Source organism: Halichoerus grypus, chromosome 11, assembly GCF_964656455.1.
Source record: "Halichoerus grypus chromosome 11, mHalGry1.hap1.1, whole genome shotgun sequence".
NCBI classification, from domain to species: domain Eukaryota; kingdom Metazoa; phylum Chordata; class Mammalia; order Carnivora; family Phocidae; genus Halichoerus; species Halichoerus grypus.
Window position 1 is genome coordinate 4,346,419 of NC_135722.1, and position 280,207 is coordinate 4,626,625.

The 280,207-nt window shown below is 52.9% G+C and overlaps 8 protein-coding genes and 2 long non-coding RNA genes across 31 annotated transcripts in view; 6 read left to right on the plus strand and 4 right to left on the minus strand.

Moving 5' to 3' along the window:
- Positions 1 to 8,311: 8,311 nt before the first annotated feature.
- Positions 8,312 to 16,584, plus strand: MRGPRF (MAS related GPR family member F). 4 transcript variants are annotated; one of them, XM_036073420.2, is made up of 4 exons: positions 8,312 to 8,374; positions 8,499 to 9,026; positions 11,749 to 11,862; positions 14,704 to 16,584. In XM_036073420.2, the coding sequence occupies exons 3-4, from the start codon at positions 11,770 to 11,772 to the stop codon at positions 15,685 to 15,687; spliced, it is 1,077 nt and encodes a 358-aa protein (XP_035929313.1). In that variant the 5' UTR covers positions 8,312 to 8,374; positions 8,499 to 9,026; positions 11,749 to 11,769; the 3' UTR covers positions 15,688 to 16,584. The 4 variants fall into 4 exon arrangements, with proteins under 4 accessions (XP_035929313.1, XP_035929312.1, XP_077913808.1 ...); XM_036073419.2 differs by having other exon boundaries at positions 8,313 to 8,374; positions 8,499 to 9,042; XM_078057682.1 differs by having other exon boundaries at positions 8,325 to 8,374; positions 8,621 to 9,042.
- Positions 16,585 to 28,943: 12,359 nt separating this feature from the next.
- MRGPRD (MAS related GPR family member D) lies at positions 28,944 to 29,861 on the plus strand. Its single transcript, XM_036073421.2, has one exon. The coding sequence runs from the start codon at positions 28,944 to 28,946 to the stop codon at positions 29,859 to 29,861; it is 918 nt and encodes a 305-aa protein (XP_035929314.2).
- Positions 29,862 to 41,709: 11,848 nt separating this feature from the next.
- IGHMBP2 (immunoglobulin mu DNA binding protein 2) lies at positions 41,710 to 75,824 on the minus strand. Of its 3 annotated transcripts, XR_013442255.1 has the most exons (18): positions 75,661 to 75,824; positions 72,838 to 73,007; positions 70,286 to 70,469; positions 69,961 to 70,058; positions 67,620 to 67,783; positions 66,132 to 66,332; positions 64,283 to 64,430; positions 61,653 to 61,827; positions 59,138 to 59,320; positions 58,705 to 58,823; positions 58,095 to 58,189; positions 57,050 to 57,173; positions 55,323 to 56,207; positions 52,926 to 53,098; positions 50,239 to 50,439; positions 44,276 to 44,489; positions 42,861 to 43,016; positions 41,710 to 41,997 (listed from the first exon to the last, which is right to left on the minus strand). XR_013442255.1 is itself a non-coding variant. In XM_078057684.1 (16 exons), the coding sequence occupies exons 1-15, from the start codon at positions 75,744 to 75,746 to the stop codon at positions 50,242 to 50,244; spliced, it is 3,003 nt and encodes a 1,000-aa protein (XP_077913810.1). In that variant the 5' UTR covers positions 75,747 to 75,824; the 3' UTR covers positions 49,323 to 49,679; positions 50,239 to 50,241. The 3 variants fall into 3 exon arrangements, 2 of the variants coding, with proteins under 2 accessions (XP_077913810.1, XP_035929297.1); XM_078057684.1 differs by lacking the exons at positions 41,710 to 41,997; positions 42,861 to 43,016; positions 44,276 to 44,489 and adding an exon at positions 49,323 to 49,679; XM_036073404.2 differs by lacking the exons at positions 41,710 to 41,997; positions 42,861 to 43,016; positions 44,276 to 44,489 and having other exon boundaries at positions 49,323 to 50,439.
- Positions 75,825 to 75,834: 10 nt separating this feature from the next.
- On the plus strand, positions 75,835 to 88,591 carry MRPL21 (mitochondrial ribosomal protein L21). Its single transcript, XM_078057685.1, has 7 exons — positions 75,835 to 75,982; positions 78,844 to 78,901; positions 81,270 to 81,355; positions 82,590 to 82,753; positions 85,093 to 85,145; positions 86,005 to 86,108; positions 88,479 to 88,591. Exons 1-7 carry the CDS (start codon positions 75,883 to 75,885, stop codon positions 88,541 to 88,543), a joined length of 630 nt encoding a protein of 209 aa, XP_077913811.1. The 5' UTR covers positions 75,835 to 75,882; the 3' UTR covers positions 88,544 to 88,591.
- A 581-nt stretch (positions 88,592 to 89,172) lies between these two features.
- Positions 89,173 to 92,790, plus strand: LOC144379398 (uncharacterized). The gene is made up of 2 exons (XR_013442256.1): positions 89,173 to 89,950; positions 91,267 to 92,790. It is a non-coding gene; the product is annotated as an uncharacterized LOC144379398 (long non-coding RNA).
- Positions 92,791 to 115,997: 23,207 nt separating this feature from the next.
- On the plus strand, positions 115,998 to 166,582 carry CPT1A (carnitine palmitoyltransferase 1A). Of its 3 annotated transcripts, XM_078057687.1 has the most exons (20): positions 116,014 to 116,143; positions 128,347 to 128,470; positions 131,267 to 131,420; positions 133,364 to 133,503; positions 137,784 to 137,955; positions 139,518 to 139,619; positions 141,532 to 141,669; positions 142,018 to 142,095; positions 142,802 to 142,909; positions 143,640 to 143,727; positions 146,688 to 146,883; positions 149,234 to 149,422; positions 150,052 to 150,157; positions 153,297 to 153,413; positions 154,789 to 154,953; positions 161,447 to 161,581; positions 162,087 to 162,239; positions 162,881 to 162,994; positions 163,248 to 163,340; positions 164,294 to 166,582. In XM_078057687.1, exons 3-20 carry the CDS (start codon positions 131,280 to 131,282, stop codon positions 164,378 to 164,380), a joined length of 2,322 nt encoding a protein of 773 aa, XP_077913813.1. In that variant the 5' UTR covers positions 116,014 to 116,143; positions 128,347 to 128,470; positions 131,267 to 131,279; the 3' UTR covers positions 164,381 to 166,582. The 3 variants fall into 3 exon arrangements, with proteins under 3 accessions (XP_077913812.1, XP_077913815.1, XP_077913813.1); XM_078057686.1 differs by lacking the exon at positions 128,347 to 128,470 and having other exon boundaries at positions 115,998 to 116,143; XM_078057689.1 differs by lacking the exon at positions 128,347 to 128,470 and having other exon boundaries at positions 115,998 to 116,143; positions 137,787 to 137,955.
- Positions 166,583 to 168,699: 2,117 nt separating this feature from the next.
- TESMIN (testis expressed metallothionein like protein) lies at positions 168,700 to 207,038 on the plus strand. Its single transcript, XM_036073426.2, has 9 exons — positions 168,700 to 169,246; positions 171,920 to 172,078; positions 174,414 to 174,534; positions 176,599 to 176,675; positions 180,476 to 180,567; positions 199,127 to 199,229; positions 203,050 to 203,187; positions 204,937 to 205,112; positions 206,846 to 207,038. Exons 1-9 carry the CDS (start codon positions 168,770 to 168,772, stop codon positions 207,036 to 207,038), a joined length of 1,536 nt encoding a protein of 511 aa, XP_035929319.1. The 5' UTR covers positions 168,700 to 168,769.
- Positions 207,039 to 216,276: 9,238 nt separating this feature from the next.
- On the minus strand, positions 216,277 to 222,386 carry GAL (galanin and GMAP prepropeptide). 3 transcript variants are annotated; one of them, XM_078057691.1, is made up of 7 exons: positions 222,233 to 222,386; positions 221,894 to 221,974; positions 221,117 to 221,171; positions 218,241 to 218,327; positions 217,807 to 217,884; positions 217,339 to 217,417; positions 216,277 to 216,541 (listed from the first exon to the last, which is right to left on the minus strand). In XM_078057691.1, the coding sequence occupies exons 2-7, from the start codon at positions 221,972 to 221,974 to the stop codon at positions 216,514 to 216,516; spliced, it is 408 nt and encodes a 135-aa protein (XP_077913817.1). In that variant the 5' UTR covers positions 222,233 to 222,386; the 3' UTR covers positions 216,277 to 216,513. The 3 variants fall into 3 exon arrangements, with proteins under 3 accessions (XP_077913817.1, XP_077913816.1, XP_077913818.1); XM_078057690.1 differs by having other exon boundaries at positions 217,339 to 217,438; XM_078057692.1 differs by lacking the exon at positions 217,339 to 217,417 and having other exon boundaries at positions 222,233 to 222,384.
- A 280-nt stretch (positions 222,387 to 222,666) lies between these two features.
- On the minus strand, positions 222,667 to 226,736 carry LOC144379500 (uncharacterized). Of its 3 annotated transcripts, none has more exons than XR_013442660.1 (6): positions 226,563 to 226,736; positions 226,036 to 226,143; positions 225,592 to 225,676; positions 224,851 to 224,980; positions 224,387 to 224,564; positions 222,667 to 223,841 (listed from the first exon to the last, which is right to left on the minus strand). It is a non-coding gene; the product is annotated as an uncharacterized LOC144379500 (long non-coding RNA). The 3 variants fall into 3 exon arrangements; XR_013442658.1 differs by having other exon boundaries at positions 225,592 to 225,683; XR_013442659.1 differs by lacking the exon at positions 224,851 to 224,980 and having other exon boundaries at positions 225,592 to 225,683.
- Positions 226,737 to 265,952: 39,216 nt separating this feature from the next.
- The window catches only part of PPP6R3 (protein phosphatase 6 regulatory subunit 3), a 138,241-nt gene continuing 123,986 nt past the window's right edge, over positions 265,953 to 280,207 (minus strand). For 4 of the 11 annotated variants that reach the window (XM_078057702.1, XM_078057701.1, XM_078057699.1 and 1 more), the window contains 5 exons: positions 279,687 to 279,840; positions 278,154 to 278,260; positions 276,107 to 276,257; positions 271,722 to 271,841; positions 265,953 to 268,185 (listed from right to left, as the gene is read on the minus strand). In XM_078057702.1, the coding sequence (XP_077913828.1) occupies positions 268,134 to 268,185; positions 271,722 to 271,841; positions 276,107 to 276,257; positions 278,154 to 278,260; positions 279,687 to 279,840 (584 nt within the window). In that variant the 3' untranslated portion in view covers positions 265,953 to 268,133. Of the gene's footprint in view, positions 268,186 to 270,795; positions 271,066 to 271,721; positions 271,842 to 272,109; positions 272,128 to 276,106; positions 276,258 to 278,153; positions 278,261 to 279,686; positions 279,841 to 280,207 lie in introns of those variants that run through there. The other 7 variants (XM_078057703.1, XM_036105407.2, XM_078057698.1 and 4 more) reach the window with 3 other exon arrangements.

Sequence of the window (280,207 nt, forward strand, 5' to 3'; positions counted from 1 at the left end):
ACTGCCGCATTGGCGGCACCTAATGGGTGGTGAGGGACTCTTGGAAGGAACAAGATTGGTCACAGAAGGTCTGGGGAAGAGCCATGGGGAAGAATCTCTTCTAGTGGGCACAGAGTGGGCAGATAGATACTTGTGTCCCACGTAAAGCCTTACTAAAGCCAGCTTCACGGAGGAGACTCCCAATAATCAAGTGGACCAGATGACTTGTCCGGATGTTGGTCAGCCTGTGTCCTCAACTGCCCTGCTGTGCATGAGCTCAGCAACTCAGGCTTCCCCTCAGCAAAGCTGATAGAGCTCAGCCAGGGCTGAGAGCCAGACACCCCGGAAAGAGTGCCATTCCCCAGAGGACAGCCAGCCACTTAGTGGCAGGCTGATTTCACTGAACCCCTTCTGTCATGGAAGGGATAGCAACCTGTCTTCCCTGGAGTAACCACTTGCTCTCAGTGTGATTTTGCCTTCTCTGCCAGCAAGGAATCCTGACAGTCACCATCCATGGATTTAAGGGAATGCCTTGGTCATTATACAAGTTCTAGAACACTGCTTCTGTTCGAGGAACTCATTTCTCCACAAAGGAAGTGTATCAGTAGGCTTATTGCCCATTGAACTCTGTCTTGCCATGCTCCCCATCATCCTAGGTATTTTTGAGTGAAGGGATGGCCATTTAATGGCTGGAGGACAATACTTTGCAGGACCCTAGGATGCAGTCTAGGCTCGGAACCAAGAGGCAAAGAAAGGGCTTACTCTGCTGTCTGGGATGACTGGTCCTGGTTCCAAGCAGAAATGGGGGACCTACCAGGCAGTTGGGAGAATGCACTCTCAGAACTCCCATGTCCTGGTATGCATGTGTGGGAAACTCCAGCAACCCAAGAGAGGTAGGCCCCCTGATGGCACGGAACCTTCAGGGATGGAGGTTTGGATCACTCCGCCAGGCAAAGAACCAAGACAAGCTGAGATGAGCGCAGAGGGCCAAGGGAATGGTCTGGGATGAATAGAGGAAAAGGAAGTCTCACCTGCTTCATTGGAGCTGCAGGAACAAGGGCTGCTGTGGGTGTGGATGTGCTCTTTCCCCCTCTCCCCTTCCTGCTCTAGCTGATAGGAAATGTGTTCATAGTGGCTGCCCAGTGTCTAGTGTTCAAGTTACAAGATCCAGAAGGAAGCGTGGCTCAGCTAGAAGGAATGAACACCACCCAGAGATGGATAAGGGGCCAAAAGGACTTTGCATCTCCTCTTCTGGAAGGAGCGTCAGTGTGTCCTTGGTCGTTAAGGCACAGTTGGGTTCTATTAGGTAGAAGGATAGTACTGTTTTCTTTGTTCAGAAGTTAAGTGAGATTCCATCTCACACCCCGTCAGGAGGCCGCTAGGAAAAAATGGGAAATGACATGTGTTGGCGAGGATGTGGAGAAACTGCCACCACTATGCACTGTTTGGGGGATTTTGGGGGGACGGAAAACAGCATAGTGAGTCCTCAAAAGCGTCAAACTCGGATTACCATAGGATCCAGCATATCCCCAAAGGGACTGAAAGCAGGGTCTCAAAGAGACATTTGCAAAGAGATACTTGGTATGTTCACAGCAGCAGGGTCGGCAATAGCCAAAACGTGCGAGCAAACAGTGTCTATCTGTGAATGAATGAATGAGCAAAATGTGGTCCATCCCTACACTGGAACAGTAACCAGCCTTAAAAAGGAAGGACATTCTGACACAGGCCACGACACAGATGGACCTGAGGATCCTAAGCCATGTGAAACAAGCCAGTCACAAAAGGACAAATACCATGTGATTCCACTTCTATGAGGTCCCTAGAGTCATGAAATTCATAGGAAGTAGGACAAGGGGTGCCGGGGGAGGGTAGGGCTGGAGGGTGAATGGTTAATGGAGACAGGGTTTCTGTTTTGCAAGATAAAAAGTTCTGGAGACGGAGGGTGGTGATGATTGTGCGACCATGTGAATGTACTTCATGCCAGAGAACTATGCGCTTAAAAATGACCCAAGCGGCAAATTTTACATTAGGTGCATTTCACCACCATGTTTTGAATATCCTGGTATTTAAAACTTAAGAAGAGAAACAAATGACTTGAGGGGCACCTGGGTGGTGCAGTTGGTTAAGTGTCCAACTCTTGGTTTCAGCTCAGGTCACCGTCTTAGGGTCGTGAGATCGAGCCCCGTGTCAGGCTCCACGCTCAGCGTGGAGTCTGCTTGAGCTTCTCTCTCCCTCCGCCCCGCCCCCTTCCCTGCACTTGCACGTGCTCTCTCTCTGTCTCTAAAATATATAAATAAATCTTAAAAAAAAAAAAAAAAGAATGAAACACACACACGCACACGCAATCAGTGTGATCTGTTCAGCTGGCAGATGGAACCAGGCTTCAGGGGAAATTCCAGATCAAACAGATGTACCAGGAGCAAAACAGTCTTGAGTTTTCTCTGGAAAATAGCTACTTGTGCCAGAAAGTTTAGGAACCATGGCCTCCCATAAACAGAAGACAGCAGCTCACCCAGACCTGAGAACAGCACTGCGATTTTGCACTAGTCCCGGGGAAAACCGTAACCAGTTTGATGTGGGCACCAAGACACACTTCCATTGTATTTGTACACATGCACTGATGGTCGGCCTTGATGGGAATGCAGAACATGACCTCGGGACTTAGTGCAACGTCATCTCTGGCCTCCCTGCCTCCTGTTAGCCCAAATCAGGGGTCGGTTTACCTCAGTCCCCGCAAGGGTCTGACAGCCATCTTGACTGCTGGCCTCAGCCTGTCTCCTCAACCCTCCAGCCACCCGCCCTAGGCTCCTGCCTGGGTCTGCAGGTGTCCATCGTCACAGTAACCCAATGATGGAGACTGAGGCCATGGTGGGCTAAAGACTACACCCCCTCAAACAAGGTGGGGTATTCTCATGACTCCTTTCCTCCCTGGCTCACTTCCCCACCTCCTTGTAGTGTTTCCTGGGACCATCACCCAAGTCAACTACTTACACTGCCCCAAAATGTTAAGTATAGTTAAAGTGGAGGGGAGGTCACAGGGGAGGCTGGACCAGAGTTCCCAGAATCCTGCCCCAAGTCCAGGCGATGGGGGAGAGACAGAAGTGGACGCAGTTGGGAAATTTCTGGGCCCTAGGGAAGTGAGGAATTGGAAACTAGGCAGAGTATCCAACTGGAAATATGGGAAACTGGCCAAGATGCTCTGCCTGCAAGCATCCTGACTTTGGGCTCCAGGAGGCAGCACTTCACCTGGGCTGGCAGGGGGCGAGAGGCGGCACCCACCTCCCCAGCCTCATTGCGCACACCTTCACAGTCCTACCCCCCAGCCACCCTTTCTGTTCTGCTAACACACCAAATCCTTACTACCTCAGGGCCTTTGCACCTGCTGTTCTTATCCTGGATGCTACAGGTCTCACTCAAGCAGAAAAAGCTTCCAGTGCTGCCTACAACTTGTATTACTTCTGGATGGCTGCTGCAACAAAGGACCACAAAATCAGAAGCTTAAAACAACAAATATTTATTCTCTTGTACTTCCAGGGATCAGAAACATAACACCAAGGAGGAGGCAGGGCCTGACCCTTCTGGAGCACCTAGGGGAGACCCCATTTCCTTGTCTTTTACAACCTTTAGGAGCCACCTGCATTCCTTAGCTCAAGGTCCCTTTTCATATTCATCCAACCTTGTTCATTAGTCGCCTCTCCCCACCAACACCAGTGATCACACATCACTCTGAGCCTCCTGCTTCCCTCTTATAAGGACCTTGTGATTACGCAGGCTCACCCAGATGATCCAGGATTTTCTCCCATCTCAAGACCCTTACCTTATCACATCTGCGAAGTCTCTTTTGTTTTGTAAGGTCACATACTGTCAGACCTGGGTATTAGGATGTCAAAATTTTAGGCTTACATCACACCTCCCCACCCTCTCACCATATCATTCTCTATCACCATCCTTGTTCATTCTCTGCACTGCATGGATCTCAGTTGGAATTCTTGTGTTCATTTGTTTCTTTTATCACCTACCTTCCCCTCCTCCTGTTCTGGTTTATCCACTATTTCTTCCCAGCACCATTGTTGGTGTTCAGTAAATATGTGTTAAATGTAGATGAGAATGGATGGATGGATGGATGATGGGTGGATGGATGATGAATGATGGATGGATGATGGGTGGTGTGTGGATGATAGATGGATGGGTGGATGGATGGATGGGTGGATGGATGGGTGGATGGGTGGATGGATGGATGAGTGGATGGGTGGATGGATGGATGGATGGATGGATGGATGGATGGGTGGATGGATGGATGAGTGGATGGATGGGTGAGTGGATGGATGGGTGGATGGATGGATGAGTGGATGGATAGATGGATGGATGGATGGATGGATGGATGGATGGATGGATAGATAGATGGATGAGTGGATGGATGGATGGGTGGATGGATGGATGGGTGGATGGATGGATGAGTGGATGGATGGATGGATGGATGGATGAGTAGATGGGTGAGTGGATGGATGACGGGTGGATGGATGATGAATGATGGATGGAAGATGGGTAGTGTGTAGATGATGGATGGGTGGGTGGATGGATGATGGGTGGATGGATGATGAATGATGGATGGATGATGGGTGGATGGATGGATGGGTGAATGGATGGATAGATGGATGGGTAGATGGATGGGTGGATGGATGGGTGGATGGATGGGTGGATGGATGAGTGGATGGATGGGTGGATGGATGGGTGGATGGATGGATGGATGGATGGATGGATGGATGGATGGGTAGATGGATGGATGAGTGGATGGGTGGATGGATGGATGGATGGATGGATGGATGGATGAGTGGATGGATGGGTGGATGGATGGATGAGTGGATGGGTGGATAGGTGAGTGGATGGATGATGGGTGGACAGATGATGAATGATGGATGGAAGATGGGTAGTGTGTGGATGATGGATGGGTGGGTGGGTGGATGGGTGGATGGAGGGATGGGTGGATGGATGGATGGGTGGATGGAGGGATGGGTGAGTGGATGGATGGTGGGTGGACAGATGATGAATGATGGATGGAAGATGGGTAGTGTGTGGATGATGGATGGGTGGGTGGGTGGATGGGTGGATGGAGGGATGGGTGGATGGATGGATGGGTGGATGGAGGGATGGGTGGATTGAAGGATGGGTGGATGGATGGATGGGTGGATGGATGGATAGGTGGGTGGATGGATGGATGGTTGGATGGATGGATAGCTGGGTGGATGGATGGGTGGGTGGATGAATGAATGCATGAATGAACAAATGAATAATCTCCCACATGCAGGACAAAGGAGAATGTAGGCTTCTGCATAGATTCCCGAGATGCACTTTCCATCACCGATGGTCCAGCCTGGTTGGAGAAGGGGGAGAGTGGAGGAGGAGGGGGCTCCACTCACCCTTGCCCATCAGGAAAGCCAGCTAGACCTCAGAGAGACCTTTTTTTAATCTCCAGAGCTGAAACCAAAAGGGCGAAGGGATTAACCTGGGAGATGCCGACCAAGCCTACACTGGCCTTGTCTCCTGGAGGATCTTAGTGAAGTGGAAGAGAAGAGGTCCTAGAGCACAGGGTCCTAAGGAACCAGCCTATCACCATAAAAAGGGACACAGCACTGGCACGTGCCACGTGGATGAACCTTGAAGACTTTTACTGAGTGGAATAAACAAGATACAAAAACCACTATGTGTGTGATTCTGTTTCTATGAAATGTCCAGAACAGGCAAATCCATGGAGACAGACAGTAGATTTGTGGCCACCAGGGGCTGGAGAGGGGAATGTGGAGTGACTGCTCATGGGTACCAGGTTTCTTTTGGGGGTGACTAGAATGTTCCCTAGTGAGATTGTGGTGATGGCTGCACAACTCTGCGAATATACTAAAACCACTGTACACTTTAAAGTGAACTGTTTGGTATGCGAATTATATCTCAGTAGCCCTGCTGAGAAAAAAGAAGAACTAGCCTAGTAGAGCTGGAGTGAAGGGTGAGCATGGGCACGGAGCAGAGGTATCATCCAGTCCCCCACCACCGCTCCATGGTACAACTGGGGAAACCGAGGCCCAGTTGTCTCAGTTCATCAGAGGCAAAGCCAGGACTAGATCCCAGGGCTCTGGACCTCCCCTCATATCCCGACACCTCCATGCTTAGTGCTGGGGATGCAGAGATGAAGCGGACCCCGCCCCCAGCTCAGGTCCTGCAGTGGGGGTGCGGGTGTCCAAGGGAAACACAGAGTTGCTCCTTGGGCCTCAGTTTCCTCATTTCCAGGATCCGGGCACCTTGTAGGCAGGGATCACTATCTGTCTCATTCATCAGTGGGTTCCCAGAGCCCAGCACAGTGCCTGGCACAGGTACGTGCTCAGTCTGCACACGTTGAACGAATCTGTAAAACGGGGGATGCTGTGAGGACTGAATGATGGAACTGAGGCAGGCCCTGGCTCACAGGACGCAGGAAGAGGCAGCTGTGATTGTCACTGTCAGCCCTGCACCTGTCCTCCGAGCACATGGCACAAATGGCAGTAGAAAGGTGAGGTCAGCACAAGGAGGGCCAGGTCCTGGGCCCGGAGGGGCTGTTCAGAGCTGCCTGGTGGCTGGGGTCTCATCTACCCCAACTCACCTATGCCGCAAGCCTCCCTGCCCCAGGGCCTTTGCTCGTGCCATTTCCTCTGCTGGGGATGCCTCCTGTCCCCTTCTCACCAGAGCCACTCCTGCCTGACATTCCCACGGGCTCCATCGTCCCCTCCTCAGAGAAGCCGTCCTGATCTACCTGGTCTCCTGTCCAGGTGTGGTTTTACACGTGTTTGGGTCATCTGATTCTGAGCCGCCCTGCCCAACTTCCACTCCCCGAGGGGAGAGACTGTCCGGTTCATCAGCCAGGGGCCCATATGCTCAGTAAATACCTCAGAACACTCCCTCGGGGGCTGTGCGACCTCACGGAGTCGGAGGGTCCACGGGAGGGCTGTTCCACACCCTGCCCCTCATCCAAGAGCAGCAGGGCAATGGGGGACCCCAGAAGGGCCCTGTCAGGAGCTAGCCCGCCAGAACCTGCCTCCTGCCCCCTAAGGACCCCAGCAGAGGGAGGTCCTGGCCTGCACCCTTGGGAGGGGGTGTGGGGTGGGGTGGGGTGTGGCAGGGCCCATGGCAGGGGACAATTAAAAATAAAGCTCCTCTCTACTGGGAAGAGGGCAGGGTGGTGGCGGGTCAGAGCGTGAGGACAGGATGTGAGGGAGCAGGGACTGTGGCCGTGTCACCTCATCACTGAGTCCTACACCTTGTGGCGGGAGGGCGGGCACGAATGGGTGAATGCCACCAGGCCCACACACAGAGCCTGAGGCCGTGGTTTCACCAGCCCAGCTGGGGCTCTCTCACTGTCCCTGCAGGAGCCCGGCCTCCAGACCTGTCCCCCACAGCTGCGACATGCTGCTCCACGTGGGGACGCTGGGTGGCAAGGAGACCCAGCAAACGCAGGCCAAGGATGGCATTCCCATTTACAAGCACCTCTCATTAGTTTTGAAAGAAACAGATTTCCAGACCAAATAAGGCGTGGACTTCGGAGCCTCTGCCCACTTCACACGATTCCTTTTAAGTGTCCAAATGCAATTACACTTGGAACTTGCTTGGATTCGGCCTCCCCCAGCCTCCCCCCTCCCCCTGGCCTCCCCATGTAAACAAGCAGCCCAGCTGGGCCCCAGCTGGCCTGCCCTGGAGAGGAGGGGAGGGTCACCGCCCACTGCCTGCTCCCTGCCCAGCCTCTCTCTCAGTCCTGGGCGTGGCCATGAGCTTCAGTATCCTAGAGCCCGCCCCTCACACTCTCCCTAAAAACAAAGGCCCCAGAAGACCAGCTGGACCCTGCGGGGAGCAAATCCACTCTGAGATTTGCACTTGGGCAGGGACATCGGGTTCCTCCAGGGGCCAGAGGCCTGGAGCTCCCGGGGCAGGTGCAAGGGAAGCTCTATTTCTGAGTTCTCTTCCAGATGCCCACCCCACCCCCAATCTGGGCACCATTTGCTCCCACAGGGAAGGCACTGAGGGGAATTCCCTTGGGGTCCCCGGGCCATGAGAAAGTTGGTGCAGGGCAGGGGGGGGGCTTCCCGGGTGGCTCCCTGGGAAGCCACTCCTCACCACCCCTGTCCTCACAGCCACCCCTGGGGCTCTTGCATCCCCTTTCAGGCTTTGGCTCACTGCCCCAGGACCCTGAGAAGACTCACAGGGTAGGGGGGAAGCCTGACTCATCCCCCGCGGAGCAGGCACGCACAGCCCGCCAACCGCACACCCCCCAGGCAAGCGCTGTGATTTTCCACTTGCGCCATCCGATTGCTATGAGGGCCGGGGAAAGGGGCTTCCTGGTTCCATACGCCGGCAGGGGACCCTGGGCAGATTCCAGGTGGGAAGGGGGATGGGGTGGCCCCTGGGTGGCACTGCTGTCCTGCTGCTCAGCCTACCTCTCCTAAGTGCCTGCAACTCCCCCTCCATGGAGCCCTCACCTCGTCCTGGCTTCTCTGTAACAGCCCCTGAACACATTTCAACAACCGGGTGGGGACTTGCCCCTCCCGGGCCTTCGCGCCCCGAAATACCCAGTGGGAGCAGAAGGAAGGAACCAAGCAAGTGCACAGCCCAGTGCTTTCTCCAGGGCAGCCCCGAGGAGCTGCAGGACAGAGGGAGATTAACAGCTGGACTCCGGCAGCGGTGCTCCGGCCAACACGACGTCACCAGGCAGGGAGATGAGCTCCCAGTGAGGCTGGAGGGTGGGCGGGGGGGGCTCCTGAGCGGGGCATTCCTTCCCGAAGCTTCATCCCGGCTCTGGCTCAGCCCCTCCTCCCCTCCTCCTCCCCTTCCCCCTCCCTCTGGGCCTGGAATTGGGTTTGGGGCGGGTTCTGCTCCCCAAGCCATCTCCTCCGCAGGCAGGCAGGCAGGGGCTGTCCTCGGCTCTGAGCTCGCCTTTTCCGAGGCTCCAGGCGGTGCTCTGTGCTGGCCTGCTGCCCCGGGGATCCGCGGCCAGAGGCGGGTGTCGAGCTCCGCGAACAAGACCTCGGAAGGTCAGGACAGCTGCAGGTAGCTGCATGGGGGCCCTGGGCCCAGGGGAGGGCGTTCTGGCAAGCAGGGCTGCAGGGAGAAGGCCAGGCGGGGGGGGGGGGGGGGAGAACGAGGTGGGCGCTGTCAGAGCACTCGGCCCCGAGAAATCACGTGGCTCCGAGCAGGAACCTGGGGCTCCAGAGAGGACTCGGGCACACTCCTGTGGCTCCGAGAGGCCCCGTCCTGGGTGGCAGGCCCTGCATTCTGGCAGCGCCTGACCCCCGCACTGTCCTCTACGTCCAACTCCTGCTCTGGTCTCCTGGCAGGGGTGGGGGTGCTCCCCCTCTGTCCCTACCCCCACCCGCGCCAGCCGTCCAAGCCTGCTTTCTGGAAGGGCGGAGGGCAACACCCAGCCGGCGGCGTCCCAAGCGCGGAGCGATGGCTCCCAGGGTGGGCAGGCACGCCAGCGGTGTGGCCCGCTTGTCCGGCCTGCAGCGGCGCTGAGCTCGGGCACGGCAGGGGGAGCAGCTGCATCCCACCCTGTCCCCCGCACACAGCCCCGCTGTCCCCAGATTAGCCTCTTCCAGCCGAGCTGTGAGCAGGGGACCCGGGCCCTGGAACGGGAAATGCAGCCTCCGTCGGTGGGGGGCGGGCCGGTGACAGCTGGGAGGAGAGGGGCCAGGAAGACGGGCTGGGGGCTTGCAGTCTGTGCCCACCCGGGCCTCCTCGAGTACAGCCTCACGTGCCACCGGTGAGTGTGGGGCTGGGTTGTGGGAGGGTGGGGTGGAAGGAGAGGAGGCCGACAGGTGGCCGGAGCCCTTTGAGGCCTGGTGCTTCGAAGGGAGGGTCAGGAGTGCACGGAGCTGACAGCTTTTTTTTGGTCTGCTGTATCAGAAGCCAGATCCCCACCCGAGCGCACACACTCACGCTTGCACACATGTCACGCATGTGTCTTCTCAGGGCCCATCTGGGGCTCCCTTGGCTTCTAGATCTCTGCCTGAGTGCAGGAGCCTTTCAGATTGCCCATGGCAGGACAGGAGGAGAGCTCAGAGACACACTAGGGTCCCCCACCCATGGAAGCAATCAGCAGAGGTGAGCTCGGGGCCCTTACTTTGTGCCTGGCCCCAGCTGGCTGCCCTTGGGGGGCATCTGGGTACTGGGGGGTCTAGCTTGGCTGAAGAGAAAGGGCAAGGCTCACAGTCAGGACATCCCCAAGAGCCCAGGCCTAGGGGTGGTGTACAACCAGGACCACCAAGTAGAGTGGGAGCATTGTGAGTGGGGGGCAGAAGGGACCAGCAAAGATGGGGGAGAAGCCGGTAGCCGGCCGGGGAGAGCTTGGGCAAGCCCCAGCGAGCAGGGAAGGCCTGTCCGAGGCACTGGGGCCAGTGGCCCGGCTGGAGTCGAGATGAGGATGGAGGGGGTGTGGGGCTCTAGATACACACTTAGTGGCGCCTGCTCTCTGCACGCACACACGGCACGCACACCGGACTCACCCGCTCCCTCCGGAGCACAAGGGCTCCCACCCCGAGGACAGCCACCTGCGGCCCAGTGCTGCCCCGCTGTCACCGCATGCCCCGCTGGGACCCACACGCCAGGCACGCACGCACACTCACCCACACCACGCTGCGCGAGTGGGGGCCCGAAGCACGCTCTGGGCAGCGGGGCCGGGAGCGGAGCAAGGCCACGGCCGGCCACCCTTCCCCGCCTGATGACGGGCGCGCCTGCCCCGGTCCCGCCCCGGCTGGGGGTGCGGAGGGACACACGGCCACGGCGGGCCGGGAAGGAATTCTGGGGGAGGCCAGCTGAGTAGCCCAGCATTCCCTCCGGGAAGAGGGCAGGGCCAGCGACCTGCGGCTCAGCCTCAGTTTCCCCGCCCGCACAGTGGGAGGGCTAGGTGCTTGCCTGCTGGGGCAGGGCTCGGATTGGGGGACAGGAGTCCATTCCAAGGGGACCCAGGGCACGTGCACCAATGAGCTCTGCCTGGCCGGGATGGAGCAGTGTCCGTCAGGCGGGGCTGCCCCCTCCCCGGGCCGTCACCCCTTCCAGGCCTCCTGACATGCAGTCCCAGCTGAGTACAGCTTGCCTGTCCTCCAGCCTGGAGCTGGGGCCGCCGCACTGCCCTCCCGGCCGGCTCCCTCCAGCTGCTCTTCCTCGGCAGCCCCTCTGGGCTCAATGATACGCAAATCTCCCAAACGGCAGTGGGCGCAGCTGTTACCACGGGGGCCCCTGGGCAGGTGGCCGCACTTCCCTGAGCCTTGAAGCCCCCGTCATAGGGGAATGATGATTCCTGCCTCATAGCCGGTAATGAGGACCAAGTGGGGGCAATAGCCATTGGCTGGCTGGCACAGTGTCCAGCTCCTGGCTGGGAGTCATTGTCCCAGGGGTTGGTGGTGGTGTCAGTGATACTGATGGTGACCAGGCTGTCCCGCCTTGCAGTCACCTGTTGCGGAAAGACCCGACACCTTAGCGGGTTACAAGCACAGGGCTGGACCAAGCTGCTGCGGAATGCAGAGCCCAGCCAGGAGGGGGCAGTGCGTGCAGATGTGACCCACCCTGGACCCCGCAGGACAGTCCCTGTGCCCCCCCCAGCACAGCCCGCCTCTGAGGGAGCCAGCTGCTTGCTTGCCTGCCTTTCCTCTAAGGGGACAGCCGTGGGGGCTAGGGGCAGGGATCTGGAAGGTGGGGGGCCTTCTGGGCGGGTGGGAAACACCTCTGCCCTGACGCGACCCTTTCTGCCTTTGCCAGGAGAGGTGTGCGGGCCAGCCCATGGTGAGCAGAGCCGGGAGGAATCTGGACTCGCCAGGCCTGGAGATGGCGGGGAACTGTTCCTGGGAGGCCCATCCTGGCAGCCGGAGCAAGGCAAGTGCCATCAGGCAGCAGAGGGGGCTCCGGGCACAGCAGGGCCGGGTGTGGAGGGAGAGGCAGGCTAAGCCCAGCATCTCCTCCCCCTGCACTCTGCCACCCATGCCCATCCTCCGTCCCAGGACTCAGGTGGGCAGAAGACCCTCTGGGCTATGCGGCCTGGCACCGGTTCCAGGGCCCCCCCCGGATCGCCAGTGTCCTCATCAGCCTCGAATCCTGTCCCCGTGCACACCCTGCGAGCTGTTAGCACCCTGAGCAGCCTCGTTCCGTCTCTCCCCTGCAGACATGGGTGGTCAGCTATGTCCCATGGCCAGGCCCTGCCAGGAGGCCCTGATGTCGTGGGCCCCACGGAACCCGCTGGCTCTGGGCATCCCCCCTGCCCGTGACTACACTGTGTAGTCACAGTTTATGTTCAGGCACCAGCCGTGGCCAAGACCCTGACAAGGCGTCAGGCCAACCCACCCCTTTTGCCCTTCCCAGCCCCCTACTTCTCTGAGCTCCTCGAAAATTCTGGAGTTCCCTTCTAAATCCCGGGCAAAACCCTCTCCAAGCTGGAAGGACCTTTTGAGTTTATCTAGTACAACCTCATCCACATTTGAGGAAACTGAGGCTCACGACAGCACGGTAACTAGACTGGGATGAGCCCAGAGGTGGGAACAGAGCCTGGACTCTTGCCTGGGGCCTGCGGCCCTTGGCCTTCTCCCTTAGTGACACTGTGGGCAGCAACCACGGGAGGCAGAGATGGGACCGGCTGGGGAGAAGTCTCCAGAAATCCCCAGAGAAAAGACAGCCCAGGGAGGGGGGCCAGGCTCCAGAGCAGGCATTTTACAAGGCGGTATGTGGCTGGGGACGGCAGCTACACGCCCCGTGACTCACCCGGCCCTCCCGCTCTGACTCCGAGGAGGGGATTGCAGACTTTTTCCAGCCTGTGAGGAGCTCTGAGTGATCCCTAAGTGTGGGCTTGTCTGGGCACTGGGTCTTGTGGACTGCTGCTCCGTGGCCTGGAGTGGTCAAAGCCACCAATAGGAAAGCCTGAGGAAACAGCAAGCTAAGGGGTTTGGGGGTTGACAGACAGAGATGCTGAGCCAATAAATGTGCCTAGAAGATGATGGGTGTGATGAATAGGACCCCCTTAATGTGCTTGCCCTGACCTCACAGAGTCTCCCCAAAGTTTGGCCAATACCTCCAGTCTCCGCTTGCAGACTCCCTTGACAGAAGCCCCCCCCCACCATTATGGGGTATCTGGCAAAGCTGGGGGCCATCTGGAAGGTGGCGGAATGTTCCAGCCTCAAGAACCTTTCTGTTTGTTTTCTTTTGGGGAGAGTCATGAGCAATGGGAATCGATACCCAGCCTTAAGCTGGCGGGGGAGGGGGAGCTTGGGGGTGTGTGTCAGGTTCAGGCTCTGTGGGAAGGAGTGCTGGGACGGACTAGTGATGTCTGCCAGGCTGAGGGAGGGGAGTGACAGTGCTCTGGGCAGCCTTGTTGCTTGGAATGGGAGGTCAAAATGACAGCCTGAGAATGAATCCAGCTCGTAGATGTGTTATGTTTGGCCCACACGATGTTTTTTAAATGTGAACATTTAAAGATCAGGGTAGTTCACATAACAATCTAGGGTTCAGGCTTCTCTGGGGAGGGGGGGAAGGATGACGGGGCACTCAGCCCACGGTCCCGTTGCAACTGCCCCCCCTCCTGCCCTGCAGCACCCACCAGCTGGAGCAGAGCAGCTGCCCACTTTACTCAGGATAGGTGCTCTCCAGTTTGCACCCCCCCACAGCCCCATTTCTTGCACCTGGCCCACCTTCATGCATTTATCCCCAGCCCAGAATTTACAGGCAAGATACTTAGCCCAGTGCACTTGGTCAGCCAGATAGATTGTTCAAGTATCAGAGTGCTTCCCCAGAGCTGCCCCAAGAGACTCCGCCTCCCCAGGGAGGCCCTGGGCCACATCCAGATCCCTCATGACCCAGAGACTCAGGGTCACGCTGGCCCTGCAAGGGACCGTCTCTCAGTCCCCAGGTCTCTCTGATCCCGCTATGGGACAGCCTCCCACTCCAGTTAGGGCCAGGGTCCACTTTTTCCAATCAATTACTTTATTCTATTTTTTAAATAAATATTTTCACATTTTGGTGTGAAAATGGCAAATGTACAGAAACTTTGCAAGGACAGCGCAGTGCAGATGTGCGTGTCCCTCACCAGCTGGCAGGCTTTGCTGCCTGTGCTCTCTCTATGCGTCTCATGATAGACTCTTTCCCGGAACCGTTGGAAAGTAAACTGCAGACACCAAGCCCTTTTGCCCCCAAATTGCCTGGGCCCTCTAAGAACAAGGACTTCCAGTACAGGGCAGCAGTGCATCTTCCCACTCAGAAAATCTAACGTTGGTGCAGTACGAGGATACCCAGTCCGGACGCACATTTCCCCACCACCCCGCTAATATCCTTCACAGCAACCCGTAGGGCCACTCTAAAATCTAGGATGCAGCCTCGCATTTATTGGCCACGGCTCTCCATGCTCCTTCAACCTGGAAAGGTCCCTCCGTTGTTCCGTATCGTTCAGGACACGGACACCTTTTGACCAGAGTCTGTTCTGACAGGTGGGCAGTCCCGGGCCTTTGTTAGGGACTGTTTTCGCTGTCACTCCTCTAGGCCGCTAGCTGCAGACTCGGGGACACAGAGTCGTGGCACGATGTGGGAGCAAGGGTGTCTTCTGCTCTAGCTACAGCCAGTTCATTGTTCCAGAGCCAGTGACTCCACCAGCCTGTGACCAGCCTGGACACAGGTGCAGGTTTGGGGGTGGGGCCCAGCCCACATCACAAGTGTCTCCCCTGTGCTCCTGCACAGATGTGTCCCGACGTGAGCGAGGCCCCCGAGCTCTACAGCCGTGGCTTCCTGACCATTGAGCAGATCACCATGCTGCCACCGCCCGCCGTCATGAACTACATCTTCCTGCTCCTCTGTCTGTGCGGCCTCGTGGGCAACGGGCTGGTCCTCTGGTGTTTCGGCTTCTCCATCAAGAGGAGCCCCTTCTCTGTCTACTTCCTGCACCTGGCCGGCGCCGACATCGGCTACCTCTTCAGCAAGGCTGTGTTCTCCATCCTGAACACGGGCGGCTTCCTGGGCACGTTCGCCGACTACGTCCGCGCCGTGTGCAGGATCGTGGGACTCTGCACGTTCGTCTCCGGCGTGAGCCTCCTGCCCGCCGTCAGCTCGGAGCGCTGCCTGTCGGTCATCTTCCCCGTCTGGTACTGGCGCCGTCGGCCCAAGCGCCTGTCGGCCGTGGTGTGCGCCCTGCTCTGGACCCTGTCGCTCCTGGTCACCACCATCCACAACTACTTCTGCGTGTTCCTGGCGCACCGGGCCTCCGGCGGGGCCTGCAGGCCCATGGACGCCTTCCTGGGCATCCTGCTTTTCCTCATCTTCTGCCCACTCATGGTGCTGCCCTGCCTGGTGCTCATCCTGCACGTGGAATGCAGGGCCCGGCGGCGCCAGCGCTCCGCCAAGCTCAACCACGTCATCCTGGCCATGGTCTCCGTTTTCCTCGTGTCCTCCATCTACTTAGGCATCGACTGGTTCCTCTTTTGGGTCTTCCAGATCCCAGCCCCCTTCCCTGAGTACGTCACCGACCTATGCATCTGCATTCACAGCAGCGCCAAGCCCGTCGTCTACTTCCTGGCCGGAAGGGACAAGTCACAGCGGCTGTGGGAGCCTCTCAGGGTGGTCTTCCAGCGGGCCCTGCGAGACGGCGCCGAGCTGGGGGAGGCCGGGGGCGGCACGCCCAACACGGTCACCATGGAGATGCAGTGCCCCTCTGGGAACGCCGCCTGAGAGGCCAGCACCTGGAGGGTGGCAGGGGCTGTGGCCTCCAGAGACCCTCTGCTGCAGGACAGGAGCTGGGCAGCTGCCCTGGTGCCCAAGTGCAAGGAGGAAAGTCTGCTTCCCGCCCCTCACGCCTCCTTCTCCGTGGGCTGGAGGCTCTAGGGGTGGCCGGCCGGGAGCCGGAGCAGCCACTTGCACACAGGCCCCCTGGCCCGGCCAGGCTCCCCCAGCCATTCTCCTCCGTGGCCAGAGGTCGACGGTTCGGAAGTGGCCCCAGGGGGTGGGGCTCCTCCTCCTCCCAGGCTGGTCAAAAGGAGAGGAGGGAGGGATCACCCATCCCCGTCCACCTCCTGCCCCTTTCAATCAGCCCTCCTTAAAAATGACGCAGCCCGCACCACCGCCCCTTGGGGCAGCCGCTTCACCCCCGTCAGGGTCCCCGTTCTCTCCGTTCCACCCCCGAGGCAGTATTGGCGAGCCAACCTGAACACACGGTGCTATCTGGAAGAGCGTTCTGGCGAACCTGCCTTGCTGTTCCGTCTTTCTGCACCCGACGTCCCTGCCCAAATCCTTTGGTAATTTTAATGGGGGAGCTTACGGTCATGGCAAGCAGCTGGACAGGAAGGGGCCTCGGCCAGCCGGGGCAGGTCACTCTCTCCTCTGACTCCATGCCAGCCAGACCCTGGGCAGCCTCCCGGAGCGCAGAGCGTGTTCGCACTGCTGTGCGCCTGGTCCTCGAAACCTGGCCGACTGTCCAGGAGTCTCTGGGCTCCAGCCCCCACCCGAGTGGGCACTGGCTCTACCCGGCTGCCCCAGCCCACCTCCGAGCACAGCGGCCCCGTGTAGCCAATGCGAGTTTTACGAAAGACAATAAATGTGTATCAATAAACGTTTTATATCGTGCACTGAGCAAGGCTTCCTGCCTTCTGTCCTGTCTGCACCTGCTCCACAGTGAGGCGCCCTGCAGCGATGAGCAGCCCGGCCGGCAGGCTTTCCACGCTATGCCCCACCCACCCAACCTGCTCTGTACCCCCGCATTTGTGCTCCTCTCCTGGCTGATCCTGGCTGACCCCTCTACACCTCTGGGGTGTGCCTCTCCCGGCTGGCCCGTCTATACCTCTGGAGTGTTCCCTCTCCTGGTAGGGTATCCACCCCTCTGCCCCATGGAGCTCTGGTCAACCACGCTGTCCTGTTGGATAAGCCTATGCCCTTTCTCACCCATTCAGGGTCCCCAGCTCCCCTGGGAAACCGTTTTCATCATGCCTACTCAGAGCCAGGCCTCATGCTGGTTAATACAGATTCTGCTGTAAGGAACACAGTGTGTCCACACAGAGGCTCCCTGGGTGGGACTGCTGCTTCTCCTACTGCTACCTGTCCAGGATGCCCCTCTCTGTCCCCACCCCCCCCGAGGCAGGGGCAGGGGCTGGCTTCCCTAAGCCTGGCACCTCCCCATTGCCCAGCGATAGGCTGGAGCCCCTCCGGAGATAGCTCAACTAGGGCCGGGCCAGAGGCTCCCTGACTGCCCCCCTGCCTCCAGCCAGTCCCTGAAGAGGCCCGTCTTGGGCTCCAGGTGTCCAGCCTGGGATCCCAGCCCCGTTGCGGGGAGGCTCTGGGGGAACCTGCTCACTACGTGGGCCCAAGGAGAGAGCAGGGCAGAGGCACCCGTGGCCCAGGCAGGGAGCAGGCCCCTGTGAGAAAGCAGTGAGAGGGGAAGGAGACGGCTGGGAGTGGGCAGGTGACTAACGGAACCAACTGCCGGCCCATCCAGGGAGCAGCGGTACCTCCAGGCTCTCCCGCTGGCCCGCCTGGCAGCTGGCCCTCCACCCATAGAGCCTGGATTTGCTCTGCCTTACCCTGGTCGTCCCAGAGCAGGGGCTGCAGGACCACCCCGGTGTGGGCTGCCCCCCAGTGCATTTCTTGGTGACCAGTCCCCCAGGTGGCCGGACTAGTCCCTCCTGGCCTCCCCAGGCCTCTGCTCCTGTCCACCCCTTTCCAACAGTCCCAGCTGCTCCTCCATCAAGGTCACTGCTCTGCCGAGAGGACCCCAGGTGTCTGGAGGCAGAGGAGCTTCAGATGGTGGAGGTCAGTGCGCCTGCCTCTCCCACTCCCAGCCCTGGGGTGCACCCTCCCCGTTCTCCCACACTCCACCCACCCCCTGGGCCGCCCGCCCCCCCCCCCCCCCGCCCCCGCAAGCCAGCCCAAGAATCCTGGAAAAGCAGACTTGGAGGCCTCCTATCTTGACACTTCTGGGGACTCAGAGAAACCAGGTCGGGTCCTGAGGACACATGCGAGGGGCGGGACCCGTTTGACCGGTTCACGGGAAAAGCTTCTACCAGCAGGCCTCCATTGCAATAGAAATGCCTCCCAGTCCTGAAGGGGGCCAAGGGAACCAAGGGGGCCTCTAGGGAACCTACGCCTCAGGACCCAGTGAATCCTAGTCCCTGGGGGTTCCTCTTCCTCAGGACCTCCCACCCCAGGCCTCTAGCCCTGAACCACTGTCAGGAGCTACCCACCGACCACCCCCAGAAGCCTGAAGGGGACTCCCTACCTGGGTCCAGCTGCAGCAGCTCAGACCCCCAGCCCAGCAGGGGGGGGCGGGAGGAGCAGGCAGCCCTCACTCACTGCAGGGCCTGGAGGTCAGGAAAGGGCTGGGCCCCCATACGAACATGCATCTGCCCATGCTTAGTGGCCAGTAGGCCTGGGAGGGTGGGGGGTGAACTCCAGGATCAGCCCTGTCAAGCCACTGGACCCTTCTCAGATGTGGATCCCTACAGTCTTTCTTGGGAGCAAGGCTTCTCCTCCCCATCCAGTCCCCACCCCCACGGGGATGGCCTGCACATCCTGTCCACACCCCAGACCAAACCCTATTTGTGCTAATGGAGGAGCAGGAGCAGAAGGGAAGGGCACTTTCTCCTCCCTCCTTGGGTACTGAGTTATTTAAGGGCCCCGGGAGCAGGCTGCAGGGGCAGGCAGGGGTGCCTCTGCTGTCCCCCACCACAGGCAGCTCAGCTGGGCCCACCCCCAGCCTCCCTCTTTCTGCGTGTCTGGGAAAGGCAGGAAGCAGAGGGCCCTGAGCATCACAGATATCCACCCTGGAACTCTCTGGAGCAAGGGGTCTGGCCGTCCTCCCCTGACCATTGCAGGTCAGCCGAATTCAGGGGGTGGGTATCGCCATCCCTACCAAGCTCCTAGGTGGCCACACAAGGAAGAAACACTTGTCTCCCTGCCACTCCAGTTGTTACTAAGCACAACTTGCTACCACCACCGGATATGCCGGCCAGGGAGGGCACAGCGGCCAGGGTTGGGCTGCCGGGCCCAGCTTTCTGTGCCTCCCGCCATGACTGTCTGGACAAGCACACTCCTGGATGATGCAGGGCATAAACAGGGTCAAACGTGGAAAGTCAAGAGCAAGCCTCAGGGAGACAGGGGGCTGCCACCCACAAGCCGTGGGCCTGGGTTTTCTCAAAGACCCAGCACAGGCCTCAGGAGCTGTCCTAAATCCCTGGTCAGGCACAGGCCAGGGGCTAGGTGGCCGGGAGGGAGCAGGTGGCCAGGAAGGAGGGACGAGGAAAGAACCAATCCCGAGCCCCGGGGACTTGGGCACGGACTGCCATTTGCAGAGGACCTACTGTGTGCAGTGGGCCCTGGGCTAAAAGCTCCACCTGCAAAGCTCATTTAATCTGCACAGCTGGGCTCCGAGGGACAGCCTGGTCGCCCCCAGTGTGGAGCCCCAGTCACAGTCCAAACGTTCTGGTGGCCGCCTGCTTGCCTTGGAACCCAGGCCGCTGGCCTTTGTGTTCCCACCAGCAAAGCACCGGCAGTTGGGGCCCCGGGGACGCCACGTGGAGCAGACAGGACAGGCCCATCACAGCCCAAGGACAACCCAGACTGGCCTTGTAGGAGCCCACAGTCCCCACCTGAGACCAAAGAGGGGACAGCCCAGGCTCGGGCTGCCGGCGGCTGAAGCGGGCGGGGACGGGCAGGAGACGCGTGTTCAGCAGACCGCACAGCACACACCTGAGAGCTGAGGCCTCTCCCTGTCTTCATGTCCCGGCTCAGTAAGAGGAAACGGAATGCCTCTCTAGCATCGGCCTCGCTTTCTCCAATCCCCTGCCAGCTGCGGTTGTGAGATAACTGAGTTTTCTATTTGGGGCCAGAATTCTGAAGCCTGAGATCCTTTCACACATGCACTTCTTGGTCTAGAACCCTCCATCAAGACGCTCCGTCTTTCCCAGGAGCCACGGAATCCATCTAGAAGGTGGGACGAAGGGATGGGTCCATTTACCGTCCAGCCTCTCCCCAGGAGGGAAGAAGCCCAGCCCAGGGAAATGTGCCCTTAAACACGCTAGTGACAAGACCAGGGAGCTACGGAGACATTGCAGAGATGACCCCCCAAACCCCGAATTGGGCAACTCCGAATGCAAGCACAGAACTCGCGCATCTGAAGCCAGTGGAGGCTGGAGACAACAGGGCACAGCACACGGAGCGAAAACTCATGGAAAAGTCGGCTCCAGTGAGTCATAAATGCCAGCGTCAAGTTTCCTGGCAATTCGGGAGAAGGCTCACCTACTCGGGCAGATTTTCTAAAAAAACAAAACAAAACAACTTGTGATTAATTGTGGTCTAATTTACATACAATACAAGGAACCGGTTTAATGTATAGGCGAGGATGTTTGACACAGGTAGGTATGCTCGGGAGCTCACCGAATCAGTATGTGGAACGCTTGCACCCCCCCCCCCCCCGCAAGAATGTCCTAGTGCCCCAGAGCACCCAGGCCACAGGCCCCCAGCCCAGCCCTGCCGCCAGCCTGGGGCGACCACTCCTCTCTGCTTTAGGCCACTCTAGGTTACACAGGACACACTGCTTCCGGGGCAGATGTGTACAGCTTGCCAGCCAGGACCCTCGGTGACAAGTAACAGAAACCCAGTCTGATCTAGCTTGGGTGGGGGTGGGGAGGGGTGGGGGTCCAGGAAGTTTACTGACCCACAAGCGATTTCCACCACACGCACTCCTTTCCCACGGACGATTCTCAGCGCTCCTACCTGAATGAGTACTTGTATTATGCACTCCCCGCCCCCCCAGAAGAGAGAGGATCCAAACTCCATTCCGGGGACTGCCTCCCCAGCACTGAGCCCAGGCCCCGTGGGCTGCTCACATCTCCGTCCAACGGGCCCAGAGGTACGTCCCCCGGAGCCGGTCTCCCGCGACCGAGGGCTGCCGCTGCCCGGAGTGGAATGCCCGCGGTTCTTTAAAGATCCCACCCGGGGAAGGAAAGGCCGCAAAGCACACAGGCGCGGCCCACAGCATAACCCGTGCTGGACGGGACGCGGGGAGGCCGGCTGTGCGGGGAGGCCGGGGCTCGGCCGGTCCGCATGGCAGCCGGAACCCGAGGTGGGGCCGCGTCATCCGCCTCCTGGCGCTCACGGCCTCCGACCGAGTCCCTGGGCCGGAGCCGGAGCCGGGCTTCCAACCAACAGGGCGGAGCGGAAGGCCTGAGGCTACACGAGCCCGTGACCTCCACCCTTCGAGCCCGCTGTCCCCCTCGCGGGCTTTCAGGAAGCCAGCTGCCACGCCGGGAGATCCCAAACCAGCGGTGCCCCCAGGGCAAGGCGCGGAGGGCAGCTCCTGGCCGGCAGCCCGCAGGGAGCCGAGCCCGCCATCCGACCGCCTGTGAGGAGCCTCGTCCCGCCAGCGCCCCTGTGCGCCTTGGGACCCGAAGCAGAGCCCACGTGCCTCCTGACGCACGCGGCCTGAGGCGGCAAGTGGGGTCTGCCGGTCCTCCCGTGTCACCACCAGGACCCAGCCGAGCGGACGCGCGCGGCCAGCGTGGGCTCCACGCCTCCTCCGGGTACCAGCCAGGTTCCCCTCCGCTGAGCATCCTGGGCTGAGCCGACAGAATCCGCACGGAAGCGCGCACGCGCACCTACTCACGCATGCGCACGCACACTCACGCTCTCGCACGCACGCGCGCGTACCCACGCACGAAGTCGCGCTGTAACAGGATCGGCTCTGTCACTGAAAAGTCCAGGCGTGGAACGGATCCAGGGACGGCTGGATCTGGGCCCCTGGATCCTGGGACTCTCGGTCGAGCTGTAATTAGTCGGGAAATGTGAGCATCTGTACCTGCCAGGCCCTCTTCTAGGCACAGAAGGTACGAGAACGTGAGGATTCCCGTCTTCCGGAAGCTCCTGTCTTCCCGGGTCGCTTGTCTGTGTCTCTGGGCCTGAGGCTCGTGTTGGTGTCCCGGCCGCTTCTCGGGCTAGGTGTCACCTCCTGGACGTAAGACGTCCCCAGCGCCCGGCCCCGCGAGCCTGGGACGGTCCGAGCTGCTCCTCTAAAATGGGGATGTCCCGCGTCCCCTGGGGACGTCCATGAGCACAGCGGAGCCTCTCTGTCCTGTCACCTGTGATTGACATAGGGTGCTGGCGACACTCTCAGCATCGGAGCTCCCCGCCTCTCCTCTCGTCACTCACATTTCTTTCCGAAGCTGAGGCCCGAAGTCTCCCACACTGAGCTGCCCTTCTCCTCCAGGGCTGGGCAGCGGGGTTAGCAGGACGACTCCAGGCCCCAGCCACCAGTCCGCCAGCGTGTGCAGGCCCCCGAACAGCAGCCAGGTCCGGCGGGGCCCCTGGCATGCCAGGCTGCACAGGTGTGAGGTCAGCCTCCGTCCTAACCTGGACGGGCTCACTTTTATGGGGACTCTTCACTTACCAGGCAGGGAAGTGGGCTCAGCCATCGTGGGGAAAGGTCACCCATCAGGGCCAAAATGATCCCCTCCCCTTGGGTGCCAAAGGCAAGTTGTTGAGAGAGGCCTGAAGGGATTCCATGAATTTCAGCGAGGACTTGGATGCTCAGAGGGCTCACCTAACCACATAGTTCCCCAGCTAATGCGTGGCAGAACTCAGACTTGAAATGAGGTCCCGGAGTCCAGGTCCATGCCCCTTCCTTTCCGCCCCTCAGCATGCAGAGCCCTGGGCAGGTCCATTAGCCAGGGCATCTCTCCATGCAGAGGGTTGGCAAGATATAATGGCCTCTCCCAGCCCACAAGAGCCCCTCTTCCCTGCTCAGTCCAACATTAACTCCAAGATGATGGGGCCTGCTAATGCTCTGAGGTCTCCTTGGCTGTCCCAGATGGACTTCAGGAAGGGAGGCATTGCCGGGATGGCACGGGAGAGGGGTGAACACCCTCACGGGTCCTCACGGCCCCCAGCCTTATTCTTATTTCCCTGAAAGGCATCTCCCACCCTCGATGGGGAGGCTGTGAGGCCTCGCCCAGCCAGGCCCATTAGCCCCCAGCCAGCTTGTGTGCAGCCTCCCAGTGGGTGGGGCGGGCGCCTTCCTGTACTTATGCCTCAGGCTCCCCTTCCAGCATCTCAGAGGGAGCCCAGTGAAGGTTCTTGGGGCATCCGAGGGCCAGGACTCCTGTGAGGCCCGGGTGGGGAGCAGCCCTGTAGAGCTGGGAGCAGGGACCAGGCAGGAGCATCTCGGGGACCTGGGCCAAGTGTCCTGCCTCCAGGCATCAGAACCAGGCACCAGAACCTGGCCACCCTTCCCGGAAGGACTGAGCACCGTGTCGGGAGCAGGTGAGAGCCTCACATTTTTATTCTCTGGGTGGAGGAGAGCATGGTGGTGACAGGCGATGCCTCGCAGCTACCCGGGGAGAGAGTCCCCGATCCGCCAGGCGCAACTGGATGGCTGGGGCAGGTGCCTCGACTTCGCCAAGCTGGCATCGTCCAAATAAAACGGACTACTGAAGCCAAGCTCACAGCCAGATTTAAAGTGGCTCATATCACCCCCCCGGGAGCCAGCCACATGGGGAGACCCCATCAGTGGTGACAGCCAGGGCCAGGACAAAGGGAGGACATGCAGGTGTCAGGCGAGCACAATTGAAGAAGACATACAGTTCGTTTGGGAAAAGCAGCAGGTAATAGGTTTCCATTTCTGTAAAAACATTATAGGGAAATGCACAGAAAAAAAAACCTTCAAGGCTGTAATCCCACCGTTAACAGTGAGACGCAGGGTGAAGGCACAGCAAAACCTACGTCCTCTTGACCCTCAGGTCTTTTAAAATAAGACCGTTTTACTATCTCATCTAGGTGACTTTTTTAATGTTTAAAGTACAATGAGAAATGGGCAATATTAGTGGGAAACGAAACATTTCCCTAAGTCTTCAGTGGGGTAGACAAAAATTTAAACAAGGCTTCAGAGGACAGGAATACACTCAACAGATACTGTGCTCTAAACCATCACCATCCCTGGGCCTTGGCTTCGTGCAGGCATGGGGCCAGCGGCTGGGAGGGCAAGGAGCGGCTCAAGTCAGATGCAAGCCTGCCTGAGGGGCTCACAGGCTGAGTGACACAGCAGCGGAGCTCGGGGACCAGACCGGCAGAGGGAAGGTGGCTGGGGGAGGACGGAGGGCCCCAAGTATCTGTTCTAAGGAGGACACTAATCTTATCAGATCAAGACCCACCCTGGTGATCTCATTTCACTTTAATTAGCTCCTCCAGGCCCATCTCTGAGAGTCACTCTGCGGCTTGGTGCTTCAACGGATCATTTAAGGGGGACACAATTGGGTCCGTAGCTGTCAGGAGGAGGTCCCCTCTCTCTTCAGCCCCCCAAATCCCTCCTCTCTTTCCTCAATCCCAATATCTGACCCCCTTCTTCTCTCACCAGAAAGGAGGAGACTTCCCGCCTGGGGTCCCGCACCCTTGGCGGGTTCCCCCCGACTCGCTTCTCTCCTGGGTGATGCTCACCTCCCAGCCAGCTGCCTGCCCTACCACCTCTGTCCCCAGGAGCCCCCCTTGCAACCATGGACTCACCTGCGCCCTCAGGTCTCCCTCTGCTGAGTGGCTCCTGTCCTCAGCCTCCTGGCCCCATTTCTCTGCCCTCCCCACCCACACGCCCGTTACCACACCGTCCTTCAAAAGGTCACCCACGCTCCCTGACTCCACAGCTGCCTCCTCAGTGCATTTGGGGGTCTCTGCTACTGAGAGATGGGGTATCAGGTTACTGCTGAGACACCCAGGTGTGCTGAGGAACCCTGTACATGTACCCAGACGTGGGGTGGGGCACTGGACTGGGCAGCCGTGTGCTGCCCGCCCCACCCGAGCAGCAGGTGCATCCCCCATCCTCCATCCCTGGGAGCACGGCCCACTCACTCCTTACTTAGCTTGGGGCTGCGAGGACTCTCCTTTGCTGTGCCCAGCACCGGCCAGGGACCAATCACTAGTGGCTGAGGAGGACGGTGTATAGAGGGTTCTGCTGGCTGGGGAGGGGCCAGGGTAGCAGGGTCCCAGCCCCCTGCAGGGAAGTCAGTGGGTCCTTCACAGCAACCCCTCCACCTGGCCTCTCCCAGCCGCCCTCCGACCTCAGTACCTTCCGGCCCCACCCACCACAGGGACCCCACCTTGTTATGTACCCCCTGGGGGGTAGCGGATAATTGTGTCTATTGTATATTTCCTGCCCGGGACTCTGAGTTCTGAAGGATCGTCTTCGTCTGTCTTGAACTTGCTGTGCATGTATCATGTGTGCGTACGCACAAGGGCTGTGTGCGTGTGTGCGGTGGTTCTGTGTGTATTTGTACTATCTTAGGTGCATCTGCTGTGTGTGAGTATGTATCATGTACATGTATGTATGCTGTTATCTATCCACATGTTACATACATAGAGCACTATGCACATAGTATCTGGCACATAGTAGAGGTTTGATAAATGTTACTTAAACTTCTGCGGACCCTGAGGGAGGGACTGTAAGGGTAGGGCTACCATGGAGGTTGTGTGGGTCATGGTACCATGCTCCCACTGTGGGTACAAACAAACGCGGGAGAAAACATCATCCCCCTCCTACCCCGGCCCAGGTAAGGTGGGGAGGGAAATCTCCAGGTGCTACAAATGAATTTGCAACTAGAGCTGATGCCGATGGCCCAGGAAACAGCAGGTGGGGTACAGGCTCCAGGAGCCAGGGCTTAGGTGGGGCTGGGGTGAGGAAGGGCTGTGGGGCTAGAAAGTATCTTGGAGTTGGAGCTTGAGCAGAGGTAGCTCACAAGGCCAGAGCCCAGGAGGTCCCTGCTGCTTAGAGAAGCAGCTTTCTGCACAGAATGCCATTAGGAGCTTCTCCCTGCTGAGACTGTGGGGGAAGGGTGTGTGAGCAGAGTCGGGTACTGATTTCAGTAACTAAAGCCCCAGATTTGCAGCATTCACAGGTACAGAGTCTGAATTTTAAAATACCTGCAAAATGCCAAATCTCCAAGCCATGAACCCCATCACAAACCTGCTCCTGGACCAGTGAAATCCTGTAAATACCAACAGAAGCCAGTGGCAGATGCCTGGTAGTAAATCTAAGTACTGAAAATGAAGAGGTTCGGGGCGCCCGGGTGGCTCAGTTAAGTGTCCGCCTTTGGCTCAGGTCATGATCCCAGGGTCCTGGGATCGAGACCCGCATCAGCTCCCTGCTCCGCGGGGAGTCTTCTTCTCCCTCTCCCTCTGCCTCTCCCCCCTGCTTGTGCTCTCTCTCTCTCTCTCTCTCTCTCTCTCAGATAAATCAATAAAAAGAAAAAGAAAATGAATAGGGCCACAACATAAAAAGTACACTTGACCGGGACACCATGATCATCTTGGATTTGTACCCACTTAACACAGTTTTTAAAAGCTGAAGAGGGGCGCCTGGCTGGCTCAGTCGGTTGGGCGTCTGCCTTCAGCTCGGGTCATGATCCCAGGGTCCTGGGATCGAGCCCCACATCGGGCTCCCTGCTTGGCGGGAAGCCTGCTTCTCCCTCTCCCACTCCCCCTGCTTGTGTTCCTGCTCTCGCTATGTCTCTCTCTGTCAAATAAATAAATAAAATATTTTAAAAAATAAGTAAAAGCTGAAGAGAAAATGACAAAAGTTATTTGTGGCGGTTAAAATTATTTCTAGTGTTATGAAAGGTATTTCTAACTAATTTAAGGAAATTTAAATTTTAAATATTTTCAGTGGTTTTTTATTTTAAAATATTTAGTCATGAACAATGAAGACACTACACACCAAAACTCATGAAACATCTAAAGAAATACTTAGGAGTACAACTACAGCCCAAAATACCCATTAGAAAAAGAAGAACATTTGACAAGTACCTAAGCATTCAATACAAGAAGCTGAAAAAACAATCACAAGGTGAATCCAAAGAGAGCAGAAGAAGTAAAAGCATCAGTTAAGAAAATTGGAAGCAAAGAAACAGATAAAAAAAAGTTCTTGAAAAAGCAAACCTCCAGCAAACTGATTTTTAAAAAAAGAAGTGGACACACAAATTTAAAATGGCAGATTGAAGTAGGGATTTAAAATTTATAAGAGAATATCGTGTAGAGTATTTAGAGTATTATACCAATAAATGTGAAACCATAAGCATGAATAATTTTCCAGAAAAATAATATTCCCTACTCTAACTCAAGAAGAGATTCGAAATCTGAATAAACCTAACACGTTAAATAAATTGCAGTTGTAATTTTCTTTTTACAACGCCATGCGTGTCCACTAACGATCACATAAAAATTACCAGACCAGATGGTTTTACCTTCTGCCAAATCTTCAAAGAAAGATAATCCTTACATGCTACAAATTGTTCCAGAGGGTAGAGAAAAAAGGCATTCTCTCCAAGTCATTTTATGAAACCAGTATAATCTTACTGCTTTGAAATAAAAAACAGACAAGGATAGTACCAGAGGGGGAAATTATGGGCGAATTTCACTTATGAACATGGCTGAAAATTTTCTAAATAAAATTAGGATACCTGGAGGGGCAGAGGTGGGGAGTGACCAGAGCAAACAAAAAAATGGTCTATCCTGAAAACGTAATGATGAATAAACACGAGAAAACTTACCACTATCTATCCACCTCGTAAATAGACAAAGAGGAAAAAAAGAAAGTGATTAAGTAGATGCAGAACAACAATTGTGATAAATTCCATCATTTATGATAAAAACTCCCAGACAACCCAGAAGGGAACTTTCTCGCCTTGATAAAAGCTAATACCACAAACTCAGGGGAACCATCACATCCGATAGAGAAATTTTAAGATGAGGGAGAAGATAAGCATGCCTGATTGCAACCATTTGCTCAGCAGACTACTAGATGTTCTGATCTATGCTATAAGACATGAAAAGAAATTAGAGCTAGGATGAGGATAGCAGCATAGAAAATCAAAATAGTCAACAGAAAAACGGATAGGTATGGTCCACTAAATCAGGACATTTGCCTGGTTAATAAAAGCTACAAGAATCAACAGTGTTCCTCCACACGAGCAATGATCAAGAGGAAAATACAACAGAGGCATTTCTGTCTCTAGCCACAAGGGAGGAACTGCTACTGGACCAGCCCTCTCACTGGCAACAACCAGAAAACTGGAGAAAAGAGAAGACTCAATTGTGTTCAGATATTGGGCAAGAGGCATTCCGGAAGTGTGAACTCTAAGAGAAGGGAAATAGAAGAGGTGAGCCCTGTGATCACCCCAGCTTTCTGCCTGGAGGTGCTCTCTGGATAGTGGCACAGACATGGGGAAAGCCAGGCAGAGCTCGGTGGTCTCCATGAAGGATGAAACTTGGTGAAAGGGGCACAGAACAAGTACTGAGTGGCTGTCAGCCACACAACGCCCAGAGCTCACACAAACCCACATACATATTTTAAACACACACGCACATAAAAACAGTGTGTAGGAACAGGGAAAGCAGAACAGCAAGTTTTAAGAGTCCCATGTGTAAACGGGAACTTGCTAAGTCAACAGGGAAAAGACAGGCTGTCTGGGAGACAGTTTTGGGAAAACTGGCTCATAATATGGAGGAAAACTCGAGCTGTATCCTATCTTTATCCCACATAAAAATAGTTCCAGCTGGACTCAAGACCAAATTCTGGATGGGAAAAAGTATAAAATTAACAGAGGAAAATACAAGGGGACATCTTTTTTACACAGGGATGTGGAATGTTCTGAAAGCCACAACATTTTGGGGTGAAAATGTAGTGGAGTTGATTATACCAAAATTGAGCGCATCTGTGCACTCAAGTCCACAACACAGAAAGCTACCATACTGAAGAGAGCTCTCAGGGAATGACACCCACAGTGTCTAAAACCAGCAAGGATTCAGACGCCTGCAAATTAAGAAGGAGCAGAAAGGAGACCCACATAAAAAGGGGGCAGCCACTTTGAGCAGGTGTTCCAAGAAGGGGAACCCCGGGGGTGGCGGGTAAATGAACTGATTCTCAAGCTTGCTGAGACTTGAACGAGACCGTGTACCACAGCTGGATGAGTAAAATCCCCGAAGACAACCCCCAGGTAGACACACTGGACACAACTCCAGAGGTGCTGAGCTCCCTGGCCACGTTCATCTGTGCGTGCGGCATGATGGGCAATGGCCTGGTGGTCTGGCTGCTGAGCTGCCGGGGTCCGAGGACCCCCTTCTGCATGTACGTCCTCCACCTGGCCGTGGCTGACCTCCTCTTCCTCCTCTGCATGGCTGTCACGCTCTATCTAGGAACCCCCGTGCTGGCCTACGAGGTGATGCAGAGAGTGAAGTTCTTCGCCTACACCGCCAGCCTGAGCCTGCTGACGGCCATCAGCACGCAGCGCTGCCTGTCTGTCCTCTTCCCCATCTGGTACAAGTGTCACCGGCCCCAGTACCTGCCAGCCGTGGTGTGTGCCCTGCTCTGGGCGCTGTCCCTCCTGATGAACGTGCCGGCCTCACTCTTCTGCAGCAAGTCCTGGTACGGCGTGCAAAAGCAGTGTTTCACGGTGGACTCCGTCTTCAGCTTCCTCATTATGGGGATCTTCACCCCAGTGATGACCCTGTCCAGCGTGACACTCTTCGTGCGGGTGCGGAGGAGCTCGCGGCAGTGGCGGCGGCGGCCCACGCGGCTGTACGTGGTCGTCCTGGCCTCCGTCACGGTGTTCCTCGTCTGCGCCCTGCCCCTCGGCACCAGCTGGTTCTTCCTCTACTGGCTGGACGTGCCCCAGGAACAGAAGGCTCTATTCCACCACGTGGCATGCCTCTCCTCAGCCCTGAGCAGTAGTGCCAATCCTGTCATCTACTTCGTGGTGGGCAGCCAGGGTCACCGGGGCCTGTGGGAGCCCCTGGGGGCCGTACTCCTCAGGGCGCTGAGGGAGGAGCCTGAGGGGGAGGGGAGGGAGACACCCTCCACCGGCACCAACGAGCTGGGGGCCTGAGACCCGGGGCGCCCCTCAGATCTGCATGCCCGCCCTGCCCGGTGCCTGTCTGGCCTGCTGTTAACAGCCCCCAAGTCTTGCCTCTTGCCCTCTCAGGGTCCCTTTCTTCTATGCCAAGCCCCCCACGGCTCGGTGTGTCCTGGCGCTCACAATGGGACTCATGGGAAGACGAAATGCAATTTGTCTGCTCCCGCCTGTCAGAGGGCTCAGGTTCGCTTTGAGGCCTGGCCTGTGGAAAGCTGATTCTCTTCCCAGTCTCTGCAGGTGAGCAGCCTGCTTCCCTTTGAGTGGGAAAGCACTTTCTCCCAGCTTCCTTCTCTACCCTCCAAGGACATCTTTGCCCCGGAGGCAGGGTGTGGTTCCTGTGACCCTGTGGCCTGGTGCTGGTCCTTGGGCACGTGCTGGTGGCATCAGCTGACCTCCAGGGGGATGCCCCTGGTCTGCCTTCCACCAGGTGTCCTGCTGACCCCCTCCGGGACCTCAGGCCTCGGCCAGCCAACCGCGTCCATCACTGACCAAACTCTCACTGGCGGTAAGCCAGGAAACGGCCTCATCCTCCACGTGGCCCAGGCCAGCGCTTGAACCCTGGCCTTTGCCTTCAGGTCGCCGTGCACCACCATGCCTCGCAACCATGCTGGGGCTGTTCACTTTGCTCGGGGAGGCTGCCCTGGCACCAGGAGAGCCCCTGCCTGGCCTCCCTGGAGATGCACAACGGACCTTGATGGGACTGTGCTCGGGAGACGGGGCAGCCCGGAGGCAGCTTCGTCCCAGAGACCCGTGTGGCTGACAGAGCGTCTGTACCCCCACGGATTGCCTCTTCCTCGACTTGATGGAAACACTTCTCCCCTCTAGGGCCGATGCCCGACGAGGGAAAATTTGGGACACACATCAGCATGCCTTGCTCCCCTCACCTCTCTTTTCTTCCCACAGTCTCCTGGGTCCAGAACGAGGAGCCATTAGTTTGAAAATGAGACCTGAATTTAACCAAAAGTAATTCAAGAGGAAGAGATCACCGTGGAATAGAAGAAATCAAGAGCCTGTTGGATTTCTGATAATCCAGTTAATGAAGAGGGATGCATCCCATAACACACTGGGAAATATTTACATTTCGTGCTGATTTCACATCAGCTTAAAATTGTAAATCACCATGGCAGCAAGGGCAGTGGCAACAAAACAGTTAACGAGTGTCATTAATTCGAAGACTCTTTCAGATTAATCGCTGTACAAGAAAACTGGACTGGGGGTCCCTGGGTGGCTCAGTCAGTTGGGCGTCTGCCTTCAGCCCAGGTCATGATCCCAGGGTCCTGGGATCAAGCCCCACGTCTAGCTCTCTGCTCAGTGGGGGGCCTGCTTCTCCCTCTCCCTCTGCCTGCCGCTCCCCCTACTTGTGCTCACTCACTGTCTGTCTTTGTCAAATAAATAAAATCTTTAAGAAAAGAAAAAAAAGAAAAAAAACTGGACGTGCCCTGAAACTTTTCCATCCAGGTATGAAAAACTGGATAGAGATCTTCCCAGACTTGATCACAGTCCTAAAAATGTGTATGACATTACCAACATTACCAAGAATGGGTTGTGAAGGGTGTCTTGGCGGCTCAGTTGGTGATGCGTCTGCCTTCAGCTCAGGTCATGATCCCAGGGTCCTGGGATGAGTCCAGAGTCGGGCTCCCTGCTCAGCGGGGAGCCTGATTCTCCCTCTGCCTCTGCCCCTCCCCTCTGCTCATGCACCCTCTCTCTCTCGCTCTCTCTTAAATAAATAAATAAAATCTTAAAAAAAAAATGTTCTGTGAAGCTAAGAAATAGCTTCAAACTATTAACAATACAAAACAATTTTTGTTCAACCATGCTAAATAAAGATTGCATTATCTCTCGGTTCTCTTTTTGGAAAATATTCAAAACTGTTACATATGCAAAAGCTATCAAAAAGTATACAGCAAGAATGGTAGAAAAATTATTGCAGATGTTTTTCTGTATTTTGCATTATTTGTGGTATTTGTCACTTCTAAAAATCTACAATTTGCTGCGATTTCTTGTCCCATTCTAAATAAATATTCATCGTTATAGCTAACTTTGTATTTACGATTTTGTGTTCTTTTTTTAGAGTGCCCCCCTCTTGTTGATAAGCTTTGGTCCCCACAGAATCTGTCCTTGGATGGAGGACAGAGGAATTCCCTGTCATCTGATCAGCATGATCAGCAGGACCCATGAGTGTGACCACAGAGCTACTGCCATAGACATCCATAAGGAGTAGGAGGATCCCCAGGACTACAGGACAGGGGGCTGCTTCCAACAGCCCAGGATACCTTGCATGAACAGAATGACAACTCAGATCTCTAATGTCTTGTTTTGAGATTAGGACTGAAATTCAGGGACGCTCTATGCCAGTGTGGAAAGAAATCTATGAGTATGAGTGTGTCTTCAGAACACAACCTACATCCTCCACAGCTGGTGCCAACCAGTAGTCTCCAGCTGTTTCATGAATCTGTGGTGGTTTTTTTTCTCCCCTCTATAGGGCAAACTCCCTGAGAGGAGGGCCTGACTCTTTTCAGCCTCACCAAGCCTAATGGCAAAGACCGAATTCTGTCAAGAAAAAAATATATATATATATGACTTCCAAAATGAAAATACTAGTCCATGCATGAGCTGCTACTTTGCTTTATCTATTTTGAGACCATGTTATTAGGAGCATACAAATTTAGGGGCGTTATATCATCCTGGGGAAGTGGAGCTTTGGTGATAAATTATGAAGTTACTGTCATTGATCATAGTCATGTTACTCCTTACAATCTATTTTGTCTGATATTAACTTGGCTCCACCAGCTTTCTTTGGTTGGCAGTTGCATCTTCTTGCCTTCTTTGACTTTCAACCTGTCCTTTCAACCTTTCAGATAAGAAAGGAGTTAGACCTGTTAGATCTATCACTTGTAAATAATTGAGAATTGGGTTGAGTTGCACCTTTGAAAATTAAACCCACCACTACAGTGAGCAGGCCTGTGATCCCCCCATCCCACCCAGAAGTCAGTCCTAAAGAGTTGTACAGGTGAGGGCGCCTGGGTGGCTCAGTTGGTTAAGCGACTGCCTTCGGCTCGGGTCATGATCCTGGAGTCCCTGGATCGAGTCCCACATCGGGCTCCCTGCTCAGCAGGGAGTCTGCTTCTCCCTCTGACCCTCCTCCCTCTCATGCTCTCTGTCTCTTATTCTCTCTCTCTCAAATAAATAAATAAAATCTTTAAAAAAAAAAAAAAAAAAAAAAAAAAAAAAAAAAAAAAAAAAAAAGAGTTGTACAGGTGAGTAGGTGGGAAGGCTCAGCCCTCACTAAGGTGTTACAGTGTTGGAGGAAAAGGCCTGGCTCTGGCTTTAACCCTGGCTCCATCATCACTGTCCTGGGTGCCCTTGGGCCCAACCTGCACCCTCTTTGAACTGTCTTCTCATCTGTATAATGGGGACAATCACCTCTCTCCTCTACCAATCTTCTATGTGGAAAGGACACACAGGTCCTGTATCCATCCATCGCTGGGCACTGAGAAGCACTATCCCAAAGGTGGAACCCTGGGCCCTTCCAGCAAGGATCCTGTGGTGTGTTAGCGCTATATGGGCACAGCCCAGCCCTGTCTAAGCTATCCCAGGACCCCTCCATCATGTCCCAGGGCCACCAGGGTCAGGTAAAAGATGTTAGCCCAAGGGGACTTGCAGGCTCCCAGAAGATGACCTCTCCTCTCAAATAAGGCCATGACTTATTTGGCTCTTTCACCTTCTATGTTTCATTTTCTGTGACAGGGCTGTACTCCATCCTTCACTGGGGAATTCCGCTTCAAACTTGGAGACCTCAGGGCCTACTCAGGGAGAGCAAACAGAGGGCAGTCAGGATGGCCAGGGGCACCAGGATGACAAGAGAGGTCAAGATGACTGGTGGAGGCCAAGATGACAGGAACGGCCAGGTTGATAGTACACAACCTCCCCTCCAGTCCACTTTGCTGCCAACGTCCCCTCCCTTGAGAGGCTCCTCTCACCTCCTTTTTGCCAAAGGGAACATTTGCCTTTTCCAGACCTGGGGCAGAGCCAGGAGCATGCAGAAGAGGGAACGCAGAGAGAAAAAGAGAAATGGCCTGACACCTGACTAAGCCTTCCTCCCTCCCCAGACTCCTCTCCCTTCTCAAGCATCGATGAGGGAGTGGGGAGAAAGGGCCACTTAAGAGAGCCCCTGCAACGGGTATAGATAAGCATCTCTGGCCCCACGAAAGAGGCACACGGGGTGCCCTGGCACAGTGACCACGTGGCAGAGTGCTCAGCCCTCTGAGAGTGACCTGAGGTTGCCTCTCCTCTGGGCCAGGCTGTTCATCCTACACAAAAAAACCTGATCACCAGGAGAGGGATAGGAATCAGGACCCTGGGCAAGCCCACCCCTGCCACGAGGGCACAGCCCTGGCCCCACCCAGACAAGCCCCACCCCAAGCCCAGCACCCACCCCATCAGGCCCCTCCATTTAAGCCATGTCCCAGGCTCCACCTGCTCCCACTCACACACAAGCTCCTGCCCTGCCCACTGTAGCCGCCCCCCCTCAGGCCGCACCCGAGCCCCACCCCCAGCCCAGCTTTGCCAAGCAAGCTCCCCAAGTAACACTCCAAGAACACCCCACCCAACCTCCAGCTGTGCGCCCCGCCCCCCACCCTCCACCTCCTAAAAAGGATTCCCCCAGCAAGGGTTAGAGTGTCTTGCCTGGGTGAAGAAGAGCAGGCCTGCCTGGAGCAGAAGGGGCAAGTACCAGGGGGCCCTTGAAGCTCAAAAGCCTCCTGCTAGAGCCCCCCTCATGCAAACTGCCTCCAGCAGCCACAACCCCACCCTGGATTCCCGGGCCCTGAGCCTTGGATCCCAGGGGTGCCTGAGACAGCCTCCCCTTACCCAGCCTGGCCAGGGGAGGCTGTGTGCTAAGTAAAGGCCCCCCTGCATTAAGACCACAACCACCGCCCTCCCCATCCCCAGCTGCAACACTGACCCGGGACTTCCCATTCCAGGGAATTTCTCCTGGGGAAAGAATTCACTAAATCAACCCCATAGGGTTACAGAGAAGATTAAATGAGATAAAGCAGGGGAAGGACCGTGTAATGCCAGGCACATAATACAGACTCAACACGTGATTATTAACCAGTCATGACTTGCAGGCAGGCAGCCCTCACTACGGGCCGGGTGCTATTCTTGGCACCGTCTAGCCATGAACCCTTTCAGTCCCCTACAGCGCTGGGAGGTGTTTCTATCCGCGCCCTCCTTTTACAGCTGAGGCACCTCAGGTAGGAAAGGGCTGTCACAAGTGGCTTGTCACAGACCAGGAGGCAGCAAAGTGGACTCTGAGTCCAGCTATTTAGCTCCAGAGTCCATGAGCTCAACCCACATGCTTTTCTGCCTCTAGAGGGTGGGCACCAGCGTGGGAAAGTGAGTCTCCATATTTCACACCCTTCAGCAAACTCAGAGCCCAGCACAAATTCACATTGGTAAACACCAGGCAAATGACAAATGCTTAGAATTCTCCAGAGTAAAACAAACCAACCTCAGGTTTGTATCCAGCAACAAGACCAAGAACAGGAAAGAGGTGCCATTCTGAAAAGGAGAAAAAGTGAAAGCACACACTGGTCAGAGCAGAGAGACCCCCCAGCTCCCTGGGCAGAAAGTGGGAGGGTTCTTTACTGGATGTGTTAGATTCCTGTGGCTGCTGTAACAAATGACCACAAGCTTAGTGGCTTCAAACAATACAAATTCATTATCTTACAGTTTGGGAGGTCTGAAGTCTCAAATGGATCAGCAGGGCTGAGTTCTTTCCGGGAGCTGTAGAAGGCAATCTGTTTCCTTGCCTTTTCCAGGTTCTAGAGGCCATCTGCATGCTTTGGCTGTGGCCCCTTCTCCATCTTCCAAGCCAGCCAGCTACCACCTTCAAATCACTCCTTCTGTTCCATCACATCACCTTTTCTATCTCTCACATGCCTGCCTCCCTCTTTTAAGGATTTATTAAGGCCACCCAGACAATCCAGAATAATCTCCCTATCTTAATTATATCTGCAAAGTCCCTTTCACCATTAAGGTCACTCACATACACATAGGCCTTGGAGATGAGCACACAAACATCCTTGGGTGATGTCTACCATACTGCACGATGGCCTACCAAGAGATAAGACCTACAGACTGTGTGTAGTGTTTTCTCATAGAAACCAATGGTCCCTTCTCTATAAACTGATAGTGAAACCAGGATTCAACTCACCCTGCCCCCCACCCACGGAGTTTTCCATCAGCTCTTATTACCGCACTCTTAAATAAAAATAGAGTCAAAGATCGCCAAAGAAAGTTTAAACATGAAAAACAAGATGCCAAAACAAAATGGAGAAAGGAACTCAGAGGAAACAGACCCATGCAGGGTGCTGAAGGAAGAAGCAAAGCAGCAGAAGATAGTGCCTTCCGATGTCAGGTTAAAAACGATCTTCAACCTAGGATCCAACCATCAGTCCAAGTGTGAGACTAGATAAAGAAAAGTTAAAAAAAAAAAAGTCTACCTTCCCTTCACTCTTTCTCAGAAAGCCACTAACAGCAAAAAACAAGAAAGAGGGGTTTTAGTTTTGTGAGAGTGTTTGAGGCTGTGTATAGAAAGTGCATAGAAAATTAAGCAAATGAGAAAAACAAGGCAATTAGTAACTAGTAAAAACAAAGAGTTGTTCAAGAAAGGAAATGTAATCAGCGTTTATCATATTTATTTGCTCTACCCTGATCTGTCCTCCTGCATTAGCTCATCCAGCCCCATGGCCTAATAGCATTCTAGAGCCAGGGACACCCCTGTCCCCTATTGTATCCCATCACCCACCTACCTATTGAGCTTCCAACTTTCATATCAACCTGGCTTCTTAAAAATCTCTCCTTGGATGTCTAATAGGCTCCACAAACTTAACACATCATCAGCAGAGTCCTTGCAGTCCTGTGCAGATCCCGGCTCTAAAACTCCATTCCTCTCCCAGTCTGCTCTATCTCAGGAATTATAATCCCATCCACCCAGCCGCCTAAGCCAAAAACTGAGGAGGTATCTTAACCCCTCTCTTCAATCCCTCATCTCCCACATCCTTTCAGCAATCCTGTAAGTTCCAACCTCCAAAATATCCTGCATCCATGCAATTCTCTCCATCAACCCTGCACTCTCTCTGCCCCTGCAGTCCGTTTTCTACAAGCCTGGGGGTCTGCCAAGGACCCTCACACAGGGTGGCTGTAAGCAAAATCCAAGCTCCCTTCCATGGCCTCTGAGGTCTCGCCCATCTGGACCCTCCAATCACCCTCTGTCCCACTCAAACGAGTTCCTCCTACTGACTCTTCAACAGTGTCCATCAGGTTCCTGTCTCAGAGCATTTGCACTTACTTTTTCCCCCAGTTTGAGAAATAATTGACATACACCACTACATACATTTAAGGCATACAGCATGATGGTTTGATTTACATCTATCATGAAATGACTACCCCAATCAGTTCGGCTAACATTGCAGTCACTCCTCTCTTGACCCAGAATGTCCTTCTCCATGGTCTTTGCATGGCTGCCCCTTCTTAACATTCAGGTTTCAGTTCCAACATCACCTCCTGGGTGTCACCTCCTTGGAGAGGCCTTCCTAGACCCCGTGACCTTCCCCTGGCCACTCTCTGAGATGATCTTATTTCACTGTCCCTCTCCCCACCCCACCCAACATCACTTCCAGAACATACCAGCCCCAGGAGCTCAGGAACCCTGAGGGCTTCGTTCACTCCATGCCCCACTGTACCCCAGAGTTAGACAGCACCTGCCGCTTCACAAAATATTTTGAAGAAATAAAGAACCAAAAAAAAAAAAAATTGTAAATAATCTTAATCAGGAGTGAGCAAACTTTTTTCTGTCAAGGACTGATAGGAGACATTTTAGTCTTTGAGGACATGGTCCCCACACAGATACTTGACACCGCCATTTCGGCCGAGAGCAGCCACAGAAAACGGTAAACAGGGCGCCTGGGTGGCTCAGTTGGTTAAGCGACTGCCTTCGGCTCAGGTCATGATCCTGGAGTCCCGGGATCGAGTCCCGCATCGGGCTCCCTGCTCAGCGGGAAGTCTGCTTCTCCCTCTGACCCTCTTCCCTCTCGTGCTCTCTCTCATTCTCTCTCTCAAATAAATAAATAAAATCTTTAAAAATAAATAAATAAAATAAAATAAAATAAAATCAATGAACAAGGGGCGCCTGGGTAGCTCAGCTGGTTGAGCGTCTGCCTTCGGCTCAGGTCGTGATCCTGGAGTCCCGGGATCTAGTCCCACATCGGGCTCCCTGCTCAGCAGGGAGTCTGCTTCTCCCTCTGCCCTCTTCCCTCTCGTGCTCTCCGTCTCTCATTCTCTCTCTCTCAAATAAATAAATAAAATCTTTAAAAAAAAAAAAAAAAAAAAAAAAGAAAACGGTAAACAAATAGGCGTGGCTGTGTTGCAATAAAACTTTACTAACAAACACTGGAATTTGCATTTAATACTCGGTATCGTATGTCTTCTTCTGATTTTTTTTTTTCCAACCATTTAAGAAAGTAAAACCCATTCTTAGCTTGTGGACCATACACAAAGGTGGTGGGCCAGATCTGGCCTGCACGTTCTATGTGCCAATTCCTGATCTAAATAACAAACACTAGCGGACTGGTTTACTGAATTATGGAGAGCCCCACCATGCAGTACTATGAGGCTATGTAAAATGAGAGTTGTGACAAATACAAAAAATATGGGAAATGTTTGTGACTCATTCAGTGAGAAATAGCAGAACACACAAGGGTCTGAACAGTTCGATGGTAACTATGCAAAACCATGCAAGCATATGGAGGGTAATCTGCAAAATATCAAAATAGCTGTGTTGAGTTAGCATATCATGAGGAGTTTTTATCATTATTCCTTCACATTTTTTTTTCAAGAAGAACCAATATAATAAGTCCCAGCTCCTGTCACAAAATGAAATTTTGGAGGCTCGGGGAAGCAGTGTAGCCAGTGATTAAAATCCTAACTTTTGGCTATAAAGGGATTTGAACCCAGCTCTGGTCCTCAATCATCCCGGGGCCTTGACTCGGCTAAGCCTCAGCTCCCTCTTCGGGGACTGCTGCGCACAGGAAGTGGGCACATGCACCCAGCATCTGGTAGGTCCCCAATGTGGGGGCACTCCTGGTACTGCCCTCTCCCACGGGGAGCCCTCCTCTGCGCCTCAACTGCAGCGCATGTTGTCCTCCTCAGTCACGGTCCCTCACGGGCACCGTCCGGACGACGGTTTCCTGTGTCTTAGTGGTCAGCAAGTGCTCGGCTCGCACCTCCTCAGCCTGCCAACAGCCCGGCCCAGCCCACACAGGCGCTGGCCGCGCTCCTCACTCAGAGGGAGGCAGCCTCAGAGCCACAGAGCAGAGGCGGGGAGGCCGGACTGGCCAGTGGCGGTCAGCAAGTCTTCTCATTGCCCTGTGCCTCGGTTTCCTCACCCTGAAAAATGGAGCTAGCGAGCACACCTCCCTCACAGAGGAGAGTAAGGGCCAAAGGACATGAGAGTTATAAAGAGCCTGGCTGATACGGCAGGCTGGAAGTCTTGGGTGCTTTTCAAGAAGTCCAGAGGAGGGGCTCCTGGGTGGCGCAGTTGGTCAAGCACCCAACTCTTGGTTTCGGTTCAGGTCCTGATCTTGGGGCTGTGAGACTGAGCCCTTCATTGGGCTCCGTGCCCAGCACAGAGTCTGCTTAAGACTGTCTCTGACGATGGACTCTGAAAAACAAACTGAGGGTTCTAGAGGGGAGGGGGGTGGGAGGATGGGTTAGCCCGGTGATGGGTATTGAGGAGGGCACATTCTGCATGGAGCACTGGGTGTTATGCACAAACCATGAATCATGGAACACTATATCTAAAACTAATGATGTAATGTATGGGGATTAACATAACAATAAAAAAGGTAAAAAAAAAGACACAACACACACACACACAAAAAAGACTCTCTCCCTTTCCCTTTGCCCCTCCCCTCCTCTTTAAAATAAATAAACCAATCTAAAAAAAAAAAAAAAAAAGAAGTCCAGAGGACCCAGACTGACCACCTAAGAGAAGTGAAAACACATTCACATAAAAACCTGTACACAAATGTCCACGGTAGCACTACTCACAACAGCCAAAAAGTGGAAAAAATCCAAAGCCTACCAACTGAATGGGTAACTATGAATGGATAAATAAAACGTGATCTAGCCATACAAATGAAATCGTATTCAGCCATAAAGAGGAATGAAGTCCTGACATGTGGATGAACCTTGAAAACATTCTGCTAAGTGAAAGCAGCCAGACACAAAAGGCCCACAGAGTGTATGAGTCCATATACATGAAATGTCCAGAACAGGCAAATCCATAGAGACAGAAAGCAGCTCTGTGGGGTCCAGCGGGAGAGGGAGGGGTGACTGCTAACGGATACGGGGCTTCCTTCTAGGGTGGTGAGAATGTTCTGGAGCTAGAGATAATAGTTGTACAACATTATGAATGCCACCAAACTGCTCACCTTACAACAGGTAATTTTATGCTATGTGAATTTTACCTCCACAGAAAAAGCGGCGCCCAGAGAGCTGGCCTGGGGGTGGAAAGGCAGCTGCAAAGTGCAGTCGAGAGCGAGGCCAGCTGTCCTAACCAGCGCCTCACACAAATACGTACACGGTTCTTCGATCCACTAAACACGCACCGGCAGCCCCCATGAGGCAGACCCTGGGTCAGCGAGAAGAGCTCAGCGCTGTCCAGCCGACTTGGGGAAAGAGCTCCCAGGAAGCTCCATTCCCACCGGGGTGCTGCGGCCTCCCCTGCGTCTGGCCCCGGCCCCACGCTGCCCACGGTGAGGCCCGGAGGGATTCCCGCAGAACAGACTGCATGCAGATGCCACGCAGCTTGACATGACTGGAAAATCCAGAATTCCTCATGCGCATACATTCCTGGGTGCACATAACTTCTGGGCAGCATGTGGGAATTAAAAGTGAAAGAAATACATTATTATTAAGAACGCTGGGGCGCGGGGCGCCTGGGTGGCTCAGTCGTTAAGCGTCTGCCTTCGGGTCCTGGGATTGAGCCCCACATCGGGCTCCCTGCTCGGCGGGAAGCCTGCTTCTCCCTCTCCCACTCCCCCTGCTTGTGTTCCCTCTCTCGCTGTCTCTCTCTCTCTCTGTCAAATAAATAAATAAAATCTTTAAAAAAAAAAAAAAAGAACACTGGGTCGGCCCTTCCTGAGCCACTCGCCTGTCACCTGGGCCCGAAACGTGAAGATCTTCCCTATCCTCCACGCCCACGGTGGGTCAGCCGGGGAGCTCTGATGACTGAACCCGCAAACGTTCTGCAGTTGGGCCCCGCCGCCCGGCCCGGCGCCTCTGCAGACTCTTGCTGCCCTCCCAGCAGGCCTTCCTATGCGATTCCAGCCCACCTCCGGCACCCGCTCCTCATGGCCTCCCCAGAGCGATTTTTCTACAATGCAACTGGGGCCCGTCTCCTCCTTCCCACCACCTGCCTTCACCTCCTCCCACCCCTGTGAGACCCAGAGCCACAGTCACCGGATGGAGAAGGTGCGTGAGGACCCCAGACCCAGCAGGAATCCCGCCCGTCCTTGCTTGTGACCCGTTCCACCGACTGGCCGCAAAACCAGCCAACAGGAGTCGTTCTGTTCCGATGACAAAGCCAGTACTCACCTTCTGCAAAAACTAAGGAGGCAGAGAAGTACAAACGAGATAGTAAGAATCACACCAAATCCCAAAGGCGACAGACATTTACATTTTGGCCTTATTACGCCTCTTCATCTTTTTTGTGCATAGATAGGTGTTCCAACTAAGTCGGAAGACACTGAACATGTAGTTTTATATCCTACTTTTATTATTAAACGTCCACATTTGTGATTGTATGCTGTGATTATAAAACGATTCTACTGGTTGGCTTTACAATGTATCTGCAAAAAGAGGAATTCTTTAATGTCACAGAGGACCTCTGGGTACAGATGGCAGACGGAACTCCCGCGTCGACTGAGGTTCACCAGGGCCCGGGGAGGGAGGGACGGGAGATGGTGTGTCCCGCGCAGTTTCCAGATGGTGGTGATGGCTGCATGACAGTGGGAATGCACTCAGTGCCACTGAGCTGTGCCTTCTAAAGTGGTTAAAATGGCAAATTTTATGTTATTTTACCACAATTAAAAAAAAAAAAAAAGGAAGAAGCAATCAGATCCTCCAAGCCCCTCTGCTCCTCAGGGAAGCCTCCTGCCCAGTCTCAGGGGAGACTGTGTGTGCAGGTCTCCCTGTGCAGCGGGGTGCAGTGGGGCGCTGGGGATCCCACACAAACACAAGGGCGCTCAGCGGAGGCACGAATAGCAGCTGCGGAGACCCTGCCGCACCCCGACTCGGCCCCCAGAGCACCGCGGATCCGACAAGTGGGCAAATGTATGTTTACAACCTAATTAGAGGGGCGCCTGGGTGGCTCAGTCGTTAAGCGTCTGCCTTCCGCTCAGGTCATGATCTCAGGGTCCTGGGATCGAGCCCATCAGGCTCCCTGCTCAGCGGGGAGTCTGCTTCTCCCTCTGCCCTCTGCCCCTCCTCCCTCCTCCCTCCCCCCCTGCTCATGCGCTCTCTCTCTCTTAAATAAATAGATAAAATCTTAAAAAAATAAAATAAGAGGAGATGAATCGGCACAACAGTTACAGAAAATGTCCCTGGACAGAAGCACAAAGAGGCACCTCCCTAGCCGCGGAGGGATGGCCCCGAGTTGCGCACTCAAGTGTTGCCTGGAAAGCTCCGTGAGGCGGTCCCAGAAAGAGCCGCAGGGGCACGGCGTGTGCGCAGACCCCTGCACGGGGGTCTCACCCCACAGGGCTTCCTTGCACCACGTCTGTTCGCTCTGATCGCTCCCGCACACCTTATTCTAGTCCATTCATTTCACTTTTGGTTACAACCCTGGTCACCACCCATCACGCAGACTTCACGGACCGCCACCGGGAAAAGGAAAACAGCACAAACCTGGCGGCTCGGGCAGACACGTACGGGCGGTTGTCATAAAGTTCTGTGTTCCATCCGGCTAACTCCAGAGACCCTGCTTGTCTCCAGTATGACCCCTCTGACTGCGCGGTTGAGAATAAAGGCAGGAGGCTGGAAGACCAGGGTATCAGCCGGGATCTGTTCAGGAACAAGGGAAGCCACAGTGGGCGCCTCAAACCATGGGATCTGATCTGGGGCACTGAGGTCACAGAGAAAATAAGCACAGGAAGCAGTCACCACCTTTACCACAGGGAGGACAGGCGGGGACAGAGAGGGTGTCCAGAACTCAGGAGCTCACGGGACGGGACCCACAGAACTCCGGGGGGAGGGGACCGGGTGGCCTCTGAGGTCGGGCAAGAGGCTGGTTTGGGAAGCTGCCACTGCGGGGGGGACACCAGGAGGGACAGGCAAGTACAGGACCCCAGTCCCTCCTCCCAACTCCCAGTCCCCCTCTGGAGCGTCAGCCCAGAGTCAGAGAGCAGAGGAGAAAAGGTGGATCTGGAGCAGAAGTGTGTGGTGGAAACACCAGCGGCCCTGGGGTGACGAGCACGCAAACCACAAACCGGGTGGCTAAAAACAACAGAAAATTATTCGTTCGTGGTTTCCGGAAATCCAAAATCAAGATGTGGGCGCACTCCTTCCAAAGGCTCTGGGGTGGGGGTGGGGGGGTCCTTCCTGCCTTTTCCAGCTTCTGGGGGCCCCAGGCGCTCCCTGGCCTCTGCCTTTGACTTCACACGGCCATCTCCTCCTCTCGTGTGTTTGTCCTCTGTGTGCCTCTTAGAAGGACAGCTGTCATTGGATTTAGGGCCCACCAGCCCACAGGATGGTCTCATTCTTAAGATCCTTAACTATCTCTGCAGACCCTTTATCCAAATAAGTTCACACTCACAGGTTCTGGGTATTAGGACACGGACATATCTTTTGGGGGTCACCATTCAGTCCGCTACTGAGGAGCAGATCAGGCCACTCAGATTCAGACGCGGTGAGGTTGAGATGCCTCTTAAATATCTAAGTGGAGATGTGAGTAGGCGATCACTCGGAGTTGGGGGAAGACAGCAAAGCAGATCATCAGTGGGGAGCCCTCAGTGAGGACTGGGCATTTACAGCCCCGAGGCTGCACGGAGAGGCTCAGGCCCGGTCTGCGGGATACGAGCCTGGGACTGGACTCCGGTGTGCGGGGTTTATTGGGAGAGGCCACTGGGGAGGATAGGGAAGGGAGCGGGGTGGGCTCAGGGCAAATTAGGCAAAGACACGGTCTTGGCTGGAGACCACTGTCGTCGGCCGACCCCGCGGCGGCTCTGCTTGTCCCACCTGAGGCAGAGGGCTGGCCTCTGAAATCTGCCCTGTCCGACTTCCTGAGCCCCAGAACCCACGAGCATGGTAAATGGTGTTCGTACCACAGTTTCGGGTAAGTGTACCGTGCAGCCATGGTAACGGGAACAGCTTTTTCTCCTCTGATGAGTCACGCAGTCCTGCCCCGGCTTCTAGTTCCAGAGGGGTTGGAACCTGGCTCTGATCCCGCTTGAGAATCGGCCCTGTCCGTCCTGTCACCCACGGGAAAGCACCCTGCAGGCCCACGGTGTCCACGCCTCTGACTGCCCCGCTGGGTTTCTGGAAAACAGGGATGCTTATCTTTGGAGTGTGGCTCCATGTTTTTAAAACTTTTTCCATTTTGTGTATCACCGCTGAGTGTCAGGCCAGGTGGGGGCGGGGGGAGGGGGAGGGCCTCTCAGCATAAACTTGCCATGTCACCTTGACCTCCTACCAAACGGGCTGCCCTCCGTGCTGGGGGCTGGGGGCTGGGGAGCGCCCCCCGCCGCCCCCTGGGGCCCGAGCGTCCTGCTGCCTCACCATTCAGGAATGAAGACCAAGAGAGCACGACTGTTGTTCTCAGGCAGGCCGTGGCGATTCCTGTCTGGCCCAGAAGACAGCAGCATGTCGGCTCGGTGGAAGGGAGAGGCAGGGTCATTCCCGGCTCCCCGGGCCCTCCCCACTCAACAACGCACCGGCCACCCGCACGAATGTGTTTTCCCGTACATTCAGAGAGAGAGCCAGCGCACCGGAGGGGGGTTCTAGGGCTTGGCCCCATAGAGCTCAGTGGGGAGGGCACGGAGGCGGACGGGGAGGAGCAAGCCAGGAGCTCTGTCCTCGCGACTCGAGGACTGAGTGTAAGAGACATCAGGACGCTCCTTCATTCACTACAGAGGACGGAGCAGAAATTCCCTGCACAGGGTGGGCTGTGTGATCTCGCCCCGGTACCCCCACCCCTGCCCACAGCCAGGGCCACCAGCAGCCCCCGCAGCGTCGCTGCGCAAGCTGGAAGCTAGCATCCCTTCCTCTGAGTGGCCACAGCCTGAGGGCATTACTCCACGGAGAACTGCAGCCCCAACTCGCCCCCAAAGCCCACCCCGCATGGCCTGACGCAGGGTCTGCTTCGGTCCACCCCCCGGGGGCCACGCGGATGCTGAAGGTGCACGCTCGGAGTGAGGGCTAACACGAGTGTGTTACCGCCCAGGATGGTCTGGGCACTGCGCTCAGGGGAGGACAAGGGGCACGAGAAACCCTTCAGGGGGTCTGTTTCTCCAAGTCCTGAAATCCCTGTCTCATCTCACGAAAAAAAACCCAAGCATGGCCGCCCCGCAGAAGGAGAGTCACTTCTGATTTGGAGCAGATCCCGAAAACAATGGTTTCCAAATACTCCCGACCATATACCCCTATTAACAACATACACATAAATTAAACACCATGACCAAGTGGGATTTATCCAGGAGTACGAGGTTGGTTTAACATTCAGAAATCAACTAATGAGAGCCACCTGGGTGGCTCAGTCGGTTAAGCATCTGACTTCAGCTCAGGTCATGATCTCAGGATCATGGGATCGAGTCCTGCGTTGGGCTCCCTGCTCAGTGGGGAGCCTGCTTCTCCCTCTCCCTCTGCCCCCCACTCGTGCTATCTCAAAAAAGTTAATTAAAAAAAAACAAGTAAATAACTCAATGCACAAATAAACTCTCAGCAAACACAGGAGGGAAGGGAACGTGCCGGCCTGATCATCGCAGCCGGGCACGAGGGAGCCGGGCAGGGCGGCGGCCGGCAGAGCCCTCTGCGTCCCCCAATGCTCACTGAGCTGCAGGCCTGCAGGGGTGGACTTTATGACCTGGCGATCACACCTCAGGAGAGCTGCACGATGCAACCGCGCACCGGCCATCGAGGGCAGGGCAGAGAGCCGAGCGGCCAGGCAGCCACACACAGAAGGGAGCAAAACAATCCTCACACTGGACACCGAGTCCTGGCATATGACACATCTGCCTGCCCAGATGAGAGGTCTGCTTACTCGTTCCCCTTTTCCTCCAAGCAAAGAAGTTTCCAGACCAAATAAGGCTGCAGCTTTTGCAATGCTCCTGGCACACACCATAGTTCCTTTTAAGTGCCAGGTTATAACTCGGGCCTAAAACGTCCCAAAGCAGCATGGTGCCCGTCAGCCCCCGGTCCCTCCGGGTAACGATCCAAACCACCCGGGTAAACAGAGCGGGGCTGGCCCAGCGGCTGTCCTTGGCCCACCGGCAGGGGGTGAGGGTGAGCCCCGTTGCCCCCAAGGAAGCCTGGCGTGCCCACACGAAGCTGTACCAGCAACCCCGGCCGGCAGCTGATCGGCTCCTGGGGCCCCGGGCGCCCTCCCCTAGGACTGGAGCGGGAAAGGCTGTGTGTCAAACCCGCACGAAGCGCCCCTCCTAATGTCTGCAGCTTCGCGGACATTCCCCGAACACGGAAGCACCAGGCATGGTTTCGGGGGCCCTGTGACCTTAAAGCATTTCACCTGCACAGCAACGGTGGGAGAGAGGTCCTGTTATTTACCCACTTTACAGATGGGGAAATGGAGGCACGAGTCATGCAGCCCATATGGGGTGAATCTTGAAGGAACCCCCGGGGCTGACACGGCCCAAGCTGGGGCTCTATCCTGTGCCATACTGTCCCCTCACCCCAAAAGAAGAAAAGACAGGGCTCCCCGCTCAGTGCCCACCCAGAAGGGAATCCTCAGCCCCGGGCGGCTCCCCCAGAAAAGGCTGCGGCCTGCAGGTTGCCAGCAAGACCACCCTCACTGCCTGGGAAGATGTTTGGCTTGGCACGTTTTTTTCCCCTTTTTTTGGGCTACCCTGTCCAGGCCAAATGCAGGACATTTTTCAAGCAACCAGTTACAAACACTGTCCTAACAAGGTCTCCCTGGGACGAGAAACGGAAACTTTTTGTGTTGCAACCATCAACTCTGACATTTTAACGATGCGTCAAAACCAGCCTGCGTGGAAGTCGGTGGGGGAGGGTGAAGGCTCCGTGCAGGGGCAGGTGGGCGCGGCGGCCAGAGCGAAGCCCGTGCCGGGCGCTGCCGCAGAACCTGCTAACCCAGACCCAGGGCTTAGAACACACGCGACGCTGCCCACGGATCATTCCGTGGACGTGTCTGCACAGCTGGCGAGGGGAAGACTGTTCTCAACCCCGTCACCAAGGAGCAGACGAGCTCAGGGAGGCGGGCACTGGCTGAAGCCCCATTCCATGGAGAGAGCATGCCCACGCAGGGCCTTCTGATTCCGGAGGCCTCCGGCCACCCCAGCCCATGCTGCGTTGCCTTCCTTCCCCTACTTCAAGCTCTTCCTGGCAACATGGCCCACGGGAAGAGCACATGGATGAAGGTGCAGGACCTGCTCCTTCTCTAATGAGCAGAGGTGTCCTGATTCGGTACTGCCTCCATGCTGGGACTGGGTATGCCCAGTGGACCAGCAAAGATCATTCTAGCTGCAAGTGACAGAAACCCAAGGCAGACTTTCTTCAGCTAAAAAAAAAAGGACACTACTTCAGGACGCTGGGAAGAACGGTGTAGGGATCAGGTGTGGCTGGATCCAGGTGCTCAAACAATGTGATTGTTATTTCCCTACCCCTAGTTTTGGCTGTTTCCGTGTTGGCCTCCTTCCCTCCTACAGAGAGGCTTCTTCTCTGCCAGCCACTCTCAGTAAAAAGAGACAACATCTTTATATCAGCATCTGTGTGTGGACCCCAGGCTAGAACCTTGATGGGCCCTGTTCGGACTCTGGCCCATCCCTGAACCAGGCCTTGCTGTGGCCAGAGGATCAGAGCTTATTACCACAAAGACAGGGAGAAAAAGCAAGCAAGCTCAGCATGCAAGACGGCTGCCACTGTGTCCCTCAACAGTGGTGAGTCACTGCTTTGTGTGCACAGATCTCACCACCTCGCGACCTTGTTTACCACCAGCCACAGGCTGCTGGGGGCAGTGAGAACGGCAGCTGGCCATCGGGACACTCTGCGTGGTTCCTGCAGGCAGCAGGACCCCCGGTGCTGACACGAACCAGTGGACTGCGTGTGGCCCTCAAACACACACTGCCGTGGGGTCCCCACCACCTCCCCTTCCTGCACAATTCAGTCCTAGAGCCAGCTGACAGGAGCAAGGAAGGCGTCCACGTAAGGGGAAGGTGGGGGGCCACGGTGGCAGAGAGGACATCCGCGCTGGTAAGGGGAACGGGCTGTCCCTGGGAGAGGGTGGCCCAGCGCTGCGAAAGCAGAGCGGTCCAAGTGCGTGGGCCTGGAGCCGAAGACACAGTCAACAAACGTGCAGAATGAACGGCACTTGGGGGCCAGCTGCAGAAGGATAAGACAGAGGAGGCTCCTAAGGACAACACAGACATCTTTTCTTTTTTTTTTTTTGTTAAGGATTTTATTTGTCAGATGGAGAGAGAAAACACAAGCAGGTGGAGCGGCAGGCAGAGGGGAAGCAGACTCCCCGCTGAGCAGGGAGCCCGATGGGGGCTCGATCCCAGGACCCTGGGATCATGACCTGAGCCGAAGGCAGACGCCCAACTGACTGAGCCACCCAGGCGCCCCAGGACAACACAGACGTCTTGAATGCCTGGTCAGGGAGGCTGCGGTCACAGGGACACGAATGGTGTTTAGGGTCAGCAGGTGCAAGGTGTGAAGAGGTCTGGTGGCGGGGGGGAGGGCAGAGGACATTCCAAGTCGGCCGAGAGCGGGTGGTCAGACCCGGGGCCGTGGACGTGAGGGGGAGGCAGCCCCCAGGGGAGCGCCGTCTATGCCGCCTGCCTCTTTCTTCCTGGGGCAGCAGCCTCGCTCCCAGCACCTCTCCACAGAGGCAGGCTGGTTTGTACCAGCTTACAACTCCAGCCTTCCCGATTTCACACTTTCCTTCTAACTGGTAGAAAAGCCAAGGATTTTTTTCCTCCCCTCTGGCATCTGTGAACAGGGACAAGGCCCCCACAGGGGCCCTGCACGCCCACCTCCTTGCTCCGAGTGCTGCCAGCACCTTCTGGATGCCCAGCGCTCGGAGCAAACGTGGGCTCGTCTTGAGCCCCAGGACACTCCAGGAAAGGGACAGGGAGCAGGAAGGGGGAAGCGCGTTCACCGTAGACACATAACCACACTACGGGCGGTGTGCATAGATCTTTATTTTACTCTTTAATTTATACCCCGCTTAAACAAACAAAACTCTGAGACTAAACTGCGACATCCGCCTGAGGTTCTCCCCACTACAGCAGCCGGCAGAGAACGCTGGAGAACACCTGTGGGAGGGCTCGGCTTTGTGTCGGCCGCGCCGCCGCCCTGTGACAGCTCTTTCCTGCGACCGCCACCCGCGAAGGGCTCGCTCGGGCCACGCACCTCGGGGGCACCTCCAGACCGAGCAGGAGCAGCCTGAGCTGTGTCTGCCGCCCTGCACGAACAGGACGGGTCACCGCAGCCGGCAGGGAACAGGGCACAGACGGAAACCGGCCTCGGCGAAGTCAGCTGCGTGGGGACACACGGGAGAGGCACCCGGCGTTCTCAGATGCGTGATCTGACTTTTCAGGTGCTCTCCCTCCTTCTGGTGGCCTGAAAGCTGGCCGGCCCCCAACGGTGGGAATTTCCTTGTACGAAGCTTGAGGGGGCACTGGGCTGGGGCAGTCTGAGGGGGACCCTCACAGCAACACCCCCCAAGGTTCAGATGGTGGGATTTCAGTTCTGACTGGGAAGGAAGGAAGAGACTGGGAAATGGTCCAGGGCAGAAGAGGGACGGGACCTGCCCGGACCGACCCACACCAAGCCCAGAGAGAGGGCCACGTGGCAATGACCGCATGCCCCAGGCACCCTCCCCCAAGAGCTGTCAGGTTAGAAGAGCTCATCTCCAGGGTCCAAAACCTCCCCCTTCCTCCCACAGACACCGTGCCCCACCCGGCCCTGGTACAGGCAGGCGGGCCAGGCTGCACACCGTCACGGGGAGCAGCTACAGGAAAGCAGAAAGCAGCCCTGCTCGCCCTCACAGGTTTTTTTCAGACAGAAGCTCTGGAGCTGCGTGTGAGGAGCTCACCCGTCACTTCTCCTTCTCATTCCGTTTACTCTTCCTCTGGCTGGTCAGCTCATCCAGCTTCTTACCCAGCCTCCTCTGGAGCTGGGCCCTCTTGGCTGGGTCCAGGGACCTGTCCTTGGTCCCACTGCCGGCGTACAGGACTCCTTCCCGGCTGATTCTCTGCCGGGCGTGGGCACGAGCCCTCTCCCCACAGCCATGGATCTGGGGGGACACAGCAGTCAGTGCCGAGCCAAACGGGGACAAAGGCCCTGCAATGCTGCCCATCGCAGAGCTCGGGGACCATGAAGCCCCAGCACGAGGTCTTGGAGGGGCCCCCTACTCCTCCTGCAGCCGGACCCGGTCCTCACCAGCAGGCTGCCGGGGTGGGGGGCACGAGGGCGCAACCACACCCCTGCCCTCAGCTCAGCCCGAACCGTCCTCCGTGCACATGGTGGTGCAGGGCCAGATCCCCACACCCTCCCTGACGGGGGGTGACGTGCACACACCCAGGGCCCCCGGCAGCAGCGTCTGAACATCAACACGTTGGCGACGTGCCCTGCAGCCACGCTGCCCTTCCGTGAGCACGCGGCCCAAGTACAACCACTGTCCCCTCTGGGCCAAAAGCTGCGCTCTTCAATCTGCCCCCAATGCTAGGCCTGTGGTGGGAGCTCCGCAACGAGCCCGACCCGATGAAGTGCCCCCGTGTTTCCAGGAAGCTCTCACGTAACTCCTTCCGTTTTTGAAAGGACAGGAAGAAAGACGGAAGGAAACCCTCCGAGCCTGCCCAGTGCCCGGCACTACAACCAGTGTGTGTCCCGGGTTCTGTCTAGAAAGCCCGTGCTAACCCGCCGCACAGACCAAGGGTGTTCCCTTGGGAACTGCCGGGTGGGACCCAGTTTGGACCTCACTCATCGGCGCCCCCAGCCCTGTGCGCAGCTCACCGAGACCCCTGCGGCCGGCCACCCGCGCAGTGCCTGTCCTCCCCACACGGGGTGTCCTCACCCTCGCCCCTTCTGGGCGGCCCCAGGCCCACAGGCTGCCTGCCACAGCTCTCCCAGAGACAGCCGGGTGGCGCCAACCTCTCCACGTGGCCCAGGATCCCACACCCAGTGCCCCCCACTCCTCGCCGCACCCAGGTCAGGGGGCTCGGGCTGAGGCACACTGCTCACTGCACGTGTGGGGAGAGCGGCTCGGGCTGAGGCTGAGTTCGTTTGCCCATGTCGCAAGAGGGGCAGGTGACAGGGCTGGTGCTTGCGGCCCAGTCCCCGCCGCCCAGCCCTTGCCATTTCTGCAGAGCCTCAGCCCACAGAACGTCTCTGAGCAGGGGGACTTGTGGCCCTGCCCGCAGCCAGCACCTCTCGTCAGACGGGACACGGTGCTGGTGCTCCCCGCGGCACTTCCGGCCACATGGGGAACATGTGCTCCCAGAGGCCGGGAGCTGCTCCTGCAGCGGGAGCCGCCCAGGGTCTGGCACCTCCCTCCGCCCCGCACCAGGGACCCACAGGCCACGCCGGTAACGCCAGCTGCTCGCCCAAACCTCGCACCTGACGACGTCTAAACGTCCTAGATAAACAGCGTTCCAGAACACCACACGCTTTGTCAACGGGCACGAATACAAACTGCGCACACGAGCGTGTGTCAGGAGGGGAAAGTGTGTGCACGCGTGCAAGGGGGAGGGAGAGGAGCCCCTGCCCGGGAGGAGGCCCCTCTAGGCTAAGAGGTGGCAGAGCTCCCTTTGGCAAGCAGCCCCACCCGCTGACCCAGTGGGGCACGACCAGCAGCCCCGTGCAGCTCGTCCAGGACGGCGACAGCCCAGGGACCACACGCCCTCCCCACACCTGCCCCTCCCGCCCTCCTCCGAGAGCCCCACTGCACGTCCCATCGGCCCACACCAGAAACCCACGGGCCCCTCCGGGTCCTCCTTCCCCTCTCCATCATGACCCACAACCCGTTCAGGGCCCAAGCCCGCCGCTCCGCGCTCTTCACGACCCACCCCAGGACCTCCCAGCCTCGCCCTGAGCCGTCCCTGCGCTGCAGGCAGGGCCCCGGCAACATGGTGGTGCCGAACCCCCAGGGCTCGACTGCTCAGGGCGCAGGCTTCCCAGCCTCCACGCCATCACCCTGCCTCCTGCTCTGCTCCCAGCTGCACGAAGGCACCCCCGCCCCGGGGCCTTCACACATGCCCTCCCCAGCCCAGCCCCCACCCCCGCCGCCAGCTCGGCACCGGGTCCTCCCTCACCATGGTCAGCACGCGGCACCAGACGTGGCCTCATGCCCAGGTCCCACAGGTCCTCGCCCCCCTGGGGCAGAGATGAAGCCTGCTCTGGCCCCCAGCTCCCCATGCCTGGCAGAGGAGATTCCCATCCAAATGGGCTCAAGAAATGAACGAAAATGGGCACCCAGCCCATTTCAGACCGCAGGCCAGAGGCCCCACCTCCCACCTCCCCTAGGCTAATCACTGACGGACCCCAAAGACACTGGAACAAAATGCTCTCTGCCCAGAATTCCCACCAACTTGGTTGCGACCTGGCAAGTGTGACGTTTTACTTCCTCACACCCGGATGCATTCAAAACAAAGCAGGGGTCTGTGTCCGTCCGGAATGCCCAGTGCTCGCGGCCAGGCACCACTGGTGTGCGGAGCAATCTGCCCAGAGCCCTGCAGACACCGCCCCCCACCGCCGTCTGAACCCCGGGAGGGGCCGCCGTACCTCGGGCAGGTGGTGGCTGAGGCAGAAGCGGCGGCCGCAGTGCAGACAGAGCTGGCCCACGGTCACGACGCTGGCCGTGCACTTAGCGAGGCTGCACGTGTTATCAGCCTTGATGGCGGCCGCGACCAGGGCCTCGAAGTCCTCCTCACCAGGCAGATCTACAGCCGCGTGTCCTAGCGGAAGAAAAGGGCCACTCAAACAGGGAAGAGCACAGACGCCGGACTCACGGCTGCCCCACCGAGCTGCCGCGCCCAGCTTCCCGATTCCAGTTCGCAGTGAACAGGCAGATGACCCTCAGTCATGCTCGGTGTCTGTCCAGCCTAGAGCGGCCCTCCTTCAGCGAGCTAATAACCGGTCCCTGCCGGGAGGTGTGGGCCGCATGCGGACCTCCTAGAAGGGGCTGGCGGTGCATGGAAAGTGCCCCTGAAGAGCCCATCCTCTTTCATCAATAGAACATCTAAACACGACGATGTTCCTTACGACGTTAACCGTACCGGGGAAACGACAGCGTATTTGGATGAACCACGGCGTATTCGCAGATCACAATGTTAGGGGACCTCAGCACTCCTGACCAGGTATGTAGAAATCTTTCGAAGTTATCAGAAAATGCTCACAGGCGGAAGAAAAACACGAGATCACGTATGAGTGCAGTTCTGTGAAACACACATGTGTACCCCAAACACCTGTGCGTGGACGTGCAGGGAACACCGGGAAGGCATCCGCCAGGCGGCTGTCGCCAACGACCTGGGGCACGGGCACAGACAAGACGTGCCGGCGTGCGTTTTCCCTGAGTTAATTCTTCACACTCGGCATGCCGCAGAGCCAGGCACCCGGGCCAGGATGGTGGGCCATGGTGGGGACCCAGGGGCAACCGTGAGCTCAGCCCCACTGGCCTGCAGGCGCCTCAGTTGGCCACGGCCACGCCAGTCCCTCCATGCAGGTGCGACTCTGCACGGTCCCCTGCAAATGGGGAGGTGCCCCTAGCCCGCCCCCCCAGACGGGCTGCAGAGCTGCTAGGCTCTGCTGCACTCACATGGGCCCCGAGGCAGGGGAGGGACAGACGTGCTGAGGCCCAGGAGCGGTACCAGGAGGCTCGCACAAGGCCTGCCAAGGTGCTCGCTGCTCGCCGGCGTCTTCAGGAAACAGGACGCAGGGACCAGGCACAGTGTTCAGGCCCCAACCCAGAAATGAGACCTCACAGAGTCCTGACCACTTATCCCACAGCACCTGTGGTTCCCCCAACCCTCCTGAGTGGCAGGCAGCCCTTGAGGCATCCAGTGGTACCCTTCCCTGAGGGGCCTCCAGCCATGGCCCCAGGAGCCTGCTCAGACTGGCTCTGCTTCCCAGGGGCGGGGACCTCGGCAGAGTCTGGGGACCAACTGGACAGGTCATGTTCGGAGCCTGAGGGGCAAGATGAGTTCTGAAGGTAGCTGCTTGAATAAACACTTCAAAACCGAGCGATGCTACCATCGCCTAAACAGGGCGAAGTCTCCCCAGGACCCTCTGTCCTCAAGTGAACACACCACACACCCCCAGAAGGCAGGCCAGGTCCTCCCGTCAGTGTCCCAGCACCTGCCCTTCACGGTACTAACCTCCTCTCGGTGTGGTTTAGAAAGGCACGTGACATTTCTTCCCTCTGCCTCTACATCCGCCCTGGAGAGCAGGGGTGATCTTACTCCCCAGCACAAAGCTGGGCACGTGGGAGCTACTCACTAAACCCCACATAATGAATCAGCTACAGCCTCAGGGCCCTGAAGCTGCTTTCTAAGACCAGGAGTCATGCCCGCGCAGCTTTGCTCACAGGAACTCAACGAGAGAAAGAGGACGCGCCTGGCTGTGTGGTCCTCCTCGGAGAGCAACGACAGCTGGAGTAAGAGGTTACCCAGAGGCCTCCAGAAAACCCAGGTCTTCAAGCTCAGTGCCCGTGGATGCTCAATCACAGTGCGGGACGGGGGGCAGAGCAGAGAGCCCCACGGAGCACACGAGCGCGCAGCCGCCGCCGCCAGGATGGGAGCCAGGACGCGGGCCAGCCGACCTGCGAGCCTGCTCGGGTCCCAGCGGAACACGGATGAAGCCCAGCACGGAGGTCTGCGATTGCCCGCAGGCTCCTGTCCACTGTCCTCGTCTCCTCTTCCAGGCTCTTCCCCTGCAGTAAGTGCACCCCAAGGGCCTTCTACCTGCCAGGCCCTGCCTGAGGACCTGGGGACGCCAAGGTCACCGTGACCAATCACTGCCCTCAAGGAGCTCACACCAAACCAAGGCGCAAGATGCAGAATCAGGGCAGTAGCACCAAGAAGCCCTGAACCTTTTTGAGGGTGACAAGCGGGCTTCAGGTGGGGCAAACACCCCAGTTAAGGGGACACCAGGCCTGTATTCCCATTAGATGAACCCCCTTACCTTTTGCTTCTTTCTTCTTCTTCTTCTCTGGTAACGTGCGCGGCCCGGAGCGCGAGGCCTGCTGCCCGTCCTTGGCCGGCCCCTCCTTGGCTGGCCGCTCCTGCCTGCTCTTCTCCCTCTGCAGCCTTTCCAGGTGCAGGGCCTTCAGATTCAGGGGGTCCTGACTGCTCTGCTCCCCAAGAGGGGGCTTGCTCTGTGTGGGGCTGGGGGCCGTGGGCCTGACAGGGGCTTGGCTGCCGGCCCCTGCTGGAGGCTGTAGGGCTGGCGGGGCGGGCGGGGCTCTCTTGCTTATGGTGATGAACCTCTTCTTCCCTTCCCCGGTGCTGTCATGCCTCAGCCCATGCTCTTCGGCTATCTGGTGGATCCACATCCTGTCGTGGGAGTTCAGGGAAGCAGGAAACTCCAACTGAGTTTTCTCACTCGCCACAAACTCGGCGATCTTGGCCCTGAAGTGTTCTGCACGGTCTCCGCTCCCTGCTCCCTCTGGGCTGCCTCCGTTGAGCCTGGGCTGAGAAGGGACCTCAGGGCCCGAGGGCTTCCCACCCGGCCTCCTCCGCTCCAGCCCCTCAGCTGCTCTGGCCTCCTGGGCCCCCTCCCGCGGCCGGCCCCCAGGAGGCTTCCTGGCCAACGCCGCAGAGCCGTGGGGCTTCGCGCCAGCTCGGCCGTGGCCCTGGGAACTCTCGTGGGAGTAGTTTTCAGGGATGATGTCGTCAAGATACTCAAAGGCCGTGCGCACTTCCCCGTGCTCCGTGAAGTGATCCACCAGGGTCTTCAAGAAGGTGTGCTTGCTAACGGTGTGAGAATCACACACGACCGCCACGTGGCGCCGCGCGCGGGTGACAGCAACATTGATCCGCCGGTCCTCGGCAAGGAAGCCCACTTCGCCTAGGAATGAGCCAGGGGTGAGTGGCAGAGCGGACCCAAGACTGAGGAATGGAAAACGGACTCTTGCACCCGAGCAGTGAGGATCACCAAGGGGATCACCAAACAGCCCTCCTCCACCGGCCACCAGCCCGCCCCCACACCGCCGCCCGCGCAGGCGTCCTACAGTCCGCCCAGGGCCTCCCAATCCGCCTCCACCACACGTGGCCGGCACGTGGCAGCTACCAAACCACTGCTCATCTCCAAGTACGACCTCCTCCCTCAGCCCAGCCCAGAGAGTAACCGCAGCCAGCAGCGGGGAAAGCGTGAGGGACGCTGCAGTACCCTAGCTCCCTGCCACCCCCTCCCCACTCTCTCATCCGTCCTCAGCCTCCCACTGAAGGCGCCTTACAAAGCCCAGACAAGCTGCTTCTGGGTACACCACCAAAAGGAGCGGCCACACACCGGAGCAGTATAAAAGCCAGGCCCTGAGGCTAACTGCACCTTGAGGCCAAAAACCAAGCTCTGTGCTTCAGGGGCCTCCCCGGCCTGGGCAGGGTGTCCAGGCGGTCCCCGAGGGCGCGCCCGCACGCCCGTGCTGTTGGCCTCTCGCTCTGTCCCCTCTGCCAGGAGCACCGGGCCCCACCCTGCAGCAGCCCAGGGACCACTCCTGCCCCCTGCGGCACTGGCCCCGAGCGGGCTCCGTCAGGGCCCCACTGCCCCCCACTCCCTGCCCGCTCTCTCGCCTGCCTCCAGCCCGACGGCGAGTTCACAGAGGCCGCACTCGCACCGCCCGGCACAGCCCCTAGCAGAACCGCAGTCTGCCCTCTGTGCCGCCCCAGAGGACTCTGCTGAGCCCCACGTACCTTTCCTATTGGATCTGACAAAGGACAGGACCACAGCCTCCTTCTCTCGGCCTTGGAAGCCATCGACGGACTTAATTTCAAGCTCGGGGTGCCTGTGGGCAAGGCTCTGCCTGAGCAGGTCCACCTGGAACACCAAGTAAGGCCGGTCCTCAGCTCAGCTCAGGCCAGGGCAGCCTTGACACTCTGCCCTTGGACTCAGCAGAGGGCGTCACACCGCAGAACAGCCACGACCACCGCCTGACAGCTCAGTGAACACACAAAGCAGCACCTCAACAGGTCAGACGTGGCCCCACAGCCCAGCACTGACATCATGTCGTTTCTTCTGGCTCGTGACAAGCCACCTGCCTCGGACGCCCCTTTGGGTGATGGCTGTGAACCAGGAAGGGGTGGCAGCCGATCCACAGACCTCATGATACTTTGCTGCAGCTGCATTTTCCCACCAAGAAAGACAGGCTTTACCGATAAGCACGTAGGCACCGAGAGAGAAAATGCGAGAAACCCCGAAAAGAAAGGAGCAGGTGATGGTTGCTCCCGCTGGCCCAGCCTCCACCCCTCCTCCAGGTAACAGGTAGCACCCCGATCTTCCTTCAAGAAACTGCCCATCCCACGCTCAGCCCAGGAAGCAGAGCCGGCCCTCCTGCCCAGAGATGGGCAAGGACCCTGCTCTGGCCACAGCAACCAGCTCAGAGATGGGGACTTGAGCCAGACTCGTAAGACCAAAGCTGAGACCCTGTGGGAGATGCCGTGAAGGGACCAGCGGTCCCCAGGGCAGCCCTGTAAGGATGGCGCCAGCCCAAAACAGCCAGGGCCACCCGGCAGCTGTCCAGAAAACGAAGCCAAGCGGGGAAGCTGGCTGACATCAGGATGGGGCAGGGGTGTGGCACAGCAAGTACAAGGGACGGACGGACAGAGACACTTGCTGATGTCATGTGAGCCCCGGATCCAGTCGTGAAGTGGTCGATTCCACCTGGAGTTTACAGTCACAGAGACACTAAGTGGCACTTGTGGGTGACTGCGCCCCGGCACACAAAGTGGCCCCTCGCACCTGGAGGTTGTATGGCGTAATGATGGCGATGTCACTCGCTTGGACACCAGCGTCCACCAGAGCCTGGATGTGCAGACTGACGAGGCGCACCTCACCTGGAGGGCAGCAAGCAGGCTGTGAGTCCAGGTCACCCCGCGCTGACCCCCGTCATTCATGCTAGCTCCTCAGCCCTCCGCCCGATTCCACAAGCACCTCTTACACCGTGCCTGGGGTAATGCCCTGAGCCGCAGGGTTGCAGATCTAGACAACGAAGACACAGGCCACGCAGCTGAGCCTCAGTTTACCTCCACAGTGCTGAGTGTGCGGCCCAGCAGGCTGGTACCGTGGGTGAGCAAGGATCTCACCGAAGGCTGAGCAGGCAGAGCTGGGCCACCTCACGCTCCCAGGCCTACTCCTCCCCCCGAACCAGTGCTGCCCGCTGAGAAGGGCGCTGCAAGTGCTCCCGTCTGGCTCGAACCCCCCAGCTCATCGGGGACGGGCTCCCACCTCCCCTCTTCTCCCCCCTCGCTCAGCTCCTCCAAGGTGGGCAACTGCAGACACTCTGGTTTCTACGAAGAGGAGCTCAGGGTCTGTGTAAGCAAGGAAGCTGGCCCCGTCCAAGCAAGCTCACCAGGGTTCCCCTTAGACTGGTCGTCCTCCTCTTCCAGTTCAAACAGCCCGCAGCCGGCCGTGTCCACAAGCAGCAGGGGGATGCCGGTCTCCTCCGTGGCAGCCACTCCTGGGAGGTCCCTGCACACAGAGGAAGACTGAACTCGTGAGGCCAGGGCAATAAAGCGGAGCTAAGGTCCTAACCACAGAACTCACGTCTCCTGTCACCCCCTTGGGCATGGGCTCTTCCCACGGGAGAACGGGCTGCTCCACTGGGAATACGAGGGGCGTGAAGAACATCAGACACTGGGCACCCCAAGTGCAAGAGCAAGGCCCCTCTCCCCCCCTGAAAACCAGCCTCAGAGGTGACTTGGACTCTACATCTCTCCTGAACACGGTTCGGGTGACCCGAGGGACTCAGGGCAGGCCAGGCAGGGCAGAACCGAGTCACTCACCGCAGCAGGTGCCCGGCCACGGAAGGGTGGGCCGTGAGCTGCCCGTGGTACAGGGCGTCCGAGGCCCAGCGCATGATGGCCTCGTGCATGCGGTACTGCACCGTCAGTGTCCGCACCGCGCACGCGCCACGCTCCCGCACCAGCCGCTCCATCAGGCTCAGCGACAGCCCCGCCAGGGCAGCCCTATGCCAGGACAGCAACCAGAAAGTGGAGCCTGAGTCCCCGCGGCAGGCCTGAGACCAGGGCCCAGGAAAGCAGCGCTCAAGCCTCAGAACCCCACCCCCCACCAAGTTCTGACCTAAAATTAAGGGTGTGGTCACCCCAGAGAAGCCCGTGTCCTCATCCTGGAACCTGCGAACATGCGACCTGACCTGTGTGTGTGAAGTTAAGCCGGGCCGATGCGATCACAGGGGTCCTTCTAAGAGGGAGGCAGGAGGGTCAGGGTCGGGGGAGAAGACATGACCAGACGGAGGGTCGAAGACGCCGCCTGCTGGCTCACAGAGGGAGGTGGGGCCCAGGGGAAGGAGTGAGGCGCCTCCAGAAGCTGGAAAGGGCTAAGAAATGAACCCTCCCCTGGAGCTTCCCTGCCAACACCCTGACTTTAACCCACGGAGACAGAGTTTGGACTTCCGACTTCCAAAACCGCAGACAATTAATCTATGCCGTTTAAGTTTGTTCCAGTAGCAACAGCAAACCATCACAGATCAATTCCTTAAACTCCAACATACTTCAGCCGCAAGTAACCCGCTGCTAATCGTAACTGCAGCTAACGTTCGCTCAGTCTTCACACCTTACGCCTACTGACTCGCTGGATCCTCACAAAGCCTTAGGAGGTCGTGTTGTGCTTCCCACTTCCCCAGGGGGAGAGAGAGACACGGGGGGGGGGGGCGTGACCAGCCCCAGGCCACCCAGCCAGTGAGCTGCGGAGCCTGGCACTCCTCTTCCCCAGGAAGGCACACCACCTCCCGCCGAGTCGGTGACACTAAAACCGAGGGAAAGTTCCTAATCGTACTTCAGGGGCCCTCGCTCTGTAAGCTCCTAAGACCTCGTGGTCAACCTCTTCCGATACGGACACCTACCGAAAACAACTCACACCAAAGACACGAGCGAAGCAGCTGCCGGCCCCAGTCCCTACTGTGCGCAGAGAGCTAGCCCTCCTAGCCGGCACATGTCCCCCAGCAGGGGAGGGGGCGTCCCTGCCCCGAGGGTACAGATCCAAACGCTCTCCACACGAAGGTCTGTGGAGGACAAAGCTCTCTTTCAAGTGCCCCTGGCACCCCGGAACAAGTCGCTGAATAGCACCCACGGAGCTCCTGTCCGGAGGCGTGGATCCACGCCGACTCCCACCCTGGGGGGCAGTTCTCCCACCAGGACAAACTTCCCAAACGTAGCCCCCCATTTCCACCTGGACTGCACCCGCTCTGAGGAACCGGATTCTCTGAGGGATCCTGACCTAATGCCCCTCCGCCTGGGGGCCCCACTCCCCTCTGGCGGGGTTCCACCCGACAAGCGCTGGCGTGTCTCCACTTCCGGCCGTCAGAGAACACCAAGGGAGCGTTCCGAGGTCCACTGGGACCTGTCCACACTCACAGCCAAGGAGAGGACCGTCTCAGGCGGCAGCGGAACGAGAAGACAGCCACCTGCGCGGGAAGGCCTGCCCTGCCTCAGGGATGGTGGGCGGCCCCAGGCGAACGGACACAAGACCAGCCCTGGCCCCAGCTGCATGTGACTCACATCCTAGTTGAGACGGCCAGGGAACAGACAGACACCTGACACGCACCACTGCGAGGGAGGGGGAGGGATGCGTGCTCAGAAATACTGAGAAGCGCTGAGACAGGGCGGTCACGGGGGGCCACGAAGGGGGCTCACCTGAGAGAGTACTGAATGGAGGACGGCAAGGCCACCCTGTGTCCGGGAAGGAGCTGTCCGGACGGGGACAGCAAGGGCAGAGGAGGCCAGTGTGGCCGGAGCAGTGGATGAGGGGAGCAGCAGGAACGAGGTGAGGAGGAGGCTGGGGGCGGCCGCGCTCGCTCACAACACTAGGGACCGCCGCTGCATCTACAGCATGTAGGATCGGAGCCTACAGGGTCGCTCCTTGTGGCCTAGGTGGCAGGATGTGCCTAGAGGTCAGGACTCTAAAGACTCCACACCAGGCCGGAAGCTGATCGACCCAGAGGCCAGTCGGCCCACCCGCAGAAGCAACTGTCTCTCGGACCCCACCCGGCGGGAATGGGCACATCGACCTGCTGGCCTCGCCAGGGAAACTCCATTCAACTGGCCCAGACTGGGCACGGTGCCAGGTGCTGAGACTACAGAGATGTGCATGGCGGCTACAACCCCCGAGCTCGGGCACACGCGGCCTGACCCACCTGACACCTAAACCAGCGCATGCAATAAAACAGGCAGGAAACGCGCAGAAGAGGGCACGTCAGGGCTTCTTGGCTGCCACGCCCCAGGTCGGACTGAAGGGGTGGCGGGAGAGGGCGGAGAAGGGCACCGCGGGCAGGGCTCTTACTTGTGGGAGACCGTGGTGGGGGGCAGCTGCTTGTGATCTCCAGCCAGGATGCACTTCCTGGCCTTCAGCAGGGGGATCCAGCAGCTGGCTTCCAGGGCCTGGGCGCACTCGTCGATGACCACCACGTCGAAGTGGCCGTCGGGCAGCAGCTTCAGAGGGCCGTCGGAAGAAGCACCTGGTGAAATCGGAACCGTAAGCCTTCACGGAAGGTGCTAGCCGCGTCCTAGAGGCTGCGACCACACCGAAAGAGACACCAACAGGCCAGTCAGTTCAGAATCCAGTCTGGCATTAAGACTGTGTAAGAACTATGCATCTTGGAATAAACACTCAGGAAGAACATTAAAAACCTCTTGTTCCAGCCCACCTGTGTTTCAGGGTAGGGCAGTGTGCTCCTAGGCAAGGACCACCCCAACATCCCGATCACCAGAATCAATCACCCTTTGGGGCTGGGACCAAGGCCTTGGAAGGGTATCTGATTTCTAAGTATTATTTCCGTACCACTTTCTGAATCTAGAGCTTAATTAATTCCCCCGTAAGATGTTCTCTTGGACACACACAACAATTAACCAAGCACCAATCTGGGGAGGAGGGGAAGAGCCCCCGTGTACTTGACAACACAAAACCACGGCCCCAGCTCCTTCTTGGGACAGCCGTGCCATGGCAAAAGCTCACGTGTGAGCAAGACCCGGGCCCCACGCCAACCCTCATAACCAGCAGTGGGCCGGGGCAGGCCACCCACCCCGAGCCTGTTCCTCATCTACAAACGTGGGCACCACCTGAACCTCACAGGGCCGTTACGATGACCAAATCCTAATACGGTACATATGTACTAACACAGACAAAGTACGAAGGTGCCTGCCACAGGAAGGGAGGTTTTAACAAATGACTTTGAGACTCAGACCTGTGTCTTGATGAACCCCCTGAGGGATGGGGTTTGCAAGGATGGCTGGAGAAGCTGCTGGAGGAGGCAGAACTTGGCGGGTTCAGAGTATGGATGCAACCTCAAGGTATAAAGAGAACCACGTCCAGGAGACCCATCCTAGCTCCCCATCCAACAGGACAGGAGGACTTAAGAGGCCACAAGCTGACCTTGCTGAGTTGGGGGGGAGGCTGCATTGTGATTTCCAGCAAGCACCACATTTAAAGATTTGATCAGGTGGAGAAGGACCTCTGGAAACCCTCTTCCTCCACGAGAGCAACAAGAACACCGGCAGCATTGTCGGAATCAACTTTCTCAGAACTCTAGTAATTAGCTAAAGGCTTGTAGCAACCCAGGGAGTGTTTGTTTTAAAACACGTGGCTCTCGGGGCTCCTGGGTGGCTGAGTCGGTTAAGCGTCTGCCTTCAGCTCCGGTCATGATCTCAGAGTCCTGGGATCGAGTCCCACATCAGGCTCTCCACTCAGCAAGGGAGTCTGCTTCTCCCTCTCCTTCTGTGCTCTCTCGCTCTCAAATAAATAAAATCTTACAATAATTTCAAAAAACCAACAACAAAAAAAAAGGGGCTCAATCTGGGCCAGAACACAGAGCTCTGCAGTGTTCCTACAGGAAAGGCCCCGCCTGCAGCCCCGGTTCTGTGGGAGCCTTGAAACCAACGGCCGGCAATCATGGGAAAAACCCGCAGCGAGGAGGCAGAACTCCCTTGAAGCCCCATTCCCAGAGAAATGCCATGACTGGGGCTGTCTGCCAGCTCCCCGGAAGATCCCACTCTCAGGACTGTATTTCTCCTGACGTGGAGCTCACCCGATGCAGACAGCCCTTCCCCCAGGCATTTGCCCAAAACCATCAGAGTCTCTGAAGCAACTCGTAACAGCTGGAGCAAGAGGTAACCTGCAAACTTCCAAGGAAGAGTCGGGGAGCGAGATGTCCATGGGGGCTTGGGAAAGCTCCAGCTTGTCCCCGGGGACCCGGTGGGCCACACACACTTGTCAGGCTGTGTGCATGCACGTGCAAGACTCGAGGAGGCCGCAAGCCTCGCAGACGGCTCACCCCGGGCTCCGCAACAACAGGAAGTGAGACCTGAGAGCTGTACAAAGTGCGCCCCAACACACACACAGAGCCCCCTCGGCCAAGCCCGGCAGATGTGCGGCTTCCGGAGCAGGAGGCACTCTGTGGGCTCCTTCCTGCCCCCTAAGCTGGCAGGCTTCAGAGGCCGCCCGGGGCGACAATACAGGCCTTTCGGAATCAGCTCAGCAAAGTCACTGAACAACAGAACAGAACAGCAAGCTCCGGGGAGGGAGGAGAACCCGATTTCCAAATCCCTGATCCAGGAATGAAACCAGTGATGTTGTTACGGATGCCACAGATAGTTTTTACAGTCAGGGGAGGATATGAACAACTTTAGACCTGTGCGTGCAATGAGTTAGATTAAATGAACAAATTCCTTGAAGACAGCAGCTCGCTCAAGAAGAGGAAACCTGAATATCCCTGTATTAGGTATCAGTGAAACAAACAGAGTTTGTTGTTGAAAACCTCCTCACAAGGAAAAGTCCCTGGTGGATCCTACCCACTATTGCCGGACAACTCTACACAAGCCCCCCGCCCCCCCCACCCCCCCCAGCAAACTGCGGAAGGGAGAGCACCTCCCGGCCCCTCCAGGGGACCACAGCGGGCACGGACCCGCTCCCCTCACCTGTGTTTGTCGCCAGCACCACGGCTGCTGACAGGAGGCTCTCCAGCATCGCAGCCTCTTCCCTCTCCTTCAGCTCCTTCCTCAACAGCTTGATTTCACTCCAAACACTACTCTTCTCTCTCTTATCCTGGGTCTGCCTGTTCTTCGCCTGTGAAGAAAAGCCAAGAACACATAAATACGTGCACACAGCTCTGCACCAACTTAGCTCTTTCGTGCTCTTGCAGTGCTTCTGCTTATAACCAGCTGGTCCACTTCACGAAGTCTCTCGAGAGCCACTAACGTGTCCAAAACCTGTCTCGAGGGAGCAACAGATCCACACAGGTAAGCAAGCTCCTGGCACCCCTGCGGCCTTCCAGCGAGCATCACCCGCGCAGGGAGAGGCAGGGGGGCAGAGTCAGGCCCTCGACGCGAGCGGCGGATTGAACTGTAACTCAGACGAAACCAGAAATTGGACCCCACCCTACCCTGCAGTCACCGCACGTGCTCTGGACAAGAAGGAGCACCTGCCATCCCAGGATTTGGGTTCTAGCTGCTTCCAGGTGAGAGGCTACACTTCAGCTGTTAGTCCACACTTGACAAGAGAGTAACAAATTTTCTTCAACCTATAAAATGCTTACCTAAGGCCTTTCTGTAATACTAAAAAAGACACCCTTCCTGGGGCGCCTGGGTGGCTCAGTCGTTAAGCACCTGCCTTCAGCTCAGGTCATGATCCCAGGGTCCTGGGATTGAGCCCCGCATCGGGCTCCCTGCTCCACGGGAAGCCTGCTTCTCCCTCTCCCACTCCCCCTGCTTGTGTTCCCTCTCTCGCTGTGTCTGTAAAATAAATAAATAAAATTAAAAAAAAAAAAAAAAAAAAAGACACCCTTCCTAACTGTGATTTCTCCTTTGGAGGATGGAGTGTGGCAGGGTTGACCGGAAGGGTCTTCCTGCGCCTCCCTTATGGAGAAGAAGACCCTGAAAAGCACTGAGTCAACGGGAACAAGAAGTGGAGTCATCCACACTTGCCGTGGAGGGAACACCACCCGTGCGCACTCCTACACCCCCTCTACCCTCGAATGACATGCCTCATCCTGTCCCCACCTCTGCTGGGCCCACACTGGCATCTGGAGTGCCACCCCGCTACTCCACGCCCACAGGAAGGCTGACTCGCGGCCCCCGCCCTGTGGGGCCAGGACACGGAGGGGCACCACTGTGAGGCCGTGAGGCCAACTGACAGCGAGCAAATGGGGAGTGTCAATCAGAGAACCACCAAGCTCCAAAGTACCAAACTGCAAGATAAAACACCTCTCCAATCTCCAAGTAACCCGTCACCGCTGCCTCTCCCCCACAGGGGAGTGTAAAATGGACCAAAAATTGGGACGAGTTTTTGAATTTTTATTTTCTTGCCAACATTACCTAGCCAACGTGACCAGATCTAGGGGACGCTTAGAGAGATGTCTTCTTTAAGATGATCCCTCACCTACTCACGAAACTACTTTGAAAGCAGTCGAGTCCCTATTACATGCTGAGTACAAGTTTCTATCAAAAGTAGTCCTTTTTTTCTTAATAAAACTGGGAGAGACCTTTTTTTTAATGGGCAGTCCTGATATCTGAAATTCTTTATTTTTTGTAAGTAGGCTCCGTGCCCAGTGTGGAGCCCAACGTGGGGCTTAAACCCACAACCCTGAGATCAAAACCTGAGCTGATCAAGAGTCAGATGCTTAACAGACTGAGCCTCCCCGATGCTTGAAATTCTTAAAAGAACTGACAGAGATCAAAGAAAAGCGAGAGGAACACAGACAGAAGTGACTCCAAGGAAAGACTGCGGATCAGAAACCACGCAGAGCAGTCGCTGGTAGGAGCTACGTACAAAGGCCTGATCGATGTCCTTCCTGATGTCCGCAACAATCTGGGCGCTGTCACTCCGCGCTAACACTGCGTCGAGGGAATGCTGCTGAATGGACTCCAGCAGGCGGGCAGGGTGCCCGAGGCGCAGGACTCTCCGCTTACACCGAGCCAGACGCTCTACCAGATTGTCCACGGCCACGTTAGAGGGAGCACAGCACAGAACCTGCGGAAGCAAAGCTCACATTCGGTGACTTCTTTAGTTAACCACTGCAGTTCACACTAAAACAAAGGGAAAACCTTGAGGATAAAGAAAAGAGGATGGAGTGTGCACAAGTGGTCATGTCCGAGCGCAAACCTACAGCTGGAGGAAGGCTGGGCGCAGCCTAGAGGACGCGCATTACCGCAGACTCTACGGGAGCTTGGGTCTTAAGAACTCCTAGTCACCAAAGCACCAAAAATGTTAAATAACTTGCAACTGGGGAAAAAAAGGACCCGAAGATTAAAGCGTGCCCTGAAATTATCAGGACTGGAGCATCCAGCTCATCACCAGTGAAATCACTTTATCACCTGACAAAGTGGAACAAGGGAAAATCTTTCTGATGGGCTCAATCTTGCTCCTAAAACTATTTTCTGTAGTGATTTCAATCAGGAGAGAAAAACCCGAAGCCCTACCACCAGAAGCAGGTGACAGCTGCAGGGGCAGCGGGGCGGACAGCCCCCCCACATGAGCCTCAGAAGCAGGCGCCATGGCCGTCCCTCCCCACATCCTGAGGGCCTGAGCGGGAACAGGGCTGTGTTCTTTCTCGCCGTTTATGCAAAGAGAAGGCATCCAATCAAACCCCCAGACCTGCTTCCCGCCAGTGAGTCATCACTTAATCAAGTTTTCAAATGCCTACACCAAGTCACTCGTTTGTAGGAAACTACTGGACAGTTTCGTGACCAAGCGACAGATCTCCCTTCAGCAGGGAGCAGCGGTTCTGCCTGCAGAGGAGTGGGAGGCTCGGAGCAAGAGCCCTGGAGAGCGAGTCTGCCTGAGTTCAAACCCTGGCCCTGCCACCCACTGCTCCTGACTGGGGCTGTGCCCTTAGCTCCGGGTCCTCTGGAAACGGGGGGCACCGGCAGCCCCCAGCAGCCAGGGTTTCTGTGAGGATTACCTGAGTGATGCATGGAGAGCACTCAGAAGGATAACTGTTTCGTAAAAAGCACCCGGTAAAATGCTGACCATTATTATTCTAATTCTTACTGTGATCTGACATTCAGAAACAAAGATTTTCTGAAATTTTTCCACATGCTCAGAATCCATGGTGACTCATGTTGACACAGATGGGAATAAAAGACCCTTTCTCAGCCATTAAAAATGTAAGCGAACAGTAACATACAACACTCCGCGTCTCAGAAGATCGGTCACCTGTGCACAGCACACGGGCAGGAGTGTTCCTGACCAGGCTGAGACCCAGCCGAACGCCTGCGAGCCCGGCACAGGGAGCTCATGCGTGTTGACGGGGCCCACCTTTAAGCCCTGCCTCACAGCCTGCAGAATGATCTCGACCACGGTGGTGGTCTTCCCAGTGCCAGGAGGCCCATGGATGATGGCAAGCTCTTTCTGCGACAGCGCGAAGGAGACCGCTTCCTTCTGGGAGGCATCCAGGGAAGTGTTACAGAACGGCGGTGGCTCTGCGGGAGAGGCGACAGGGTTAGGTTCCCGCTCGGTGCCCCCAGTGCTTCCTCCCAGCAGGGGGCACTGACCGAGGGAAGTGCCGCCCACGGGGCTCCGGGACCTCCCTGGGAGCCAGCCAGCCGACACAGAATCAACCTGCCTGGGCTTCCAGCGGTTCCTCCCGGGACAGGAAGTGGCAGAGTACGGGCCACAGGCCCAGTGCAGCCGGCTGCCTGTTCCGTGAGCCCGGTCTCCCCGGGACCCAGCCACGCCCGCTCACGGACGCGCTCTGGCTGCTACAGCAGCCCATGAAGCCCAAAATATTTCCGATCCATCTCCTTCTTTAAAGAGTTTGCCAACTCATGCTCCACGATAACAGACCTTTCTCAAGTAAATGTTTCTCGGAATCTATTTATTTCTACTAGGGGCGCCTGGGTGGCTCAGCCGGTTAGGCGTCCGACTCTTGATTTCGGCTCAGGTCATGATCTCAGGGTCGTGAGATCGACGAGCCCGCTGTCGGGCTCCACACTCGGCGGGGAGTCTGCTTAGGGTTCTCTCTCCCCCGCCGCCCCTCCCCTCCACGTGCACTCATTCTCTCACTCTCTCAAAAAATAAAAAATAAAAATTAAGTTACTTATTTCTACCATGTTGCCCCTTTATAAGTGCCCATAAAATGACAAAAACAAACGACAAAAAGGAATTAGGAGCAAATTTGGGAATCCTGTTTGTGAACACGGAATCTTCCATGATGAAGACCAGTTATCTGCCTCCTGTGCTCTGTGCTCCGTGTCCAGCTCTGCAGGGCGCCTGTGCGAGGAGACGCCCGACCCGTGAGTGAGCAGAACGCCCGGGCACAGCGCCCTGAGCTGGCCTGGCCAGACTGACACAAAGCTGAAAAGCAGCAGCAGACCACCTGACCCAAAGCCCCAGCGCACCCCGCTCTCCGCACCGCATCCCTTTTCCTTAGCTACCCACCTAACCACAATTTACCGAGCTCCCTAAAAACACAGTAAATAAATTTCTAATTCAGTGTCCGCATAGTAGCCTCTCGATAAATATTTGGCAGAATAAAACACTGAAATGTGAGTGCGTGCAGAACCTGGAGGTACCACCCAGCAGGCCTGTGTTTAAAGCCAACACAACTTTGGGTGGTTGGCACAGGCCCGACATCACGTAGGCACAGGTAGCAGGAGAGACTGAAGGTTCACTGAGGCCGTGCTGGGAAAGTGGCAAAGTCAGATTGTGGAGGATTGGCAAATCACGGCAGCTGCTTGCGGAGACAACATGCTCCCCTCAAAACGGGTTCTTCAAGACCATAGAGGGATAGGAGAAAGCGCAAAGACAAGGAAGGGGTGCGTGTGTGCACACGTAATGTCTGTATGTGAAAGACACGGTGTTCTACGTGGAAAAGACTAGAACACACACAAATACTAGGGAGGCTAACTCCAGATGGCAGGTTCCCAAGTGCTCTGTTTCCCTTGCTAACGCTCTTCTTTATTTCCAAATATTCTACAATTAACACACATTATATTACTCTTCTCATCAGAAATAAGCGATCTTCAATTTGAAGGATGCCAAGAAACAATCAAATGTGTTTAGAATTAGGACTTGAAAGTTTTTTTTTGTTTTGGGGTTTTTTTTTTTAGATTTTACTTATTTATTTGACAGAGAGAGAGAGAGAGAGAGACAGCGAGACAGGGAACAGAAGCAGGGGGAGTGGGAGAGGGAGAAGCAGGTTCCCCGGTGAGCAAGGACCCCCCATGTGGGACTCGATCCCAGGACCCTGGGATCATGACCTGAGCTGAAGACAGCCACTTAACAGAATGAGCCACTCAGGCGTCCCAAATTAGGACTTTTCAAACAAACACAAAAACACTATTAAGCAGATTGTGCTCAGCCATCCTATTTCCACACATCACTGAGCTAGAACATCCTTACATCTTAAAAGAACATAGATACATTTGAGAGATGTAAAGTTGTAAAGTCAACAGAACGAGCTGCTTCCTTGCACTGAGTACGCGAGAGTCCAGTCCACGTGAGTCACTCAAAGAAATATATAAAATATATAAAAGACACGAAAAGAGATGCCTTCTAACTGCACGTCCTCGAACTCTCGCTCAAACACCCTAGGCCCTGCTGTTCTCAGTGTTTCCACAGTGACTTCAATCAGAAAAGAAAACACAAAGGTTCTTACGTATCTCACTTGCAGGACTGGGGGCTGATCCACCAAAGAGGACCTCTATGAGTGAGAACGCGGGGCCAGAATGGTACTTCTTTAGGGTGATCAGAGCCCTGCCAAGGGAAAAAACGAGAATTAGGAGTTTGGTGAAAACCAGACATTGATTCCCTGCCCAAACCCCTGCCCAGTGTGGCCACCTGCAGCCGCCGTCTCCCATGAGCGGCCCCCAGTGACTCCACACTCATTGCAACTGCTCTCTTCTGCCCAGCAGGACAAGCGATCAGGGTGAGTGAGTGGTGCTTGAGGAAGAAGAGCAAGTGATTCCCAGTCACACCCTTACTTTTTCAGTCGCTTGTAAGTGACATCATTGGCAAGTTTTAACAGTCTGTAGGCCTGCTCCCGGTCCAAGCTCAGCTGGAAGTCATGGGACTCGTCAAAGGCCACCGTGACCGATCTCTGCGTGATCCGGGTCAGGATCCCCGTGGCCAGCTGACTCCCTTCGTCATACAGACCCACTATATCGCCTGGAGAAACAAAGATTCAAGCTACACAAACACTGTGCAGAGTTAAGCTGTGAATTATTTTATATAATAAATTCCAACATATTTCAAATATCCTATCTCTATTGCTCTCTTTAGGAATGAAACCAGTAGCGGTAAAAGTTTTTTAACCAACACCTGAATTAATATGAAAATTGACTTGAGATCAACGAACCATTTAAGCCAAACATGCCAGTCGATAAAACATTTAAAGTGCCTACTCACTCTGTGCCAGGCACTGCTCTAAGCAATGGGCTGACTAAAAACAAGACACAGACGTCCGCACCAAAGGTTTTCAGGAAAGACGAAGCCCAGGAGGAGATGGAGAGGGACAAGGGCATCATTTTAGAAACAGTGTATGGCAAAGGCTCCTCTGAGTGGTGACAGGTAAGCAAGACGGGCCCTGAACGAAGTGGGGGCCACAAGCACATCTAGGAGAGAACATTCCAGGCAGAACGGGAACATGAGTGAAAGAGGGAGAGAGGTCATTTGCTGCCCACTCAGCACAGATCTCCCCACTTTCCATGGCAATTGTTGGGTGATTCACTCATCCACTAGGTGACCCTGACACCAGGGAAGGAGCACGCAACCTACGCCTGAACCAGTCACTGCGTCCCACGTCCCCGGCCACAGTGACTGTTCAGGGATGAACACAGGACCAAATCTGCCCCTGAGATGCAGTGAGACTTTTGCTTGGCACCTGGGAAAAGGCCCTCCGTCTGTCCAGCTGGACCAGAAACCTGAGGGCATGTCGGGGCCAGAACTGCTATCAGGTGTTGCCTGAGGAGGAAGCCAACCCAGAAGACGGCAAAGCCAGGAAATGGAGAGAAGTTAACTCCAAGCGACCTCCCATGAGCCCTGAAGCCAATCTTCTAGTATCACAATCAATGTAGTCCTTCTTGCCCAAGCTCCTTCCCTAACTTTATAGAGACAAGCAGCAGACGGCAACAACGCTCCTGGGGCAGGGTCTGGTTCTGTGTGCAGGGCCTGCTGTGGGGCTGAGCACAGAGGACCCCATGCCTACTGGGACCTCCCCACCAGCGCCCTGCATAGAACTGACGTTTCTAAGCTGAGCCTTAAAACTGCTCTGCAGAAGAAAAAGTAACAAGCTCACCTCAATCTGATCAACAGTTGCAGCGACACATCAGATTTTCCACAGAAATGCCGCTTCCTGACTTCCTGTTTATGAACCCTCATCAATCTCTGGGGTCACACCCCACGATGCTGGCTAACTGAATATACTACTGAATAGATTTTTACTTTTGGTTTTCAGGGTTTACGACCCCCCCCCCCCACGGACATTCGACCCCAATGGCAAAGCAGAAAGATGCCACTCTAACGCCCCCAGCCCCCATCTACAGAGGGCAGGCGGCGATGAGCTCTAGCTCACTCCACAAGAACATGTGAGACCTGACTCCAACCAGCGGCCCTTCATCCCCTCTGTCTCCAAATCCAGCCCAACAACTGTGGGAAGAGTTTGGGAAATCAGAATAGGAAACCAAAACCAGTCACCACCAAAACAAGGCAGAGACTCTCTAGAGCAAGTACAGCACAGCCATGCTGCTGTCTCCAGGTCTGAGGGCTACACCAGACACCCCGGTGGGTGGCTCGGCGGCCTCTTCTCTCCAGCAGGGCTGGCACGAGTGTACCCCGAGCGTGCTGGGCACGAGAAGCTGGGGGAAGACAGAACCATGCACACCGCACCACGGCGGTCCAAGGTGAATACGAGGACAGTCACATGTAGTTTTACCCTTTCTAGGAGCCGTGATAAAAAAAATTTAATGGGCTCCTGGGTGGCTCAGTCGGTTAAGCATCTGCCTTCGGCTCAGATCATGATCCCAGGGTTCTGGGATCGGGCCGTGTTGGGCTCCCTGCTCAGCGGAGAGCCTGCTTCTCCCTCTACCCTTCCCCCCTGCTCATGGTCCCTCTCTCTCTGTCAAATAAATAAAATCTTAAAAATAAAAAATTTTTTTAAACAAACAAGTAAATTGATCTTAATAACAACATATTTTAACCCAAAACACGACAGATACTATTTCAACATGTATCAGATTTCAAAAAAAAATGACTCTGGAGATAGTTTAAATTTTTTTGTACTGGAGCTTCAGAATCTGGTGCGTCCTGCGCACAGGTCAAGAGCTCCGGGACCACCTGTGGCTGGTGGCTGCCAGGCTGAACACGCACACCTAGGCTACCAAAAGGCCACGTAAGTGGTGAATTTCTAATTAAGGGTTCTTCACTGCCACACTTTATTCTCCAACTAGCCACGTGCAAGCCGGTCTTCACGAGAGTAAAAGTCACAGTTTGGAGACCAGAGGTATGCAACACATGCCGAAGTCACAAACGCACAGACCCGAAGTAAAGCTGTTGCTGGGAAGCACCGCGGCAGACGCACATCTCCTGGGCTCAAAGGTGACCAGCAGCCGCCCATACAGCCCAGTCCGCTGGCTGGACACCTGCAGCTTCAGCAAACACACGCCTCGGCTCTGCAGTTCTTTCGGAGAGATGTTTTCCTGCCAAGACCTGGAAGACACCCAACACTGAGTGTTCAATATTTACGCTTTACCAGCTTTTACTTCCACCCATACAGGACGAATGTAAAAGGGAGAGAAAAGCAGACAAAGATCTGTGCACGGGCACTAAATAAAACCCGAAAGGGCTCCACATCTGCCCTGGCGTCCTGCCGCTCCCCCACCCCTCCTGCAGGTAGAGCTGGTCTCTTTACCAGCTCTGCTCGCACTCTGTGCCCTGGTTCTCCCGGGTCACTAAGTCCATCGGTGCCCCCACCAACCGCTCGCCATCTCTACCCGCATGAATCCACTCTGCCTCTCGTCCTCACCACCATAACCCTAGTTCAAGCCACACCCCTCATCGTCTGGACCAGACAGAGCTTCCTGCCTCCTAACTGCCTGACCTCGGGGGCTTGCCCTGACCAGCTGCAAGCGGGAGCACCCACGAAATCCACCCTATCCACTCCCCTTTGAAACTTAAAGGAAAACCTCACTAAAGTGGAGTGGGGAGGCCAGAAGGGGGAGCTGCACCACCCCCTGTCAGTTACAGACCCTGACAGGACAGAATCCTCAATCAAGCAACAGGGAAAGATGCACATCGCATACCCTACAAGAAATCCACCACCCCTCCAACTCATCCAGTGAGCAACGGTCATCACCCTGAACTCCTGCCTTTCTGTAATGGACTTCCATTCAAAACAATCCCTCCCACGCCCTCCTTCTCCGTAAAATAAAGGTCCTCTCCTTCATTTGTTGCTCTAACCTAGAGTTTGTGCCACAGGTTTCTTGGCCGGAATTTCAATTCTCTGCCATTATGAATAAACCCATCTTGCTAGTAAAATAACTGGCCATTTTATTTTTAAGGTTAACACCCACCCCCCCACACCCCCCTGCATTTAACTGCTCAGAGAACCATCCTCTGCGCACAGAATACAACGCAAGCTCACCCACAAGGCCCTCCTCAATCTGAGAGCTGCCTGCCTCTCCGTGGGTGCTCACTCTGCTCTGGTACTGAGCTGAGCGCCTGGCAGCAGACCATCTCGTGCTCACCCCAAACCTGTGAAGTGGGAAGTGGCGAGGTGGCTAAAGGTCAGAAATGTAACCTGCAAAGTCCCACAGCCATACCTGGAGCTGGGGTTCTACCCAGGTCGATACGACTGCAAAAGCCCTTAATCTTCTAATCAAAAGCCTCTCACACAAACCCATCCACGTTTGCTGTGCAGTGAATCAGACTGCCTAGCCTCCAACCCGACTCCACCTGTGTCACCTTGGGCAAGTTACTGAACTGCTCGGTGTCACGGCCTTCTCACGCACAGAATCAGAAGAACGCTGAGGGTTAAAGAACCGAACGTACAGAGAGAGCATTTACAGAACTCTCTAAGTGTTCGCGGTCACTGTTTCGGCTAAATGAATATTCACGTCCAGGGAGCAAGCAGGGCTCTCTCTAGTGCCCATCTCCCCACACCTCATCCAGGAAGGCTCCTCCACCCACCTCACCCATTTCTGAGCTTGGCACCACCTGTCCCTGAAGCCAGCCTTAGCCTCGCACTCCCCAGGAGGAGCTGGTCTTCCTCCACACTTGCTCGGCCCTTTCTGAGAGCCCGCACTTGCGCGGACACACACAGCGTGAGTGCACCTAGCTGAATGGCACCATTTACAAGGACCCAGGCCCACCCCCTGCCCAGACCCAGACTCTTGCCCAGGCCCACCCCCCTGCCCTGATCCCCTGCCCACCTCTCTGCCCCCGCCCAGGTCCACTGCTGCCCAGGCCCACCTCTGCCCAGGTCCCTTGCCCAGGCCCACCCCTCTGCCCAGGTCCCTTGCCCAGGCCCACCCCCTGCCCAGATCCCCTGCCCACCTCTCTGCCCCCGCCCAGGTCCACTGCTGCCCAGGCCCACCTCTGCCCAGGTCTCTTGCCCAGGCCCACCCACCCTGCCCAGGCCCAGGCCCACCCCCTGCCCAGACCCAGGCGCCTGCCCAGGTCCCCTGCCCAGGCCCTGCCCAGGTCCCTTGCCCAGGCCCACCCACCCTGCCCAAGCCCAGGCCCACCCCCCTGCCCTGATCCCCTGTCCACCTCTCTGCCCCCGCCCAGGTCCACTGCTGCCCAGGTCCCTTGCCCAGGCCCACCCCTCTGCCCAGGTCCCTTGCCCAGGGCCAACCCCCTGCCCAGATCCCCTGCCCACCTCTCTGCCCCCGCCCAGGTCCACTGCTGCCCAGGCCCACCTCTGCCCAGGTCCCTTGCCCAGGCCCACCCGTCTGCCCAGGTCCCCTGCCCAGGCCCAAGCCTTCCCCCACCCCTACCCCCGCCCAGGCCCACACCCCGCCCAGGCCCCCGGCCCAGCCCCCCCCCCCCACGCCCGCCCAAGCCCAGGCGGCCGCATCCTCGAGCCCTCCCACCGGCCCCGCACCGAAGAAGGGAAAGGGCCGAGGACGCGCTGAGGGAAGAGGCAGGACCTAGGACTGAATGTTCGGGAGTGGGGGGCTCCAGGCCGAAAAGAAAAGGCTTCTTAAGGGCCCCACACCGGCACGGGCCGCCAGGGAGGCGACAGAGTCCCATCCCCAGCGGCGGCCGAGCCCCCCAGGGCCGCTGGCGGGACTCGGGGGGCGGGAGGGCAAATCTCTGCCCGAGGCCGGCCGGGCTGGGGAACTGCCGACCGACGCCGTACCTGCGCTCCTCGACCTCCGCGTCTCTCTCGAGCTCCAGCAGGTCCAACTGCTTGGTCACGAAGCTCTCCACGGCCGCCGAGGCCATGGCCGCCGCCGGGCCCGGGCCCAGGGCCGCTGAGGTCCTGCTGCCGCGACAGGCGGAGTTCCCGGGCCGGAGCTGTGCGTCGACGCACAAGGTTCGCGCCGAGGCCGTTTCCGCTTCCGGCCGAAGCTGCGGGAAGATGGCGGCGGCCGTGACAGCCCGGGTCGTGACGGTCGCCTTCGGGGGGCTGGCGTCCGCGTGCAGCCGCAGCTGCCTGAGAGTGTCCGGGCCCGGAGCGGGTGAGAAGAGGGAGCGGGGCGAACGGGGCGCGCGGGTCCGTGTCTGCCTCGGTGCCTTCGGTGCTGACCGCTTTTTTCGGTGCGGTGAATGTAGTTCTCGCTTTGCAGTCGGGGAACCCGGGTTCGGATCCTGGTTCCGTTAGTTAGCGGCTTCGCTACTGACATCAGCTCTTCAGCTCGCTACAGTGCCTGTGTTGCCTGGGGAGCAAACTGAGGCTCGGTTCAGACAACTTAGGGGACTTGCCCGGGGTCACACGCAGGGAAGTGGGTCGCGAGGGATTCAGACGGCTCGGTACGGCTCGCAGGCCTGTGCTGGACCGTCGCTCCCAGGCTTCGAGCCGCTCGTTAGAACCCTCGCTGCCCTCCTGGGAAGTGGTGGTGAACGTCCTTGCCAGATCTTAACCCATTCAGTAAAAGCAGCAGCCGTATTTTTATTATTTTTTTTTTAAAGATTTTATTTATTTGACACAGAGAGAGAGAGACAGCGAGAGAGGGAACACAAGCAGGGGGAGTGGGAGAGGGAGAAGCAGGCTTCCCGCGGAGCAGGGAGCCCGATGCGGGGCTCGATCCCAGGACCCCAGCAGCCGTATTTTTATGAGGTTCAAAAAAGTTATGTTCGCCAGAAACACCGTATTTTTGCCTGAAATGATTGGAGTGTGTTGTTTGTGTGGGGGAGTGTTTAAGTATGTTTTAAAATTAAGTCTGATTGTATATTTGACAATATTAAAGAATCGTTCCCTTTTTAAGATGTGATAACAGTGCCTGTGTTATGTGTGTTTTTTAAGAATATTTATTTTTCATAGACGTATACTGACATCTTTACTGATTAAACAATGTGTCTGTGACTTACGTAAAAATAATCGCAAAGTTGGGCCAGAGGCAGTGTGAATCAAAAAACGTTGGTCGTGAGTTGTTAACTGTTGAGTCTGGGAACAGCTGCTCGAGGGCTCTGGGCTCACGGTTCTGTCCTCTTTACTTTCTTGTGCTTGACGTTTTCCATTAGTAAAACTTGGATTTAAGTAGGGAGGGACGTTTTAACAAAAGCACTGGAAATTACTCCATTCTACCAACATAAAACCACCTCTGGAATGCTGTGTTCAATTCCAGGCTCCCACTTTAAGAAACACAGATAACAGGGAGTACAGAGAAGGCGACCAAAATGATAAGCGGATGGGACCTTGAAGAGTGAGAGAGGAAAACAGGATGGTAGACAGACCACAGTCCTCAGAGAGCTAAAGGATGACCCCATGGGAGAGGAGGGAGTGCATTTGTTCCTTCTGGGGTCCAGGGCTAAGGCAAGACCATAGCTGAGAGTTACAGGGAAGCAGATCAGGGGCAGAAACTTTCCAATTGAGCCTTTAACAGTGGGGTGGCTCCCAGGAGAGGTGCTGAGTCCCCCGTCAGGGCGTATTTCAACCAGGGCTTCATGTGCTGACTCAGCAGAGTGGACTTCATTCATTCACCCACCATTTATGGAGCATGTTTTTGCATCAGGAACTGATGGGGGAGGGGTGGAATACATCAGTAATAAATAATCCCTGCTTTTAACGGAGCTAGCATTGTGTGAGATGGGGAGGAGAAGCAGGCATGGCGGGGATCTGGAACCTTCGTAGGCTTTGAGATGCCTGTTAGACTTGCAAGTGGTGATAGCAAATAGACAACTGGATGGTCAAATCCAGGCTGCAGGTGTAAACCTGGGAGTCACCAGTGTAGACAGGATATTTAAATTCATTCCACTAGATGCAGTCAGCAGAGGAATGATCATAGAGAAAGAAGAGAGAAGGCCGAAGGTCTAAACCCCAGGCACAGCGAGGTAGTAGAGGACAAACCAGCCCAAGACACCAATAATTGGGAACACCTGCTAACAGGTAGCTATAAAAGGGTGAATTTTATGGAATGTCAATTATAGCTCAATATAAAAAAAAAAAACATGCATCAGTAGATGCAAGAAATAGTTGACAGAATTCAACATCCATTCATAACAAAAACTCTCAAAAAAATAGATACAGAGGAAACTTTTTTTTCACTTAGTAGGCTCCACACCCAACGTGGGGCTCGAATTCACAACCCCGAGATCAAGGGCCGCATGCTCTACCAACTGAGCCAGCCAGGAGCCCCACAAAGGAAACTTCAGTAACAGGACATCTCCGGAGATAAATGAATAAATAAACCCTTGACAGTTACTGAGTTGCTGTCCTCTGCTTTTCGCTCTTAAGCTCTGCATTTGATTACTGGGACCTTCGCTTGGTAGACGGTGATTGCCTTTGTCCCTTGGTGTATTAGTCATCTACTGCTGCACAACAAGTTACCCCAGAGCTTAGCAGCTTAAGATGACCAGCGTTTGTCATGCACAGCATTTACAGGAGCAGCTTAGCTGGGTGGTTCTGGCGCTCTTGTCAGCTGGGGCCGGGCTTTCTGTTTCCAAGCTCACCAGCTGGACCGTGGGCAGAAGGCCTCCGTTCCAGTCTTTTATAACTTAATCTGAGAAGTACTGTGCCCTTCCCTCTACCACATGCCGTTGGTCGCAGAAACCAGCTCCGTTGAGGAGGTGGGCTCCCCGGGCCATCTCAAAAGCACAGAACAGCATCTGAACCCGTTGGGCACTTGGCGGTCAAGGATCGGATCAGTGGGTGAGCGGTTCTGGTTTTAGGCCCTTTTCGACGGCATGAGAACACATCTCGACACACACAAGCAATAACTATAAGCGATGTTGGTCTAGCTTTGTTGACCTTGGTTTTCCCGCAGGTGCGTTGCGATCTGGGGCTCTAACTCGGGCACCAGCGGTAGTACTTGTGCATTTCGCTTTCTGAAGAGCAGTGGCATTTCTTGCCGGTAACGATCACTGTTTCTTGTTCCCTCAGCTTCCCTGGGGTCCGCTTCCCGAAGGTTCGGTTCACAGAGCACTTCAGTTCCACAAGGGTAATATATCAAAACGTGGGTTTGGGTGACTCGTCATTTGTAGGACTGTCTTTCTAAAGTCAAACTGGCATATGCGTGGGTTTTCGAGAACATCTAAATTTTCTCTTAATTTTTTGATAGTATTTTTTTAAAACCCTTGACATAAACGTAGATGGAACATCAAGCGTCCAAAAATAAATGTGCTTCTAGGCCTTATGCAGCTGATTTTATTGAGGAAAGCTTGTGGCTCCTAATTAGAGACTTCTAACTGGGAAGATGGAATCACAGGAAGGTTGGATCAGAATTTTTAGGAAGAACTTAAATATCATTTGGAAGAAAAAAATAAGTATCACTTGGAAGAGTTTATGTAGTATTAAAATATACTTACGGCAAAAAAACCTTTTTTTTAAAGATTTTGTTTATTTAAGGGGGGAGTGAGAAGGAGAGGAGAATCTCAAGCAGACTCCTCACTGAGCACAGAGTCTGAATGTGGGGCTCACTCACGACCTTGAGATCATGACCTGAGCCGAAATCAAGAGTTAGACACTTAATGGACTGAGCCACCCAGGTGGCCCAGGGGGAAAAAAACCTTTAATGTAAACTACAGAAAGTAAATTGGACAAAATCACACCCGCTGGTAGGAATATCCAGGAGCAATAGAGGGTGGCAGTTAAGAATTAGGAAGCTCCTGGGTCCTATCCTGGCCCCGCCCCTTGCAGCCCGGGGTCCCTGAGCTTTGTTTCCTCTTCTGCAAGATGGAAGTGGTGTTAGGATCTCTGTCAGTGGAGTTGTGTGTGCATTCAGTCAATTTCTACATTTAAAGAGCTTAGGACAGCGCCTGGCATACAGGGAGTTGTCGAGAGTACCGGCTGTTCCTGCATCACAGACTCAGAAGTGGGGAGATTCAGGGGGCTTTTATGTTTCTCAAAAGAGAAGTCAAAAAACAGAATCAGGTTATAGAGAGAGATCCTAAGGGGGAATGTCAGTTACTTTGGCTTATTCTTTCTCTTGCCCACGGAGTGCCGGGTTTCCGGCATCTGTTTTGCGGGGACGGCCAGGCCCGGCCAGGAGGCCAGAGCTCCTACGTCAGACCCCGCTCCTCCTTGTGCATCAGAGGCCACTGCCTGGCCACAGAGCGAGCGTGTTTCCGGGTGCTCTGAGGAGCACAGCGGTCGAGCTGTTGCATTTCCCTGGCCAGTTGACGCCACAGTGCCCCGAGCCCCAGCGCGGAGAGCATTTGTTGTACACGCCCGTGTTGAGCACCCGCCGGCTGCCAGTAGAAGCACAGGGGCCTGGGCCCACTTGCAGAAGCGGCCGCTCTTCCCCGTGAGCAGCCTTTTTTCCTCGCCGGAGCTCTGCTGCAGAAAGACTGAGGTCAGGAAAGGTTCCCTCTGTGGCAGCAAACAGCAACAGGAGCTTTAACACGGTTCTGAGTAATTGACTTCGATGTGGGCTCTCCTGAGCTCTCCCCTCTTCGTAGACCTCGGGAATTCGAGGCCAAACGAGATCAGCAAGTGGGAAAGACCCTGCCACCTCCTGTCGCCCGTGGGCTCCCCTCCCTGCACAGCCGGCTCATCGGCTCCAGGCTGAGCAGGGGGCGGGGCAGACGCCTGGCTGCAGCACAGGACAGGCAGTGACGGCAGTGCCGTGGCCCCTGAGCACTGAGCGCGCCCCCACACTGCCCAGTCCTTCTGGGCACACCGTCCCCCCTGACCCTGCGCGACCCTGGAGGCAGGTGCTTTTTTAATTCCCATTTGCTCCATGAAAGAAACTGGAGCGCAGAGTCGTGAGATGCTTGCCACGGTCGTGTTACTCTGGTGGCAGAGGTGGGGTTCAGATCCGGGCCTGGCTCCTGTCTGGGCATGAAGGCCGAGCGGGCACCTACCTGGTAGGAGTTAGAGGTCAGGGCAGACCGGCTTGGGGCAGAGCAGGGGAAGTGGTCCTGTCGTGGGAGCCCTGCTCGCAGAGCCCTGGAATGCCAGGGTGAGGCGCAAGAGCCCGGCGAGAGGCAGAGAACTTGCCTTTGGGTGGAGGAGAGGGGGGGCAGCACTGCAGCCCACACCTCTGAGAGCCCGTGTGCCCCGAGGACGCTAAGAGGGGCCAGTCTCCTCGGGAGGTAGTTATTCCCAGGAGGGGCTCTTCTGGAATAAAATGGTTGGAATTCCTGTTTTGATTATTGAGTGATTAGTGGGTGTTTCTTGAAATACGCGGCCCACCTGAGAGGCTGCGCAGGAGCCCGTCCTTGGTCCCGCCAGGGGGCAGGTCTGTACCCAAGACTCACACATCGGCAGGGCAGTGACAGCCCCCCAGCCTGAGCACAGCCATTTCTTACAGACTCTGAACTGTCTTCCCACGGGCGTGCCGCACACATATAAACTGTGTTTTACAGATACGTTCCTAAAACATCGCTGAGTTCACCACCTTGGCCAGAAGCTGTCCTGCCAGACCCCGCTGAGGAGACCAGACACCATGCAGGTGACAGAGGCAGGAACTGGAGGGCGGTGGTCCCTCCTCCCCCCACCGAGGTGGTCCCCTGGCCACAGAACAGGATCTCATGTCTCCACGTGCCCTGAGACCCGGCACAGTGTGAACACTCAGGCTCATTTTTGCCACTTGACGCAAAAATATAAACCCTCGTTCGTTTCGCAAATGCTCCCAAGCACCCACCGTGGTCAAGGCAGGCGGTGTAAGCGGCGGGGGGCCCTTGGTCCATCCCTGTCTCCCTGGTGTTGGTAGGAACGTGGGGGCAGGGAAAGATTTCTCCACAGTCAGAAGAACCGGGGGTGCCGGTGCTGTCCCGGGAGTCGCAGAAATTGTCGGGGTGTCGGGACACGAGGAGGGACAACGTGGCCGGCCACCGTTGCCATGAGCGAGTGTGGGATCCTATTTCCCGCACAAGGCTGGAGATGCAGGTCAGCGCGGGGCATCTTCCAGTTTTAAAGTACTGTTTGAGATGCGGCGCAAGATTAACAGCATTCTGCCCCTTCTCCAGCCGCGGCTCCAGCCTGACTCTGCTTCCGAGGCAGGAACTGTGTGTTCCTCTCCAAACCCCCAGCCCCAGGCCAGGCCGGCTGGGTCAGGGCTCATAGACGCTGATCAGACAGTGAACGGGGCAGGAGAGAGGGGACCATGAGCTGAGGTGAGGCCGTGGCAGCCCAGGGCTGTGTGCAAGCCCAGAGGCTTGCAAGTAGTTCTAGCACCAGGGGGTGTAATTCTAGCTTTTCCTGGTTTGCAGAAAGGCCTCTCCTCTCGCTTTGCCAGTCCTCTGGCTTTTTCTTAATAAAGACTGGGAATCCCACAGGGTGAAGGTCTTTCCACCCCAGAGTCAGAGAGATGGAGCCAGGCACGCGGAGTGCTCAGGCCAGAGAATCCCGGGCGGCCATGGGGCATTCCATGAGGTCTGGGGGACGCATGTCTCTAGAAGCCCCCCATGCAGACGAGCCCAGGCTCCTGGGAATGGCAGACCGAGCGCTGGCCGTGGGGAGGGGCGCGGCCTTCAGCAGCAGGTGACCTCACCAGGGGTGCCATCTGTCACATCACCTGATGTCCCTGCTGCTGCTGGAGCTTCCTGTCCCGCTGAGGGAGAGCAGGGCGCACACGGCCTCGTATCACTGTCGCTGCGGGCCTGGGCCGTGTGGGGCGGCGCGGCTGCCATGCCCGGTGTGAGCAGCGGACTGGCCCGCCGCCTGTTCTGTTTTCTGCCCCGCAGAGGTCGTGGGGAGGGTGAACGAGCTGATTGCCACGGGCCGGTACGGCCGACTCTTCGCTGTGGTGCACTTCGCCAGCCACCAGTGGAAGGTGACCTCTGAGGACCTGATTCTAATTGACAACGAATTAGACGTTGGGTGTGGAGAGAGGATACGGCTGGAGAAGGTGAGACTGGCCGTGCCTGTGCACCTGGGGGCGCCGTCACCAAACATGCCCTCCTGCCCCCGGCTTCATCCCTGGGGAGGCTTTCTTGGGTCGGCGGGCGAAGGCAAGCAGAGCCGAGGGTCGGGGAGCGCGGGTGTCCCCCCGGGTGTGGCGGCCCTGCCAGCTGCCCCCCTCCCTCAGGAGACTTCTCGGAGCTGCTCATGTGCGCTGAGTGGTCTCACGTCTCAGGAACATTCTCCCGTAGAAAGGAATGAACACCCCAGTTACAGGCGGAGGGCTTTCCGCGTATTTACGGAGACAGGGTCTCGGCGGGAGCGCTGCTCTGGCCTTGGCTTTGCGGGCTGCTTTCAGAGAGGCGGGTCTCAGAGGCGTCTCCCTGGGGCTGACGTGCTTCCCCGCCATCCTGCACTGCTCGGCTACGTATTTGGCCTCGCGTGTCTACCCATCACTTACGATTCTGTTGGCTGCTGTGGGCGGCCTTCTTTGTTTTTTTCTTACTCTGTTTATAAAAGTATATAAAATCTAAGTTTTCAGGGGCGCCTGGGTGGCGCGGTCAGTTGAGCGTCCACCTCTTGGTTTCGGCTCAGGTCATGGTCTCAGGGTCATGGCATCGAGCCCCGCCTCAGGCTCCGAGCTTGACGCAGGGTCTGCTTGGGACTCTCTCTCCCTCTCCCTTCATGCACTCACTCGAGCATGCGTGCGCTCTCTCTCTCTCTCTCAAATAAATAAATCCTAAAATGTATGTCTGTATACGTGTAAGTTTTCTATAATAGTTTTCTATATTCCTCCTTCTTTTGTGATTGCAGAGTTTACACCAAGGGGAGCATTAAACTCTGTCTCTAAGACATATTCTCACAGCCTGTGGTCTAAGCTCAGAGCTGAGCTAATCAACCGTATCGCCATCAGCAGCCGGCCGTGCTCACTTCTTAATGACACGGGGGCTCTGTCGTGAGCCCCTGAGCAAGGGCACGTTTGCTCCATAATGTCTGAGATAAGTAGGAGGCTTTAGGAGTGTATCTGAGAAGATTTCTAAAAGCCTTTTTTTTTTTTAAGTTTATTTGCTTTTTTTAGTAATCCCTACACCCAATGTGGGGCTCGAACTCACGACCCCAAGATCAAGAGTCATGCGTTTGCGTTCCACCAACTGAGCCAGCAGGCGCCCCCTAAAAAGACATTGTTTTGAAACATTTCACATTAACGAAAATATTATAGAAAGCACCACCTAATGCAGATTGGTTTTCCTCACTTAGGAAATTCAGTAGCAGAGAACGTGTCAACCTGAAAGTAACTATAGGATAGCATTTTGATTATTTGTCATCGTCAAACATACAGAGTCCATTGATGTTGTTATAAAATACACTTTGTCTTTAAATATTTAAGTTTTATACAATCAGGTATTTTTTTTTAAGATTTTATTTTTTATTTGAGAGAGATAGCATGAGAGGGGGGAGGGTCAGAGGGAGGATCAGACTCCCCGCTGAGCAGGGAGCCTGATGCAGGGCTCGATCTCAGAACCCTGAGATCATGACCTGAGCCGAAGGCAGACACCTAACCGACTGAGCCAGCCAGGCATCCCTGGTCAGGTATTTTTCTTATCAGTAAAACTTAAGATGGTCTTCAACATCTACTAAAAATACCACTGCCCTCGCAATGCAAAGATGTCTTCATTTGAGGCCACGCTTGGCCACGCTGAGGACAGTTTCTGGAACGTCCACATGGAATTTCCTAGGCTTTAAAAAAACACACTTGAGGGCGCCTGGGTGGCTCAGTCGTTAAGCGTCTGCCTTCAGCTCAGGTCATAGTCCCAGGGTCCTGGGATCGAGTCCCACATCGGGCTCCCTGCTCAGCAGGAAGCCTGCTTCTCCCTCTCCCCCTGCTTGTGTTCCCTCTCTCGCTCTCTCTCTCTCTCTATCAAATAAATAAAATCTTTAAAAAAAAAACAAAAAAAACACACACTTGAACCTATATCTTAGCGGGATTAGCAGTTATGAACTGCCTCAAAAGACACCACAGTGTGATTTTTCCCTGTGTATGTTATAACTTTCAATAAAAAGTTAAAAAAAGAAAGCCACCGTTGTTTGCACAGGACGGTTGACACTGTTCTCTGGATGCGCCATCACCGCGCCAAGTGCTCAGGGACAGTGGTCCTGGCTCTGCCGTTGGGCCCGCACAGGAGGAACCCCAGGAGCTGCGGCACAGTAGCCCGGGGCCGGCCTGCATCCCCACCGGTTTGAGCCCCAGGAACGGCTGGGAAGGTGGCCGGTATTTTCCTCATGCTCCAGAGTCTGCGCCGCTGACTGTCCCGTCACTTGTTGGTAACGCGTCCGTTCCGTTCGCAGGTCCTGCTGGTTGGAGCTGACAGCTTCACGTTACTTGGCAAGCCGCTCCTGGGGTAAGACGCTCGCTCACACTGGGCTTTGTCTAGGACCCACGCGGGCTGCATGGGAGGCCAGGCAGAGGACACCTGGGCCAAACCAGTATTAGTAATAATTCTGTTACTAATTATTACAGTGGAGGCTTGTAAGATTTGTTGACAGACTACCCTGTTCTTTTTTTCTGTTTTTAAGTAAACACTACCCCCCCCCCACATGGGGCTTGAACTCACAACCCCAAGATCAAGAGTTGTGTGCTCTTCCAACTGAGACAGCCAGGTGCCCCTGTGCTGTTCTTTTTTATTATTAAATTACAGTTCACATACAATATCATATCCATTCTCTACCTTACCAAGTGCAGACCTCCACAGGCCTAGTCACCCTCTGTCACCTCCCAAGGTGATTACAGTCTTATCGACCAGACTCCCTGTGCAAAGTCACTTCATAACTAGAACTTGATCCCCGTCCCCCCAGCCTTCTCCCCTTCCTTCTACACTGTTCTTGATCATGCTTCTTGGTGATTTTCAAAATATCTGCAGGGAGGGGCGCCTGGGTGGCTCAGTCGTTAAGCGTCTGCCTTCGGCTCAGGTCATGATCCCAGGGTCCTGGGATCGAGCCCCACATAGGGCTCCCTGCTCAGCGGGAAGCCTGCTTCTCCCTCTCCCCCTCCCCCTGCTTGTGTTCCCTCTCTCGCTGTGCTCGCTCTGTCAAATAAATAAAATCTTTAAGAAATATATATATATATATCTGCAGGGAGGACATACTACTTTTATAATCAGCAAGAAAGAAAGTAAAACTTTGTTTGGAAATTCTTACATAAAGCATTAGTAAGATTGAAAAATAAGAAGGTATATCATTGATTATCTTTCTCCCTTCTAGAAAAGATCTCGTTCGGGTAGAAGCCACAGTCATTGAAAAGACAGAATCATGGCCAAAAATCAATATGAGATTTCAGAAAAGGAAAAACTACAAGAGGAAAAAAGGTAAGTTAGAGAAAGTGTGGCAGGCGCCGTGTCCCCGCCCTGCTTCATCCGCTGGTCCTGCGGCTACTGGGGGCCTGGGGCCACAGACGCCTGGGAGAGAGCTCTGCTCCGGTCCCCTGGGTCTGATGGGGAGGGGCAGATGGAGGTCACTCTTAACCAGGCCAAGGGTGCGGAGGGAGAGGGCCCCGGGAGCCTCCGGTGCTGCCCCCGGGCTGCGGCTCAGCCGGTCGTTGCGGCAAGGCAGACATTCGCCTTCACTGCAAGCCAACGCAGCGTGCCCCAGGAGACACGGCCAGGGACACCAGAGGCGGCTCTCACGTCCCGCACAAAGACTGGACAAAGAAAGGGACGTGGTGTGGGGTCCTCTCAGCAGAACGTCGCTCAGCAGCACGCGCTAAGTGAACTGCCCCTCTACACGGGAACGGGAACGAATCTTCGATTCTAGTGGGGCCCGAGCAACACCCGACTTTGTGCCTCTGGGTACATATATCCGTCCGCACACATTTACACGCATGCGTGTGTGATGGAACACGGGAAGGGGAGGAGAGGGAGCCCGTCTGCAGAGTCTCCAGGGGAACAGGGAGGCTGGAGGATCGGGGGGCTGTTGGTTGATAGAGAATGCCAAAAATCAATATGAGATTTCAAAGGGGGAGGCAGGGGTGCCTGAGGGGGGGCGGGATGAGGAGCGTGGGCTTCGGCGCACCGGCGATGGGATGCCTCAGACAGGAGGGCCCTCCTCCCAGCTCGGTCAGGGCGAAGGGCCGGGCAGCAGTGTGGCTTGGTGATGAAGTGAGCGTCCATCTGCGGGCCTCGCTGCTGGGCAGGAAGTCCAGGGGTCTGCTGGGGACCGCGCGGGGGTCAGTTTGCAGGTGGGAAGGGGTGAAGGTGGGGTCAGGAGTCAGGCGAAGAAACAAAGCCTGCCGTGGACGAGAGGGAGCTGCATGACGCGGTTCTGGAGGCAAGGTGGGCACGGACCAGGGGCAGCGACCACCTGAGCCGCATGGGGAGGGGGTGGCCCCGGCGCGGTCTCAGGAGACCCGGAGTGGAGCTGCGGGAGCAGCAGTGAGTCTGGGGGCGACTTCACAGCAGAGGCCTCACCCGTGGGTGCCCCCGTGGGGGCTCAGGACCCATGTGTGAGGGAGCAGAGGGCCCTGGGGTGGGCTCAGCAGCCAGTTAGCAGGAAGAGGAAAAGAAGCTTCGTTCAGTGGCGTTCTGGTGCCCACTGCAGGGGTGTCAGAGCGGTGTGTGGTGCGAGGGGTCGGGAAGGTGAGGGCATTTCCTGGGTAAGGGCAGGAGCCCCGGGTTTCCCTGCCCAGCCTCCTGGGGTAGGGGCGGGCTCCGCACATCCAGGATGGAGGGCCTCGGGGCACATGGGGTCACAGGAGGCCCCCATCAGCTATCACTGCGCACTTTCTGCCCTTCCACCGCGGAGGGGCGCCCAGCCCAGGCCTGGCCTGCGCTCTCTCCACTCTTCTTCTCCCCCACATGTTACCCTTCTTTGTTCTAATCCTCGGCCCCCCACCTCTGCCCGGGTAATCCACGAGCAGGAACAGGACCGTCCCTGCAGGAGCCTCCCCTGGAAGTCACCTTGTGGGGGCTCCTCAAGGCTGGGACCCGCAGGCTGGGTCATCCTGTCTTGGGAAACGTAGCACGCACAGTCCCTGGTCACCACCGTAACTGCTGCCCTGAACTGCCGGTGGCGCGGAGTTATTAAAATACCCCGACACAGGGCGCCTGGGTGGCTCAGTCGTTAAGCGTCTGCCTTCGGCTCAGGTCATGGTCAGGGTCAGGGTCAGGGTCCTGGGATCGAGCCCCGCATCGGGCTCCCTGCTCAGCGGGAAGCCTGCTTCTCCCTCTCCCACTCCCCCTGCTTGTGTTCCCTCTCTCGCGGTCTCTTTGTCAAATAAATAAATAAAATCTTCAAAAAAAATAAATATAAAATAAAATAAAATACTCCGACACAGTAGGCTGGCTTTCCCTCAGGTCAGGTCCGTAGGAGCCTCTCCGCCACCCTGTGCCACCTCCAGGCAGCCTCGGGTTCGGCCATTCGGGGCCGTCCACCCCCAAGCAGCCCACAGGTCTCACGGCACACAGGGGGAAGAAGGGCCAGGCCAGGCTGCTCCTGACCTCCGAGCCCCCGGGAGTTACAGCCGCTGCTGCTTCCGCCGGGGCTCACAGAGCGCGAGGGGGAGGCAGGCAGCGCCCCCCATGAAGCCCTCATGGCACGGGGCCGGCAGGGCCCTCCACCTGGGGAGGCCTGGTGCCAGGCCGACTCCCCGTGGAAAGAGCAGGTCGTCCGGTGACAGGGTCTCACCGTAGCCCACGAACATCAGATGTGGCCAAGCTGTGACCCTGTTCTCTCTCTTCCAGTTATTGTGAACCCACAGACTGTCCTCCGGGTAAACACCATCGAGATCGCTCCACGTTTGTGCTGATTGTGAAGCTCATGTTTACAGAATATAAAAATAAACTGTTTTCTGGAGGCTGTGTTTCTGAGTTATGATATAAAAAGCTTTGCGTTCCAATGACAGATTGTTCTAACTTGAGCACCATGTCTGTGAGCTTAGTTTTGTCAGCAACAGCCTCCCTGAGCCAGAGAAGCCTGGAATTTGGGAAGAATGACAAGCACGGCTGTCCCAAGCTGCAGACTTGAGGCTTGTTTAGGAGACAAGGTTGTGTTCTTGGCTGCCCTCCACCCCACCGAAGGCGGCAGGGCCCAGGGGCGTGGTGTGGGGGCGCAGCTGGGACCCGGGAGCTAACGCCAAGAGAGACACGATCTGGATTCTGCTTCTGGCAAGGTGGACAAAGCCTGAGCAAACCCCATCTCTTGAGTGTACCTGTTGCTAGTGATTTGCTCTTTTAAGGAGCTGGGATTCAAACCAGTCTGGGCCCAGAGTCCTTTGCTCTTGGTCCAGCAGGGAAGGAGGGTCGCGGTGCAGGGGCTGGTGCTGTGACCACGGGCAGCACAGGCAGGACGGGGAAGGATGGGCAGCGGGGGGGCAGCGGGGGTGGAGAGCCGGGGCTGCGTGATGTTCGGGGAACTGGGTGTGAAGGGACAGTAGCAGAGACAGCAGAGGCATTGTGGAGTGGATCCTAAAGGCAGCCACCTGTCCCGGGAGGCTTTGGGGCTGCCCAGATCTGTGTGGGGTCAGTCAGGCAAGGAGGGACAACAGGTCCTGAGCCCTGAGGTCAGGGAACGGGGCAGCGGGTGGGGACGAGGGGCTCTCTGACTGCAAGGCCCTCCGAGCTGTGTCATTCCTAGAGGTAGGGCCTTCCTCCCAGAGAATAGTTAGGGCTTGCGAGCTGCACAGTAAAACCATAGTGCATGCTTTCTTCTGCAGGAGTCCATGGAGAGTCGCGTGGGGTGTCGTGGGGTCGGCCCTGCCTTGTGGAAATGAAGACAGCAGAGCGGGCGGCCCCTGGAGACACTGCCCCTGCAGTGCCCTCCGTGGACGGCAGGGGGCGCGGTCCTGCAGGATGAGGACACCCGAGTGGGCTGTGACGCGGGGGTGTGAGGGGTGGGGGGACCCAGTCCGGGAACGTGGAGGGCTCTCCCCTAAGGCCACGCCACGAACTTCTGCGGACATCCCTCACGCTGCCAGGAATCACCTTCCATGTTCTCTGCCTTTGGCTCATCCATATGCTGGAAACATCCCGTGGTTCTGGAAAGCCTGCTCAGGCCAGCAGTACAGCTCTGGGCCGTGAGGTGGTTCTGGAGCCACAGACGTGGGTGTGAACCCCAGACCCGTGCACCCCGGGCCTCGACTGCCTCCCCTGTCAAATGGGGGAGATCCCTGTACCCGCTTCCCTAGACCGCCGTGAGGACTCCGGTGATGTGCCGGGTAAGTATTCACCGTGCGTATTACCCAGAGAGGCAGAACCTCTGCTCTGGGGAACTGGGATGTGCCTTCAGGGCATTAATAGGGCTGTTGAGCTCGTGAACGTTTACTGCTTTTAAAAAATGGACTAGGCTTGGGGCACCTGGGTGGCTCAGTTAAGCATCCGGACTCTTGATTTTGGCTCAGGTCATGATCTCAGGGTCATGGATTTGAGCCCCATGTTGGGCTCCATGCTCAGCGGGGAGTCTGCTTGTTCCTCGCCCTCTGTTCCCCCGACTCCTGTGCTCACTCGCTCGCTCGCTCTCTCACACGCGCACGCTCTCTCAAATAAATAGTCTTTTTTTCATTTTTTTTTTTTTATTAAAGATTTGATTCATTTGAGACACAGAGATACAGAGAGAGAGAGCATGAGCAGGGAGAGAGACGGAGAGGGAGAAGCAGGCTCCCCGCCAAGCCAGGAGCCCGACGTGGAGCTCGATCCCAGGACCCTGGGATCATGACCTGAGCCGAAGGCAGATGCTTAACCGACTGAGCCACCCAGGTGCTCCTCAAATAAATAAAGTCTTTAAAAAAGAAACCTGGACTAGGCTTTTTCACAATAGCCAAAATGCAGAAAGAACTCAATGTCAGCAGGTGGGTGGAGAAACATAGGTGGCCCTTTGTTCAGTGGGATGTTGTTCAGCCTCGAAGATGATGAAACCCTGAGCGGCCTCCGCCTGAATGAACCTTGAGCACGTGACCCTGAGTGAAAGAAGTCGGTCACAAAAGGACACGTATTGTGTGATTGCACTTGTGTGAAACACCTAGAATTTGCAAATCCACAGAGAAAGTAGGAGAGAGGTTCCTAGGGGAGGCAAGCACTGGGGAAGAGGTAGCTATTGCTTGATGTTTGAGGTCATGGAAAAGTGTGCATGTAGATGGGGGTGATGGTAGCACAACATTGGGAATATCATTAATGCCACTGGGTTGTCACTTAAAAATGGTTAGGATGAGGGGTGCCCGGGTGGCTCAGTCAGTTGAGTGGCCGACTCTTGGTTTCAGCTCAGGTCGTGATCTCAGGGTCATGGGATCGAGTCCCATGTCGGGCTTCGTGCTCAGCACACAGAGTCTGCTTGAGATTCTCTCTCTCCCTCTCCCTCTTTCCCTCCCTCTCCCCACCTCCTCTCTTTCTCTCTCTCTCCCAAAAAAATGGTTAAGATAGTAAATTCTATGTGAGGTAGATTATACCACAATAAAAAAAAAGGAGGGGGGAACTGGATTAGGTTAATGACATCACTTGACTTAAAAAAGAAAAATGACCCACATCTGTATTTTTGCAGAGTGTGAACGTCGGCTCCCGGTTCTTCCCGACACAGCTGCGCTGTTCTGGCAGCAGATGGTGGACACGCGGCCCAGGCTTGGCAGGACGCTCTGGCCTGCACCCCTGCTTTGTCCACATCCCGCTGCCTCCCACCTCACCCAGGCCAGCTTCCTGTCCTCTTTTCCACGGGGACACCTTGCTGTTCCAGTAATAGCGTGGACTCCACCCCGGGCCTCCAAGCCCCTGCCTGCCTCACCTCCTATTAACCCAGCCCCCCGCACAGCGGCACCCACCTTGGCCTGGCCCTCTCTGAGCGCTGCCCCTCGACCTGGCGCCCCAGGGTGCCCCCCTGGCCTGCAGAGCTCGCTCGCCCTCTCCAGGCCACCCCGAGACCTCCCGGCTGATCCCAGCAGGTCCCGGGAGCACGGGGGGGGGGTGTTAGGCATTGTAAGGAGAGCATGGAATGGACAGTGGGAGGCAGGAGAGCCCAGGGGTAGGCACGAGGGCTAGGAGTCCCCTCCATCACTGACCCGCACGCCTGGCTGCTATGGATCTGAGTTGCCAGCTCGGATGGGGCTGCCGGGCCATCCCATGTCAGGAGGACCCTTCCCTGGGTCACTGTCTGCTCCCTGCCTTCTCCCTGGGGTCAGCACATGCGTATTTATTTGTCCCAGGTTTCTGGCTGGGCTCCCTCCCTCACTGGATGGCCAGCCTCAAGACGAGGGTGAAATTCTGTTCGGCTCACTAGCGAGGCTGATGACCTGGGGGTTTTGTGGAAGACATCGAGTCCCGTGTCTACCGGAACCAGGGTCAGACAAAGCTCTAGAAGCATTAAAGATGTAAGTTGTACACGTGGGACTCAGCGATGGAGGGCTGCTCCCTCCGTTTGTGTGTGGCTCCCGGGAGCCCCCAGGAAGTGTGGCTGCCACACTGACCTTTCCTCCCGACATCGCCACACCCCGGGCCGAGGGCCACTTCCGCGGAGGGGGGCACAGCCACCTGGCTCTAGGAGAGAATTGCCCCACCTGGAAGGCTGGGTGCACTTTGACCCGCTTCCTGTGCTGCAACACTGCGGGGACTGGAGACGCCTAATGTCCCCTAAAAGCGCCGCCTGGGTTTCTTCTCTCTTTGCTCCCGCGGAAGGCAGCCGGGAGACACGGCGCCCCCTTCTCCGCCCACCCAAGGCTTCGAGGCTCCATGTGTGGGACCGAATGGCGAGGTAGGGGTCTTGCCCTGCCCCCCGGGCCCCTAACCAAACTTCAGGGCCAGCAGAGCCTATCAGATTGTCTCCGGGAGTGATCTCTGAGGGACAGAGCACGTCATCGAGGATCATTTTATTTTATTTTTAATTAACATATAATGTATTACTGGTTTCAGAAGTAGAGGTCAGTGATTCATCAGTCTTATATCACACCCAGTGCTCATGACATCACGTGTCCTCCCTCATGCCCTTCACCCAGTGACCCCAGCCCCCCTACGCCTGCCCCTCCAGCAGCCCTCAGTGTGCTTCCTATGATTAAGAGTCTCTTATGGTTTGTCTCCCTCCCAGTTTCATCTTGTTTTATTTTTTCCTCTTTTCCCCTATGATCGTACTCTGTTTTGTTTCTTAAATTCCGCATATGAGTGAGATCATATGATAACTGTCTTTTCGAGGGGGGTTCCTGAGTCGTTCAGAGCAGAGAGCCTGTCGGCCGGAGAAGTCGGCCTCCGAGCCCCGAGTGAGCTCAGGAGATTCCTCGGTGTCCTGTCTGTGACGGGGACAGGCACAGCGCCCTCCTGGCCTCACGCCAGTGGCTGTGCAGGGGGGAAATGTCACTGTCACGGCGGTGGCTAATTGCGGGTGCACACGGTGCGCCCAGTGTCTGGCCTTCCAGAAAAGTTCTCCCGGGATGCTGCAGTGCACGCAAATGGGAGCTCCTGACGTGCCTGCCCCTTCGAGGGAAGACTCTACGGAATTGTCGAGCCCAGACTTTGAGAAGAAACTGATATTTCCACTAGTAAGGAATGTTTTCCTTGAGAAAACCTTCTAAGTCTCTGAAGGCACCAAAGGGAACCTGTTCTCTTGAACAGCCTGAGGCTGAACCTGGGAGCCAAGTGTGTCTTCTGATGGTCCCCCTTTCTGCAAACACCCCCAGGCCCCTCCTCCATCTGCTGCTGGAACTTTCTGGAGCTCACCTAAGGCGTGCAGAGTTCTCTTGCCCGGCATGTTTGGACTGGGATAAAAAGTCCTAGGGCGGCTCTGTCGGTTAAGCGTCCAACTCTTGATCTCAGCTCAGGTCATGATCTCAGGGTCATGAGTTCGAGCCCCACACTGGGCTCCACGCTGGGCTGTGGAGCCTACTTAAAAAACAAAACAAAAAACCTAGGATGCTCAGAGAAGATTCTAGAAGTGGGGCCATTTCAAGGGGCAGGATTTGAGGCCTGGGCTCAGAGCCCTCTATCACCCCAGAGAATTACCTCCCCCCACTGCACCTTTGCCTCCCCCTAATGCCCACCTGTTCCTGTTGCCCCCCCCCCAACTACCGTATGAACGACACATAGCACTGATGAGTTTGCCGTGCTCATGATGCAGGGTCTGGGTGGGGTTCTCTTGGTGGTCTTCCTTCACCACCTCAGAACAGGTGACCCTGTTCAGAGTCCCAGTTCTGATGGGCAAATTATTTCACCTCCTGAGCCTCAGCTTCCTCCTTGACCAAATGGGGCCAGAGAGTTATTTGCCTCAGGGAGGCCTTTGGCCTGAGCCATCAGTCTCAGTATCCAGAAGGACACAATGACCCCTTCCCCGGTCATTCAGTACAGCTGGCCAGGACCTCAGTGCATGCCCCAGGTGGTCACCTGGGCGAACACCTCCTTCTCCTGGCTGGCAGGGAGCTGCATCCCTCTGTTTTTTTATTTTATTTTATTTTATTTGGCATACGGTTTAAATTTTTTATAACTGATTTTGTTAAATTATACATCACACTTTCTATGTAATAAAATATGCCATGTGGAATTCTATGGAGCAAAACACATTCTTCTTTAAGGTAGCCTCTTCTCTCTCTTTAGTTGTAGAGTTTGCTCTGTCAGTCTTCAGGTCAATTTCTGGGATATTCAGGATGATTTGATAGTTATCTAGTTGTGTTCATGGGACAAGACAAGCCTAGGGTTCTCCTACTCCACTACCACCTTCCTCCCCTCTTCTGCATCCCTCTGTCTCAAAATATAGGGTTGTTTTTTTAAGATTTTTTTTTTTTTTTTGAGAGCGAGTATGAGCGGGGGGGGGGGTGGGGCAGAGGGAGAGGGAGAAGCAGACTCCCCGGTGAGCAGAGAGCCCAACGTGGGAGTCAATCCCAGGACCTGGGATCATGACCTGAGCCGAAGGCAGATGCTTAACCGACTGAGCCACCGAGGTGCCCCCTAATATAGGTTTAATTATCATTCAGGTACAGTGAGGCCAACAGATCACGAGTCGGTGACTATTGAAAAGATGGTGTGTTACTCACAGATCCCGAGAGGAGGGGGCACACCGCACCACGGGGGCCACACGGGAAAGCACCAGGGTCGGTCAGGAGGCAGGAGGGAGACAGGAACTGTGGGCAGGAGCCTCCACTGTGGTTTCTGCAGGACCAACAGGCGGGGCAGAATAAACAGGCTGAGGCTTGGCTAGTCTGGATAATTTCAGGGCGTGTGGGACCCAGGGGCTGTCCCTGGCTGTCTGGGACCTGCTCTGGGCTGATCAGGTCAGGAGACAGAGGTCCTGAGCATGAGAGCCCAGTAAGACAGGTGGGGGGTGAGGGCTCTAGCTGGGCTTCTTGGCATTTGAAAGTCGCCCTTCAGCCTAGTTATTTGCCGTCTCTAGGAATCGCTAACCCTGGGAGGGGCAGTCCCTCCAGAGTCAGCAAGGCCCCCAATGCCAGAGCTTCAGAAGCACAGAAGATAGGGCGCCTGGGTGGCTCAGTTGGTTAAGCGACTGCCTTCGGCTCAGGTCATGATCCTGGAGTCCCGGGATCGAGTCCCGCATCGGGCTCCCTGCTCAGCGGGGAGTCTGCTTCTCCCTCTGACCCTCCCCCCTCTCATTCTCTCTCTCAAATAAATAAATAAAATCTAAAAAAAAAAAAAAAAAAAAAGAAACTCATTTACATCATAAAACTCCAACTTCACGACTTAGAATTCACAGGGTCTCTGTGCAGAGGCTCGAGGAGATTCTATGCACGTGCGGGGAAGAATCAAGAGCAATCACCACCTTGCATCCAGAACTTACTGCAGCCCCTTCCGTGAGTTACCCCCTATCCCCGAACGATCACACCGTATGACTCAGGGTTCTCCAGAGGAACAGCCCCAATGGGATACACAGAGATACACGGAAAGAGACTCACTGTCAAAGATTGGCTCACACAGTTACGGAAGCTGAGATGTCCCACCATCTACCGCGTGCAAGCTGAAGACCCAGGAAAGTGTGATTCCGGGCAAGCCTGAGGCGCGAGGCCAAGTCCAGGGCAGAAAATGGAAGCCCCAGCCCAAGCAGAGAGGGCAAACTCACCCTCCCTATGCCGGTTTGCTCCATCCAGGCCCCCAAGGATGGGATGGGGCCGGCCCATGTCGCTTTTCCCTTACCCCTCCCGTCAAAGGCTAATTAATCTCTTCTGGAAACGTCCTCGAAGACACGCCCAGAAATTATGTTTTCCCAGCTATCCAGACACCCTCAGCCCGGGTCAGGCTGATGTAAAACTGATAAGGAAAATCTGTGTCCTAAGATGGCCGACCGAGCCAGCGAGAGAGTCCCAGTCCTTGCCACTTCCGGGTTCTTCTTCCTGCTCTGCTTCCCGCGCGCACCAATCCGGGTTCTTCTCCCTGCCCCGCTTTGTGCACATGCCAAAAGTGCCAAGTATGAGGAAGTAGAAGTGTGTAAATTGCCCCCTTTGTTTGTGCTCGGGGCTCAAACCTTGGAGACCACTCTCCTCTGAGCCCGCCGGCGTTAAATATACCTCCGATCCTCCAAGATCTCCGGGTGCCGCTTGGTTCTTCCATCTGGAGATCCAGTCCAGGTTCCGTAACATTTGGTTCCCTGACCGGGAAACCCAACCGCGCTGGCCCATTGTTGCCACCGGTTTAGGGGGCAACAGCAGGGCGGTGACAGAATGAGGGATCCTAAGGGAGAAGGCGCGCCCTGCCTAATTTTCGGCAGTCTCCCGCCCCGGTCGCCTCGCTTCGGGCCGACCCCGCTCCGCTGTCCCCGCTGGACTCGAGGAGACTTGGCAGGTGAGGACCCTGTCCCAATGTTGGATTCCGGTAAGGCCTGGGGCCCCAGGACCCAGACAGGCCCACCCCCATTGGGGTGGAAGGGGAGCCTGCTCACCTCCCAGGGACCTCTTAGAGGTCTCACAGGTAGGGATTCCCAGGGAGGGAATGTAATAGCTTCTGGAGTGTGAATGTGTGAGTGAATGTGCAGTCCGACCTGGCTTGCTCAAGCGGACTGATTCTGTGGCTCCAGGGGTGGGCACCCTTAAGTCCCCAGAAGCCTGCAGAGTCTGAGTGGGCCCGTCTGCAGTTCCGTGGTGAAGGGCATACGGTCTATGGCGGCATCGGAAGAGATTCCGATCGTAAGTCACAACGCTGAGACCGCTACGGCTAAGCCTCACCTAAGCTCCTTTGGGACACGGCCAGACGGGCATCTGATTGGTCTCCTCACCTCAGGAGGCACCCCCACCTTGTCTGTCTCTGCACCACCGCACACGGGGACATCACCACGGGGTCAGGGCAGAGTAAACCTACAGTTCTAGAGACCATGATCAAAAATTTCAAGAAGGGGTTTTCGGGAGACTATGGAGTCAGGGTGAACCCCGGCAAGTTGAGAACCCTATGTGAATTGGAATGGCCCACTTTTGATGTCGGGCGGCCTTCAGAAGGGACATTGGATGTCCCAACGATTCATCGAGTATGGCGAGTCGTAACAAGAGAACTAGGACACCCCGACCAGTTTCCGTACATTGACTCCTGGCTAGGAATTGCTCAGACCCTTACCCACTGGGTGCGATTTGCTTGCAATAGGCAGGGACAGGCCAGGGTCTTAATTGCCTCATCCAAGCGACCTAAAGAAAATCAGCAAAAACCCCAGTCTCCACAAATCCTAGCCGGATATCCCGAGGACGACTCTGAGAAACCACAGGCCATGGTAGACCTCATAGAACCCCTTTTCCAGACTCATCGGCCAACGTGGGAAGACTGCCAACAGTTACTCCACACCCCGTTTAACACAGAGGAAAGGAGGAGAATAATGAAAGGTGCACGGCAGTACCTGGAAGAGCACGCACCAGCGGGAGTCATCGACCCTGCTGCCTGGGCTAATACGGCCGCACCCGAGGAGCGCCCAGCATGGGACTTCACCGCAACCGAGGGACAGGCCCACACCCGCCGGGACCAGGAGGCCCTCCTCCGGGGAACCTGGGTAGGAGCTAAGAAACCCATGAACATGACTAAGGTGTCCTCGGTCACTCAACAACCAGGGGAGTCCCCTGGGGACCACTACTAAAGACTATGTGAAGCCTACAGGATATACACTCCATTTGACCCCGAGGCACAGGAAAGCCAACAGATGGTAAACACCTCCTTTGTGGCTCAGGCCGCCCCAGACATCAGAAACTAGAGGGTTTTGCCAGGATGAACATCATCCAACTAATAGAGATTGCCAATAAGGTCTACATGAACAGGGAGGTCGCAGCCGAACGGGAAGCCGACAAAAAGATGAAAAAGAAAGTCATCCTTCTCATCACCGCCCTGAAAGAAAAGAACAACACAAAGACGGGAAGACCCCAACCACCGGAAGGGGGGAAGCCCAGAACCCCCTTGGCAAGGGATCAATGTGCCTACTGTAAAGAGAAAGGGCATTGGAAAAACGAATGCCCAGCTGCTACAAGGAAGAACCCCGAGAGAAGGACCTCATAGGCCTTGCAGGAATGGATTCAGACTGAGGGGGACCAGGCTATTTCCTCCTTGGCCCCCATGAGCTCACGGTCAGAATGAAGGTGGGGGGCCAACCAGGGACTTTTATGGTTGATATTGGGGCCGAGCACTCTGTTGTCACCTCCCCAGTGGCCCCTTTCAGCAAAAGGACTGTGACCATCCTTGGGGCCACTGGGACGCGGGCGATACAACAGCCCTTTTGCCAGGCTCACCAGTGTGAACTTGGGGGCCACAAGGTCTGACATGAATTCCTTTATCTGCCTGATTGCCCCATCCCTCTCCTGGGCCAAGACATACTCTCCACACACTAGCCTCGATTGAACCCAAGGCAAGAGGAGACAGGATCTCTGAACAGGAGAGCAAATGAACCGCACCCTCAAGGGAACCTTAACAAAGTTTGTCAGGAGACTAACTTCCAAGGCCGGATCTGCTACCCCTAGCTCTCCTGTGTGCTCGCTGCATGCCCGGGACATCAGGTTTCTCCCCATTCGAATTAATATATGGACGGCCTCCCCCATGCCTGGGGAGCCTTCCAGGAAACTTGCATCAGGTTGGAGATAAAGGGATAAAGGAGCAGCTTCAGGCCCTGGGGGCCACCCTAAAAAAATTACAAAAGTACACCATTGAGAGGGCCCCAATCTCCTTAGGGTCTCAGGTATACTCCTTCCAGACAGGGGACTCAGTTTGGGTCAAAGACTGGAAGAAAGAAGAAAGCTCATCATTCGGACGAGGAGCTGCGCCAGTGGAGAGTCCAGCCAGACTTCACGAACCCACTCTGGCTTCACCTTTGGCGAGACCCCACCGACTGATGGACACCTGCTCACCGTGGTCCCTGGCTCTCATCGGTGTGATTTCCCTCATCTTGGGAGTCGGACTCTACACTGTTGCCCCTCCTGACTAGACTTTCCCCCAGAGGCTTCTACCTAAGGTCATAGATCCCACTTTTACTGGCCCTTTGCTGTCTACTCCTGAGCGCGTTTCACCATGGTTTTCCTGGCCCCGGTCCGTCCTGGTCTTCTGCTACCTGGTGTGCTATTAAGTTTATGATTAAGTCCGTGTTCACCCCAAGCCTTGCAGTCAACCCTCAGAGTCAAACAGAATGATGCCCTCTAAACTAGGTGTTTAAAGGGGCATCAAAGGGGGGAATGATAAGGAAAATCTGCGTCCTAAGATGGCCGACCGAGCCAGCGGGAGAGTCCCAGTCCTTGCCCTGGGGCTCTTCTGGGTTCTTCTCCCTGCTCTGTTTCGTGCATGCACCAAAAGTGCCAAGTATGTGGAAATAGAAGTGTATAAATTGCCCCCTTTGTTTGTGCTTGGGGCTCAGACCTTTGGAGACCACTCTCCTCTAAGCCCGCCGGCGTTGAAAAAACCTCCTAACCTCCAAAATCTCTGGGTGCCGCTTGGTTCTTCCATCGGGTGATCCAGTCCAGGTTCTGTAACAAAATCAACCATCACACCCATGAATTTCCCACAATCATCCTGCAAGGTAGGTTTCAGGAGCCCTGCCTCACAGGTGAAAGGCCTGGAGCTTAGAGAACTTACGCACACACACACTGCCCAGAGTGGAAGCACCTGGATTTGAGGCCTACATGAGGAGGCAACAAAAATGCAACTGAGCAAATGTAACGACCTGATGGGCTTTATTCAGTGATTCATGAATCAGGCAGCAGCCCGCCTAGTGGGTAGAGGGGACTCCGAGGATCTGTACAAAATGGACGCATTGATTTTATAGGCAGAAACAGGACAGGACAAGGAGGTTATTAGCCAAAGAAAAGAAAGGATTGTTTTAGGCCAGGTCACCTCCCTTTGGGGGTTGGGGGAGGGGAGGGTCTATCAAGCAGATGACCTCTCTAGGCCTGGGAGAGAGGCTGCAACTACAGTTAGGTTAGGTATGAAGTCTTGGCAGGGCGTAGTGACAGTGAGTGAAAGTGACTCCTTTTTGGGTCTGTTGTTTCGTTTCTTTCTTTTTTAATAAGATTTTATTTATTTATTTGAGAGAGAGAGAGAGCATGGGGCGGGGAGCAGAGGGAGAAGCAGACTCCCCAACGTGGGGCTTGATCCCAGGACCCCGAGATCACGACCGGAGCCAAAGTCAGACACTTGACCGACTGAGCCACCCAGGTGCCCCTCTTTTTTTTTTTTAAGAAAAAAATCCCTTTTATTCCCCTTACCCAAATGCTACATCCTTCTCAAGAAGTAACAGTTGATGGCAAAATCTTTCGGACTTATTTCAACCCATTTATCTCTATTAAGTGTTATATAATGTAGTATGCATTTTTTAAAAAAGATTTTATTTATTTTTATTTTAAAGAGAGAGAGAGAGCATGAGCAGGGGGTGCAGGGCAGGGCAGAGGGCAAGAGAGACTCTTAGGCAGGCTCCAAACCCAGCTCAACGCAGGGCTTGATCTCACAACGCTTGAGATCATGACTTGAGCTGAAATCAAGAGTCGAACAGAACACTTAACTGACTGAGCCACCCAGGTGCCCCCAATTTTTTTTTTTTTAACAATGCCTGTAGGGGAGGAAAAATATCTTCCTCCACCCATCGTAGGTTGTGCAGTTGGGGCCCTGTGAATGGGACAGGCAAAGACAGATGAAGGAGAGAAAATCAAACAGTTGTTTATTAACACGCACATTACGTGTGGACATATGGGACGAGCAACCAGTGTGGTGGTTAGAATTTGGGTTTAAATATACCAGCTTATAATAACCGTAAGAACCACCTAGATTAAAACTAAGGGGAGGGGATTTGGGCTGCAGGGTGGAGGACCTGGTGCAGGAAAGTGGCAGGGAAAAGAATGGTAATGGAAGTTTGAGGTTCGTTGAGCAGATTGGAGTCCCAGCCTTCCCCACTGATTTGCGTGGAGAGCCCTCCACTTCCTGTGTGAGAGCAGGAGACTTTACAAATGGAAATTACCTTTATAAATGTAAATTTCCTTTACAAAAAACCCCCTTGTGCCCTGTTTTTAGAGCTTTTCCTGAATCCGCTGGTTTTCAATGGCTATTTTGAGCTAAACCAACTCAAAATAACCCAAAGGCCAAAGAGGCCTATTTTGGGGTGGCTTATGCTGGGGCCTCAACCCTGCTTCTTCCCCCCCACCTCCGGCTGCCTGGGAAATGCTCCCAGGACCCTGCTCCGAGGACCCTGTGCCTACAGAAGTTGACCCAAGGTGTTGCTCTCACCATCCTTGATGTAGCTAGTGCAGGATTGTGTAGGGTGGTGTGTGGCTGAGGGAGGGCTGTTGGGGCAGCTACAGCCCTCTCTGGGCTGGACCCCACCAAAGCACAGGGTGCCTTAGGGGCCCAGCAAAAAGACAATCCCATCAGATGTTAATGTTTGTTTCTCAGCCACAAAAGTACCTCTCCAAAAAACAGCCAGCCCTCCCTCCAAGCAGAAACAGCTGACTCCTTCCAAGCAGAAACAGCTGAACCACACTTGGAGAGGTAGCTCTGTGTGTGTGTGTGTGTGTGTGTGTGTGTGTGTGTGTGTGTGTGTGTTAAAAAAATTCAACTTTTTGGAAAGAAAATCAAATGCAAAGTGAATGTCATACTTTGTAAGCCGTATGAAGAGGATTTGGCAAATTGCTTCAAAAGTATTAGCGTTCACAAACTTGGGTTCTGTCAGTTCTAGGAATTTGTCTTAAGAGGGGCGCGTGGGTGGCTCAGTCAGTTAAGTGTCTGCCTTCGGCTCAGGTCATGATCCCAGGGTCCTGGTATCGAGTCCTACGTTGGGCTCCCTGCTCAGTGGGGAGCCTGCTTCTGCCTCTCCCTCTGCCGGCCGCTCTCCCTGCTTGTGCTCTCTCTCTCTGTGTCAAATAAATAAATAAAATCTTCTAAAAAAGAGACAAAGAGAGAAAGAGGGAAATATACGTACATTCTCTTTTTTTGTTGTTGTTATTGTTCATGATTTTTAAAAGTTTTTAAATTCCAGGTAGTTAACATACAGTGTAATATTAGTTTCAGGTGGACAATATAGTGATTCAGCACGTCCCTACATCACCTGGTGCTCATCACAACGACTGCACTCCTTCACTCCCATCACCTATTTCCCCCATCCCCCCACCCACCTCCCCTCTGGTCACCATCAGTGTGTTCTCTGTAGCTCAGTCTGTTTCTTGGTTTGCCTCTCTCTCTCTCTTTTTCCCTTTGCTCGTTTGTTTTGTTTCTTAAATTCCACATATGAGTGAAATGATACGGTATTTGTCATTCTCTGACTTATTTTGCATAGCATTATACTCTTTAGCTCCATCAATGCTGTTGCAAATGGCAAGATTTCACTCTTTCTGATGGTATATATGATGATATATATATCACATCTTCTTTATCCATTCATCAGTCAATGGATTTGTCAACTTGGACAGTTGCCCTAATTTGGCTATTATTGATAATGCTGCTATAAACATTGAGGTGCATGTACCCCTTCAAATCTGTATTTTTGTATCCTTTGGGTCAATACCCGGTAGTGTGATTGCTGGATTGTAGGGTTGTTCTATTTTTAACTTTTTGAGGAAACTCCACACTGTTCTCCAGAGTGGCTGCACCAGTTCGCATTCCCACCGACAGGGCAGGAGGGGTCCCTTTCCTCCATATCCTTGCCAACACCTGTTGTTTCTTTTTCTTTCTTTTTTTTAACACCTGTTGTTTCTTGTGTTGTTGATTTTAGCCATTCTGACAGGTGTGAGGTGATATCTCATTGTAGTTTTGATTTGCATTACCCTGGTGATAAGTAACGTACATACTCGTTTTTGCTTGTTTCTTTTCTCCCCTTATATTTTTATAAGGAAATACTGGAAGGATAGTAAGAGTGGTTACCTGTGTGTTAGATGGGGCAGGGGTGGGGAGTAAGATTTTCCCTAGATATTTTTTAAAATATTGATTTGATATTCGAACCATATTAGTGATTCGAGCATATTCCCTGTTCAAAAAATAAAATATCACCTCCTCACCCACATGCAGTGTACTTGTTCATTGCGCTTCTAAGAGTGAACCCCAAGAGGGTGGCATCTATTTTGTTCGCTATTGTACTTCCCCAGCCTGGGAAAGGTAGGGCACACGGCAGGTGCTTAAGAAACATGTTTGGGATGAATGATTGAATAGAGTGAGACTGGAAACAAACTAAAAACAAGAAACAACAGAGAATGCTTGAAATAAATAAAGGTGCATTCAAACTGTGGACTATCGTAAAGCAGTGAAGCAGGAGGGAGGTCCAGACCGATTTCCAAAACATACTGTTAAGGGGGCGGGTGGGAAGCAAGTTCCAGAACTATATACACAACCCAATCTGATCTCCCTAAAAGAAAACTGTGTATTTCTAGGTATATATAAGGTGTGATGTAAGAAGTGCAAAAGGTCTGGAGGAAGATACAGCCCACTAACAATTTTGGTTACTTCCAGAGAGGGGAGTTGGATGGGGGTGGGAAGGGAGGTGACAAGGGGGCTTTGGGGCAGCTGTCATTTGTCCCCAAGAGAATCCAACTATTGGGAGAATGAATAACGTTAAATCAAGAAAAACAGAATAGAAGCACTTATATGCCCTACAACTTTCATTTTGTCAACAAGCTGGAAAGGATGGTGAAAAGATCCATAGAAAGCACGAAAGAAAGGAGCGGTGCCTGGTGGCTCGGTGCCTTAAGCAAGGTAAGCATGGGCTCTTGGTTTCCTCTCAGTTCACCATCTCAGGGTCCTGGGATCCAGCCCTGCCTCCCCTCTGGGCTCACTGGGAGTCGGCTTGAGATTCCCTCTCCCTCTGCCCCTCCCACTCATGCGCGCTCGCTCGCTCTCTCTCAAATAAATAATAAATCTTAAAAACCAAACAACACACACACAGAGAAAGGAAATGCCACCCAGTGTTACGTAGTGAGATTCCAAGCAACATTAGTAAATTTTTTTATTTGACCGGTCAGTGTTTCCTGTGCTTCCACAATGAACGCACGTTAACTGGGAATTTGAAAGCCTGACAAAGACGCACATGAGCAGCCACCTGGCCGACCGCCCCGGGGGGCGCTGAGCGCTGGACCCCGGGCGCCCCAGCCGGACGCTGCGCTGCCAGCCGCTCTGCGCGTGGGGTCCCAGCGCTCCGGTCCCCGCCGGCCGAGGACGGTCCCAGCGCTGGGGGGCGCACCTCCCCACTCCAGGCCTGCGCGGTCCCCTTCCCCCGCCGCCGCCTCTCCCTCCCACCCACCCCCACCCTGAGCGCAAAGCAGCGGCCCAGCGGGACCCTGGCACGCAAATGGGGCTGTGGGTGGGCCCCGAGGGGAGCCTCGGCGGGCCGGGAGGGAGGGCGGGCGCCCCTCCCCGGCCTCCAGGACCCCCGGCCCCGCAGGCTGCCAGAGACCTTGACCGCGCCCTCGGCCCCCGCCGCTCCCGGGGCACCCAGGCCGGTCCCGGAGGGGGGCGGCCGTGTCGGTAGGTCTCCCGAGCTTCCTGCACGAAAAGCACAAATTCCGGGGAGCAGCGCAACGGGGCGTTTGTAACTGAAACTGCCTCCTGCAACTGCCGGCGACCTCCGGTCTGCTGCTCCCGCCCCGTCTCCCTCCACGCCGGTCATTTCCGTGTCCCCACCCCGTCCCACCCCCGAATTTCCCGGCTCCTCTCTCGTCCCATCAAACGCGAGTGAGCTCAAGGAAATAACTTATCTGGCGGCCAATTAGCGTCCAGACAATTTCCCTCTTTTCCACTCCACGAAAGCTTTGGCGGGTTGGCCAAGCCGGGCCTCAGGCATGGGACCTGGCTGCGGATCCGAATCCGGAGTGGCGCGGGGAGGCGCCTCCTGTCTTAGAGAGGGTACAGCGCGCTGCAACCGGGCCCTGTCGGAGGACCCAGAAGAAGGGATTCTCAGTCTCCCTGGGGGAAATCTGGGGAGGGAAATCTTGGAGCAGGTGGTATTGGAGTTGGACTTTGAAGGCGAAGTGGAAATTTTCCGTATAGGAAAGAAGACAAAAAGTTGTATTTCAGGGTCAAGGTCAGAGTGGGAGCTGGACACCTGCAGCCTCCAGGCATTTGGAGCTGATGTGTGGATGCTGTGGGCGTCCACCAAAATGTAGTCTAGACACACAATGGACTATTAATCCAGCCATAAAAAGGAAAGGAGTCCTGACACCTGCTACAACATGGATGAAAGGTGAAAACGTAAAAGGAGCCAGACACTAAAGGCCACAGAGTGCTGGGTTTCATGCATATGAAATGTCCCGGACAGGCAATCCGTAGAGACAGGAAGTAAAGTGGTGCTTGCCAGGGGCTGCAGGTGTGGGAGGAGCACTGCTGTTGGGAAGGGGGTTTCTTTTAGGAGGGAATGTGTGGGAAATGTTCTGGAACTGCATTTGGTGATGGTTGCACAATCTCGTGTATATATTAAAAACCGCTGAATTGTACACTTTAGAAGGATGAGTGTTATAGTACATGTGAGTTATATCTTGGGTTTCTTTGTTTTTTAGAGGGGGGCACTCGCAGGCGGCGGGGAGGGGCAGAGGGAGAGGGAGAGAGAGAATCTTAAGCAGACTCCATGCTCTACACGGAGCCCAACACGGGGCTCAATCTCATGACCCTGAGATCATGCCCTGAGCCAAAATCAAGAGTCGGACGCTTAGCCGTCTGAGTCACCCAGGTGCCCATATCTTAGATTTTTAAAAAAGGAGGAGGGCTGTGAGCAGAACCCCATGGGATGCAGCACCAACCCGGTTGCTGCTCATTTTGCAGTAGAGGAAAGTGTATCTGCTCTGGGCCTCACAGGTGGGCAGGGCCACAGCTGAGGCAGAACTCAGATGCCCTCCGAGAATTTTCTCTGGAGAGTCAGGACTAGGTCTGATTTACCCCATCTCCCTTCCTAACATCTAGCCCACGGCTGTGCACAAAGACAAGAGGTGAGTGGGGAAGGCACCCTGGGCAGCAGGAACAGTAGGAACAGATACCCCAAGGCAGGAAGTGGGGTGAAGTCTTGAGAGAAGGAGCACAGAAGTCATCGAGGCTTGTAAGCACAGGCTGGGTGGCCCTTTAAGTGCAGGTTTAGGAAGGCCTTCAGGGCAGGCCTGGTTTCATGGGTGTGCCACCCACACAGTCACAAGAACCAGCAATCAGGACCCCGTGGTTGGTTTAATGCTCAGTTGTCACCATCTTGAAATGCTTAATAATTTTTGAACAAGAGTCTCTCTGCATTTTCATTTTGCCTTGGACCTCACAAATTATGCAGCTAGGTCTACCTGAGGCCATAGGGTACATCAAAGCTACTGTGACTCAGAAGGTGATCTTAGGCACACTGTGAAGAAGGCAGGAGTAAAGTTTAGAGCGTCCTGAAGAAGACTTTGTGATGGATTGAGGGCCTAGAAAGGAAGGGCCCGATGGGAAGGGCATTAGGGAGCTAATCCTCCATCCATCACCCATCCATCCATCCATCCATCCACCTATCCATCCCCCCATCCATCCACCTATCCACCCATCCATCCACTCATCCATCCATCCATCCACCCATCCACTCATCCATCCATCCCCCCATCCATCCACCTATCCACCCATCCATCCACTCATCCATCCATCCATCCACTCATCTATCCATCCATCCACTCATCCATCCATCCGTCCATCCATCCACTCACCCATCCATCCATCCATCCATCCACCCACTCATCCATCCATCCTTCCATGCACTCATCCATCCATCCATCCATCCATCCATTCACTCATCCATCCATCCATCCATCCACTCACCCATCCATCTATCCACCCACCCACTCATCCATGCATCCATCCACTCATCCACTCACCCATCCATCCATCCATCCATCCATCCATCCATCCACTCATCCATCCATCCATCCATCTATCCATCCATCCATCCACTCACCCACCCATCCACCCACTCATCCATGCATCCATCCACTCATCCATCCATCCATCCATCCATCCTTCCATCCACCCATCCACCCATCCATCCACCCATCCATCCATCCATCCATCCATCCATCCATCCATCCATCCACCCACCCATCCATCCACCTATCCACCCATCTATTTACCCATCCATCCACCTACCCATCAACTCACCCATCAATTAATCATTCAGCTAACATTTCTGAGACACTATGATGGAAGAGGTGGGGTTACAAGGGTTTCCACCCTTAGGAAATTATGGTCTATGGAAAATATAAGCTAGCCTCACCTACCCCGTTCTAGGCCACACAGCCTCGGTCCCACTCCCTGTTCTGTTTTTTCTCCTTTGCCCTTTCTTTTCACATGAAAGAGTATTTGCTGCTTGCCTGCCTCTCCCACTAGAATGTGGGCTCCTGAGGACAGGGCTTGGTCTAAAGGCTCTATCACTGCTGAGTTCTAGTACCTAGAACAATCCTGGCACTTTGGAGGTGCTCAGTACATATTTGCCTATGAATGACCAAATGAATGAATATGGGTCAGACCAGGGCTGGATTCAGATTTTTTTTTTTTTTCTAAGAGAAAGAGAGCGAACACATGTACAAGTTGGGGAGGGAGGGTGAAAGGCAGAGGGAGAGGGAGAGAGAGAATCTTAAGCAGACTCCACGCCCAACACAGAACCTGATGCAGGATTTGTTCCCAGGACCCTGAGATCTTCACCCAAGCCAAAACCAAGATTCAGCCACTTGACTGACTGAGCCATCCAGGTGCCCCTAGATTCAGATCTTTTGAGAGCCCTATTTGCTAAAAGAATTAGGGTGACTTCCTCATATGTAATTTAAAAGATATATACTAAACTAAAATAAGTATAAGAAAATTCATCGAAGTTCTAATTTTCCCCTTGATGACTATTTGCTTCTTTCTGTGACATAGAAAATATAACACACACACACACACACACACACTTTTCTCCGTGGCCCTGCTTCACTGGCACCTGAAGCTAGCCTTCTCCTCCTGGTGGGTAACTCAGCCCCAGGAAGCAAGTAGGTCCATCATTTCGCCTGGGGAGGGTCCCCTGGTGAGGATTTGGGAGGATCAGGATGGGGGTACTAGTGTGGTTGGGTGGGAGCTCACAGGGGAGCAAGGCTGGTGACTGAGGCAGAGCCAAAACAAGAGGCTTGGAGCCACATCTAGGTTGGGAAGGGCAGAGGGAGGTGAGCCAGGGAAGGCATCTGAGAACAGGTCTCAGGGGAAGAAGAGAACGTGGGGCAGGGGTGACTCACAGGTTACAGGGGGAGAAGGCTCCCTGGAGGGGAAGATGAGGCAACAGTGAAATGCAGCACAGGGTTCCAACAGGATGAGATCTAGGGAAGGAGGCAAATGTGGTTTGCCAAGTGGCCTCTGCTTGTCCAGGGGGCTTGTGGGTCACTGTGGTCACTGGTGTGCTTCGGGAGGACTCGTGCTGGGTAAGATGGAGCAGGGTGGAAGGGGTCTCCGAGGATCTCACAGTCTACTGTCTGTCCCTTGTTAGCTTGTTGCCTGGCATGCAGCAGGTGCTCAATAGATGCTTAAAAGTTCTCCCAACCCTGGGAGAAAGCTCCACTGATGAGTTTGTTTATTTGACTCTGCTTTTATAAACAAGGAGGGCCTGCTCAGAACAGGAAGGGACTAGCCCGGGGCAGAAATCGGGGCAGGCCAGTACTTGGAGACCAGTTGGTCTGTGGAGCATGGGAAGCAGATATATATGCTCTGTCTTCAACCCAGAATCTGGACGTTTCTCCTGCTTGAGATGAGGACCAAAGAAAGGTGTCGCCAGGCAGGGTAGAACCAGTGCTTTCCTCAGACCCTGATATTTCCAGTCATCCTTGGGCTTTTTTAAGGAAAATACATTGGAAACGTGAGGATAGCAGCATGTGTGAGTGGAATGGCGCTGTAGAAAGTGTGGGTCTTGTACACACGGTCCTGCGGTTTGCCAGGTGGCCTCTGCTGGTCCAGGGGGGCTCATAGATATGGGTGCCCCCAACTCTTTCCCAGCAAGGTCTCCCCTAGGGTTGCACTGTTGCAGGAGGATGCTATGGGCAAAAAGAGCGCCCCCCGCCCCCAGCAGCTCTCTCAGTGTCTCCGACCTTGGAGAGGTTTGATCTCAGGTGGCCTGAGAAGTGAGCCCATTTACTACCAGAGACCCCAGAGTCCCAGGAACATTTGAGGCCCCCCCCCCATTCATTCCCTGAGATGCTCAGCACCAAGTGTCAGCTCTCAGAAAGGCATCCAGCTCTCATGCACAGTAATGTGTGTCAGATAGGATTTTCAGTAAGTCAAAAACGCAACTCTCAAAGGTGGAGGATTCTAGAGGCTGAGTCCAGAAGCTCCGACAGAGGAGAAAGCTGGAACATGACGGCTAGGAAACCAGTTCGGTTCTGTGAGATAGCAGAAAGTACGTATATTGGTTTCCGGCCCCCCCTTCCCCATCCCTGCAGATCTCCTGAAATCCTTGCAAACTCCTAAGCGGTAAGAGGACTAGGACTATCTGTGAGGCGACTCTGGGCGGGCCCCTGGATGGGGGCTGACAGGTCAGCAGAAAGACCAAGCCATTATGAGAACCTTGGAATTTTCACCTGCCCCCCCCCCCAGCCCCATCCTTCAGAGAACACAGAGGGGCTAGAAGTGGAGGAAGCCTCCACAAAATCCCAATAGCACGGGCTGGTGAACACATCCACACTTGGAGGGTGACGCATCCCCACGCCAAGGAGACAGAAGCTCCAGAACTTGCCCTATGTGCCTCCTCATCAGGCTGTTCATCAGCATCTTTGTCATGCCCTCTAATACATCGGTAAAGCTAAGTTAAGTGTTTCCCTGAGCTCTGTGAGCCGCTCTAGCACATTAATCAGGCCCGAGGAAGGGTATTTGGAACCTCCATAATGGTTTGGTCAGAACACGGGTGACATGTCACCTTGTCATCTGAAGTGATGGGGACAGGGGGGCATCTTGTGGGATCAAGCCCTTAGCCTGTGGGATCTGATGCTCTCTGGGCAGCGGTGGTCTGGTGCCCAGAAGTGTCAGAAGCAAAGAGCTCTGTTTGGGAGTAAAGGAGATGCACAGAGAAGAGACACACAGCAGGAAGAACTGCATTTTCCCTACACGGCAGGTGGACAAAAATCCGAGTTTTTCCTAAATAGGTCCAAAACTGCTTAACATCCTATAGGGCGATGAAACCATAACTTTGGGGAATAAATTTTTTTTTCCCTACCAACAGAAATCCCTTGCATTTCTGTTGGACGAAAATCTACCGGTTAACACGTAACTTGGTATAGTCTGGGGCCTGGTCAAGATACGCTTCCAAGAGAGGAAGCGAATCCTTGGATGGGCCTGTTAGACGATGAGCCGTGAAAGAAGTCAAATATCCTTTTGCTTTATTTCCGAGGTCCAGATGATTTTTCTTCACCTGTCTGAGCTGGGAGTTTGTCAATGGGCTTGGGAAGGTCCAAGACTGAAATTATTTCCCACTGTTGGTGTGCATGCATTCTTCTAGGGAAAGGGTTGTAGCTGTGAGCAGATGTTCATTGGTGACCCTCCCCACAGAGCATAAAAGCTATTGACCCAAGGTGCTAGCTGCCCTTCTCCTTCTCCCTCCAAAGGGGGAAATTTGCTTCTTGACACAGACTTCAGAAGTCTTCTGCCAATGCCCCCAGTTGGATATTCAGGCACCTGCTAACAGGCGCTACGGGAGGGTCACCTCTTCCCCATCTTTGAGGTCCCAGGGTCCAGGCTGTCCCGGCTCCAGCTGGGGACCAGTCGAGCTGCCGACTTCCAGGAGCGCCCACTGAGCTGTCACCAGCTTTGTGGCCAGCACGCTGCTCTGGTCACACCCAAGAAGCTCAGGTTCGGCCCCAGTGCACAGTCTCCAGGCAGGCTGGGCTAGCAGGGACCCGGGAGATGACTGGGAGCCGAGGTCACAATGGTGGCCCTTGAACTCTTCTGACCTTTATAAAAAGGCTTAAAGAGGGTCCACATTTATTTGAAATGAAACTGTGTGGTTCAAAAGGCCCAACTTTTTTTTTTTTTTTTTTTGGTCCGTGCCTGGCAATGCGTCAGATCTTGGCAATCTGGACTTTGGTATAAACATCTGTTGAAAGAGTGGCTGGACCCCACGTTGATCGTGAGCTTCGGCTTGCGATCGTATCTGTGTTTCTGATTAATAAACCAGGAAATGAGTTATTCATGGATCACATTTTACTGTTTACAAACAAAAACGTTTAAAATAGAGGCTCCATGGAGGGAAACTACTACTCATAGCTAGCACTTACATGGCACCTACCATGTCCTGGGGACATTTAAGCGCATCCCATCAGTTCCTCATGTCATTTTCATTCAGACTCTCCAAGACCGCTTCGATTACTCTCCCCATTTTACAGATGAGGACCCAGAGAGCTTAGATCACTCAGTGGGGCGAGCGGGAGCGTCAGGGTTTTAACCCAGGCCGTCTGGTTCTGGACTTTACAACCCAAAGCCACTAGAATTACTGCTTCTGGATAGAAGCAGCAGTGGTGAGAAGGTTGTGCTTAGTGCCGAGCAAGGGCCACGTCCTCATCTGTGTAGGTGAGGGAACTGAGGCCCAGACAGGGGACTGAGATGCCCATGCAGCCGGCCAGCGGTCGACCCCGGCTGGTGGCCAGGCGCACCCACTCCCTGGCCACGGCTCTTCTTTATTGTGATGCCTCCCCAGGAAGGCGAACTTCGGCCGCCCTTCCTTGTGCCCACAATGGGCCCATTGGGGCGCTGGCTACTTCCAGGTACAGAGGAAACAGAGCAGAGTCTTAGCCTTGGAGGGGAGGCATGGGCAGCAGGACAGGGAGGAGGAGTGGGGAGGAAGGCGAGGGGATGGGGTGTGCAGGCCTCCTTTGCCACTCCTGCCCACAGCTTCACCACCTCCCAGGTTCTGGACACTGTCCCTGCTGCTCTCCCCACACCAGCAAGAGCGGCCTCTCCTCCTCTCCCCTCTAACACTGCTGTCTCCCCAGGTGATCCAACTTTGTAATTTTTAATTTTTTTTAAGATTTTATTTATTTGAGAGAGAGAAAGAGAGAGCAGGAGCGGGGGTGGGTGGTGGGTCGGGAGGGGCAGAGGGAGAGGGAGAAGCAGGCTTCCCACTGAGCAGGGAACCCGATGCGGGACTCGATCCCAGGACCCTGGGATCATGACCTGAGCTGAAGGCAGACGCTTAACTAACTGAGCCACCCAGGAGCCCCTTAATTTTTAATTTTTAAAATTGAGGCCTAACACGCAGGTAGCAAGAAGCAAGTGCATCATCTTAGACATACAGAGCCTTGAATTTTCACATTACCCCACTGAGCCCCGCCGTGGGCTCCTTCCTGTGTTTCTCAGTCAGTACCCATCACTGCAGTTAATATGCACCACTTGTAGAAATCATACAGCACAGAAATATTATGTGTGTTTGGCTTTCTTTCACACAACGTAAGATCTGTAGGATTCGTCCACTTGTGTGCGGGTGTTAACAGTTTCTTCTTTTTTCTTGCTACTTATTATTCCACTCTATGGAAAACTGCAATGTATTTATCCATTTTATGTTGATGGCCATTTGGGTTGTTTCTGGATTTTTGTCCCTTTAAGTGAATCTTCTGTAAACATTCCTATACCAGGAGTCTTTGCGCGGACATGTGCTCTCATTTCTTCCCGGTGGATACACAGGAGCAGGATTACTGGGTCATAGAGCAAGCCTATTTAATTAAGAATACCTTTGGTTGTTGCTAGGAGTTCCTATCACTGGCACATGGTCGAGCTGCGTTGGTCCAGTTTGCTTGCATCTGCATTACCTCATTTTGTCCTCACCAAACCCCAGTGATGCTGGCTGAGCAAATATTATCGCCACCTGACGTGGGACTACTGCTGTTTGCCCACTACCTACAGCGGCTCAAGGTTCAAGTTCAAAGGGGTTCAGAGCTCTGGAGAGGAGCGAGAAGCACAGAACTCTGGGATTACAAAATTGTTTCCTATGGGAAGCAAGAGCTGAGTTCCAAAAAGTTTCACATGCTTTGGGATCAGAATCTCTCTCCTGGGAGCTGCCAGCAAGTAACCAGGCTGGCAGGAGAGTGGAACTCAGCTGTACTCTTGGCAGCCCAAGAGGGCCTTACGAGTTTTGTATTAGAATTGTTCTGCTATTTTAGGTTGGACAGAGGTATTGAGGGTATATTTTGTGTGTGTGTGTGGGGGGGGGATTCTTTTTAAAAAAGAACCTTTATCTTTTAAAGATCTGTACTCACGAACGTGTGGACAGAACAGTAGGATTTCTGGATTTGCTTTAAGAAATCCAGAGGCAGGGCTGGGGTAGAGACAAACAAGTTTGGCCCTCGCTTAATAATTGTTGAACCTGTTCTGTTTGGTTATCCAGGACTTCATGATACTGATCTCGTTAATTTTTATATGCTTGACTTTTTCCATAAAAATATATTTTTAGAGTAAAAAAAGGGGGGGATTTCTTAGTGATAATAAAGACAGTAGAGTAGGTGCATTAAAAAAAAAAAAAAGGTTTCCTTACTGCCACAATAGGCAGCGGCTACAGTATGTTCCATTCAAACTAGGGAAAAAATTGAAAAAACAAAACAAAAACAAAAAAACAGAGCTTGAGAAAGATTACTCCAGTTTCTGAGGCCAACTCAGATATTTTTGGCCCAGAGGGAACACAGGATCAGACAGGCCTGGAGCTCCCCAGGGGCCTCGTTCCTGGGCTTTTTGTTAATAGCGGCTGCCAAGCCGCCCTGGGGAGCTGCAGTCCCGGGGAGCAGAGCCCGGGGAGGGGGATGAAGTCTCTACGCTCTGGCTGGGACTGCTTGCTGGCGGGCGTGGGCTTGCTTAGGGCAGCCCGAGAGCCCAGTCACCGGGGCACAGGGGATTGCGGTGACCCAGTGGCCCCGCGGGCCGCGGTCCTGCCCTTGCCCCTGCTTCGCCTGGCCTGCAGGTGGCACGAGGTGGCACGCTGGGAGGGGTGCCCAGCCAAGGCCGCAGAGCCCTGGGAACATACGGGGTGCGGGACTAATCCCAGGGGTGGTGCACGGCGGGACTCGAGTGAAGAAGAAAGTGACCTTGGGCCGGGACCTGCACACGGGGTTCCAGGGAAAGGAGGGAAGGGCATTTGAGGTGAGGGTGAGAGTCCAAGGCACAAGCCAGGAAGGCCTGTGTGCTATGACTGTGGAGCAGGGGACGCAGGGGCAGGGCAGCCGCACGCTTTGTGCAGGTGGGCCCTGGCCCAGCCCACCTGCTTTCTTGGGCCCTGAAATCTTGAGGGGAGGGAAGGGGAGGGGGTCGCAGCCTGGGACCCCTCCGGGGCCAGACAGGAGCCAGCAGCGGCAGGAAATCTCCAATTTCTAACTTCAAAGAAATGCAAATTAAAATAAGGAGCGTTATCTACACCCTCTCCTTTAAGATTGGCAAAGATGAAAAGAACGGATAGTGAGGGACAGCGCTGATGAGCTCCTGGAGACGGCTCAGTTCCCACGCCTCGGTGGGAATAGATGTTAGTAAGCTTTTTTGCGGGTGGCTCAGCAAGTGACACCAATATGTCACCAAAATGTCACAGGTGCCTGCTCTCTGACTTGGTTGCTCCTACAAAGAGAAACCAGAGCTCAAAGAGGCACGCCGACAAGCCAGTGCAGGTTTCTTTATACCTGCAATGGTGAAAAGGGGGTCTAAGTGTCCATGGGGCGCGTTAAACACTGCGAAAGAGGAGGTCATCTCCGTCTCCACAGGGAACTCTGTCCACGACATAAGCCAAGGGAAAACAAGAGTGTTACAAACAGCACCTATCCTATGACTTCATTTGGAACAGCCCGGAGAGTGTGTACCAATAGTTAACCGCAGCAGTGGTAGTGAGGGGGGCGGGAACAAGAGGGAACTTTCATTTTCTCTTCTAAACTTTGCAGTGGTAATCACCAAATAATACAGACCGAAAGATGGCGGCAAGCATGGATTTTTAATAGCCAAAAGAAGTCATTGACCTTTAGGAGAGCCAGGTCTCTGTTCATAAAACTGGTGCATTTATGGAGCACCTGCTGTATGCAGGACCACCAGCTAGGGCCTGGGAGCATTGCAGATGAAGAGAGGGAAGGGGCGGGGGTGGGGGTGGGGGGAAACACTGCCCCGTCTTTCCTGAGCGCCCTGTTCCCCGCCCCCACCCCTTGGGCCTAGACTCCTGGGATCTGCCAGTGAGCAGTGTCCACTCCTGGCCCCTCTCCTGAGTTCAGTGACCCACACAAGGGTCTCTCGGTCACTCTGTCCCCACCTCCAGGCATGTCTTTCCTGGCACCTACAGTGCTTTAGGCGCCTGAATCATTAATTTACCAAATCTTATCAAAGCCCCCGAGGGAGGTATTTTTCTCCCAGTTAGACGAGGAGGAGGCTCAGAACGGTCGCCGGAATTCTCAGTAGCGCGTGTTGGCTCCGCGAGCCACGCTGCCTCCGGATCGCCTCAGCTGTCACTCCGGGGATAAGGTCCGATTTGGGGCTTGGGCTGTGGAGTCAGACCTGGCCCCAACGTCGGATCCATTTTCTTAGCTGTGTGATCGTGCTTAAGTTAGTGATCCTTCCGCAGCCCCGGCTGGGATCAGCTATTTATAGGGGGTGCTTTGAGGATTATAGGCGGCAATGGCTGTAAAGGGCTAGCCTGAGCCAGGCACCATGCTAAGCGCTTTTATGGGCTTAGCCCAAATGAGTTGGCCCATTTCTCAGATGAGAAAACAGTCTCCAGGGTGAGGAATCTCGCCCTGGGCCCCATGCTGGCAGAGGCGGAGGCGGCGTGCCCCGCAGCAGCCTCAGTTTCCTCACCTGACAGGCTCCCCTGGGAGCCGCCGAGGCCCCGCCCCGTCCAGGTCCCGCCCCCCCCGCCCCCGCCCCGCGCGGGGAGCCTCAGCCCCGCCTGCACCGCAGCCCCGCACGCTTCAGCCAATCGGCGGCGGCCGGCGTCGGGTGCACTCGGCCTCGCCCGCGGCCCTCCAGCCTCCGGCTCTCGCTCTCTGCGCTCTCAGTGCGCTGCCTCCTCTGCCGCCGCCTCCGCCGCCGCCGCCGCCGCGCCTCCGTTCGCTGACTCGGTAAGGCTGGGCCGAGGCTGCGCGCGCGGGGACGGCGGGCGGGCGAGCGGGCGCGGGCCTGCGGGCTGCGGCGGGTTCCAGGGTAGGGCGCGCGGGGACTGCCAGGGCCCGGACCCAGGCGGGGGCGGGGACAGCGGCGCGGAGGGGAACCCCCAGCATCCCCCCCCCGAACGGCGGGGTTCGCCAGGAGCCCAAAATGGGAGCGCGGCAGGGACTCCCCACCTCCCGCCATGGATTGGGTCGGGGGCGTCGGCCCAGGGGCCGATCTGCGCGGGGGCCTGCCGTGCGGGTTTGGTGCGGCAGCGGGAGGGATGCTCAACCCTCCGGACTTGGCAGGATGCGCCAAGCTCGGGACTTCCCATTTACCAGGAGTGGATTGGGTCTGGGGGTACGCCCGAGGGGTCGGTCGGCCCGCCGGTACAGTGCAGGAGCTGGAGGGATGCTTGGGTCTCTGGATTTGGCAGGATGCCTCGGGCCTGGGGCCACGAGGGACGCCCGCTCCCTTTTCCTCTCATCTCACCCCTCTCTTGGGAATGGATTGGGTCTGGGGGTCCGTCCGAGGGTCGCTGAGGCTGCAGGAGGGATGCTCGGCCTTCTGGACTTGGCGGGGCGCCACCAACCCCCTTTCGATCCCGCCGCATCCCTTCCCCCTCCGGGGGTGGATTGGGTCTGGGGGGCCGTCCTGGGGTCGCGGGCTGGTCCCAAGCGGGAGCTAGAGGGACTCTGGGGCCTCAGGACTCCCCGGTGCGCCGTCCACCCTCTTCCCCGCGGCTGCCCCCGCATTGCAGCCGTCGGGACACGCCCTTGACGCGGGGCTCCCGGCGCGGTCCGAGAGCCCGCCGGGATCGAGATAGGGGCGCCCGGCCGGGGTCCCCGCTTGCAAGCGCCCCCCACCCCCTGGTGCGGCGCTGGGCGCAGGGCAGGTGGGCGCGGAGAGTCTGCCCAAGGTCGCGCCGGGTCCCCGAGCCGCCGCGCGGGGATGGGGGAGGGGCGTCACGTGACCAGGCCTAGGCTCCCTTGGTCCGGGAGCCCGGACGGCGCGGTCAGGGCGGCGGAGCGACCCGGGCCCCGACGGACGCATCCCCCAACTTCAGCTCCCTCGGCGAGCCTACCTCCAGATCAGTTCCTTCCGTTTTGTTCGGAAAGGCCGTGGGTCAGAGTCTTTGTAATGTAAATTGGTGGTTGGTTTTCGTTCCAGCTGAAGGGAACTAAGGTGAGGCCCGACCTTGCTTTTTTTTAGAGTTAAAAATCCCGAGTAATTAACCAGGTTCAATACAGAACAGACTCAGTACTCCCTACTCAGGACAAGGCTTTCGGTTCCTCTTGTGCTCCCTGTGTTGTTAAAATATTTTAAGGGCAGATTGTTGTGGGAAACTGGTAACTTTGTAAGTTACCGAATAAAATGAAAATCTGTTTAACCTTTTTGAAACGTATTTTGTTACACCATCTTCTTGCACCGGCGTCCGGTTTCTGGTCATTCCAGATATTCAAGCGTGTTTATTTTCTTCCGAACCTCAAACCAAGTGATTAAAACATGGCCGAACTCACTGGTCTTTCATTTGTGCCAGCAAACATCGCCCCCCCGCCCCCCCCGCCTCTCCAAAGTATTTAAGGTGACTCGAGATAAGTGTGGCGGACAGAGGAGGACGTTAATGCCGCTGAGCGTGCTGATCGTTGAGGCGAGGCGGTGTCCGGTTGTGAGTCCTCCGGGGCCATCGTGTCTGATACGAACTGGATGCAGCCCTCAGAGCGCGGGTTTTGGGTGGTTCTGCCTCTGTGCGCCGGGGGGGGGGGGGGGGGGGGCTCCTTTCGCCCACAGAGGACCGGTTTCCTTCCGGTGAGGCATTGCTAGACCTGACCTCGCACGCTGAACTCCCATCTGCTGGAATGGATCAGAGAAAAGGGCCATCTTTGCGAGTGCACATGCTTCGTATCGGAGTGGCAGAAATTGGCATCATGCACAGGCCAAAATAACCTTTTGAGTTACTGAAAACAAGGGGCCTAACCCAGAGGCCAAGGGAATAAACCTGGTGTCCCTGCTGCTGCCGTCCTTGGCCCGACCCTGGACCAGTGGTAACCCAGCGGTCAAGCCTGGGCCTCCGGGGAGTCCCGGGGGAGGGCCCGCGCTTATGCAACCCTGGCCCCTCGTGCCCATTCATAGAAACACTGTTCATTTTTCCTTGGGCTTCGCAGCGAGTCCCTTCCGGACGCGCTTTGGGCGCGGTGCCGCTGGGGGATGGCATCGGGCGCACTAAGCCCTTAACTGTCCCCAGGGTTGGCCGCGCAGGGCTCGTCCTTCCCAGGGAGAGGCGCTGCGTGTCGCCGGGGGAGGAGGATGGCAGCGGCGGCGATGCGCGCCAGCTCGCTCCGGAAGGTCTCTCCGAGCCGAGCGGGTGGAACAGGATCTGAGCGCCTGGGACGCGCCAGGCCGGGGGCGGGGCTCGCGTTAACCTTTCCCCTACTTTTCTCAGCCGTCACGTGACGCTCGCGGTGGGGGCGGGGCGGGGCGCGCCAGCCGCAGCTGCGGGCCGTGCCCTCGAGGACGCGTTCCAGGCGAACAATTAAAGACGCAGCCTGGGCTCCGCGGGCGGTGGGGAGGTGGGGGGCGGAAACGCGCGTCCGCTCGGGCCCGGGGCTGCTTCTGCACTTTGATTCGGAGCAGTTTTTCCTTTGTTGGGGAAGAGGTTTAGTCATTCTTTGTGGTTATTGCTGGCAGGCCGGAGTCGTGCTGCTGCTGGAAGCCTCAGCTTCACTTCCGGAAGGACTGGTGCTTTTAAGGTTTAAAATAAAATCGGCATGTTTAGAGTGTGTTTCAGAGATTCTCCGTCCCTTACTTCAACGGGGCCTCTTTTTCCCGAATGGCCTGAGCCGCTCCTGAGCTTCTCCCGCGGGGACTTTGCTGTTTTAAAGATAATACCAGCACACGGTCCAAAATGAAGGCGGTGCATCTGGGAACAAAGCGCAGAGTTGGCCTCCGCACCCGGGTCCCCGCTCCAGGGACAACCACCCTAACAGTCGTTTTGATGCCTGTAGGAATAATCTAGTCTGTGCAGGTCGCGTTTTTTTGTTTTGTTTTTTTTTTTAAGTCTGTTAATTAACGCAAGTAAGGAGTATGTTCTGCTCATTGATTTCTGACATTCTGTTGCCTCTTGGGAACTTCACCTTTTACCCCATGCAAATACTGGGTGGACCTTGGCTTCCCAGCAGAGCCTGGGCTGAAGCCAGCTGACCTTTTCGGGTTAAGGTGATTCGGACCCTCAGTTCTCCGGAATGTCCACCGTTAATGTTCTGTGGGTTGTTTTTCTGCTTAGGAATGTTTTTGGAAGTTAATAATTGAAAGAAATACTGCGGCTGCGATAGGCTTGCGTCTCTGGGTGTACAGTGATATTTGCCACCGTGAAGGGTTGGGACATACGGTGGCGGCTGCTGTCCTTGGGAAAGATTATCCACTACTTGTTGGACACCAGGTTATTTAGGTAAAAAAGAGAGGACTCCATACCTCGAGGGTGGTGGTTGACCCACCCATCCCAGGAACCTGAGTGTTGCTAAGTCCCACCTGCTACCTTTGCTTCCCATATGGCTCTTAAACTCGCCTTCCTCCTCATTCCTGTGAGCCAGAGTGGGAATTCAGATATTTATGGGCTGGAAGAATGCTTGAGACCCTTTCTCCGCTGGATTGCTGCAGCCTTCTGATGCGGTGGGGTCCTCTGGGGCAGGGAAGTCCATGCGAGGGAAGCCGTTGGGTTCTTCCACTTGGTGCCCTTGCTTTGCCTTGTTACCATGGTCAGGGATTTCTGGGTGGGAGACCTGCAAGCTCGTTACTTCCCACATCAAGGGACTAGTGACCCCCTCCTCCCACAGTATACTGGCTTCCTCTGGGGTCCTGGGGCTCTTGATTCCCAGCGCGCACACCTCTGTTCGTTATGATGCCCCAGTGGGAAATCGGCTCCATGAGGACCGGGGATGTCAAGTTTCTGAGGAGTCAAGCTAGGGGTTAATTCCCTCAATTTAGAAGCCCCTCCCACCTCCTGCCACTGCCCCACTAAAAAGTAATACATGTTTATATTAAAAGCAAACATAAAATAACTTTGCCCTTAAGAAATTGTCTTAGGCTAGAACTCAAACTTTACTTCTTATGAAAGCCTTCCTCATTTATGAGATAATGCATCTGTCACTAATTTTCCTAAATGTCAGCTCCTCTGCTGCCCTTAAGACTTAACGTGAAGAGTTTTGGTTTCTATTTTTTCAAACACGCCCTGTTGCACAACGGGAGGTACAAGAAGGTATCCTAGAAATGAACCAGGAGCACTGCTGCAAGCTGAACGCCAAAGTTAGATGGTCTGGGAGGTATCAGATGTGGCAGGGTGTGTGGGGGGGCGGGGAGAGTGAGCGGGGAGGGGTCTGGCATTAAGAAGGAGGAGGCACATCCACATGGAAACCCACGTTCCTGGAGCATGGGACGGTTGGGAAGGTACACTGTGTTCCTGCATTAAAGGCCTAATGTGGTGTTGGGTCCATCACTTGATGTGAGGAGTGGATATTCTGCATGCTTTATGTGCCAGGAAACAATCTTACGATAAGGCGATGACATTTGCTCAAGGTCTCTGTCTCTCTCTGTCTCTCTTTCTCTCTCTCTCATACACACACACAGGCTGAGTAAGTGGCAGAGCTGGAATTCGAGTCCAGATCTGTGTTCTCCAAAGCTTGTGCTCCGTCCCTGTGACAGGCTGCTTCCCAGACCCCTGTGCAGGCCGAGGGCCTGGGTGTTAGAATCCCCCCCACCCCCCGTGCCTGCTGGATGTGACACTGAATCAGCCGTGTGTGTTTCTGGGTTTCCAGTTCCTCATCTGTCGAGTGGTGCCTCTGACATCTGTCCTTCTGTCTCATAGAAGGGGACCCAGTAAGAGGCCAGATGTGAACATAGTTTCAAGGGTGCGAAATGGGCACGGGTTCTAGCAGATAATACCATGGCCGCAGGCAGGTTTTATGGATATGACTGAGCTCTCCAGTCCCTGGGCTGGAACTGGGGCTTGACGAGTTCAGTTGCGCTTCTGGGTGTAAAGGTGAAGAACATGCGTGGGAAATCCACCCTGCCCCTGGTTTTAGGAACATTTGTGGGAACAATGTCCTGGTATGAGGAGAGGTTCAGGGGTCTTTTCCAGCAGCAGGACCGCTGTTGGCGTGGCTGGAGGCAGGTGCTTACGGGTATGCATCTGGAGAAAAATACCTGAATGGATAGAGCAGGTAATTGGGGCCTGCCTAGACATTCTGTATTTTCTTTATGAAAATGTACCTTTGGTGGGGCTCCTGGGTGGATCAGTCCGTTGAGCATCTGCCTTTATCTCGGATCCTGATCTCAGGGTCCTAGGTTCAGCCTCATCTCAAGGCTCAGTGGGGAGTCTGCTTCTTCCTCTTCCTCTGCCTCTCCCCCTGCTTGTGTTTTCTCTCTCTCTCAAATAAATAAAGTCTTTTTAAAAAAATGTGACCCCCAGGGACATTTCCTGAATTCTTTGCTCTTGCTCAGATCATATTCCTCTGTATTTATCTGATTAGTTATTACTTACTGAAGTGGGGAAATATCAGGTATAAATTTGAATTTGCTTTATTTTAACAGTAACTCAGTGGGCAGAACCCGTGTTTTTCTGGAGCCGTAAAACAAAGTATAATGATTCAGAATTCTTTCTATAGGGGCTCCTGGGTGGCTCAGTTGGTTGGGCGACTGCCCTCGGCTCAGGTCATGATCCTGGAGTCCAGGGATCGAGTCCCGCATCGGGCTACCTGCTCGGCAGGGAGTCTGCTTCTCCCTCTCCCACTCCTCCCTCTTGTGCTCTCTCTCTCTCTCACTCTCTCTCTCAAATAAATAAATAAAATCTTTAAAAAAAAAAAAAAGAATTCTTTCTATAATCTGCCTTGACTCTGCATATTTACCCCATAAATATGAATGGTGTATTATCATATACTTCACTGCGATACATTAATTGTATGGTCAGTTAATTAATGCAGATATTGAATGCCCTGTTATGAATTCAAGAGACAACATTTCATTAATGACAGTTCCTGCACCTTTCTTGTACATGAGGCCCTCCCAGAGATGTCAGGTGAGTTTTGAGTCTCCCATTCTTGCTTCTAAGATGCCTCTGTCAGGTTAGGGAAATGATCTGTATTTGTATAACACTTACTGAGAAAACACAAGACGCAATTATGGAGAATCCTGTCTGGACACGGCTCAGAGAGCGTATTATGCCTACACACAGATGGAGAGGGGCCCTTTCTGTTGATCTTCCCTTTACTGCTAATTTTTGCCTGCCCTAACTTCTCATCCTAATTTTGAGCATGATAGCAGGAATACTAAATACCGAAGGAGCAAGAAGGAACCTGAGCAAAGTCGTGAGCCCTGCTCCACATGCAGGTCTGGGGAAACCCCTGGGCTCCATGACAGCCTTCCGGAACCTTCCGGGTATTTTCCTTGAAGTGCCGCGGGGAACAACACTGAGGCTGGCCTGGGTGCCACCTTGGTGGTCCTACTTGGCAGGAACATTAGCCGTCCTGGAGGCAGAACCAGCTTTGCGTAGCCAAGCAGAACCCTCCCAGGCCCTGGTCGCTGGACCTTGGAAGAACAGGCCGTCGATGACCACTGCTCTGTCCTCCAGGAAAGCCCAGGCTGCCGGCTCTGCCCGCGGTGTCTGCTCTCGAGAGTTTTTCCAGGGGGGTGGCCCGAGTGTCATCCAGCCGCCCAGCTTCCTCCCTGGTGAGGGGTCCAGGCTGTGTTCCCGGAGACCTTGCCCGGTGTTGCTGCTGCACTAAGCCGTTGCTTCCTGTGGGTAACCTTTCCTCCGAGGAGTCCCAGTGCAGCAGCTGCTGACCGCTGGAGGAAAGGGGCCGCTCTTCGCCGGATTTTCGTAGCAGGCAGGGCCCCCTGCTCCTGCGTGCAAGTACATTGTGCAATTCTCGTGGAGAGACTGGTGCCTGCGAATAGTTTTAGCGCTGGCACCCGTCGTGTTTGTAGTTACTGTAGTTTTATTGCCGACTGCAATCACATCGTTTCGGTTACAACAGAGTGACCTAATTTTATATTTGTGTAGCTTTAGGACTCTTGCGTGGAACTTTTAACGGAGTACCTACCACTTAACTTGGCAGGTGAGCATGGGGGGTTTGGAGCTGGACGTGAGTCTGATCCCCAGCTCTGGGGGTTGCTGGCTGTGACCTTGGGCAGCTGTCTTGACACCCTCACGTTGGTCTGCTCCTTGGTAAATGAGTGCCCATCTCTAGCAGGAATGAAATGGGTCACGCGGGTGAGATGCGTATCACCTGGTCCAGCCTATGCCAAACAGTTTGGTAGAAGGAGTATTTTGTACCTTCGTTGTTAAAAGCACAGAGACCAATCTGTATGCCGTTATCTATCTGCCTAGCTACCTTCCTCTCTCCTTATCTGTTGGTTGAAAGACCTCAGACAGCACATAATTACATATTTTGGTTGGATGTCACATAACAGGTTTTATTGTTTGTTTATTACGGAGGTGATTTCCACATCTGAATTTTCCCCGGGCCTGTTCTAGAAGCTGGCTAAGCACTTTGCATTGTGCTGACCTTTCACCTCCTTTCCTTAGCCCGCTGCCTGTCCTAGAATCCGAGGGCTGGGGATGGCGCTGGGCCAGTCTTCTCCTGGAGGGGAAGGGGACCCGGCTTAGGGATGGCTGGTGTTATGATTGGCGGGCCGCTGACCTTGTAGTCAAAGAGTTATGGTGAAAAAGAGTTGACTGAGGAGGAGGAGGATGGAAGGACAAAGTAGGCACATCTGAAAAACAGACCAATTTATTGGCCAGAGATTTAGTGAGTGGCATTGGTCAGAGTTATCAAAATTAAAGTAATCTGACTGAAATTGAACAAGGTGGTGTAACATCCCCCCTCCCAGATCGTTCACTTGGCATTCAGTGTTGGAGAGCTGTGGTCCTCAGTGGAGTCAGGGTTGAACAAGGACTCGTGTCCTGGAGACGCCCCCCACTTTCGTTGGGATTGAGTAAATGAAGAGTCACCCGCCAGCCAGTGTCAGGAGAATCACCAGATGAAACTGGTAGAAATCTGTTCTCCGGGCATGTGGGCTCAAAGGCCGCCCTATAGGAGGGGAGTTTGAAGCTAGGTGTGAAGCCAGGACATGGGAATGGAAAAGGAGCAGAAGGCACCCCAGCTGTGCGTTGGAGTTAGCAGGCCCCCTGGTCATGGTCAGGGGGGCCTGGCCCAGGTGGGGGACCGGGGGAATGGGCTTGGGAAGCCGTAGGAACAGCCACATAATAGACCAGCGATGTGAATTTATAAAAATTGTGGTAAATAGGTCGTTGCTCTCAACCAGAGCGCCTTACTCTGGATCTTGGTGTCTTTCCAAGAGCGGATTAGGGTAAGATGCTTAAGCACTCTGGTGCAGACCTTGGAGGATCTCTCTCCTGTAGTGGCCTTCATGATTTCTAACGTCGCACCATCACATGGGGCCCCCAGGTATGTTCCAGGCAAGGAGGTTCGTGCAAGCTCACATCGGATGGGGCTCCCAGGTGGGCTCTGCACCTGACGCGGCCCGAGGGGTTGTCTGCAGTGCCCAGGAAAACAAACAGGTCCACAGCCCCGCAGCCTGCCAGACCACATAGATGGAGAGGGCTTTCTGTCTTCGGCACGTCGGATAAATTTCTTCATGTCTCCACGCAGCTGGGGGCTGCTGCCTCACGTGGCCACTTCCAGTTTACCCCTGAGCAGGTCTGGCAGGTGCAGAGGGAGAGGTGGCCTTACATCAAGAATAGTCCCCAAGGGGCCTTCCCTGGGGGCCCAGCCAGACCTGGGGGAGGGGCAGCAGCCAGCCTGTGCTCCCGGAAGGTGCTTCTGTGATCACTCTGTTACCTCCTGCTCAGATTTCTGGTCCGAAGGCTTCCGGGAGTTGCTTGGTGATGATTCCAGGGAACAAATGAGTGACCGAAAGGGGAGTTCAGCTCTCTTTTCATGCGTCCGTGTTTTCTTTGCAATGCCCCCCCACCCCCCCCACCACCCCCCGCCTGTCCTCTCTGCTTCTCTCGCCCACGTTCTCATGAGAACTCGGGGCACAGGTGTGCATCCTGCCGAGCAGGTGGATCCCAGCGGTCATGCCGTGTACCTTTGTCCCCGGAGAAGCCACCTCTTTGCACCCAGGTAGTGGGTGCTCAGCGGGGACAGTACGGTGCAGGGACAGGGTACCTTTCCAGATGATCAGGCTCTGCTGCTTGCACCCAGCACAGGGGGGAGGCACAGAGAGAGGACGCTCCAGCCTGTGTGTGTCTGGGCCTGGCAGCCAGTGGTGCTGTTACGGTAGGAGAAACCATGCGAGGGTGTATGAAAGATGAGGGATTCTTTTGCAATTGACTCGCTTTAGTGTCAAGTGGAGGCGTGCATGAGACGCAGAGTCGTGTGTGCAGGTGCAAGTTAAAGCCCCAGGCAGGGTCCTGTGGGGGGCTGACTCCTGGGGTGCAGAGTGGCTGGAAGAACCACTGACCCCCAGCTCAGAATCCTGAGAATCCCTGAGAGGGGCAAGCGGCCGGAGCCGAGAAACTCTGAGAGTCTATGTGCCTGGTCGCCTTATCCAGGAGGAAGAGGACATTGAAGGAGGCCAGCGCCCAGAGGCTAACAGAGGCTAAGGGTTTAGTTGTGGACCGCAGGTGGGCCGTGGCAGAGCCCCCGGCAGCCCCAGGAGGCAGGGAGGGGCTGCTTCCTGCTCACCAGGTCCCCCGGGGCCCTGCTGTGCCGTGGCCTTTGCTGCGGCCCTGGAAGGTTGTAGGGATACAGAGGAGAGGCCGCCCCGAGTAAGTGTCCTGCGTCCAGACGCAGGCCCGGCCTGCCAACTGGCCCAGGGCCCTTCCTCTTCCTCCTCAGGGTGTTGGGGTTCCCAGCTGCACTGACAGAGTGACAGGACAGCCGTGCCTGGCCAGGCGTCCACAGAGGCCGACCCAGGAACGGAGAGTTGGAGACCAGGCAATCTCAAGTCGATGTGGCCGGTTCGTAGGTATTCTGTGGTGACCTGTGTGCATGACGTCTTAGGATTTAGAACTTGTAGGACACCAAACAGTCCTGCCGTGTAGTACAGTAAAATCCCCTGGGGCTCTTTTGAGGCCCTCCTCATTCCTGGTTGTCCGTGAATGAATGAATGGCTTGCCTCGCCCTCCCCCCCCCGCCCCCCCGCCCCCCCCCCCCCGCAGGTTGCCTCTCCCCTCCCCCAGCCTCCCGTGTGGTCAGCCTTTGGGCAGCGGCAATAGTCGCTGTGTGTCTTCATCAGTTACTCTGGCGGTCCTTTGGGGGAGACTCGGAGGTGGGGGAGGCGGGGCAGGCAGGCAGGGTCACCCGCACCCGCCTGGGTGAAAGGTGAGGGTGGGCCCTGCGTCCGGTACCGAGATAGCAGTTCCTGCTAGGGTGCGGTAGGTCAGGGGTGCTGTGATCCGACAGAGAGCCTTTGTTGTTATTCTAGGCGTCAGCGGGTGGGGTGGGTCGGGTAGATAATCCCATGTTGTGAATGCCCAGGACTGCAAGGGCAGGCTTGCTGGGGGCGGGCAGCCGCCCTGGAAACGGACCCCCTTCTGATTTGACTTGGTCTCGGTGCATGGGGTATGGGGCCTCACCTTGCTCTGCGGGGGCTGGCTTGTGGCTCGTGGGGCTCCCCGGGGAGATGTGTCCGGAAGGGCGGCCACTGACAAGCACTGGAAGAGGCCGGGAGCTTTGAAAGTTAGTGTCGGATTGTCCGATGTAGCACCGAGCTCCAGCGTCTGGACAGGTGTTTTATTTCGTTAAACATATTTTAAGAAATGATTAAGAGAGGATCACAAACCTACAGAAGAAAAGAGACCAGCATAACAGACCCCCCCATATGGCCACTGCCCGACTTCACCAGTTCCCACACGTGGCCGGTTCATACCTCCACCCCCAGTGATTTTGAAGCAGACCCTGCACTTGACAAAGGACAAAATTGCATGGATATATATTTCAGTATGCATTGCTAAAAGACAGCAGCTCTTTTATTTTTAAAGATTTTATTATTTTGAGAGAGTGAGCGAGCGAGTGAGAGTGAGCATGAGCAGGGGAGGAGCAGAGGGAGAGGGAGAAGCAGACTCCCCGCCGAGCAGGGAGCCCAATCCCGGGACTCCAGGATCATGACCTGAGCCGAAGGCAGACTCCCAACCGAGTGAGCCACCCAGGCACCCCAAAAGGCAGCTCTTTTAAAAAATAACCGCAGTATCCTACACCCCCTAAAAATATTTAACGGTTAATTCCTCGATGCAGTGAGCTGACCGTTGCTTGGAGGAGTGAGTGGGACACTGGTGGGCCCACCCACCTGCGTTACAGATTTGAGGAGAGAAGGTTTAGGTGCATTAATGTTGAATAGACGACACTAAAGTTTCACGAGGCGGCTTTTTTATAGTAACCGCTTTATTGAGGTATGACTTAGCGCACTGTCCCCTACGCCCATCCAAAGTGCACGCTTCTGTGGTTGCGAGTCCCTTCGCAGACAGGTGCACCCAGCACCACGGTCCAGATTTCGAACGTTTTCCTCACCCCAGAAAGAAACCATCCCCCCCCTCAGCCATCTACCCCTCTCCGTCCCCCCGCCATGTACCCCCCCCCATTCTGGACACTTTGCGTACATGGAAGCGTGCAGTGTGTGGCCTTTTGCGTCTGCTGCTTTCCTGTACTAGGAGGTTCTTGAGGTTCATCCGTGTGACAGTGCTCCTTTTTAACAGTCAAAGAACACTGTGTTGGATGGCTAGACCCCATTTTATCTACCCGCTCATCAGGGGAAGGACATTGGTGCTGCTTCTGTTTTTTGGTTATTGTGCGTAATGGCGTTTTAGGAACCTGTGCGTGCAGGATTTCGAGTGGACTCGTGTTCAGTCCTCTTGGGCAGGCAGCCGGGAGTGGAAGCTCGGGGCCGTGTGCTAAGGCCATGTTTAACCTTTTGAGAAACCGCCAGACTGATCTCCAGCGTGGCCGCCCCATAGCGCATCCCTACTCGCAGCGCGTGGGGGTTCTGGATCCTCTGTGGCCTCACCCGTGCCCTTGCCAGTGTTGTTACCTCGATCTTGCAGGTTCTAGCCATCCTGGGGGGCGGGCCGTGGCATTTGGCCTCGGTTTTGATCTGCATTTCCCCACAGCGACAGGAGGTGGCCTTATGAGTGTAAATTGTTTCTTCTTTTTTTTTGAAGGAGGCTCCATGCCCAGCGTGGAGCCTGGCATGGGGCTTGAACTCACGACCCTGAGATCAAGACCTGAGCTGAGATCAAGAGTCGGACGCTTAACCGACTGAGCCACCCAGGCGCCCCTGTAATCGTCAGTATTTTTAAACGTGAGGCTGTGGATGCCAGGATAGAGGGTGGGATTGTCCCTTTACTAGATTTGCACAGGGAGTGTTTCGAACCTTTGTCTGCCGGTTCACTAATTACCGCGATGGCTGGAAGTGGGAGGTCGGCCCAGGGCAGCACCTTGCCTACTGCAAAACTAGAAAAAGATTGCTCATTTAGGACTCTTATCTTTGGTTTTTAGTTTGAACCAATCCAAACGAGCAAATCCTTAGTTAAAGTCAGGGTTCTGACAAGGCCATTGACTCCTGGCAGGGAGACTGCAGATCCTCTGTCTCGCCTCCCTCTCTCTGCCCGGCAGAGGTTAGATCCCCGGGTGAACGCCGGACCCATACCTTCGGATAGAATCGGCTACAAACGCTATGTTTAGGTTCCATCTACTGCCATTAATAATCCCTCATGTCCTTATAAAGCCCTTGAAAGATCTTACAAATCATGGAAAGGGTGGCCAGTCTGTAACTTTGTCTGCTGTGCTTCTGGCTCTGCCGAATTCTCTCTGTGACGCCCACCTCCCGCCGCATGGGGGGGTGTGAAGCCTTCGTGAAGAGGGGTTAAGAGTTAACCTTGAGGCGCCAGCAGAATGCTCAAGCCACTTGGATAGCTTTTTGAGAAAAGGACACCCTCTTCCACATCCTGAATTATCTGCAGGAGGCATTTGCTTGGAGATCTTGCTGTTTTCACACGTGGCATCTTTTCCTTCAAAATTGGCCAGGCTAGGGAGGCTGGCTGCATGCTTGCTAAGTAACACGTAGATCATCGTGAACACTTTGCAGATCACTTGAAGCTAAGGTTATTCCCAGGGGATTGCAGTCTTGCCAACTTGCTCTTTTCCTTCATAATCAAAGCAGAGTCGTAGGTTCATGTGCTGACACTTCCCAGGGGGTGCCCACCCCAGCCTCTCCCTCTGCCCCCAACGATGTCAAATGTAGTGGGTCCACACACCACTTCTCCTCCCTTCCTCCTCGTCCTTCTTCTTTAAAAGATTGATTTATTTGAGAGAGAGAGCGAGCGAGCATGAGCAGGAGGGGCAGAGGGAAAGGGAGAGAGAGAATCTCAAGCAGACTCCCTGCTGAGCATGGAGTCCCACGTGGAGCTTGATCTCACGACCCCGAGATCATGACCTGAGCCGAAATCAAGAGTTGGACGCTTCACCGACTGAGCCACCCAGGCGCCCCCAGAGTGGTCTTCTTGAGAACAGAAACAGTAACTTAAGGCCCTTGGATGGTTTTCCTTAACCCTTCACATAAAACCCAGCTGCCTCCCCTGACTGCCTCTGGGCCTTCCTCTCCAAAGTTAGCTGCCTGCCCAACCACCCTGTCCTTGACCTGCCCTTGACCTCTACCTAGAGTCCTGTGTTACCTTTGGGCCTGAAAGGCTTGCCCTCCGGCCAATCCTCCTGGGCTTCCGTGTCACCCGGGAGGTCCCCTCTCTGCCACCCCCTCTTCTTCCGGCCTCCCTGTCTGAGCTGGTGGGGGGCAGGAGGACTTCTCTGCCAATGTCTCGGTCCTCTGTGTGGCTGGCATGGAGGAGGCAATCAACACACGCTTGCCGAAGGAGCCGATGAATGCAAGCTGCGTGCCTCTCGGGGCCTCTAATGGGGCGTTTGTTCCAATTAGCTGAAAACTAAGCTAGTTTGGCTTTTGTAACTGGGCATCTTTGAAAGCACGATACCTGTTGATTTCGGTTGGTCCTCCACCCGCACTCGGTGGGCTTCAGCAGGTAAAAACGGGAGAAATAGTTGGTGATAAGAAAACACACACACGATTTTGGATTTTTGTTACGGTTCTTGGTAGCTTCCCCCCCCCCCCCGTTAGCTTCCTTTCGATCGCGGGGCGCTCCAGCAGAGTTTAGGAAGAGATGGCTCGGTCCCACGGCTCCAGAAGGTGGCAGAGGGGCCGGCTCCACCAGAGGGAGGCCGGGAGGTGCTCCAGAGTCGCCAGGGGGAAGGGAGCCAGAAGAGACCCGGCTCTGAAGACGCGCTTTTATTCGTTGGGGCAGGGCAGGTAGCCCAGAGCCAGCCTGCTTGCAGGAGGGTAAATGCCCCCCTAGTTAATGTTCCACCCCTTGGGTTGTTGACCCAAGTCAGTCATAGCCTCCGAGGAGGAGGAGGAGGAGGAGGAGGAGGAGGAGGAAGGAGACCTGGCTCCGTCCGTAGACACGCCTAAACACCCACTCCTGAGGATTCTGTGCGTCTCCTTCTCATGGAGTCTTTTTTGCTGCCTGAGATGGTCTCTCAAGCCAACAGCCACATTGCACCCCAGAGTCCAGAGATAAGGGGTTCAGGGCCATCACGGACTCATCTGTGGACCCTCTGGGTTTCTTCTGTGCCAGCCTCCAGGCAGCTGGTGGGTGGGGATGAGATTGGCAGGTGGTTAAACGGCCACCAGCTTCCTGGGTCAGCTGGGTGTGGCTCGGGCTGCTGGCCTGGAGGGATGGTTCAGTGGGATGGCCGGGGCCGGGGGCCGGGGGTACGGGTTTCCGTGGGTCTGGACACTGGAGGCTCGGGGAGGGAGGTGGTGGTGGGGGGTGCCACTCCTGGACTCCGCTGGCCACCCAGGGCCTCCCAGCAGAGGCGACAGTGGGCTGTGCAGTGCTGGGCAGATGGGGGAGGGGGCGCTGCGCGGGGGTCTGTGAATGGACTATTAAGTTTGTGAAACGGCTGGGAAAGACTTCATGCAGAACAAATCCCAGGTCTGGGTGAGGGGTTTTCTAATGTCCGGTGACATGCTGGCTGCGTCACACTCTGCCCTCCTCCCCCTCCTCCTAGGAGATTGCCGAAGATGGCAGAAGCTCACCAAGCCGTGGCCTTCCAGTTCACGGTCACCCCGGACGGGATCGACCTGCGGCTGAGCCACGAGGCCCTCAAGCAAATCTATCTGTCTGGACTGCATTCCTGGAAAAAGAAGTTCATCAGATTCAAGGTTGGCCAATCCTTGTTTAATCTGTATGGTGCTCACTTCAGCATCCGAGAACATTGTAGGTGGTGCAGTGGGCGTGTTTGAGTGCTGATCGGCATGACTGATACCCCCTCGGTACTTAGGAGACGCTTCCGAGTACACCGGCTCACCGAATTCTGTAAGACGGGCAGGGGCGGCGGCACCCTCTAGGCAGGGGCGTGGGGGCTCAGAGTGGGTGAGTGACCTGCTCAGAGAAGTAGAGGAAAGACTAGAACCCATGTCTCTGAGTCCAGCACTCTTTACGTCTTGTAGAAGAAGGATTGCTTCCCAGCGGTGCCAACGGCCGTGAGTTTATCTAACAGATGCCTCGCTGATAAAATAGTCCGATGTTGAAATACATGTGTAAATTCAAGCAGAGTTAACTTCCTGTGTTCTCAATTCGGTTTACCTGAAAGACTGGAAATGTGTTCACTGGTTTTAATCAAGCACGAGTGTTGTTCTTTTAACTTATCCGTAATTTAATTTATTTCAAAAATCACAGAAGGGATAAGATGCGTGTTTGGAAAGAATTCAAACGGGATGATCTCTCATCAAGTTACCTGCCCGGGGAATGAGGAAAACTCCTACCTGTATTTGTTTTCCCGTTTCCTTTTCTGAGGGTGTAGCTCAGAGAAGGCTGTTGAGAAGGCCCAGGAGCCAGGGTAGGGTGAAAGCAGTGAGTCAGAGGAGGGGGCCGGGCCCCTGGGAACCGGCCGGCAGGACAGGCGCTGCGGGCGGGGCGGAGGCTCTGGGGAGGGGGCGCCACCTACAGGGGGAAGCGCGCGTTGTCACCCGACCTGGCCGGGAGCAGCTCCTTTTCCCCCCTCGGATCCAGGAAGAGAGACTTGGGTGCAGAGCTGGGGCCGTCAGTCACTGCGAGCCAGTGGGAATGTTCTCTGGTTTTCAGGAGGTTGTAGTGCAGCTGAGGAGGGAAGACCAGTAGGTAGGAGAGAGGATAGACAGTTCACAGCCTCGCCTGACCACGCGGCTGGCAGCTGGACGGGCTGCAGGGGGAGGCTGGGGTGGGCGGGAGACCTTTCAATCTGGGCCCTTCCTGCCCCCATTGTAACGTCATGTAATGTAGTCCATGTACGTATCTATCCGGGAACACCAGGAGAACCCCCACTTTGTTTCAAATCTCTTTCTCTTACACTTCTAGACAATCGAAAACCCAGTGGGAATGGCATGTAGGGATGCAAGGGGCCCCTAAAAAAATTCAGATAAGCTTTGAGAGTTTTTAAATCCATTGTCTTGGCCAAATCAATCTCTTGTTAAGACGGCTTTAGTAAGATATATATATTTTTTTTAATTAGAAGTGTTGAAACAAACACAAATAAAAAGAATAAGGAGCCACAAGGCTCACCTGGGTTCCAGAATTTTGTTTCATATCCGTCTTCCGCTCCTGCTACTTTTTTGTGGTTTTTAGGGTGGGGAAGTAGAGGCGTTTGGCTGAGGGATCGTACAGCAAATTCTCAACATGCAGTCAGGTCTCCTGAAAATACTTGGGGATTGAGCAGCCTCTTGATTCAGGACCGGCAGGAGGGGTGGTTTTGGAGCTGGGGGTCTTGGGGCATCCCAGGTGTAGCAGACTGGGGAGAGGACATCGTGGTTGGCTCAGTGACGTCCTTAACTCGAGGGTGTCGAGAGTCAGTCTGGGTGGAGCTCGGGAATCAATGTTAAACTCATGCCTCGGGTGATTCAAATGTCCTGGGGTCACTCTCGGGGTATCTCCTTCAGGGAGGGATTTGGCTCAGAAATAGAGGAAGAGAAGGGGCTGGAGTCTCTGGGGAAGATGTTCTATAGTGGTCACTTAGCCACCGTGAACTACAAAGGCCTCCTTCCCCCTGCTGTCATTCCACTGCCCCCATCACCAGGAGCCGTGGACTTTGTGGGCGGGACAGTACTCATGGTGCATGTTCTGTTTCTAGAATGGCATCATCACTGGTGTGTACCCGGCGAGCCCCTCCAGTTGGCTCATCGTGGTGGTGGGTGTGATGTCAACCATGTATGCCAAGATCGACCCCTCGCTGGGGATAATTGCAAAAATCAATCGGACCCTGGACACGACGTAAGTACTCTTTCAAATCTCAAATTGTCTAGAAAGTTAGCGACTTTTGTTGCTGATATTTTTATGTCTTTTCAAATATAATGGCCATCACTGTTCTGATTCCATTTGAAGCTTGGCTATTCTCCTCCTGTAGGCTTTCTTCTGTGTTATGGTCCACAGGGAGTTTGGAGTCCCTCGTGGCCCTTTCTCTGAAGACGGCCTTGGTCCTGGGTTGCACTGGGACTTCATGTCAGGGCCCAGGGTTGTGGTCAGTGTGCTTAGCCTGGCTGCAGGGTCCTCAAAAGGAATTTCTGCTCCAGGAGCTGGTCCTGGACACGGTCAGCTCTTTGCACTGGGGTCTGTGACCCTGAGAACCGACTGCTCTGGGGGGACCTCAGCCCCTTAGCTCCTTGTCCGAGTGGCTCGGAACCCCGGTGGGAACCTTAGCACTCTTGAGAGTTTCCGGCTTTTCTGGGAGCTGGAAAAGAGGCTCTCTTTCTACCATGATTTTTGGCCTAGAGGAGCCTCTGGGCTGGTATTTTCCTGGAAGGGTGTACATGGGGCCTGGGGTCCCCCGTGGAACGTGGGCATGCCCTCGAGCGCATTTATGAAACCCCTCTGAAGTCCTTTCTTCCCTCCAGTCCCAGGGATGGCCCTAACGCCCGTGCAGGGTCCCCTGGCGGTGACCTCGCTCACGAGGGTCTCCGGTTACTCCGTTTGTGTCTGGCCCTTGCTCTAGAATACTTGCTTTTATTTTCTGATTGGAAAGGATCCCCGTACCTCCAGAACCACCGTGGTGGTTCTGTGCCCGACCTTCGATCCTGTTTCTCAGTTCGTTGTTTACCCTGGTCTCTTACTACAGAAATCATGGTCCCCAAGTCCTCGGCCCATAGGTGGGCTTTGGTTTTGGTCCAGGGGTTGCGTGGGGAGGCTGGGGCCCCCTGACTTCCCCGGGTCGTGTCTGTGGTGTCGGCCACTGGCCTAAGCTAAGCAGGTGAACTGTGGGCCCTGCTGGTTGTATGGCTTTCACATCGTCCCTTCAGAAAGGACTAAACTGGCAGGGTAGGACTTCAGGTGGAAACCCCCAGCTCATGAGTGAATTCGACTCTGATTACGCTAAAGAAGTAAGTCAGCTGTTTTCGCTTAAAGGTGTGAACTTGTATGTCCTGGAGTGGGTCCCCCTTCCTCTTTGTTCCTTCTTGTTCAAAGCCCAGAGTCCAGCCGAGTCGCTCATGGCCTCCGAGCTGCCTCGAGAATGCTGGCTTGTGCCTTTATAAGTGTCTGCGAGACCTCGAATAAAAATTCCATCATTTCAGAGGAAGCGTGCCTGGGCTGGACCCCTGCCAGATTCCCTGCTCTGCCTGGCGGCCGGGGACGCCGAGGCAGGGACCCCGACACTCCCCACACTCCAGGGAAACCTTGCTCCTCCTGTCCTTGCGACCGCTGCAGACAGCTGGTCCTCTGCACACTGGGTCGTGCTGTTTCCGCGTACTTTTCAGACTCTTGTGGGTTTAACGTGGAGTTTTAATGTACTTTCCACTGTGGGCTCTTAATGCTGGATTTAGAAGTGTTGGCTATTTAAAGCCCTTTATAATCTGGGTCTTTATACGATTTGTTTCTTTGTCCCTCTAAACCAATTGCGGTGAACTGGGCCATCCTTGGCCCAAATTTAGAAAGAGCAGGTTAAGGGTCAGCGTGTCCCAGGCTCGAAGGTCGTTCTGGAACTGTCTTTCCGGAGAGCACCTCCGACTGTCCGAGGTGGCTGTTTTCACAAATGCAGACGTACTAGGCTGGGTTTGCTCTGCGTCCATCCAGCTCCTGCCACCTCGGAAGGACCGTGCTCTTTAAAAGGAAGCTTTTTTTTTTTTGCTAATGCTTTTCATTGAAGCGCCCATGTGTATATTATAGAAAAAAAGTCACAACACAAGATTTGACAAGTTATATGGACACAAGTTTTGGAGCAAAAGTATTTTACCTTGAAGATAATTTGTTTCAGTGTTACTTAATTATCAGAAGGTGTTAACTTGGTGGGTTTTAAATACTGGAGGTATCTTTAGGTTATGTGTACATTGTTTATTTTAATAATTTGAAGCACACTGGGGCGCCTGGGTGGCTCAGTCGTTAAGCATCTGCCTTCAGCTCAGGTCATGATCCCAGGGTCCTGGGATCGAGTCCCGCATTGGGCTCTCTGCTCAGCGGGAAGCCTGATTCTCCCTCTCCCGCCCCCCCTGCTTGTGTTCCCTCTCTCGCTGTGTCTCTCTCTGTCAAATAAATAAATAAAATCTTTAAAAAAAATAATTTGAAGCACACTGAAATAATTTTTAAAAACGAGACGTAATTGACGTAACGTTTTATTAGTTGTAGGTGTATAACATAATGATTTGGTAGATGTATGTAGCTCAAACTGATTACAAGTCTAGTTAACTAACATTCATCTCCACATATAGGTACAGAATTTTTTTTCTTGTGGTGAGAACTTTTAAGATCTACTCTCCTAGCAATTTTTAAATATACAATATGGTATTGTTAACTACAGTTACCATGATCCCTAAGGCTTTTTTGTCTTATAACTGGAAGTGTATACCCTTTTTTTTTTTTTTAAGATTTTATTTTTAAGTAAAATCCCACACCCAGCGTGGGGCTGGAACTCATAACCCTGAGATCAAGAGTCACACACCCTACCAACTGAGCCCGCCAAGCGCCCCTGGAAGTTTGTACCTCTGGACCACCATCCCTCCTTTTGCCCATCCCCTGCCTCGGGCAACCACCGGTCCACTCTTTGTATCTAGGAATTTAGATTTTTGTTTCAGATTCCACGTGTAAGTGAGATCCTACAGTAGTAGCTGCCTTTCTCTGTCTGACTTATTTCGCTTGGCATAATGCCCTCAAGGTCCATGGTTGTCACAAATGGCAGGATTTCCTTCTTTTTTATGGCTGAATAACATCCTATGGTATTTATGTAGCACACCTTCGTCCATTCACCTGTCAGTGGGCACGTAGGTGGTTTTCATGTCCCGGCTGTTGTGGATGATGCCGAAATGGACACGGGGGTGCTGATCTCTCTTCAAGAGAGGGATTTCACGTCCTTCCAATAAATACTCAGAAGTGGAATTGCTGGATCATAGGGTAGTTCTATTTTTAGTTTTTTTGAGGAAGCTCCATCCTGTTCTTCACAGCGGCTGCACCAACAGTGCCCGGAGGTTCCCTATTTTCTGTGTCTTTGCCAACGTTTGTTATTTAAACCCTTTCTATTTTATAACTAGCTTGTGGTTTCTGAAACAGCTGGAACTAAAAACCACCAAGATTTTTTACAGTCCCATCTTTCCCATATGATGTATCTCTTTCCTTAGCAAATGAAAACATTTTCTCTCTTTAAGTTTATTATTTAAATGACCAATTTATGGGGCGCTCGGGTAGCTCAGTCGGTTGCATGTCCAACTCTTGATTTCGGCTCAGGTCATGATCTCAGGGTCCTGGGATCGAGCTCCGTGGGGGGCTCCGCATTCAGCGGGGAGTCTGCTTGAGATTCTTTCTCCCTCCCCCGACCCCTGCTCACGCTCTCTCTCTAAATAAATCAAAATCTTTAAAAAAAAAAAAAAATGATCATTTTATAACATCAGTTTCTCCACAAGTATTCCTGCCTAGATCAAAAACAAGCTCCTTTGATATATATATTTTTTTTTTTTTTTAAGATTTTATTTATTTATCAGAGAGAGAGAGACAGAGGCAGGCAGAGGGAGAAGCAGGCTCCCTGCTGAGCAAGGAGCCCGATGTGGGACTCAATCCCAGGACCCTGGGATCATGACCCGAGCCGAAGGCAGACGCTTAACCAACTGAGCCACTCAGGCGTCCCCAAGCTCCTTTGATATAAACAGCTATAATAGTTTTCCCAAATGATCTGAGCATCTCATGAGTAATGGCGAAATCCAAAGTGATGTTTGAGGAAGAAGAAGGTACAGGAAGGGAACGGCCCAGATTTGCTGTGAGCGCCCAGCTGAGGAGGTGCGGGTGGACCCAGGGCATGGGTTTCATCGCCGGCAGGCCACCACCTCACACGTCCCCTGTCCCCGTCCCTAGACCCTGGAGGAAGTTGCGCATTTTCCCCGAGGACACAGGAGGCTTGGTTTGTCCTGAGGATGGGAGAGTGATGCCTGAGCCTTTGAGAGTTGGGCTAGCGCTAAGGGAACCTGGCGTCCCCTCTTGGATTCGGGGCCCATGGTCTTGTGTCGAGGGATGGCCGCTCCGGCTGGCAGTGTGTGGCGTCCCCGCTAACGTGTGCTCGGCTCGTGTCCTCTCCCTAGCAGCTGCATGTCCAGCCAGACGAAGAACGTGGTCAGCGGCATCCTCTTCGGCACGGGCCTGTGGGTGGCCCTCATCGTCACCATGCGCTACTCCCTCAAGGTGCTGCTATCCTACCACGGCTGGATGTTCGCCCAGCACGGCAAGATGAGCCGCGCCACCAAGATCTGGATGGTAATGACCCCCACTTCACTCTTGGTGCCGAACTGGTGTGGGTTTTTTTCTAACCGCTTTATTTTGGGGTACGCTTGACATGCAGCAGGCCTTCTAGCTGTTTAGCGGTGTGCATGTGGAGGTAAGGATGCACCTGTGAAACCATGGTCATTATCAGTGCCACCAGCTTAGCTCCCCGCCCCCCAGAGCGTCCTCATGTCCCACCCCGCTTTTCCCTCGTGGTAAGAGCACGTAAGTAAGATCTGCCCTCTTAGCAAAGGCTTAGGTGCGCAGGGGTGGCGCTGTTAGGGGCCCCATGCCCCGGGCAGCCGCCACCTCCCTCGCCACAGTATTCGTCCTTCCGTGTCTGGCTCATCTCACTTTCACAGGGTCTCACGTGAGTGGCTTTTACTTTGAAAGGGGGATCCTCGGGGACCTTTCCCCTTCCACACGTGGTTGGTTGACCTGGGAGCTGCAGGGGGTTGATTCACCGTGACTCCTAAGTGTGGGCTGGAGTATTTTCCTTTAATGATGTTGGAGAGTTCTGAACGTGGTATATTAGAGTCTGCTGGGTTTGCCTTCCAGGTTCTCCTTCAAGGAAAACTGACGCCCATCCACTTTGTAGCTCTTCTGACTAACTCGAAGGCAGGCACTCGGTGGTTTCCCTCGCCGACTGGTCCGACCAGGTCTCCCCGCTTCGCCCTGTGCTTCAGGCCGTTCTGCTAGCTCTCCTCGGCTGCAGCCTGAGTCCCTTGGTTACCACGTGTGTGGAGGCTTGTCCCAGTGTCCCCCCTGACCGCTCCACCTACGAGCTGACCACCACCTCCCGGGGGCTGCTCATGAGAGGCACCCCCATGCCCACGGGCCTCACTCCCCCCAGACCGACTTCCTGCGCTCACCTGGCTGTAAGATGGCTCATTTCCAGAGAAGCAGAATCTGGCCCCCAGCAGAGAGTCCGAGGGGGTGCCTGCCCTGTACGGAATAAGCTAAACGGTGTTCCCTAGGATGGCATATTCCTGGCTCCCGTCCAGCTGAGTCCCAGCTGCCCCACGTGAGCCCGAGGAATTCCTCGGAGGTCTGGTCAGCATGAGATGACCCACTGTTAACACCAACTTTGATCCTTCCAGATGAAAGCAAGGGCTGAGAGGAGGCAAATGTGTGCTCTGCGCTAGGCGTGAGGGGCCACGGTGCTGCCGCGTCCTGGGGTTGGCTCCAGGTCCAGGCTTCTCAGTTCGGCCCCCGCCCTGCCCCTTGCCAGGGCTTGGAGCCTGTCCCAAAGCCCAGAGCCTCGCAGAGGTAGCCGACTGGATCTTGGCCCCCGTGCAGATGCGTAGTCAGCCGGCAACCTCAGGTGCCCACCTTGGCCGGGGCATCTCGAAGCATCCGTCAGACTTGGGCTGGTTTTTGGTTGGGGTCACCTGTTTGTTGGCAAAGGCCTGTGAGGTGTCGGGGCGGAAAACAGACCGGAGACAATGCGAAGCCCAGAAAATCAGTAAAGAGTTGGCAGGTCGAGAACTGGCTTCATATCTTTAACATGGTCTCATGTTTTAAACCGCACCTTTTTTTTTTTTTTTTTTTTAAAGAGTGTGGTCAAGATCTTTTCGGGCCGAAAACCCATGTTGTACAGCTTCCAGACTTCGCTGCCTCGCCTGCCGGTCCCGGCCGTCAGGGACACCGTGAACAGGGTAGGTGTGGCCTCGAGCTCCCTGGGACACCCCCTCCGAGCTGCTGGGCATCCGGGGGTGAAGGCTGTCGGTTGGCCGGGTTAGGTCTCAGCCGTGTGCTCGTCCGGCTATTGTCAGAGATCTCTTCCTTTCTAAAGTCAGCATGTATGAGGTGTTTTTTTCAAAGCATCACGTTTGATAGACAGCTTTGCAAATTTTTTTTAAACAGCTTTGTTGTGATATAATTCACATACCGTACGGTTCCCCCGAAGCGTCCAATTCAACGGTCTTCGGTATGTTACATGACTAGTTGTTTTAAGTTGTGGTGTATACATACATAACGTGAAAATGACCGCTTTAACCACTTTAAGCCATGCAGTTGTGTGGCACTGAGTACGGTCTCATTGCGCGGCCTCCACCACGGTCTAGTTCCAGAACTTTCCATCACCCAAACCCCACACCCGTCTGCTGGCTGTAAGCCTGGATCTGGGGCCCTGGGGCCTGGTGGGGCCGGCCTCTGCTTCACCTGTGGAGGAACAGCTGGGCTGGATCCCACAGCATAGGCGTTCCCACCGAAGCCAGCGAGGGCTGCGGTTTCTGCCTGTCCCGTGGACCCATTCTAGAACCTTGGCTTTTGAATCCCGGCCTAGTTATTTCGTCCCTCTTGGCCTTTTCACGTTCCCTCTCATCTCTGCTCTCTCGAGCCCTCCCTCACCTGCGGCGCGGCAGACAGGAGCCCCGCCCCGCGGGAGGGCGGCCAAGCCACCTGCAGCTCTGGGTCCGTGAGTGGGGTGCCCGACTCGAGCTGCTTCAGACTGGTTACGTTCCACTCACGCGTGTCTCACTTTGAGTAAACTTGAAAACTTGAACAGCTGCTCAGTTTCTGGAGTGGCACCCTCCTTGTAAACATTCAAGGAGGGGTCCTAGAGATCTCCCTGGGGCCCCAAAGCTGTTTTCATGGCAGACAGAACTTGGCGGATGGACACGTTTCCTGATAAACTGAGGGCCTTACTTTCTAGAAGTTTGCTCGTGAATATGGCATCAGCTGTTGATGATGGTCTCGAAACCCCATCACATCTGTGACCTGCCACCTGGGTGCTCTCACTTCAGGGTGGGACTGCTCAAAGTCAGGGGGCCCCACAACCCTGTACCTGGAGACCTGGCCTTGACCCCGGGCTTGGCCTTCCCCGTCCCATCGTTCTGGCTCCTCCTTCCTGCTACCCAGTGTCCTGGGCTCGTCCCCGGCATGCTCCCTGCACTGTCCTGAGTCACTGTCGAGTGGGTGGGAATAGGGCTTTCATTAAGGGCCGAATGATGGACAAAGACTAGTGAGATGTCCTTGTCGGCCGAACCATGATCTTGTCGCTCCGGAAGTCGCTCTGGTGATCTTGTAGTGATGCTTGTCTGGAGAACTAGAAGGCCAGTAAAGGGCCAGTAAAAGGCCAGTTACGTCGCTGACGTAAAGCCATCTGGCTAACTCGTGTGAGGACCTGCAAAACCAACTTGGGGAGTTGTTTTTTTTTAAGATTTTATTTTTAAGGGGAGCCTGGGTGGCTCAGTGAGTTAAGTGACCGACTCTTGGTTTCGGCTCAGGGTTGTGAGATCGAGCCCCGCATCATGCTCTCTGCTGAGTGTAGAGCCTGCTTGGGATTCTCTCTCTCCCTCGCCCCCCCCCACTTGTTCGCCCTCTCTCTCTAAAATAAATAACCTTTAAAAAAAAAAGATTTTATTTTTAAGTAATCTCCTTGCCCAATGTGGGGCTTGAACTCTTGACCTCAAGGTCAAGAGTTGCACGCTCCTCGGACTGAGCCGGCCAGGCATCCCTACTTGGGGAAGATTTTTAAATCTTTTAAGTAGGTTTATATTTTTGCTAAGGCGCAGATAAGGGGCCTGTGTGTTTTAACTTGGCGTGTGTGCTTTGTGTTAACCCTAGTATCTAGAATCGGTGAAGCCTCTAATGAAGGAATCCGACTTTAAACGGATGACGGTTCTGGCAGAAGACTTTGCGGTCAGCCTTGGACCTAAATTGCAGTGGTATCTGAAGTTAAAATCCTGGTGGGCTACTAACTACGTAAGTATACATATTCGCCATCTGTCTTGGCGGAAATGCATTCAGGTGCACGTACTAGTCCGTGCCACCAACCAGCCGGGCCTCCCCGTGTGTGGTGGGCGAGAGGAGCCACTTGGGTGATACGAGGCAGGGTGTGACAGAGGAGGTATTCAGTGTGACCAGACGGAACAGGAAGATGGGGCTGGAAGTGGGCGTGGTTGCGGGGCGGGCAGGTGCGTTGTGTTTAAATCAGGCGCCGGCCGCATGGGTGTGTTGAACTCACACTAGCGCTTAGGCTCCCACACGCCCCGCCAGCCCGTGTGGCTCCCGCTAAGCTCGCCAGTGCTCTGTCCTGTTGGCACCCCGCAGGTGAGCGACTGGTGGGAGGAGTACATCTACCTGCGAGGACGAGGGCCGCTGATGGTGAACAGCAACTACTATGCCATGGTGAGTGCCCTGGGCGGGCTCAGCGGGCATCCCAGTGGGCCTGCCGGCCGCCCGGGAAGCTCCTGCCCCTGCTTCCGCTCACCCAGGCGTCCTGCCGGGGCCCAGGACCTGCTTGCCGGGCCTGAAAGCTGCGTGGCTGTCCTTTCGTGTTTGCCGCGAGCCACTCGGAGAAATACTCTCGAGGCCGTGAGTGGCCCCTCGCTGCAGGGCCCCTCTCCCTGTTGTCACAGCTGGGCACTGTGTTGTGATGCACGGCGGCATGTGGGCCCGTGTCCCCGCCACCCCCAGAGCTTGGCGACAGGCGGCCGCGGCTCCCCGGGCCCAGGGGCGCAGCGTCCTTCTCCGCTGCCCTAGGACTCCGGGTGGTTCTTGTCTTCCGAGGCATCGATGGCCTGGGAGGGCACTTCTCGTCGTTTTGTTAGAAGCCCCGCCGTTTGGGTTCTGGTAACTGGTATTTAATAGCTTTAATAACTGGCCAGCCTCGTTCTTTGTCCGTTTTCTTTCTGTTCTTCACTTTTATTTTCTTGTAAAACACAAAGCTGCCCAAGTGTAGGAAATGCAGTCTTAATTTCTTTTCTATCAGAGCAGGTGTGATTTAACACAGATGGAAATATTTTAACAGTGCGGAAATGCCCTCCCGTGTATTTCAGCTAGCGTGGCTTTCCCCACGGACGTTCTCTCTGCCAACACGTGTTTACCTTTTCAGGACTTGCTGTACGTCCTACCGACTCAGATCCAGGCAGCGAGAGCGGGCAACGCTATCCACGCCATTCTGCTCTACAGACGAAGGCTGGACCGGGAGGAGATCAAGCCGGTACGCAAAAACACTGCTCTGTAAACAGTTCTCTTTAAACGGCTTCGTTGACTTAGTGCACATGCCTGAAGCACAGTTTGATAGGTCCTGTGATATTTATATAACGTACCCCTGAAACCATCACTGCAGTCCAGGGAGTGAACACATCCGTCACCCCCAAAAGTTCGCTTGTGCCTTCTGTCCCTCTGGATCACTTGTACTTTCCAAAGCTTTGTGCAAATGAAATCATACAGTAGGTTCTCTCTCTCTCTGGTCTAGCTTCTTTCACTCTGCATAATTACTTTGAGATTTCATTCTCCCTGTGTATTCTAAGTGGATATACATCTCTTGTACTTCATCCCGTAATCCCAGCCGGAAGAAGCTCTTGTTTACTTTTGAAGGAAAACAATTGAGCTGGTAAATTATTCAAGAAGAACAACACATTTCTTTCTTAGATATCCGTTTGGTTGAAGTGTCAGTTTGTAAACGATCTGTGGTGTAAATGTCAGTTGAGAAATGATCAATGAGAAGGTGTTACTTGGGCAGGAAGGGTGCGGGGCGCTGAGCCCAGGGTGGCTCAGCGAGTCTTGCCGTGAAGGTCGGCGGCCCAGGGAAGAGCTGCTCTCCACAGTTTGGAAAAGATAAAGTCAAGCACTGTGTGCACAGAAAACAAATCCAGTGTTTCATTTGCTCCTTACCCCTTCCCCACCCCCCCGAGGAATTTTTTGTTTGAAACGTATTTTTGTTGCAGATTTTTCTGTTGGGATCCACAGTTCCGCTCTGCTCTGCTCAGTGGGAGCGAATGTTTAATACTTCGCGGATCCCGGGAGAGGAGACGGGTGAGTGGGGCTCCTTCGGGAAGCATTTTTGCTCCTTACACGCCGCGGACAGAGGTGGTGGACGGGCAGCACACGGATTTATGCTGACCCCTCCTGAGAGTGTGAGATTTTAGGTTCAGGAACATTCCTTCTGTTGAATTTCCTCGGTCTTTCTTAGGGCATGTGACTTACCTTTAGACTTCAGTTTCTCTTTGGTCGAAGGCTGTCTCCCAGGGTGTTCTTCCCAGGTCTGGTTAGGAATATTCCTTTTCTTCATCTGGCTCCCTCGGGAGTTTTGCTCTGGCTCACATGCAGGGTTCCTGTGTAATGCATGCTGGCTTGTGCTCAGGAGGCTGGGCTTGTGATCTAGCAGCTCACTCGGAGCAGCCTGACCTGGGACAGCTGACCCCCATCCCCGACCCTCGCAGAATGCCGGGCAGCCACGTAATCGGAGCCAGGACACCCTCGAGAATGAAAGGGAGATCACATGTCATCACCTGGGACTGTCCCAGACCAGCCAGGGCTCAGGCTGGGCCACCTGTGAGCCTCCGATGGCCGTGCAGGGAGCAAATACTGGCCACTTGCAATTGACAAACTGGACCCCATCTGAGACCTCACGGTGGGCTGTTAAAATGAACCCACTGCTGCTTTGTTTGTTTGTTTGTTTTAACCCACTGCTGCTTTCAAAGCTGGCAGAGTCCCAAGCTGATCTGGCTTTCGGGGAGTGTTGTTATAGCCAGGTACCTCTAGACGACGAGCCCCGGGCAGGAACTTGTCCTGTGGTGGTAGGCATGGGGGTCCTCGGACACAAAAGCTGGCCTCTGGGTGGGCTTCCGTAAGCGGATTCAGCCTTTTTCGGTTCCGGGACCCAGAGGCTTTCTGAAGACTCCAGCAATGCACTCAGTACTTTCACCGTGTGGGGTGTTTCTGGCTCGAAAGCCAACCTTTGTCTCTCTCACACTCTGGAGTCCAGTGATCTGTGGCCAGATTTTTGTGAAAAGTGGATGAGTTGGCAAAAAGCAGTGTTGGGACAGTAATAGCATTCTTAAAATTTTTTTTTATTTTGTAAAAGACTTATTTATTTATTTGAGAGAGAAAGCGAGCAGGGTGGGAGGAGCAGAGGGGGTGAGAGAAAATCTAAAGCAGACTCCCCACTGAGCATGGAGCCCGACACGGGGCTCAACCCTGAGATCATGACCTGAGCCGAAACCAAGAGTCAGATGCTCAAGTGATTGAGCCACCCAGGTGCCCCAGTGACAGCGCTTTTAAAAGTGATTTTAATAAAGTGTCATACAGTTGTTCCTCTTATCTGTGGTTTTGCGTTCCGTGGTCTCAGTTACCCACAACCAGCCACGGTATGGAAGCTGATGATCCCCCATAACATCAGCCTGACCCTGTGTCATACCTACATGACTCATTTCACATCATCACGAAAAGAAGGGCCAGGATGAGGTTTTTTTTTTTTTTCTTTTTTTAAGATTTTATTTATTTGGCAGATAGAGACACAGTGAGAGACGCAACACAAGCAGGGGGAGTGGGAGAGGGAGAAGCAGGCTTCCCGCCAAGCAGGGAGCCCGATGCGGGGCTCGATCCTAGGACCCTGGGATCATGACCTGAGCCGAAGGCAGACGCTTAACGACTGAGCCACCCAGGCGCCCCAGGATGAGGTATTTTGAGAGAGAGAGACCACATCCACATAACCTTTTTTAGCATATGTTATTATAATTGTTTTATTTAATTTTTATTGTTATTCTACTATACCTAGTTTATAAATCAAACTGTCCCGTATGTGCTGGTTGGTGTCTGCGGCAGGACAAAGAATCCAGAGGTGGGAGGTTAGGGGAGGCTGAGAACGTACCCCCCGGCCCTCCGGTAGGTACATAGACTGGAAAAAACAAAACACGAGTGTGTCTGGGGTTTGGTATGCTCCACGGCCTCGGGCATCCGTGGGGGTTTCGGAACACGTCCCCCCGGGATCGGGGTGCTGCCAGGGTCTTGTGCATCATCTGTTAGAGTTACTCCTAACTCCTTTATTGTTTTTGTTGTTTTAAGTGTATTTTTGAGTTGTTGGCTACTGACTATATTAGTTTCTAGGGCCATTGTAACAAAACACCGCAGGCTGCATGGCTGAAACAGACACTCACTGTCCCCAGTCCTGGAGGCCGAAGCCTGAGATGCAGGCGCGGGCAGGACGGGGTCCCCGTGAGGCCTCTCTCCTCGTGTGTGGACGGCCGTGCTCTCCCTGGGTCCTCACGGGGTTGTCCCTCCGTGTGTGTCTGTGTCCTCATCTTTTCCTATAAGTACCCCTGTCATGTGGGATTAAGGTCCGTCTTAATCACCATGTGTTAACATTATTACCTCTTTAAAGGCCCTGCCTCCAAGTACAGTCACATCTGAGGGTAGGTCCTCAGCATGTGAGTGGGAGGGGCTCAGTTCGGCCCAGAACTCAAGGGGGGAGGAATGCAAATGATTTTAGACCCTGAGTGTCTCCCCAGCGGTGTTCTCAGTAATGTAAAATAGCTGGTGGTTGGTGGGGTCGGTTGGGTTTTCTGGGGTTAATCGTGGCTGTGAGAGGCCCGTGTTCTGATCCCGGTATCGTGTTGGTTCTTCCTTTGTGTACTCTGCTGGCCAGGACCTGGTGCAGTGTGGAACGGACGTGGTCGTGGTGCGCATCTTCTTAGTTCTGACTTTGAAGTGAAGGCTTGCAGGGCGTGTTTGCCTAGTTTTCTGGTAGAAACCCTCAAGCGGGCTTAAGTCCTTGGCCCAAGAGGATACGCCCAGTGAGTGGCTGAGCGGAGCTGAGACAAGTCAAACCTCTCAACTCTGATCTGTACCGAGTCGTCTACAGACTCCTGAGAAGTGGACGGACGAGCTGCATGGAGGGCCGCGGGGGGAGGGGCCGGGAGCGCTGGACGGTGGGGCCGGGGGACGTTCCCAGCCTCTGCTCACCTCCCGCCTCTGGATTCTTTGTCCTGCCACAGACACCATCCAGCACATACGGGACAGCAAGCACATCGTCGTGTTCCACGAGGGGCGCTACTTCAAGGTCTGGCTCTACCACGATGGCAGGCTGCTGACGCCCCGGGAGATCGAGCAGCAGATGCAGAGGATTCTGGACGACCCGTCGGAGCCTCAGCCCGGGGAGGCCAAGCTGGCGGCCCTCACCGCGGGGGAAAGGTGTGCGGCTCCCCGGAGACAGGGGTCATGCCCCGGGGGCTCTGGGGGCCTCACGGTTCTCTTCCCTACCCGGGGACTGGGCTGGAGGAGGGGCGCTGGGGGCAGGGCTGGAGCCTGGGGTCTGAGCCCCGCCCCCGCCGGTGGGCCACCTCGGCCGTGTGCGAGGCGCCCGGGTCTGCTGGGTACCAGAGCTCACGGCAGATGGCAGTTAGGCTCTGTCGCAGGGCTGTGGGCCCATTTAATTTAGGACACAGAACAAGTCGAAGCCAAGGCCTCTGTGTCAGGGATGAATTTCCTGCCACGTTTAAAGATCGTTCAGAGGCTTTTGTTTCGCTGAGGGGTTAGCTTGTAAGGTCAGAGCTGGTTTCTCCACCTTGGCTCTGTGTGCACGGGGCCACATGAACCTTTGCTCTGGCGGGGTGCTGTCCGGGGCCGGGACGATGCTGAGCAGCACCCCTGGCCGCCGTTGACAGCCACCCCGTTGTGACCAACAGAACTGCCCAGACGTTGCCCCCTGTCGCTGGGGGGCAGTATCGTCCCCGTTCGGCGCCCGAGTTACCGCAGTGTGGCGTCTGTTAGGGCAGCCTAGGAGCAAGGTGGCGAGGGCCCACAGAGGGTGGCAGGGGCGTCCGGGGGGCGGACCGCATGCTCCGGGCTGGGAACGGCAGAGTGGGTCAGGGCCACCAGAACGCAGAGAGGGTCCCATGGGCCCGACTACACTGGGGCTTGATTCGGGCATTAAAGGGGCGACCCGAAGGCCCCGAGCAGATTTACGAGATTATTCTGCTCTGGGGGCTCCTCAACGGGCAGTGTGAGCTGGAGGGGAGGCTCGGTCCCAGAAGCCCAGGAGTACTGGGCCATCGCCGGGGCTTCACCGGGGCTGGAAGGAACCACGGAGGGCAGTGCGTCCCGGGGAACGAGCTCCCTCCCCGTGTGCTTGTGAGCGTCAGTGGTGGGTGGGCACAAAGTGCCGGAGAGGAGTGGACTTGTCTGGGACCACCTGCCCCACAGGGCTCTGGGCACCTGGCCCTGATGCTCCCCCATCTCACCGCCTGGAGCCCTTCTCATAGACGCCAAGTGTGTACATGGGCACCTCACCCCCCCCCCCGAGCCCTTCTCATAGACGCCGAGTGTATACATGGGCATCTCACCCCCCCCCCGAGTACTTCTCATAGATGCTGAGTGTATACATGGGCATCTCACCCCCCCCGAGCCCTTCTCATAGACGCCAAGTGTATACATGGGCGTCTCATCCCCCCAAGCACTTCTCGTAGACGCCAAGTGTATACATGGGCGTCTCCTCCCTCCCTGAGCAGTTCTCATAGACGCCAAGTGTATACACGGGTGTCTCCCCCCGCCCTGAGCACTTCTTGTAGATGCCAAATGTATACATGGGCGTCTCCCCCCGCCCTGAGCACTTCTCGTAGACGCCGAGTGTATATGCTGGCCTGTCACCTTCCTGTCCCCTCACACAGCACGAGCTGCGTAGTAGCCATCCTTGTTGTCCCTGTGGCCCCTGGCAGACAGTGAAGACAGGGGTCCCAGCTAGCTGTGTGTGTGGGGACCCTGGTGTTTATGGGGGTGCTGGCACCACAGGCTGTCTCGGCAGAGTGCTCGGGGAGAGAAGAGGACAGGAGACAGGCCAGATGACCCCGATCTGGAAGGGTGGGTGGGGTGAAGGACCAGAGGAGGGCCCGAGTGAGGGGTCCCGGAGCAATCAAAGGAGCCATGGCTGGGACAACTCTCAGGAAGTGGGTGTCACGTCAGCTCCTTGTATCCCACGAAAGGTGGGATGAAAAGAATCCCCTTCCCAGGGCTGCCCCTTAGCCCCCGGATGTCCTGTGGGCATTAGTAGCATGGACCTGGTCAGGACAGCTTGGGTTTGAAGCTCTCCCTGCCACAGAGTAGCCGTGACCACATCTCTGTGCCTCAGTTTCTCCCTGTGAAAGGCGGGAGTGGTAGTGTTGGTCAGTGAGCTAGCACGTGCACAAGGGCTGGAGCAGAGCCGGGCAGGAGGGAACGTGCTCACACGCACTTGCCAGAACATCTTCAGGATGGACCCTGGCGCGGGTGCGGGGAGCCCTGTCTCGGGGCCACCGCCCCCAGGTCGCTGCGCTCAAAGTGTGCATTCCTGTGGCCCATCCGGCGTTGAGTGAACAGAGGTGCACGTCGTGCCTGTGCTCTGCTCTGGAGCGCCTGCCGACGGGGGGTGCTGACCCGCTGCGGACAGAGTCCTAAATATGCAGTGCCCCTTAAATTCCTACAACACTGTGACAAACGTCGTCATTTTGAACATCACATGTAAGATGTCCCCACATTCCTGTAGGTTTGACTCTAACCCTTGTTTCAGAGTACCCTGGGCCAAGTGTCGCCAAGCCTATTTTGGGCGTGGGAAAAACAAGCAGTCCCTTGATGCCGTGGAAAAGGCAGCGTTCTTCGTGACGCTCGATGAAACAGAGCAAGGGTACAGGAAGGAAGACCCGGATGCATCCATGGACAGCTACGCCAAGTCTCTCCTACACGGCAGGTGTTTTGACAGGTAACGTGGCTGTGTCTCTACCTTGAAGGAATAAGGCTTGCACAAAAACACAACTTTGGTTCTCTTTTCTGCGCGTGCACACACACACACACACACCTCAAGCAGCAGACTTGAGATTTTTCTCTCTCCGTGCCCGACCACCTCCGATCGGAGGCGCTGGTCAGAGGAGTGGCAGCCGGCGCCTGGAATCCAGGCAGGAGAAGGTGGTGGACGGGGCTGAGCTGGGTATCGGCTCTGGCTTGCTCCCTGAGCTCGTGACTGACCTGGAGCCTCCCTTCCCTTGTCTGCGGAGCGGTCCTGCCTGCCCCGCAGGGGGGTGTGAGGCTCGGTCCAGGGTAGGGGTGTGCGGGCGCATGGCCTCCCGGCTCCCTGCGCTTGCCTTGTGGGTCCCTTCATGTTAGAATAACATAGTCAGTTCTGCTTATCTTTGTGTCTGATAACAGGGAAGTGACTGATCTAAGTTCCCTGTGTGCTCTTATTATCACTCTCTGCGGAGATTTATGAGTGTCGGCCCGCTGTTTGGGGGGTGGGGACAGAGGAGCCCATCCTGAATAAGACAAGTACGTGGTTTTCGTTTGACTTGGTCTTTTTAAACAGTTAAGTCCCACGAACGTTTCTTTTCCACGTAGGTGGTTCGATAAGTCTTTCACGTTCATTGCCTACAAAAACGGGAAGATAGGCATGAACGCCGAGCACTCCTGGGCCGACGCGCCCATTGTCGCACACCTTTGGGAGGTGAGTGGTGGCAGCTTTGATGTGAGTGTGGGAATTGCTGTTGCAAATCCAGACCCCAGACCACGTTTCATTGTGTGATACCCGTCTGATCATAGAAGGTTTCTTACCGCACGTTGGCACTTCACGTAACGTTAATTAGCTGAACAAAAGGCCTTTGTGTCTTCATTTCCTACAACTTAGTTTCCTTAAATAGAAACGCATTTAATGCCATCTCCGGGTAGAACCAAAGTAATGGAATGGCAGTGGGCTCTCGTGCGAGGACTCCAGGGCAGAGCTAAAGCAAAACCATTTCTTCTTTGCTGTGTTTTCGAGATTTTTCCCATGAGCCAAGTGTTCAGCACTAGAAGCAAGCATATTAAAATCCTGGTTGATAAAAATGCAACCACATCATTTAATTCTCAAAATTACCAAGTTATTTAAAAACCGCCAAACCCCTATCAGCCGGTCCCTCTACCAGCTTGTTAAAATGCAGTGTTGGATCGACGCTGCCACTTCTTTAAATTTTAAAAAATCCATTTCTCCCTGAACTGTTGGAACTGTCTTTGTGTTTGGCACGAACAATTGAAGGAAGGTTTTGCTTTCTTAACTCATCCGCCATGGTTCTTGTTTGAAGAAATTTCTAAACTCCGGGATTGTCAACAGTGGACCTGATCCAGAAATTTCTGTATTTTGATTTGATGAAACTCAAGGTAACTTTCTGTGAAAGCAACAAGGCCCTTTGAAATTCACCCTGAATGCTCAGCCTGTACTTTGCAGTCCTCTGCTCTAGTAAATGGAGTGAGTAACGTGACCTAAATTTGTGCATCTGGGGGAGCCACATCCCTGGGACTGCAGGCTGAGGACCCCACTGTCCTTCATAGGGTGTGGAGCTCGGTCGAGGACCTGAAATGATGAAATCGTAGTGAACTTGTAAAGACATCTTAACGCACGACCTCATCCTTTTTTTTCCTCTTCTTTTTAATTTCTATGAAGGCTTTGAATCTCAACGTTTATTTTTAAAATATTCTATCCATTTTTGCCCTAGAGTCACACAAATCCTAGAGCATGTCCTGCTGTCTCTTGCAGGGCCTTGGCACACGCCCCCTCCTCTGCCCAGAACACTCTTTTCCTGGCCACGGGCCCCGTCAGGCCTCAGCTTGACCGCATTACCTCCAGGCCCCTCCCCTGCCTTCTCCCAGTCCTGGGTTAGGAGTGCCTGATACCCACTCCAAGACTTCTCTTGACCGTCTTATACCTGCTTGGGGCTTTGGCGAAACCTAACCTGCTGTTCCTTCAGCCAAGTGAGGTCTTCAATGTTGGAAAAAGCATAGACAGGGAAAACAAAGCATTACTTACGGTCTTTAAGATAGCGGTATGGTCCCAAGACGCGAACATACGATAAAAGCAGTCAAGTCTCAGGAGGGTCTTCACCGCCGCCCATCTGCTGATGCGGTGAAGATCCAGCCACCTTCGGCCCCTGGACAGAGCAGCTGGACACGGGGTCTGTCTACACAGCGGAGTCGTCCAGGCTTGCTGCACCTGTTCCAAGGATGTCCTGAGTGACAGCTTTTCTCGGTGAAGGAGACAGAACCCGAGCCACGGGCAGCCGGGACGACACGGGGTAACTTACCAGGTGGAGAAATCTGCACGTTGACAAGGCCGTGCTTCTATTTTAAGTGCTCTGGAGGAGATAAGGGTAAAGGGATTGCGTTGTGAGCCCAAGGCGATCACTCCTGTTCCTGGCAGCTGACAGAATGGCCTGTGGTTCCAGGGACAGGCCCCAGGAGCTCCCCACAGAGACGGGACTGACCCGCGCTCTCTTGTCACGGAGCCTCGAGCCAAATTAAAACGGGAGCTGGTCTGCTCACGGCGAGCCAGTCAAGAATAAATCTGGTCAGAGCTGGATCCCGTTTGCTGCCGACGCATTTCTGAAGCTTCAGTGTGTTGGACTCTCTGGGGGCTTTGATACACAGCGGCTCAGACACAAGTAGACTGGCTCCTTCGCTTGCTTGGATCGCATGGACGCCGCCCACACGCACACGTGGCCGCCTCTGTGCGCCCCCACGTTGGAGCCCCCGACCCCTCACCATCCGGCAGGGCCACCAGCCGGACTTGGGTGTGGTTTTGGTTTTTTGTGGGTTTTTTTTTTTTTTGGCCTCCGCCACTGGGATGTAAGCTCCCTGAGTGCAGGGATTCCTTTTTTTTTTTTTAAAAAAGATTATTGTTTACAGAGATATAATTGACATACCATAAAATTCATCTTCTTAAAGTACACAATTTGCTGGGTTTGGGGTGTTTACAAGGTGGTTGGTCATACCACCATCACCAGCATCTAAGTTTAGGACATTTTCATTCCGCCTCCGCCCCCCCCCCCGGCAACCACACATCTACTTTCTGTCTCTCTGACTGTGTTCTGGCCGGTGCATGGGTGGTTCCACATTCCCCTGGGAAGCATTCGTGCATGGGTCTTACGTGAGTGCATGTTTTCATCTCTCGTGAGCGTGTACCCTGGAGCAGACTGGGTGGGTCAGGTGGCCACGTTTAACGTTTTGAGGAAAGGCAGAAATTCTGGTCTGTTTTGTTCACTGTTCTCTCACCGGTGCTCAGAGGGGTGCTGGCCCGTAGTAGCTGCTCAGTACATATAGCTGAGTGTGTGGGTGTGGGTGTCCTCGTGGGGCGCAAGAGAATGTCACAGCTGTGCCCGGGGCCTGGCTCACGGGGAGTGTGAAAACTGGGGGCACGGCTTCCCCCCCCGGGAGGCTCGGCCTCCTCATTTACACAGTGGGTATAACGGGGCCTGCCGTCCAGACTTGGGGGGGGTGACACCCAGCGGGCACCCGGGACCCGGAAACAGGCTCCGTCGGTGCTGGAGTCCTGGCCGAGCTGCTCGCCAGCCCACGAGCCGCAGAGCCTCCCCGTGTCCGGTTTCCTCCCCTCTACAACGGAAATAAGAACTTCCACGTTAGGTGGCCATGCAGCGCGTGTCCGGTGCGAACAAGCGCACTGCCAGCCCCGGGAGTCGCTCCTGCTAAGTCTTCATTACATCTCTTCGAAGAGCAAGCTTCTGTCTCCTCTGGAGGTCGTTTCAAAGATGCTTGAGGTAACACTGTTGTCCATAGTCTTCTCTGATCTGACGCATGTGTCTTTTTGTTTGCAACAGTATGTCCTGGCCATGGACTCCTTTCAGCTGGGCTACGCAGAGGACGGGCACTGCAAGGGCGACCCCAACCCGAATATTCCGTACCCCACACGGCTGCAGTGGGACATCCCGGAGGAAGTGAGTCCGAACAACCTGGCGTGGGGGATGAGCGCGAACGGTCGCAGCCCGCTTGCCCCCGCGTACTTGCTGCGTGGGCACCAGCTCAGCTGGAGGCCACGGACACGGACTTGTGTCCGCGCAGGGGCCACGGAGCTGCTTGCCACAGCTCCTGCTGTCCCAGGGGCCCCGGGAAATGGTTCTGCTTCAAGTTTTGGCGAAGATTGTCGGCGAGATTTCCAGCTCAGATTTGGCTGGACGTCACAGTGAAAAAGTGAAAAAACAAAGTTACTTCCTTTAGAGTGGAAATACTCTGAGATCACTAACTTATCATTTCTGTCTCTCTTAAAGATTTTCATACACAGGCCGCTCAATAAAAGGAAGCGTTTTGAGGAAGGAAGGTTAGGGTTGGAAATACCACATTCCTGCATATCTGATCCAAGCGCTCACTCCTGAGGCCCGAGGAGTGATTCTCGAAGTAGAAAATGCCACGCGTGGGGCTACCGTGTCAGCCAGGCCTTCTGTCCTGCATCCCCGGGGCCGGCGTGCACTCCTCAGAGGTGCTGCCGCTGCCAGGGCGCGTGGGCTGAGGGTCCTTGTAGCTGACCAAGTTGGTCACCGTGTGTTCAAAATTTTTCTATAGATTTAACTTCTTCGAGCGGTTGTAGTTTCCCAGCACAGTTGAGCGGAAAGTCCAGAGAGCTCCCTCCTACCCGCCTCCCCCGACGCAGCACACACACGTGCCCATCGCTGACGTGGGGTTCAGCGTTAGTTAGCGGTGCGCGTTCTTGGCGTTTGGACGGATGTACGGTGACCTGTATCCACGTCCAGCCTCACACAGAACAGTTTCACTGCCCCGGATCTGGGCGCTGCCTGTCCCCTGCCCCCCACGCCCCGGCGCCCAGGGATCTTGTCACGGTCGCCACAGTTTGCCTCGTCCAGGATGTCCCGTTCTTGGAATCCTATTGAACGTGGTCTCTTCAGACCGGCTTCTTTCCCTTAGTCACATGCGTTTAGGGTTCCTCCACGTTCTCTCGTGGCTTGGGAGCTCCTCTCCATGGCATGGTCGTACCATGGCTCGTTTGTTTTTTAAAATTGGGTCCTGGGTCACCACAGTGGATTTCACAATACTAAACAAAGCGGACTGTGCGGAATGCCCTGTGGGGTCGCGCTCAGACCAGGAATCGGCAGTGCCCCACCGGCCTTCCTCCTGCTCAGGTCACCCCGGCACTCCTGGGCGAGCGGGGGGCCCTGTTGCTCCCGGACTGTGGCTCCGGGAAGAAAACGGGATTGTGTGTGTTTCCAAGCAACAGCGCTGTCGGCTGCACGAAAATCTCACCTCTTCGGGGTATGTCACCGGCCAGTAAGTAACACCTCTTTCTCCTTTTTTCTCCAGTGTCAAGAGGTGATAGAGACTTCCCTGAACAGCGCCAACATTCTGGCAAATGACGTGGATTTCTGCTCTTTCCCATTCCACACCTTTGGTAAAGGGCTGATCAAGAAGTGCCGGACGAGCCCGGATGCCTTCGTCCAGCTTGCTCTCCAGCTGGCGCATTACCAGGTACGAGCCCGGGGTTTCGTCACGAGCACTCAGGGTCCTGAGCATGTGCCCGGAGCCACTTGCCCCGGGGGTGGGGAAGGCTGGATGCCTGTCCCGGGGGCCAGCGGCTGAAACACAGCCTGCTCATAGTCCTGCCGTGGTCCAGGCCTTCTACCACAGACGGGATGGGACGTGTGCTGAGCAGATCCCCTCTCGGCGGGGGTGGGGCGAGTCAAGAAAAGACACAGATGCAGGACAGCAAAAGAGGTAATGTTAAAATCAGAGAAACTGGGATAGGTAGGCCCAAATCGTACTTCCAGGTGTCTCTACGGTAGTTCTTAACAAAGATGATCAAATCACAAAGCTTTCTTTTCCCAAGTAACATACTCACCGGAGTGCACGCACGCGGAGCCATTGGACAGAAGCGCGGCCATCGTAGGAGCTCTTTGTCCGATGGAGCGAGGGGACTGACAAATACAGTAACTAGATCGAGGAATTGGATCTTAGCATTACTAAGCTTGAGATTAAAAATTGCTGAGCAGACTTGGCATGTAAATACGCAGTGTTTGGGCAATAGAAGGAGGTGCCATCTCAGATACAGAGAAGATTTTCGTAAAAGAACAGCGGGTTCCGTGGTAATACATTTGCAGATCTCGAAACGATTATTTTCTGCAGCGACAGAAGTTAGTAATGCTGACCCAAGATAAGGTAAGAAGCCAGGAGGAGGTCAGTCCCCATGATGAAAGTCAGAAGTTGGAGAGCCGCCCACCAACATGAATCTGCTTAGAAGCAGCTTCGTTGCTTGGATGAGCGTAGGGTTCCAGAGGCTTCCGAAAGTGAGGGGCTGCCCGGTTGATGCCCAGAGCCAGCTTCATTTTGGGCATGATAAGGAGCTGCATAGAGCCGCCCAGGTGGTGCGGAGTGCCTTGCAGGAGCTCTGAGGATGAACGAGGGGGACTTTCTCATCTCTGCCTTACGCACGAGGAGGTGAGCTCCCTTGCCTGAGACCCACAACTCACAGTGGCGTGGCTGAACTTGGATCCAGGCAGGCTGGTTCTAGAATCCGTGTCTTAATTGGAGGGATGATGCAAAAGAGCCGTAGACCAGTTTTGCTCATGAATGTACATACAAAAAAGCTAAATAAAATACTAGCAAATAGAATCCAGCAGTGTAGGAAACGTGTAATCACCAGCAGCAGCTTATGGTGCCAGCAACAAGGGGATGGTTTGGTATTAGTAAATCCAGTAACAGGTTATATTATTAGGTAAGGGAAGAAAAAGGATAGTCGTCTTGACAGATACTAGAAAGACATTAAAAACTTGGCATGCATTCCCGGTAACACCTCTGAGTAATAAGAGCTGTTTCCTTAACATGATAAATAGCATCATGTATCAGTAGCCATATGGCTTTAAAGGTGAAAATGTGAGTAACCCCATTAATGCAAGGATGAGGCTGCTTTCCACTGTTCTCGAAGGCCTTTTTGTAAGTACAGTGACTGCAGCTGTTGGGATAATTGGGCAAGAGGAGGATCAGTATGTCTTCTCAGGAGATGGAGACGGCAGAAAAGCTTTTATAATTAAGGAGGCTGCTCAGGAAGGAGCCCGGAGCAGAATTCTACAAAGATCAGTATCTCCCTTGTCTAGCACTTGGCCAAGTAGAAAGTACAGTAGGGCAAGTGGAATGGGAACCAGAGATAGGAGCCTGGGATCCAGGCATACGTTTATAAAGCAGGTGGGACTTTTGGGGAGGGAGGCAGAGACAGTCTCCAACAGGGAGACAAGGCTTTGGTTTTGGGTAGAAAGTCTCAACCCCACAGAGGCGAGTGTGCCCAGTTCACACGTCCAGTGTGGACACAGTCTGAGGTCCGGAGATGATTTTGGGAAGGGAGCTCAAGCGACTGATCCTCAAGTTCATTTGGAAGAGGTGGCGTTTGAGAATAACGAGTAACATTCTGAAAAATAAAAGTAACGAGGTGGGCACTTGTTCTTCCAAAGCCTAAAATGTAGAAATTGGAAGAGTCTAGTAATGAGCAAGGTGCAGCACTGGGCCGTTCTCTGGGATAAAGGCGGGATTTAACAATCCTGGGAGGGGATGAATCGATTAGTGAATGGGGTTGGAAAAATTGGCTAAGTGGTTCCTTTTGGGAAGCAAATAAACAGCCCAGTAGGAAAATGGAGTCAGAGCAGACGTTGGTGATTCACGAGAGCAGAAAACTACAAATTGTTAGGGAATGTACGTGGAAAATTTAATCTTGCTAGGAATCCGATAAGTGCAACGTAAGAAAGACTGCATTCTTGCCTCTGTGATTTGCAAAGGTCTTCTTTCAGTTCCGTGTTTGTACGGGGGAACTTAGGGAAGTGTGCGTGCGGCTGCTGGGCTCATACAGCGGGAAATGTGTGTCCTGAAAGTATACCCATTTCCCAGGCAAATTCTTCCTTGAGAATTGTATCCTTTATGGACAGGTTCACAAAGATGAGCTGAAACATACCTCTTGGTAAAAGTTTGAATCAGTCGAAAAGGTTATCAGCGTGAAACGTGTTAAATTGTATTTTCGCACAACAGACTGTGTGTGATGGTTAAATGTGTCTATAGCGTGTTCTGTGAAAACATTTGGCCATCAGACACCACGTGAAACTTTTGAGTTTTTACTACGGTGATCTGCAAACCGCCTACGGGCCACATCCCGCCCTTCACCTGTTTTCACATGGCCCTTGAGCTTAGAATGGTATTGTGTTTTCAATAATTGAAAAAAAAACAAACAAAAAGAAGAATGCTATTTCATGACGTGAGAATATCAAATGTAAGTTCAGCGTATTGTTAGCATTCAGTCACACTCGGTGTGGATGGCCTGTTCACAGGTGTTTCGAGTGGACTGAGCAGGTCCACAGAGACCGCCTACCTGGCCCTCAAAACTGTGATATTTGCTACCTGCCTGTTATGTTATGGAACACGTGTCCTAGCTCTTGCTTTATCCTGTGCAAAATCTAGTAGGAGTTGATGAAGAATACAGCAAGGGGCTGTGAAGGTTGATCTTTATTTTCTTACACTGTTCTTTGTTCACGTTTTTTGCACAAGGTGCATTACGATTGTTTTTTAAGAAACCCTAAGTTACTTTTTCGAAGTTACAGATCACTTGTTTTCAGTACTTATAGCTGTTCCTTACCCTCAGGCTGGAAATAATCAGGATTTTATTCTCCACCCTGCTTCCTCCCCCCACCCATGTCAGTTCTTCACGGAGCACTCAACCTATTAAGAAGGGTCAGTGTATTGAGATGACCTATTATTAAAAACGTGAGGCAGATCTTCCCGTTCAGAAGTTCTTGTGTGCAGGCTCGGTTGAGCACCAACTGCGTTAGGGACGTGGCTCTGTGGAATTGTGGCTTCGACCCTTCTCTGCTCAGCTCAGAGCTGCAGGACCTCCCCTTGGCTCTGCATAAATCCAGATGTCCTGCATGTCCTGGGGGTCTGTTCCAGGCTTCTGACCCTTCTCTGTGCCCTGGACCCTATAGGCAGTTTGGGAAAGCCTTGGGGAGCCCATCTCAGAATAACATTTATAAAGCATTAAAGGAAATACATAGATATTACAGAGGTAATCAGTTAGTAAAATGCACGTCAAAATATTAAATGTAAATGAGTGGCGCAGTGAGTGTAATTATGCACTAAATTTAGGGTGGCAGAGCTAATGACTACTGTAATTTTGAAGTCATGATAAGCGTAGATGGTATTGTGGGACATCTGCAACAACCATAATTTGTGCAGATAGCTGTGATTTTCTCTTCAAAGTCACCGCACTGTTGGCGGTTACTGTGGTTTGTTGGCTGTGCCAATAAATGCTGTATTTGAGTTTGAGGTTAGTAGACATTAAAATATATCTATTTTTCCCTTCCAAGTTAACATGTTACGAAGGTTAGTGACCGTTGGTCTGATCCCTGTCTGCCCTTCCAACCTTCTCTCATAACACATCCGGTCTCATTCACTCAGCTTTTGCCACACTGGCCTTTTTGCTGTGCTCAAATATGTCAGGCTCATTCCTACCTCAGGGCCTTTGCACTTGCTCTCCATTGGTGGTTGCTGTTTCCCAGATCGAGGTGTGGTTGCTCAGGTCTCTGCTCAAGTGCCCCTGTCTCCTATTTAAAATTGCTCCCACCCCCTCGCTCTTCTGTCACCCTGCCTTGTTTCTGTTCGGTGCACCTGTCACTGTGTAATATTCTGTAACCCCATTTCTCCCATTAGAACATTTGCCCCTTGAGGGCAGGGACGTGATCGGTCCCCAGTGCCAGGAACGTGCTAGCCACAGAGGAATAGGCATCTGTAAATAAGTCATGACTGATTGAATGAAGACACTTGGCGGGGGTTGTAATTTTAGTCTACAGCTATTTGCTTCCTGCTTTGGGGCCATGTTTAGTTTTCATTTAGAAACTAGAGGTGAAAAATTCCACATGCCACCCCCCTGAACCCTGAGCCCCGAGCCCCGGGGCCACAATCCCAGGGTGTGACTGGTTTGTATTCTCACACCTTTTCCTGTCCATATCTCCACCGACCATGTCTTTTGATCCGGCTCATTAGAAACTGGAGGTGTTCTCCCGATGGCGGCTGGTTGCGGCAGGTGAAGTGGGGCTGCAGGTGCAACCCGGCTTGGCTCTCAGGGGGGCGGGGCGGGGCTGAGCACACTAACATGCAGTGCATTAGCCGAGAGGTTTTTAGACGATCGTTTGCAAAATTATGGGTATCAATGCATGCCTGTGCTGACCACTGACACAATTAAAGTTTGGTGTTGGAAAGTGGACCTCGCATAAATCAGTGCATTATGTATCCCAAGCTAACGTTTATTGAATGCCTAAAATGCCAGATTTCTACTTTTCTCTTATAGCTCCTTCTCTTCCCGCTCTCCCCTCCCCACTGCCTTGTCATGCGCCCCTTTGAACCTGCCCGCCGGCGACAGCTGGTAGGAAGTTCTCTGAAAGGCATATTTGACGAATCACCTGGACCCCCCTGCTTACCTGTTCTATTCTTATTCTCACTCTACATAGAATAGAATGAGGAGTTAGAGCCCCTCTTGGAGCCCACCCAAGGGAAAAGTAATGACTGGTGTGTGGAAGAAGTGTGGTGAGTTGGTGGTTCCTTGTGCCGGGCGTCGGGGGCAGCGTGGAAGGCTTCCGTCGGGGCTGCCGCGCATGGATGGCAGTCAGCGGCGGCTCGTCACAGACCTCCGGGCCTGTGTTCCTCACCCCGTGGCCTGCTCGCCTCGTCACTTCACAGGCAGGACTGGGGGAGGGACAGAGCCCCGAAGGCCACTCCCAGGCATGGCCCGCTCACCGGGAACTTCAGCCTTGACTCTGGCACTGGGTTTTGCTTCACCGTATCGGCTGGTGGCAGGGTGTCCTCTGTGCCCTAGGGGTCAGCAGGGCCCAGATGCCGAGAGGCGTTGTCCGGTCAGGAAGAATTGGGGTCCACAAACTGCTGTGGGCCACTTTCCCATCCAGACTGGGAACCTGGGCGTCTTGGAGCTGGCCCGGCGGCCGGGGTCAGTTGGCAGGTGATTTCGTCCCGTAGCGCATGCGGTGGGACGCTGTGTGCTCCTCGGACCCTGTCCTGCCCCACCTGCTGCTTCTCCCTGGAGCCCCTGCTGAGCTGTCCTCCTGTCACCTATAGGGGCTCAGCCTCAGGCGCTACCTCTTCTGTCATCCTGTCCCGCTTCTAGTCCCCGGACCCCACGGGGCCTCTGCCCATCTTGCCCTCCCCTTTCCCCCACACTGGGCATGGGCTCCTTGGCCCCGCACCCAAGAGGCCAGCGTGGCTGGAGACAAACCCCAAGGGGCTGCCTCTTCCACTTCCAATTACTGAGTGCTGACTCTGGCGGGCCCCCGGGCAGCTCCCTCTATGCCCCTCTGTGCCGGTTCCCCACGCCTTCACTCTGACTCCCGGCCCCTCCCTGCTTCCCCAGCCTCAGCAGGCCAAGCCTTCTTCTTGGTTCACGGAGAAAACGAGAGCGTTCCAAAGAGACCTCCTAACCGTCCCCCCCCTTCCCCACAGCCGCCCCCCTCTGCTCCTGTCCGGTGGGGCAGCTGGCCACCTGCCCTCCTGCTGGGGGACATTGCTCCTCACCTGTCCCTTCTCTCCTGGGTCATCCTCATTGTCATCCAAACATGATGGAATATTTCCTGCCAACACCTTGTGTCTTTGAATAATTTCCAAATGTTGCATGCCCATCTTGTCACGTATCCCTTCCATAAGTGTGTCTGCACTCGAGTAGGTGTGTGAAGCTCAGGAAATTGTGCCATGGCATCAGTTGCATCTGGAAATAGGACCTGGGCTACCCAGAAACTGCCCCCTCCCACCCACCCCCAGGCCTTTCCAAAGCTAATGATGTCTCCGTCTGCCTGTTGCACTTGCACAACCCCGTGTGAAGACTGATGAGGACTAAAAGCTAAAGCTGACCGTAACCCATCCCTTCTTGTGCATTAGAGTCCATCAGCGGGCCCTGCCTTGTATTAAAATACTTTTCCTCTCCCAGGACATGGGCAAATTTTGCCTCACGTACGAGGCCTCCATGACCCGGCTCTTCCGAGAGGGGAGGACGGAGACCGTGCGTTCCTGTACCGCTGAGTCGTGCAACTTTGTGCTCGCCATGGTGGACCCCACCCAGACGGTAAGCTGGCGCCAGGCTGAGGAGGTCCCGTGCACACCTTCTCCGGGGGTGCCGAATTCAGCTTCTCTCCCCGTCTCTTTTCAAGGGAGCTAAACGGGGTCCCTAACACAGAGGTTAACGCTTGCGTCGGTTCTGTAATGTCTGCGAATCAGCTTGGACTCCCTAGGAGTCTGCACTAGAATCTCACATGGCATGGGGAGGCATGGGAGTTGGTGTGTGGGTGAGGAGCCTGGAACCGTGCCATGGAACCTTCTACTCGGGCTCAACGGAGCCCACTGCCCACACCCAAGCTCCCCCCACAGGCTCGGGGCTCGGGTTTTCCCTCGGGTTGCCCCGTCGGCAGCATGATCTGGGGAGGGGGCAGCTGCTCGGTGGGGCTTCCGCTCTGGCGCTCTCTCCTGGAGACCCCCCGGTCGCCTGCTTTAATGGTGCCGTCAGGCCACTGCAGAGAAGGCTCATGCGGTCCATCCCGCACGACGTGACTCTCCCACCCTTTGCTGCTCAGGTTGAGCAGAGGCTCAAGCTGTTCCAGATCGCGTCCGAGAAGCACCAGCATCTGTACCGGCTCGCAATGACGGGCTCTGGGATCGACCGCCATCTCTTCTGTCTTTACGTGGTGTCCAAATACCTGGCTGTGGAGTCCGCTTTCCTGAAGGAGGTAAGTCCCCGCTGCTGTCGCGGCAGCTCGCCCAGGTTTCTTGGCTAAGCTGAGAGTGAGTCAGGGCAGCCTCGCCAGTGGGTCTTCGGGCTCAGCTGTCATCACGGAATCAAATCTGAGCTGTGCTTTCAGTGCTGTGCCCCTTCAGTCCCCCGGGAATGCTGTGTGTCACACATACCCTCCTGACCTCCTCGACGCAAATGACCTCAAGCTTGGGTCATTGTAGGGTGTACTCGAGTAATTAGGAGGTGATGAGCCCTTGAGTGTTTATCACTCTTGTTTTTAATACAGTTTGTTTAATTTTAAGGTATGGAATTTAACTTTAAATAATGCTGTGTTGAACAAGCAGCTTGAAAATTTCCTAAAAATTAGCTCCAGCAGAGCACGGCCCCCTTTCTGAATCTTAGTTCGTGTATCTGCCCCCTTTTTTCTGAGGGCGTTGGCCCCTCCAGTCCAGATGCCCTCTCTGCGCACGTACTGGCCCGAGCCAGCGAGGCCATCGGGGACGCAGACCTCCGGCGTCTGAGACAGCCCGGACACCCAGCGAGCCTCTCCCTGTCTCCCACCGGGGCTGAGCAGGGACAGAAGAGGACAGCAGTGGGACAAGTGTCATTAGAGAATCTCCTTGTTCTACTCAATAGGTTTTATCTGAGCCGTGGAGATTATCGACCAGCCAGACTCCTCAGCAGCAGGTGGAGCTATTTGATTTGGAGAAGAATCCGGAATATGTGTCCAGCGGAGGGGGCTTCGGGCCAGTAAGTGTCTGAGTGTAGATACACACGGAGCTGTGTATCTGGGGACTGGACGTGCCCGTCCGCCTCCACTGTGGGTCTTCCTGGACTCTGAGCGCTCCTCGTTTCCTTGTTGGTTAACCCCCACCCACCCCGAGGAATTCTGCAGGTGATTAATGCAGGTGTTTACGCTGTCTTGTCTGTAAAATGTGAGAGAGTCCCCTTTCCACATCCTCTCGTCCCCTGAGGTTAAACTTCATCTTACCTGGTTCTGTAGGTCGCCGACGATGGTTATGGCGTGTCATACATCCTCGTGGGAGAGAACCTCATCAGTTTCCATATATCTTCCAAGTTCTCCAGCCCTGAGACCGTAAGTACAAAATGAAGCCCCCTTTCCTAAAGATGGAGTATTTTTACTGTTTCCTTTTTCATTTGACAGACATGTTTTTCCTTAATTTGACAGAAAATAGAAGTTCGACTGTATGCTTTTACTCAGTTTGGACATTTTCAATAAATGAGTTTTTAAATTCTTTCACCTAATTTTTTTTTTTTTTTTTTAAAGATTTTATTAGAGAGCGAGCATGAACGGGGGTCAGGGAGGGGCAGAGGGAGAGGGAGAAGCAGACTCCCCTCTGAGGAGGGAGCACGACATGGGACTCGATCCCAGGACCCTGAGATCATGACCTGAGCCGAAGGCAGGTGCTTAACCGACTGAGCCACCCAGGCGCCCCTCTTTAACCTAATTTTAAAGGAATGATCTTATTTGGTTGTAAACGTTTGTCTTTGCCTATAGCGATGGTCTTAAATCTTCACGTGGGAGTGCTTGTATAATTCTCAGACTCTGATATCGGAGGGTGGATGGAGGTCAGCGCGCACATGCTAAGAAGAACGCATATAAGATGACGCAGGGCCTGCAATGTTCTGTGGGAGTGGAAAACGTGACTTCCTTCCTAGCATGGCACCCTGAATCCTTGTTTCTATTTTGCCTTTCCACGTTGTGTGTCCCCTGAAAGCACGGCCAAGTTCACCGTTAGCAGAGAGGATTGGAATTCACTTATGTATTGTGCTTTATGTGATGCGTTGATGTTAGGGGAAGCCTTGCATCAAGACCACAGCCACGTGAACTTAGAAAATGTTATCTCTTTGAACCCACAGCGTTTCTCCAGAACGTGTAACTTAGTGATTAAGCCATTCAGCCAGAGCCCAGAGAACCGGCAAAAAAGGAACTTTTGTTCTTTGAGTCAGGTTCCAAGCGTAAAGGCTTGAAGCGTGGGGGTTTCCGTGTTGTAACGTGCATTTTTGTTTTTTGTCTTCACACGAAAGGACTCGCATCGCTTTGGGAAGCATCTGAAACAAGCAATGACTGACATCATCAGCTTGTTTGGGTCCAGCGCGAACTCCAGAAAGTAATTCCACTAGAGCCGTCGCGAAGGAAAATGAGCTCTTCCGATGAAAAACCAAATGAAAATTAGCTGTCGATCCTGATTGTAGTTCAGGATGCAAATTTGCTCTACAAAACTCAGAAGTTTTCCTTCCACTGAGGGTTTGGTGTTTTTCTTTTTATAGAACAGCAGGTCTCCACCACGTGAAGTGTAACTACTTCCTGGCAGGTCCTGACTTTGGGAATGTTTTGATAAAGTGCTCCCCCTCCCCAAAAGTTTTTGCATCCGCCTGTGTTGACTGAGGGACGAGAATATGGTTGAGCTCTTGAAGGGATTAGTGGGGTTGTGACTTCACACATTGGACATGCAAGTGGCACATTTCCTCGGGGAGTGACCCAAGACCTGGTACTTAGGGGCATTTCCTTTTACCAGAGCTGCTTTTGTTCAGAGAGGAAAGCGGTCGAGTTTTGGAGGGTTAACCATTCGTAGTGACGCGTGTGGAACGCACTAACGGGGATACTGTGCTTCTGGAAACAGTTTTTGTCACTGTGGGTAACTGTGTCATCAGCCGGTTTGGTGGCCTGTATTTGCCTCCCTGTGTTGGAAGCGCGTAGTCCGCCCCATCTTTAGTTTTACTGACCGTGCAAGTCTTCAAAACCCAGTGCCTTAAAAGCAGAAGGCCCTAAGCGAAAGGGAGACCGTGGGAAAGATTTCCTGTGTCAGGTCTTCAGGTGGACTTGTGAGTGTCTTACTCCCCTTCTCAATTTACCAAATGGGTAACCCTTAAATAAGTGTTTCCTATGGTTTCCCTGCCCCTAGAAAGGCCAGTTCCCTCCTGAGGGCAGCTGGGCTGGATTCCCCCGTCATCAGACCGCTTTCCTTGTGTCATTAAGCAACAAAAGAAAGGGTGTGTGTGTGTGTCTGTGTGTGTGAGAGAGAGAGAGAGAGAGAGAGAGAGAGAGAGAAATGGGGAGCAAGGGATGTCATGGTCAAGTGTGAGGTGTCTGGAGCAGTCACTGAAGAAGAAAGTATAAGCCGTGGCTCCGGAGCACCACTTACCCAAGCTAACAGCAAGGGAGGGCATGACATTTACCGCTGACAAAGGAATAAAGCTTGAGAAACAGGAAGAATAGCCTCAAAATGGTCAGGAGAGTGCAGCGCCAGTCAGCTCCAAGAGTGCTTTCGAGTCCCACCTGGCGAGAGAGAACCACTCTCCTTTGCAGAGGAGATGGAGGGAGATGGAAACGGCAGGCCACGTCATCTTGGTGACGGACGAAAATGTCGCAGGTGACAGGTGCTAGGTTTAACACAGCCTGCCCTTCAGATGGGTGTGCCTTTATCTGAAAGCGTCTGACTGACCAAAAAGCAATTATACACTGAATCGTCTTCAGTATTTAATGTAAAAATAAAGGATCACAGAACGAGAAAGACCCACTGCCTCCGGGCCATAATGACCAGCTTAGCTGTCCATTTTTAAAACTGTGTATCTATTCTTCTGACCACTCTGTTCTGGTGGGGCCTGCCTCTGTGAGAGCTGTGCACTCCAGCGATTACCAGGCGGGGCTGTTGGAGGAGACGGGCGCCTGCCTCAGCGCACCTGCATATTTTATATATGTATATGTGATAATGTAAAAATCCCACCTAAACGGGCCAAAGATTTTTTTTTCTCTTAAAAGCAAGAAGAAATGAAAACACACAAACAACTAAAATGAAAACCAACAAGTACAGTAACAGCCCCCGCCCCCCATTCATCCATGGTTCACAGTGGAGGAGGTGTGGGGGGAAATGGCCCGCTCTGCCCTGGCCCGGCGTGGCTTCCAGTCAGAACAGGCATCAGTCGGCATCAGAGCCACCGCAACCCTGTGCTATCGACCACTGACCGTAGCATTCCCATGTGAATTCCAATGTTGCCGTTAGCACTCAAACACGTTTGGGCTCGTCTCTCAGGTTTAAATATTTCAAATGTAATTAATTGTTAACCAGTGCAGTTATCAATGCAATTTTATATTTCCTAAAAGAAGGAAGAGTGGGTTTTTATTGTACATGTTGAAAGGAGGAGGGAAGAGTATTATGTATTTAATTTAATTTGGAATAAGCCATAGTCTTAAAAGAGCTGTGGTTTGAATTTGTTATCTTGGGCTGTCCATTGCATGTAAATACAAGATGCTCTTTTGGATGTAAATCTGGGAACTGTAGTATGAATGTTATCATTAATAAAACATTAATCCCACCCTTTGTTTCTGGCTCTTTTGTTATATGAATAAAGAGGTGAGAAGTCAGGGATGAAGCCCAGGCGCTGGAGACAAAGGAGAGAGACCGCAGGAGGCTTGCACAGATGGCCCGGCCTGGGCAGAGTGGACATGACAAGATTCACTGACCTGGCTGACAAGGGCAGCTGCTGAGTTGGGCTATGGGTTTCCACTCTATGTTTATGCATTCTCTCCCTGCTCCCGTGCCCGGAATGGTGTCTGACACATAGTAGGTACGAATCAAGTATCTGTTCAGCAAATGCATGAATTCAGTTTTCTCAATAGTCTTTATTGAGCGCCTACTGTGTGCTAAGCTCGGTACAGCGGGGACAGCATCAGGCTTCGGCGGTGGTGGAGATCAAATCCAGTGGGAGGAGGACAGAATCCAGACAACTATCCGAAGGATCCTCAGTGTCCAAGGCAGATGAGAGGATCACGTTGTGGGCAGAGGTCGCTGGCTGAGAAAGGCGGCCGATTGGAGGGGAGGCCTGAGTCACGAGCAGCTGGCTTCGGCTGATCCAGCAGGGCTGGAAGAGCATCTAGGAGTGTTGCAGAGGTCCTGGGCCTTCGAGTCTGGCCAGTTTGTGAGTCACCCAGGTGGCTGTGCACATCTGATGCATGGGAGCAGCTCTGTAAAAATGTGTGAATGGTGCGGTCTTGTGGGTTGATGTGCTTGCTCAGGCTACTCGAGCTAGTCAGATTTTATTTTTTTAATGAGGGCTCTTCGGTTTATATCAACTGCATTCTCAGTCCTGCCCTGAACTCAACTGACTTCAACTGTGATGTGATTATGTTTCAGCCATAAACCCAGAGTCAGGCCACCTACGCACGCATCTGTATGTGAGGCCCTGGAAAGGGCTGGAAGGACACACAGCTGACTTAAATGTCCCCTTTGGCAGGCAGCACGACTGGGGATGGCATGGTCCTTAAGGGAACTTCGGCTCTATCTGTAATGTTTAAATATTTCAGTATAGAGTTTATTATCCAGGGAAAGAAAAGAATCTATCCTAATTTTGATCTGAAGTCAGACTGGTCTGGGGGCCTCAGTTTCCCCATGTGAGCCTGGAGCTGAGGACCCTGAGAGCGCCCTTTCTGGCCCTCCTTCCCGCAACCGCCCGCCCCCGCCCGGGCCGCCTTGCTCTCCGCGAGCCCCGCCCACGCCCCGCCCCCGGTTCGGCCCCGCCCATCGGTGCCCCGCCCGCGTGAGCTCCGCCCCTAACCGCCAACGGCCGCCGGCACGTGAGGGGCCGGCTCGCCCAGCCCGGCATCCTCGCTCGGCGCTCCGGCAGCGGCAGCCGCGGCGGCCCCAGGTGTGTCCCCCGGAGGAGGCCTGACCCCGCGCCCCTCCGGCCGCCGTCGGGTCTGCCCGCTGTCCCTCGGTCGGGCCTAGGGGTCTGCAGGCGGGGAGGGGGACAGTGGGTCCCCCGGTCGGCCCCTCGGGGGCGGCGGGACCCCAGACCGGGTCATCCCCTCGGGAACGGAAGGACCCCCGCCCCGGTCGGCCCCTCGGGAGCGGAGGGACCCCCGCCCCGGTCGGCCCCTCGGGAGCGGAGGGACCCCCGCCCGGGTCGGCCCCTCGGGAACGGAGGACCCCCGCCCCGGTCGGCCCCTCGGGAACGGAGGACCCCCGCCCCGGTCGGACCCTCGGGAGCGGAGGGACCCCCTCCCCGGTCGGCCCCTCGGGAACGGAGGACCCCCGCCCCGGTCGGCCCCTCTGGGGCGGAGGGACCCCTTCCCCGTCGGCCCCTCGGGAACGGAGGACCCCCGCCCCGGTCGGCCCCTCGGGACCGGAGGACCCCCTCCCCGGTCGGCCCCTCGGGACCGGAGGACCCCCGCCCCGGTCGGCCCCTCTGGGGCGGAGGGACCCCTTCCCCGTCGGCCCCTCGGGAACGGAGGACCCCCGCCCCGGTCGGCCCCTCTGGGCCGGAGGACCCCCTCCCCGGTCGGCCCCTCGGGACCGGAGGACCCCCTCCCCGGTCGGCCCCTCGGGAACGGAGGACCCCCGCCCCGGTCGGCCCCTCTGGGCCGGAGGCCCCGCTGGGGAGCCCGGGCGGGGCGGAGCCGTGCCCGCCTCACCTGGCCGCGTCGTTGCAGGTGCTCGGCTCCCGGCCGGAATCCGCGTAGCGAGGGGTGCGTGGCGATGCCCGGCCGAGGTCCCCTCAGTGGACATGGAAGAGGCCCCCCTGCTTGGCGGGATGTCCAGTCCCGAGGAGGAGATCGTGACAGACCTTTTCAGTGCAGCGAGTCCGTTTTTTCCTGAAAACCTTACCCTGAAAGCCCCCGTGGTGGTGAAGCACGAGGAGGACGAGTTCCACGTGTTTAAAGACGCGTATCTGAGCCCCGCGGACCCCAAGGAGCCCCTCCTGCACGCGTTCAACCCCCCGCTTCACGCGGACCGTGAGAGTCAAGTCAAAGTGGAGCTCGTGGTGGACGACCCCGACGATGAGGAGATGCTCCCGGAGTACCCGAGGCTCCCCGAGCTCAGCCCCCTGGAGGGCGCCGCGCTGCCTGGGGCCCCGCAGCCGCAGGCCTACAACGTGCACTTCCTGTCCTCCCTGCTGGCCCCGCACCGGAGTCCCGCTGTCGTGCCCCTGGGCGCCTGGGCCAGGGAAGGAGCCGCCCACCCCGGTGTCCGGGTGATTCCAGTAAGATCCATGTGGGGAGCGGGCGCGGGACCTCCGCCACCCCCTCGGAAATAGAGAAGTGAGACCACTGGCCCGGGCCAAGCTTTCCCTCACAAGCATTTTCCCGGGGTCAGTAGCGTCCCCGGTTGGATCCACTGGTTCCAACTGAGCGTCTCCCTCTGTAAGCCCCTGGGCGCTGGTTCATGGCGGCCTAAGGCTGCAGAGAGCGACAGCAGAAGAGGGCAAGAGCGGGGAGTGTGCGGCCCCTCTTGCTGTCGCTCACTGGCTTTAGGAGAGAAGCCTGTTTATGTCAGAGGCACTAGGTCGGGGGAGAAAGTGCAGCGTGATGGTTTTCGTGTAATCGTGAAATCAAGATGGGAGAGCTTCTCTCTGCTAGTACAGCATTGTTCCTCAAGCATATGTGATACAAATCAGTCTACACTAATTCCTGCTAATTCTCTGCTAACTACCCTCTTTTGCTGTCACCACTGGTGATTTTCTGCTTTGTTCTTGCCAAAACGAAACCAATCAATTTTTAAAGGAAACAAAGGGTCCCAAAGAAATGGGTACTGGCCCCCTAAGAGGATCTAGTTTGAAAAACTCGATCACTCAGCCATTAAATCACCGTAGTAAGTCACAAGTGAAGCCTCTGGGAGCTCTCCGGCGTTGGTGTTGGGCCGGCCGTAGCCTGACTGCCTGTATCATGAGCCGGAGCGGCAGGGGCTTGCATGTCTGCCTTCCTGGTTTTCCCTCCGTGCAGTCACTGCTCCTTAGTGGTAAGGAAAGATGGGGAGCAGAGGCTGGGCCTCCACCACCCTCTCAGCTTACACAGAGGAACCCTAGAGCTCACCCAAGTCCTAACAGCCTTCACCTACGGTAGAGGTCTTCCTTGAATCTTGTTCGGTTGGCTTGAAATGTCAGCCACTCCATTTTGCTTCCAGACCAAAGTTGGGTTCCTGGCACCTTCTGCCTGTTGGGCCTCTAGTCCGGCTACCTTCCTGTACAAAGTGGACTCTGAGAGTTCACCAGAACAGGAATGCAACTAGCTCCTGTCAAAATCATAAATTCCCTTTTAATGTAATCCGATTTTAACAAAATGTAGGTTTGACAAAATAAAGGAGAGGCTATTTGGATGATATTTCTTTGCTTTTTTAAAAAAAATTATTTCCTGTTTCCTAGTTAACTAGTAAAATGAAAAAGATACAGCATGAACATGTTTATCATTTAAACAGAATGGGATTATTTTTTTTAGCAAATACTGAGGATGAATTGCTAATTTCCTTTTTCTAGAAATTCATTCCCACATTGACCTTTCTTTATATCTCTTCAGTAAAAATGGGACTTTACTGAGTATAAGTAGTTCAGATCATAGTTGCATGCGGCTGAGGAGTTGATACATTTACTGTATAAGTACTTGTTAATTACAAGGTGGTAAATTAAATCTAAACTCTGATGGCACCTACCTGCCTGGCAAGTTCCTCAAAGCAGAAAGCAGAAGAAAATTTAAAATTTTTCTTTCTATAAAATGTGAATTATCAAACTAAAGCCATAACTTGAAATACAGCTAAACCTTCCTCTTTTTAAAGATTTATACCTTCATGCCAGTCTGCTGTGCTAAGGAACCTGCCAGGAATTTTTATGCGTGTGGGTCACTGATTTCACCGTTCGACATCTCCAAGTTTGCATCCACAGCCACACCTAGAAAGATCGTTATCTGTGCTGTGATTTTATATGAGGTCTTCAGAATGTTGCCCTAGAATCACCGTCTTCTTGGAAAGACTCTAGGACCTGCCTCCTGGCCTTTGGGGAGGCTCCCCTGTATTCTGCAATGGGTACTCTGGACAGGTGAATGTTCAGGAGGGCGCGGCCGATGCCATCCCAATCCTCCTCACATTAGCAAATTTTAGAAAGGATCCTCACGATTTGGGAACACTTGAATCTTAATTTTAACCATTGAGTCTTTTTAGTTTTTAAATTCCGTTGGTTTTCAGTAGTACCGTTGGCATTTCGCCCTCTCTCTGGTGATCTTGCTGTGTGTCCCTGAGATGGCAGATGTTGCAGAAGATGGCTTAGAGACGACGCTGGCCACTCCCTGTGCCCTCACTTACCGTCCTGCCGCGCAGTCAGGAGAGTGCTATTATGTAATTATGAGTTTTGCCGTAAATACATGGTCAATATTACATCTGATACGTCAGCAAGGATTGGAGGCTTCTTGAGAAAAAACCAAATCAGCTGGAATATTTCATACAACTTAATGAGCATGCTCTAAGAACGGTGAGAAAGGGTCAGTATCTGAGGCCATTTTAAGGAAGGCATCCCCAAGGCTGCCAGCCCCTGTAGAGTGGGGGGGTGCTGTTGAGCCCCTCGAGGGGCACCGGGCCAGTGGGGGCATCTCCTCAGTTCCTTATGCCGTGTGTTTGAAACAGCAATGAGCACCACATTGAAATCACACCTCCATACTTTGTGGGCAGATGGTTTTGGTCCTCAGGGCCCTTCCTCCCCAGCGAGGCTGATCAGATGACTTATCACCCCTCCTTGTTGCCCCCGATAGGGAAAATGATAGTGAGGGAGAGAAGTAAAGGTAAGGGTGCTCTTTACTTAAAACGTAACTTCTACAGAGAATTTTCTATAGAATGCAACTGTGAAACCCAGTGTCCACAGTGTGGTTTCTAAAATAACAATTGCTTTTTTTAGGTGGAAATAAAGGAGACAGGTGGTACAATTATAAGTAACAATCCCGAGGAAGCAACTTTTCAGAACCCTCTTGGTCCAGAATCCTGTTGCAAGTTCCCCTCATCACAAGAAGCAGAGGACGCCTCTGACCACTCTCACAAAAAAGACTCTAACCCAATGGTAATGATGCCAAAGGAAATGTGTCTGACGTTATCTTAAATGTTTGATTCTGATCATTGCTAATTCAATAGGAATTGTTGATTTCAGTCACTGTTTTTCATTCTTCTTGTTTTTTTGTTTTTTTTTTAAGATTTTATTTATTTGACAGAGAGAGAGACAGTGAGAGAGGGAACACAAGCAGGGGGAGTGGGAGAGGGAGAAGCAGGCTTCCCGTGGAGCAGGGAGCCCAATGCGGGACTCGATCCCAGGACCCTGGGATCAAGACCTGAGCCGAAGGCAGACGCTTAACGACTGAGCCACCCAGGCGCCCCACTCTTCTTACTTGTTGAAGCCACATTTTTGGTTGCCTCATCTATCAAAAGAGGGACGTAGTGAGAACCTCTCTAACTCTCTGTTCACGTCTGAGATTACCATTTCCTGGGTCTTAGCAAACCAAAGATGAGGACATTGCTGTCCTTGCTAAGGAGGGTAAGCGCAAGTCCCCTTGGGCAGTGCAGACCTGGGGTGGGCCCAGGGCTGGGGCAGCCTGCAGAGCTGTGTGGTTTGGCAGGTGGGGCGGGTAGAGGGAGCTCTGCTTCTGTGGCTCTTTCTCTTCCTAATAATACCAAATTCAAATACCTAATACTTCCCAATTCCTAATAATACCAAGTGACACTCGCATGACATAGTTCATAACATGTGTGGTTCATGTGATAGTTTGACATGTTCGTACTTTCATTTAATCCTCCTGTGAATGCTGTAGGCTAGGCATATTTTTATCTACATTTCATGCATGAGAAAAGAGAGATGTTACATGGTCTGCTTGTAAGTGGTGCATCTGGGACTCCAGGTCTGAGTGTGGTGAGGACAGGGAAGGAGGAGAGCCAGAGAATCGGGCCCCAACTGTTCTAGCAAATAGTCCAAAGAACCAGAGACTGCCTTTTCCCTGGCAGCTCTTTATTCCAAGAAAGGTGGCCTAAGCTCTAAGGCACATACTTTAACTAGGAAATAACTGGAAAATGAGCTCATCATGAACTTTGGCTTACCTATGGCATATACCAGTATCTGCCTGTCTGTCTGTGGTCCTGCCCAGGCACGTGGGTTCTGAGAGCTGAGCTTGTGCAGGATGCCTGGACCAGGTGAGCAGGGTAGGAACTCTTCTAGTTACACCAGACTCCTGAGTAGCATGCACGAGGTCCTGGGGGGCGGGGCACGGCAGAGCCCAGGAGAACCCACTCTTTATCCGTTTTGTGCACCTCTGTGTGTGTGTGTGGGGGGGGGGCTATAACTTTGTCCTCTGAATACAAATAAAATTCCAACCAAACATGAATACTGGCCTCTTATCCAATGTCAGGGTGATGTAAAGGTTTGACCCAGTGATCAGCACTTTGTTAACGTAGGCTCTGTGGGTGTTATTCTGCTAACATCGATCCTTTGTGCTTATTTGGGGTTTCCTGTCTGCAAAACCCAAAGGCAACCTAAAGTCAGAAACCACAGCTTCTCTGGGTATCTGTGGTTTTACCATCAGAATTAAAAGCTGTGTGTGGGCAGAAACCGTGATTTTTCTTGCCTTCACATTCACGCTGCATTGCCCTGGACGGGACTGCAGCCAGTGAGGGGCTCCATCCATCTGTGCTTCGCTCGACTTGTGTCTTTGACTGACGGACTCACCTGGCTCACTGAGGAATCATTTATGGTCAGAATCCAACGAGGTGATCTGAGATTGCCAGTCAGGCCCAAGAAGACTGACATGGCTTCTTAGAATCTTCTAGTTCTTGGATTAACCTTTCTGAACTGTACTTGTAGGAAATAAAATAAATGGACATTAAAAAAAAAAAAACCCACATGTAAAATAATAGTATGTGTGTGTAGCGGGATAGAATAACTCATAAAATATAAGATTATTCTAAGTATGTGATCAGCTCCAGAGATGAAGTCGGGGATGAAGTCTTTCTTACAGTTAACTGGATCTAATGGGGCTGGGGTTGGGCAGATCACCACACTCTTCATTCATGCAGACAGTGGAGTGTAAGGATGGGGAAGGAAGCTCGGTGCATAGTCACCTGATCCTTACCCTAAACCTCCATGGGCAGACACCTGTGGAGGAAGGCGTGAGCAGGAACTTGTACTCACACGCGGAGCACATCTCACAAAACACTGAGGGATTTTTGCCCTGTGGTACCTCCAGAGAGCATGTTATTGTAGCGTAAGAAATCAAGAACAGATCTTTAGCTTGCCATTTTCCATTAAAACTGAAATTCTGGATTAAAGTTACTTTCTCAGATTTAAGTTGATTTAGGTTCGTATTACTGGATATCTTTTAAAAATGAAACCTGATCATTATTTTTCATTTTAGGTGATATGTCAGTTGAAAGGGGGTACACAAATGCTGTGTATAGACAGTTCTGGCACAAGAGAACTAAAAGCACTTCATTTGGCTCCTCAGTACCAAGACCAAAATAATTATCTACCGTCAGGTACAGAGCACAATAATAAAAAATTATGTCATATATGTAAGTTGGTAAGTGAATATGTTTGGCTTTGTATGTAGAGTAAAAGTAAAATAGGCAGTTAGGTTATTAAATAGGCAATTTGGCAAACCTATTAGCCCTTATGAGTGAACTAAGAATAGAAACAAAACTCTTTATAGACTAACTTACATACATTGTGTTTTTGGATGGTTATCCTCCACTTCGGCTAGCTGCAGAGAGCTTGTGATCCTAACAGGCCATTGCTGCTACCAGCAAGTGGGTGTGCCGAGAGGGGGCTGGTCGAAACATCAGCCTTTCCCAGATTGGGTGGGGGGTTGACGGTTCAGGTGTGGTTTAGACTGTATACATTTTAATGGAAGCATTTTCATGTAATCAGTGAGAACTATGACTACGCTTGAATCAACATGAGTTTTGAAATATATTAAATGCTGATTTTTCTCTGCCATTCTCTCAGAAACATCTTTAAACTGGCATAATAATAATAAATGACCTATAAGTACTTAATTATCCTCAAATTACTTATGAATGACTAAAGATAGAATAATGACATAGTTTTAGGATTGTGTTTACAAAAGTTAGACCCTAATTCTTGAAAACTAGGCATCTCTATGTGGATTATATACATAATCATGTTATTCTAAATCTTGAGTTAATCAGAATATTTTAATTATCAGATGTTTTGCTGAACTTGCCAATGATTTATTTATTTTTGTTTTATTTTTTTGTTGAAGTATAATTAATCTACCACATTATATTAGTTTCATTTGTACAACGGTGATTTGAGGTTTGTATACGTTGGGAACTGATCAACATAGTAAGTCTAGTTACCATCTGTTGCTACACAAAGTTGATACAATATTATTGACTTATGTTCCCCATGCTGTACTTGCCAATAATTTAAATCAGTATTAAATACAGATGTCATTTCAGTGGTACTTCAGAGTTCAGGGCTAAAAGAAATATTGTAACTCCTATTCCATCCTGATAGTCTCTTTATTTAGGGACAGATAAAATGCCTTTAAGACATTTGCTTTTCTGTGATATGGAATCGGGGCTGGAGTTTTGTCTTCCAGAAGCCCTTTGTCCATACCCACCACGGATCATCTGGCTCCATTTCCTGTAAGTCAGAGCGGTATCTGATCCTCTGCACAAGCAGGGAGAGCTTCTTTCCTAATTCCCTTCCTTCTGGAACATGACAAAATCCTAATGCCTTTAGGTCCACGAAAGGAAAGGGTTTATATAATGTTCTCCAAATCTACTTCCTTGTCATATATTCATAACCCCCTCACCATGTACCTGTGAAATACCAGCATAAGAGAAATGCATCCTGTTACCAAAGACTCAAGGTAACATCACTCAAAGGATGCATAAACCCGGAGCAGGAAATGTGTTTAGCTGGTAGGTGATTCAAGACACTAAGACACATTTCTCCCTCTGCCTTTACTTACGAGCACTGAGGTTTGCAGGGCCTGTGGTGTCTCGGGAATGTTTTTCACAGCACCTTTAGACCAAAGAAATACTGATCAGTTCCAGTAGTTAAATAGTTTGGTCCAAACAGCCTAATAAGTATTTATATCCTAGCAAGTTAGTAACCATTTGGAAAAAAAGAATACACATAAATTGAAAGTAGTTCATGTGGTGTCCAACAGATGTCGCTGTGCTTTCCTTGAAAGTGTGCCATATCCAGGGACTGCCTGGTGGGTTTGCCGTGGCACCTGAAGGCACCTTGGCACATTAGCCACAGCTCGGGAGCCTGGGCACTGGCAACAGTTTTGTTTTGTTTCATTTTGTTTTGTTTACAGTATAGTAGACTATCCCTGGAAGCTTAAGTTAAGCAGCTTTAGGACCAAGAAAAAGGGTATAATAATTAAAAAAAATAATAATACATTGACTCAAAAGGTTTTACAGAATAAAAAAACAAATAGGATCAAGATAAGTTTAAGTGATTTTGCACATGATAAATCCATGATCATTTTTGTACTTTGTCCATGTGCAAGTAGAAAAGGAACAATATATGTTATCAATTAATTTTAATTGTCTTCCTTACAGATGTCCCTAAGCCAATGACTACTTTAGTAGGAAGATTTTTGCCAGTACCAGCAAAATTAAATCTCATTACACAACAAGTGAGTCATTGTTTTAATAAAAAAAAAAAATACAATTGGGCACTATTTTCTCTTAAAATTTCAATTGTTGAAGTTGGAATTACTCAGGAAACAAAATTTATCCTCTTTTTTTTTTCAAATCAACAGTGAAAGCTTTATAAGTATTCACACTGGGGGTCGGGAGGGAATGGCATGGGTTCAAGACACGTTCTGGGCCAGCCCTGTGGGGCTGTCTTGCGTGCCCTCTCCTACAGCCTCCAGACCATCCTTCTGCCCCATTTGCTGAACTTGTCCTTTGTGGCCCTGCTGTCCATCCACCAGGACACACCACCCATTTGGTGTGGAACATTCCTCACCTTCCTTGGTGGAATGGAAATGCTTTTTTAGAGTTTAAAATGCTGTTATGATTGCAACATAATATGCGTATACTAAATATAAGACACATGTGTTCTTTTCTCTGAGTCTTGATATAAAATGTCACCGCCCCAGAAGAGCCTTTCAAGACTCCCTGGGGTTGACGGTCACTGTCACAGCACCTGATTCTCTGCCCGGCACTGTCCTGGTCTTGCGTCTTTTGGTTTGTTCATTTGTCTGTGTCTACCCACAGGTACGCCAGGTTCACAGGAGTAGAGATCTTGTGAGTCTAGTTTGTCTCTGTGAACTGAGACCTGGAATGGAGCCTGGCACGTATAGGACAGTCACACAGAGTGACTTTCATTCAGTAGGGCCGGCGCTAGTCTGAGCACTTGGACCACATCAGTGATCCCCCCAAACAAAAGCAAAAGGAAACATGTGACTCTGCCCCCTGCAGCTTACATTTTAGTGTGGGAGACAGACAATACAGGCAAATCTAGTAAATAAACTATACTGTATGCTAGGAGAGCAGAGGATGGGCATAGGGTACAGAGGTTCTGTGGGGAGGAAGGCAGGATGCCAGTCACAGTTGGCTCCATTGAGAAGGTGACAGTTGAGGCAAATCTTGAGAGGAGATGGTGAGCTGTGTGACTATCACATGGAAGAACATTCCAGGCAAGCAGAACAGCAGAACACAGGGTCAGCCTGCTGTTGGACAGCAAGGAGGAGGCCAGAGGGGAGGGGACGGAGTGAGCAAGAGGAAGGTAGCAGAAGGCAATGGAAGACGAGGAAGCACAGGGCTGGGGAAGGAGGGGGCCAGGTGGGCACAGGGGAACCTACCCATAGTGCCAGGGGAGAGATGGCGGCTCAGACCAGGCGGGGGTCGGGGGTCGGGGGGGCAGAAACGGCTTGTCCGGATCCCCTGCAGGCTGACAACGTGGCTTATGACGGGCTGGATGTGGGATGCCCCAAGGTTTTTGGCCGGAACAGATGGAAAGATGGTGTTTCCATCAAGAGAGCTAGGGTGGTGCACAGTTTGTGAGGGAGACTAGGAGTTAGTTCCCTAGTCGTCTGAGACAGCCGAATGACGAGGGTATGCGGGAGTGGGACATGCAGACCTAGAGGTCGGTGTGAGGAAGGTCTGGGCTGGAGGGACGAAGTCACCAGGGTGTAGATGGCATTTAAGGCCTTGAGACCAGAGGAGATGGGTGAGGCAGCGGGTATAAACAGACGTTTGGTCGAGTGAGTGAATAAGTATTTCTCAAATGATCTGTTAGCCAGGAGGGGGAGAGAGTATTGATCGTGCAGGAGATCCTGAGCTGTGGTCCCAGGAGCACTTGAGGCCGAGTCTCGTGGATCCTGCACACAAGCCTCCGGCCTCCTGGCTGCCTCCACTCCTCCGGCCTCCTGGCTGCCCTCCACTGCTCCGGCCAGCCTTTCCCCACTGGGTAAGCCCCAACCGGGAAGGCACACTTTGGACTTGCTCTCCCGCCGCTAAGGTTGTGCACTAGAAGTGCCCCTTTGGACCACAACCTCCTTTCTCTCCGCCTCCTCCCCATCTTTTCTTGGCTGTGTTATTCTTATCCCCAAGTTGGCTGCCCCTGACTTCTTATCCAGTGTGGACCTTGAGGCAATCCCTTCAGCCATGCATTCGTTGCTTCCTTGCCAAACTCCCAATTCTGTATAAGTATTTTTAAAGGGGAGATTTTAAGTAATCTCTACACCCAACGTGGACTTGAACTCACAACCATGAGATCAAGAGTCGTGTGCTCCACTGGCTGAGCCAGCCAGGCGCCCCCAAATTCTGTATATTTTTTAAGCACTTTACTACTCACAGTGTGGTGCATGGACTAGGAGCCTGGGCATCATCTGGGAACTTGATAGAAATGCAGGACCTCAGGCCCTGCCCCAGACTCACTGATCCAGAGTCTGCATTTTAGCAAGATCCCAGATGATGTGACTGAGAAGACTGTCTGAGAGTTTACGTCTTTGCTCCTATGTGGTCAGCCTTTGCTGAAGAAGGTCATGGGTTCCAGCATAAAGTGGTTCTAGATTAACTACCTATGCTGTACTGAAGCCATCTCTTTTTTTTCTGCTTTACTTTGGGGCTAAATAAGCAAGGGGGAAAGGAGAAATTGTACCCCGGTTTATGCGAAGGATTGCCTCAATCCTGAGAACTATGAAATCCTTTCTCCAAAAGAATGCCAAACTTTGGACCACCAATGGGGACATGGGCCTGACAGGTGTCTGGGTGACAGGAAAGAGACGGTTTCAGTAACTTGTGAACACTTCCCTCCTGTAAATTGAGTGAGGAGGGCAGAGCCCCAGATGGAAGAGAGGGGCTCCTGGGGTGAGGCTCCCTGGAGGGACGGGGCTTTGTGCTCAAGGGCGTGGACCCAGGGTGGCTTCTTAGGATCTTCAAGCCCCACAGGGAGTGATGACACACAAGAAGAGGCAGAAGAGAGAAAATGAATAGAATGAATAAAATGTTTCTTTTTCCAAGACTGTACTTTTTTTAAAAAAAAGTTTTACTTATTTAAGAAATCTCTACACCCAACGTGGGGCTCAAACTCACAACCCTGAGATTAAGAGTCACATGCTCTTCCGGCTGAGCAGGCCAGGCGTCCCCCAAGACTGTACTTTCTATATAAAGCTTACTTTTAAATTTCAAGTGTTCAGGGGAGGAAGGGACACGGATAGGGTATTGAAGCGTGATATATACAAATCATCTCGAAACCTAAATTTATGCAATACTTTATATTTCTTCAAGTTTCCCATAAGGAGAGAATAAGGTCATTGCTGACTTTGCTACCCTTTCCTTTTCCTGGGAATATCGTCTGTGAACCATGGTACTGAGTAATAGAAAGAAAGATAAATAAGAGCCAGGAAAGCAAAGGACACGGAGGGGGCAGAGGTTGTGACATGGTTTTTGGATTTGTTGAAACTGACTACAGATTTTTTTTGACGAGATGAGACACTAATGGTTGACGAGACTTCAGATGTCCAGGGCTCTTATACCAAGAATGTCATCATAATTAAAGAACAGTTTCAGAGTACAGAAGTTTGTGACTGAATTTAACTCACAATTTATAGTAATAAAAATGAAAAGGCTGTCAGTTCCAGGGTCTGTGACCAGCACCCAACAGCTACGTGGCTGGCTGGGCCCTGCGTCCTTACCCTCCTGCCCCCAGTCCACACAGGCAGGGCTTTCTCCCCCCGGGCACACGTGGCCGTGAGGGTCTGGGACACAATGGGCTGGGCCCCCCCACACTGCTGCGGAGAAGCCTGGGCCAGAGCCCACTCCAGGGTGAGGAGAACCATCATGGTGGTGGGGCCTGACGTAAAGCCATTGTGACCTAAACCTCCAGAAGAAAACCAGTCATTTTTGTCTGGACCTAGGGGTTGACTGGACGGAACTTTTGAAACATGTTCTAATTCAAAGTATGCTTGTCTTTGACTTTCTACAGCTTGAAAGTGGAGCCTTCCCATCCCTAGTCAACGGGTCTACTTTCCCTTCGGGATCCGCTCTTCCAGGACCACCAAAAATAACTTTGGCTGGGTAAGGATTGGAAGCAATCAGTTGTCACTTACTTTAATAGAAGCGTTTAAGAGGCTTTGGGGGTACTTTGGTGGTTTTATGCTAAGTTATAAAATCAGCTTTACCTGTAGACCTTCGTGACCTCTAAAAGCTGTATTTTACATTAAGCAGTGGCAGCTACCGTGTCACTGTGCGTGTCTGGTTTGTTGCTGGAAAGGCTTCCTCGTCTGCTGTCCCGTGTCGGTGTTTCAGGGGCCCACTGCCACCCAGAGCTCTGTCTTGGTCTCACATCAGTTTAAACTGAGATAAACTGAGATGCTCTATCTCTTTCTCGCGGTCATCAACATAAATAACAGTGTGGCGGGCACTCAACATTGACGACGGTCTTAGTGTGCCTTTGTGGGCCGCCTCTGCCTGCCTCAGCACCCCTGCTGGGTCAGCCCGTGGTCGGAGGCAGGTGCCGAGGCTCACGGTCCCCACGTGCACGTGGGCTGCACTTAGCGGGGCCCTTGTCTTGCCATTTGACAGTCACGTCTATAATTGTAACTAATTAAACTAACCAAGCTGGTTGGAACTCCTCGTTGAGTTAACATTCATGTGCTAACAGTGGACGGGGCAGCCCTTTCCGCTCGTGGAGCCCTTGAGCTGGTTACGGAGATCAGTCCCTTTCTGCCTCCGTGGGTTTGGGGCCACAGCCCAATGTGGTCAGACATGCCCATCGGGTCCGGCCGTTTGTGAACTGTCCGCTGTGGGCTCTGGTGCTCTCCAGGCCCTGCAGTGCTGGCTGTGGTGTTAGGGAGCGGGAGGAGGGCTGTCTGGGGGCCGCACGAAAGGCCAAGCGAACCCCTTGGCAGAGATCGAAGCCTCCCCCTCGGCGCTGCCATCGGAGCGTGTTGGTGGCTCGCGTGGTTCTCTGCTGCTGTGACTTGTCTGTCGGCGGTTGTCACCCGGTGCCTCAGCAGGCGATGACTTTCAGTTCATTTAATGGGATCGGGTTGTGTGAAGCCATCCTCCTTGCTTCACTCTCTTGGGGATGGATCAGGGAGGGTGTGTACTCAGTCCTATCATCATGGCTCTTGCCACTTCTGGACAAAACAGAAGCCGCATAAGCCACTTCTAGATCTAGTCCCGGTGCAGCCTGAGGCTTCTCTGTGGCGTGGCTGATCCACGTTCTCGGGGTGGGGGGGCAGTAGGAGGGAGCTTCCCGGCTGTGTCCCTCCACCTTGTCCCCAGACTCTACTTGGTTTTCTCAGTCACATATTTTTCTTTATTTTGATGTAACTATGCAGGTCATAAAATATTTTTCTCTTATAAATGATGTGCCAGGAACAATGTGAGCTTTGTGTTTGTGTTTTTTTGCTGCAAAGAATTACTTGATTTGATGTCACTCCTCTGAATCAGCCCTGATGATTTTTATCTCAACATCCACAGTACTAATGGTAAACGGGAATCTCTACCAATGTATGATTCGTGGTAAGGGAGCATGCAGAAACCCGTTTGCTGTTGCTTCATCCTGTACGAGCTCCCAACTGCGACTGGTTTGCTATACCTCCTCACCTCTTTAGATGCTTCATTAGGTTTCTTTTTGGCTTCCGCAAGATAACAAGGTCAGATCAGGTCCGAAGGCATCAGAAAGGACGCTCTGTCGGCCCATCATGGCTCAAACGTTTCTACCCTAGTGTGTGACGTAGAAGCAGGTCAGCGGGGGCCTCCTGGCCAGCAGTCTTCAGGGGTGCGTTCACCCCATCATCGTTCTTCACCGTTGGGTGGTGAACCGGCTAACTTATTAACTAGCTTATCATATTAATAAAAATGCCCTTTTAGTAAAAATTCATGTCCTGTCACTCTGCATGGCTTTCGTCATCTTGTCATCAGTCAGGTGTTAATGTGAATTCTGATATGTCGTTGATCCTATTACTTTTGGTAACGTAATGAGCGTTATAATAAAGAACATTCAAGAGTCTGCTTCTCTGAACATTTTTTTCATAAACATGAGGCCATATCTCGTGTGGAGCAGTTTATTTCTCATGCTTTTCTGAGGCAGAATTGTGCGGATCTCTCCTGACTCCCTAATTTTCAGATTGGCATAAGAGGGTGGACAGGTGTCCTCAGAGCTGTGGGATTTTCGCGGGTTTAGTTCCCGCCCCTACGGCGCTTTCGCTCCTGCCGCTACCTCAGCTGAGACCCCGTTGTGGCGGATAGCAAGTCTCAAGAGCCCTAACGGGTGCTGTCGACTTACAGCTCCTTCGAAAGTGGTTTAACTTCTTCCATCTATATTAAACCACCGTTTCTGAATTTTATACCATTGCCAATCAGTATCAAATAATTTGACAGCTATGATTATACAGTATCTTCTGTCCTCCAGTTTTTCAATCATATATATATATCTCATGTCCCAAATTGCTGGATTCCTCCAGGACTGGCACTATCAATTTTTACACATATATTTTTTGGTTTTCCCCTGAAGCTCTTATCACAGTCCTGACCACTTGATGATCTCTCGGGAAATGCCCACTGGTATCTTCCTGATAACAGGACATTCATTGAACTGCACCCTGTCCTCCCACAATCACGGCAGGTCACCCCGGAATGTCTCCATGCACCCCCACCGCATTTTTTAAAGGAAAGATGTTTGGTTCCTCTGGACAGTCAGTGCCAGGCCACCCTGTGCCCCGTTGTGGGGGGAGGTCTGAGAGTCTGAGAACAAGAGCAGCGAAGCAGGTCTCCACACGCGCTCCTCTGAAAGCCCATGTCTGCTCCGAGGTGCACGGGCCAGACCTGCCACCTCCGGGCACCCGTGGGGACAGAAAGCTGTCACTCCGCTAGGTACAAAGGCGAAAAGTAAACTAGATGAATCATAAATTAATACAGCATTCAGTGACATAGTTTGAGGACATTGTCTTAAAAATGGGAGAATCTCCAGAAGTTAAGAGTTAGCAGCTCATCCATGAGTCGGGTACCAAGTGTGTGTGTGGGGAGAGGGGTGTCGCTAAACAGAAGCCTAGACGGTGAGGCTAGCTTGCCCGCGCAGGAGGAGCCCACGGCAGGGCACAGACAATGAAGGGCTGAGCTAGGACTTACGATGCTCGCAGTCCGGACTCCAGGTAGCTGAGCGTGTGAGCACGCAGAGTACAGGCAAGGGGCCCGCCTAGCACGCCGTCTTCGGGGCATTCGTATCCGTTAGAACCACGGGACAAGTGGCAGGAGTGCTTCCGCACTCTGGGGTGGCGACAGGAGCCTGTTGGCAAACGTTACCTGTGTGCCAAGTACCCTGCGGTTTCTGTAGGAAGCCCCAGACCAAGCGGCGTCCCTGCGACCCAGCAGAGCCTCGCCACTGTCGTGGTCTTTGTGCACCTGCCCCTCCTTTCGGCAGCGTAGTAAGCGTCTCACGGAACTAGCGCTCGGGGTTCCCTCCGTGAGCAGCATTGGAGAGCAGTGCTCGGGAACTTTCCCCGAGTTTTAGTCCACAGCTGCCCCTCATGTTTAGCATCCACGACTCGTTTGTCTCTCCTCCTCTGATGCCCCTCACGATGGCTCTGGGCTAATCCCCAAGAGCAGTTAGGAGGGAGGTCTCCACTGGAAACTTGCTTTATATTGCTGGTGGCTCTGCAGCGTGGACGGCTCTAACGATATAAAATGATGATTTGCCTATTTTTTAAGTTATAGTATCCGTTAGCGTTCAGATCTGGGAAAATACAAAAAAGTTGAAATAAAGGAACTATTTGGTGTGAGGGTCCCCACACAACAGGGGTTTAAACAGATCAAGGGAAGAACGTCCAGAAGGCTTCCTGGGGAGGGGGCAGCCACCGGTCCTGCTCTGCACCCCCGCGGGATCTGTGGGCACACAGGTTGGGACTGGCCAGGCTCGTTCCATCATATTGTAATATGCACGCCACTTCCCTTTCATGATCAGGCACTGATAAATAATACCTATAAGTACCTGGTGCTGAGATTTTCAGTATTTGTTCAGAAACACCAGATGCTTAGCTAATTCTCCTTTTAAAGAGTAACGATCTGAATATTTTCTTTTTTAATCTTTATAGAGTAACTCTTAGTTCATGGGACACAAAGTCTAAAAAGCCATGTAACTGTACCAAATCCCAGTGTCTGAAATTGTAAGTAATCACAAATCCTTCATTATTAAATAGAAATAAGGTTGTTTAGAAGTCAGTACGTGGCGCAGTCCGGACGAGCGTCAGCGGCTCGCCACGCACAGGCTGCGGCTGAGACCTGCCCCCGCGTCCGGGCTCCCCGCCAGCCAGAGCAGCGAGACGCCGTGCCCTCCGCACAAGCCTGGCTCGCGTCTCTTGGGATCCTCTTGACCGACTGGCTTAGTAAAGGACCCCGCCTGCACCTCACGTGGTGTGACTTTCTTGGGTTTGGGTTTGCATCTCCGCCCCTCGGACGGGTGCTAAGCGCGGCACTCTTGCGGAGCATTAACTGTGACATTTCCACATCCTAGTTTTTACAAGTTTGGCGGACTGGTTCACTCAACAGTGAATTGTCTCAGAAAAATTCTCCCCCAGGGATGCCAGCTCGCAGGAGGCTCGGTCGGGGGGTGGAGGGGGTGGGTGACGCAGGAGGTGGCCCCGGCGTCCCCTCCCGCCCTGCCACACGTGGACATTATTCCATTATTCGTGTCGTCTGCCCGGCTCTCGGCTTTGCCCAGTGTCTGCCCCGAAGGCCTGCCTGGCTTTAAAGTGACACGTTGGAGGGGACACATCCTCATCGTGATGGCTAACACTGTCTCCACGTGGTTTTTCCATTGCAGAGCTCCTGCTGAATCACTGAGAGCCCCACTGAAGGGACAGGGACTTAGGGGTGCACGAGTGGGTCCAAATCCAGAAGTCCGAGAAACTTGGTTCACTGAAAAGACAAATCCATTTTGTTAAAAAAGCAATGCTGAAATCTAGGGTTGACTGTGTGAAAACACTTGAGCTGTCAGTGGTTTAGTCTGTGAACGCGAGCCATACACCTCTCTGGACGCTGGACACACCACGAGACCACTAACCTGCAGCTCTGGGTGAGGAGGAAGGAGAACAGAGGGAAAAGCCTGGACCGTGTGACCCGCCCAGATGGAGACGTCCGATGCGGTGGAGGACAAGGTGGTGGTGTGTAGGGTGGACAGAGCCAGGAGGGGAGCAGGTCCTGTCCAATGGGGCTGCCAAGCTGCAGTCTTGTTTGGGTACTGGGGAGACCAAATGACCCGGGAAGCCTAGAACAAGGGGTAGACAATCACTGGGGATGGAGGGAGGTAACCCCTAAGGACTCGGAAGTAAGGTGGGGCGCCAAGAAGGGTTTCACTTATTGATGACCCCACAATGGAAGGCCAAAGAAATAGCTTCCTGTCTAGAACAGCTTTCCAGATCAATGGGCGACTGACGCACCAGAGAAAGAACTGGCTGCCCGGGTGGGCTCGGTCAGCATTGGAACAAAGGAAAAGGAGGTGCAGTGTGTCCTGTGCTGTCCCGAGAAAGGAGGCACTGTCTCTGAGGGACACGGGCACCGCCTTCTCAAGAAAAGTGTCGTGTGCCAGGTACAAGAGGATCCCGCCCTCATGTCATACTTCGGGACCCCGCACCTCCGATGCCCCGCTCTGCACGTCGCCGTCTGGCCAGCGATCTAGCTTCCTCCGTAGCTCCGCGCTGGGAAGCCGGGGCCTGGAGCACTGTGAGCACTGGAAGGGGATGTGACCTCCACCAGAAATTCACAGGCGGCATCCCGATCAGTGCCTCGTGGTTTGTTGACATCAGTCAATCACTGAGAAACCAGTGATCTCCGGAAAGATTGTTTTTGGAAAGGCTAAGGAGCGGGTAAAGTCACCCACCCAGGCAGAGCCAGCCGCGAGGTGTCTCAGTGGCAGACTGCTGGTGTCCCTGCCTGTGCCGCAGGGACTCGTGCTGGGGAGCTTCGGCAGGGAGCGGGTGTTGTGGACCGTCCATCGCTTGCTCCGTGAGCACGTGCCCTGACCCCCAGGGAGAGCCTTCAGTAGTCTTTACTCTTCTTCTCCCCACAACTAAGTCATGCTCTTAAAGCGATGTAATAGTTTTCTTAGGGCACATTTGTCCTGCTGTATTGAGAGTATCGATAGGATAAAGGTCAAGAGGGACTACTATTAACTGGCCATCAACGAAGAGAAAAACACATTCTTGTATTTTTTGAAAATCGCAGTGATACATGCACATGCGTAAAAATCAATGACTATAGCAGATTACAATGGGAAGTCATAACACCTTGCTCCCTCTCTTCCCATTCTCTGGATTCCTCCCCGGAAGCAACTGTTTTATTGACTTCGGTTTTCAGGCTTTCAGGGGCGATTATCTACCGCCTTGTCGCTGTGGTAGAGAGAGTTTTCACTCTGCAACCGTGTGCCTCCCTCCCTCCTCCAGACAGAGCTCCCCCACCCTTGCTCGTTCCTGTCCCAGTTACCCTTGAAACTTTAGATAGTGGACTTCAACCTTTTCTTGTGGTTTCATTAGCCAGCAAAGGTTGGGAGTTATTTTTAAATGATAATATTAGTCTATATAATTAAAATGGTATTGATGTAGATCAATAAAAAGGTAGATAAGTGTTTTGTAATTTTTTTATTGAAAATTTATTATTTAAAAATTTTTAAGATTTTTCATGTAGTTCCCTTCTATCTTTCCACTGCAGCTACGTAGGACTGTCTTAACATTTTTTATACATTTTTTTATACAGTGAGCAATGATTTGCTTCATAATTAGTTTATAAAAGCATTGATTGCGAAAGCCACTTTTGTAACAGAATTTTTTTATATAGGCTGTGACATAAGGTGTGGTATTCCAGACCTCGGGGCAGTAACTTCGCAGAGTGAGGAGGGAGGGGTGTTCTCAGGGAGTGGAGAGAGGTCCCTTCCTGTGTCATGAGCATACTCCCTAGAGGAAGAACCAGCTTTACGAGCGTGGATGTTTTCCGGGACAGTTTTAATTAGTTCTGAAGTATGTTTGTCAGCAAATCCAAGCAAAGTTTTTTAAATATCCATTCCGATTCAGTTTTTGCTGAGATACTGGGTGGGACTTGTTGGGAGCAGTTATCTTATCCACATTGTTTTTACCCTAATCAAATCTAAATCAAGATTTTAATCATAGATTGGGCAGTCTCTAATATTGGTTTTTCAAATGGCCTTTTGTCTCTGATTTGACAGGTTAATTAATTATAATTAATTAACCAGAATCCTGTGGCTAGAAGATCAAATCTGGGTGATCATTTTGTATAGTCTCTTGTTTCTTACTTGTACCTTAGATTCCTTCTTTTATGTTTAAAAATATTAAATATTTAATTCATATTCAATAGCTCATAATTCTAATATTTAAAGTCTTTGCTTGTCTGATTCTGGTGTTTTCTTCTCTTGATTTTTCACTCGTTATGGTTTGTTATCTCATGTATTTTGTATTATAATCGCTGGGACTTTATATGTGGGAATTCTGAGGTTGACCTGAGGGTGCGTTCCTACAGAGAAAGTGTGTGTGCTTCTGCTTGGCCTTGGCGGCAGTTCCAATTTGGACAACTTAAAAGTTTTCCTAAGGCATTTTTTTAGGACACACAGTATGAGTTCAGATCTCAAACCCAAATGAGCCCCCTCCTCCCAAGCCAGTGCCCAGATGGATGCATTTTCTTGCCTTTTCTTCTGCAGGACCTGTTTTCCAAGAGCGCTCATTCATCGGGTATAGACGTTCCACTGTTCAGCCTGAAGCGTAGCTCCTGGAGCTGACCCCCTGCCTGGGCATGTCCTAGGCTTTGGGCTGATGTATGTAAAGCACTTAGAGCAATGGCTGGCCTACTCTACATGTTCTTAAAAGTGTTTGCCATCCCTATGTCGCCCGCCCCACCCCCCGCCTCCTCCGTGCAACAGCTAAAACCAAAGCCTCTGGTTGTTGGGATCAGCAGACGCCTGAAGACGGCTGCGGGCTTCAGCTTCAGCTCACTCCTTTGAATTTTTGTTTCTCTTTTATTTTTTGGCCTTGGAGGGGTTTCCTTAAATATTTTACAGGCCCAAATATGCATCTAAAAAGGTTTTAAATATTTAATACCAATGTTTTAAAGTGTTTTAAAGAATTTGTCAGGATGGCCAATGAATTAATAAGTTTAGAATACATGTCATCATCAGTCTTTTCAAACCCTTTAAGACTCTAAAAATTCTAGGATACAGTGTGTCTGTGTCCAGAGTATATTCTTGGACAGGATGTTCACCTTCTTGTCAAGTCGCAGAGTAGGATTACCCAAAAGCGTTGAGATGTTGCCAGCACTGAAGCTCTGCCTCGAGACCAGCACCTTTAACAGAGTGACGCTCCTTCGGGCTGTTTCACAGACAACAGAGGGGCCACCAGACCTCACATGGTGGCTGTGGTTTCCTAGGCAACAGTAGGAGTAGACAATGGAAGGGGACAGTACACATGCCTAGAACAAGAACACATAGACTGCGTACAGTGGTGGTAACAAAGCATGGACTTGGAGTGTATTCTCAGCGATCACCATCCACACTGATTCATCAGCCAGCCGGCAGTCCGACTTTCTGCCATTCGAGACTTGGAACCCCGAGGTCTGTCTCCATCGAGTCTGTGGAGTGTGGGAGCCCGAGACCACAGAGGACAGTGCTTTGCAAGCTCTCCTGCAGCTGCCAACTTGAACAGAGCCGTTTGGGCCTTTTCGGAGAGGAAAGCAATTTTGCAGAGAGGGGAAAGTCCACATAAGTGGTAAGAAAGGGAGTGGGAGTTCACTTGGGGACCAAGGTGTATGTCCTGACCCAACACATACGTTTTCAACCCAGACAGCACTCTGACCCCGAGCAAAGGGCAGGACAGTTGTAATTCTCGCGAAGATGAGGACTGTGCACAAGATCTGGTATCTACTGGGTGCTCAGTACACACGGCTTATAGTGAGCAGGAACTTCTGGTGGACAGAAGTTTTAAATTTAATGTAGTCAAAATTGTCACTTGTCTTTGTTCAAGAAATCCAGCCATATCCCAAGTCCAAATAGTTGTGCTGTTAGAGTTTGTTCTAAAGTTTTAAAGTTTGCTTTTCTCCTTTGCAGCCTTAATGTACCTGGAATTGGTTTTTATGAATAGCATTAGGTAGGGATCTAATTTCATTTTTTTTCCCGTATGTACAACTAGTTGTCTGGCACCGTTTATTGCAAAACACAAATGTAGTCCCAGTGATGTGCAGTGCGTTTCCTGTCGGCTGTCAGGGTTTGATGTCTGTGTGTGGGTCTGGCTCTGGGCTCTTGATCCTGCTCCATGCACCCATCCCACTTCTCAGTTACAATGATTCGTCTGTGGACTTCCTTCACTTTTGTACTTAACCTGTCTGCGAATAAGGACCATTGATATCTTTCCCCATCTTTATCCTCTTTTCCTTTTTCTTGCCTGATCGTGTTATGAGGGTCTCTTCCACAGCCTCTACCATGTGGGCCACCAGCTCATTTGCTCCTGGTTTCCTAGCAATACCTCTAACATTCCCTTGCCCTGCCCTAAATAAGATATCTGCCGTAGGTTTTTGAGAGCTATTCTGGGCTTAGATGCTGTAGAACAAAGACTGTGAACTACAGTCATCCCAGGGCTTGTGTGGCGGCTTCGGCTTCAGTGTGTCAGCCTCCCCGTCAGCAGCTCTGCCACCCGGGGGGGCGCCTCCCCAGCTGCCACCCTCATCTTCATTCCAGCCACCCAGGAAGAGAACAGAGGGTGCGGGCACTCTTCTCACCTTTCGAGGCATAACCAGAAATTGCCCAAATCACTTCCACTCATGGTCCGCCGGCCAGAACCTCGTCCTGTGCTCAGACCAAGCTAGGTGGGAAGCTGGGGAACGGCGTCCTGAGTGGAGCCACCCACGTGCTCAGCTGGAATTGCTCCTGCTGTGGAGTCGGGGAAGGTGGCTACTGCCGAAGGGCTGCTTCTGCTTCCGTTTGCTTCCGCTCCTAAACTGGCATTCTGTTTTATTCTTATTATAAATGATGGGGAATTCTATCAAAGTCTGTTTCCTGCACTTATGGAAATGATCACTGTTTTCTTCTTTTAATCTTATACTATGATCTATTACAATAAATTTTCTACTGTTAATCCACCCTTGTACCCTAGGGATTGAACCCAAATTGATCAGGATTTTACCTTGTTGTAAACACTGCAAGATCTGGTTCTGGTTTTCTGATATTCTGCCTAGGACTTTGCATCTTTTCTGGAGTGGGGTAGATCTACAATTTCCCTTTCTCACACGTCTAAAATTTGGTTGTGGTATCAAAACCAGTGTTTTGTATTGCCTAATACAGTGCACTATCAGGCTTCCCTCCCCCCGCCCCAGCCTCTTCTGTGAAGCCTCTGAGAAGGTCTGTGTGGGGTGGCCCTTGTTTGTTCTTTGAAGAGTGGTCACCCTCTGCCCATAAAACCATCAGGGCCGGGTGTATTTGTGGGCTGGAGTAGGAGAAGGGGAGAGGCTACCCAGTCACTTTCTCTCATTGCTATAGCTTTTTCTAAGTTTTTATTTATTCTGGACTCCATGTTGATATTTTGCATTTTTCTTGAAAATCGTTGAATTCTCTAAGTTTTTAAATCTACTTGTATATTCCTGTTTATATATTCTTATGTTGTTTTAAAAATTGTCTCTGTCTCTGTAGTTACAGCCTTGTACATTTTTTTAAGTTTCTGCTGTTGTTGCTTGTCCCTTTTCTTTTTCTCGATCCTTCCCACGGGAAGTTTGTCTATTTTCTCAGTCTTTTCAGGGCATCGACTTTTGATTTTCTAGATTTTCTTGCTTAGATTTCTGGCTCCTATTTCAGAGGTACATTAAGTTTTGCTCTTTACTATTTCTCCTGCAACACCTGTTTTATTTTACTCTCCTGTCTTGCTAGCTTTCTCTGCTAGTGCTTCTTTTTTATTTTTTAGGAAATGCCTTTAAAACTTTAGAGCAGCCCCCTGCAATGCTTTTAATGCAACTACAAGAGTTGGTAGGAGGTGCTTTTGTTGTCATTCACTTGAAATATTTTTAAATTGCCTTTGTAATGTTCTCTTCACTCATGAGTTGTTCAGGTGCACGCTTCACAGTATCCAGATATGTATGTAGATATATGTTTAAAACTACATTTTAATTGTTAATTTTTTACTTTGATTACACTGTGGCTAGATAATGTGGTCTATATGGTATCAATGCTTTGAAATTAATGAAGACTTCCTTTATGACTTAATGTTCAATTGATTTTTTAAAATATATTAACTTTAAAGACATATATTCTCTATGTGTTGGATGTATTTACTATGCATTAGGTCAGGCTTGTTCATTTTGGTGCTTAAATCTGCTAAATGTTCATTAGATGTTGTGTGATTTACCTGTTTTTGATAAAAGTATGTTAAGACCTCTCACTTGGTGGATTTGCCTACTTTCCCCCTATAATTCCATTTTGGTTGATATGTATTGGGTCTAGTAAAGGGCATTCAAATCCACGGTTGTTGTATCTTTTTGGTGAATGCTTCCATCAACTGTTAAATATACCTGGGTATCCTGTTGCTTTTTGCCTTAAGTTCTTTCCTTGCCCCCATGTTTTTTTAAGTTTATGTTGACCCCATGTTTTCTCTGGTTGGTGTGAGCAGGCCTGCACCCTCTCTTCCCTTTCTGCACACACGTTCTATGCGGTGGGTTTATTTTAGGTGTGTCCTCTGTAATCTGACTAGAACTGGATTTAAAAAAAGCAAATCTAATAATCCACATCTTTTAATAGGCTCCTTTCATCCATTTGCATTCTTTTTGTCATTACTGATATATGTGGACTTATTTGTACCACCTTATTTTTTTGAGGTTTTAAAATTTAAGTTCTTTTTTTTCTAGTCAAATGGCAGCATTCCATACATACTTCGTACAGCTTGTTTTTGTGTGTGTGTGTGGTAAAATATACATAACAAAAAACTTAACCATTGTAACCAATTTTTTTAAAAGATTTTATTTATTTATTTGACAGAGGGAGAGAGACGGTGAGAGAGAGAACACAAGAAGGGGGAGTGGGAGAGGGAGAAGCAGGCTTCCTGCAGAGCAGGGAGCCCGATGCGGGGCTCGATCCCAGGACCCTGGGATCATGGCCTGAGCCGAAGGCAGACGCTCAACGACTGAGCCACCCAGGCGCCCCCCATTGTAACCATTTTTAAATGTACAATTCAGTGACATTAATTGCATCCACCAGGCTGTGCACCCATCACCACCACCCATTTCCAGAACTCTGTCATCATCCCAGATGGAAACTCTGTAGCCCGTAAGTAACTATTCGCCCCTCTCCCCAAGCCCTGGCAACCTCTGTTCTACTGTCGCTGAATTTGCCTGCTCTAGGGACCTGATATAAGTAAAACCATACAGTATGTGTCCTTTCGTGTCCGGCATCTTTCACCCAGCATCCGTGGGTTATCTGTGCCGTAGCATGTATCAAAACTGCCTTCCTTTCTAAGGCCCAGTAATACGCCATTGTACGTATGGACCACATTTTGTTTAGCCCTTCATCTGGCAATGGACATATGGGTTGTTTCCACCTTTTGGCTCCTGTGAATAACGTTGCTACGAACATTGGTGTACAAGCATCTCTTTGAGTCCCTGCTTTCTATTCTTTTGGGTAGATATGCCCAGAAGAGGAATTGCTGGATCATATAGTAAGTCTGTGTTTTAACTTTTTGAGGAACTGCCATACTGTTTTCCACAGTGGCAATACCGTTTTACAGTCTCACCAGGAATGCACAATACCACTTTATTTTGTGTTTTCTGATTATAGTTTTTTTCTTTGCTTCTTTTTGCCTGATACATGTTTTAGGAAATTAGCACCGATGGTGAAGTGGAAGAAGTTGAAAGTGAGATTAGTTAGGAGGCTATCACAAGAGTATAGAAGAGGTGAGAAAGACCTGAACTAAGGCAGGGATGGTGGCAATTAAGAACAAAACAGAGACTTAAGAGATATTTCAGACATATACATTTACTCATTCATTCCACAAATATTTTTAAATTTCTGTGATCTCAGGAATGAGAAAGACTGAGATGAACAAGATAGTCATGGTCCCTGCCTTCTTGGCACTCACAGTCTAAGGGGGAGATGGACATGAATAAAATAATCATATACATAAAGGTCAGAGTGGAAATGTGGAAAATGTGGCAAAAGAGTAGTAGTGGGTGTGTGTGTGTGCGGGGGGAGTTGACCAAGTGTGAAAGCCAGGGAAGGCTTCCCTAAGGAGGGGTGTTTGGATGAGGAGAGTTCATCAGGTGGAGGTGGATTGAAAGTGGGTGGCTAAGAATGTTCTAGGCAGAGGAAACAGCACATGAAAAGGCCCTGTGGCAAGAGAGGGAAGGTCAGGGTCCTAGGAACAGAAAGGAGGCCAGTGCCCCGGTGAAATATTGTTTACATTCCAAAATGTATAAAATAATCTAAAATGTTCAATGTGAAGAGAATTATTAACTGAATTATGTTGCTGCTTTAGAAGGGGACACCGTGCAGTCACTGAAATGGTATATAAATCTATGTATGTGGGAAACACTTGTAATATTGATAATAAAAACAAGTTGTTAGAGTGATTACTGATACTGATAAGTAATAAAAACATACTGAAACAATGTTTAGAATATGATCTTGTTTTTGTTTGTATGTAATATGTAATCAAACAACATATGTTTATTTCAGTATGTATAGTTTTAGAGAAAAAATCTGAAATATGTTCACCAAATGAACATTTCTAGGGAGTGGAATTCTGAGTGATTGTAGTTTTTTCCTTTTTGCTTATTTATATCTAAAAACTTTTCTTCAACAAATGTGATTTACTTGTATAAAGATAAAATTAAAAAAAAAAAAAAAAAGACATTTCTGAGCCAGAATCAGTAGCCTTGATAACTCCTTGGGCGTGGGGAAAGAGAGAAAGGTAACTGTCAAAAGGGCCTTGGGATTATCTTAGTGGTGGGGCACCATGGACGCAGAGAGGAGTGGGAGAGGATCACAAGTTAAGGCCGGACACACTGAGTTGGAGGTAGAAATGTCTGACCAGAAGTTGGAAATGTGGTTCTGGAACATAAGAGTGTCACAGCTGCTGAGACAAACGTGCAGTGAAGAGGTCCTTGCATCTCCAGTAAGGAGGTTGTTGGTTGCCTTTGAGAGCCAGTGGGTCAGAGAAGAAGGTCAGAGTGCAGTAGGATAGAGGGTAGATGGGTGACGAGAAAGGATAAGCAGCAGATGTAGATAATCCTTTCATGATGTTGGTGGAAGAAGCAAATGAGCATTTTAGGGTAGGAGACAGAGTAGGTTGCATTTTAGGGTAGGAGACAGAGTAGGTTTGGTGACAGAGATTTAAAAATCTTCAACATAAAATTTAAAAAAGCAGAGGGGCAAGAGTTAATCAATAAACCAATCAGCAAAGTATGTAGAACAAGAGAAGAAATGTGCCCGGCCTGGACCTCGGTGAATAAGCATAGTTTGGGTATAAAATTCTAGATTGTCAGTTTTCCTCTCAGAGCTTTGAAGATATAATTTTTGCTATTTCCCATCATTTCTAACAAGAAGTAAGCTGTCAGTCTAGATAACCTGTCTTTTCTCTCTGGGGCTTTTAAGATTTCCTTCTGTCTTTCTTTTTTCTTTGTGTTTATCTTTTTTGGGGGGGTGCTTAAATTTCTGAAGTCAGAGGATCCACAACTTTGAGCAGTTCTAGAACACTCACAGGTGTCCTCATTCCACAGCCTCTTCCCTTTCCCTCTTCTATCCTGTAATGCTGACCTGCCACGTGCTACCCCCTCTAACTATGCACCGTTCCTCTTAACCTCTTTCCTGTGTTTTTAATCTCTTTGTCTTTTTATGATGTGCCTTGATCTAATTTATCTTTCAGTTTACCCTTTCTCACTTTTAATTTATTCTTATCCAGATAACACACAGAGTTTTTAAATTCTATTTTTAAGTAATTTCTACACCCAACATGGGGCTCGAATTTACAATCCCAAGGTCAAGAGTCACATGCACCAACAACTGAGCCAGCCAGGCACCTCGACACATACAGTTTTAAAAGCCAAGGAATTATATAAGACCTGTGACAAAGAATGGTAGTTCCCTGACAATTGTCCCTTATTTTCTGATCTCCAGAAATTTTCAGCTCTTTAAACAGAAGCTTTTAATATTTGTCTCCACATATGTAAATAACATGCCTGCTTTGCTAACTTTTTGGCTTTTCAGTTTTGGCATAATCTCTTGTTTTTGTACCATGGAAGATGTGGGTTTGGCTCTGTTTCCTCCCTACACACACACACACACACACACACATTTCCCACACCCAGACATCAGATATATGTGGTTAGATCAGTAGTAAGTGTTTATATTTCACAACTAGGAAAACACTACTCACTGCTGGACCTTGATTAATTTCCTTTCCTGCACATCTTCATCTTTTCCCTTGAGTTAATAGTTGGTACTTAGCTTTCTGTGTACACGACAATAATTTAACCCTAAACTGCCCTCTGGGTGTATAGCTGTCTTCCCATCATGCTCAGACCTGTTACATACTCCGTTGTGTGGTCGGAGGAAGCCTTTCTCACAGCCATTCGCCTGCCCCACTCTGGACGGTGTGGCTTCCAGGCCCATCGACAGCTCTGACCTTGGACTTTCCCTCTGCGACCACACCAAGGGCTTCCTTTGCTTGCTTCTCAAGTTTGATTCCCTGGTTCCTGGATCCCGTTTGTCTCCTTCGTCTAACTCACTGTATCACTTGGTACAGCACATCCTCTGGGAGCATCCTGAGAGAGGGTGCATGGAGATCTTCTTTCCAGAACCCCCAGGTCTAAACATGCCAGAGTCTGTCCTCACACCTAGACGATTATTTTGGATTGGATAGTTGGATTTCCAATCTCAGTTCAACTTCAAATGTTGAATTTTTCTTCAGAATTGTGAAGGTTTTCTTCATTTTCTTCTAGTGTCCAGCGCTGCTATCGAAATTTTGACATTATTCTTGCTCTTGCTCCTTGTGTGAAACCTGTTTTATTCTTTCTGGAGCCTCATAGGATCCTCTCTTTGTTCCCTGGGCTCTGAAACTGGACGGTGAAGTCTTGCTTTGGGACTCTCACCTCTTGGCAGTCCTTTTACTCTGCAAACAAGTGCCCGTTAGTTCCGAGAAATGTTCTTAAATTATCTTCTGCCCTTTGTTCTCAAAATTCTATCTTTCTAGACCTCTAATTACGTAAATTTTGGACTTAGGAAATGAATCCTATGTTTTTCTTTCCCCTATTGTTTTTATTTCCCTTTTTGGGGGGGACAGGGGTCCTAGTTTTCACATCTTCTGTTAAGATAATCCTCTCTGTGATTACTTTTTTATTTTCTAGAACATCATTTTTATACTGTTTTTTTAAGTATCATTTTCTTGTTTCTTAATCTGTCCAAGGCTGTTGGTACCCCTACTCCCACTAGTTTCCTTACGCTGGACAGTCGGTTTCTTTAAGCCTCTGTCTTTCATGTCAGAAGGATCTCTGAAATGTCTGCGGATCTCTGGCTGTCTCTCCACTCACATTTAAGAATGAGGCATAAGCTGCCTGGGGACTTGGTGGTAATGACTAAACCATCTATTGGGAAACCTCACTGTGGGACTCTTTCTCTCTGTATTCTCTCTTGAGCTGGTCGGCGTCTCCAGAGAAGGCTTTTCCAATGTGATGCTAGGATTCTAGGGGCCAAGTAGAAGAATCCTGTGGGTCTCAACATTCACCTCTCCTCCTTTGGTTCATTGTGATACGCCCGCCCTCGATTGTTTTGCCCTGGAGAGTGATTTCAGTCTCTTGCCACAGTGGTTGGTGGAAAGGAGGAGGGTGCTGGAAAGGGGAGGAGCCTGGGGGCTCACTCCCTCCTAATTAGAATTTCAACCAATTCTCTTCTCATCCCACCCTCCTGCCCTCCACTCCAGAGCAGCCTGGGACCACTGAGTCCAAGTCTTTAGAGCCGCTTCCTCGCTCTCTCCTGCTGGCCCAAGGTTCAGGGTTCTTCAGTCTGCTGTCCAGAACTCTCTCTCCTCTGCTTTCCAGCCTCCGAACCTCTGTCATCTCTTCCCGCTTCCGTCCACCCCAGTGGTCAGGAAGCCTTAGGAGACACGCTCATATTTCCCCTGGGCTTCAGAGAGGGATGTATCTCCACTCCTTCTATGGAGTAGATTTGTGGGAAGGTTGTCTTTCAAGGATCCATGCTTTATGTGGGTGGAAGGGCGATGTCTCTGGTGCAACTCCCACCTTTGGTAGCCCAGACTTTGTCTTCTGTCTCCTGCATGAGCAGGCTCAGGGTCACTGGGGACCGGCAGATGCCCCAGGACGACACTTGGCGGCTACAGAGCTCTCCCCTCTGGGTTCACAGTTTCTTCTTTATTTCACCTCTGATAATCTCTTCTACTTTCCTCTTGGCTCGACATGCATTTTACAATATTATTTAAAAGAATTAAAACAATAAATATTAAAAGAATAATGTTTAGGAATTCTCTAATAGTAAGGTTTCTACAAACATCCAGTTGCCTGACATGGGCCCTCTTGGCATCACGCAGCACTGTATGGGAGACACATCCATGTGATGTCCCTAGCTCCCCTGGGCGACCCCTTGAGACTGGTAGGTTAGATGCCACAACTTCCTTTTTATAGCTCAAGACGCTGGCTGACACATAACCAGATAGCATGGGGGCCTGGTGGCCGAGCTGATATCACAAACCTGGATTTGAAGCTCTCTTCAATGACTCATGCTCTCAGGAGGGAACAGCATCTTCTCCAGTCCCAAACGGGAGCTGTGGAGTGGCTGATGAACTCCCAACATCTCTCTGGGGTGCAGGTTGTAGGGAAGATGTTGGGAGTCCTTGCCTCAATACTGAATTTTTACGTGAGCTGAGGACAGTGTCTTACCCCTGCCCGTGCTGAAAGCACGTAAGCCACAGGCCTCTAAATGCCTCTGCCGTACGGCCCCAGAGCAGGAACACTGACGGTTCTTCAAGGAAAACCCGTTCTGTCACCAGGTAATACCTTTATGACCTCCCAGGGCACAGTGGACACGTTCAGGGAGAGATTCGGCTAAAAGCTGTTCTGTAGAATCCGAATTCACAAACAACCCTTTTATTATAAGAGAGTATGGTAGCAGTCATTTCGTACGTGTGTTTCTTCCACCATTCGTCTCTTCCTCCACACGTCGACAGGGGGTGGAAGTAAGATCAAACCCAAGCCAAGTTCAGCGTCCAGGCCCCATCCGTTTTCACTCATAGTCAAGGTCTGGCCAAGAAGAGAATTCCGCTTCGGTTGTGTGGGTGGACTGGGACCGGTGATGGCAGATGGCTTCTGCCTGCCAACTGGGGGTGCTCCTGGGGGAGTGTCAGTGGGCACGGAGGGGCAGGAGGTGATGGAGAGCAATGGACAGTATTTTAACTGGTTTCTCTCTCCTCTGTTAGTCACTGGAGAGCATCATCCCAGGTGTTCTAGTTTTCATAAAAAAGGAGTCAGAATCATCTAGATAAAAGTTGTGCTGAACTGCAGCATGCTGGCAGGCTCTCTTCCTGCGTGTGTGCTCTTGTCGTCTGCTCACTGTGCCACCCGCACCTTTGACACGCTGTGTTATGCTTCACAGGTACTGTGATTGCTTTGCCAGTGGGGACTTTTGCAACAACTGCAATTGTAATAATTGTTGTAACAATCTACATCACGAAATCCAACGGTTCAAGGCCATTAAGGTAACAGTTTTTTCACTAAATACATGCATTCTAAAAGTGTTTAAAGGTGCTTGAGATATGGGGCGCCTGGGTGGCTCAGTCAGATAAGCATCTGACTCTTGGTTTTGGCTCAGTTCACGATCTCAGGGTGGTGAGATCGAGCCCCGTGCCAGGCTCTGCGCTCAGCAGGGAGTCTGCCTGAGGTTCTCCCTCTCCCTCTGCCCCTCCCCCTGCTCACGCTTTCTCTCTCTCTCTCTTTTGCTTTCCTTCCATTTTTTTAAATTAACGTATAATGAATTATTTGTTTCAGGGGTACAGGTCTGTGATTCATCAGTCTTACACGACACCCAGCACTCACCACAACATATACCCTCCCCAGTGTCCATCACCCAGCCACCCCACCCCCCCACCCCTCTCCACTCCAGCAACCCTCAGTTTGTTTCCTAAGATTTAAGAATCTCTTATGGTTTGTCTCCCTCTCCGGTTTCGTTTTGTTTCATTTTTTCCTCCCTTTCCCTATGATCCTCTGTCTTGTTTCTCAAATTCCACGTATCAGTGAGATCATATGATACATGTCTTTCTCTGATTGACTTATTTCGCTTAGCATAATACCCTCTAGTTCCATCCACGTCGTTGCAAATGGCAAGATTTCATCCTTTCTGATGGCTGAGTAATATTCCATTGTATATATACACCATATCTTCTTTATCCATTCATCTGTTGATGGACATCTGGGCTCTTTCCACAGTTTGGCTATTGGGGACATTGCTGCTATAAACATTGGGGTGCAGGTGTCCCTTCGGATCCCTACATTTGTATCTTTGGGGTAAATACCCAGTAGTGCAATTGCTGGGTCATAGGGTAACTCTATTTTCAACTTTTTGAGGAAACTCTATACTGTTTTCCAGAGTGGCTGCACCAGCTTGCATTCCCATTTCTCTCTCTCTCTAAAAATAAATAAATCTTTAAAAAAAAATACTTCAGATATTCACAAAACCATCTCTGGAGACTCCCAACCAATTTCAATATTGGGAAAATGCAGAGTGTTGAGGAGTGTACGATGAGTAGGACTCGATTCCTGAAGGTGGACCAGAGCTGTCAGGAGCGTGGCAGCCAGAGAAAGATCTTCGTTCTCCACCACGTGGGGTGGCTTCAGGGCTGCAGCACTGTTGGAAGGTTCTCATTGAAGAACGTACAAATGTCCACTTTGTCTTGACGTGTGGTTTAGACATTTGGGTCCTATCGTGTAGCAGGTAAGCCCGAGCTTGTAGAGTGTCGTCCGAGAGGTGTAGAAAGTCCTCTGGTCGGAGAATGGGGCGGAGGCTCTGAGCCATGACACGTGAGGGGAGCATCTGGACTTTCCTCAAGGGGCCAACGGCAGCTCGGGCAGCCCCGCACCTGCTAAAGGCTACATGCAGGAGCTCGCATTTTTCACCCCTACCTGTAGGCGTGAAACATCATCAGAGGAGGGAGGACGGGTAGGCGTGGGGCTGCTAGCCTGCTCTGGGGGCATATTTAGTGCCCCTGGTTTACGAAAGGAAACCAAGGGCCTTCACGTGTATAAACTTGAGACCGTCAGGCTGTGTCATGGTCGGTCTGTTTTGTTTCTACAGTAATTTAATTCCCCTCTTGAATTATAGATAAATCACTTGAAAATATCTTACCCATTTTGATACAGCCAGATCCATGGGACAGAAGAAGATTTTAATGCCTCTAAACATTAGTAGCGTAGGATTTTCTTTCGGGTTAAAGGGTATTGTCTACAATTACAAGCATATAAAGTTTTCATTTAAAAGTGTTGGAATTTTCAAGCATTGATGGTAGGAACATAAGTTGGTATAACTACTTGGGGAAATTGTTTGGCAATAGTTTCTTTTTTTTAATTTATTTATTAGGGAGAGAGAGAGAAAGCACAAGCAGGGGGAGTGGGAGAGGGAGAAGCAGGCTCCTCGCTGAGCAGGGAGCTCGATGTGGGGCTCGATCCCAGGACCCTGAGATCATGACCCGAGCCGAAGGCAGACGCTTAACCAGCTGAGCCACCCAGGCGTCCCTGGCAATAGTTTCTAAAGCTGAACCTTTGTAGGTGCTGTGACCCAGCAGTTTCATTCCTAAAAACAGAAACAACAGAAATGAGTGTACGTGTCCACTGCAGATGCCCACAGCGGCCCCAGCCTGGAAAGAACCCAGTGCCTGTCAGGGGCAGAGTTCTGTCATACGGTGGAATACGACATACCGGTGAAGAAGAAAGCACGGCCACCGAGCGCTCCTCGCAGCTGAGTCTCACAGGCGCCGTGCTGGTGAAGGCAGCGGGCATCACAGGGCATGCTGCAGGGGCCCAGAACAGTGGGAGCAGTCGAGGCCAGCACGGTGGTTCCCACTGGGGCGTGTTGGTGGGGAGGGGTCCTGGGGAGCCTCTGGGGGCTGGACTACCCTCCAACCTGACGGGGGTGTAATCCCCCCCAGGGCACATGCATGCTCCATTCATCACGCTCCCCCCCATGGGTGGTGCCCTCCCTGTCCCTCACGCTCCGTGAGAATAAGAACATGCAAACAGGGCAGGCTCGCTCCAGGCTGCTGCTGTCCGAAGGACCTTCTGCAGCGATGGGAGTTCTCGTGGCCTTGGGCACAGACCCTAGCTGTTTCCCTGTGCGGGGAGAGCAGAGTGTAGGTGCTTCTGTCGCTTCCATGTCGCTCAAATTGCATCGAATCTCTTTGCTAATAAAAATATGTATGCATCTGTCTGTCTAGATAGATAGTGGAAAGATAGGCAAACAGAGTTAAACAAGCCAGGATAAAAAGCTGAGCGTGTTGCGTGAGCAAGACGTGGCCCGGTGCTTGAGCCTCTGGGCTGGGCGTGAGCACGGGGACCGGGGGTCGTATCCATCACTGGCCATTTATTACTTCACCTCTCGGCCTCGGTTTCTTCATCTGTGAGACAGAAACAACAATGGTATTCACCCCCCAAGGCTGCTGTGAGGCTTGAGGGAGAGAGCGCACCTAGATCACACAGAAAGGTGCGTGGGGCACGGTCAGTGTTTAACACATGCCAGCTGTCAGCAGAGCACCACGACCCCAGCTGTCCCAGGAAAAAGCGCACAGAAATGCTGGAAAGGAAATAGGGCCACATGGACACGATCATATTCTTTGCATCTTTAACATTCAGTTATTTTACAATAAATATGTATGACTTTGAAACTCAGGAAAAAAAGAGCAATACCTTTAAGGGTGTAAATGAATTAAAATGAAACAAGAAGGTGACTCACTTTCTTAACTATGGAAGGACACACTGCCTCATGTGGCTCTTCCTTTTTTATTATTTAAATTCAATTAATTACCATGTAATTTATTATTGGTTTCAGAGGTACAATTCAGTGACTCATCACTTGCCTGTAACACCCAGTGCTCATCACATCTCCTGCCCTCCTTGATGCCCATCACCCAGCCCTCCACCCCCATCCAGTCCAGCAGCCCTCAGTGTGCTTCCTAGAGCGAAGAGTCTTTTATGGTTTGTCTCCCTCTCTGATTTCGTTTTATCTTTCCCTCCCTTCCTCTGTGATCCTGTTTTGTTTCTTAAATTCCACATATGAGTGAGATCATATGATCATTGTCTTTCTCTGACTGACTTATTTCTCTTAGCATGAGACCCTTTAGTTCCATCCACGTCATTGCAAATGGTAAGATGTCACCCTTTTTGATGGTTGTGTAATATTCCGTTGTGTCCTGTGCCTCTTCCTAAAGTAGCAGATGGATTAACACGGCACGCAAGTGAGATACCATTCACTGAATGTTATTTTTACATAATAAAGTACATTTTGACGGAGTTTTGTGTTTTCTGTCTTAGGCATGTCTTGATAGAAACCCAGAAGCTTTCCAACCAAAAATCGGGAAAGGGAAGTTGGGAGACGTGAGGCCTCGCCATAACAAAGGCTGTAACTGCCGGCGCTCGGGCTGCCTCAAGAACTACTGCGAGTGCTATGAGGTGAGCCGCCCCCGGGGCCCTGGGCTCTGAGAGCGGCCCCTGAGCCGGGGCTCCTTCGCTTCGGGAGCCCGCCGGGAGCGCCCAGCAGAGGCTCCCGCCGCGTGGCCCTGCCCGCCCTGTGGCAGCAGGTCGGGGGCTCCCAGGGGTGCGGAGCCTTGTCCCCAGGCTGGTGCTCAGAGACCAGGGCGGACGCGGGCCTTGGCTGCTGGGCAGAGCACACCGTGGGGCGGAGCGGTTCCTGGGCCTCGGTGTCCGCCTCTTTCTCCCGGACTGACTCACGGAGCGAGTGGAGGGGCTCGCTCTCTCCCTTCATCTTCCCGCTCCTTTCTTGGTGTTGCAGGGAGGGAGGGAGAGAGCAAAGAGCCCGCAGGCCCCAGCAGTGAAGCAGCCGGGAAACCCTTCCTTGAAAGGCCCTCCTTTGGTTTGCTTGCGGTCTTTGGGGGGTACCTGTGAATTTTATTTGTAAAAGGTTGTCCCAGAGGGTCAGGCTTGAGAAGAGTCCTTGTGATTCCGGGGACACACGTTGGAAGCTCTGAGTAAGCAGGCCCAGCCATCCCCCAGCTGGGATTTTGAAAACGCCGTCAAAACTAGTGCAGAGATAACGGAATTCAAGCAGTGAGTGCTCCCCCGCCCCCAGCGGAGCCGTTTCTCACAGCATCTCTGCCTGCTCTTCACCCACTTTCCGGGGGCTGAGCCTCTGCCAGGCGGCAGCCCACGTGAGGTGCGCATGTTCTGCAGTCTCTAGAGCAGACTAGAAATCCTGAAAAGCCTCTTGCTCAAAACACCCAGAGGGGCAGAGTAAAACACAATAGATACCCTTTGATGCGCATCTCTGAGCTGAAGAGAACAGAGGGACACCCCCAGCAGCTGAGACAAAGAGGGAGCCATGCTGTCAGCAGGGCCAGCTTCCAGACGGCCCCCCGCGGCCGGCGTGAGCGAGGGGGTGCGCCCCGGCTTGCCAGGCAGGCTGCCTTGTGCCTAGAGGTCGAGTCCGCGCACGAGCAGGCGGCAAGGGCTCCCCAGGACAGCCACGCAAGGCCGGCCCTTGGGTTTCAGACCCCCCCAGCCGCCCGTCCCCCGCAACAGTGGAGGCAGCAGGACACAGGCCCGCCTGGGAGGGCTGCGGGCTCGGTTCCAGAGCCCCGCAATAAAACAAATACCGCGCTCGGGCCGGGCCGGTGCAGGCATGCTCTTACTGCATGACGGGGTGCAGCGCGTGAAGTCCAAAACACAACGCACGCACCTTTGTTAAAAATGCTGCTCTTCCTCTGAGCTCTTAGCCGCCGTCACTGGGCACAGCTCGCCGGAGCAAACATGAGAATCATGAAAAGTTTGAAATATTGAGAGCACTACCAAAATGAGACAGAGACACGAAGTGAGCAAAGGCCGTTGGAAAACCTGTGTCGACGGGCTTGTTGGACGCAGGGTGGCCACAAACCCCCCATGTACGAAAACACAGTATCTGCGAAGTGCAGTCAGGGGGGTGAGCTGAGAGCTGCGGGCTGGGGCTCTAGGACCCAGGCTCTAGTCAGGGCCAGCGCTCCGACCCCCTCTCTCTGCTCGGGACTCACACCCGCACTCACACGCCAGTCTTCGAAACCCCTCCCCGGGTTTGTGTGAAAATTGCAGATCACACACACACACACACACACACACGTGCAAAGAGTTATATAAGGTCCAAATAGAATGTGTTGTTTTTTGATGAATTATAAGGCAGTCTAATTTTATTGAAGCATTTTATGTTACCAGGCCAAAATTATGTGTTCTTCTATTTGCAAATGCATTGGTTGCAAAAATTATGAAGAAAGCCCAGAACGGAAAACCCTAATGAACATGCCCAACTACATGGAAATTGGAGGGTTTGAAGGCAACCATCATTTGTCACCAACTAAATTCTCAGGACTACCAAAATTCAGACAAGATAGGTAGGTACTGTGAACCAGCCCTCTGAAGAGGGGAAACAGGTTAATTTGAGGAGAGTTAGTTTATACGCTGGAAAGAAAGTGTGTGTGTCTATGAGGGGGTGCGAGGGATGGGGAGGGGGTGACAGTTCCCCTGCTGGACCAGCCCGAGACCCCACCCTGTGCTTCCGCGGGGCGCCCACCGCCGAGACCGCTCTGTCCGGTCTGTCCTCACGGACAGAGTTACCTGCGTTCTGTGCAAGCAGAGGGCCCCGCAGGGATCGCCGACAGACAGCGAGGGCATGATCTCTAGACCGCGGGTACCTGACCCACTGCTTACCATGTGAGGTGACAGCCTGCCTACTGCGCTCCTTCCTAAAGGGGTGGTGGATCTCACACTAGGTGGATATCATCCCATTGAACTATGTTGAGGCCATGTTATAATCTCAAAGGTTGAGTGATGATTTTACTCTATATTGGACTAGATTTATCCATTTAAAAAAAATGCCTTTCAATTCGATGTCATGGGTGATATCATGATAGAGTACCAGATATCATGTATTCATATGCTTTTGAAAAGCCAAGTTCATGCTTATTTGGTCAGAGACATCAGAAGTACTCATCACTGTGAGCTGCCGAGGTCTTTATCAGTAAAAATTGACCAAACACGGCTTCATGGTCCGTGAAAGTCTGAGCGAAGATGTTCTCTCCCGGTTTCGGGACACGGTGTGTCCCACCGAATGTGACGGAGGCTCCATATGTTGGAGTCTGGCCTCAAAATGTCAGGACTCGACCTGAGGGCAGCTCTGTTCCTTCATCTTCAACAAAAGTCATTGTGTGTTGTCTGCATAGAGAGATTTTTTTTTTTTTTTAGATTTTATTTATTTATTTGACAGAGAGAGACACAGCGAGAGAGAGAGCACAAGCAGGGGGAGTGGGAGAGGGAGAAGCAGGCTTCCCGCCGAGCAGGAAGCCCGATGCGGGGCTCGATCCCAGGATCCTGGGATCATGACCTGAGCTGAAGGCAGACACTTAACGACTGAGCCACCCAGGCGCCCCCTGCATAGAGAGATTTTAACCAATCCCAACTCCTATGTCTGTTTTCATCATCCAGCACTTGTCAGTACTTTAGGAGGTTTTCCTAAATTTCTGCGGTTTGAGCACTGTGTGGGTGGCTGTCTAGCGAAGCTTGCCCCTTGGGCTCAGTGGGGACATGGCCGTCTTGTACGACAGGGTACTGCCGACTTTCGAAACCTCGTTCAGGGCTCCAACGGGCATTCGGAGGGGAGGCCGTGCTGACCGTGATCCTCCAAGGGGGCGGTCCTCGGAGCCGTTGGCATCCTGGAGCTCCAGGTGCCCCCGGGGGACGCGGGGCTTCCCTGAGCACACGCATTCTGCACGGAGCTGGGAGCAGGCTGCATGGTGCATCTCTAGGGCCTCGTCTTATCTGAGATGCCTGCCGCTACCCCTGCCCAGCCCCCGGGCTGGACGCTGTCGCCCCGGTGCCTCTGAATGTTACGGTGGATCTACTTTGGAGACTCTTTAGAATCTGCCGTGAGAAGGGGGTCAAGAAGCAGACGGGTTGCTTCTAAAAGCAGTGCTGCATCTTGTCAGGGTTTCCAACATTAGGAAGATAACAGTAGATTTTACTGGGGACGTTCTTCAAAATACCCTGACGAGGACGTCCCCTCGAATCTATAAGGTATTTAAAACGTGGCGCCAAGGACGGTGGGCTGTAACCGCTCTGTTTCTGCCAGGCGCTCTTCCTCGTGCATCTCCTGGGAGGTGGTGGAGGCCACCTGCGCCTGCCTGCTGGCTCAGGGCGAACAGGCCGAGAAGGAGCACTGCTCGGAGTGCTTGGCGGAGCAGATGATCCTGGAGGAATTCGGGAGGTGCCTGTCACAGATTCTCCGTATTGAGTTTAAATCCAAAGGGTTGAAAATTGAGTAGAGTTACCGTGTAGTGAAGTCAGAATGCATGTAGATTTTGTTTCAATATTCTGAGGGAAAGAAATCTATAGTCTAGAAAGGCTGTTTGAGGAACACGAGGCCGGGTCTGCGTCACCGGCTGTGTCCCTAAGGACGGGCTTTCCCTCTGCATCAGGGTGCCGGGGATTTCCTCAGAGCGGGTGAGGGTCTTGGCGACCACAACCCCCCTTTTTAAGGAAGTGCGGGGCACAACTAACCGCTGCTGTCTGGCCCTGGGGAGAGAGCGTTGAGCCCTGTGACCCTGGGAGAACCGTCTGCACACACGCACAGTGATGGAGGGTGCGAGCGGGCTCGGAGAAATAACAGTCCATCCCCACTGACTTCACCCTGTCTTGGAAATTTTCCTCTGGAGGCTTCTCTGCCTAAAAAGCCATATGATTTTTCACTAAAATGATTTTGAAAGAAATTCTCCAGTTGGGCTGCTAGGGTACAACTTAAAATCTCCAGAGAAGTACCGAATACCTGGAGGAACTCCCGAGTGTGGACATTTTCCCAGAGTCACACAAATTCTCCATCTCCCCCAGGGCCACCGGGATACACAGGCAGCCAGCTCGTGGTTATGACTGAAAATGATCTAGTTTCTTATGTGTTTTCATTTGAATGTGGAAAAGCTCTATTGTCCAATTAAGTTCTCCCTAATTATTGTTCTAATATTATTATTGTTTGTTAAAATATGGTTAAAATAACTAGTTTGCAGAAACCAGCAGGTAAGATTAGTTATTAAGTTGACTCTCTTTTGGTTCTATTGGAAAAGCAAAGAGGATTAAAAATTTTAACTGTCTTCCATTGTTGTAATTAACTTAGTAACTGAAAACATATTCGTCATGTTTCTGGGTTTATGAATAGCCTTGGCCCCTTAGAGCCCGTTCAGAAAGCTCACTTGCGAGCACAGCGCGGTCAGCACGGAGCCCCGCGGCCGCCGGCGTTTCTCAGAGCTGTATTTGGAACAGCAAGTTCTGATGGGGAACCACGGAGGGGGAGAAAAATACTTAATTCTTCACCATTTCAATCCCCCTTTGGCTCCTTCGGATGGAGATACGTGGTGGCAAGCCGGAGGCAGAGACCAGCATGGGTGGTGGTGGGCTCTGCCCAGGCTGGGTGCCCCGTTGCCGGGGCGCTTCCGGTCCCATGTGCACCTGCCGGAGGAGCCCCGTCCACGTCACCCTTGGGGCTGGGAGGGGCCTGAAACAGGGCTTCATGACCCCCTCCTGGGGGGCGGCCTTCCCTCTGCGTCTCTCCTGAGTACTGCCAATGGTCTGCAGAACACACAGGTAACTGAAAATTTTCTAGGAGCCACGTTTTAAAAAGTGAAAGGAGTAGGTGAAATTTATTTTAATTATCCTTTATCTACTGTCATTTCAACATGTAATCAAAATAAAAATGATTGAGATATTTCGCATTCTTTTGTATGTACCAAATCTTTGGAATCTAGTGTGCATTTTACACACACATACGCACCCCAGGCACGTTGCCGGGGCTCAGGAGCTGCAGGGCACAGGTGTGGAGGGGGGCACAGGTGTGGAGGGGGGCACAGGCGTGGAGGGGGGCAAAGGGAACCCTGTTCTCCAGAACTATTCTGAGCCAAGAGCTGCCCTGAAAGGCCCTGAAACCAGTGTGGCCCACCTGCAGAGCCCGGAGAATGGCCTGGCCAGCGAGGAAGGTGAGCAACCGCCCTGGGGTCGGGGACCCAGCCTGACCCAGGAGCTGCCCAGAGCCCAGGTTCATGTGGGACGAGGGACCTACGGTGTGGGGCCAGGAGACTCTGGCTGCAGCCAGGGATACTGAGCTGAAACCTGAACATTAGGGAAAGGGCACGACCCCTGGAGAGTTTCTCGCCAGGAAGAATTTAGTAAGCCCATACTTTTAGAAAATTTAGGTTTTTAGAAAATTCAGTGTGAGAAGTGGAAGCAAAGTAGAGCTGTGTATCAAGCCAGAGTAATGACCAGAGGTGACAGCTACATAGGATGACTAAAAAGATATAGAATTGTCTCTTTTGTTGCTGGTAAAGAGCCAATGCCATTTTAAAACTATATAAAAATAAACATGGCATGTCTTTACTGCAAGACTATCTGTTGGGTTTTCGGGGGGGGGTTGGTTTTGTTTTTCCCCAAATGCAGCTCAGCCTAAACCTTGCCTTTTCAAGAATCTGAGAAAAAGTCATAGCAAATGACATGCTGAAAGAAAGCTGTTTCTCCCCTCCGAACACTTTGACACCACACATGTGGCATTTCCCCTCCACCAATCAATTCTCCATTTCTCTGGACACCAACCGGGTGTCCTGTTATTACTCCATTCAATTCTGACACTAACTGCCTGGAGTTAGTGTCGGATTATCCAGGTGAAGGGCTCAGTCCCACCAGACTGCCCCCAACCTCAGGGGCCAGTTGCAAGTACTGGGTCCCCAGGTGAACCCACACACTTCTGTCTGACTTGGCTGCAACTGGAGGTTCCCAGGACCCCGCTTCGGGTCTGAGAATTTGCTATAACTGCTCACAGAACTTAGGGAAACACTTTACTTACTATTACCAATTTATTATAAAGCATAATAGGAACAGCCGGCTGAAGAAGTGCACAGGGCAAGGTTCGGGAGCGCACTCTGTCCCTGGGAAGCCGGGGGCCCCACCGTCCTGGCAGGTGGCGGTCACCAACCCAGAGACTCTGAGCCCTGTATTGTCGGGATGTGTATGGAGGTGTCGTGTCACAGGCACAATCAAGTGTCAACTCAATCTCCAGCCCCTCGCCGCTCCCTGGATCATGTGGCTGGGTCTTTCTGGTGACCAGCCCCCAGCCAGGAGCCCACCCAGAGTCACCTCATTAGAACAAAAGACACTCCAGCCAAGAAATTACAAGGGTTTTAGGAGCTCCGTCAGGAACAAGTGCAGAAACCAAATACATATTTCTAGGTTACACACGCTGAAGTTTTCTCAGTTAACCATGAGCTTGTACACAATACAGAAAACATGGGAACCTACGAAACATCCTGAAGAGAGAAACTTCTGTTGCCTGGAAAGCATCAGCAGGAACCTGTCTGTAGTCCTTCTCTTGGCTCTGAAGCTCTTCATCCCTTTACAAAACCCTACACTAATTACCTGAAGTTCTACCGAATTCCAATGGGGATGCGGCTTAAAACCACAACAGACAAGTTATCGTATGAGCTAGGCTAGAATCCTGGTTTAGGGAATGGAAGATGGAAGTTTCTTATAAAGATGGTTCCCCAGGGAATCACTTTGGGGAAAAGAAGAACCACTGGAGGGGAAGGGAGCCTCCCTACAAAGGCCCCTGGGTGCAGGTGGGCAGAGGTGAAATGGGACACCAGCATCGTGCTGTCGGTGTTCTGGAGTTTGGCCCTTCCCTGATAACCTATGATGTGGAGCATCTTTTCATGTGCTTGCTTGCCTTCTGTGTATCTTTTTTAGTGAAGTGTCTGTCCAGGTCTTTTGCCCATCTTTTAATTGGGTTGTTCATTTTCCTACTGCTGAATTTTAAGAATCCTTTGTATATTTTGGATAACAGTCCTTTATCAGATATGTATTTTGCAAATACTTTCTCCCAGTCAGTGGCTTGTCTTCTCATTCTCTCAATAGTGGCTTTTGCAGAGCAGAAGTCTTAAATTTTAATGAAGTCCAGCTCATCAGTTGTTCTTTTATGGATCGTGACTTTGATGTTTTATCTAAAAAGTCACTGCCATGCTCAAAGTTACCTAGATTTTCTATGTTATCTTATAGGAGCTTTATAGTGTTGCATTTTATATTTGTGTAGATAGTCTACTTTGAGTTAATTTTTGTGAAGTGTGTAAGCTCTGTGTCTGGATTCCTCTTTTTTTTTTTGCATATGTATGTCCAGCTGTTCCAGCAGCATTTCTTGAAAAAACTATTTTTGCTCCATTGTGTTGTCTTTGCTCCTTTGTCAAAGATCAGTTATAGTAGTATTTATGTGGGTCTATTTCTGGGCTCTCTGTTCCATTCCACTGATCTATTTGTCTGTTCTTTTGCCAATACCACACTGTCCTGATTATAGCTTTGTGGTAAGTCTTAAAATCGGATAGTTGTCATCCCTTCAACTTTGTTCTTTTTCTTCAATATTGTGTTGGATATTCTAGGTCTTTTGCTTCTCCATATAAACTTTGGAATCTGTTTTTGGATGCCCACAAAATAACTTTAAGAGATTTTAATTGGAATTGAATTGATTCTATAGATCAAGTTTGGACATCTTGAAAATGGACATCTTGAAAATATTGAGTCTTCTTATCCATGAACATGGAATATTTCTCCAATTACTTAGCTCTTCTTTGATTTCTATCATCAGAGTTTGTAGTTTTCCCCATATAGATCTTGTACATATTTTGTTAGATTTGTACCTATGTATTTCATTTTTGGGGGTGCTAACATAAATGGTATATTTTTAATTTCAAACTTCAGTTGTTCATTGGTGTTATACAGGAAGCAATTAACTTTTTTTAAAAAAAGATTTATTATCTGAGAGAGAGAGAGCAGGGGGGAGGAGCAGACTCCCCAGTGAGTGTGGAGCCTGACCTGGGGCTCGATCTCACGACCTTGAGGTCATGACCTGAACTGAAACCAAGAGTTGATCACCCATCCGACTGAACCACCCAGGCACCTGTAAAACCAATTAATTTTTGTATATTCACCTTGTATCCTGCAACCTTGCTATGATTGCTTTTTAGTTCCAGGGGTTATTATTGTTGATTTTCTGGCTTCCTACATAGACAGTCATGTCATCTGCAAACAAAGAGTTTTATTTCTTCCTTCCCAATCTGTATGCCTTTTTAGTTCCTTGTCTTCTTGCATTAGCTAGGACTTCAACTACAATGTCCGCAACGATGAGAGGGGACATCCTTGCTTTGTTCCTGGTCTTAGCAGGAAAGCTTTTGGTTTCTTATTATTAAGTATGATGTTAGCTGTAGGGTTTTTCGGTAGATGTTCTGTATCAAGCTGAGGAAGCTCCCCTCTATTCCTAGTTTGCTGAAAATTATCATAAATAGGTGTTAGATTTTGCCAAATGCTTTTTCTGTATCTACTGATATGATCACGTGATTTTTCCTCTTTAGCCTGTTGATGTGATGATTACATTAATTGATTTTTGAATGTTGAACCAGACTTGCATACCTGGGTTAAATTCTACTTGGTTGTGGTGTGTAATTCTTTTTATATGTTATAGGATTTGATTTGCTAATATTTTTAAAAGATTATTTATTTATTTATTTATTTGAGAGAGAGAGAATGAGAGTGAGAGCACGAGAGGGGGGAGGGTCAGAGGGAGAAGCAGACTCCCCGCTGAGCAGGGAGCCCAATGCGGGACTCGATCCTGGGACTCCAGGATCATGACCTGAGCCGAAGACAGTTGCTTAACCAACTGAGCCACCCAGGCGCCCCTGATTTGCTAATATTTTGTTGAGGATTTTACATCTATGTTTATGAGAGATATTGGTCTGTAATTTTCTTGTAATGTCTCTGGTTTTGGTATTAGGGTAATGCTGGCCTCATAGAATGAGTTAGGATATATTCCCTCTGCTTCTATCTTTGGGAAGAGATTATAAAGAATTGGAATAATTTTTTCCTTAAATGTTTGGTAGAATTCACTTGTGAACATATCAGGGCCCTAAAATATATTTTAATAGCTTAAAAAACTAAACTTTGCATTTTGAGATAATTATAGATTCACAGGCATTTGTAATAAATGATACAGAGAGGAGCTGTATACCCTTTATCCAGTTTCCCTGATGGTGACATACTGCAAAACTTTAGAACAATATCACAACCAGGATGCTGACATTGATATGGTCAAGATGCAGAACATTTCTATTACTTCAAGGAACCCCAAGTCATCCTTTAGAGCCACACCCATTGTCATCCTTTCCCCACCCCTTTCTAACCCTTGGGAGCCACTGACCTATTCTCCATTTCTATACTCTTGTCCTTTCAGGAATGCTATATAATGGGAGCATACGCTATGTAACTGTCTAGGATTTTGTTCACTCAGATTTCTCCGGAGATTCATCTGGTTTGGCGCATGTCTCAGTAGTCCGTTACTTTTTCTTGCCGAGTGGTAGGTGCGTGGTGTGGATGGATGGCAGTTTAACCATTCACCCATTGAAGGACATCTGGGCCGTCTCCAGTGTTTTGCTATTATGAATAAAGCTTCTGCGAACATTTGTGCGCAGGCTGTTGTGTGAAGGTGAGTTTTCATTCATCTCGGTTAAATGCGCAGGAGAGTAATTGCTGGTTGAATGGTAGCTACATGTTTCATTTTTAAAGAAACTGCCGAACTGTTTTCCAGAGTGGCTGTACCATTTCACATTCACACCAGCAGTGGATGGGTGATCCACTTTCTCTGCATTCTTGTTAGCATTTGGTGGTATCACTATTTCTTAATTTTAGCTATTCTGACAGGTGTTTAGTGGAATCTCATTGTGGTTTTAATTTTTATCCCCCTAATGACTAACGATGTTGAACATTGTTTTGTGTGTTTATTTTCCATCTGTACATCATCTTCAGTGAAATGTCTATTCCTATATTTTGCCCATTTTTTAAATCGGATTATTTGTTTTCAAAAACTGTTGAGTTTTGTTGTTTTTTTTTTTAAGATTTTACTTATGGGGCGCCTGGGTGGCTCAGTCGTTAAGCGTCTGCCTTTGGCTTAGGTCGTGATCCCAGGGTCCTGGGATCGAGCCCCGCATCGGGCTCCCTGCTCCACGGGAAGCCTGCTTCTCCCTCTCCCAACCCCCCTGCTTATGTTCCTGCTCTCGCTGTGTCTCCCTCTGTCAAATAAATAAATAAAATCTTTTAAAAAAAATTTTTACTTATTTATTTGAGAGAGAGACGGATAGTGACTGTTGAGTTTTGAGAGTCCTTTATATGCTTCAGAGAAACATATCCTTGGTGGGATATCCCTTGATGGGACATGTGATTTGCAAATATTTTCTCCCAGTGCTTAGCTTGTCTTTTCTTCCTCTTCCTTGGTAAGAACTGCATTAATCCATATACAAAGTTGGAGAGAGTCAGCCTCTTTACTCTGTTGAGAAGACAAAACTCAGAACTTACCACGGTATCATCCTTGGGTCCCGAGGTCTGCCCTCTTCTTGACCTTTCAGAGTCTTACACTTGCTTTATACAAAATGTCCAGGCTTGTACTTAGCAAGAGGATCAGGGAGAATTGCATCCGCTGTCTTCCTGAAAGCAGAAATCAGCAACCTTTTCTTTAAAAGTTGGGTCAGAGGTGGTCGGTCAAGCTTTCCGCTTTCTAGAGCCATCTGTTTGTGTCATGGATAAAATAGGGTAAAATCCAGAAAAATGGAGCACAGAACCACTTGTTTTGCAGTGAATTAAAAACAAAAGTTCGTGGCTGCGCGTTAATCAGCTTCGAGCCTTCGCGTCTTTCTGAGACCGCCCCTGCTCTAGGACTTCCTCAGCCCCCCACAACTCTCCCCTTCCTCCTTCTCCAGGGGCCTCAAGAGCAAGACTCTGTCCCCCTTAGACGCTGGGCAGACACGGGGGGGGGGGGGCTCCCCGTCCTCGGCCTGAGATTGTAGGAGGAAGGTTTTGATGTCTGTCAGCTTTTGTGACCGCGCATTCATGGCATGAAGACAGCTGCCTCCTCAAGGAGGGAAATAACCTCGACATTCTCCTTCCTCTACGCCTCAGCTGGTCATCTGGGTGGTTGTCAGGATGGCCCGTACGTTCTCCACTTCCCCTTGTGGCTGATGAACTTTCTCTCTTGAAAATACTGCCCTTGTCGGCAACTGATTGACCCAGCGTGGCTCTAGCCAGTTCCAGCCGCCTTCTCTCCGGGGAGCAAGTGTCCTCCCTAGAGGCCCCCTGAGGACCGTCAGTCCATCCAGCAGGATGTTGGGCGACCAAGGGTACCACGACCTCTCTCAGTCCCTCAGGTCCCTTCTCTGGGGAAGAGCCGAGGTGTGGTCCCTGACCAGCTGCAGCAGCGGGCCCTTGCTGGGAGCGCAAGCGCTGGGCACCCAGCTCTCCCGAACCGGACACCCTGGAGAGGGGCTATGGAGCCGTGTTCTGACAAGTCCGCCCACGTCGGAGAGAAGTAAAGGGGATTCAGTGTGAGGGAGGGAAAAGGAGGCTGGTGAGGGCCCAGGGGTCCGGTGTGGCCCGTCGTGCCGAGACCCGGTGGCTGTGCTCCAGCCCTGAGCTGGGAGAGGTAACCTGAGTCTGAGCAGGGTGCGGGCGGGGAGGGAGGAGCCGATGGACTCGTGGAACCACATGGAAGCGGGGGCTTCACGTCTGGGGAATGGCCAGCTTCACACAGAGGGGGGAGGGCCGCCAGGGCTCCGGTCCCTGCCATCGGGGCTTGGATGACTGGCCTGGCAGCACGTCTTTCCGTGGCACTTCCCCCGCTCGGTGGCACCCTGGGGCAGTCACCCGGGGCAGCGTGAAGGACACGGTGGGCCTCCAGACTCTGCGTGCCGCGGTCTGCGGGCCACCGGGGCCCCCCCGCCAGGGGTGCTGATGTGGGCCAGGGGTCAGAACCACCGCTGGCGGGCCAGCCCCCCGAAGGCACCCCTCCCCCACCGCGGACCTGCTCCGGCAAAGGCTGAAAAGCCCCGAGTTCCATTCGATGCAACAGAAGGGCTTGGCCTCTTGGCCTGTTTGCTCTCTGCATCTTCGGGTGTGATCTCCTGGTTTCTGCTCTGCCGAGTCAGCGGTGCCGTCCCCCCGGGCAGCACCCACTCAGCATAGCTCTCCTGGCCTACAGGATCGCTGAGATTCTGGGACACTCCGCTCTCTGCCCGGCCACACGGGTTGTACCCCCACGTGGCCCTGGGCCTGCCCGCCCGCTGGGTCCCTCCCCCTCGCTTCTCACCTTCACCAGCACCTCAGAGCTCCCTTAGCTCCCCCGGCTACTGTGTTGAGAGCTGCTTGAGGGTTTTTGCTTTCATCTCTCTCAAGTACCAGCCCCCTGCGGACGGGGCTTCTGTCCGGCCGGTTTTGCTTCTGTGGGTAACAGTAACGGACTCCCCGGCGTGGTTGCGTTTGACTCACTGACGACTGAGCTACCGACCGCAGACGGCGTCTCAGACCCGCTCTGCAGGGTGGGACGTGGCTTTAAAACTTTCGTCTGCTGCACATGATTATAATCAATCTTTATCTGTTACCACGCACGGTGGGGGGCGGGGAGCGCCGAGGTGACAGACACACAGAAGGAAAGAACAACCGAAAGCCATTGCTATTTTTTATTTTGCTGCTCAAAAGAATGACCAAAGGGGGAAAACGTCTTAACAACAAAACCCTAACGACACAGCATCAGAGCCGAGGGGACAGGACTAGTCAACGTAAGTTGGCACAAGATTTTCCGTCGGGTCCAAGTTTGACCGTAGGCGACACGGCACCAAGGAGCAAGCCCGAGAGCGTGGTCAGGCTTGCTCCTGGTCCTCTGCGGAGACCGCGGCTGGCAGCTCAGGCATGTATTCCAGGGCCCCGGCCTCTGCAACAAAGGAGCGCACTTAGCGGAGCCCTAACACCTGCACCAGGGACAGTGACAGCCCAGCACACAGGCCAGAGCGTCGGAGCGCATCCTCCGGGGGGGCTCCCAGGACCGGCCCTGAAATCGAGTGCAACACTTTCTATGTCTCACCTCTTGATGATTCAAGCCTCCCACTTACCATGTGTTTGAAACTATCAGAAGTAGAATTCCTGTTTGAGTAATAAAAATTGGTATCTCCGAGGGAAAGAAGTTCCGTTTTACAAAATTCAAAACAGAGCAAACTAAAAACCAAGAAGTCCCTGGGAGAGTCGATCTGCTCCTTGCAGGAAAAGTGGCAAGATGTCCCCCGGCAGAGAGCTCGCTGCAGACTCGGCGGGGCTCCAACAGAGTGAACTTGCTTATGGGTTTTGACATTTCTAAGTCCTCCTCCACAGTCTCCGTCCCATGGATGGCTCCAAGGAAGAAGCCACAGGCCTTTGACCTTGTCCCTCCCACACCCTCCTGAACCCTTCAACCAAGGCAGCGGGTCCAGCCAGCAAAGCGCATGGATCAAAACAGACCCCAAGAATTAGTCTCGACTCCGCCAAACTCACAACAAAATTGTAAAGTGCAAAACTGGACAGATGTGTCTCCTGGGGAATCCAAGCACCCCCTCCCCTGCAGCAGCCCCCCATCCCGGCCTCCCTGTGCTCGGCTCCCAGGGCACTGTGGCCTCTGTCCAGACCGCTCTCTGTTACCCGGATGACAAGCACCGGGCAGAGGTGCCGGGCACAAACAGGCCCACAGGGAGGCCTCACCGTCTGTGGTATCCACGGAAGACACCAGCTCTAGGATGGAGACTGTTGAGACGGGCATGCAGCCTGCTCTGCAGGACGGCTGCATAAGCAAACACTGAATCTGAAATACGGGTTAGTTGACCGTGCTTACGAGACATGGCGTAAGACGGCCTACGAGGAGCTGAAGCCCTGGGATGTCCGGCACTCGTTACCCTGCCAGGAAGTGTGGCTCCAGCAGAGGGAGGGGGGCGGAGGCCCCCTCTCTCCCTGGTTCCCCTGCGGCTCTGATGACCCTCTCCAGGGCCAGTGTTGGGGCCAGCAGCAGCCCCGGCCCCTTGGCAGCTCTCCCACCCAACAGCAGTGACTTGAGGAATGGCAGTGGATGGCTGGTTACTTCCCAGGAGAATTCTACGGAATCCTTTTTGACAGGCTTTTCATGTGGGCAGGGTTCTAAGAGGTGGAATTTAAAACTGGTAATACTTCACGTACCTTTGAGATGCAAGAAAGTCAGAAACTCGATTATCATGTGCAGGGCAGCCTTCTCGGACAGCGGCCTGGCAAAGCCCCCTAGAAAACAGAACCGGCATCTACCACCTGCCGCACGGCTCTGGATCTCACAGCTCCATCTGCGGAGGGCTGGGCATCTGGAAGCCAGTGGACTGGCCGTGACCCCTCCCCAGGGCCTTGCTTAGCACAGCGGGGTGTGGGGGTGTGTCCGTCAAGGCCAAACTCTTCTGAGGCCTTGAGGGACTCTGCCTCCGTGGCCACCCTGGGCCCCGACGCTGGGTCTTGGGCTTGTACTGCTGGCAGATGGCAGAGGGGCCCGGGCCAGGCTCAGGGCGGGGGGCGGGGCAGGGGCCTGATACCCCACCGCCACAGGTGACCGGGAGGTGATGGGCAGTGAAGTGACCCAGTGCTCTCACCTGGCCTTGCTTCGTCTTCAGGTGGGAGTTCCCGCTTGCCCGTGAGGCCAGGCTTCTCGTGAAATGATCTGTGGTTGTCAATGGCATCTGTTTGCAAATGAATTGAGAGGAAAGCACCTGACTGGCCTTGTTACTATAGTTAGAGCCTCCCCACTCCCAAAGAAGGACACACAGGTTGCTGCTAATCAAAGCGCGCACGACGGGACTGTAAATATCAAGTCACAGTAGGGAACATTCTCTGCGGAACCACGAACTCGTGCCAGGGCCAGAGGAGTGGCCAGTCCCACAGGTGCTGGGACTCTGCCAGAGGAAGGAGCCCCCCCAGTCAGGAGGGGAGCGAAGGGGAGCACGGCGCTCGGCAGAGCTGGCCAGGCCCCGGGGAGTGCGGGCGGCACGGGGGTCCCAGAGGCGCTGGCGTCTGAGCTGGGTGCCTCGCAGGGAGACCACAGGGGCTTGGGGTCCTATGTCCCTGAAAACGGGGCCGCCGAAGAATGCAAGTTCGGACCTATTTTTCAAAGACCTCTCTGGCAGCTGTGGGAGGTGGACTGGAGCCAGCCAGCCAGAGACAGTCGGAGACAGCGGGAGGGAGGGGGAGAGGAAGGGAGGCAGGCGGAGGAGGGGCGGGGGGGTTGTTAAGTGACTGTGCGTGCACCTGCGTGTGCGTGTGCTCGTGCCTGTGCTGGCCACGAGGACGGGGTCGGGGTGGCTCAGGGCTGTGGCTGCTCGCCTGGGGGGCTAGCATCTGCAAGGCTAGGCAAAAGAACACCGACTCCTCTCCCCAGAGCCGGAGTTCGGGGCCCGGCACTCAGGCCAAGAAGGCCCGAGAACCTTGCCCCACGGCTCGAGTGTGGTCACACTCCCGCCGTCCGCGGCAGCTGCTGGACCGTGTCCCGCACTGACGGACCCCGGTGCCTGGTAAAGCGCGCTGACAACCTTGTCTAGATGTGCAGCCTCTGCGGATCCAGCTTGACGGAGACAGAAATCTGATAGTAAAAAAGAGCTTGTTTTCTGACTCAAGATTCCTATCTTCGTGATGAATATATCTTCACTATTCCAAAGTAACATGAGTAAGTATCTTTGCTGAAGGGTTCCTTCTTTCTTTTGGGCCAGAAGCACAGAGATGAGATGCCTTCTGACAGAGCTCAGGGTTACAAAGGGTTCGGGAAAGCGTGTGCCCTTTGAGCCCATCTGTCCCTCCTGGGGACAGGCGAGACCACTCCACTCCCAGTGACAGAAGTGTGTGGGGGCCTGCCCTTGCTTTGACCTGAGACCAGAGCACCCAGAGGCCCTGCCTGTGGCCCCGGCTGGTCTTTGTCATCTCTCTGCCTGTGTTTCTCAAAGCACCCTCCAGGTGATCAGATATACCACCATCTGCAGCGGGAGAAGAGGCTGTACTCAAATGTGGGATTGAGAACTAGTCCCTGTGCTGAACAACACCGTTCCTCCCAGTTACGCTGGTGAGAATGGAGTATGACCTACATGTTTGCCTCCTTTCCTGGTGCAGAAAGCAGTACATAAATAGGGGAGGTTTTGTTTTAAGGTTGATGGCTGTCCCCAAACCAACCACGCCTGCAAATTTGAAAGCTACGAGTGTGTAAGCGATTGGAAGGGAAAGTAAAAGGTCTCCCCTTGTCCCCTCCTTTAGGATAATTAAAATCTGAAGGGGCCAGGGCAGACAGAGGACGAGCAGGAAGCAGAGTGCGGGCAAGGAGCGGCAAGGGGGAGGCATCCACGCACACAGTCTGCGGGGTCCCAGAGCTGTCCCCTTCAGGGCCTGGGTCACCTGGACGCGTAACCTGTCTGCACACCGTCTCCCCATTTCCTGCTGCCTCCTGCCCCTACTAAGAATTCCACAGCTGGTCTGCCTGCCACTGCCAGCCCGGGGGATCTCTAGGTCCACTGGGTTCTCTGCATTGTGAAAGCCCTAAAGTCACACCGTGTCCAGACAGTGTCAAGTCAAGGACAGGGCACCGAGTATTAGACCACCCACAGGCTGGCAAGGTCTGGGAATTGATGGCTACAGGTGAAAGCACACACTCCGGTTCTGCACGCACGCACGCGCACACGCCCCCGGCCCCAGCAGGCTACATGTTCCCGCTGGGAGATTCACGGCACAGAGTTAAGGCCCAGGGGGGCCTGGAACCCCGATGGACCACTACAGGTCGGCAAAAGTGTCCTCCTATTCCACGCCGCCCAGATTTGAACTTCTGAAGCCGAGAAAGTGGTAATGAGGCCGACCGCGAGCCACAGGCCCCTTCTGGAAACACCCCAGGACTCGGATCAGCTGACCCCTGTCCGCATAAGGCCCCTGGTGAGGGGTGTGGGCACCTCCCGCTGCTCCACGGGGTCAGATGCAAGTCCCTGCCCGCAGCCCGGCCCCAGACTCAGTCATGCCCAGTGAGACCGTCACAGGTTCGTCACCTGACCCACCAACCCACGTGCTGCAGGCCCTTCCAACCCTAGGCATTTGGGTCATTCGGTAATAATCTAAGTCCTGCTCTGTGCTGCACAGATGCTTGAGCAAGGAAGAGCAAGGCTAGGAGGAGGGACAGATGCGGGGCTCAGGGGACCCAGGAATTTGCCCATTTGCTGCGAGGGAGGGGGAAAGGGGGAGGAGGAGGCTTGGGGCAGGGCACGGGAAAGGGCACCACCTACCGATGTGGCAAGTATTTGAATTCACTGATCCCTAACCTACGTGGAAACCCATCCTGCCTCAAGCGCCCCCCCCATTGCCCTTGATCTGACTAAACCTGGAATATCAGTGTATCAGAATAGGGACTGGCTACACAAATGTCAGAAAGAGCAGGATGCACATAAATGCTCCAGTCAGCCTTACAAGAGCAGGGTCGGCTCTGAGGGGCCGATGTGTCACTTACGTGGACCAAGAAGGTAGCCAGCACTGTTCAGGGTCCAGCCTCTCTTTTCCTTCACCTTAAATGGGAGAAAAGGGTCATGCCGGGTACAGGCTCGGGGGCTCAAAGAAGCCCCGAAGGCAGCTTCTGTTTGCACAGCCCACTACGGTGGTCTGGGAAGCCCCTGCCCACTTGATACTCACATAATTTACATCACAAAAGCACTTTATTTTTTTACTCTGTCCCATAATAGGCCAAGTGATGCAAACCCTTAAAGCAAGATGGACAAGAAAGGAAGCTCGCCAGGCTTTCCAGGCATGACGTGGGCATTTGAATAATGCATACACTTCTGGGGCTGCAAGAAATTCCAGCTTTGCCCCCAAATAAGCTATATTCGACATGAAAACAGGACTGCTTGCTTTTCCAAAGAATTCACTCTAGAGCCACAACTCTCAAACACACGGGGCACCCGCTTGCTGCTAAGCCATGTTGAGGACACACGTCGTTGAGGGCACCTGCGGGTAACAGGGCTCCCTCCCGGGGTAACTCATCTACGGAGCTAAGTACAGGAGCCTCCAGATTCTCCTGGTTTATAGCCAGGAGCTAGTCGTGTGCTGGCTGGCAGAGGCGCCAGGCCAGGAGGATCCCGCAGCGTCTCAGCGCGACCCCCGCCCGGGGCTGCAGGACCCCAGCCTCCCCGCGCCCCCGCGGCCCGGCCGCCGCGCACCACTGCGCGCACCCTCCGCCGGTCCGCGTCTGTGCGGCTGCCCCCTGAGCAGGGGACACACGCCCCGCACTCACCGGTGACCCGAGCCCCGGGGTGGCCGAAAGGGCCGCGGCGAGGAGCAGCCAGGCGAGGAGGAGGGCGCAGCCGCCGGGCATCTGCAAGGGAAGATGCGGAGCGGGCGTGGGGTGGCCGGCGGGTCCCCGGGCGCACGTCGGGCGGAGGCTCGGACGCCGCTGCCCGGGGCTGGAGCGGCGGCAGGGGCCAGGGCGTCGCCGACCGAGTGCCGTGCGACGCCTCCCGCGGCCGAGCCCGGGCTGGGAGCGAGGGGCCCCGGGATCGTCCAGCGGCGGGCGGCGCGGAGCAGGGGGAGGGAGGGGCCCGCCTCCCGCTGGGGCCCCCAGGGCGCGCCGTACCTTGAGCGGCGGCGGGTCTCGGGGCGGCGGGGCTCCCGAGGTGGCGGCGGGTCCGGGCGTCCGGGCGTGTCGGTCGGGGCCTCAGGACCACGGGGAGGAAGCGAGGCGGCTGGGCTCCCTCGACGTGTCCGCGGCCCCGAGCTGCCGCCGCTATTTATGCGGTGCGTCCCGGGGCCGTGCGCCGCGTCACCCGGCTCACGGCCCGCCTCCCCGCCCCCGCGGAGCCCCGAGCCCCGAGGCGGGCGGGAGTGACCGTAGCGCAGTGGTCCTGCGCACCGGGGGAGGTGCGGGGGCGGTGGAGAGACCCAAACTCCGCGGGGGAGCCCCCATCACCCCTGCAGAGAGTTCTCATCACCCCTTCAGAGAGCCCCCACCACCCCGCAGAAAGCCCCCGTCACCCCGCAGAAAGCCCCCGTCACCCCACAGAACCCCCATCACCCCTGTAGAGAATTTTCATCACACTGCAGATAGCGCCCCCATCACCCTGCAGAGAGCCTCCATCGCGCCATGGGAGAGCCCCCATACACTGAATAGGGAGCCCCCATCAGCCCACACAGGGAAACCCCGGAAGCTGTGGGGGAGAGCTCTCAACATCCTGAGGCCCACGTCATTAATGCGTCAGTGAGCCCCACGCCCATCACCCCCAACCCAGGTCCTAGCGGGGGAGAGAGGTCCCCACCTACACATTTGCATTCTCTTGCTGCAGAAGCTGGGACAGGGTCCTCCCCTGCCACACCCCCCTGGAGGATGCGCCCTCAGTCCAAACTGGCCCAGTGGGGTGGTCCTGGGGCAGGGGTGGGGTGGGGTGGGGTATGGAGCAGGTTCCCCCTCCCCTTACACCTGCGCCCTGGCTGGAGTGTGGGTTCAACCTGGGAAGCCATTCATGGTGGGGAGGGCAGGAGGCCCAGCTTCACTGCCTCCAGTGCTCAGTGGCCTTTGGGTGCCCAGACCCCTGTCCGATTTTGCTAAAAAGGGGCAAACCAGCCAGGGCCGTTGGACTGTCTCTGGGGGGCTGAATGACTTCCAGCCTGGGAGCTGTGGGTCCCCCCCAACATCCCACAGGCACTGCTGTCTTGGAAAGGGTCCCTGGCGATGTTCCCCGTGGCTCCCTGGTCCGGGACACAGAGCTATTTTGAGCAGGGTCAAATAGTGGTGGAGCCCTTGGGGGTCTGGGGAGCCCGGAGTGAGACAAGCCGCAGCTCCTAGAGGCAGCCAAGGCGTGGGTGGGCGGGCAGGGCAGCAGGAAGAGGCTGTGGCAGGTGGTAAAGAGATCACGCAGGAGCGAGGACCTCCTTGGCGCACTCCGTGAATCCTTCCTTAGTTTGGGCCAGGCCCAGACTGTTCTTTCCCCTGCTCACAGACATCAAGGGACATACATACGAGAGCAGCATCTCCAGGCTTCCAAGGAAGGATGAGGCCATGGCTGAAAATCGGCCGGAGCTCCTCCTGCCACCTGGCTGGATCACTGACCACTGAAGTCCTCAGCAGTGGCCGACCCAGGCGGCCCTCGCCTGTAGGAGCCTGGAGGCCCCAGTTACTTACCAGGAGGCTGCAACCCTCTCGCCACCCACCAAGCTGGACATTAGGTTGGTTGACGTCACTGGGGACCCTGGAGTGAACAAGACACAGGACAGATGATCATGATGATGCCACCTGGCAGGTGTCCTACTTATAGTCTTATGAACCTTCCTACACATAGCGGGAGAGCCGTTTGCCTCTGCTGGACCGGGAAGGACACAGGGGCGCTGGAGGACTGGGGTCAAGGCCAGTTGGCTGGGAAGGAAGCAGCAGGACCCTAACCTGAGGTGCTGAGTGCCCGCCCTGGTTTACTGGAGGGCAAGGAGGGGTGCTGTCTGGGAGACCTGAGTTGGACATACTCCTGGCTGTGATGGGGGTCGTGGGGGGGGGAGTCTCAAGGGCACACTTGACTTCCTGTCGCTCCTATTTTGGCAGACCGGGGTGGGAGGAGAATAAGGGGCAGGAGGCCTGACCAGGGGAGGGGAGGGGGGATGGGACTGTCGCCCTGGCTGCTTTGGTCAGTGGGGGCAGAGGGACAGCTGAACACCTTTCTATGACACCCTCTTGCGCCCTGTGTGCTCAGATGTAGAGGGCTTTGGGGATGTGCAGGTACCAGGCCACGGTGTCCCCAGCTACCTGAGAAATGCCACCACCTTCTGACAACTGCTGGAGAGACTGCTTTCATTCTGGAATGCTCGCTTTGCTCCCGAGAAGGAGCGCATCCCAGCGTATGGTACATCATGGCCAATTCCCACCTTCCCGCGTGTTCCATCGATGAGAGCGTGAGGACCCTTCTGCTCTCAATTTGCTTTGTCTGTGTGAAGAAGCAGCAGAAATCGTAAGCCAAAGTCCTTGGGACTAATTAAGAAATAGACTCCAAGCCCATCATCCCTCACATGGCTGGCAAGTGAGGCCTGTTTGGTTCAGCTTCCCACTGCTCTCATTGGGTTGATGTACTCTTTGTTCCTTTTTTTTTTTTTTTTTACTTTAAAAGAAATTTACAGTAGTTTTTCTGATAAGAAGGCCTTTATTAAAAAGACATTTTGCCTTTAAAGCGTCATTCTCGCAAATGTATAGAGTGAGCAGGTAGAGAGACGCACCTCTCCGCAGCATGAGACTCTCATATGTCTGCCCAGATTCTAAAGAAAACGTGGCCGCAGGCGGGTTGGGGGCCAGAACGCCCCGGCCAGGGAGCCAGCACTGAGGTCGCAAGGTGGGGAGAAGGCAGCCCTGCAGGCAGGTGGGACAGTCGCGTCACCCTTGTGAAGCGATGTGCTGTGGGGGGCGGGGGGGCGTCAGACTGTTTATCCACATAACAGCCCCCAGACCCTCCTGGAGGCAGAAGCCTGGGGCTGCAGGGCCACGAGGGTAGGCCGTGGGGATGCTGGGCCCCAACCCAAGGGGGCATTGACCCTATAATTGATTGAGAACACGAACATTCAAAAACAAACAAACAAAAATCTGTCCTTTGGCCACTTTTTCCAGATCTCTTGGAAAACTCCTAAGCGGACGTAAGCAATCTTCACAAACGTTGGCTGATTTGGAGACATGAGCTCAGAACAAATGTGCTTCTTCGAAGTTTATCAGGACTTTCACCAGACGGCCCTTGGGAGGACACCCCCCCGTCGCTGCTCCTCCCTTATCCCCGGGCGAGGGGATTCTGCCCGCATCCTGGCAAGGGGCCGGCGACCCTGGCCCGGGAGACCTAGGTGCGCCCGGCAAGGCTGCCGGCGGAGGGGGGCCTCAGCAAGTCACAGCGTCTTCACGCTGCGGCCTCGCTGCGCCGGCAGGTGCGCTCAGACAGACAGACAGCACCCCTGGGAGGACAGGCGCCTGCTTACCGGCACAGGCTGTGCTGGAACCCACAGCCAGCTTTGTAATGGGCTCCGTGTGCTCAGCAGTGACCCAATGGGAGTCATTGTCAACCTGTCATCTTGAAGACGGCCCAGTGTGTGGCAGGCAAAATGGATCGCCATTAGAGTAATGGAAATCAAGCAGAAAGCATAATTTTACCCCCACATTGTGAGCTGGCTCATCTTCCCCCAGAAGCCCTGTTCACCACCACCCCCCAAAACCAACCCAAGTCTGACAAGCAAAAAGAGTAAGGGTCCGGGAAAACCTCGGCCGTGGCCCGCACCGGAGCTCAGCACGCACCCCCTGGAAGGGAAGCTGCGTGCCCTGGGGGCCCGGCCTGCCCCCCTGGAGATCACAGCCCAGCGGAGACCCACACACAAAACAGTCATACACACGACCACCTCGTTATCATGAGAAGGAAGGAGGCTGACCTGACAGGTGAGCAGGATTGGCCAGGTGGGGCCCAGCGCATTCCAGGTGGAGGAAGTCCCAGGGGTCGGCCCGCATTCAGGTCCTTTTCCCTTGCTCCTTCCTGCTGCCTGGAATGTGGACGCGAGGGCTAGAGTGGAGCAGCCATTCTGGGCCACGAGGTGATGACTTTGGATGGCAGCGAGACTGGAGGAGCGCAGGCCCCAGGGACACCACCCTTCAGGCCCATTTCACAACAGGGAGAAGTGAACTTCTCTCCTATTAAGAAAGGAACTTCTCTCCTGTTATTTGGGGATTTTCTATTATAGGCAGCTGGAATGACTCCTAACTAATTCAGTGTCTTCCACGAAGCAGTCAACGGATGTTTGATGAGTGAATTAATGAATGCAAACAGACGAAGGGATGTGCCACCCCCAGGGCCGGTAGGGAGCGAACACCGGCGAGAGGGGCTCCTGGAAAGGACAGGCTTGGAAAACAAGATGACAAAGGGACACAGGGACACCACCCACCGACCCCACCACCACCTCACCACTTCCGGGCACATCCTGCTGGCCAGCGCGTCCAGCTGTGACGGATGCAGTGACGTGGTCTCTTGTCGTGGGTGGTGCTGGTGCCCCACAGAAAGCAGGGTTCTGTGGCTGCAGGGAGGAGGGCAGGGGTTAGCGATTAGCAGGCTCTGCCTTGAGCGGGTCCAAGACAGATGTTTGCATGATTGAGCATATTTGTAAAATTTGAAATGAGCTAAGAGCACAGTTAGTCCGGAACTTTCCACATCACCTTCCCCGTGCTGTGGTTGTGCTGACACAAAGTGGTGCTGGGGAGGCTGCCAGCACTTTCGGATTTTCTCAGGGCAAGCTGGATCGGGGATGCATTTCTTTGGTGTTCGGTGGGGTGGCTCTGTTGGGTTCATGGTGAGGACATTACAGTGTGCACTCGGGGTGCTGCAGGCGGTCCTGGTGCGGGAATGGCTTCCAGGAACACCCCTGCCCACAGGGCCCCCTCCACTGGCATCGAGCCCGGTGGCCGAGCGTGCCCCACAGACTTGCCGGTGCAGCTCTGAAAGCTGCCCTCTCCCCAGGGGCACGGGGTTGAGCCGAGCCTGGGGGCGCTGGCAGAATGCAGACTGCAGCTTTGAAGGATCAGCTCACACCCTCCGCGGGGGCCTTGGGGGCCATCGGACTCCACTAGGTCCACAACCACACACCAACCGCATCCCACACTCATCCACGCCAGAGGCAGCTGTCGTGCAAACTCGCCCGTGAAACACCAGGGTGGGCGGAGTGGGGGCCGTTGTTCTAGATGGTCCTGCTTCGATGAAGTTCTGGGCTTTTTGGCCTGAGCCATCCTTGCCTCCCCATGCGGGGCCTTCCTCTCCCCTAGACCCACCACCCAGCATCTTTCCTTCACCTCCCCACCTGCAGCCTGCTCCTCCACTGCCCTGGGCTCAAGGGCCCCCGCTCCCCTGGCAGCTCCCCCCTCTCCGGGTGGGGGGCACCCGCCCGGCCTCGTCCACTTCCATGCCTCCCCAGTCCCCACAGCCCGCCTATCCTGAGAAGCTTCTGGTATCCTGGACGTAGCTGCTGGTCAGAGGCTTGGCTCTGAGAATCCACCAGTGCCCCGGGGTCACTCACCCCACTGGGTGTTTTTCTGGTGGTTCTCCCTGGAGGAAGGGGAGACCTGGTTTTCTGCCCTCAGGGGGCTGGAGGCTGGTGACTCAGCTGCAGGCCCCGGGCAGCTGCACCTGTTTCCTGGTCCTTCGGCCCATGGGCGGCACCCTCAGGGCCATGTGGGAGCCCATCTGGCTAACAGGATGGGGTTGCTGAGGGAGAGGGCAGGCAGCTGCGGGGGCAAAAGGGAGGGACCGCGTCGGAAGCAAGCGGGCATTTCCATCTGGGGGCCTGAGCTATGCAGACAAGCAGCCTTGGACCCAAAATACTTTAAGGAACTTCAAAACAATAAACATTTTATAAAACCTTTAGTTGAAGAATAATCCACCTACAAAAAGATGCACAAATGAGCGTTGAGCTGGCTGAGTGTTCACTCAAACACACAGTATCACCAGCCCCCAGCTGAGGTGGGACGAGCCCAGGTTCCTGGGCCCCGCGCCCCTCCTGCCCCTACCCGCCAACCCCTCCCAGGCCCCCCACCCCCTGTCCCCCCCGCCCCCCGCCCCCGCCCTGTGCCGCCGGATTTCTAACAGCAGGGACTCACTTTGCCTGCATTAAGCTTGAAGACAATGGACTCCCTGGGGTCTGCCTCCTCCCCGCCCCCACCCCCCGCCCCTCTGTGGGAACTTGCCCTGTGTTGCTTTGTGTCTCTGCAAACCCTGAACCAGGTGCTTTGCTGACGCCGTGGGCACCTGCGTGAGCCTGCCGCTGCCCTGAGCAGGTCAGGGGGTGACCGAGTCCAGCCGGTGGCCAGCTCACAGGTGGCTAGGAGTCCAATCAGTCCCTTAAAAGGCACTGGGCACTGAGAGTCACTATCGATGTATGTCCCTGGGAGAGAGGGCCTTTGGGAAGAGTCACCTCCCTCACCGCCTTCATCCACTCATTCAGGGATGGATGATTCCCTCCCCGAGGGAGAGTCCCTGCTGGGCGGGCTCACTGGCCGACGTGGTTTGGGGCTGGGCTGCTGGAGACACTTCCAGTCACCCATCAGGGTAGGGAAAGGAACCAGTGGTGGCCGGGTTCAAATCCCATCTCAACATTCACGAGCCCTCCCTGTGAACTTCCGGCGTCACAGGGTCCCTGTGAAAAGTAAACAAGGCGGTGGGGTGGCGGCGGAGATGGGTCAGCTAGCACAGGACCCTGAATGGTACGGACCGATGATCTAGAAGGATCTGGATTCGAGACTGGGCAGTTCTGCAGCCCCGGGGGGGATGCTGGACGGGGCTCTGCTCTTTAGAACACAGAGTGTGTCCTTCATCGGAGTCCGAGTATGCAGTTACTTTACTTTAAATGCTTATTGTCAAAGATGTTATATCTGCAACGGGCAGAAAAGTGTAAAATACGAAAGTCACCCATAATCGTCTTACCACTTTTTTTAAAAGTTTTTAAAATAAGAAACACAAGTCCTGCCTCCCCCACTCCTAGAGGGAACCTCAGCAGTGAAGCGTGTGTGTTTTCCAGGCGTCTCTGTTTTCACTTCGGTTATACGTGCAATTAAAAAAAAGAAAGCAAAATGGAATTTCGCGATGTTTGTTTTTCTGCAACTGTCGTTGACCCCAAAATACTTGTCAGTGGAAACTTGTCAGTCTCACGTGACTTTCCGGTTGAGGACCAGCCTTCTGTGGTCGGGCACCACCACGGCGTGGGGGCACCTACCCCGATGACGTTCCCCGGGTCGTGGACGTTCACTGGGTTCCCAGCGTCCTGCCATGTGATGAACTTCCTCGTGCTGGAGACTCAGCCGGGCGGGGGCGGGGGGGACAGCGTACGCAGGGTGGGCGCATCTCAGTGTTTGTTGATGAATGACCTTATTGGTTTGTCTTCTTTCACTGAGCAGAATATTTTATGAGTTTTCCCCCATGGGGTAGCAGGTTGTCAACGTCTCGTGCCTTTCACGGCTGAGTATTACCTCATCTTATGGCTAGACCACATTTTTATCCACTCGCCAGTTGATGGACACCAGGTTGTTCCCACATATTTGGCGATTGCAAACAAGGCTGCTGTGAACATTGGTGTACGAGTTTTTGTCTGGAATACCTGTTTTCGGTTCTTTTGGGCCCGCACTTAGGAATTGATTGTTGGGTCATACAGTAATTCAATACTGAAGTTCTTTGAGGAACTTTATTTGAATGTTTGATATTTTGTTTGTCATGGGTATTTTTACGCTTACTTTGATGTTTAAGTATTGCATTGAAATATTCATCTCGACCATTGTATTAGTGGTTTCCCTGCCATTTTGTACCCACGGCAAGTGCCTCACTCGCCTTGTCCCCACGCTGGTCCTGCAGGGTGGGGGCAGACGGGGTGGGGAAGGGTGGACGGAGTCAGGCCATTTATGGGAGGCAAACCCACCTCCATAATTTTGCAAGTCCTGCTTCCTTGGTCTAGACCGTCCTTCCTGCTGAGGGCAAACAACCATCCCAGTTTGCATGAGCCTGAAGGCTTCTGGGAAGTCCTGGGAATCACCAGATTCCCACCATTTCTTTGCTACCTGCTTCCTCTTCCTCTTTGCAAATCTGGTGTAGCTGGCCAGGACTCCATGTGTCTTCCGTCACTCCTCCCCCTGGGTGGTTCCTGCCACACCGAACCCTCTGGCTTCTGTGGTTGGCCCCCTTGCTGACTCAAGTGTGATCAACAAATACAAACGCGGGACCCACAGTTGAATTTGAAGTTTAGATGAACAACGCATATATTTTGAGTGTAAGCATGTCCCATGCAATATTTGGGACGTGTTATGCTAAAAAGTTACTTGCTGCTGTTGTCTGAAGTTCAAATTTAACCAGGCATCCCTTAGTGGTTGGGGTTAGTCCTCCAGAACGGAGACTCTCAGTCACCAAGATGAGCTGCTCAAAACTCACGGCTCCCTCGTTTCCACTGACAAGTATTTTGGGGTCAAGTTCGGCTCTGAGAAAAATGAAAAGGCCTGTGTGGGTTCTATATTTTTTAAAAAAAGAAGACATAGATCAGGTAGGACAGTGGACATGAACGGTAATTAAGAGAAAATCAGGTTGACAGGTCCTTCGTGGGAAGAGCTTTCCTCCCCTGTAATGCACTGAGAATGGAACAGATCGTGAGCAAGGGGAAAAAATTAAATTCTCAAACCCTGTTATTATATTTGAAGAGTCAGGCTGACTTACCGAAGGAAGGACATTGCCAATTACCATCACCAGGGCCATCCTTTTCCGGGGAGCACAGCTGTCCTGCAAGCTGCCCAGACAGCAGCCCCTGCCTGACGACTGGCCCCCCAGCCCGCCGGGAGCATTGCCAGGGAGACCTCGGACTGTTGGCTTGGGGGTGAGGGCGGGGAGGGGGTGGCTGTGATCTGCGCAGGAAATGACTCTTGGGAACAGCGGCAGAACCTGCCCCAGGCTTTTCCTGCCCACTGCCCTGGTCCCAGCCAAGTCCCACCAAGTGTCTATCCAGGGAGTCCAGCCAAGTCCTCCATCCCAGCCTCCCTGAGTCCAGCGTTTCAGGTATTCGTGGCCATGTAACAAACTGCCTCCAAACCTTGGGGTTTAAAACATGTATCTGGTCACAGCCTTGCCATACGGGCAGGATTCGGCAGGGACAGCTCATTTCTGATGCGAGCAGCCTAGTGGCTTCCCCAGGGCTGGTGCATCCACAGCTGGAGCCTGGAGCCCCTCCACACAGCTACTTGGGCTCCCTCACAGTGTGGCGGCTGAGTTTCCAGAGGCAGGAGAGGCCTGGACCTTCTGCTGTGTCCTAGGGGTCAGAGCAGTCAAAGGGTCGGCCCAGATGCAAGAGTGGGGAGAGACACACCCCGCTTCTCAGTGGGCCAAGGGTCAGAGTGTCTGTGGCAGGTCCCAGCGCACTGCCCGCCGCCTTGCCCGCCCCTCCCTGTCCAGGCCGCTCTGTGGCAGCCACTGGGAGCCTCGATGTGACCACATCTCTTTCCTGCTGGGGCACCTGATAGCCCCTTCCTGTCCGAGGAGTCAGGTTCAAACATTTTATCGTGGCACTTGAGGCTCTCCCGTGTCCGACCTGTACCCACCTTCCCACCCCTCCCCAAACATTTGGTCCACATGCCTGAGCCAGATTGTTTCCAGGGATTACATTGTCCTTTGCTCTGGAAACTTAACATTTTATACACACAGGATACTTTCTTGCTGGGCTCAGCTCCCTACGGTTAGCAGTGATGGGTCATAAGAACCACATTCTGTTTTCAGGTTGATCAAAAATATCTTCCTAGGGGCGCCTGGGTGGCTCAGTTGGTTAAGCGACTGCCTTCGGCTCAGGTCATGATCCTGGAGTCCCTGGATCGAGTCCCGCATCGGGCTCCCTGCTCGGTGGGGAGCCTGCTTCTCCCTCTGACCCTCCCCCCTCTCATGTGCTCTCTCTCTCTCTCTCATTCTGTCTCAAATAAATAAATAAAATCTTTAAAAAAAAAAAAAATATCTTCCTAGGGGCGCCTGAGTGGCTCAGACGGTTAAGCGTCTGCCTTCGGCTCAGGTAATGATCCCAGAGTCCTGGGATTGAACCCCACATCTGGCTCCTGGCTCAGTGGGGAGCCTGCTTCTCCCTCTGCCTCTCCCCCTGCTCGTGCTCTCTCTCTCTCTCTTTCTGTATCTCTGTGTCTCGAATGAGTAAATAAAATCTTTAAAAAAAAAAAACATATCTTCCTAGCCTCTCCCCCGTCCCTCCCAGCCACCTCTTATTCTGTGTGCATTGGGAAAATAACATTTTGGTGTTTGCAGGTTTTTCCCCCTCTAGTTTTGTTTGTTTGTTTTTAATTCTCAGAAATGAAAGCAAAATAGAACAGGAAAATTTCAGGTATTAACGAGACAAATCTCTTTCTTTTTTAATTAAAAAAAACCCCACTTTTTGTGGGTTTGATTTCTCAAAATTGATACAAAAGGCAGCCCCAGGAAGCCTCTCTCCCTCCCCACCCACCACTGCTATTTGTGCCCAGACCCCATGGCTACGACTCGTTAGGGATCCGTGTTGCCTTCCCGGGCTTCGAATGTGCACACAAGGAAAGAAGACTGTGTATTTGTGAGCAAAAACGAAAGGAAGCACTGTCTACATGGTCTGTACTTTGCCGTTTTTCACACGTCCCGAGCACCTGGGGCGTTTTCCGAGTCCCCAGTGGACGGCATTCATCTCGGTTCTGGTCAGAGTGAGGCTGGCCCATGGTCACCACACACCCCTGCGGTATTTGTAGAAGATCCTCAGAAGTGGAGTGGCAGGGCCCAGGGGTGCGTGCACTTGGCATTTTGATGGATTTTGCCAAAATACCCTCCTCAAGGCTGCACCATTTTGCTCATGCTCCAGGCTGGTTTCCCTGGAGGGGAGTGTGGTCAAACCAATGACAGGTGAGAAGCAGGGACTCAGGATAGTCTTGGTGTGCGTTTCTTTTCTTTCTTTCTTAAAAGATTTATTTTATTTAAAGATTTATTTATTTATTTTAGAGAGAGAGAGAGAGAAAGCAGGGGGAGGGGCAGAGGGAGAGAATCTCAAACAGCCTCCCCACTGGGCGTGGAGCCCACGAGGGACTCGATCCCACCACCCTGAGATCATGACCTGAGCCGAAACCAAGAGTCGGACGCTTAACTGACTGTGCCACCCAGGCGCCCCTTTAAACATTTTATTTTTAAGTAATCTCTACCCCCAACGTGGGGCTCGAACTCATGACCCCAGATCAAGAGTCTCACGCTCCACTAACTGAGCCAGGTGGACGCCCTGTGCGTTTCTTTATTATGAGTGAGCAAGGGCATCTTTTTCACGTGTGCGGGCCATTTGCACTTTGCTCAGCAGAGCCTCAGTTCCTGTCCTTTGCCCGTCTGTTTCCCTCTTATTTTAATGTTGGTATTTTCCTCCCTTGGGGAACTTTCTGTAGGAGGACTTAAGTCTTTGGCCCGTACTGTGAGTGACAAATATTTTCCTGTTTACTGTTTATCTTTTGACTCTGCTGATGGAAGCTTCCTTGTTTGTTTTGCATGCAGAGATTTGTTTTTCTTCAATGTGGTAGAATTTATCAATCTTTCATGGCTTTTGGATTCTGAATCCATTAGAAAGGCCTTTCTCAGCCCAAGGTTGAAACGGAAACTTTCCGTGTTTTCTTCTAAAAACATTTTGTGATTTCATTTTTTTATAGTTTATAGTTTGTAGTAACGGTTGCCTCGCTATTTCTTAGAAGGTCAGATTATCCCGATGATTTGAGATGCCACCTTCCTCACACACTAACTCTGTGTGTATTTGGGCTTTTTTCTAGACTCTCAGTTCTGTGCTATGGGCTCGCTGGCTGCTCATGGACCAGTAACTACACTCTTATTATTGAGGCTGATAATATGTTTTTAAATTTTTATATTATGGAAAATTTCCAAACATTGCAAAACGCAGTGCGTGAGTTTCCCGTGGCTGCCAGCCACGCCCCGCAGACTTAGCCGCTTACCACGGATGGATGGTCCCACGGCTCCGGAGGCCGGGGTTCTGGAGTCCAGCGGTCCACAGGGCTGGTTCCTTCTGGAGGCCCTAGGGGAGGATCCGTCGCTTGCCTTTTCCAGCCCCTAGAGGCACCACACTCCTTGGCTCTTGGTGCCTTCTGCCCATCACTCGCACCTCTGCTTCCATTGCCACACTTCTTGCCTCTGTCTTACAGGACCCTCGTGCTGACACTAGGCCCACCTGGACACGCCAGGACCATCTCTCACCTCAGGGTCCATGACTTCATCATATCTGCAAAGTCCCTCTGGCCAGGCGACATGGAACATTCCTGGGTTGGGGGATTAGGGCGTGAGCATCTTTGGAGGCCACTCTACCCAGCCACCGCAGAGAAAACTGTCTAATGAGCCCCTAGGTCCCCCTCACCCAACTTCCATCACTGTTCACCCTGGGCTAACCTGCCCCTCCTCCCTCCCCACCAAGAGATCTGAAGAACGTTTTGAAGAAAATTTCAGACATTATGTCATATTACCTATAACTTCTGTAGATGCTATAAGTCTCTATAAGGCAAGGACTTTTTTTTTAAGTAGGCTCCATGCCCAGCACAGAGCCCAACGCGGGGCTTGAACTCACGACCCTGAGATCAAGACCTGAGCTGAGATCAAGAGTTGGACGCCCAACCGACTAAGCCACCCAGATGCCCCGGCAAGGACTCTTTTCTTGAGCATAGCCACAGTGCCATTATACACCATTAAGTATTCTGTAAATTTCACAAATATCTAGAAGGCCTAATTTCTCCTCATTGTTCCTCTCCTTTTAAAGTTTTCACAGTTATTCTTACTGTTTATTTGTTCATATAAACTTTCAACTTAGCTTGTCCAATTCTAGGAAAAAACCTTTCGGTATTTTAGAGATTTTCCACACACATAAGTTGACTTGGGCATGGCGGACATCTTTGTGACATGGATCCTCCCACGCTGGGTCATGGCGGGAACTTCCATGTGGAGTTTCACATTTTCCTCACACGGTTTTTACCCATTTCTTGCTTCATGTAATCCTGACTGTTTCATCTCATTTGCTCCCATTATAAATGGGGTCTTTTCCCATTAACTTTTCTATCTGGTTGTTGTTTAAAGGCGTGAAGATTTATGGTTTTACACATTAATAAATGCCCCATCCCCTTGCTGAAGATTCTTACTGTTTGGTGTTTGGTTTTGTTCTGTTTTATGTTGTTGATTGCTTTTGTTTTCATCTGTTTCATCAGAATCATTCTTTGCCATGCGGCCCGGAGACGAGATGCCCTTACCTGTAACTGTAGAAATACCATGGCTTTTTCCCTGGGTCTCTTCCCGTGGTCATCTTGTGCACCATCCATCTGGGAATCACCACCCAAGCTCCCGAGATTGTGAGTGTATCTGGACTGTCACATGGTGAACATTCAGTGACAGCCCCTGTCATCCCTGGCTCCCCAACACACATGCACAGGGCTGAGGCCGTGGGGCCACATGGGCAGGCAGGGGGGCCCAGGGTTGCTCCTAACTCCCTTTGACCCTGCTGCCCATCGGGCTGATGCTGCTGGACTCCTCCGAATGCCTGGCAAGGTGACACCACCCCCAGCACGTCATGTGACCTCTTCAGGCTCAGCACCTGCTGTGGGGAGAAAGCTGACAGTGTCAGCAGTCACATAGATCGGGGCCACCAAGGGACTCCATCAGGCTTTGTTGCCAGCAGTTTGGGGCTGCCTTGCATCTCTGTCCCACTCTTGATGGCTCTTTAGGTGACACTCACACCTGATGCCTAAGTTAGAGACCTGCCCATGCTTCTGAAGCTGCAGCCAGCAGGTGAACGGGCCTCGGTCAGCCTCATGTCCATGACTGCGGGGAACGCCAGCACGTGTGAGGGCGGCCTGCCCTCCGGGGGGTTGTGACCCCACCAACTCATGCGACCAGGTATTTAATGCTATCACTCTGTCCAAGGGCAACTGAGCACTAACTCTTGAGGTCCTAACGTACTACAGGTCGTCCAGGCCATGACCCCAACCAAACCACATGAGGGTGCTCCTGCTCGGAGGGACAGAACATCAGACGACCGCTGAGAGGCATCCCAGGTGCTCAGTCCAGCCTAAGGGCCCTGTGGAGGGGCGTGCAGATGGGCAGAGATGAGGCTGGGGGGCCCGTGGGGTACAGCAGACTGGGCTCTGGAGCACGTGCAGCCACAGGGGACACGGGTCTGCAGGGGGGTCCCTGGAGCCTGGGTGTCCAGAGGTGCTCAGAGAGGGCTTTGATTCGGGCCTCGAGGGCTGAAACCCTGACTGGCTCCAAGAGCTGGGGCTCCAGGGCGGATCTTCCCGAAGGCAGGGCTCATGAGCCGGTTCTCTGAAGATGAAGGGAAACTGAGGCCTGGCCAGCCCCCAGCCAGACTCGAAGGAGCAGCTAGCATTCTGGGGCCTGTCGTGAAGTGCCCACGTGGCCTGGGTAGGGGTCTCAACCTGGTGTCTCCTCTTTCCTCCAGGGAGTCGGAATCACACCAGGGGTGCTGAGGCGTGCTCCGTCTGGAAGTCCCTCGTGATTCCTTTGTGCCCTCGGCCCTTCCTCGCCCGGTCTGGGGAGGGGACTCCGTGTGTCTGCTCTCTCCCTGGTGTCCTTTAGCTTGTGTCCCCCCCGCATGTGCTCCTCACACCCGAGAGCCTCCCCAGCGGGTAGACCCTCCCTGCTCAGTGCCCAGAGCCTGGGGGGCAGAGGCCCCTCTGAGGCCTGAGGGCCTCTCTGGGCTGGTCAGGACTGTTCTCCCCCCACCCACCACCCACCTGCAGGGAGAGCCTCCACCTCCACCTCGTGTCTAGAAGGGACAGAAGGGCTGCCTGGGGCTGGGGACCCAGAGACAGACCCTTCCTCCTGGCTGGACCTGGCCCTCGGCCCCCAGCACATGGGGCCCTCCCCTGAGGATCACAGGTGAGAGGAAGGAGAGCCCTTGGAAAGGGCTGGCGAGAGTTCTTGGCTGGGGGGCCTGCATCCCAGATGGGCTCTCAGTGGGGGCTGCCTACCTCGTGCGGGGGCCTTTGGGGGGTAGCGAGAGAAGCAAGTGTTTCCAGGACAGTCCGCCCACTGCCCTCTGCGAGAGCACCTTCCCCGCAGCCCAGGCCCTGAGTCCCCAAACACAGTGGAACCAGAGGGACCACGCAGTCCAGCCGGTGAGGACGGGCCCCTGGGGGTGGTGGGGCCCCAGGAAGCCTCCGGAGCGCCCGCACACGGTCACAGAAGAGGTTTCTCTCGTGTCTTCAGGCCCGTCTGGTCCAAACGTGGCGAGAGTCATGGGACTGGGGATATTTATGCTCATTTTGCTATTGCAGTTTTGATCAATTAGAGGACATGTCATAAGGACGGTGATTCTTTTTTATAACGAAGACGGTCACAAAGTCTCATCACTGTGACAAGGGAGAAAACAGCCTTATCTTCTCCTTTTGGAAAATCGTTCCACCAGGAAAATGACTGTTTGCATTACAGCCTGTTAACTGAGAAGGTATTTCGAAATTGTCTTAAAATTTTCCCTTCCCAAGGAACCGTATAGAGAAATAAAGACGTACTTTCACCAAGAATAAAATGTCCAGAAAAGAAAGTTCTTAAAAGCAGAACAAGTGACAATGAGCACACGGTGAGACTTGTCACATCCAGGGAGGCCGGTGGGGGCAGGGGCGGGGGCGGGGGTTGGAGGTGGGGACAGGTGGGGGTGGGGGCCTGCAGGGCGCGCATTAGGAAAGCAGCAGTTTCCGGGGCGAACAGTTGAGCCAGGAGACAGATGAAAGCCGCTGCCGGGCTTGAAGTCGGAAGGGCTGACCCACTTCCCGCTTGGCCGAGTCCCATTAGAGGCTACTTCTCGGCTCTGTGTCTGAAATACAGTAATTTGGTTCCTTTGGTCACTTTTTGGTTTGATTTCCCTTACCCCACCTCCGTGGAGCATGACAGGGTCCATTACAGGGACTTTCATCTGGGGCTCACTTTCTTTTTTTTTTAAAGATTTTATTTATTTATTTGACAGAGAGATAGAGAGCACAGATAGGCAGAATGGCAGGCAGAGGGAGAAGCAGGCTTCCCGCCGAGCAGAGAGCCCGACGCGGGTCTCGATCCCAGGGCCCTGGGATCATGACCTGAGCTGAAAGCAGACGCTCAACCGACTGAGCCACTCAGGCGCCCTGGGGCTCACTTTCTGATTCTGAGCCCCCCACCCATGGCCCCACTGGATGACCCTGCCCAGTGGAGCGGGGCGCGCCCCCCCACCCCCTCAGGACTCAGAGGCTTGGAGCCCACTGGCCTTGCTGGGAGCTTTCATGGGGTCAGGGCTGCTTCCCAGTCCCAGGGGAAGTGTGCATGTGGATCTTCAAGAAATGCAGGAAGTGTTTCATCCCATTGCAACAATGTGTTGCCCATTTGTAGTGTTTTGGAGAAATTTTTCTTTTCAGTGGACAGAGTGCTTCCAGGTGGGGAGAGAGGGTGGGCAGGCCTCCTCCAGGTGAGAGAAGGGTGCTGGGAGGTGGGGGTCCATGAAGCTATGCCCCTAGGGAGGTGGTCTTGACTCCGAGTTCAGAGCAGATGGTTGGGTTGTAGCCTCAGCCGTGGGGCGCACCCCGCCCCGGGGGGAGAGGGCGGAGAGGGGGAGGGACACAAGCACAGGGTGGGCTCCCGCATCTGATTGCTCTTTCCTCCCCATATGGCTTTCACCCTCCCCCCTTCTCCCTCAGGCTCATCGGTTTTAGCTGATGCCTTTCTCTTACCAGATTTACAGAGGTCACATTAGAAAAAATCTAAATCATATCATTACAGACACGGTGGGGAGCAAATTTAATTCACCCCCCAGCTTGGTTTGCAGAGAAGAAATTCTTTTTATTTTGCCTCTGCTTGTGATAAAGCCCCGAGCCACCTCTCGGGGTGTATCCTGATTCTCCCTGTATAAATTCCTAACAGAATTACTGATCAAACAATCGGAATATTGTTAAGACTCTTGAAATTTGTGACTCATTTCTTAACTCCATTTCATCTCGTGATGCAAAGCTCCTTGAAGCCAACCTCTTCCTGGAGCTCCACCTGGAGACATAGGCTTACGGAGCTGAGCCACTGTAGGAGCAGGGGCCTCCCTGACTTTGTTCTAGTACATTCTATTGCCAAAATGACCGGGTGTACGCACTTGTGTCCACAGTAGCAGTATTCACAACAGCCAAAACATGGAAGCAACCTAAGTGTGCATCAGTGGATGAACGGATGAGCAAAGGTGGCCTATCTGCCATGGAGTATACTCCAGCCTTAAAAAGGAAGGACATTCTGACACCTGCTACCACGTGGATGAACCTTGAGGACGTGGTGCTGAGTGAAAGAAGCCAGTCATAAAAAGAAATACTGTGTGATTCCACTCGAACGGGGTCCCTAGAACAGTCAGATCCACTGAGACAAAAAGGTGAGACAGACACCACCAGGGGCTGGGGGACGAGACAGAGAGTCAGTGTTTAATGGGGACAGATTTTCCGCTTGGGAAGAGGAAAAACTTCTAGAAATGACTAGTGGTGACGGTTGCACAACACTGTGAATATATTTAATGCCAATGACTTGCACACTTAATGTAGAAAATGGTAAATGTTACATTACGTATGTTTTACCACAATCTTTAAAATGTGAAAAAAAATGGCCAGAGGGAATAATTATCCTCAGAGTAATGTAATTCTTTACAAATTCCCCCCAGAAGGAGTAATTTGGGAAAACGCCTTTACAAAGTTCACAAGCTAGCTTCCAGACCCTGCTGTGTTCCCGGGGAAGCTGGAAGCTGACAAAGCGACAGGCCGGTGGGGAGTGACTAATGCTGTGGCCATCCGGTGCGTCCTCGGCTGGGCCCCTTAATGTCGAAAATGCTTTCTGATTATTATATAAATTTGTGCCTGTCAAGAGAATCATGAGGGCGGCGTGACCCTTTTGATGGCATTATCCCAACTTCTGGGAGACGCATTTCTGGGTCATCGTGATGGAAGGGTTCGTATGAAGATTGCAGTTTAGATTTGAATGCTCCTTGCGTGCCTCTCATCCGTCAGAAATCTGTCTGAATATGGACAGTCCACAGCATGGGGTGTGGGTCTTTGTTTTCCGGGGGTGGGCCGCCCTCATGGGCTTGATTACGAGCCATTTCCCCAGGATCGCTCTCCCTAGGGATTTGGGGAGCATGTTGAATTGGGGGGCAGGCGGACATGAGCACGGGAGGGATCCCTTTCTTCTCGCCTTTCTGCTCAGGCACTGACCTGTCTGTCACCGAGTCCCTGACAATCCTCGGGCACTTGTCCATCAGCCGCTGTCTGCAGCCCCCAGATTGGGGAGCAGAGCAAGCAGAGCGGATGCCGTTGCTCCGTGCCCAGAGCCCCCTGGGCACCCCGGGCCCTTCCAAGTGCTCAGGGCTCACCCCTGCGCCCGTGCGGCAGGATTGCCCTCTGACACTGGGACCTGCCCAGCTCCGCGATGCCTGCGAGGCTCCCCTCCCTCTGCACAGCCCCAATGAATGTCTGAAATGTTCGATTTCCTTCCTCAAGGAAAGGAAATTTTCGATTTTCTTCCTCAAGATGGGACAACCCTGTGAGGCCGCTAGCACCCCAGAGCTCCTGCAGGACCAGGCTAGCGCTCGCCTGGTTTCTTCTCCTGCCCTGTCCTGCTTCCCTCACTTCCTTAAAGGCCTCTCCTGAAGTCACTCCCTCAATAATCCACTTACATAACAATCCTGTCTCAGGCTCTGCTGGAGGGAACCCAACCTAGGGCAGGAGTTATTGAGACCTGGGCTCAAGTCCTGAATCTTATCATTTGTGTGAGCCACCCATCAGCTCACAGCGACCCCCGTCCTCCCCCCTTATCTGCATGGGCTGGTGCCTGGCAGCTTTTTTGTGCCATGAGGTCCCCACCCACCCAGGAGTTATGGGACCAGTCTGGGCATCTTGGGCACCTGATTCATATTGGGTCAGTCAGACCTCCTCCCTCAGAATTTGGGACTAAGAAAGAGTACTCTTGAGGGCCCAAGTCTGAAGAATGAAAGTTTCCTACTAGGAATGTCACTTCCTACCCTTCAGGAGGCTGGGAGGAGAGAGCAGAAATGGAGCCGCAGGGCAGAAGGCCTGAGGCCAGGGACAGAGCAAGCAAGCGCAGTGAGTCCTCTGCCCCCCGCACCAGGGCTACCTGAGGCCCAGCTGCCCTCTTGTCCCTGAATAGATTCTCCTTTTTAGCTTAAGTTATCTCAAGTTGATTTCTGTTACATTAACCAAAAACTCTGTATAACTCAGAGCTGAAATCATTAACCTCCTTCAACAGTGGGGAGATGGAGCCTCAGAGAAGCTAAGTCCCCCAGCCAGAAGGGGCAGAGCCAGGATCGAAGCCAGGTCCACAGGGCTCCAGGGATGGGCTATCAAGCACGAGGACAGCTGGGCTGTGATGAAGAGGCCAGGCTGACCCCAGCCCGCCCCAGCCTTCCCTCCCCCATGCAGTGCTCGAGCAGTGTGTGTGTGTGTGTGTGTGTGTGTGTGTGTGCACTTGTCTGGGTGTGCATCTCTGAGAACGACCTGACCCCTGGGTTAGGGTTGCCTCCCCTTCCTGGGCTTCCCTCTGCTTCCTCCGGGTGAGACAGACCCTTTCTGTCCTCGTGTCAAGGAAAGCAGGTCTCCCCGGCCGGGGCTGTCTGCCTCCTGAGCTCCAGCCCCGGAGCAGGGACCTGCCAAGGGAGGGATGGGGCTGGTGTCTTGAGTGGCTCTTTTCTCTCCCCAGCTGGTGGCACACTGCCCACCTCTCCGGTCCCTGCCCGACCCAGGGGAGAGGGCCTGGCTCTGGGGCACCTGCCCGCCTTGCCTGGAGTCCTGTCCACCCCCCCTCACGCCCCCAGCCTCACCCCGCATGCTCCAGCCCCTCGCTCACGACGCCCTTCCCCGCCTTTCCATCCCTCACTCCTGGTCTGAGCCACGTCGGCATTCAGCTACTCTGGAAATCATACAGACTCTAGTTTGCCAATCAAATTTGACTTATTAGGTTATTTTTGCCCTTTTAAAAAACATCAACGTGCCTGGCAGGTTTCCTAATTGAATAATATATAGTAAATGAACTTTTCTTTAAAAAAACAACCCAATCCCAAAGAAGTGTTGTGAAGTGGGGAGATCCTTCTGCCTGCCTTCTGTCCTTGCTGGCTAAGCCCCTTCCTCAGCAGAGAAGATTGCCTCCCACCCACCAAGGCCCGGCCGTGTCACAGTCTCGGTCATTTAGAGCAGGCAGGACCCTCTCTGGTTAGAGGCACGCTGCATTGCGAAGGGCCAGGTTTCCCGGCAGGAGTGGCCCCCGCTCACCCCCGACTCAAGGCTGGATGTGTCTGGGGCGTTTCTCATCCCCGGTGGCGGGCTGGGCCGCTGGTTGGTGACAGTCACCGGAGCGAGCGAGGGGAGAGGCTAATGAGAACCTCTCACCATCAGCTCAGGTCCCAGCTCCCTCCCAGCTGCCCACCCTGAACCCCAGTTTTCCAAATGGGGTCCATGCAGGGGAAGGGACGTCCGATGAGGAATCACGGGGCAGCCACGCGGCCAGGCGCCCCCTCGCAGCGGCCCACAGCTGGTACTCGCCGCGGGCTCTGGCCACACGGCACACACGGGAGGCCCAGCCTGGTCTGGCCACCTGGGGACCCTTGCCTGGCCAGGCGGGCTTTCGGGACTGTCCTCGGCGGCGGCCGCCCGCTCGGCATCCCGGCGCTCTAGCCTCTGTCTCCTGGTGGCCAAGGTGGGCCTCGGGCTCTGGGCTCTTCCCCGGTGTGGCGAACAGGTGCCCTCACCCCATTCACCCAACACAGCTGTAGACGGGGACGAGCGGGGTCCCCACCTCCCAGGGCTTTGCAGAGAGGATGAGCTGATCTCAGTCAAAGGGGAAACAGAAGTGCCCCCCACGTCCACGGGGCTGCGGCTGAGCAGCCTGCCTGGCAGGCCCGTGGGGCCCCTGGGGCTCGGGGGGTGTGCCTGCCCCTGACACGCCAGACGCCAGAGGGAAACAGCCGTGGGGAGAGGCAGGTGACGAGAACGAATCCATGATGCGCTGGAATCCATTGCTTAAATCACCGCGAATCCCTGCACGTTTCTTCCAAAAATGGCTCTGTGCTGCCCACCGCCCACAGAATAAAAGCTGAGCCCCTTAGCCTGGCCTTCAGGGTCTCTGCAATCCCCACCCTCCCTGGGGTGGGGGCTCCTTCCCACCTGGCCTTCCCGGGCCCTGCCGTGCCTTTGCTCATGCTGTTCCTTCTCGGAGATGCCCTTCCAGTGGTTGGCATGAGGCTCGGTGCCCAGGTCAGCCTGGGCAGCTTAAACAACAGACAGTCATGTCTCCGTGTCCCCGCGGCTGGAAGTCCGAGAAAGGTGCCGGCGGGACCGGTCCATCCAGAGGCTTCTCCTCTCGCTGTGTGCTCCCGAGACCCGCTCGTGCTCAGGGTGAGAGCGCCAGCAAGCTCTCCGGGGTCTCTCCCCCCAAGGGCACCGATCCCAGCCCAGCCCCAACCCCGTGACCTCGTCTGACCCTGACCCCCTCCCAGGGGCCCGCCTCCGAACACTGTCATGTTGGAGGGGCGTGGTTAAGGCTTAACATGTGTGGGGGGACACGCAGGTTTGGCCCGTGGCACCCCACTACAAGCCCGGCCCTTCCCTGCCCCTGTGTCGTGCTTCCAGAAGCCCACGCAGCCAGAAGCAGATGCCTCACGTGGGTGTTGGGTGCCCGCACCCCAGAGGCCCCTGCAGGGCAGGGCCCCCACCATGGGCTCCACACATCCTGTCGGGGCTCAGAGCCTCTCTCCAGCTGATCTGTCGTCCCCGGAAGCCCTCTTGGAACCACCGCCCCAGGCCCGCAGGGGGTGGCTGCCCAGGGTCGTGGCCGGTGAGTAAAGAAGGCGCGGGGGTCCCGGCCAGAGACACCCCCCTCCCCCAGCCCACACCCCTCATGCCTGGAGAGGAGAATAAGACTCAGCCCTCACTTTCATCAACAAGGAAAAGGACAGTTGTGGCAGCGCATAATGGCCTAATTTATACTGAAATTATCAGCAATTTGGGCCATTGACGCTCATGGGCAGATGACTTCTTTTCCTGAACACAGAATAAAGATGAGCTCTTTAGAGTAGCTGTTTCTGTGGTTATATTTTGGCTTTTCCTTCCTTTAATGTGTTCACAGCCTAGATATGAGCTCCTTCCGGGCGGAGAGCCTGGATGCTTCCCCCCGAAACCCGGTGAACAGGCTGCTGGGGGGGCAGAAGGCCCGGCCAGACTCTGGAGAAGGGCCCTGGCCACCGCCTGGGGCTGAGTCTCTCCCCATTCATTTGCATTTTTATTCCTTTACTTGCCTCTCTGTTGATAACTTTAATATTTGAAAACATTAAAGGCAAATGGAGATTTATATTTGAATTTGCTTTGACGTCACCTAACAAGATTTGAGTTTCATCTGAAGCTATTAAAAACACATTTCAAGACTATTTGCCAGAATTAAGAACTTGAGCTGAGAACATTCTAGAGAATTGACCCTTCCGAGCGAGGGCCAGCTCGCGGCAGACGGCGGCAGGAGAGCTGGTCTGTGACGTGATTCTATGCAGGGACGGGCTCAGGGCACTGACGGGACACAGGCGTCCATCCCCCGGGAGGCCGGAAGGGGGCGCGCTCGGGGGCGCAGTGACCACATCCGAGTCGAGCGCCAGCCAACCGTTCTGGGTAGGGAATGTCTTAGGCTTTGCGGGCCATCGATCTCTGTCACAGTCTCGCAAGCCTGACGCCGCAGCGTGAATGTAGGGGTGCGGCTGTGTGCCGATAAAACTTTATGAAACTGTGGCCCCCGGACCACAGTTTGCCAACCCCGATCAAATTCCGGGCTCAGCTGTGAAGGGCCACGGCCTCACACTCACTCAGGCCGTTGGCAGGACTCAGCTCCGTGGGGCCTGAACCGCTCTGTGTGGGAGACACGCCGGGCGTCCTTATGCGGGCTGTCCGTGCGCCGATGGCCGTCACCACGCCGGAGCAGCTCCGGGGCCACAGCCGGCCGAGGCGTCGTGGGGGTGATGGTGGCCCCCAGCCCCGGAGGCGTGGAGCCAGAGGGCAGCGAGCGGGACTGGAGCTCACACCGCAGGCCCTCCGGTCTCCTGCCGGGACGTGGGACGTGGGACGTGGGACGTGGGACGTGGGACGTGGGACGTGTGGTGGGCGCTGCACCTGCTGCTCACCCCTGGAGACAGGAGGGGCTGCCACACAGCTCCCCACCCTCAACAGAGACCACAGGCCCTGGGGGTCTCGCCATCCTTCCTGGAGGGATGAGGGACCGGCTGCCCTCAGGGCCCGGCCTGGGGACCTCCTCCCCGGAGAGGGGGCAGCGTTGCTCGCTCCTGCCTTCGGGGACACGCACGTCAGGCCAGGTCAGAGGGCACAGGTCGGTGGGCAGAGGCCCTCCGTGACCAGGGCTCCTGCGGTCCTGGGCAGCTCTGGTTCGGTGTCCCCACTGACAGCGCCCAGACCAGCTGAGTCCACCCCGCCTGCAGAGACACCGACTGCCACTGAAGTCCCTCCCTGTTGCCCAGGCGGTGACTCACCGCTGAGCTTTGTTTTCAGAGCAGGCTCTCCCCGAAGATGGTCCGCGACGTGAGACAGCAGAAGGAACAGAGCAAGCTGTTCTGGGACTCGGTGTCCCCAGCAGCGACGTGGCAGGAGACCCAAAACTCCTGTCTAGCACGATGACACTTGCTCGATAAAAATTGTGTCTGGGCCTAAAATGTCACCTTGCAGGATAAAGTCAGTGTGCCCTGCAGCCTCGCACCACATCCCCCCCCCCCAAACAGCCAGCCTGGGACGTGCGACCAAACAGGGAGCAGGAGGGAGGCGTAGAGACCTGCTGAGCGGGGGGTGAGGGTGGGCCCGTGGGCTGTGACGTGGGGGCTCTCAAATTAGGGGGGTCTTCCTCAGGGCCCCTCACATCAGACCCAGCATCCTAGAGCCAGATGAATACGCTGTCTGGGTGAAAGCAGGCAATTCTTTGTTTCTGCGACACAAATACCATCACAGGCTGTGCAAATTGTGGTCCTTTGTTCGAGGAATACTGCAGGGCACGGAAAACCCGTGAACGAGGACCACATGCAACCGTGTGGATGGTGAGTGAGCAGGGGGCCGTGAGAAGGGGCACCCCTTCCCATCTACCCCACATCAGTCTACCCTCGGGAGGGCTGTGGGCTGGAGGGGAAACTGAGGTGCCCCGGGTGTGGCCACGTGGGTGTGCCAGAGTGTAGGATGGGTTCTTAACAAAATACAACCTCATCGTATCTAATTTATGCTGCAAATATTTCTTTTAAGTCTGTGGTTCTAAGTGGATGACAAAGCCCACCATGTTTTGATGTTGACTTCCGTGTGTTCAGACCCATCACCCCCTGCAGAGCGTCATCTCCAGGGACTCAGGGATTATGGGGTCCCCAGGGCCTGGCCTGCTGCGAGAGGCCAGCCGGACCACGGCTGGGTGTGAGGTTAAAGGTGGCCTGGCCCCCACCCCTGTTTATGCACGAGGCCCCTCCCCAGAGAAGTGCCTGCAGAAAATGCAGGATCCAGGTGTAGGGCACCTGCCTCGGAGGGCTGACACATGGCGAAGGAGCAGGGTCGCCGTCTTGGGCCCGGAAATGACCCATAATGGGCCCTGGTGGGAGGTGGGAAATGGGGCACAAGTGAGCACGAAGGATTCACGATGGAGCTTTGCGGCAGGAGAGTAAGCTGAGAAGGGAGGGGCAGGTGCTGCTTCCCTGCCCTGTAGGCGCTCTGAGCCGGGGCTTCCGTCCTGTTCAGCAGTGGGTACCGGGCCCCTGAGAGCTCCATGGGGGGACCCGGCTCTCCGCCCTCTCTGCTCCAGGGGAGGGTCAGGGGATGCATGAGCCCATGCTGCTACTCTCCAGCTCCCCAGCAGGGACCCCCCTCCACACCGTGGAGGCCTGTGGACGGGCCCCAGAGCCTCTGAGCGTGCAGGCAGGGAGCAGACCCCCGGGGAAGAGCCAGCCCAGGACCCTGGGGCAGCTCCGGCTGGCCCGCCCGTCTCCTGAGCCCCAGAGCTGATGCGGCTCAGCCTTTGGAGGCTCTTTTGCATTGCCTCCCTAATGGGCTTAATGTCTTGGCTGAATTCTACTGTGAGTGATCTTGCCTCCCACTCACAGATTTCAGGGGAAAAAAAGCATACAATGGTCCTTGTCCGACTTAGTGGAGGAAACAAAATAGTAGAAAAATAACAGTAAAAATTATGGTGAACTTTCATCGCCTTTATGTTTTTATCTACTTGCTTATGGTTTTTTGCCCTGTTTTGCTAAATTTCCCACAATGTAGGTTAGGATTCATTTCCGGATAGCGTAACCTTTTTGGAAACTCTGCCCCCTCCGCAAACGCACAGCGGCTTGTGGTCAAGACGGCAAGGCCACCCTGTTCTTCCCCTGCTCGTGCTAATAAGGCTAATCGACAACAGCAGACATTAGCCGTAATTAGTCACGGTGTCTGATAGCGTCACTGTGCCCATCATCTTCTCCATGAAGGGGGTTTTTACAGCTCTTTTCAGTCTCTGTCTGCTTTCAGGATTTGGACTCTGGGCTGTCCTTTTCTCTCAAAAGGATCCCCTATTTGCCTGGTATTCAATAGCCAGGTTCTCTTTTCAAAGGTGGAGAACAGAGTGTTGGGATCGAACACTTCATTTGGCTAGTTTTTAAAATAAAGAGTGTTGGCTCCAAAGTCATCAGCATGTTCTAGGATTCGGCAATTATGAATATGGACATACTCTGATATCATGGGTGAGCCAGATGCTCAGAGCTCAGAGGCAGGACTTACCCAAGAAATACCATGATAGAAAAAGATCCTAAAATCTAATACGTTTTTTTTTTTAAAAGATTTTATTTATTTATTTGACAGAGAGGGACACAGTGAGAGAGGTAACACAAGCAGGGGGAGTGGGAGAGGGAGAAGCAGGCTTCCTGCAGAGCAGAGAGCCCGATGCGGGGCTCTATCCCAGGACCCTGGGATCATGACCTGAGCCGAAGGCAGACGCTTAACGACTGAGCCACCCAGGTGCCCCCGTTTTTTTTTTTTTTAAGTTTTATTTATTTGACAGAGAGAGCCCGAGCAGGGGGAGCAGCAGAGGGAGAGGGAGAAGCAGGCTCCCCCCTGAGCAGGGAGCCCGATGAGGGGCTCGATCCCAGGGCCCTGGGATCATGACCTGAGCTGAAGGCAGACACTTAACCAACTGAGCCACCCAGGCACCTCTCTAATATGTGTTTTAAAGAAAGCAAAATCATTATATATTTTTGTACCGCCAGAAATTCTATGAAAGGGAAGTCCTTAAAATCCCCTTCCGGGAAGGCTCACCCAGGGGTGTTTTCTCGCCCCACCCTCACAGGGAGAAGGCCTGGGGACAGGGCTAGGGTCTGGCTGGGTCCTGCGGAACAAAAGCTTGGTACTTAATTTCCTTCCTGACAAAGGACGTTGGTAAAAGCGCCCGGGACAGATGAGGCTGGTAAGCCAGAGCCTCTGAAAGAAAGCTTTCCATGGTGGTCCCTGCAGCCTCGGGACCTGAGTCTCCAGAGAGAAATCATGGGTTTCCTCCGGGTTTAAGAAGAATTTGTCAGGAGATGAGCAGAAAGGAGGATGATGGGGCGTGCATAGCAGGGGTTCTTTGGAGGAATCTAATTCCTGGAAGATCGGCCCCAACCCCCCTCCCAGGCAGAGGTGGAAGCAGTCTCTCTGTGGGAGCTTACCCTTAGTGCCAGGCCCGGATCCTCTCGCCCAGGCTGGTGGCCCCGGCTGCTGCGAATGCTGGTGGTTAACCTCTCAGTGCGGCCCCCTGTTCTGGAGAAGTGCCCTCAGCCGATGGAAACAGACTGATTCAGGCATAAAAGGCTGGCCCCGGACTCGGGACGCTCCCCAGCCCCACAGCTGTGGTGCTGGAAAGCCGCGATCTTCCCGGCTCAGGGCCGGCAGAGTCTAGAGTCCAGGGCTCGCAGAGGAGCTGGAAATGAACAGGACTGCTGCAGGGGGAGTGAGGCGCAGAATCTGGGTGGAAACTCTGCCCAAATCCCTGGATGACTACCAACTGCACACGCATAGCAAGAGGCCTGAGGGTGCTCAGTAGAAAAGCAGGCAGACGGGAGAAGGAGCTTGAAGACATAACTGCACTGGGGGGTATGTGTGGGTTTTCCACTCTTCTGGCTCTGTGTGTTCTCCCAACGCATGCACAGGTGGCAGAGGGCTGAAGCCTTACCCGCTTGGGGTGCGGGGGGAGAGAGTATGGGACTGGCAGAGCGGCCGGGAAATTAGGCATCGACCTCCCCAACAAGGGAGCTGCAGGGGGGTGAGCCAAATCTTTGGAGGAAGATTAGAGGAACAACAACAACAAACAAACAAACAAACAGGTGAGACAAACAAAATGAATAACGTTAATAAATCTAATCATATCAGTAACTGCGTTGGACATAAGTGGACAAAACCAAAGTTCAGCCAACAGTGGCTGGCAGGCCGAATATGCCCGCTGCCCATGTTTATAAATAAAGTGTTGTTGGAACACGGCCACACATGTTTATTCATTTATTGTCTATGGCTGATTTTATGCCACATGGCAGCGTTAAGTAGTTATGATAGAGACTGGCCCAACAAGCCTGAAACGTTAATCAATACAGGAAATTAGCCGACTCCCGGACTAAACACTCTAATCGAAAGGCAGATACTGCCAGATGAGATTTTTTAAAAAGCAACAGTATTCTACATACGAAAGATGTATTTGAAACACAAAGACACAAATAGGTTGAAATAAATGGTGGAAATTCATGCATATACAGTCAACAAATATTTGACAAGGGAGCCAAGAACATGCAATGGGGAAGATCTCTTCAATAAACGGTGTTGGAAAACCTGAATATTCAGGTTTTGGATGCTATGCATCAACTCCCAAAACAGTGGAGTTGGATCCCTATCTCACATTGCTCACAAAAATTAACTTGAAATGGACATGAAAACTTAGACGCAAGTTCCATGGCCTTAACTCTTGCCAAAGGGCTAGAAATGCAGGAGAGAGCACTGAATATTCAGAGGGTCTTACATGCTTCTGCCACGTCTAGAAATATAGACTTAAATGTCAGACCCGAGTGTAAAACTCTTAGAAGAAAACAGAAAAAAAGGCTCCTTGACGTTGGTTTTGGCAAGAATTTTTTGATGGGACACCAGGAGCATCAACGACAAAAGCAAATATAAGTAACGGGACTACATCAGACTGAAAAGCTTCTGCACAGCCAGAGAAACAATCAACAAAATGAAAAGACAACCGACAAATGGGAGAAAGTATTTGCAGACCGTGTATCTGACAAGGGGTTACTCTCTAGCATGTAGAAGGAACTCATACAACTCAATAGCAAAAATAAAATTAAAAAAATTAAAAATCCACTTAAAGAGTGGGCAAAGGACCTGAATAGACGTTTTTCCAAAGACATGCAAATGGCCAAGAAGGACACGAAAAAGTGCTCAACATCACTCATCACCAGGGAAATGTAAACCAAATCCACAGTGAGATGCCACCTCACACCTGTTAGGATGGCTATTACCAAACAGACAAGGGATAAGTGTTGGCAAGCATGTAGAGGGAGGGGACCCCTCTGGCATTGTTGGTGGGAATGCAAACTGGTGCAGCCACTGTAAAAAAACAAACCAGCATGGCAGTGCCTCAAAAAATTAAAAATAGAACTACCATATGATCTAGTAATCCCACTTCTGGGTATTTATCCAAAGGAAATGAAAACACTATCTTGTCATATATGGCCCTTATTATGTTGGGGTACATTCCTTTTATGTACCCAGTTTATTGAGAGTTTTGGGTTTTTGTTTTTGTTTTTTTTTTTGAGAGAGAGAGAGAAAGACAGAGATGGGGGGAAGGGGAGGGGCAGAGGGAGAGGGAGAGAGAGAGAATCTCAAGCAGGCTCCACATCCAGCATGGAGTCCAATGCAGGGCTCGATCTTACAACCCTGAGATCATGACCTGAGCCAAAATCAAGAATTGGAGCTTAACCGACTAAGCCACCCAGGTGCCCCTATTGAGAGTTTTTTATCATGAAAAATGTTGAATTTTGTCAAATGCTTTTTCTGCATCTATGATCATATGACTTTTATCCTTTGTTCTATTAAGGTGGTGTATCACATGGTGTATTCTTCTGTGCTTCCCCCATGGTCACACAGTCATACAATCATCCCATACATGTTTTCTTTTGGTCATTCATATTCCCTTTAATGAGACCGCATTTTGTATACTTTCTGGAAAATACCATTTTGTCTCAATGATATCCTCTAGACATCCCTTTGAGTCAGCTGAGCAAGGGCTGTGGAATTGTCCTTTATCCTGCATAGCATCCAAAACACAAGTTCAATCTGAACAATCATGTCTTTTCTAACCCTGGAAAATCGCCAGCTAACGTTTGCTCATATTTCTTCAGGTACCACTTCTCCACAACCTTCTAAAACTCTCCTGAGACCACGTTACAGCCTGTGGGGCGATCCTCCGAGCCTCCTGGCAGCTCTCATAGCACTTCTCTCTTCACACAAGGGGCCGGTGGAATCTCTTGGTACCATCTTCCAATTCATCAGCGCTCCACCTACCTAGAGTCTGCAGTTTATCCTATCGAGGGTTTTTAAATATGTCAAAGAACATAGTTGTCACTTCCAAGATTTCTTTCTAATTAGCTCCTTATCTGCCTCCTCTTCTGCTCGTTTTGTTTGTAATTCAGTTTCTTTGGGTGGGGCGGAGTATCTTCACTTCTGTCCTTGAGTCTCCTAAGCATACTTATTTCTGTCTTTCTACAAAATCAATTTCATCTGAAATGGATTCTAAATGTTGAGTTGGATAACTTTGTGTTAACATGAGAATTCTGCATGTCTTTTGAAATTTTGGTTTGTAAGTGGCATGATTTTTTTTTTCTCCCTCTGTGTTCCCTGTTCTGATGGTTTTATGGTTGTCTCCCCCGGCTCCAACCATCTCCTGTGATGGTGCTTGGTGCCTGCCCTGTCTAGGCGACCCTAGAAGATTCTGGATGTCGTCCCCAAGGTGGAGCAGGTAGGTCTCCTTTCAGGTCTCCAACATGTGCCTTCTGGTCCCCGGTGGCAACTGCTCTGTCAAAGCTGGAGCCCCAACAGAGGGTGGAGTCCCTTCTTCTGCTGTTTCATGAGTGAGTAAGCCCGCTCCAGCCCTGGCATCAGCCTCCCCTCTGCACGGAGCTCTGCCAATAGCAGCTCTGGAAATCCTGGGGCCACTGCCCTTCTCTCCAATTCCCATCTGCTCTGTTTCTGGTCTCGGGAGATGTTTGCCTTCCTTCTGGGTCCAGCAATGCCTTTTCAGTGTCTTGTTTTCAAGGTCTCAACTGTGTCTAAGGTACTGAGTTTATCTTGTGTCAAACGTACTGTGTCAATTTGACTAGATGTTCAGATAATTTTTTTAAAAAAGATTTTATTCATTTATTCGACAGAGAGAGACACAGCGAGAGAGGGGACACAAGCAGGGGGAGTGGGAGAGGGAGAAGCAGGCCTCCCGCAGAGCAGGGAGCCCAATGTGGGACTCAATCCCAGGACCCTGGGACCATGACCTGAGCTGAAGGCAGACGCTTAACAACTGAGCCACCCAGGCACCCCGTTCAGATAATTTTTTAAAGCTACCTAAAATGCCATAGCATCCAGTGCTCCCTGGGTGTCTCTTGTAAGTAGCATGCCATTGAATTTAGTATTTTTTATTCAATCAAACAATATCTGTTTTTTCATTGGGGCATTGAGTCCATTTACATTAAATCAAGCATATTTGGATTTAAATCTACCATCCACTGTATCTCCTTTGTTCTTTTTTTTTCAATGTATTTCATCTTATTTCATTTGTTCCTTCCACCCACTTCTCTTGACAACATCCATTATTTTGATGTAAATCTCATATATCATTTAGTACATAAATATACTTGTTCTTTTCTGTTTTTTGTTTTTGTTTTCCCTCTTCAATGCATCAATTAACTTTGATGAGAAGCAGAAGGCTGCGGTGAAGTGACAGTGACAGAGGTTTGTCGGGACTAACTCTGCGAAAGGAAGGGAGCTGGTAGACCGTGATTCAGATCTGATAAAGCCCCCCCCCAGCCCAACGAGGCATTTCAGAGCAAAGATTGCCCAGTATTACAAATATTGAATCATTACGCTGCATACCTGAAACCAATATAACATATCAATCATACTTCAATAAAAAGATTTTTTTAACATTGCCCAATAGAACAGTTTCACGTTGGACTGAAGTGGCTGAGCTCCTACACCACTGTCTCATTCATCGTGTGCCTCAGTGGAGGGTAGGGGAGCACACGAATACAAATGTGACCCTCGCTCCATCATTGGCCCCACTCTAAAGCTGAGGCCTGCCACCCAACCACATTTCTCACAGTTGGTCAGCAGATCATACTTTCTTAAAGATCTTTTTTTTATTTATTTGAGAGAGAATGAGAGAGAGAGAGAGAGAGAGCACATGAGAGGGGGGAGGGTCAGAGGGAGAAGCAGACTCCCTGCCGAGCAGGGAGCCCAATGTGGGACTCAATCCCGGGACTCCAGGATCATGACCTGAGCCGAAGGCAGTCACTTAACCACCTGAGCCACCCAGGCGCCCCCAGATCATACTTTCTTGAAGAGGGAGCTGACTCAGCTCTGTTTCTGTCACTGACCACTCCTTGTGCTGCATGGATCCACTTTCTCATACATGTGTAGGAAACAACCCCTCCAGGGCCTCTCTGTGTGGGGAAACTTAGAAGAGGGAAGTTAGTAGGATGAATTATAGCTTGACCATTGCCATAGTCTTGGGGCCACCATGGTCCCTAAGCATCTCCTTCCTCCACTATCCATTCTAAATTCCCTGCACTCAAATACAACCTGTTGGCCTCAAGCTTCTCTGGTGCCCTGATCCAAACCCTGTTTCCTGACGATTGTGAGTCCCTGGTAACCATGCCCTTCTTGGGCTAGTTTGCTGCTCACACCCATTCGCAGTCTGAGTGGGAAGAGGGAGTGCTGAGGAGTGTTATCGTGGGGTACCAGAATTCCACACATATTCTTCCCTGCTCACCTTGGCAACAATAGCCCCACCTCCTCCTGCTATTCAGAGCGATTTATCCTTCTCAAGATGGTGACTTCTTTTACAGCCTGCTGGCCTTGGGTCAGAAGCAGCCCAAAGTGCCCAGACAGAAGCAGTAGCTTGTCATTTAGAGGGACACTTAGTCTATCCCCTGGCAAGCGAACACCCCCCTTTGAGGCCAAGAACCTCTAAACCTGTAGAGCCAAGAGTTGTGGAGATGAAAAGCACAAAGTCACCTGTGGGTCACTGGGAGTGATGCCAAATGAGCCACTCCTGCTTCCACCTCTTGGTTCCCAGAACAATGTATTCTTCCTATTGAGGATACTGTGCCATCTTTAAGATCTTTGATTCAATGTGTATGCCAAGTCCTGGATGATGGTGTCCCATCCTGATGGGCTACGCCTCCAAGTTTGTGCTTTGGTTGTCCATTCAGGAGGCTATTCCAACATTCTACCAGTTTGATAGCTTCTGAATGGAAGATGCAACTGGTGGGTCTCATGGACATGGGCCCATTCCCACATCTCCTTCACTACATATTTTTTTTAAGATTTTATTTATTTATTTATTTATTTATTTATTTATTTATTTGCCAGAGAGAGAGGGAGAATACAAGCAGGGGGAGTGGCAGGCAGAGGGGAGAAGCAGGCTCCCTGCTAAGCAAGGAGCCCAATGCGGGACTCGATCCCAGGACCCTGAGATCATGACCTGAGCCGAAGGCAGACGCTTAACCATCTGAGCCACCCAGGCGCCCTCTCTTTCACTATAAAGTGGGTTCCCTGGTCAGGAGCTATGTCGTGGGAATCTATGCGTATAATAAGCCCTTGGAGAGTGGCTCTGGCTGAGGCTCTGGAGCCTGGTAAGTCAAACCACACCCAGAAGAGGTGTCTATTTTTGTGCACACAACTGGCCCAATGTTGTCAACTTGCCACCAAGTGGCTGGTTGGTCTCCTGGTGTTAGCAGGTTGGACATTCAAATGGAGAAGTCGCTAGGTCAGCCTTGGCAAGTGGAGTCCACACTGCTGGGTCCATGCATGTCCCCCATCTCTGCTGCTGTGGCCACTTCGTTCCTGTGCCCATCATCTTGGTGCTGGTATGGCTGCTAATGATGGCTAACATCAACCGGTTGAGTTATTTTTTCTGCTTGATTGTTCAGTGCCCTTTCCACTGAAGATGCTGGGCAGTACTATGTGATCCAAAGATCTTCACACTTTGTGTCCACTCCCAAAAGCCCATAGCATGCCTCTACTCCATACCTTCATATCTCGGATCATTCAATTCTCCTCCTTCTAGGTCCTAAACCAGCCAGACAGGCCATTTGGCATCGACCATGAGTCTATGTATATTCTAACCTCGGGCTACTCCTTCTGCACAAAGTAAATGAGCAGCGCCACCCCGTTGGGAAGATTTCCCTTGCTGTTGTCTTTCAAGGCCATCCCTTGACCTTGTCAGTTGCTGTGGTAATTGCAATCCCCTGGCTTCTGGTGGTTAAGTGCTACCACCTGACCTCCATTGCTTTGGGGCCCTCACATCTCATAGCCGTCATGGAGCCAAGGACCTTGTCATCAGCCAGTACCTTCCTGGCTGTGCTGACTGGTGTGATCTCTGGGCCTTCCTGGAACCATGCGGATTCCAGCATACCCATGTTCACAAGCCTTTCTCTGCCATATGCATGGCAACTCAGGCATTCCAATTCAGGTCCATTTCTCAGCATGGGTCCTTGCTTTTGATAGGCTTCTAAGAAAGCTTATACCCTCTGCAGGGGCTCTTGACAGGGTGTGAAATTTTGGATCCCAAAAGGGTGCCCTCAAGTCAGTAAATGCTCCCTTATCTAGTCTTATGTTCTGATTCCCTCACATGACCCTCAGAGTCCAGTCTCGTGGATAGCTCCTCAGTCCCTGCCAGGCTCCTGTATCATCAGGCCCAGTGGGGCGCTATGTGGGTTATGCTGCATCTTAACCCAGGCCTGAGCCTTGGCAGCCAGGAGAGGAAATGCTGTAGCTCCTGCAGGAGGCACCTGATGCCCTGGGGAGAAATACCTCTGTTTTCTTTACATATGGGGAAGGGTGGGCCACTTCTACAGACTCAGAAAAGTTTGAGGGGTCAAATTCTCCATAGGCATCCACCAAGGTGTCCTCATTCATGCATCAGGATCGTAGATTTTCCCTGATATTGGCACAAAAGATCTGCCTCCACCAACATTCAACCATCTCAAGTGCAGCCATTCTGAATTCGGCTTTGGCTCACCTCCCACTGTGTGAGATGAAAGGCTCTGTAAGCTGCTAAAAAGCCCTGGTTCTCACATGTAGCTTGTTAATTGTCCCCACTTCTCATTATCTAGCTGAGGGGTCTCATTGCAGCTTCGTAACACCTACCTGTTTCCACGATCCTTAGAGTCCCACTCCCACCACTCTGCACATTTCCAGTGCCTGTCATCACTCTGTGAGTGCATTTCCCCCACCAGCTCGTTCTTTCAAGACCCCACTGGTCCATGCTCCACCCCAGCCAGGCCAGGGGTGAGCCGGTCCCTAATCTCCATCTCACCACCTTCTTTCCTGGACCATTCTTGCTGTTGACTGTTGGGTTCTCCAGGAAGCAGACACCGAGACAGAGTTAGGAATACAAAGAGCCTACTGACCAGGAAAGGAAAAAGGATGAAGTTAGGTTGGATGGGGTCTATTTCCGCCAGTGGGGAGCCGGAGCCCTGGGACAAAGATTGTTGTTTAGAGAGGTCCTTCGGCAGAGAAGGCTAGGACCTGGTACCACCACCTGGGCTGAGGGTCAGTAGGGTAGGGCTGAGGAGAGAAAGGTGAGGCAGGCCGTGAAGGAGCTGTTTGCTGCAGGTCGTCATCCGGTCCCTTTCCTTAAAGAACATCAAATCCTTTCAAAGGGGAGCCGAGCAGCACATCTCTATGCCTGCTATAATCAAGTGTAATTCTATTTTATTCTAGTAACCTTTTTAAAAAAAAGATTTTATTCATTTATTTGAGGCAGGGGAGCACAAGCTGGGGGAGGGGCAGAGGGAGGAGAAGCAGACTCCCCGCTGAGCAGAGAGCCCGACGTGGGTCTCAATCCCAGGACCCAGAGATCATGACCTGAGCCAAAGGCAGACGCTTAACTAACTGAGCCACCCAGCGCCCCTCCTCTCATAACTTCTAGTTACACTTGTGGTTTTTTTTTTTTTTGGTGGTGACCCTAGAGAGTACAGCCTGCATCTTTATCAGAGGATAATGAGTATTTTCAACACTAAATAGATAATGCCAGGACTTTGAAAGGCAAACTGTGTACCTTCTTCCGCCTTCTGTGTTGTAGTCATCTATCTCTTGTTTAAAAATGTGAAGTTCTTTACTAGTGAAATTAGACATTTCTTGATTGAAAACATTTTTTGAATTGTGGTAAGAACGCTTAATATGAGACCTATGCTTCTAACACACTTTTAAGTGCAGAATAATTATTGTTGATCAAAGGTACAACGTTGTGCAGATCTCTAGAGCTTATTCATCTTGCTTAACTGAAACATGCCCACTGATAAGTACCCCCTGGAGCCCCTGGCAACCATCCCACTGTTTGATCCTATAAATCTGACTATTTTCACCACCTTATCTAAGAGGAATCACACAATATGTATCTTTCTGTGACTGGCTTATTTCATTTAGTATAATGTCCTTGAGGTTCGTCCATGTTGTCCTAGATTGCAGAATTTCCTTGTTTTAACAGGCTGAATAGTATTCCAATGTACGTATATGCCATATTTTCTTTATCCATTCACCTGTCAATGGACATCTGTTACTTCCACATATTGGCTACTGTGACTAATGTTGCCATGAACATGAGAGCACTAATATCTCTTTGAGATCCTAATTTCAATTTTTTTGGATAAATACCCTGATGTGAGATTGCTGGTATGATAGTTCTAGTTTTTCGTTTTTGAGCAACCTCTGTATGGTTTTCCATAGTAGCTGCACCATTTTGCATTCCTGCAAACAATGTGTGGGGATTCCAGTTTCTCCACATCCTCTCCAACAGTTGTCCTTTGATTTTTTCTTTTTTTTATGAGAGCCATCTTGGTATCTCGTTGTGGTTTTGATTGGCATTTCCCTGATGATGAGTGATGGTCAACATTTTTTTCATATACCTATTTGCATGTTGCCTTTGGAGAAATGTGTATTCAAGTCCTTTGGCTATTTCTTAATCAGGTTATTAGCTCTCTCTACTACTGAGTTGTAGGAGTTCCTATACATTTCAGAGAGTAACCCCTTATCAGATATATGGTTTGTGAACACTTCCTCCCATTCCTAGATGCTTTTTCATTTTGTTGTTTCTTTTGCTGCGCAGAAGCTTTTCAGTCTGATGTAATCTCATTTGTAATTTTTGTTCTTGTTGCCTGTACTTTTGGTGTCCTCTCCATGAAACCATTGCCAAGACCAATGTCATGAAACTTTAACCCTGTGTTTTCTTCTAGGACTTTAACGATTGCAGGTCTTAACATTGAAATCTTTTATCTATTTTCGAGTTTATTTTTGTGTATGGTGTAAGGTGAGAGTTCAATTTCATTCTTGCAGGTAGATATCCAGTTGTCCCAACGCTATATTAATCCAAGTATATTTCAACCCCCCAAGACACAGACACATTCATTTCTTTTCACCACTTATTTCCCTTCCTGGTGTTCTCACCTTCAGCTGGGAGGATTTCCTTCTACTGGGAACACTCCTTTTAATGCAGCTCTGTTGGTGTTGAAGTCTCTCAAGTTTTTGTTTTTCTGAAAATGTTTTTATTTTGCTTTCATTTTGGAGGATAATTTGCTAAGCGTAGAGTTCTAGGTTGGCACTTCTCTCAGCGCATAAAATGTCACTCTCCACACCTTCTTGCTTTCATCAGTTACATTGAAAGTAACGTGTCTATTGAAGACAATGTCTTTTTCTCTGGGGTTTGGTAGCGTCGCCATGACGTTGCTAGTTGTGGTTCTCTTTGCATTTATCCTCCCTGGCATCCGGAGAGTTTATTGAATGTAAAGCTTTATGTCTTTTGGTTAATTTTGGAAAAGTCTTGTTGGTGTTTCTTCCACCCCACTCTTTTCCCCTTTGCTTTCTGGGACTCCAAATACATGTATGTTACGTTTTTGCTGTGTCCTCTATTTCTCTTAGGTGCTTTTCTGGATTTTCCATCCTTTTCCTCTCCACACTTGTCTTCATGTTTTCTACAGGCCTATCATAAGTTCCTAAATCTTATCTTCTGCTTTGTCCAATCTGCTTTTAAATTCATTTATGGGGTTCCTAATTCCAATTACTATACCTTTCAGTTTTAGAATTTCCATTTGATTTTCTTTTTTTGTAATAGATAATTTCTTTGGTAAAATTCTCCAGCTGCACACCTATTGTCTTGAATATATTAATAGTTTAAAATCTAAAATCTCCAAGATCTGGATCACCTGCTTTCTCCAATTTTCAATCACTTGGCATGTGTTGTCTTCCAGCACATCCAAGTTTTTATTCAATGCCAACACTGTGTATGGAAAATGGTAGCGGCTTTTTGGATGGTTCAGTTGTCCTTGTGAGGGAATTTGTTTCTCCCAGTAGATAAGACTGCTCTGTCTCTGCTGTCCCCTTACTCCTGGAGTGTTGTTCTTCAGTGGTTTCAACATGCTTATGAGTCCCTCCTTCTTTGAAGTCCCTAAACTCCAATTTCTGCCTCCCCAATATTGAGCTGCCTAGACTCTTCTTAGCCTCTTAGTTTCTTAGCTGCCGTTTTCTGCTTGGCTTTTTAGCGTCTCTCCCTGCATAGCTTAGGAATCATCAAAGGCCTTGAGAGGTAAGTAGTGAATGTCAGGCTCACTTATGTTTCCTTTCTCCAAGATCTTGTGCCTTCAATCTTGGCCTCCTTCATAGCCCTTCACTCCAATTTTTGTATTCCCAGCCCTGTAAGTGCTGAAAGCTCTGAGCCTCTGCTTTCTGCTGCGCCTCATGCTACTTAAGCAGCAAACTCCACAAGGTGGAAAGTGGCATGGAATGTCAGGTTTACTTGGGTGCGTTTCCTTTCTTTCCAGGACCCTGGCCCTTTGAGCACATGCAGCCTATCTCTCCACTCACTGCCTTCAAACAGCGAGATTTTAGAGGTTTTGTTGCTGTCTGCAGGATGTTTAAACTGATAAAAATCACTCCGATAGCTGAAAATAGAAGTCCCTTTCCTTGCATTTCTAGTAATTGCTTAGCTGCTGTATTTATGGTTTGATGCACAGTCCCTTAACCCTACCCAGCAGTTTTAACTTTAAATCCCACTTTGCTTGAAATGTCTTTTGTTTGCATTTTCCTCTACTTTTTATTTTCAGCTTCTGTCACTTTTATGACTTTCATATAAATAACATATTGCTGGTTTTATTTTCAACCCGTCTGACCATCTGTCTTTTAAAAAGAGAATCTAGATTTGATGTAACAACTTATATCCTTTTCTTATTTTTGTTTGGGAGGAACCTGGAAGTTCAGAAATAGGTGAGAATTATAACGTGGAAGACTAATGAAGAACACCTTGTTAGAAAGTCCAGCTTGAGGGGCGCCTGGGTGGCTCAGTCAGTTAAACGGCTGCCTTGGGCTCAGGTCATGGTCTCGGGGTCCTGGGATCGAGCCCCGCATTGGGCTCCCTGCTCAGTGTGGAGTCTGCTTCTCCCTCTCCCTCTGTTGCTCCCCCTGCTGTGCACTCTCGCTCAAGCACTCTCTCAAATAAATGAATACAATCTTTATTAAGAAAAAAGAAAAGAAGGCGCCTGGGTGGCTCAGTTGGTTAAGCGACTGCCTTCGGCTCAGGTCATGATCCTGGAGTCCCGGGATCGAGTCCCGCATCGGGCTCCCTGCTCAGCAGGGAGTCTGCTTCTCCCTCTCCCGCTCCCCCCTCTTGTGCTCTTTCTCTCTCTCACTCTCTCTCTCAAATAAATAAATAAAATCTTTAAAAAAAAAAAAGAAAAAAGAAAAGAAAGACCAGCTTGAGACGTGTGGCCAAATGGGCTTGTAAATACTTCACTCCTGATGTAGAATCACTTGCCTAACTACTTGCAGAGCTGGACAACCACAGGTCTTGTCCAGAGGGACAGCTTATACATAGACAACAGACTGGAACGTACTCCTCGGTAGGCCCGCAAATGTGAGAATAAGCACTTAAGGCATTGAACCAAAAATGCAGGTCCTTTCCAAATTAAATAAATCACTCCCCCTCCCCTAAGAGGGGGATTAAAGAGAGGCCAGGAGTGTCAGAGTAGCACTAAGATCCCACAGAGAAATATGAGGTCGGGAGAAATAGCAATTACCCAAGTATTACTCATTCATTGGTCCTTTTAACCCATTACACTTAACCATGAAGCTACGGTCGGCCGTGGGTGTGGCGTCTCCCAAGGGAGGGGAAGCAGAGGTGGGACAGTTCTGGCCTCACCTTCATGCCTCTCCCTCACTGCAAACTACTGTTCCCTCATGTTTCTTCCTGCAACAAAAGGTTGGTTGTACAGTTTTAGTGAAGATTATAAATAGTGCCTACCCCCTCTAACCTTCTAAAGTACCCCTTCAGAGAGAAGACACAGCAAACACGTGGATTCAAAACATTCGTTTTATTAATGAACCTGTTTTGAAGGACATGGTTTGGGTGTTTCCTAACATTTGATCCTTGGGTTAGAGACATCTACCCACCAGGCACAGGCAGCACTGAACAAATGCAAACTTCCCCTTCCACAAGGACAAAAAGGCGATTGCACAGAAAGGGGCAATCCAGAATGTATCATGGCAGACAAATCCAGGCTGGATTCTAGAAAACACTAACCCAAGCATGCTCAGATCCTCTTCTCAAATCCACCAAGATCTGGCCTCTTCTGTGCTGGGGAGGAAAGGCAATTCCCTGCTCACCACGTGACATGGGCAATGTGTCCTCCCTAACCATGTTTAGTGTTTGCTTTACTTTTTGCTCCTTTTCCTTATCTTAGAAAAAGTTTAAGGTATAAATTACATGTAATAAAGTGCATAGGTTTTAGGTGTTGAGTTCAGTGAGTTTTGACAAATGTCTACACTCATGTAACCTCCATCACACAAGGTGCTGATTTCCATTATCCAGAAAGTTTCCTTGGGCCCCTTTCAGCCAATCCCTCCCTTCCCCTTCAGGAGCAAACCGTGTTCTGATTTCTAGCACTGTCAATCAGTCTGACCAGTTCTAGAGCTTCATAAAAAGCACGCTTACTTCTATGTTCTTGCTCCTTTCCCTCAACATTTTCAAGATTGATAACAATACGTTGCATTTATCATAGTTCATTCCTATTTATTGCTGAGTGATATTCTATTGTATTAATATGCCATAACCTGCTTATCCATTTTCCTGCTGTTGGACCTGTTTTCTTAATCTTTTGTCATTATGAATAAAGCAACAATAAACATGCTTGTGTATCTTTTGTGGACATATATTTCTCCTGGGTGAATATCTAGTAGAATTGCCGAGTCCTAAGGCAGAAGTATCCCCAATTTAAAAAATTGGAAACTTGCCCAACAGATTTCCACATTGGATGCGTTATTTTAGACAGCAATGTGAGTCCTGGTTGCTCTACATTCTCATCATACTTGGTATTGTCAGGTTTTTTTTTTTTTTAATCTTAGCCATTCCATCAGATAGGAAATGGTATCTTTTTGTGGTTTTAATTTGCATTCCTGGATGACTAGTGACTCTGAACAACTTTTCATGTTCTTCTTGGCCACTTGGGTACCTTCTTTGTGATGATCTATTCAACTCTCTTGCCCATTTGTTAAACTGGGTTTTCCATCTTATTTTTTATTTGCATTTTTCTATCTTCAGGGTAGGAGTCCTTTGTCAGGGCACACAAGAGATTATTTTCTTCGTGGCAGTCCAGGGCTTACCTGTTCATTTTGAAGAGCAGAAAAACTTCATTGTGGTAAAAGCCCACTGTGTTTTCTTCTGTGACTTGTGCTTTGTGTCCCAAGAAAACTTTGCCCATTCCAAAGCAGTTTAGATATTTCTCTTTTCTTATAGAAGCTGAAGTGCTTATATTTAGACCTGTAACCTATTTTGGATTAGTTTTTGTATAAGGTGGACAGTAGGAGTCAACGTTCATTTCTTCCCATACAAATACCCAGTCACTGGTTACAGGCTGCCAAGACTTTCCTCACGCTGCCTTAGCAAATGCTGCTGAGAGCCAACGGACTGTGCATTTGTGGTTTCATTTGCAGATTCTATTTCCTTGATCTATTTCAGGGGCTGGCAACTCTTCTCTATAAAGGGCCTACAGTCAGTATCCTGGGGTTTGCAGGCCCCATGGTCTCTGTTGCAACAACTCAACTCTGCCGGCGGATCATGAGAACAGCCAATCAGGGTCAGGTCCAGTAGCAAGTGGGGGCAGTCCCAGAAGTCACCCACAGGTCTCTACTCCTGTTGGGTGACTCATCAAATTTAATTCTCCCACATGCACCGATCTGCTTCAGAATGGTTTTGAGCAGTATTCAGCAGTCTTTGTCAACTAACATTTCTATTGTTCAACTGGCTACCAAACATTCCACGCAGCTAGTCTCCATTCGATGAGCTACTCTGACATTAAACTGTCAAATTCTAAGGAAAAAAATACCGAAAGGCTTTGACTAGGAGTGTACTATAGTAACAGCTAATATCAAGTGCATGTGTACAGTCAAGCATTATTCTGTTATATATTTAAACGCGTTACACTTAATCTTTACAACTCCGTCACTCTAGGCATCCTTGGAAGAAACCAGTTCACTTCTGTGCACTTGTGCGTGTGTAAAACGATAGCAGTTTTCTTGCACATAAAATCGCTGTGAAGTAAAGTGAATGCACATAAGCACTGAGAACAGAGCCCGGCATAGAGTAAGAACTCCGTTTTATGTGAACAAGAAGAGAATCCTACAGGAAAGTCAAAACCAAAGCAAACCAAGCGCCTCACCTAAGGCAGTGTGCAGCACTGCGGGCGCGGGGGTCCTCGCCTTTGACGCCTGCACAACAGATCGGGGGGGATCACTGCAAGGGCAGCACCGTGTCACCTGTTTTGGCGTTAAGTACTGAGTAGCTGGTCGAGATGGTGAGGACAAAGGAAGCCAGCTTATGCTGAATGCTGAAAATTAATGACTGAAAAGGGATGAACATGGATGGGACAGGGATCCAGAGAGGAAAGTGCATCAAGGTAAAGAACAAACATGGGGTGTGCGAGGAGTCAAGCAAAGCAACTCAAGTCTGCCACTGGAGCGCAAAAGCAGCCAACCCCAGCGTATGCACACACGGGCAGAGCTGCTTGTGAACCCACGAGGTGGGCCCAATTGGGCACATGGGACGCAGCGGACCTTGGAGCCATCTGACCGGAGAGAAGGTGCTTGAGTTTTCAGGAGGCAGCAGTTCTAAGTAAAACTGCAGGCTCAAAGCCAGGATTAGAAAGGTTAGCCCGTGACATTACGGGGCTGAGAAGTGAGCGAAGGGTTAACACTAACATTTATTAAGCACTTACCACAGGCAAGAACTATTCTATCTACTTTTAGGCTTGTACATTTGTTCCTATCAAGTCCCATGTGGCAGGAAAAACGGCTGAGACAAAGAGAAGTTAGCCCCCACGAGAGGGTGAAGGGGGACGTGACCACAAGCCCCTGGCCCCAGAGCCCTGCTCTCGGTCGTCCAGTGAGAGGGCTGCAGAGCCCGGTGTGGAGGCAGGTGCCTGGACCAGCACAGAGGGCCCCGGTGACGGGCGGGCTCTGGGGAGCAGGAACCACACCTGTTGATGTGAACAGGTGGAAGGAGTGCGAAAACTGAGCAGCTGTGAAGCAGCGCCATATGTGAAACACCATTCTGGAACACCTGAGAAATCCTACCACCCAAGAGTTACTGGTAGGGCCGGAGGCCAAGAAATGCAGATTGGAGAAGCGCAACCCACGGAGCAGGTGAGAAGCTCGAGGAGCAGATAAACCATCGGAAGACAAGAGCTAGTGGCAGTTCTCGAGAGGTCAGCGCAAGTAAACTCACGGAGCACCTGTGGGTCGGACACAGACGGTGCCGGGTGCTCGGATGACAGCTGAGGGCACGAGTCCCTGACCCAGGGACGGCATACCCCGAGCTCGGGATCTGGTAGACAGCCTGAGAGCTTATGTCAGGAAGCCCTGACCCCTAGAAATCAATGTGCTGTAGCAGCAATGTCCACAACAGCCAAACTGTGGGAAGAGCCCAGATGTCCATCAACAGATGACTGGATAAAGAAGTGGTGTGTACACACACACACACGCACACACACACACACACGCACATGCAATGACACGGAAGAACTAGAGGATATTATGCTAAGCGAAATAAGTCAGTCAGAGAAAGACCAGTATCAGATGATTTCACTCATACGTGGAATCTAAAAAACAAAACAGAGGAGCAAAGGGGAAGAGAAGGAAAAATAAGACAAAATCAGACAAACTGTAAGAGACTCTTAACTCTAGGAAACAAACAGGGTTGCTGGAGGGGAGGTGGGTGGGGGGCTGGGGTAATTGGTGACGGGCATTAAGGAGGGCACTTGATGTAATGAGCACTGGGTGTTGTATGCTGATGAATCACTGACCTCTACTTCTGAAACTAATAATACACTATGTTAATTAAATTGAATTTAAATAAAAAATTAAAAAGTTAAAAAAAAAAAAAAGGATCAATGGTGCCCCCACACACCTTGTCTGATTAAAGCCCAAGCAAGGTACAAGAGAAGACTTCTAGAAACAAGGAATCAGGCTTTATTTTTGTTGTAGTTATTTTTAATACAGGTACTGTATTGTAGACATCGGTTAGTCTCGCAATTCAGTATGGCCGATACACAGAAACTAAAGTAGAGGCTAAACGAGAGTGTACTTTTACTCCTGGCCCTTGGGCTGGCACCCGCAACAGACTTTCTTCTTTCCATCCTTGTGTCCTTTCCCTGCCATGTAAGATGAGCTAAACAAAACACTACTCCAAAGAAAAACCTCAAGCCGCTCGGGTGTCAGCAGCAGGGGGATGACACAGATGCTGTTACCTTGGGTGGGACGGACAAGCTGACCAGATCCAGACGGCACGGACGCAGCGGCGTGGCAGCCCTGGAGCCAAGCCCCGACGGTGGCCAGTGAGACTCTCCACCGGGCGAGGTAAGAGCATGCTAGCCGTCAGCGGTCCCCAAGGCCCTGTGTCACGGAGTCCGCATCCTTGAGACACGTGAGAGGAGCCCTGTCCTCTGGCGGCGCTGGGTTCCAGAGGACAACGCACGAGGACAGTCTCTTCTGAGGAGCTCACAACGAAGGTTCCTGAGGAGGTGCGCAAAGGCCAAGCGGGGCACCTGCCGTCCGTCCCAGGGCGTGCCGCTGACTCCACCGGCCTCGAGTGCTGGGTCTGCCGCGGGAAGCCCCACACAGGATTTCGACACCATTTACAATGGAAAAGTAAATAAGAAATAAGGCATTAAACATTTGATTTTTTTATTTCCATATGCAATGTTATGTTTAGGCACGCTGTTTGGGATGCTAGCTCTAAAAAAATCGTTGGCCATTATTCAGAATATCCTTTTGGTTTTACATACTGGTCAGGACAAACAAATGATGTAAAAATACGTGAACAGTTTTCTATTACAGAAATGGAAACCTGATCTGCATCTAAAAGTGCAAGGTGAAGAAATTTAACCCTTTCCCCAGACGATATGGCAATATACGATATATTGCTTCAGCTGTTTGAGAAGGCTGTGATGTACTTTTATATTGACATAGAAAATTATAAATTACATTGAATTAGTATCCATAATCACTATATATATATACACAAACCAGTTCTAAAAAAAACACACTGGCTTAGAATTTATGCGTGGAAACCTCACAAGGTACAGGAGAACAGTCCCCATGCGCAGGTGCCAGGTTCTGCTTTCTAGCTGGAAACACAGCCCGCACAACGAACGCGCTCTGATCCACCTGCAGCGCGAGCACTCTTCCACTGGCCTGCCTGATACGGTTTAGGTTTGTTAAATATGCAAACTGCTCAGAAATGGTCACTGGTGATGCTTGTTAACAAGGTAAATTTGGGTGAATGGGTTAAAAGGCAGAGGAACTACCAAAACAAACAAACAAAAAAACAAAAACGAGAAACAAAGTAACTCAAACCACAAGCCACGTACACCCCAAACAGTCTAGTGTCTCACCTGTAGGAGGAACCATTTCAAGCAAACGAGACTTCAACAGAACATATGGCTTTACAGTAACATCAATTTATCAACTAAGTTGTAGCAATAAATACTTAATCTCTACCAATAGACTTACATTTTTTGATCCGTTTAAAACAATACAGAAAACAGTTACCAATCAAAAACTGGTTATAAAAAGAACACCAAATATTTCTTATTCAAAATCACGTTTGTAAGTTAGAACAACCAAAATAACACTTAGAGGGCATTTCAACCCTACAACTCCTTGCCAGCCTGGAAGAGAAATGAATTCAGAATTTTGTACAAGGTGAAAAATGTATGAAAACTGCCTAATACTTTGGTCACACTAATAATTGTCAAATAGTTATGTTTCAAATACAATAGATCTGTGTATTCACTTTTATAAAACTATTCTTACAGCCATTTTAACTATAGTATTACTACTATTATTACATGGGTGGCACGATCTTATTTCACAGGCTACCCATTATTTAGAACAATACAATATAAACATACGCAAAAATTCTTGGTATTTGTCAATGTGCAATATTTTTACACTTCTGGATTTCTCTGTACAATGTCTTAGAATCTAGAATATAAAGGTTGCTGGTCCTGATCCCTTGCAGAGTGAGTGCAGCAGTGACGGCCTGGCGGGCTCCAGGTGAAGTCTCCAGAGGCCCCGAGCGGTGGCGGCCTGCGGTCCTCAGTCAGCAGCAAGCAGGGGTCACTCATCATACGGGGCCGTTGACAGATGTGTCGCCTGGCATGCTTGGCTGGTCAGGCCTGCAGAGGAAGAGACACACATCTGAGGCACTTAAAGCAGAAACAAACGTGGTTTAGCTCCCCGAGGGCGGGGACGTTAATTTTAATACTGTTATGCAACATCTAACACGAAGCCCGGCACTTAGGAGCTACTTCAGGGAATGCTTCACAAACGCATTTATGGAAAACTCCAGGAAATCCAACAGGTTCTAAGCTTCACCTTAGCCGTGGCCAACAGGCATTTAGCAAGGGCTGCAGCAGAGCCGAGCTCCAAGAAACCATCCCACCTCAGCTTCTTAGAAGCACAGGCGGAGACTAGGGCAGTGGTTTTTACTGTTGCTCCCAGACCCGTCACGAGCCACATGCTCATTTCCTCCTTCAAACAGCTTTTTATTTGTTCTATATATTGGAATCCACATAAAATTTCACTTGAAAAGCAGGATTCTTCTACTGAAAGAGGAAAAAAAAAAAAAAAAAAAGGCTCGTAAACAAGACCAACTCTTGAAACCAGGTGTGCACTTTAACAAATGTGCTCCCACCAGGCAAGTGTTAGGGCTGAAGTTGGGAGCACAGAAGAGAGAATGCTAGGGGAGGCTGGGGGGGCTCAGTCGGTTAAGCCTCCGACTCTTGGTTTTGGCCAGGTCATGATCTCAGGGTCGTGAGATCGAGCCCCGGCAGGAGCCAGCTTAAGATTCTCTTTCCCGGGGCGCCTGGGTGGCTCAGTTGTTAAGCATCTGCCTTCGGCTTAGGTCATGATCCCAGGGTCCTGGGATCGAGCCCCACATTGGGCTCCCTGCTCGGCAGGAAGCCTGCTTCTCCCTCTCCCACTCCCCCTGCTTGTGTTCCCTCTCTCGCTGTGTCTCTGTCAAATAAATAAATAAAATCTTTTAAAAAAAAAGATTCTCTCTCCCTCTCCCTCCACCCCCACGTGTGCCCTCCCTTCCCTCTCGAAAGAGAAGAGAAGAGGGAATGCTAGATGAACAGTATGGTGGCAGATACACAAATTTGACCTTCCTGCTTAAACACAGAAGAGTCTTGGCGGCGTTTCCAGAATTTACAAAGCCGGCTTGGGAAAGGGTGCTTAGAGAGGCACTGGGAAGCACACAGGGTGCTTCTGGATCAGCCCGCAACTCACGAGCCCAAGGCTTCAGACACCCGCCAACTCTGACAGAGAGCCAGGAAGCTGGCTCCACGAGCAAGCACTCTGGTGACATTCAGTGTCTGAGAGGCAGGGGGACCGGGGTTCTGGCAGCAGACACACCGGGTACAGATCCCACTATCACCGCTCACAAGCTGCTGGGTCTCAAGTGCACTTTCTCCCCTCTCCCAGATCAGCTCCTCCCCCTGTGAAAGGGGGACAACAATCCCCACTGAAGGTGGGTGAGTATGTGACGGGTGCCGAGTGCCTGGCACACTGGCCAGCAGAGGTATCGCACATGCTCGATCCACAGTAGTTAAACGTTAAATTCCGTGGCCATGCAGGCGGTTCAGGGCAGTAGTGTGCATCTGTCAACCCCAGGGCTCATGATAACCTGGTTGTGACAGGGACCATGTGGGGAAGAGGGCATCTGGCAAGTCCCAATGGCTCTCTCTACCTCCCGTACTTCGCCCTCAGGACACAGATGGGATGCGCTGGACCACTTACCTTCTCCCTGCCATCACAACAGCTTAATGTCACCTTCTGAGCGGCCTTCCTCCACCGCCCCATCTAAATGGGACTCCTGATCTCCCGTGCAGCTGTCCCGATTCTTCAGCAGCACCTCTTTCTACACGTCCCTCTATCATCTGGGGGTCTTTTATGCAACTGCTTCCCCCACCCCGGCCTAGACCACTGGCTGCCACACTTCCATGTGTTGGATGAAGGACAGATGGATGAACGTGTGGACACAAGGGATGCCCTCCTCTTTGTCCACTGGCCCTCCCCAGTGTTCCCCCCCACCACCTCAGTCTGGCAGATTGAGAGGCAGGGCTCTTCACATCAGACGTCTCTAGGCGGGTAGAAGAGCAAGTGGGTTCCCCTAAAGCAAGGAATTCTGCCCTCCAGAGAGCCAAGGAAATGATCCCCGAGCCTCCTGTATCATTTACGTCTGAGAAACAAAGAGAGTCGTGAAGCAACTCCAGACTGGAATAGACCTGGACTGTCCTGCCTTCAAGCAGTTCTCAATATAAAGGAAATTTGTAGGCAGAAATCAGGGAGATGACATAACGGACTAGGAATAAGATCCTATAAAATACCTTTGAAAAAACATCCACTGAAAACCCCAGGCAAAAAAGGTGACTTGCCCAGAACACTTCGAAGCATACCTGGGGCCGGATCCCTCAACGCTGGAGGGTCACCATGCCTCCTCCCCCCAAAGCCTTCCCTAGAGCCAACATGCTCAAATAGTTCTTATAATTAAGTTGTTTTATACGCCAAGAAGGCTTTTTTTTTTTTTAATCATAGAAGCAAACCCCTCATGCCGGCTATAATTCCCATGAGAGAAACAAAAGCAGGGTTTGCCCCACTAAAGAGGTTTGCCAACCAGTGAACAGAGAGCGCCCCCTGCTGGTTCCCACTGGTTATGTCACCTCTAAAGTGACAGATTCGGGGGGTGGGGGCCTGGTGAGGGGGAAAGTACAACTTCTCTGAAATGGCTTTAAAGGTTACTTTATTCCTTATGGAAGGAATGTACAAACTTAGATATATATAACAAAAAAGTTAACTCTGGGAAGTGCTGAGCAAAGTTCCTTGTGGTCCAAGGGCAAATCCTCATCTTCTGGCGCGTGCTCTGCAGCAATCGGAGGCCGCCCTTGCTCTACCTCCGAGGCCGTGCGTACGGGCCGGAGCGCCGGCCCTCGGCGGCTGAGGCTTTGGCTTGGCCTATCCCTTCAGACCACTGGCTCAGTCTAAGCAATAGGTGACTAGAAAGAAAACATCACATTCCAAATCACTCCGCTCTGGCAGTGGGATTTTCACACTTAATCAAGACAAATATTTTGCACACACAAAACCATACAGGGAATCATCCAACAGTTAAGAATACGTAACTACATTTATAAAAGGGTCTCCAGGAAGGCTCCCCGTGTGTCACACGTGCACGATTATGGGAAAAGGGATGCCGGGTGTTGCTGGCGGCTGGTGACCTCGTGGAGCCCGTGGGAACTTGGCTACCACAGCCTAGGGACCCCAACCCCAGAGGGGCTCAACATCAGCCTCAACTTAGCACCTCCTCAAAAATAAAAAAAGTGTGTAGGGGGGAGGCACAGCATCGAAGAGCCTTCCCTTCCATTCTGAGTAATTTCTTAAAGAGCCACTGAGGTTACTGAATCTCCAAAAGCCAGTCAGTTTTTGGATTTTGGGGTAAGGAGGTAAACTGTTCTGAGTTCTCGGCTCAGGCACCCTGCCTAGACGTGGCCTGGGAAAATGCTCCTGTGCCGAGGAAGTCCCTGAATGCCCGAGGACACCTGTAACGAGCTCTCCATCCCACCCCAGATGCCAACTTCCCTCCCAGCTCCCGCGAAGACAAGAGCCACAGCCAGAGTAGGGCCTGGGCAGATCTGAGGAAGTGGGGAGTTACCTCTGCTCTGGGCTACTGCTGGGGGGCCGGGGGCCCGCAGACTTTGCCTCTGCTGTCTCAGGGCTCTCCTCGACATCTTTACAAGCAGCATCTTGAGAGGTAGACAGTTTTCCTTCCTCACTGCAGTAAAGAGGAGGATAGGCAGCGTTAGAAATCCCATGTGGCGGCACCGGCAGAGGATGAAGGCACATGCAAATGACCCTGGAAGTCATGGCGGCCATGGAGTAAAGCCCTGGGGCCAAGCATGCTCAGGGGAGGGGCCACAGGGACCACAGATGGGGACTGGGAAATCACGAAAGGCAAGGATCACACACGGGAGGGAACCAAAGGAGGGACAATGTAATGCAGCTGGTGTCTGATAAGGAATGGCCCGCATTACTGTACATACCGATAGGATTTCAACACTCTGAAGCCAAGTGTGCAAAACAGAAAAAGAAATGTACAAGAGTTTCAGAATACTCCTATAAATGAGGAATGTGGGGGGTACTATGTCCACGACTGCACATAAGCAGAACTGCAGACTCGGTGGAGGTGTCAAATGAACCTGTTTGAAGGAATGAGTCTTCAGTTAAGGCATTTTGCTCTCAGGGCCCAGCCCAGCATTCAACAGTCACAGCAGGAGAGACCCCTGTCAGCTTGCTGCTCCTGTCCCAGGGGCAGGGTACCAGGGGCCTGCACCAGGACGGAGCTCTCTGACAGTGCATGAGAAATACAGACACTGTGAAGGAAGACAGAGCCAAGAACGGTGGCCAGAACAGGTGAGAGCGGATCCTAAGGGGGCAACCAAAATATAGGAAGGGTTATCTCCCCCTCTGATGGCTCCTGGCGGAGAAAGACAAGTAGCAAACGCTTTTGATTGTTGATTGTGGGCTGTAAAAGTAGACTGTTAGCGATCCTGTCTGGACCTCCCATTCTGACACAATCAAGGCAGCACTAGAATCAGCTAAAGGGCAGCTGGAGAGTCCCTCTGGGAAGGGCCATCATTCTCAGAGCGGAGTCCTGTCCTGGATTTGCTTACGAAAAATCTAACTTTAGGATCATTTCTTGGGTGGCTTTCAGATGGGTCTAGGCAATTTATAAGGAGGAAATTGAACTAAAGTCTAAAGATTTGTTGACAACCCAAGTCACCTGGTTCCTTACTCCTCTTTATCCCCATTCTCCACTCCCTCCCCCCAAAAGCAACTCTCCTGATGTGCTTCCTACATGTTACTTTCATTCTTAGAAAATGTGTATACTCATTACATACGTGCATTTTGGAGGCACAGAAAGGGCTCTGAGTTGCACACCTCACTGTATTTCTCTCTAACTCAGCACAGTCTGGAAGACCCATGTTTCCGGTGTTGATGGCACAGTGCCCTACGGGGTGAGCCTCCCAACTCCCCCTGCTCCTCACAACGACCCTCTGCACAGCGCTGCACCGCCCCCGCGACTGGGTCTCCGTGTGAGCTTTTATTGGCACTTTCAGGTTTTCTCTCTAGATATGTGGGTTTAATTATTTAGGAATTACCTTAAAGTTTGATGTACTTTATGACGGGTATTTTGCCTTTCATTATACATCCTGGTTGCTTATTACTGATGCAGAGAAAAGCTACTGATGTTTAAAATGGATCTGTTACCCAGCAGCTTCGCTGAACTCTTGTTAGTTGCAAAAGTTTGCTACTGACGTGGTGGTAGGTGATCGTTATCATCACTGCCTATCTGATCTTCACCTATACTGGTTTTCTTTCCTCAGAACACTGCCCAGGACTGTCATCTATACCGCGCCAGTGACAACGGACAGCCTTATTTGTTCCTCACCTGAAAGGGACAGCATCTGCAACTTCCTCAGTAAGTGTGTTCTGCTTTAGTATTTTGGTATTTAACTTCTGCCAAGTTAAGGAAATTCATTTCTGTTCCTGTTTTGCTCAGCTTTGCGTGTGTTTAAGATTTCATTTTTATTTGAGAGAGATAATGACCTGAGTCGAAACCAAGAATTGGACGCTTAACTGACGGAGCCACCCTGGTGCCCCTGTTTTGCTCAGTTTTAATCATATATGGGTATGGAACTTTATCAAAAGCGTCTTCAAAAATCTCAAATGAATTCCCCCTCTGTTAACATATCATAAATGACACTTTTCCTGACGGTCCGGGGAAAACCCCAACTTACCATTACGAATTATTTTTGATATGCTATTGCGCTCGGTTAGCAAATATTTTCTATAGGATTTCTGCATTTAGTTTGCTTTTAAGTGATATGAGCTGATCGTTTTCTGTAATCATCCTTATCTGGTTTGGCATTAAGATTTCATGGCCTCATAAAAAGATCCAGCAGGTTTTGCACTTTTTCTATGTTCTGCAACAACTGAGGTAGGAATGAGCAGACGAATGTGCATGAAACAGCATCGAATCATTACTGCAACCAACACATCCTATTTACTTGTAAAGCTGGCCTGCTCTGGAGCTGGTTTGCTCCGTTTTCCACCACAGATAATGGCTTGTGTGTGTCCTTTTTCCATTTAAATCTTATTATTAGCTTGTCTTTTTCTTCTTGATATTAGGTTTTTCCCCTACATCCTGCTCCTGAATCTTCCTTTGCAGGTAATGGCGGGTCTTTTCATTTTATCATTTAGAATACCAGAAATTAAATAAAGAAAATTCATCAACCTTTTCCTTTACGGTTTGGCTTTTTTATGGTTAAAAAACCCTGTAACCCCCAAATTATAAAGAGATGCTCTCATGTTTTCTTCTCAAAGTTGTAGTTTTGCCTTTCGTATTTATGTTGAGGCAGATTTAATTTTATTTTTTCCGTGACATGGGTAATCACTACTTCTCAGTCCATTATTTCCTCACCGACTTTAACACCATTCTAGCATGCACCAAGTTCCTGTAAGCGTGGGGTCTACCTGCACAGCATGCCCATTAGGAGCTCTCACCTGGTGATGCCTCCCTCCCTCCCTTCTTCAAAATGACCCTGGTTATTACTGGCTCTTTGGTCCGCTTTACGAATATCACCATCAGCCTCTTAATCTCCACGAAAAGCTCCAATGGGATTTTGATTAGAAACGCATTCATTTTCTACGTTAATTTGTTAAAAATCCCAAAGATATCTTCTCATTAACAAACATGGCGTATCTCTCTACTTATTTAGGTCTTTATTATGACTTTCAATCTTACAGACAAGGTTTAACATTTTAATTTAAAAGGGGGCGCATCTAGCACATCTCATATCGGTTTAAAGGATGCAATGGCTAAACTTCCCTGGTAATTTGAGTACTTGTTCACGGATCTGTTTGGAATTTTTTTGTGTAGAAAATAATAATCTACAAACAAGCAAGAACCATTTTAGTCTTTCAAATCTTTATACCTTTTTTTAATTTACGCAGCATTGGCTAAGACTGCCAGCCCAGTGCTGAAGAGCAGAGTGACTGAGGCCCGCCTCGCTGCCCGGGTCGTGTCTTGGAGGGAGTATTTCGCATGCTTCACTGTGAAGAACCAAGTCTGCTATAGATTTTCAGAACACACCTTTAGCAGTTTCAAGGAGCTACTTTCTCGACGGCCAAAAAATCGTGAATGGCTTTAATTTTCATCAACTATTCCTCTCCATCTACCTAAGGTCCCAATGGTTTTTATCCTTACAGGTCTGGGAATCACCCCAGAACACTTTACCTGGTCACCCTACCCTCACCTGCACCGGACACATCCTCCATCCTGACTCAAGAACACCCTGTTGGACTCGGTTTGCTAGCTTTTAACTTTGGAGTCTCGTGCATATGCGCCCCCATGGGGAACCCGTGCTCCCCTTTTGTGCTGTGTTTTGCAGGGACCTCACCGCGAGGTGGGACGCACCCCTTCTGCTCCGCAGGGCTCTGCCGAGTACGGAGATGCAGCCTCGAGCGCCAACCCTGCCGCAGCCCCAGCTCCGCCAGGAGTGCTGTTGCTGTTCTTTCAGGGTCGTGCTCCTAGTTTCCTGTAGGATTCCTTTTTTGATCCATGAATTTAGAAGTGAGGTTAATTTCCAAACGGACGGTTCAAGCTATCATTCTGCTGCTGATTTCTACTGACTGCATTACATCTGGAGAAGACTGTGTGCAGGGCACTGACCCTTTGGGTTTGATGGGCCAGTTTCTACTTGGCTACAGATGTGTCCATTTTTTATTCTCCTGTATTTTGAACCCACTAGACTTAATCTACAGTCTTCTGAGTACTAGAAAGAGAGGGGAAAGGCACTCAGGGACCCCAAACTCTCCCTGTCTTCATTCAGACTCATGGGGCTGAACAGAGGCGCTAAGATAATGTCAGGCTAATGCCTGAACCCACATCTGAATCAAATCAAAGATGTTAACACTTGAGGTGCTCCCCACCCCCCCAACAACCTGAAGCTGCCAGCAGGATCTGGCCCTGGTTACCTTTTGAAGACTGCGGTTTCTGTCTTGGCATCTACAGTGAGGCTGAGAGTTTCCTTCATGCCGCCATTCATCACTGTCTCAGTTACCTTGTCTGTACTTTCTGCATCCTCCTCTCCGTCAGAGCTGGCTTCCATGGCTACGCTGGCTGGCGCTGAAACAGAACACACAGTGGATGGTCACGCATACCAAAACCAACAAGAAGTCTCCCCAACCTTCTGTGGGGACCCATCCACCTGATGTTCCATCTACTGCTTGAAAAAGAAAGATGGTTTGCTGGCTGTTGCCTAGGCCATTTCTTGATGGGCAGCCTTCTTTTTTTTTTTTTTTTTTTTAAAGATTTTATTTATTTATTTGACAGAGAGAGACACAGCGAGAGAGGGAACACAAGCAGGGGGAGTGGGAGAGGGAGAAGCAGGCTTCCCATGAGCAGGGAGCCCGATGCGGGGCTTGATCCCAGGACCCTGAGATCATGACCTGAGCCGAAGGCAGACGCTCAACGACTGAGCCACCCAGGTGCCCCGATGGGCAGCCTTCTTAAAAATGCCATTCCATAGGCTTTTTTCAGCACAGGACCAGCGGGCCCCTCCAGCCTTCCCAGTTCAGTGTCTACCCACACCCCCAACTTCTCCCAGCCAGCCGTACCATTCCGGGGGTGTTCCAGTCCACAGCCAAGGGCACAGGAGGCAGCTGGATATATTCTAGCCTCCGCCCGCTTCACCCCACAAGTATTGAGGTTATAGTTGTTTTTTTTTTTAAGATTTTATTTATTTATTTATTTGTCAGAGAGAGAGAGGGAGAGGGAGAGAGCACAAGCAGGGAGAGTGGCAGGCAGAGGGAGAAGCAGGCTCCCCGTTGAGCAAGGAGCCTGATGTGGGACTTGATCCCAGGACCCTGGGATCATGACCTGAGCCGAAGGCAGACGCTTAACCAACTGAGCCACCCAGGCGTCCCCTGATGTTACAGTTTATTCAGGCTACTATTCTCATTCGTCCTTTTCCTTTCAGTTGGGTCCCACTTGGGTCTTTAAGTTACTTTCTTATGGTTCCTTGTGGATTATTTCTTTGTTCTGTAATAGGTAGCCATATGCTATACTAGTTATAAGCTTGGGCTCTCAAGTCACACTCCCTGAATTCAAACCCCAGCCTCACCACTTACTAGCTGTATCACTCTGGGGCAAGATTTTTCTTATCTATAAAATGAAGTTAACTAAACCCACTTGAAGAACTGAGAGATAAAATGGGGTCATCTATATAAAATGTTTAGAAGAATGACAAATAAAACCAACATTAGTTACTGGTTTTATTACCTTTCCTACCCCTTGGTTCTTGTGCCCCCCCCCCATGTCCTCCTTTCTTTTTCTAAGGACTTACTTCTTTCTCCCCTCCACATACTGATTCCTCACCCCCCTTCACCAACCTCCCTCTCCTCCCACCTCCCAAGCCCCATTCATTAGGCTGAAAAGAGCTCAGGGTCTCTGCAAGGAACAACGTGTGCAGTTTGAACATGACAACCCACTGGATACCCTTGACCATCTCAACTGTTCATAAAGGTGAGAAGACAATAAACAGCCTTACAGCCTGAAACATGCCGAGACACCCATGTGCGCTCCAGTAAAGCAAACTCCAAGTGACAAAAGAATTGGGTACCAGACGGGCTTGAAAACACACACACCTAATTCTGATTTTATTCACACTGGGCACTGTAGACTAAGACATTCTTCTTTTCTGGGCCTGTTTCCATTTCTGTACACTGACAGGACTGAACAACTGATAACAGATCCCTTATGCCTTCTAGAATCACCAAGCCTGGTTCTGGAATGAATACATAATTTCTTTTCATCGGTTGTCCTGCGGACCTCAGACCCACCATCTCAACTCCCTAACTCCTTTGAGCCCTTGAGCCGGTGAGTCAAGACTGGCTTTATAAACTGTTATGTGGACAGAAACAAGTGTTTAGATCTAGAAAACTAAGCATACAGCCCCAGCCTGAGCAACCGCAGCCAAGCGGCCAGCAGGCTGTCAGCTGGTGCCCTGCTCCCCACACCTACCTTCCGGCTGTGCGGCCAGTGTGGCAACACTGGGAGTCAGAGGGCCCATCGGCTCGGTGCTGGTTTCCATTTCCACCGGAGAATTACTCCTTAAAGAATCTTTTGTACTTTTAGAAAAGAGAAAATTCAGATGTTAGCAATGGCAAATAGCCCTCAGTTACATGGTTCACAAAAACCCTCTGAAAGGCAGCTCTGGCCCCACTGGGGTGACACGGGCAGTCGGTCAGAGAGCCCACGGACAGAGACACAGACAGACCTAGGTGCAGAATGCTGCTTGTGGCGCAGGTGAGCGTGTGTAGGCAAACAGCCCGCTAAGTGAGCAGCACAGGAGCATGGAGGTTTCGTAGAGGTTTGCAGAAAGGTTCAAAATGCACCAGCCTCTCATCCTCGCCCTCGTCACCAGGCGCCCAGGGCTGGGACAGCAGGGGCTGACAGCACACCGTGGTGCCGATCTTAGGAAAATCCCTGCTTACACTAAGCCAAACTGCCTGCGGGCCTCAATGATACTTAACGAGAAAACATGAGCTGTGCACAAGGGGTAAAGGGAAGTGAGCTGCTTCAACAACAGTCCCAGTAACCAAGGGCTCGTATGCCCTAGTTACAAAAGACAGAAGAAAGCAAGAGGTGGAAACTCGACTGTCCGGTGCTAGAACTGAGTCCGTGAAATAATTTACAATACTTTGGAGACATTTCCCACAAATCTCACTTTTGCCCCTGAACTATAGCTTCCTGCTATCCTTAGAGCTGCCGTAAAGCCACGTGGGTTTTAGCCAGTTCTCTGGTTTGTTGAAGACAGTAACCACGAGCTCCTAACAGTCTGTGCTCCTGGCCTGCCTATTACCAGTGATTAGTTAAAAACATTACTTGTCAGAGCAGGGAAAGCAACAAAGTCTTTCAAATGGGGTGGTGGAGATAAAGAAAACAATGTTTAGCAAATCAAACTAAGCCTAGTAAGACATGAAATCCATGATTACTACTCACATGCTGGTAATATGATTCACGAAAATTATGAAATGCCAGGTTGCTGTCATCAAGAATACTACAAATAACAAGACTGACAGCCATCCCTGCCACGCCCCTTAATTTATAGCACCAGCCTAGCTCCAAGGGAAACAGAAGTTCCTATTATCTGTTAAATTCACGATACATTGTGCATCTTCTGTAATGCTCCACAGAGAGGTGTCTGTCAGGAGTTCTTGGTTCCACCTTGTTCCGATTCTCCTCAACCCTGTTTTCTGGTAGCTCGGTGGGGCTAGAGAAGCCCCAGGGGCCGGCACCCTGCTACGTCACCTCCTGGGGCCACACTGTCCCGGGCTACTTTGTGCACAGCCTACTGCCTTTCCCAGCTCATCCTGGATAAAAGGAAGGAGGACGGAGACTGGTTTCCTTGTAATTCGTAGCTGGGTCACTACTCCCCCCATGCTGATTTGTGATCTTGTGCAGGGCACCACCTTCAGGAAGGGAGTAAATCAAGGTGACACGCCATCCCCAGTCCTACAGAAAGGCTGAGGGGGCTGGCACACGGGCACTCACCTCAGGGAAGACGTGAACTCTGAGAAAGAGGCCCAGCCTGTCTCCTTGGTCGGCATTGGCTCCTCTGTGCTCCAGACATCAGACCCCACAGAATCCAAGGGAGCACCATGGGTTGTCTCCATGGGGACATCAAAGTTGGCTGACCAGTTGGGTGCTAAAAAGAGGAGAGACATCTCCTTTTGAGAATACTTCAAAAGTTCAGTGGACTTCAAGGTATTTTTCAGAAACAGATTCACAATGATAAAGGCCAGAGTGGTGGGGACAGGGCACTCTATCATGCCACTGGTAGGAGCAGAAACAGCACAATAACTTGGAGGACAATGTGATAACATCTATCCTCTTATAAAAACTGTAGGTTTCCTTTAATCCCTTAATTCCCATTTCTAAGATTTTTTTTCTCCAATAGAAATATCACACGAGGATGCAAAGCTACATATAAAAGAATATGCTAATTTCTTACTTCTGACAAATGTACCAAGAGTCTATTAACACGGGGAGAAGAGGGGTGAAGGAAGGGTGCA

Excerpts from the sequence above, each read along its gene's own strand:
- IGHMBP2 (XM_078057684.1), bottom strand. The coding sequence starts at position 75,746 with ATGGCCTCGGCGGCCGTGGAGAGCTTCGTGACCAAGCAGTTGGACCTG. Across the intron at positions 70,059-70,285 it reads ACTTACAAGCGACTGAAAAA|GGCTCTGATCACCCTAAAGA; the intron begins GTAAGGGTGTGA and ends TTCCCTTGGCAG. Across the intron at positions 53,099-55,322 it reads GAAGAAGAAAGAAGCAAAAG|GACACGCGGCTGTAGATCTG; the intron begins GTAAGGGGGTTC and ends TTCTTCCGCTAG.
- GAL (XM_078057690.1), bottom strand. The coding sequence starts at position 221,974 with ATGCCCGGCGGCTGCGCCCTCCTCCTCGCCTGGCTGCTCCTCGCCGCG. Across the intron at positions 221,172-221,893 it reads CCCCGGGGCTCGGGTCACCG|GTGAAGGAAAAGAGAGGCTG; the intron begins GTGAGTGCGGGG and ends CTCCCATTTAAG. Across the intron at positions 217,439-217,806 it reads GACTTTCTTGCATCTCAAAG|ATTCAGTGTTTGCTTATGCA; the intron begins GTACGTGAAGTA and ends CCCGTATTTCAG.
- MRPL21 (XM_078057685.1), top strand. The coding sequence starts at position 75,883 with ATGGCGGCGGCCGTGACAGCCCGGGTCGTGACGGTCGCCTTCGGGGGG. Across the intron at positions 81,356-82,589 it reads GGAGACCAGACACCATGCAG|AGGTCGTGGGGAGGGTGAAC; the intron begins GTGACAGAGGCA and ends TCTGCCCCGCAG. Across the intron at positions 85,146-86,004 it reads CTTGGCAAGCCGCTCCTGGG|AAAAGATCTCGTTCGGGTAG; the intron begins GTAAGACGCTCG and ends TCTCCCTTCTAG.
- MRGPRD (XM_036073421.2), top strand. The coding sequence starts at position 28,944 with ATGAGTAAAATCCCCGAAGACAACCCCCAGGTAGACACACTGGACACA.
- TESMIN (XM_036073426.2), top strand. The coding sequence starts at position 168,770 with ATGGAAGAGGCCCCCCTGCTTGGCGGGATGTCCAGTCCCGAGGAGGAG. Across the intron at positions 174,535-176,598 it reads AAATAATTATCTACCGTCAG|ATGTCCCTAAGCCAATGACT; the intron begins GTACAGAGCACA and ends TCTTCCTTACAG. Across the intron at positions 199,230-203,049 it reads AACGGTTCAAGGCCATTAAG|GCATGTCTTGATAGAAACCC; the intron begins GTAACAGTTTTT and ends TTTCTGTCTTAG.
- MRGPRF (XM_036073420.2), top strand. The coding sequence starts at position 11,770 with ATGGTGAGCAGAGCCGGGAGGAATCTGGACTCGCCAGGCCTGGAGATG. Across the intron at positions 11,863-14,703 it reads ATCCTGGCAGCCGGAGCAAG|ATGTGTCCCGACGTGAGCGA; the intron begins GCAAGTGCCATC and ends GCTCCTGCACAG.
- CPT1A (XM_078057686.1), top strand. The coding sequence starts at position 131,280 with ATGGCAGAAGCTCACCAAGCCGTGGCCTTCCAGTTCACGGTCACCCCG. Across the intron at positions 142,910-143,639 it reads ACCGGGAGGAGATCAAGCCG|ATTTTTCTGTTGGGATCCAC; the intron begins GTACGCAAAAAC and ends TTTTTGTTGCAG. Across the intron at positions 154,954-161,446 it reads TCCAGCTGGCGCATTACCAG|GACATGGGCAAATTTTGCCT; the intron begins GTACGAGCCCGG and ends TTCCTCTCCCAG.